Source organism: Schistocerca americana, chromosome X (assembly GCF_021461395.2).
Source record: "Schistocerca americana isolate TAMUIC-IGC-003095 chromosome X, iqSchAmer2.1, whole genome shotgun sequence".
NCBI classification, from domain to species: domain Eukaryota; kingdom Metazoa; phylum Arthropoda; class Insecta; order Orthoptera; family Acrididae; genus Schistocerca; species Schistocerca americana.
Genome location: NC_060130.1, coordinates 633,311,799 through 633,600,156, shown reverse-complemented (window position 1 = coordinate 633,600,156; position 288,358 = coordinate 633,311,799). Strand labels below are relative to the sequence as shown.

The 288,358-nt window shown below is 40.0% G+C and overlaps 2 protein-coding genes and 1 non-coding gene across 8 annotated transcripts; 1 reads left to right on the top strand and 2 right to left on the bottom strand.

Moving 5' to 3' along the window:
- Positions 1–47,653: 47,653 nt before the first annotated feature.
- Positions 47,654–286,327, bottom strand: LOC124555011 (dnaJ homolog subfamily C member 21). Of its 5 annotated transcripts, none has more exons than XM_047128755.1 (4): positions 75,429–75,572; positions 53,116–53,204; positions 52,835–53,042; positions 47,654–49,887 (listed from the first exon to the last, which is right to left on the bottom strand). In XM_047128755.1, the coding sequence occupies exon 4, from the start codon at positions 49,875–49,877 to the stop codon at positions 47,871–47,873; it is 2,007 nt and encodes a 668-aa protein (XP_046984711.1). In that variant the 5' UTR covers positions 49,878–49,887; positions 52,835–53,042; positions 53,116–53,204; positions 75,429–75,572; the 3' UTR covers positions 47,654–47,870. The 5 variants fall into 5 exon arrangements, with proteins under 5 accessions (XP_046984711.1, XP_046984712.1, XP_046984710.1 ...); XM_047128756.1 differs by having other exon boundaries at positions 52,835–53,034; XM_047128754.1 differs by lacking the exon at positions 75,429–75,572 and adding an exon at positions 286,212–286,327 and having other exon boundaries at positions 52,835–53,204.
- On the bottom strand, positions 208,180–271,336 carry LOC124555012 (methyltransferase-like 26). 2 transcript variants are annotated; one of them, XM_047128758.1, is made up of 3 exons: positions 271,103–271,336; positions 230,545–230,587; positions 208,180–209,450 (listed from the first exon to the last, which is right to left on the bottom strand). In XM_047128758.1, exons 2-3 carry the CDS (start codon positions 230,559–230,561, stop codon positions 208,811–208,813), a joined length of 657 nt encoding a protein of 218 aa, XP_046984714.1. In that variant the 5' UTR covers positions 230,562–230,587; positions 271,103–271,336; the 3' UTR covers positions 208,180–208,810. The 2 variants fall into 2 exon arrangements, with proteins under 2 accessions (XP_046984714.1, XP_046984713.1); XM_047128757.1 differs by lacking the exon at positions 271,103–271,336 and adding an exon at positions 260,487–260,669.
- Positions 229,206–229,278, top strand: Trnav-aac. The gene has a single exon. It is a non-coding gene; the product is annotated as a tRNA-Val (tRNA).
- Positions 286,328–288,358: the final 2,031 nt, after the last annotated feature.

Below are 288,358 nucleotides of genomic sequence, written 5' to 3'. Positions count from 1 at the left end.
TGGTGGGCGTAATAGGAAGAGACTGTAGCGAGGACAATTGACTTGCAAAGAGTGGTCGATGATTTCGCCATCAGTCACAACAGTAGGATTATCTCTGTTGGTCCATCATAGACAGGGGACATCGGCTGGTTAAGTAATGGTCAATGTCGATGAAATTCACCAAGAGCCGTGTAACTTTTGATTTTGAGGGCTACTAGTTTCATCATTTCGTTATGCCATCTTCACGTCCCATATGCATCTCTCCACATAAACGAAAATATCATGTAGAGCCATAAATCTCTGGATGTCGGAAGTCACGACATCCAGAGATTTATGGCTCTATACGACTCTTTCGTTTATTTGGAAAGATGCATATGGGGCCTGAAGATGGCATAATGAAATGCTGAAGCTGGTAGCCTTCAAAATAGTATAAAATAAAATGACATCTCAAGTTAGGTGGCTGTTCGTGAATTTCATTGACATTGACAGTACAAATAGGCCTAATCTGTTTTAAAAGTAAGTGCGTGTCTGTTTTATTTGTATTTCACAGTTTTTCCTCTTTTTTCTCATGGCATCAATTTTTCTTTTTTCCACCTGAACATAAGGTGAATGTACTTTCGAAAATGGTTGTTTTGGGGCACAAATAGTTTTTGTTGCGTGGCACGTCGAGAAAGGGGAGTCATTCGTATCGGAGAATGTTAAATGCGGACACTATATCTTGACAGTTTCAGGTAGATGGTGTTTTGGTATATGGTTCCAAAAGGTACTGGCAGAAGTCAGGTCCAAAATTACGTTTATGATACTGCCAAGCCACGAGGGATCATCCAAGGCGCTGCAGTCATGGACTGTGCGGCTGGTCCCGGCGGAAGTTCGAGTCCTCCCTCGGGCATGCGTCTGTGTGTTTGTCTTAGGATAATTTAGGTTAAGTAGTTTGTAAGCTTATGGACTGGTGACCTTAGCAGTTAAGTCCCATAAGATTTCACACACATTTGAACATTTTTGATACTGCCAAACTCAGCAAACAGTTGCTTTGTAGCCGTTGCCGAAAGGTTTGTGTACACTGCTTTGCTTTGTGTTGTGTTGTGTTGATCGTTGCTTTCTTTTCATAGGTGAAAATGAATAGAGAGACTAAATATGGTCCATCGTGGGAGTCGAGTACCGGCTTCACAACACCAGAAGGCACTGGCGATCCCTTATGAGCATTTCTTTTAGTTCTGCTTACGCAGGTGCACAGAATACGAACGTTGGCTGCCAGTCCTGCGAGAGGGGGGCGGGGCTTGTTCCCCCACTCCAGTCCTTACCCCTCGGGTTGTCCATGTTCTCGTTTGTTTATGCAGCAGCCGACTACCACTATATAGCGCCCGGATATACCCTTCAAAACTTCGCTGTTAATAGCGTATACATATACCGCAAAATATAAATGGTTCAAATGGCTCTGAGCACTACGGGACTTAACATCTGAGGTCATCAGTCCCCTAGAACATAGAACTACTTAAACCTAACTAACCTAAAGACATCACACACATCCATGCCCGAGGCAGGATTCGAACCTGCGACCGTATCGGTCGCGCGGTTCCAGCTCGGCTACTCCGGCCGGCAGACAGAATCACTCACTGGCTTTATTGCATGCATTTCGATGGTTACTCCATAATCTTCAGGTGGTATATGCTCCAATTACAATGATTTACATTCTGTTTGCCAACAACAAGTCAACATAATATTTTGATTCTTTTTCCAAATTTTTTTCTCCATCAGACAGGTTATCCATAACTATATTACTGTATGACTAACCTGGGGCATGGTACCTAGTCCCACTGGCTAGTTGCCCATCAAATGGCCTCCAGGGACGACAAAAATTTGATTTTCAATATTTCGCATAATTGTTGACCAACTATCACAAAATACTCGTTAAGAGGTATAATCTTATGTTAGAAGTTTAACACAATAAGGCAACTACTAGGGTTACAAACTCAGCATTTGTCAAGACAATGTAACTGATGTAGTGCAAACGCTTGGACTTTATTCATCCAGTATTTGAGAATGAGAGCACGCAAGGACTTTCAGCAAACTTTACACGGAAGTTCAAATCTTTTCAAAAGTTTTATAAAATTACGAAAGGAAGAATGTTATTGCTTGCTACATTTCCACTGTCCATGCAGTAAAACAACAGCATCAGGCATGACTTTTTATCTATTACTTTTTTCCTACTAAATCTATTAATAACACTCTTTGCAGGCAGTATCTACACATATCACTGACTGTACCTGCAAACTTACGTGATTGTATGAGACACAGTTCAAGCGACATAGTGTCATATACATTTAGATGCTTTAAAAACCATCATTTTCTTGAATTGTTGTTCGACAAAATCTCATCATGTGTGGCGTTTTAATTTATTAATTATTTACTACTAATTCTATTCACGATACACTTTGTACTCTGTATCCACATAAACCATTTAATGCACCTGTAAAAATCATGGTACAACACATACAGTTTACTGGAACCAAGATTGCTTGTTTCTTTAGATTATACTCATTCATTCAGCAGCTGATAATGAGAGTATTTAAAGACTTCCAACAAATTTTAAACATAATTTCAAACCTTCTCTAAACATTTTCTCTAGTACATTCTTGAAGTCAAACACATTAACTATGTTGTTAAGTGATCAGATGCTTGAAGCTGTTTTATACATGGGAGTTTGATTCTTTCACTGGTTTTTACTAGAACTTTGTTACTGCCTGTGTATGCGGACATCAACATTGCTTATTGCTTCTCAAGGAAAAGTAATGCTAGCATGAGAGCTATTACAAGTTAGTGAAAATCAATTGGGGGGGATGACAAACTAGATGATACCCTTAACTAAAACTGACAAACAGCAGTTCAGTATGCTGCAAATACATACAGCCACTCAGTAAAATTTCATCTCATTGATGAAGGTACATAAATGCACACAATAACTAGAAGCATACAGTGACTATAAATACACAGCACACAGACCTAAATTTAATCTGCACCACAAACGAAACATGGCATTTTATGATTTGTTATGAGGAAATTATTGGCAGAATTATGTAAGGTCCATAAATTAATGTTTTTGACTATATGTTGTCCTCCATATTTATTCATGTGAATGCAAGGCTAAGCCCACCCATTTTATAATCTGGCCCACCTGGTCTGCCCATGTGATATATGCTAGAGCTACCACTGGTCCTTAGCCAGACTATCCCCTGCTCCACCTACTACAATAGCCTGGTCCTCTCTGTCAAAACCTTTGCAGGAATTCCTTGTGTCCTCTGTCACTTGGCTTCACAATACTTGTAACATGGGTAACCTGTTCCTAATTCGTCCTATACAATCTGGCCTACATCCCTCCAATGGCTGCCACCTATCAGGATCACTCTTCTTCCTAATTTTTATTTATTTATTTTTTCTTTTTTACCGACCTACACTGTGTTCTTTGCTAGAAGTCTGCTGCAACTTACTGCGACCTACAGCTGGATGAGGCACTTACCCTCCTACTTCAGGTAGCAAATCAAACTTATTTGGTACTTTAACCTTACATGTAGATGAAGTTTAAGAGCTGTTCCCCTTCTGTGTACTGCTTGTTACCTTTACCCAGTTCCTATAGTTCCCCCCCCCCCCCCCTTCAACCTAGCTAGCTCAAATTTTACGTCTTCCAATTCAGCCTGAAGGGCACAAAAATCTTTGCCCCCTGCTCAGCGATTCTCTTGTCCATTTATCAGAGCCTACATTTCTAGGGGAGAGTCATGTTGAGTTCTAGAGGAGCTACAAAGGAGTAGCAACAGCATCAGACAGTTTTATGAGCACATAACACATACATCACTATATATATATATATATATATATATATATATATATATATTTAAAAGACTGTTCTTGTGACTTTAGTAGCACCATAAGTTGTTTTGTAACCAGTCACTTATCACTGGAACACTTCCTGAGTAAGTGGCCTAAACAAAGATAAACATCGTTAAACAATGGCCCAGCTTCACTTTGGTCTTTTAGTACATGTAACTACAGTATTGACTCCAATAGACGTCACACCTTTCTTAAAATTTGGTCATAAAAACTAAGAGTGTGGATTAGCTGCGCAACCCTACAAATACCACTATATTTTCACATAACACAAACTTCAACTGTATTGCTTGTTCACTGGTTCGAAATAGAGCAACGATATTGCATGTGTTTGGAAATAAATCACTGTATTTGTCCTAATGCTGTAAATGTCTAACTACTGGAATTTCCCTTAGACAATGGCTATTATTATACTCACATTTCTATTATTTTACACGCCAGGACAAACACTGTTTTGCTCTAACTAAAGAGCAAAATTTTGTCTTCACCAACAAGTGGCTACATCAAAAGAAAATCATTTACAAACTTTGGAATTTAGTGCTTATTGTGCAAATTTTAAACTCTCTGTTATTCACTGCGCAAACTGTAGTGGACAAAAAGTATGGCTTGTAGGAAACTAAATTGTGACGTTGGATCACACTGGAGAATGAACTGTAAACTGCCATTTCATCAAGAGAATGCTACAGAGAGTCAAAAGCTGGGAAATATTTTGAACCTGAATCTAGGATTTTTTCCTTTGTATGAGATAAAAGAAAAGATGCGACACCCATCTAAAAAAAGTTAATGACCTTGGAAATTCCGAGGACCTTAAATATGTCGCACACAATTCCATAGGAGTATCTGTGTTGCCCCAGGTTTATCTATAGAAATGTTCCCTCTATTTGACAAAGTAATTTGCTAGAACAGAGGCATGTAGAGAGAAACGCAAACTTCCAGAGGTATGTAATCGAAATGCAACAGCACCCGCACAGCAGCTCTCTTAAGCTCTACACCAGATTGGCAATGCTGACAGACAAGATGCCTGTCATTTGGGACATGCTGGACAATAAGACAATGGATTCTAAAGGCGCAAAAATTGTCTTGTTATGAACATCTGGAGTGATTTTAATAGATACTGCAGAGGGAGATAAGCTACCTCCTATGTTATTATAAAGCGTAAAGCTTAATCCAAGGAAAATTTTCTGAAAGGGTTAGTGATTTGTAGCCAAGAAAAAGACTGGATGACAACCGCACTAATGATCGACTTGCTAGCTATTATTAATTTATCGATGTGAATTGTGGTTCAGCTTCATGGCTGTGGATTGAATTACGTGAAGAAAAACAACAAATATCCCGATTTTGTATTTATGCCAAGTTGGTATAATTCAAAACAGGCTGGTTGTTGTATTTCTTAAGGTAAATGCTAGCTATTGTTTGAATTGCAGAATTGGTGCACTGCTAATTAAGAGCCTGTTAGTGTTGGCTGTCTTCAAAGGTTACCTCATACATAAGTAAAGAATGAAGTTGCTGCACTGAAGACAACTAGGTCTGTCATACCACAAGATATGACTTCAAAACTGCAGGCGCTGGATGTCCTTATAAACAGGTCATTTAAAGATGGTCTGCAAAAAGAGTATTCCAACAGCCTTTTAAAACCGGATCATGCATGCACTCCATCTAGCAAGATTGAAAAGCCTTATATGAAACAGGATTTTGGTTTCATGGCACATAATATCACAAGACTATCATCAATGGAGTCAGGAAGCGCTGTAAAATAATTTAGGAAGTCAGTGATGAAAATACTGACAGTGATGAAACGAATATAGGCAGTGAAGTTAGCAGCGGTATCAGTAAGGCTGTCGATTATGAGAGACTTATTTCTGTGCAGTTTAGCTACATTACAACAGAGAAGTGATCATTTTGTGATTAGTTGTTTTATATAGGCAACATGACAAATTTTAATACGATTAGTTTGTCCATTTTTCCTCCTCTTACATACTGCTTATATTCGGGCCAACACAGTATTTAACCATTCCACTACATACGTTTTCCAAGTCACAGCTTGTATTTTTGAAATGCTCTAATATCAAAAAAGCTATTTACATGTACAATAAGAATGGACTGGCTGCTTGTATTTTCTGTGACTTTGGAAAAAAAGTTGACAATATGTAATGCTCACAAATGGTCCATGCCTGTAGCTTACAGAGAACAAATGGTGTCAAGATGCAAGACCTATGAAGTCAGGCATTAATCATCGGGATGAGAGGCAATTACACATGGTGTTCTCCAAGGTTCCACGTTAGGCCCACTGCTCATCAGAAACTGTTCTCAAAAATTACAAAACTAGTATTCAAAGCTTATTTCAGTTCCATCATGACCAGTGGTACATTTCTGGGCAACTGTTTATGCCCAACTCAGGTTTTCACAAACCCAAAATCTCACTTGCATGAATTCAAGAATGTCTAGAAGACAGCTGTTCATAGAATGGTGTATGCGAATTACTACTACTCAGTACATTATTCCTTAATGAAATGCCTTTCTCCAGCTAACAATTCAGTTAACAAAATCAATACTAACAAGAAAAATCTACTTGAACCCTGAATTCACTTAGCTTCAAAATCGTAGATGCTATTCAAGAATATATTTTAAATAACTGGTCAGCAAACTTGCAGATAACTACTAATTTAAGTAAATTCAAGAGGATCCTGAAGTACTTATTGGTAATTTACTACTTTTTACTCTACTGACGAACTTCTGAACTGAATCAGTTAACAATAGTATCACAGTAGATGCTACCTTTAGGGCCACAATAATACAAGTACATCTAGAAAATTTATTTCATTTCATAAATCCTTGTTACATAACCTAGTAATCGTTTTACACACTTAAATGTAAATATATTCACGTGACAAGAAAAACTGGTTTCTTGTTTCAGTCATCAACCATTTGGTTGGTCTGATATTCATGTGTAAGTGAGAATTGGTTAATTTTTCAAATTTCTACACTATTTCAGGACCACATTAATAAGGAGCTGTGAAATGAACTTTAAAAAAGTAAGTATATTCTTGTGTAAAATACGAATCCTACCTCCTTTGTCTTACATGTTCCATATGAACAAGCAGGGTTTATGTATTACATGTCTATATCAAATCTATTCAGCAAAAATATGTACAGCAGTGTAGCTTTTCACTATGCACAGAGGAAGTGAAGTGTGAACAGGAGTTACCAACATCCATGGTAGTCTTTATCTGAAAGTTCCAGATGGGGAACATTTACTGATCTATGCAGCAAACAGATACCTAGAAATCTACAAGGCTTTGACACAAAAAACATACATAACCCCCTTAAATTATTTCACATAAATAAGAATAGAATAATATTTGTCTGCACAGGAAGGATTGTAGGAGGTGGAGGGTAAAGCCCAGTTTCTCAGTCTCAGCAATTATCTAAGATGGTGGCTCATTTGAGTGTCATTCCCAAGCAGTTTCAATGCCATGCAATATTAAAAACTTCTGGAGGAAGGCCCTTACATAACTTGCCTACCTCCCACAAAGGTTAGTACCCCTCACAATCCAAATTCCTTAACATACACATATATCTGTGCTCCACATCGTGTGTTGAAGAGTACTTCATGTACAACATCATTCCGATTTCCCATTCCATTTGCAAGTAATGAGAGTGAAGAGCAACTACTGTTAAGGTACCACATGAGCTCTAATTTCTCTTTACCATATTGTTGTAGATACACTATATGTTGGAGAAAGCAGTATGTTGCACATTTTTTTCCACTGTGAGGAGCCATGGTGGCCATTAAAAAGGTGATAAAATACAGGATGATTATAATTAAAGTAAAACTTTCAAAACGCAGTAGAAATAACACCATTGGTCAGAATGACGTCAAATTACAATGGAATGTAAGAAGAAGAAAAAAAATGTCTGAAAATTTATTAACAGATGAAGCTGTATGTGTCAGAATAGGTAAATGATAACACCTGTCATGCGCACAACCCATTGAAGTTAGTATAAAACACGCCAGGTACACGGCTTTTCCTCATTTCGCGTCTCCAACATTCGCCATGACTGTCTCAATGCAGGATTGTGCTCTGCTTGTAAAGCTGTATTACAAGAATGTTGACTGTGCACACGTCGTTCTGAAGAAGTTCCGGACAATGAAGGGTTTGAAAAAAGGCGTTGGTCCAATGACTGCCATGGGTTTGGAGAAAATGATTCGGAAATTCGAAAAGATGGGTTCTTTTGGTGTGCAACCTGGTAGAGGGAGGAATGAATTGATTCAACATCAGTGGAAGCAGTGGCGACAGAAATGCAGGATACGAGTGGTGGTATGCAAACATGTTGTGCACAGACAATTGCCCGAACACTGTGAGTAAAATCTTACTAAACATTCTTCTTTGCTGTCCATTCAAAATTACCCATATGCATGAGTTGCTTCCTGTTGACCTACCAGCAAGAGAGACCTTTGCTTTAAAATTTCTTGCTCACATGGGAGTGGACAATGATTGGCCATGGAAGATTTTGTGGTCAGACGAAGCCCACTTCCATCTGATACGATACATCAATACACACACTTGTCAAAAATGGGCAACGGAAAATCCACACACAGATCAACCAGTAACACTTCATCTTCAAAAGGTCACTATGTGGTGCGGGTTTACGGCATCATTTATGATAGGACCCTATTTTTTTCCGAACGGACAGGTGTTTCCGGTCCTATAACCTGTACCGTCAGTGGTAAGCGCTGTGAGTGTCTTTTGCACAACCATGTCATGCCAGGTCTCCAACAGCGGGAATGAGATCATTTGTATGCAAGATGGCGCACCTCCGCACGTTGCAAGTCCAGTTAAGCAGCTGCTGAAACGCCATTTCGGAAACGCTAGAATTATCAGCCGCCAATTCACTAATGCCTGGCCGTCGCGATCACCTGATCTTAATCCGTGCGGGGCTATCTGAAATATGTATTCAGTGTTATCTGAAAGATTTTGTGTTCAGTGTTCCGATTGCAACTGAAGGCACGCATTTTGCAACTCGTTCAGAACGTGACCCCAGAAACACTTTGTTCAATTGTGGAACATGTTGTTTCTCGATTTCAACTTGTTGCAGAAAACGGTGGACAGCATACTGAACATGTTTTGCGCCAGTTACACGGAAATTAACAATCCGATTTGATTTTCATTGATGCTTTTTATGCGGTTTTTGCCCTCAGTACAATTAAAAACCGATGGCAATGATGCTTTTTATGCGGTTCTTGGCCTCAGAACAATTAAAAATCGATATTTCCCATCTGATGTGATATGACCTTGCCGTGGTGGATGGGCTTACGTAACAACAGTATCACACCTGTACATCCATGCGCACTGAGTAGTGCAGTATATTTAACGTCAAACGTACACCTTAGGCATTGTACAATTCATTTGTCATTTGCAGACGACCACGATTAAATTATGATGCTTACAGAGCCATCTATTGCTACATTTTGTAACTATGTTTTGCTGATATAAGAACGTAGGCTTCCGCGGCCGGTGTCATAGTGATTAAAATTCTTCTGGGCATTATGCCGCGTCATTGTTAAAAACTAACAACAATAATAAACTAAAACCGACGTTCGGCCGAATTGCAACGGCTTTCCTCAGGGCACGACTGGTTTTGCATGGGGATAGGTGTTTCTATTTATTACAGACTATCGATGTCTGACGTCACTGTTGTAAAACTTTTAATTGGCTCACTAATATGATTGGCTAGTCATAACGTAAGGGAAGATGGAAGGAAAGAGGCTATTCGTAGATGTCCATGTCGTCAACGATTGGTAGCTGTCCGCCAATCGGCTTCTGGTCGGCAAGTTTTCGTCCTGGTGTGCGCGGAAGTGGACTGACAGTGGCTCTACAGCTTTTTGTGCAGATACGTCCGTGTCCCATGTAGCTCCTGCCCCGCGACCGCTCGCGGCCCGTTGGACTGCGATGGCCGGCAGCCAGGACGCTGGGTGTTTGTAGCCATCTTCTCTGTTGATGTTAGGCTGCTTAATAATTTCGATCGCCTCCCGTATTTTGCGTTCTCGCATCCACGATTCTTTCGCCAGTACTCGGGCTTCCTGGAACTTGATAGGTTGTCTGTCCACAGTCACGGTGGTGTTCCGCTATCGCCGATTTATTGCGTTGTTGTAGTCGTACATAGCGTTCGTGTTCTGCAACTCGTAAGCTGACAGGTCTCCCTGTTTCTCCAATGTAGGTAGCTCCGCACTCACACCGCAGTTCATAAACACCTGCAGTGTTAAGATTGCTGACCACATCCTTCGTGGAACCTATCATTTCGTGGATCCTGTGACTGCTTCGAAAAATAGGTTTGAAACCTCGTCGGCGGAGGACGTTGCCTAGCCGTTCACTGACGCCTTTTACATATGGTAAGTGTACCAGTGGAAGCATCTCTTCTTTGCCTTCTTCTCGTGTGCTGCTCCCTTCGGTTTTAGCTACCTTCCTTATAATGTTGTCATTATAACCGTTGGCACGAAACGTGTATTGTAGCTCCTTTAATTCTTCTTTGATGTTATTTTCATCGCTTATCCAGTAGGGTCGGGCAGTTAAGTTATGCAGAACAGAACACTTTTGAGCTGGGTGGTGGTGGCTCTCCACGTGCAGGTACCGATTAGTGTGCGTTGGTTACCGGTACACTTTGTGTCCCAGTTTACCTTCGGCAGTTCTGTGTACTTCCACATCCAGAAATGGCAAGGTACCACTGTTTTCAGTCTCATGTGTGAACTTTATATTTTTGTGCAGGCTATTTAAGTGCTGGAGGAAGTTTCCCAGTTCCGCTTCACTGTGAGACCAGGTAACGAATGTGTCGTCCACATATCGTAGCCAACAACTGGGACGTAACGGAGCAAAAGCTAGGGCCGATTGCTGAAAGGCTTCCGTGAAGATGTCCGCCGCTACAGAGGTGAGCGGGGAACCCATTGCCAGTCCATCTAACTGTTCGTAATATTTTCCCGCCAGGTGAAGTACGTAGATGACAGGCATAAGCGTACCAGATCGCAGATATCTGGAGGGATCCGATCCTGTAGAATGCGCCTCCTCAATAGGTACGTTAGCGAAGAGAGACTTGATGTCAAAACTGACCATAATGTTTGAAGGCTTTATTCGCTGTTCCCTAATCAGTTGTATGAAGTGGGAAGAGTCTCTCACGAAGGAGTCTGTCTGTCCCACAAGACGGCGTAACTTAGGTGCCAGATGTTTCGCAACGTAATACGTAGGTGAATCTGTTCCGTTCACTATGGGCCTCAGCGTATAGCCCTCCTTATGGAGCTTAGGTACTCCATAGATTCTAGGAGAAACGGGCACCTAGGTGATTAGTTTCTTGGCTGTGTCAGGATCAATTCTCGAGTCCTTTACGATGGTCTTCGTATTTCTGCCTATCTTCGCCGTCGGGTCACTCCTTAGTACTCTGTAAATGAGATCGCTTAGCAGTTCGTCCATTTTTTTCATTTCATTTTTTTCTGACGTACGTTTTCCCTTTTCTCCGATAACATTCTGCTGCAATTTGACGTTATTCAGACCAGTGGTGTTCTTTCTACAGTGGTTTGAAAGTTTAACTTTAATTATAATCACTCTGTATATTAAAAAGTGTCAAAACAGTTTCAATAAACAGATACGGGAAAAAATTGTTTTTAGTTTTGATAATCCGCTACCAAACAGGCCTGTTAAGATCATTATAAATTTCTCTATCACGATCCTATATGGGTGTGTCCCTCTTCCTTCATACAGGTTTATTAATACATGCAGATACATTGGTAATTTGACTTTAGTAATCGTACGTCACAAAGTCTATATCACATTTTTACAACTAATGACATTATATACATCAATAACAAAAGAATCAAATATTTTTGGATTACTGTTTCTTAGTAATCATAATACATCATCTTTTCTCAAAATTTTTCTGAATGGCTCCCATATTACTTTCATTCTTTTGCCTTCCTTTATGATTTGTACTGCCTTTAAATCATTTTTTCCAGTGCTTTCTTCAGATTACCTGAAGCTTCAGAGCTAAGTTCTTCTCGTGCCTCCTTAGATAGCTGGTGTTCTTTTTTTATCTTTTTGCAGAGCATCTTTCTCAGTCAACTCATTTTTTCACATTACTCATCTTTTTAATCTCCTCTTGAAGATGCCTTTGGTTTTGTTCCTTTCTTCTTATTCAAGTCTTCTTTTCCTTTCACATGTTTCCTTATGAGCAATGTACAGGGTTATTACAAATGATTGAAGCGATTTCACAGCTCTACAATAACTTTATTATTTGAGATATTTTCACAATGCTTTGCGCACACACATACAAAAACTCAAGAAGTTTTTTTAGGCATTCACAAATGTTCGATATGTGCCCCTTTAGTCATTCGGCAGACATCAAGCCAATAATCAAGTTCCTCCCACACTCGGCGCAGCATGTCCTCATCAATGAGTTCGAAAGCATCGTTGATGCGAGCTCGCAGTTCTGGCACCTTTCTTGGTAGAGGAGGTTTAAACACTGAATCTTTCACATAACCCCACAGAAAGAAATCGCATGGGGCTAAGTCGGGAGAGTATGGAGGCCACGACATGAATTGCTGTTCATGATCTCCACCACGACCGATCCATCGGTTTTCCAATCTCCTGTTTAAGAAATGCTGAACATCATGATGGAAGTGTGGTGGAGCACCATCCTGTTGAAAGATGAAGTCGGCGCTGTCGGTCTCCAGTTGTGGCATGAGCCAATTTTCTAGCATGTCCAGATACACGTGTTCTGTAACGTTTTTTTCGCAGAAGAAAAAGGGGCCGTAAACTTTAAACCGTGAGATTGCACAAAACACGTTAACTTTTGGTGAATTGCGAATTTGCTGCACGAATGCGTGAGGATTCTCTACCGCCCAGATTCGCGCATTGTGTCTGTTCACTTCACCATTAAGAAAAAATGTTGCTTCATCACTGAAAACAAGTTTCGCACTGAACGCATTCTCTCCCATGAGCTGTTGCAAGCGCGCCGAAAATTCAAAGCGTTTGACTTTGTTATCGGGTTGCGACCGAACCGCCGAATCTTTCCATCAGTAAATGGGGTATGTTCTCAAGTGACTCCGTTGTTTTAACCCCTCCACTGACAGAATGACCCGCTTCCTACTTCCGTATGTATAAAGCCCATACGGACTTGTAGCTGTCACGCCTTTGCGCTTACTGCTACGTATTTTAACCGTAAATAGCTCAGCCCTAATGGTAAGAGTTAGTAGTGAATTCTGGCGTTATTAATCTTTGAAGACAGCACAGCTGCCACAAGCTCAGCTCACTTTTACTCCACTCCTACCCTCGCCATTACACCACATTAACTAGGTGCTACATAGACCTTGCTAAATTCACTTGCGTATACATTTCTGACCGTTACTCGCCAGTATTTACCTATTGGATTAGTACACTCCTAACCGGACTATTTCTCAAAGAGCTGTGATGATTGAACGGGTTCGATCCACGGCCTACAGTGCCCTACAGTTCACACGGTAACACTGCCTACCTGACCCACTTAACTTGGTAGTGAGCTTATGTATCCAATCACCACTGCTAGCAGCAGTAGATAATCCTATCAGCACGACGAGAGCAGCAGACTTACCGTCGAATCCTCCTGAAAATACTTATAACTACGGTCGCCAGCTCTGAAGGAGCAAAAGAATAAATCAATTTTTTGGCTCGTTTCAAAGTGAAACGCCTTGAGTTGAATTTTAAACTTAATTCTGAATATTATTATTTCTGATCATTCTAGGTGATTCTACAAAGCACATACTCTCTCAATTTCTGTGAGTTGGCTTGGTAATTACCACCAAGACAATTTAAGCTACTTAGGTTAACAGACTTCTACCCTTCAACTTATTTAATGATTTTTGGATATGACTCTTTGGACAATTGCTATAGAATTAGTTAAGTGACTTTACTTGAAAGGTTACTCAGAAAAATTTAAGTAACTATAAATAGGCGACTCATTCTGGTGTGACCATTGCTCTTTTCTACATTCTTAAACGCTAAAGTATTCTACAACCAAAAGAATTGTAAATGAAAGAGGCGATGGTGGCCTCAGTCTGATTTCACTACACTATGTTTCAGGTTACTACACTTTGCAATGAACAACATGCGTTGTAATTTTACTCATTACTATATTCAGTCTTCTGCATTTGCACAAAAGAAAACTGGTATTCTCCTTTTACATGTATACAAAGTTCGACTTAACAATTTCAAGCAGTCTTGCCTTGGGTAGACGTGTCGGTGCTGGTGGTGGGATGCATGTGGCTAACGCAGCTCTTCACGCCTCATGCCCTTAATGGCGGCTGGAACTACGAGCTGTAGCACTCGTATAAGCTACTGCACGTCCGCCATAAAATCTGGGCTCAGGAACTCTTACAATCAGCCCCAGTGGCATAGAGACGGCTTCGACAACCATTCGTCGCGTTCCACTCCACAAACGGCGACGATATTCTCCTTTTCGCTGTTGCACAGTCACTTTTGCGTGAGCACAGTTATGCACGTCCGCTCACGTCAACACTCCCCAGGCCATTCCATTGTTCAGTCCCTGTGTCTCCAGCTACCTCTAGCTATGCTCGTATCACCAAGAGTGGGGCGTTCCCCTACCACCTTTTTACCGAAATCATTTAGTATTTAAGAATATTTACATTTATTACCCTGGAGTTCATACCAGTCATAATAATTTACTACTAGCGCTTTATAACATTAAATCATACAGTAATAGCTTATAATTACCAAGAAAAAGAATACATTTGACTCCGAGAGCTCTGTGCATTGTCTGAGACAGCGCTAATTCCCATTTTCGCCAATAGATGGCATCAGGGTGCACTCCCTGGCAGTCTCACACCAGCGCGCCCGTTTCCGACGCGCGGGCTCCAAATTACTGTCAGCCCACCATCATTTCAGTTCCGTTACACATGCCCCACTTCTTATTGAAGAATCTAACAGTGATAATTCAATAAGAAGTCTCTCCTATAATGAATCTGAAATTTTCGTTAAGCTTTTTACCAAGGGTTTTCCCTTTCTTACTGATACACCTCGGTACTTATATTACTTATTTAAAATTAAACACCAATTCTTTCTATCTTTCCTGCTAAACATTACATAAATGATTTACATATATTCTTTACAATTTTCTTACATCTAAACACAGTACACTTTAAACATCTTTTTTACAAAAATTTTAAATACACTTCTTTTATCTCAGGCAAGTAAAACACACGTTATGCGCCTATTACTTTATAGCCCGTCCTTTTCACTTTACCTCCTCACTTTTCTACCTCTTCCACAACACTTATTTACACATCTATTAAGGCTTTCTTAGAAGCTCAGTCTTTCCCAGTCTGCTTAGTCTCTACTTAAACTAGAAGTTTCATTAGAATACTACAACATATTTTAGTGAACATTTACCTTTCACATAGAACAAAAGAAACAAAACTATTTACATATTGGTTTACTTTAATATTTATTTATATATTTATTTTCAATCTGGTAGAATTCGTGGTTCATACCTTTTGAGATCCACTATGTTTCTTACTCCCAGGCGTTTGCCTGTTAATGGGTACTCTAAATAATAAGCATTCACATTGGGTATGGACACTATTTTAAATGGTCCATTATATATATATTTAAATTTGCTGATCTCGTTATTAATTTCACTTGATTTTTCATGTGTTTTTACAAGAACGAGATCACCTATTTTGAATTTAGGATTCCTTACTTTTTCGTCATGACGACGAATTCTCGCATCTGCTTGTTTTCTCATCTTGTCTTTTACTAAGTTCTTTTTACTATCATAATCTAATTCAACTCTATCTGGAAATTCTAGTAGGTCTTCTACTAGACTTTTACTTCTCGTCTTTTTCAGGATTTCTTCTGGAGTAAATCCAGTGCTCTCGTTTGTTAATGAATTCATGATTTCTTCGAATTCACTCACATACATGCCCCACTTCTTGTGGTTACTATGGCAGTACGTCCTAAATAACCGACCTATCTCACGCATATATCTTTCTGCCGGATTGCTTGATGGGTGATAAGCTGAGATATGGACCACTTCTACCTGTTTCTCAGTTATCCCATCCTTCCACATTTTTGAGCAAAACTGAACACCATTATCTGATAGTATACTCTTTGGCTTCCCTACTTTCACAAAATAATCACACACCATTTTATCATACACAGCTCTGGCAGTAGCTTTTCTCAAGGGATATAGCTTTATATACTTTGAGAAAAGTTCAACTGCTACAAATATGTACACAAAACCCCCCATGGTTTTCGGTAATGGTCCAAAGATATCTACTGCTACTATTTCTAATACTTCATCAGGTTTTATTGATTGCATGGGCCCTTGATTAGTTGCATTTGTTACTTTCGCCTTTTGGCATAGATCACAAGATCTTATCCTCTGTGCTACCCTTCGTGCCATGTTGTTAAAGGTAATGCATTCATCTAACTTATTGGTACACTTCCGCGCACCACAATGGCCATATGCCAAGTGAACATAATCTATCAGCACTTCAGTGTGTTGTTCCGGCCAACATACTCTCCATTTCCCTGGATTATTTAATCTTTGAAGATACAGTACACCTTTATGTATTTTATATGAAGCCCTTATGTTAGTTGCGTCCGGAGTGTCAAACTTGACCTTTACCGACTTGAGTGCATCATCATCACTTTGATATCTTCGCATATTCCGACATATTTCCCTAATTTTTTCTCTTCCTTCCGCTTTTTTGAAGTAATTCACCTCAAAAACATCTTCTCTATTCTTTACACTTTCTAGTGCCTCACATCCTTCCGGTAATCTCGACAAAGCATCCGGTACTGCATGTTCTTTCCCTTTAACATACTTGATCTCTATATCAAATTGTTGTAAAAACAGCGCCCATCTGGTCAACCTGTTATGTAACAATCTGCAGTCCTTCAAAAATATTAAAGCTTTGTGGTCTGTATGGACCACAGTCTTATGCCCCCATAAGAAAAGTTGAAATTTCCTAAAACCCCATACTATAGCTAAAGCCTCCTTCTCTGAAACCGTATAGTTTCTTTCGTACTTAGACATGGTTCTACTCGCAAATGCTATTTGTCTATGAGTTTTTTTCCCCATCTATCATTACCTCCTGAAATATGGATACTCCCAATCCATAATCTGAACTATCTGTTGCCATGTGGAATGGTTCACACAGGTCAGGGTGCCATAACTTTATGTTTTTAGCCAAATTGTCTTTTAGCCGGTTGAATGCTGTTTCACATTCCTCAGTCCATATATACACACTGTTCTTCTTAAGTAGGTTGTTCAGATGTGGGCTATTGAACACCTGATCATCCACATACTTACGATAAAAGGAACAAAGTCCTATAAACGACTTTAGTTGTTTTTTATTCTTGGGAGCTGGACAATTTCTTATTGCTTTGACTTTATCGGGATCCTTTTCAATTCCCTCTGGTGTTACTATGTGACCTAAAAACTTTATTTCTTTCTTCACAAACTCGCATTTTTTCAGGTTCAGGGTCATTCCTCCTTTAATTAAAGCTTTGAACACCCTGTCGCATAACTCTACATGCTCTTCCCATGTCCTTGTAGCAATTAACAGATCATCTACATAAACCGTGATTAGCGAACTAAGTTCACTCCCTAAAATCTTGTCTAAAGCCCGAATGAACACTGAAACGGAAGTATTTAGGCCAAATGGTACCACTGTGAAATGGTAGCATTTGCCATTGAATAAAAATGCCGTGTACTTCCTAGACTCCTCACTTAATGGGATTTGCCAGTATCCTGCAGTTAGGTCTAAACTAGTCATGTACTTTACACCATTAAACTTCTGCAATAAATTATCTATGTTCTCTGGACGATCCAACTCCCTCTTCACTACTTTATTCAGAGTACGAGCATCTATCACTATTCGTACACTTCCATCCTTCTTACCTACTATCACCAGTGGGTTATTATATGGGCTAGAACTCCGTTCAATGACCCCACATGAAACCATTTTATCTATTTCTTTTTGAACTGCTTCTTTCTTAGACACGGGTACATTATATGGTGGTTTAAAGAAAGGTTCATGCTCCTCTACCTCCATGCAGTACTCATAATTTATCACTCGTCCCGGTTTGTCTGAAAATACCTCCTGATTTTCTTTCATAATTTGCCATAGATCCTCCCTTTGGGCATCAGATAGTCCTTCCGTTTTATCCACTACATTTCGAAGGAGTGTCTCCTTATTTCCATCTTCAACTATCTGCCTCACCAGACACCAATCGAATTTTTGACCTATTCCTGAATCATAATCATCTCTAAATTCTACCCATCTCAGCTGGTTCTCTTCCATTACTCTAGATGATTCAAATGGTATTTCTAATACCGCACTATCAACTTTACAAACTATTATCCCTTTGTCACAATCTATAATTACTTTCTGTTTTATTAACCAGTCAATGCCTAAAATGATCTCGGCACTGAGCTCTGGAACTACTAAAAATGCATTCGAAAATAGCTTGTTTTTTATCTTAAATTCCATCATCACTTGATGTTTAACGGGTTTACTACATTTCCCTGTCGCCCCTATCACTTTAACACCTGTTACTGGCATCATGACTACTCCTCGTTGCTCTTTGATCATCTCAAAAAATGCGTGCGAAATAGCACTTATTTGAGCACCCGTATCCAACAATACATATAAATCGTATCCACATATATTAATGGGTAGGATTGTTTGCATCCTATTGTCCTCTTTCATACTTTCTTTATCTTCCCATAATAAATCCTTTTCCACCGCCAAGTCTTGCCATATTATTTTTCCGGTTTCTATACTGACCATTCCATCTGGAGGTTTCTTTCTCCTTTTCATCCTAAATTCTTTCACCACTTTTTCCAATAGTCCTTCGTCTAGGCTCTTTAATGCCATCTCGGTCTCATTCGAATCTGTCATGCCTGAACTCTCGGTTGCAGAATCGGAAACTTCCTCTACTTCTTTTTCTCCCTGGATGCTTTCTGATGATTCTGACGATAATTCCTCCTCCTTAGAAATATGACCTTCTTCGGATTCAAATAATTCTTGCAAATTATAATCCATTTCTCTACTTTCCCTTTGTTGGATAGTACATTCGCCACTCTTACTTTCATTATTTTCCCCTACTAATGGAATTCCAGTCTCACTCAACTCATTTGCTTCAGTAATACAGGGATCACAACACTCTTTCTCTTGGTTAGATACACTTTCTCTAATTTCTTTAAAAGAATCTTCATCACAGTCATGTACTCTTGCTGTCACTAGGTACACATCATAATCGGTATGGCTCTCTAACACTGTCATATTCGGGTCCAAATTAATCACTTGAGTGGAAGATCTTTCTAATTGTGCTGGCTGGCTTTTGAGCTGATGTACATATTCTGCATACGAGGTAATTTCTAAATCGGCATGCGTCTCTGCACTATGCCCCTTTTTCTTATCCACCCTTTCCTCTTTAATTACTTCTCGATGCGATTCGTCGACTATTCGTACGAACCTTTTACCATAAGTCACATCACTCCTACCTTGCCCCTGCCTCTCTGCACAGTTGCCATCCCTACCGACAAACAACGCCTTCTCTGACTCTTCCTTCATCAATTCGTCACTCTGACCTCGAATTGTACTTATTTCATTCACGTGAGCCTTCACATCCGACCGATATTCTTTTCCTACTTCATTTCCCTTAATAATTCCTCCCTGCTCTCTCTCCTCTGTTTGTATCCCTGCATTATACTTCGCAAAGTTTCGTTTATGTAACTGCTCTTCAGGCGAACGACGCACTATCCTACTATAGTACTGACTACTCCGATCTTCTCTATATTTGGGCCATTTCTTTCTTTCCGCGCGCGTTAGGCCCTTGACCTGCGCGGTATTTAGTTTTCCTGATTTTGATAATGCATCCCGTTTCCCTGATAGTGTCCTCTCCCTCGCTGAGAGTTACCTCCTCGACCTCCTCCTCTCATCATGTTAATTTGCGGTTCATTCCTACCACCTTTTACTATTCCATTCTGATTTCTGAAACCTCGAAACTCTCTAGTTTCACGCCACCTATCTTCATTCTCGATTTTTTCTAAAAATTCATCGAATGTTCGATGAGTGCCTCCTACATAACGCTTTGAATCGTCAGGTAGCTTTTTCCACAACTCCCACACTATCTCCGACTCTGATCTACGATCTTTAAGATACTCCAAACGCTTGAACCATCCTTCACAGTATTCTTTCATGAGCCCACGCCCATGTTCTGGCATTCTGGCGACAACGAATTCTCTCCACAACCTATCCCTCTGTTGTGTGCCCCAGAATTCCTCAAGGAACTTTTCTTTGAAGTCTGTAAACTTCAAATTGTCGATATCCAAATTCAATCCCCAACGTTTAGCATGACCTGCTAAAGCGTCTATTACTAAATTAATTTTTTCTTTATCCGACATGTCTGTTGGTAAGACACGTTCACAATTTTTTATAAAATCCATTGGATGCCATCCACCTTGTTTCTTTTGAGGATCGTATTTTTCCTCCCTACTCAGTATTTCCGATTTTTGCATTACCAATGGGATACCACTACAGTTAAGAAACGTCTGATTCTGAACTTGCTGACTTAGTAATTTTATCTCATTACGCAGTGTATTTTCCTGCTCCTGCACACATGCATCAAAACTCAACATGGTATTGCGCAGTGTTTCAATATCAGCTGCTGTTTCATTAACAATCTCTTTCTTCACAACTGGTACTATCACCTGTAATTTACTTTCAATTATTGGTTCTAATTTTTCACTAATCAAAGGTTCCACTGATTTCTCTATTTTCTGAATTTCGGTATCAAATCTTTTCTCTATTTCTGTGACTTTTCTCTGAACATTTGTTATTTCAGCCCTAATGCTATTTACTGATTTGATTACCTCTGTGATACGTTGGCTTTGCGTATTCAAAATATCTAAATTGGCTTTTATTTTACCAGATAGGTTTTCATCCAGTTGGGATATATGACTAGCCATTTCTGCTTTCAAACTAGCATTCCCTTCTCGAATTTGCGCCATCATACTATTTAACAAACTTGTTAATTCCATATCCTCTCCCTTGTGACTTGCATCCACAGATACATTGGGTTCACTTTTCACTGCCTTTGGTTTCACTTCCCGTTCCTCCTGTCTTGTGGGTGTGGATTCATCTATAAGATTTTCCAACCCTACAACAGTATCTATGGTCCCTAATTCTGGGTCTGACCTTGTAATGTTTTTGTCTTGCTTGTTGCTATTAGACTCCATCTTATGCTGCTGTATTTCGTGCCTAATAGAAATGTTTATTAAACCAAGTATTACTTGTTTAACTCCTACTATTGGACTTTCTTTTGCTGCTTTGCAGGTTGTCGTCTTGAACTTACCAATTGTGGTATATTTGTCTACAACAGAATTTCAAATTTAAAATTTTCTTGAAACTACCAGTTTATATAAAACACTTTTATTGCAGCCATTATTCTACAAACTTGGTAAGTCCTGTCACGGTCGCCACATGCGACCGAACCGCCGAATCTTTCCATCAGTAAATGGGGTATGTTCTCAAGTGACTCCGTTGTTTTAACCCCTCCACTGACAGAATGACCCGCTTCCTACTTCCGTATGTATAAAGCCCATACGGACTTGTAGCTGTCACGCCTTTGCGCTTACTGCTACGTATTTTAACCGTAAATAGCTCAGCCCTAATGGTAAGAGTTAGTAGTGAATTCTGGCGTTATTAATCTTTGAAGACAGCACAGCTGCCACAAGCTCAGCTCACTTTTACTCCACTCCTACCCTCGCCATTACACCACATTAACTAGGTGCTACATAGACCTTGCTAAATTCACTTGCGTATACATTTCTGACCGTTACTCGCCAGTATTTACCTATTGGATTAGTACACTCCTAACCGGACTATTTCTCAAAGAGCTGTGATGATTGAACGGGTTCGATCCACGGCCTACAGTGCCCTACAGTTCACACGGTAACACTGCCTACCTGACCCACTTAACTTGGTAGTGAGCTTATGTATCCAATCACCACTGCTAGCAGCAGTAGATAATCCTATCAGCACGACGAGAGCAGCAGACTTACCGTCGAATCCTCCTGAAAATACTTATAACTACGGTCGCCAGCTCTGAAGGAGCAAAAGAATAAATCAATTTTTTGGCTCGTTTCAAAGTGAAACGCCTTGAGTTGAATTTTAAACTTAATTCTGAATATTATTATTTCTGATCATTCTAGGTGATTCTACAAAGCACATACTCTCTCAATTTCTGTGAGTTGGCTTGGTAATTACCACCAAGACAATTTAAGCTACTTAGGTTAACAGACTTCTACCCTTCAACTTATTTAATGATTTTTGGATATGACTCTTTGGACAATTGCTATAGAATTAGTTAAGTGACTTTACTTGAAAGGTTACTCAGAAAAATTTAAGTAACTATAAATAGGCGACTCATTCTGGTGTGACCATTGCTCTTTTCTACATTCTTAAACGCTAAAGTATTCTACAACCAAAAGAATTGTAAATGAAAGAGGCGATGGTGGCCTCAGTCTGATTTCACTACACTATGTTTCAGGTTACTACACTTTGCAATGAACAACATGCGTTGTAATTTTACTCATTACTATATTCAGTCTTCTGCATTTGCACAAAAGAAAACTGGTATTCTCCTTTTACATGTATACAAAGTTCGACTTAACAATTTCAAGCAGTCTTGCCTTGGGTAGACGTGTCGGTGCTGGTGGTGGGATGCATGTGGCTAACGCAGCTCTTCACGCCTCATGCCCTTAATGGCGGCTGGAACTACGAGCTGTAGCACTCGTATAAGCTACTGCACGTCCGCCATAAAATCTGGGCGCAGGAACTCTTACAATCAGCCCCAGTGGCATAGAGACGGCTTCGACAACCATTCGTCGCGTTCCACTCCACAAACGGCGACGATATTCTCCTTTTCGCTGTTGCACAGTCACTTTTGCGTGAGCACAGTTATGCACGTCCGCTCACGTCAACACTCCCCAGGCCATTCCATTGTTCAGTCCCTGTGTCTCCAGCTACCTCTAGCTATGCTCGTATCACCAAGAGTGGGGCGTTCCCCTACCACCTTTTTACCGAAATCATTTAGTATTTAAGAATATTTACATTTATTACCCTGGAGTTCATACCAGTCATAATAATTTACTACTAGCGCTTTATAACATTAAATCATACAGTAATAGCTTATAATTACCAAGAAAAAGAATACATTTGACTCCGAGAGCTCTGTGCATTGTCTGAGACAGCGCTAATTCCCATTTTCGCCAATAGATGGCATCAGGGTGCACTCCCTGGCAGTCTCACACCAGCGCGCCCGTTTCCGACGCGCGGGCTCCAAATTACTGTCAGCCCACCATCATTTCAGTTCTGTTACAGGGTGTCAGGGCTTGTAGCAATTGTAAACGGTAAGGCTTCTGCTTTAGCCTTTTCCGTAAGATTTTCCAAACCGTCGGCTGTGGTACGTTTAGCTCCCTGCTTGCTTTATTCGTCGACTTCCGCGGGCTGCGCGTGAAACTTGCCCGCACGCGTCCAACCGTTTCTTCGCTCACTGCAGGCCGACCCGTTGATTTCCCCTTACAGAGGCATCCAGAAGCTTTAAACTGCGCATACCAACGCCGAATGGAGTTAGCAGTTGGTGGATCTTTGTTGATCTTCGTCCTGAAGTGTCGTTGCACTGTTATGACCGACTGATGTGAGTGCATTTCAAGCACGACATACGCTTTCTCGGCTCCTGTCGCCATTTTGTCTCACTGCGCTCTCGAGCGCTTTGGCGGCAGAAACCTGAAGGGCGGCTTTAGCCGAACAAAACTTTATGAGTTTTCTACGTATCTGTAGTGTGTCGTGACCATATGCCAATGAATGGAGCTACAGTGAATTTATGAAATCGCTTCAATCATTTGTAATAGCCCTGTAACTTGCATGTGCTTGCTGTCCACACCTAAGGTGCTGCGAGTCAATGGGCACCGAAAGGAAATTGGGGTATTGTCCCAAGCATCACTCACAGTCAAAACACAGTATAAAAATCTTTCGGTCATCTCTGCCTTGTCACCTCTTAATATGTGCTTCAAAATTGAACCGCTTCTCCTCATGTCTGTGTTTCCATGGGGCAATGTAAGAGAAGCCTTAACAAGTTTTAAAACATATGGATACTTTAACTGTACAGATGACGAGTCTCTCTTTGAGATGTGCTGCTGACAGGAATTGTCACTACCTTCAGTATGAGAAGGCGGGTCATCTTTTTCAAACTTTAGAAAATTCCACTTATCCAATAAGTATCTTGCCAGAGATGGAATGCCATTATATTTGCAACCTACAACATGCCACGGTACCTTCTGTTCTTCACTCTTTCTTTGGGGTCTAAAAACCTAAAACTGTTGAGTTATGCACTCAAGAAGCACGTCTTTTCCATCTCATTTACAAACTGCAATGTAATGGTTTAGGGCATTCTTCAAAAAAACAGTTCTCACGTTTTCGTTTACGTCGGAAAGTAAACTGATCTTGTGACACTGAAAGTTCCTAATCAGGGGCAAATTATTTAGTCTCACCTCAGTGCTTCAGTAGTTTGGTTTTTGAATCTCTGGGTACTAATCTAATTTATTAGACACAGTTCTTGCATTTTCGTCAGAGTCTACAGTAGAGTTCCGCAGCACTTGCCGATAGTCAATTTGCCCGGGTAGTCTAGTTTTCCACGGTCTTTTGTATGGACAGAGACTGTGATTGTTGTGTACAGATGCGCGCTGAGTTGGTGACACTTCGCTTTCGGCTCCAGACTGTGAGCTTCAGTTACACAGCTTGAAGCTGCAGTGGATGGGCACCACTGTTGTGAGCCGGCCATGGGATTCCAACGGACGTCCAGCACATCAGAGTCCTCTGATCATCGGTTCTCACCAGTGGCCAGCCCAGTTGCTGCTCGCACTTAGGTTGACTCCTCAACCGTGATCGAGTGGAAGGTCTCCTTGAGGCGTGGCAGGTTGGGAAACACTTCTCAAGGGGCCCCACACAAGGTCTCCCCAGTTAGTCTGACAAACAGATTCCAGGTGCTGTCTGTGGCTGACACTGTCGCTCAGCCAGATGCATCATCTTTCCTGTTTCAGAGGAAACTTCTCAGCCTGCAAGATCTGGACAGTCATAGAGGAGGCGATTATTGGTAGTTAGGCACATTAGGGGGCCCCTTAGGGACATGACTGCCAAGGAGGGGAAGACAGCGAAAGTGCACTCCGTGTGCATACCAGGTGGAAGTCATTCTAGATGTGGAACAGGTTCATCCGGATGCCATGACGAGCACAGGATGCAGCCAACCGCAGGTGGTGGCTCATGTCGGTACCAAGATGTCAGTTTGTATCTGAAGAGATTCCCTCTGGTTTTGAGTGGCTAACAGAAGTGGTAAAGGCTGCCGTCTTGCTTACGAGATGAAAGCAGAGCTTACGATTTTCAGCATAGCCGACAGGACCGATTGCAGACCTCTCGTACAGAAACAAGTGGAGGATCTGAATCAGAGGCTCAGACGGTTCTATTTTTGTGTAGACTGCAGATTCCTCGACTTGCGCCAAAAGGTGATTGGTTTCAGGTTCCACTGAATAGTCAAGGAGTCCACTAAACGCAGCAGGGGCTGTGTGGCGTGGACTGGGCGGTTTTTGGGTTTCAGGGTCTCAGGAAAACACAAAAAGGGTTTCAGTCACAAAGGATGCTGGCAGAGCACAGGAAGAAGTGGATACAGGAACCATCAGTATAACAGTAGTACATTGTCGTAGCTGTGTTGGTAAACTACCAGAGCTCCAAGCACTAATAGAAAGAACTGATGGTCAAATTGTTATAGGCACTGAAATCTGGCTAAAGCCAGAGATAAATTCAGCCGAATTTTTACTAAGTTCCTAACAGTGATCCGAAAAGTTAGGCTAAACACAGTTGGCGATGGCGAGTTTGTTGCTGTTAGAAGTAGCTTAGCTTGTCACGAAATTGAAGCAGATAGTTCCTGTGAGAGAGTATGGGCAGAGGTCATTGTTGGCAACCAGAATAAAATAATAATTGGATCCTCTTACTGACCTTCCAATTCAGATGATACAGTTGTTGAACGGTTCAAAGAAAACTTGAGTTATTTGAAACACATACCCAACTCATGTAATTATAGTTGGTGGTGACTTTAATTTACCCTTGATATGTTGGCGAAAATACATGTTTAATTCCGGAGGAACGCATAGAACAACACCCGAAATTGTACTAAACGCATTCTCTGAAAATTATTTCGAGCAGTTAGTTAATTAGCTCACGCGAATAGTAAACGGTTGTGAAAACACACTTGATCTATTAGCAACAAATAATCGAGCTAATAACGAGCATCAAAACAGATACTGGGATTGGTGAACACAGGGCTGTCGTAGCGAGATTGAATATTGTAACCCCTAAAAATTAACGAAAAATGTACCTATTCAAAAAAAAGCAGATAAAAATTCACTTGACGCCTTCCTGAGAGACTATCTCCACTCGTTCCAAATTAACAATGTAAGTGTAATCAAGATGTTGCTTGAATTCAGAGAAATAGTATCGACAGCAATTGATTCATACCAAACAAAGCAACTAACGACAGAACTGAGCCTCCTTAGTACACAAAACGGGTCGTAACACTGTTGCAGAAACAACGAAAAAAACATGCCAAATTTAAACGAAAGCAAAATCTCAAAGATTGATAATGGGCGAAATTTGGCGCGGACTTCAAAGCGAATGCTTACAAAGTTTCCACAAGGAAATTTTCTCTCTAAACCTGGCAGCAGAAAATCCGAAGAGATTCTGGTTGTATGTGAACTATGCTAGCGGCAAGACAACAATGCCTTCTCTGCGCGATAGCAATGGAAATACTATCGAAGACAGTGCTGCCAAAGCAGCGTTACTAAACACAGCCTTCTGAAACTCCTTCACCAAAGTAGACGGAGTAAATATTCCAGAATTCGAATCAAGAACAGCTGCCAACATGAGTAACGTAGAAGTAGATATGCTCGGATTAGTGAAGCAACTTGTATCAATTAACAAAAGCAAGTCTTCCGGTGCAGACTGTATACGAATTAAGTTCCATTTAGAGTGTGTTGATATAATAGTTCCATTTACAACCGCTTGCTCGACGAAAGGTTCGTAATCAAAGACTGTAAAGTTGCACAAATGGTTCAAATGGCTCTGAGCACTATGGGACTCAACTGCTGAAGTCATTAGTCCCCTAGAACTTAGAACTAGTTAAACCTAACTAACCTAAGGACATCACAAACATCCATGCCCGAGGCAGAATTCGAACCTGCGACCGTAGCGGTCTTGCGGTTCCAGACTGCAGCGCCTTTAACCGCACGGCCACTTCGGCCGGCAAAGTTGCACAGGTCACGGCAATATACAAGAAAGATAGTTGAGTAATCCACTAAATTACAGGTCCATATCATTAACGCCGATATGCAGCAGGAATTTGGGACATATATTGCGTTCTAACATTATGAATTACTTCGAAGAAAACGGTCTGTCGACACACAGTGATTTACAAAATATCGTTCCTGTGAAACCGAACTAGCTCCTTACACGAAGTGTTGAGTGCTATTGACAATGGATGTCCAATTGATTCCGTATTTCTAGATTTCAAAAGGATGTACCATTGTACCACACTAGCGGCTTGTTGTGAAGTTGCGTGCTTATGGATTATCTTTTCAGTTATATGATTGGATTCGTCATTTCCCGTCCGAGAGGTCACAGTTCTTAGCAATTAACGGAAAGTCATAGGGTAAAACAGAAGTGATTTCTGACGTGTTATGGGCCCCACGCTGTTCCCTATCTACATAAACGATTTAGGAGACTATGTGACCAGTCATCTTAGATTTTTCGCAGATGATGCCGTCGTTTATTGTCTAGTAAAGTCATTTAAAGATCAAAACAAATTGCAAACGATTTAGGAAAGATATCTGAATGGTGCGAAAATTGGCAATTGACCCTAAATAACAAAAAGTGTGAGGTCAGTCATATGAGTGCTGAAAGGAATCCGCTAAACTTCGGTTTCACGATAAATCAGTCACATCTGGCCGTAAATTTAACTAAATACCTAGGCATTACAATTACGAACAACTTAAACTGGAAGGAATACACAAAAATGTTGTTGAAAAGTATCCATCTTAATTTGCAGCTCCTTGTATTGGCCGTGTTTGCAGTTAAAAAAAAATTTGGATGTGAGGTCCGCCAGTTACGCAAAACACCGTTTTTCTCAGTACCCAACCATGTTTCGGTACCACTGTGCCATCATCAGTGGGTTTTCGTTTTTATGTGAAATGTGAAAATTTTGTTACATGATTATAAAATTATGTGCATTTTTAGTTCAAACAACAGATTGTGTCTTTTTGTGAACACCTTTACATTTGGTGAACATGAATTTTCTGGATCACTTTTGTGTTAATTGTTACATGTAGCTTGTCATCTGCAACCAAACGATGTTGATGAAAAAAGTATTTGCTGGGAGTTAACCTATCTTCTAGAATATAATTTAGTTTTTCGCGATGTTTTCGGGCCTTTTCTCGTATTTACTTACGTATTCGTGTGGCAAGCACTTCCATTTTCCGCATCATGCTGAGATGTTGTGATGCATACGTAACGATAACAAGTATTTTCCACAAAAGAACGTAGTAAAACACTTTTTACTACACCAGAACACTGTGTGATTGTGGTTTAGTTAAATAGTGTGCCCTTGCAGAGTGTAGTGTATTCGTTTAAGACCTGTTTTCCTTCTGTTGTAGCCTTCTGTATATGGAAGTTTTCCTCAATGGTCAGTTTGCTGTATGGTTGTGGCTGGGTTTTAGTATTCTTAAGTCTGTTTCTATTGTGGTTGGGTGGTGATTGTTGGCTATAAGGTGGTCAGCAAATGTGCTATGGCAGCTGTTGCTTTTTAAAGCTCTGAAAAGTTCCGAATATCATGTTTTGAAGCTTCTGCATGTCTGTCCTATGTATACTGACTGGCAAGTGTTGCATTTGAGTTCATATATTCATGATCTGTTAAATTTATCCATGGGTGTTTCTTGTGTTCTGAACTTTTCTGTGCTGTGTTCTCCGTCCTGTATCCTATTTTGAGTCCCTGTTTCTTTAGTATGTTGCCTATTCTGTGAACAATCTTGTTACTGTAGGTGAGTATGTGCCATTTCGTTTTGCGTGTGTGTTGTTGCTCTGTTGTGTGGTCATTGCTCGTATTTTGTGTCGTTGCGCGCGCGCGTGCGTGTGTGTGCGCTGTTTGCATATTTTTTTTATTTAACTTGTCTACCATATGAGTAGTATAACCATTTTCTACTGCTATTTGTTTTATTGTGTTTAGTTCTGTTTGTTCATGGGTGTTCTGTTTAATCTGTGGAGCATGAATCTGAAGTTTGCATGCTTATGTGTCAATGGGTGGTTTGATAGGTAGTGAATGGTGGTTGTTGGTTTCCTGTATATTGTGAACTTGTGTGTGGTGTTTGCTTTTTGTATGGTGAGATCTAGAAAGTGTAGTGTGTTGTTAGTTTCTGTTTCTAATGTGAAGTTAATTTTGGGGTGTAGGTTGTTTATTTCATTGTGTAGCTGTTCTATGAGTGTATGTGATTCATCAATCAGGCATATTATGTCATCGACATAACGGTACCAGTATATAACTTTGCAGTTCTTTGGTTTTATTATGTTTCTGAAGATCATGTTCTCCAAGTTGTTCATGAATATGGTAGCTAGGAGGCCACTGATTGATGACCCCATTGGCAGACCGTGTTGAGAATAAAATTCTTTGTTGAATACAAAAAGTGTTGAGAAGGCTAACCAAAGTCTGCGTTTTATTGGTCAGACATTTAGAAAATGTAACAGATCTATTAAAGAGACTCCCTACCCCACGGTTGTTCATCCTCTCTTAGAATACTGCTACGTGGTGTGGGATACTTACCAGATAGGATTGACGGAGTACATCGAGAAAGTAGAAAGAAGGGCAGCACGTTTTGTATTAGCGCGAAATGGGGCGTCCCTGAAATGATACAGGATTTCGGGTGGACATCATTACAACAAAGGCGTTTTTCGTTGTGGCGGAATCTTCTCACGAAATTTCTAACACCAACTTTCTCCTCCGAATGCGAAAATATTTTGTTGACGCCGACCTACATAAGGAGAAATGATTACCATAATAAAATAAGGGAAATCAGAGCTCACATGGGAAGCTATAGGTGTTCGTTTTTTCCGAGCGCTGTACAAGATTGAAGTAATAGAGAATTATTGTGAAGATGGTTCGATGAAACCTCTGCCAGGCACTTAAATGTGATTAGCAGGAGTATCCATTTAGATGTGGATCACAACTTGTCAAATTCTTCCAGTTTACTAAGCTCTTAGGTTTCTTGCCCACTTACAACTAGCAGTTCAAGAGGATTATAATAATAATACTACTACTACTACTACTACTACTACTACTACTAATAATAATAATAATAATAATAATAATGATTATGATGAACACCTACAAAAAGACATTCAATTTTTCTTGAAATCTAAACTTCAAAAAATGAGCCAAAAAGGTTTTAAGTATTTTATATTTCCGTGTGCAAATTGTGAATCAAATGTGTTTGACTTTGAATATGGCGTGTAAAGTTAATGTATAGTTCAGATGATGAAATTATGGAATCAAGTTCTGTTGTCACTGAAAGTTTTGCAAAACATTCACAATGTCACTGTGGTATTTGGACTAAACAGTAGCAGAATTCTTTTTTACAGGTATGTGCTTAAGAAAGTAATTATGAATCCCACCCTATTGTTTCAAAACTGTTGGCTGCAGGTCCTAAAGCAAGCCACCTTATGGCTGTACACCTTATTAACCTTGTGATGTGGAATACTTAATGTAGACTGAATTCCTTCAAATTTGTCCCCGCAAACAGGCCAACCATCAAAACAATAGCCAATACTGATCAGAAATTCGGATGCTTCTTGACCTAAACATTCCAAAGCCTTTACACACAGGCATGCTGCACTGTATGAATGTTGCCAGTTTCGATGTTTAGAAGTTGTCTGCCTCCAGTCTCCTGGACACCACTAAAAGCCTGAACACTTTTGTTGATGTCAGGTCCATCTGATCCAAGCATAGGGCATTTATTTAGGGACAAAATGGCTTCAGAAAGTGCTTCACATAATTTCTGGTTTAACGTTTCACCATCTGCTTTGCTAATAAAGTTCTTAGGTGACATGTTATCCAACACTGACACTCTGATCAAGATGCAATGGTAGTCTGATTCTTTTTCAGCTTTAACATTGGTAGTTTCATTGAAACTTAATGTGTAATATGAGTAACATGGTCCTTTTAATGGATGTTCCCAGAAATAATGGGGCCAGTCTAACAGGTATTAGTTCTCATTTTCTTAGACGAAAGTGAAAAATGTTCATGAACACTATCAGGGACCATCATCTTAAAACGTTACAAATATCACTTGGCTAATCCATAGAATAATTGCAAATCACCGATTTCATTGTCCAAATCAATTCAGCAGTGGTGGAAGTATCCTTGGTACTTGACATCCGTATGGTTTGAGCATGTACTGAACTTTAAGGTTGTCTCCGATTTGAAAGTTCTAAATGTAACTGATACAATCCAAATTTACTATCAAAGTTACATTTTTTGTTGTTGAATGTGAGTGGTTAAAAATTTCCTGAAAATCTTTTTCTCAATATTAACAGACCAAGAACACACACTGCAAAATAGTTCACTTTCACTAATTTTTTCCCATCATGCAGAGACTTTACTTTTCGAACTGTCTGTCTTTTCAAGCCAATGACTATGAAATTCACAATTTCCCCACTCAAAGAGTTCACCACACAGTATCACACCAGCAGTACCTTGTTGCCACACACTGTACCTCACAATGCCACATGACACAGTGCTATCAGCTAAAGGCCTCGAGTATCATCTTGTGAAAGACTCATTTTATTTTCAAGGTGGTTGCCTCTGCAGAAGCACCACTGCCCTCCGAACTACCTACAAACGTGTCCAAACAGTCAGTGCATGTGCAACTATCACATGATAACAGGCATGTTGTGTACGAGCCAACAACACTGCTACCCAAAATTGCCATCTATCAATCACAAAGTAATTTTCATCGGAGTACACATGTTATCTACTTTCATCATTCAAGCATTCCAAAAAGTTAAATGAACGAACTTTGAAACAGAAGTAAACAACCTATTTTCTTCCTAAAAGAGCAAAAAAGGTGGCTAAATCTGAGAAAAGTGACCGACTCCGCATCCTGTTTGTCTTGGTACATACATTCTCAGAACTCTAACAGTAAACTTAGTTATGGCACATAAGAGGGCGATATAGAGCTCCCAGCTACGAGAGTGATACAGAGCTATGAGCCATTCACTCATTACCACATGTGCTACCAGTGCAAAACTCCTAATGATGCAAGTGCCACACTCATCACATCTTGCAAGTAATGCTCTGGTGGTAGTTTGAAAATAAAGGGCTAGCTCTGAAGCTTACAGCCATTGCCACATTTATCAGGAATGTAGTCGATACCCTATTTGTATCACTCCAAAATAGATTCTGCAGTCGTCAAAGTTTTGGAAAAAGTTTCATTAACATGAGGGGGGAAAAATGATCTGAGAAACTACAGCAAAGCCTGCAACAGCAGCCGATAGTAAATCAGACCCTAAACCAGCACGTGCTGTTGACAAACCAAACCTCAATTCTGTTACAGTTGTAATATTTCATACGGGAAGTGAGGACTGGGGGCCTTAGCAGTGCCAATCACATCTGCATTTCAGACCGGTAATATACTTCAAGCAAACTTGCAAGGGCCTATTTGCTTCTGCTACAAAAATGTATGAGTTAATCCAGAAACTGAACACCCTGGTAGACCTCAGCAGTATTCTGTACAAAGGTATCTGTGTCATGGTATTTAACAATGATAGTACACAAATGCATGAAATAGCAGATTAAATTAATCCAGCACTGTAAAAAAGGTTCACATATGTAGACTGGGCTGCCATTTGAAAGGCTTTAGTCAACATTCTCAATTTCATTGTGCAAATCACAGTGAGTTGTAATCATTCTCATTTGTGGTATTACAATTTGCTTAGTGCACTATGTGGAGATTCAGGCTCAAGAATTACAAATTATCACTGGAGGTAGTACTTATTGATGTGACCCAAGAAATACTGTCTGTAAAATATGGAATGGTGAAGGTTCAAAAACAGCCCATTGTCCAACACTATAGGTCTAAAGATATACATTCATCGATATCTTCCTGATCATCTGATCCCAGCACAGCACACAAACTGAAAGCAATTTTACACTCATAGTAAGTCAGCCATAAAGGTAAAATAAGTGCTTAACTATCACCACCACTATCAGTTTCTCACAAGGAACCCCTTGACTGCGAGGGTACAAAAGGCCAATGACATTCATGACATTCAACAGCCCACACATTGTCTACCATGCAACCACAATATTGGTTGCTAATGGCAACAGGGGGTGGGACTCAAGGTATCCAGTGGTGAGCAAAGCATGAGGCTGTGGAGCATAGCTGAACTGCTTAGTCGACAAGTAACTCACAACAGTGCTAGTGTAGTACTGATACACAGCAGAGCAATGGCAATCGTAAACAAAGCAAACATTGCATTATATCTACAACAACAGTAGTCGAAGTTGACATTTCATCAGAAAGGAACAAGGACTTTTGCAGAGTGGGAAAGAAGTGGATGATGAAATATTAACATTTCTGCAATATGAGTCAGTGGTATGTGTGATGATGTATATCCTCCACTCTGTGGACAATGTATGTGAGGAGTACAATGACAACAATATGTTCTTAACAAATGAAAGTGATACTGAAACAGGTGTCAAGCCATGCCATGTAGTTCATCACGCTTGTCAGATAGGGAGAAACAAATCCCGTCTCCAGTGAAATGTGGTGAAGGGCAGTTGTCATCCAAGGAGCGGGTATTGAAAATAATTACGTACACGAAAGATCAGCTGCAGCATAGTAAAAAAATTTATGAACAGATTTAGAATAAATCCACACCAATATGACAGTGTGGAGCATAAGAAAAACTATGGATATTCACAGGAGGGCAAGGTGCACTTATTACAGAAACTGGTGTTCGTGCATTTCAAGGATGCTCAATACAATCTACAAGATGTACATGACAGTGACCTACTACATTATGCTCATCAAATTGTGCGCAACATAGATTACAGTGATTTCAGGGGAAGCAGTGGATGGTTGCATAGCTTTAACAGTGCTACACAATTAAAAAAGATAATGAAATTTCAAATAAAGTGTCAACTTGACAGTGCACCGCAAAGCATAGTATCAGACCAAAAGATTTGTAGATGAGAGAAATTTATCGAATCGTTCAGTACGGAATTTGTTTCAAATTTCTGACTAACTGGTATTTGAAGAGGAAATCCATGTAAAAGGAACCCTGGAATTTAGAGGTTTCAAGAGAGTTGTATCAAGATCAACTTATGTCAATACCTTAACATATTTGTCAACAATTATGCAGACTGTTGATCTGGATGGTAAGTTAGCTGGAAAGTTAATTATTGTGCTGTTGGGGGTGCTCTGCCCCCTATGATACTTCCTTGTGTGCATGATATTGCAAGAGCAGTAGGTAATATTTACTACACAGCAAACAAGAGTGGGAAAATGGGCACAGTAGAACAATTGGTATGAGCACTACTTTGGCCAACGGCTGGTCAAAGTAACTTTCTTCTGCTTGATACCTGGTCTCCTCTAGAGCAAATTAACCCTCCTGAGAAAGTTGCAACATTGCAATTCATATCACATGGAGCCACGGGACAAATTCAGCCTGTGGATGTTTTTTATCCAAGCCTATAAAACATATTGCACTATCTGCAGCAACACCTTAAAGGATAGTCAGTTTCATGATAAGCCCCACGACAGACTGTTTCACATTGGATTGCATGCCATCACATTCCATCAGTTCTCAACACCACATCACACCAATATGATTCTATATGCATTCTTTAAGAGTTGATGTCTAGCCCTAGCTGAACATCCTGCACAGTTTGTAAATCCCAAGGAGTTCATCTTCGATCTTGATGGTGTGAACCATTGTGATCTCTACGGTGTGCCATTTTTCATTTGTTGTTCATAGTGCAGGTTAATGGTTTGTTTCAAACATTTCTTGAATGTCAATGATGCCAATTTTGTGAACTTTAATACATACATCCCAAAGGAGGTTGATCTCGGCACCTCCCAAACACTTATTTCCTGTCACCCTTCTGCTGTGCATGGCGAGTCATTAGCCGCTAATATTTTCCTGTCAATTGTTAACACTGTCAAATGAACCTTACTAAATATTTAACTTGCGAACTCACACTCGCAGGGTTCCTTGTAAGACAGCTACATCATGTGTACACTGTTTCCAGACTCATCCATAGCAAAATTGTCCACATCATAATGAAGTTTGTTTTTATTATAAGAAACCAAGTCGTACAGCGTCAGTGGGCTTACACAGAACCTGGAAAACAAGTGTGGCACTGCCATGTCAGCAGCAGGATGTAAATATTTTAGAGTTTTGTTCACTATAAAATTATGAGGCAGAATTTCTAACCATTACTTACACTCGGGATGTGAATGTACAGCAAGTACATACACATAAAAGTTGTCACCAACGAGAATACGCATTAGGCAAGCTATTCTAATAGATCATGATGTTGTCTCAAACACTTACATGAAAGTTAGTTCCAAGTTGACATTACTTGTTGTAGCAAATGCTAAAGCATTCAGTTTACTGTTAATGCACTATTTCTGTTTTCAAAATTTGTGACATAGTCCACCTGGTTTTTAAAGTCATTCCATTTGTAGATTTGGAATCTCTCTACCAAAGTAAAAATGCTGTTTTTGAACAAGTGTTCAGATGCATTTGTAATATGACAGGTCACATAACAATATCATCTTCCAAACTACCTCATTCATTTATGGTGATACCAATTTTGTATAAAAATCACAGTTAAATTAACTGCAAGTACCCGAAGACATCACTCATATTTCATCAAGCAAATTGGATAAAACTTTGGGTGTAATTTGCAAGCCTCAAGTATCATTAAGATACAGTAGCAATTTAATATAAATAGTAAATGCTGAGACTGAGGTAGATACTTCCCTGTTGAGAGGAACTAATGCCTGAACAATCTGAGGGTCAATATTTCTCAAACATATATTTGGCAGACATTTACTTACTACCGTCTCTTTATGAGGCATCTACGAGGGCTGTCAAATGGACACCGAACATCCACCACAACGGGACCAGAGACTGGTTCCACTCAAAAGTATCACCACATGCATTGAGACATTTATCCCACTGGGAGACAAGACAATTCCTGTGTTGTGGAACATTGTCGGTTGCTGACAGATACACAACCGCACCCACACACTTTCACTTCCTCATCTGACTAAAACCAATATCCATGCATGTGTTTCTTCATGTTGTCAAAACGTTGCCAAAGATGTGAAAATCACACAGTGAAAGATTTGGGCTGTAAGGAGGATGTTTCAGTGATTGCTGAAGTGTAGTCTTCAACCGATTGGAAGTTTGGGGGGGGGGGGGGGGGGGGTGGTTATCGTGCAACAGGATAGTCCAATCCAACAACCCAATGGCAAACAACAAATCCAACAGTGGAAACATACCACATCTCCATAACCCAAGAAATTAAAGCTAACCACACAAGTTCTGGTGATTTCCCAGTGACCTCCTCCTTTGACTGCAAGGGCCCTCTGCTCCTGGAGTGTGGAAATACTGTGAAAGCGCAGCCCTATGAAGACACTTCACGGAAACTGCAATGCACCATAAAGTCAAAACGCCCAGGAATGCTGCCTGATGGAATCATCCTGTTGCATGATAATACTCCCCCCCCCCCCCCCCCCCCCAAACAGCCAATATGACGAAGGCTATGCTTCAGCCTTTTGGTTGAGAAACACATCAGCAACCTCCTTACAGCCTGGGTCTTTCACAGTGTGATATTCACATTTTGGCAACCTAAAGAAAGACATGCACAGGCACAAGTTTCAGTTAGATAAGGAAGTGGAAGAGTGAGTGGTGGAGTTTATCTGTCAGCGGCCCACTGCGTTCTACAAAACAGTTAATCGCTTGTCTCCCAGTGGGATAAATGTCTTAACGCATGTGGTGATTGCTTTTGAATGGAACCATCCCATGGCCCTGTTGTGGTGTGTTCAGTTTTCATCTCGCTGCCTATTAAACAAAAACCATGGTCATTAACAAACCTTTCTGGCTCTATCAAAAGAATCACTTACTATTTGAAGTTGTTGAAACTCCAACAATATTTCAGCACTATTTATAATAATTCACAACATACCCAAATATATTAAATATCTCAATCGCGTCGCTGTAACTGTTATGCCATGAAAGACATCTAAAAAATTTGTGAAATTGAATTTGCATCCTGCAAAACAACAGTCTCAAGTTCATCATGAAGAAATAATGTTCTTTTCAAGCCACAGTAGAATACTTGTGTGAAATACAGGATGATTTAAGAAGACAGATCATATTTCCATTGTTTATTACAGGAAAGCTACGGAATATAGAAACACATTGTGCATGTCAGAGGATAGAGGAAGGTTAAAAGTTTTATGCTCACACAGACATTATACCACACACTCAACACGAGCAACATGCACTGCTTGAGGAACATCACAACTCTAGTCCATTTCATTCCACATGAATCAACAGGACCCTGTTTATTGTGTCAACAGCTTCAACAATTAAATTTCTCAGTTCTTGACAAGTAGCTGACACAGGTGAGACAAAGACTGTCTTATGCACACTCACAGAAAAAAACCCTCAAGGTATGAGGTCTTGTGACCTGAGAGGCCAAAACAAATGAACAAATCTTGTTGTCCACCTCTTCCAATCCAAGGTTGTGGGATGGTGTTGTAAGGTAACACAGCACCTGAAGGTTAAAGTGAGGAGGGACGCCATCATGCATAAAAACAAAATAATTGGAATCTTCGTGAAATTGAGGAAACAACCGATGTTGCAGCAACTCCCAGAATGGCATTCTTATCAGTTTCCTCTGCAAAAGTGAAAGGTCCATAATCTTTGATGGAAATGGCACAAAACACATCCAGTTTTGCTGTCATGTTTGTGACGATGCCAGGATTTTATGACTCCCAAATTCTTACATTATGGCAGTATACTTTACTCAACAGCTGAAATGTTGATTCGTCTGAAAAGATGAGTGATTTGGGAAAGTGTCCTCTATCATACTGTGGAGAAATGAAATGCAAAATTCATACCTTCTGTTATGGTCACTGGGACAACTGCAAATTTTAAGGTTTCATATGCAGGCATCATTTCAGAACATGCCATACCAATGTTTGAGGAAGTTGAAGTTCCTGGCTTGCCTGTCTTGTGAACGTCTGAAGGCTCTGTGTGAACACACCTTGGATATGCCTGATATCATCAGATACCAACCAGTACTCTCCCTTTTGCATGCGCCACAAACTTCCAAGACTTTTGTATGCAGTCAAATCTGCTTGTGCAGAGGCAGCTCCTTGCTGAACCAATGGCAGAACATATGTTGCTCTTAAATTATGGATTGCCTTCGCACAAATTCCAACACAAATGATTTCTCTGGTAGTGTACATAGTCGCCATGTTGCTACGAACAACAGTGCAGCTGTATCAAAACTTTGAGCCTTTCTCCATCCAGTGACATGCACTGTGTGTTTCTATCTTTTATAGTTTGCCTATAATAAACAACTGAAATCTATTCTCTCTTTTTGACTCACCTGGTATTACACAAGAGTGGATTAAAATAAACATTGTGTTGAGGCAATCGACAAACCACCAGCAGCAATAAATCTCAAAGAATGACTATTTTAGACAAGGCAAGTTATTACAGAAAATTCACTGCAAAAAATCACCCATATTTTTCATCCTTTAAATCTCCTATGAAAGAAAGGTGTCAAATTTGTATGGCCCCAAGAACAGCAGGAGGCATTTCTCACATTACAAAATTGTTTAAAATAAGCTCCTACCTAGCTACATATAACCTAAAGAGACTTCTAGTTTTAGTAACAGGCTCATCCCAGCAGGGCATTGAGCAGATCTTTCACACTAACTTGATGGCCCAAAATACGCAATAATGTCAGTTTTAGAGGAAATTAATTATTTTCGAATGAGAGAAAAAAAGAGACTGTCTCCACCCTGTTTTGCCAATTTGCCCATAAGTAAGAAAAAGTGAAGCAACTATTATACATATTGCCACTTCATCTGAGAAATTTTCAGCACTGAATTCATCACCACACTACAGTGTAACATGTCAAGTTTACATTCCGTATCACGCATTCCAGTGAGCTCAGATTATAATTTCAACTCAAGCATTTTCCTTTCAGCTACACTGAAATTCACCCAAGTTGTTCTGTTTCACTCAATATCTAAAGTGATGGATGCCACAATGAAGGACCAAGTGTAATGAAAGGTCCTCACCTACATCCAGCAAGAGTGACCAGAGCATTAGCTTCCTGTAGACTAACGAAAATGTAGAGTACACAATGGTCATTCGAGAGCCTGATGTTAGCATGTGCTGCAGCTGCTAAATGAAAGTGTATAAGCATCACTTAACATTCTTGTTATGTCACTCAGTATTTGTGATAAATCGTATTCACATCATATCTGATTGAAGTAGATGAGACGTAATCAGCAAAAATGATGCAAAATGTAATATACTATCTTTGGCTCTACGTATTTAGAATTTTAAAAAAATGTCAATGATATAAAACTAAATATGATGCCGCCATGATGTCCACACAAAGCCATAAGAAAATTAAATCTGAATAAAATGTACTTACAAAAAATTTATACAATCAAGAATACACTGACAGAAAAAAAAAAAAAATCACATCATCAAAAAAATAATGTACAGTACAGAAATTTTGGGAATACATTTGTCTAGGTAACACAGCTAAGTGATTAACAATGCAATATCACAAGTTACCATAAGTGTGAGATAAGCCATTGCAAATGTGAAATGCTGGCACATTAATAACCAGTGTAACCACCAGAATATTAAATGCAAGCATGACAATGTGCTTGTATTCTGTTGTCAGGTGCCAGATGACAGTTTGTGGGATGGAATTGTGTGCCTGTTGCACTTGGTCTGTCAATAAAGGAATGGTTAATGCTGTTTGTGGATGATGCTGGAGTTGTTGTCTGATGTTGTCCCATATGTGCTTGACTGCAGACAGATCTGATGATCGAGCAGGCCAAGGCAACATGTTGACACATTACAGAGCATGTTCGGTTACGACAGCAGTATGTGGGTGAGCATCAGCCTGTTGGAAAATACCCTCCGAAATCTTGTTCGTGAATGGCAGCACAAGAGGTCAAATCACCAGACTTAAGTATGAATTTGCAATCAGGTTGCATGGGATAACCATGAGAGCTCTCCTGCTTTCATACGAAATCGCAACCCAGACCATAACTCCAGATGTAGGTCCAGTGTGTCTAGCACGCACACAAGTTTGTTGCAGGTTGTTAACTGGCCTCAACATAATCAACACATATCCATCACTGGCACAGACGCAGACCCAGCTTTCATCACAGAACACGACAGACCTCCACCCTGCCTTCCAATCAGCCCCTGCTTGACACTACTGAAGTAAAAAATGGCAATGGTTTGAGGCCAGTGAAATACACACTGCAGGGCATCTGGTTCAGAGCTGTACCTGAATAACCAGTTTGCTGTGTGCTAACTGCTGCTCAAATTGCTGCTGCAGACACAGTATGATCCTCCTCAGTCATACACCAAACATAACATTCTTCCCTCTCGGTGGAGCCACATAGCCATTTGGAGCCCTGTCTTCTTGGGACCGTACATTCTTGTGACCATCACTGCCAGCAATCGTGTACAGTGGCTAAATTCCTGCCAAGTCTTTCTGCAGCATCACAGAAGCATCAAGCTTCTTGTAGGCCTATTACACAAATTCGTTCAAACTCTGTGAGGTGCTGATAATGGAGTCTTTGTCGCCTTAAAGGCATTCCTAACTAACATCAACTTACCATATCCAATCTCAAGTGTAACTAATGCTCATGACCGTTATAGAGTGTATGTAAATTTGCATCCTCATATTGGCACTGCTAGCACTACTCTTATGAAGCTGGCATGAAATGAATAGACATCCATCTTTCAGACGTAGAAACACTCCTACCAGCTTTTGTTTGTGTCCCACAACTCCTTGTTGTTGCGCTCCCCCCCCCCCCCCCCCCCAATCAGCATATTATTTTCACCGATGACTGGAACAGAATAATGGGCTTCTGTTATCAGTCGCTAACCATGACCTGTATAATACTGCTACACTGGTAGTAATCCATCTGATAAAGTTAAGGACATAATTCCCATGAAAAAGCTGTACCATTAAAACTCTTTTAAAAGAATACTGTTGAAAGTAACATGAGTAAAGCAGTGCTGGATCTTCAAGACAAGCATTTTAATATTACACCACTTGGTGAAAGTATCATTTATTAAATATCAAAACTATGAAAATTGAGTTACATCCCAACATGTTCAGTTTAAGGTATTTACACGACATTATTACAACCATTTGAACTTATAGTCAACAGAAGATTGTAGCACTTAACATTCAATGGACTGTTTCGTTCATTGTCAGCAATGTGCTGTGATTTGCAAAATATATACATAGAAGTATAATGATTCTTTGAACATACACCAATTCCACTGTCATGCTTGTCAATTATCAAAACTTCAAACAATACAGATCTGGACAAATATTTGTTGGACAAAACAGCCAAGAACAGCTACATCAACAATGCTTGTTCAGAAATTAACAATATCATTTATGAAGTTTCTTTTTCCTTTTAAAAAAACAATTAAAAAAGTCCTGACGTATAACCTACCAATGCTACTGACACAACAGCACCACTTCTGTAGTGGGGAGGTTGGCCCCAGTCCCCTGACTGAATTTGCCTGGCAGATTAATGATGAGGGCTTGTATGTCTGCCAGCCAGGATACAGTTTTTAGCCAGTTTCACATTTACTGAATACTAGGCTGGTACCAAAGTTCTGCCCCAGTTACACAATTCACTAACATTTAGAAAAGTTTCTCTCACTTTTGCACCAATCATCACTACACACAGACAGTTTGGGTGTACACATTCCATCCGGGGAAGGTAGGGGTTAATGGGGCGACGACAGGAATGGCATCCGGCAACCCCTTAAACTAACCATGCCACACCCATCAATAACTATGCCAACCCTGTGCTGAGGCAGGGTAAAGACACAAGAAAAAGAAGCCATTTCTACATTCACTGGAATTACATTGACTGACTTGTTGTGCACCTTTGATATATAGTATTTCATGGAAAACAACAATTGCAGAACATGCCCAGCCATATGCCTAGAGGCAAGCCACCAACCATTTGCTAGCAATTAATTTCTGTGTAACCCTGATAAATTAAAGGAACTAATGCTGGGATTAACTTAAGACATACAATGTAACTCAATAGAACTGTTATGATTTCTCAAAAATCCCAAATTAAACTGAACGGTCTACTTTTATAACATTCAAAAGTATCCACATAAAGTACAGCAACAATGTTCCTTAATATTTGCCACAATACTCTTCATATAAATAGTTGGAGAAAACCCAACAGGCAAATACTGGTGGTAACAGCACAATTTCACCTTAATCACCGTATGAACACCACCTAATGAAAAGAAACTGTAGCACCCTCTACCTTTTTTTTCCTCCTAACTGAATCTTACACTATTCGGTTTCAATTTGGGTGTATGTAACGCACTATCTGCATTTTAATGGTGTAAAATGATTTTTCCAAAGTGATTTTTTGTATTACCTACAGTTCAGAGCAGATAATACTGCCACTTTGTATGACAACTCAAGAATGGACCTTTCACTCAGTGGCAGAATGTATGCTGTTCTGAAATTTTCTGGCAGATTAAAGCTGCGAGAGGGAATGGGATCCCACAGGGCTTTAATCTGCCATACAAGTTCATGACAGAAGTTTTAAAAAGCAAGAGGATCCTATATTTTCTTAGATTAGTAATAAATTGTAGGTCACATTCTCAATAGGGTGCAAATTTGGGAAACAAGACAACCTACTGTGTCTACTATTAACTTTTTCTGAACTTTGAGTCAAATGAGCAACTAGTGCTATGCGACCGTGTCCAAATAAAATTAATACAAAATACATGAGACATGACCTTCAAAATATATGCTCATTAATGGAAAAGTATTTCCACTTCATGGCATGTTGATACAGCAACTAGTAAGCAGGATATGATGAAAAGAACTGTCTTTCTTGCTTATTTACTCATGATATGTATTGCCTAGTACGAGGCACCTTCAGATTGACCTACATTAATTATAAAATTATCAGGAAGACTTGATCCTCACTTGCAACTACAAAGATTTAAATTTCTTTTGAAACTTACCAGTATAGTGTGGGTAAGTGGGTTTTGGGTGCAACAGTCAGTGTGTTGGCAAAAATAGAGGACCTCGTCATATACAGTAAGATAAATCTATGCAAGTATGTCACATGTTAAAAGCATAACACCTGGTAACCTATGGATAAATAAAATAAATCAGAATATGGAAAAAATTACAGTGGCTATGGTCTGTACAAGTAAGAAAATGGAAGGAGATTTAAGTCAATTAACTTGCAGGTCTGTGTAGTACTGACCAGTGGATGCATGGCATAATCATGGCTGTTTGTAGTCCTTCACATTGTAAATACACTGGATGCACTGTTCTTCACTCTTCTGTTTCATATTCTATACTGAGTGCCGCAGCACACTGACTACAACAAGTGTACATTTTTCACAGTAATGGCACTGGTACACCCTTAGTTAAATTGCATAGTTTTACAGTTTTTTAGGGTTTTTAGATTACACTGTTTTGTATATAGGCAATAGTATAGGAAACTTGTGCTACTTTATAGTAAAAATGCCTTCAGTAAATTATGTTAAAACTGGACTGTATTAGAATATATTTAGTGAAGTTAGGTATAGATATAATCCATTGAAGTTTTTTCCAGAATGCATGTAGCCACATAGATGGGAAATATCTATTACACAGGCTAGCTGGTAGTGTCAAAGTTACAGCACATATGTTGTAGTTTGGATTATAAGAGAAGTAACGTCCCTCCTCTTTACTTTTGTGCTGTCTAGTAGTGAATTATGGACGCAAAAGGCCATACAGCATGGAAACAGGCTGTAAGTGCTTCGACATCGCTAATGTAAGTGCAAACACATTTCTCTATGATTAGTTTTTGGTGGTAGCCACTTAGATTAGTAGCATACGTGGATGAGCATGTAGATTACAATATGGAATCATAGATTGGACTGCAGGACCAGTACAGGGCCCACTTTGACAGTACAATATGTGCCACATATCCATCATACAAGCAGTCCCATCACAGCGTCTTGTCACACAGCTGTCATTCCTACAGGTACTGTAGGACAGGCACTGGCTGTATCTTGTACCATCAAAACACCATCTAGCTCTCAGTTCACGTGCCCCTGTACCAGTCCAATAGTTCAGTCTATGATTATATACTGTAATCTATATGCTGCTCCACTTATGCTACTAATCTGAGTGGCTACCACCAAAATCTTATCATAGAAAAATGAGTTTGTACTCACATTAGTAATGCTGAAGCACTTGTACATAGTTTCCATGTTGTATGGCCTGTTGTGTCCATATTTTGCCAGTAGACAACACAAAAGTAATGAATAGGGACATATCCCTATGCTATGTTGCATAAATTAGTCACCTCATCACAACATTACTGCTTTTAGTATAATCCAAACTGGACCTCATATGACCTAACTTTGACACTACCAGCTAACCTATGGACTAGATATTTCCCAACTATGTGACTACATGCATTCTGTACACGATCTGGAAAAAAAAAAAAAAAATCTCATTGGATTATGTCTGTACCTAACTTCACTAAATATAATCTAAACACTTGAGTTTTAACATAATTTACTGAGCACTGTTACTATAAAGTAGCACAAGTTTTCTATATCACTGCCTATATACAAAATGTAACTTAATCTACGAAAGCTTCAAAACAACTATTGTATAACTATGCAACTTAACTCACTGTGTACCACTGCCACCTTTCATGAAAAACTAAAACTTGCTGTAGGATGCACCGTGGCATTCAGTGTAGTTTACCACACCGGATAACTAACAATGGTGCCTTTAGTCTATTTACCATGTGACAGACTAGGTACTGTCCTGATTCTGCCTTGTATCCACTGGCATATGCTACATAGACCTGCAATGTAATTTACGTCTTCTTCTGCTTTCTTACCCACACAGACCATTGCCATTGTACAGTTTGTAAGGCCAACTGCTATGAACTTTTCCATATTCTAATTTATTTTATTTATCCATAGGTTACTGGGTGTTACACTTAACATATGACTTGAGCATATACTTGCTTCAATTTATTTTATTATAGATGACAGGGCAGTCTGTTTCTGCCAACACCTGTATCGTGGCACCCAAAAATCACTTACCAATACTATAATGGTAAGTTTCAAAGAAATTTAAATTTGTAACCTTCTAACTTGCAAGTTAGGATCAAGCCTTTCTAACACAGTTTTAAGTAATGTAGGGCAATCTGAAAGCACCTTGTATTAGGTGAAATGCACATCGCAAATAAATAAAGCAACAAAATAAATTCTGCAACCAAGACTGTTGTTTTCACCACATTGCTCTCATTAATATTAGAAGTTTAACTACCTCAGACATCTTAATTTGACTACCTTGAGTCCACAATTGCAGACATATGCTAATTAATAAACCCAAAATGAAGTAGTAAATGCAACAGGCATCACCTGACACCTGTGATCAAATAATTAGGCAAAGGAACAACTGTCAAACAACAATACTTAGACAGACAACTGGTATCACAGAGCTCAATAACTTCCCTTATTAGTACATCAGTAAACATCTTGGTACAATTCTGATTTAGGAAAATGGAAGAAAACCATCTTATGCTTTTCACACACAGTAATAGAATATGCTACTGTGCATGTCTGAATGCCGAAATAAGTAACGCCAATTTCAAACAATGTTATAACGAACTATTTGAAGTATTAAACACAATGGCAGATTTCTTCTTGTTGGACACCACAGGCTCAACAAAGAAAGATAAGTATTTCCACATAGGCTATTTGGCAAAGACGAAGACTTTATTCTGTAAAAATTGGTCACTTTCGACCTTACGCCGATATCAAGCACTCAGATGGATGTGGACACAATCTGATAATATTTGACAAACCAGCAGATAAAAAAATAAGGGTGTTAGCAATGTGCTATGTGCTCTCCACATACACCAAGCACCACATAGGCGATTACCTATTCTCACTTATCTGAGGACTAGATAAAATGAAGTCTTAAAATACTTTCATTGGTGCTATGCTTATTCTCGAGCACTTAATAGCTAGGAACACATGAAATGGCCGAATCTGTTATAATTATATTTAGTACAATACATTAACTCCTCTTTTTCACTCACATCAAGACATACAAGTCATAAGACGTTCAAGTACAATTTTTGTGTCCTCCAAATTGCTCTGGTTCTTGTCAAGGCAAAATTTTAAGCTACATTCAAGTGCTGAATATACATTGCTACAGCATAGTAACCATATCTTATACAGTTGTTTAAGGAATACTCCAGAGATGTTTTATAGGAAATTTAGCTTCCTGTCTATGGAAGAGAACATTCTTGTGACAGTTGCTTTTCCGTAAAAATTAGAAAAAGTGGAAGATAGCACATATTTCCATTCACTATATTCCATATGAGATTCACTATTATTTTTATGCAAGAGTGTTAGCCAGAAATCTTAAGTATCAATATAACAAGCACGAACTGCACAGTGAAGCATTGATTTTTTAAGACTGACGTTGACATCAGTGACAGATTTAGAACTCACTAGGTCTCAACAGCCCAAAAATGTTCGACTTTACTGGTACATCACTGGAGTAACACTGTAATCATTCCAATTCAAGATTTTCATAGTTTGACAAAACCACTCCAGGCGTATTTATTTATATATTCCATTATATGAGGCCACACACTACTGACAATGAACCTGAACACCATTTTGTGTATATCCTACAACTTACAAACTTCAATTAAGGCAATAATGTTGTTGGAGTAGTAGTAGTAGAAGTAGAAGTAGTAGTAGTAGTAGTAGTAGTAGTAGTAGCAGCAGCAATAATGATTGTGCAACATTTGTCAAAAGTTGTTTTAAAATGAGGTAATTTCATAAAAAATATGACAAATTTTACCTTTGTTTCCAATGTCTGTTTATACACAGACCAGAGTAAAATAATGATCTAATATCTAAACTGAACAGTTTGCTGGTATTTCTCATACACCGCAAAATAAGTGACATTTTTGCAAGAAAAAGCTGCTTAGCTTGTATTACAGACATGAAGTCACTTATCCAGAACAAACAATACACAGGTCCTACTTAAACCTCACACTACTATTGTCTCATATGTTTGGGGTACCAAAATGGCAAACATGGACAGTAGTTTGTGTGACACAAATTTGATGACAGAGCTTTCACAGACAAGTTTTGATTATTATTAATTTTTATTATTTTTTTTCTGAAACGCAAATAAAGGAAGCACACATTTTCAAATACAAGCCCCATAAACTGCAAATTGATATTCATTGGATATCTGAATGGATAATATAATTTATTTTTATAAACCATGTTTTCATACACAGCAGTTAACAAATACAATATTAATGAGTGTAACAAGCACTTTTTGTGTAGCTGTTCTTTTAATACTGTTCTATACAATGAGCACAAAAGACTTATATCTATACACAGCCATTATCCACAACGAATTATCTTAAAGTCATATCTGTATGAGCATACTCATTTTATCAAATCATGATGGGCTCCCTACATCACAGTTTTGGTTCACAAAGTATCTTTCTTCAACAACACACTTATTTTTTGCCCGTTTTTTGGAACATTTGTTCGTGCCACCATCCTCTAGAGTCTTCAATTTCACAGTTGGTATGTCGTCAGTCTCCCGGTTTTGTCCTGTGTTATATCCTTCCAAAGCAGTTTTCTTCTTAGATCTTTTGGACTGTCTCTCAAATTGTTTATTTTTTTCAGTTTTCAGTGTTGATTCAGTACCATTTATTTTGTCAACACCCAATACCTTAACATTCTTTTTCTGTTTTTTTGACTGCTTCTCTGCAACATTTTTCTTACTATGATCATGTTCAACAATTTTATTTACACCTTTATCAGAACAATTTATAGCAGTAAGGCACTTTGACTTTTGTGAATTAATACAGTCTTCATTTTTCTGAGTTACAAAATCCACTTGATTAACAGACTTTTTGGTATTTTTTGTCTGTTTCCTTCTTTTTTTCCTATTTTTTGCTGCAACCTTACCAGAAATACTTTCCTCATCTGCATCAAGGCCTAAAGATTTCACAGAAGTCTGATCAGCATCTTCTATTAATGTATTTGTTTTATCATCATTTTCCTTTGTACACTGGGTATCTGTTCCTCTACACTTGTATGATTTTTTTGTATTAGGTCTCATAATGTCTATGTTTAGTTCATCAGAGCTCTCATAGTCTTCAAGTAGTTTCCTATGTGTCTTACTTTTATGCAAGTGTGTGATGATTTTTAAACTATCTTCAGTGTCTGAACTGCTGGCACAGTCATCAGTGCTAGCTTCTGCAGTTTGTGTGTTTTTGAGCTGCTGACAAAAGGATCCTGACATGTCACTATTATCTGCTTGTTTTCCTATGCCATCATCACTGCCACCACTGTCACTATCATTATCACTACTACTTGTGCTAGTTTGATCAGCAGAAATCATGCTACTAGAATCCACTGCACTAGCTCCAGTTTCCTCATAAACACTTCCTTTCTCATCGGACTCTGGAAACATACCTTGCTCTTTCATAAGTTCCAAATTTTCCTTATGCTTCTTTGAATTCTCATGATTTGCAAAAGATTTTTCTGATTTGAAGAGTTTTTGGCAAACAAAACAGTATAGTCCGTCGTCGTCATCATCAACTTCTTCAGGACGCTCATCAAACATTGCAGCTACTTCCACTTCAATTGCATTCAGTTCCTCCATTGTGGATATACTCAGATCATGAAGAGGTCCAGCAAGTTCTTGCATTTCTTTGAAACGGTTCTTCACTTGCTTGATTCTATACTCTTTCGCTTTCCTAGCATTATCTTCAGATTTTTGTTTCAGAAATTCCACATGCGCCTTCACACGTTTATCTCTCTTTCGAACAAATGCTACTAACTGTTGAACTTCTTCATTTCTTGCCTTGCGAGCTTTGTCCCTTACCTTCTTATTTTCCTTTTCCATTGCACGAAACACACGCTTGTTTGTCGCCTGACGAGTATCAAATACATTCAGCCAAGCATATGATTTCTTGGTTGAGTAACTTTGCCAGTATGCATAAAATGGATGGACAACATCTTCATAGTTGCTGTTGGAATCTCCAAATGTTGGTATGTTCAGCTCACTTTCTGACACAGATTCAGTATCTTCTGCTGCAATTTTTTCAAAAACTTTCCGATATACAGAATAAAACCCGTCTTCATCATCACCGTAACCTTTAAAACATGATGATGTGAAATACTGAAAGACATCAAGGCTTTCATCCTTATAATCTCCATCTCTACCCCCCTTCAAAATTGATTCCCTGTTCTTATCATACCACTTTCTCTCTGCAGGATCACCTAAAACTTCATAAGCTTGCTGCACTAACAGGAACTCTTCCCTTGCTTCCACCACATTATCAGGATTCTTGTCCGGATGCCATTTGAGAGCTAATGTCCTGTAAGACTTCTTTATCTCCTCGAAGGATGCATCCCTTGGCACTCCTAGTACTTCGTAATGACATTTCATTACTGAATACCTTAAACAATTGAGTGACACAGCTTTAATATGACATAAATAGCAACATTAAAACAATTAATTCTCTCTCTCTCTCTCTCTCTCTCTCTCTCTCTCTCTCTCTCTCCACACACACACACACACACACACACACACACACAACACACACAACACACACAACACACACACACACACACACACACACACACACACACACACACACACCTCTAACATACTAAAAATCTACATTGGTTCGATCTCCAGATGTGATAAGGCAATCTACAAGTAATGCCTCCTTAATTTATTTCTGTTAAGTCACATAAAAACGTCAGTGAGAGCCCATACTTCCCATCCGATGTACAATATTTGTTAAGGTTGCCTCTCCTACCATTGATGGCTACCGTTTTTCTCCACTGTATTCTGATTGTTGGTACCCAGGACATATAAATCTGACGAATCTAGTTTATCAACAGCAGTAATCACATTGCCTTCAGTGACAACATTTCATCAAGTGGTACCCACTGTTTGGTGTCAATAACGTAATCAATGCATTAAATGTTTGGTGCAAGCAGTGGGTTGTCAGCTACTCTGCTTTTGATCATCCAAGGGAATATAGCCTACATCTTCCATACACTAATAAACACAGTATCTAAATGGAGTGATATACATTACAGTATCCCCAATAACCTTCCTCAGCTTCTCATAAATGCAAATCAGTGTTTCATCTCTGACTTTCTGAAATTTTATGGCCACACAATGTGTAACACAGACCCCAAGATTGGCAATTTTCTCAACCACACTGATATTTCCAATGACTAAAGAAAAAAAAAATTCAGCAGCAGAGCCAAATTTATTACATTATTCCACTATTTTATTGGATTCAAAACATGAGGAATTACTTTGCAACTGCCCCTCATAGTGGAGAGAATCCACATTAGAAAAGTGTACAGCCTGATCTAAAGGAACTATGACCCTTCTTATTTATCTGCTGTTTTACAAGAAATTTGTGAGACCACACAACACAGTAGACAATGGCAGCAGCTTCTTTAATTTACAAAAGAAACCATGCTTCATATGTCGAAAGAGCTGGTGAAAATGCAGTAAGAGGCAGGCACTACTTTTAATGTTTTTATGTGACATTTGAATTATTTTTTTCCTCCTGTCATCACCCAAACCACCACCACCTCACTTTCACCCTTAACTTTTTCCCCATTTAATACCTGCATTACCCTTTACAACATAATGGTCTTTCAGATATGTATATACTACAGTGTATGCTTACTTCGTTCTTAACATAACCTGCACCTGCAACAACCCCCCCCCCCCCCCCCCTCCTACTGATGCTGCATATCTGACACTCTTGTCACTCCACCCTGCACCTATCACTAACAACCACTGCCTTGTACTCCCTAGTTCCTTCTTCTCCTTCCTCTTGTCATCAAACACAGAACAGTTATCATGCACTCAGCACAGTGTGACTTCTTGGGATGGTAGGCACGCACATTATCTGTTTCGACACTACTTAGTGATAAGAAGTTTGTGAGTGGTTTGGAGATAGCAGGGTAGCAATACCTTCTACAATATGGTCAACTGTTTTAACACTTTTTCTGTTCTGAGCCACCTTAACAACTGTGGAGAAGTGGAGAAGATGAGCATGGGGAGGGGGGTTAAAGGTGATTTACTTGCAAGATTTTACATCACTTTACACTGTGAAGTAAACATGCACGCATTAGAGATAACACCGTTGGGAAGTAGAGTGTCGGTCGTAATAAAAGTTTATGCACCTGAAACAAAGTGAGTGCAGAATCAGTGAATCTACAGTGTTTACTAAGTATGTAGCTGATTATTCAAAGGAATTATTATTGTAAGCCTTCCCTGCCTGGCATTCCAAAATATGCCACCCATAATGATCAACCACATACTTAGTAAGCCCAGTGGGTTCGCTGATTCAGCACTTGCTTTGTCTTACTCCTGGACGCTCTCATTATCAACTGTGTTATCTGACAAGCACATTTACCCCACAGTGCAAAATAACTTAAAATCTTGCAAGTGACTCACCATGATTATGGCTAAAAGTCTGTCACCCAAAATACTGGAGCAAGAATTAAAAACATCTCAGATGCATGAACGGAAAGTGAAAGAATATCATATAAATATTCTTCAACTAACATTTAACTTCCATTATTCTCAGTGGAATTATTTCGTAACTATACCTGCATAACGAGTAAAATAAGTAAAATACATTCAATTACAAACAGGTACGTTACTGCTTCAGTGATTCTTTTTTGAGATTTTTTTATACAATTTACTTGTTTTAAAACAAATTTTGAAATGCAAACCAGTAGACTTGCATTACAGAGTTTCAACCACCGAGAGATCAAATTATAACCAATGCAGAGAGCACAAAAATTTTTAACAACATACTCTTTATGTCCATGTTTAAGAGATAAACGGAATTGGAGGGAGAACGTACAAGCAATCTGATTAAGTGGACACCATCTCTTTTTTTTTTTTTTTTTTTCAAACGCTGTACCACCTGCCTACTCAACTGTAAATAATTATCATAAACGTCTTGGCTGCAGACAATATTAGGTTTATTAACACCCCTCTTATTGCTCTTTCCTAAACTCCTTACAGCCCTGTTGAACCAGAATCTAACTACAAGGCTGTTTATTCTGAGGAGCTATTGTAAATGAGCTGAAGCTTGAAACTGCCACACTAAAATACTTATTTTAACCAAACAGACTGGTGGAAATGTCTTCATTTAATTTCTTAAGGCTGTGGCCACCCATAAGAAATCAATAAACTTTTTAACATCATTACCCAGGTTTTGCTTCTACATCTACATAGGTATTCATTTTTTCTTATTCTATTTTGTTTTAAACACTTTGTGTCAGTACATGTGCCTTTATTGATGGCCACACTTTTCTGAATAATTAAAGTTCCATCTCTTTCCAAGTCAGCAATACCTTTTTCATAGTATAGATGATACTGATTGTCTGGTAGCACTGCAATTCACCAATTGTCTCTCAACTCATTTTTATTTCTACTACCAGGAAAACCAAATCAACTTCACTGGTTACTTTGATGTTCCATCATAACATCTATAGTTCTATTTGAGTTTGATTCCAAAGATTATGTGGTAACAGTCATCAGTAAATTGGGAAAGCTGCAACACTCACAGAAAAAGAAAGAGCATTTTAGGAACAGATTCGACTAAAGCAAGTGGACTGTTCAGTTATATACTTACTTCTGTGTCAACTGCAAAGAACTTTTCACCTGATTGGCAGGGTGTTGTTATAATCTGACCCTCTTCAATACACTTCCTTTACAAATATTCTGGAAAAGACAAAATGGTTTCAAAGAATTATACATTAATAACATATCAAAATTCCAATGAAAGAAAGAAAAAGTGTTAAGTTCTATAAAGACCTTTACACATTACAAGTTATACTAATAATTTATTAATTAATTTGTATCAGCATTACTACTACCTTGTTTTAACCAAAATTTTTCAATTTTTTTTTAATTTCAGCAGTTTTTTCCAAGATCAGATGACAGAAAATATGTCAGAGCTATGTAAGTTGTAAAGGGGAGAAACTAATCACATTTATACATTAGTTCCCAGAAACTTCAACAGATACTTTTTGGGTGGCAAGTACAAAGTACACGATTGTGATTCTACATCGAGAAGACAACAGTGCACAACATTCCTGTCATACTAGTGAACCTGTAACAGTACTTAGTTGGAGATTGACAATGGGCATCTTCCAAAAGGCTCTGAAAAACAAGTAAATGAAAATGATGCCTTGATAGGGTGGTCTACCTCTCAGTGCAGAAATAGTGGCGAGAATATGATATGCCCAGAAAATTAACATGCTCAAGCACCAACATGACATATGGGACTTTGATAAGAATCTGTCTAGGATACTGAAGCTCACTCTGGAATACACTGGGAAAATATTCTTGCAGTGCATACTACTATGAATGAGCACTGTACATTTATTTGCATCTGGTTGCATAGCCTATCAGGATGCAAGTAATTATAAAACCACATTTTCAAGAAGAAACCATCTTTGTTGTAAACTGTATGAATAAAATTTTCAGATGTCTTATTTCCTCAAAACCATATAATCTTTTGCTGGAACAAGGATCTCTGGTCCTGAATGATTGTATTTGTGGTAACTTTGGTTTTTTACCTGGAACTGTGGTCAAAACTAGTAAGCACAATTTTTTTCTACATATATTTGAGGCTGCAAAAAATGACATGAGACCCAGAAAATATTAGATACAGGCTCCCAGGTAGATGCTATTTTTCTTGACTTCCGGAAGGCGTTCGATACAGTTCCGCACAGTCGCCTGATGAACAAAGTAAGAGCCTACGGAATATCAGACCAGCTGTGTGGCTGGATTGAAGAGTTTTTAGCAAACAGAACACAGCATCCAGAATGAGATTTTCACTCTGCAGCGGAGTGTGCGCTGATATGAAACTTCCTGTCAGATCAAAACTGTGTGCCCGACCGAGACTCGAACTCGGGACCTTTGCCTTTCGCGGGCAAGTGCTCTACCAACTGAGCTACCGAAGCACGACTCACGCCCGGTACTCACAGCTTTACTTCTGCCAGTATCTCGTATCCTACCTTCCAAACTTTACAGAAGTTCTCCTGCGAACCTTGCAGAACTAGCACTCCTGAAAGAAAGGATATAGCGGAGACATGGCTTAGCCACAGCCTGGGGGATGTTTCCAGAATGAGATTTTCACTCTGCAGCGGAGTGTGTGCTGATATGAAACTTCCTGGCAGATTAAAACTGTGTGCCCGACCGAGACTCGAACTCGGGACCTTTGCCTTTCGCGGGCAAGTGCTCTACCAACTGAGCTACCGAAGCACGACTCACGCCCGGTACTCACAGCTTTACTTCTGCCAGTATCTCGTCTCCTACCTTCCAAACTTTACAGAAGTTCTCCTGCGAACCTTGCAGAACTAGCACTCCTGAAAGAAAGGATATAGCGGAGACATGGCTTAGCCACAGCCTGGGGGATGTTTCCAGAATGAGATTTTCACTCTGCAGCGGAGTGTGCGCTGATATGAAACTTCCTGTCAGATTAAAACTGTGTGCCCGACCAAGACTCGAACTCGGGACCTTTGCCTTTCGCGGGCAAGTGCTCTACCAACTGAGCTACCGAAGCACGACTCACGCCCGGTACTCACAGCTTTACTTCTGCCAGTATCTCGTCTCCTACCATCCAAACTTTACAGGAGTTCTCCTGCGAACCTAGCAGAACTAGCACTTTCTTTCAGGAGTGCTAGTTCTGCAAGGTTCGCAGGAGAACTTCTGTAAAGTTTGGATGGTAGGAGACGAGATACTGGCAGAAGTAAAGCTGTGAGTACCGGGCGTGAGTCGTGCTTCGGTAGCTCAGTTGGTAGAGCACTTGCCCGCGAAAGGCAAAGGTTCCGAGTTCGAGTCTCGGTCGGGCACACAGTTTTAATCTGCCACGAAGTTTCAGAACACAGCATGTTGTTATCAATGGAGAGACGTCTACAGACGTTAAAGTAACATCTGGCGTGCCACAGGGGAGTGTTATGGGACCATTGCTTTTCACAATATATATAAATGACCTAGTAGATAGTGTCGGAAGTTCCATGCGGCTTTTCGCGGATGATGCTGTAGTATACAGAGAAGTTGCAGCATTAGAAAATTGTAGCAAAATGCAGGAAGATCTGCAGCGGATAGGCACTTGGTGCAGGGAGTGGCAACTGACCCTTAACATAGACAAATGTAATGTATTGCGAATACATAGAAAGAAGGATCCTTTATTGTATGATTATATGATAGCGGAACAAACACTGGTAGCAGTTACTTCTGTAAAATATCTGGGAGTATGCGTGCGGAGCGATTTGAAGTGGAATGATCATATAAAATTAATTGTTGGTAAGGCGGGTACAAGGTTGAGATTCATTGGGAGAGTGCTTAGAAAATGTAGTCCATCAACAAAGGAGGTGGCTTACAAAACACTCGTTCGACCTATACTTGAATATTGCTCATCAGTGTGTGATCCGTACCAGATCGGTTTGACGGAGGAGATAGAGAAGATCCAAAGAAGAGTGGCGCGTTTTGTTACAGGGTTATTTGGTAACAGTGATAGTGTTACGGAGATGTTTAATAAACTCAAGTGGCAGACTCTGCAAGAGAGGCGCTCTGCATCGCGGTGTAGATTGCTCGCCAGGTTTCGAGAGGGTGCGTTTCTGGATGAGGTATCGAATATATTGCTTCCCCCTACTTATACCTCCCGAGGAGATCACGAATGTAAAATTAGAGAGATTAGAGCGCGCACGGAGGCTTTCAGACAGTCGTTCTTCCCGCGAACCATACGCGACTGGAATAGGAAAGGGAGGTAATGACAGTGGCACGTAAAGTGCCCTCTGCCACACACCGTTGGGTGGCTTGCGGAGTATAAATGTAGATGTAGAACTGGGGTAGTGCCTTACTTCTTAGCAACAATTAAAGGAAATGATCAGGGTAGAGCACTATGTAAAATCCTGATAATCACCCCATATATGTGTTCGCACACAATAAGTAAATTTTGATAGATAGTTTGATATGGAGCAAATATATGAAAACATTGTTCATCAACCAGCACAACAGAAGTTTAGTGAATCATTCCATGTAGGCTTTCACGGCCGGCGTCTTTATCAGTAAACTCTTCCGGGCTAAGTTGCCGTGGTCGATCTGTAGAACTTCTTCTCCCTGACGTTTCGTTCTAAACTGCGGAGAACATCTTCCGAGGTGAGTCGACGACTGGCTGCTAGGAGCTGGGGCCGCCGCTTATATAGAGATCGTAGGGGGCGCCACCACACGTCACATGGCGTCGATGTGCAGCTATCTCTGGCTATCGTCTGTTCTCTCGATTGCAGGCAATCGATTGTCACGTGATTGATGCAACGTCGACCGCCATATCTTATCCAATTTTAATCCTTCTTCTTTACGATTAAAATTGTATTGATGTTTGTGGATTTCAATTGCCTCTCTATACATGCGTGTATAATAGTGCGACGTCCTCGCTAGCACGCTTGTTTCACCAAATTTTATGTCGTGATCTCCATCCTTAAAAACATGTTCCGCTACTGCCGATTTGTCGATATGTCCCAAGCGACAGTTTCTTTTGTGCTCCGTCAACCGTGTATTGATGCTTCTTTATATACCCCAGGGGTATATAAAATTCCGTGTAGTTGCGGCAGGGTTTACATAGGAACTACCAAAAGAAGCATCAATACACGGTTGACGGAGCACAAAAGAAACTGTCGCTTGGGACATATCGACAAATCGGCAGTAGCGGAACATGTTTTTAAGGATGGAGATCACGACATAAAATTTGGTGAAACAAGCGTGCTAGCGAGGACGTCGCACTATTATACACGCATGTATAGAGAGGCAATTGAAATCCACAAACATCAATACAATTTTAATCGTAAAGAAGAAGGATTAAAATTGGATAAGATATGGCGGTCGACGTTGCATCAATCACGTGACAATCGATTGCCTGCAATCGAGAGAACAGACGATAGCCAGAGATAGCTGCACATCGACGCCATGTGACGTGTGGTGGCGCCCCCTACGATCTCTATATAAGCGGCGGCCCCAGCTCCTAGCAGCCAGTCGTCGACTCACCTCGGAAGATGTTCTCCGCAGTTGAGAACGAAACGTCAGGGAGAAGAAGTTCTACAGATCGACCACGGCAACTTAGCCCGGAAGAGTTTACTGATATAGAAGTTTAGTGAGTCAAAATTTGCAATCCTCCTGACCTCACTGCTTCATATGTTACACAAAAGACAATGTCAATATTGAATTATTCAGGAATAAAGGAGACGACCCACCAAAATGCAGAAGTGCTGCATCTTTGATAGGCACACAAACAAAAGGTTCAGAGCTTGGAAAGCTTTTGCAACACACTTCCTTTTTCTGGGTGAGGAACTGTCTGTCTGCTTGCTAGGGGTGGGAGTAAAAGGGACAGGTAGCCAGGTAACACACAGGCTGGCATGATTTCATAGACTAGGGCATGAGATAACAGCACACAACAAGCTGATGTGGGGGAGGGGGGGGGGGGGGACAAAATGGGTTGGGGTGCTGGGGGCAGGGGATGGTGTATGTGCACAAACAAACACAAACACACATATTGAAAACTTGTTTGCATCTTTTGCTCTGTTGCTGCATTTTGTGCCACTGGGTAGTGCACCTTGTTTTTGGCAACAGTCACAAAACTACCCCCTGCTCCCAACATAATTACTTTCATGCCTTACGCCCATCAACCTTTTTAAACTCTCCCTACAACCACCTGACACCTTTACTCAGTACTGCCAATGCCAAATTTTTCCCCCAATACTAACCCCCCCCCCCCCCCCCTCCACAATGGGCCGCTGCTCTATTTATCTGCACTAGTTCATATCCTGTTCCTTACATGGTGCCTAAGCTGTGGTAAATGCATCTGCAGTGATGGGAACTCCCTTGCCCAGTATGCTGAAGGCCTCGCAAAGTCCTTCGCAGACAAGCAATATCCTGCACACCTAATTCACAAAGTTTTCCTGTGCCATATCCTCTCACACACGCCTGATCGTCACATCCCTCCCAAGAACTAACCACAAAGAAGCACCCCCCCCCTCCCTTGCCATCCAAATACCACCCTGGACTGGAAAGACTGAAACACATCCTTCATCAGGGCTTTGATTATCTACCATTATGCCGTGAAATGACGGACATCCTACCCAAGATGCTTCCGACCCTTCCCCAAGTGGTGTCCAACCACCACAACTTACCAGTCCATCCCTCTGCCATTCCCACCCCAAATGCCCTGCCACAGGGATCATATCCCTGTGGAAGACCCATACAAAAGACCTGCCCAATCCATGCACCCAGCACCATCTAGTCCAGTCCCATCAGATGCTTATCCTACACCACCAGAGGACGGGTCACCTGTGAAAGGAGCCATGTTATATACCAGCACTGCTGCAACCACAGCACAGTGTTTTACATTGGTATGACAACCAACAAGCTGTCAACTAGAATGAATGGCCATTGCCAAACCATTGCCAGAAACAAAGTGCACTACCCAGTGACACAACATGCAGAAGAGCACAAAATGCCAGATTTCAATGGCTGCTTCACAACCCACACCATCTGGATTCTCCCCACCACAAGCAGCTTTTCTGAGTTGCACAGATGGAAAACGACAGAAATATAGTCGTAAATGTTGGTTCCATGGCAGAGTGTATATGGCAGCCCATGAGCCCATAATTGCATTGAAAAGTATTCACTTTGTGTACGCTACCTGTGCATGAACTGAAGCAGATAGCACCAAATTGTGTAACTATGTTCAATTTCTCATTAAAGACACTCAGGAATGCAACGGTGTGTGGGCACCACTCTTAATGGCGTGCAGACGAAGCAGCAGTGACATGGGAGGCTACACGGAAGGGCGACAGGACATGCAGCACAAGAGATGGTGGAGCCATGGATGATGGCAAGGGCTCGCCTTTGAGAGGGGCCAAACCTGCAACATAGAGAGGTAAATGAGACAGGCCCGAGATAGCAATAGAGGAAGGGGCTTGTGATGGAATTGCGGGAGGAGGGGGGCATGAGATGGCAATCAGGTGAGAGGGGCAGGGAGAGGCGCTCGAGATGACCCCAGGTAAAAGGCCTTGAGGTGAGGCAGCAATGGTACTATCCTTGGTAAGCTGACAAAGGTCACAGAGAAGGCAGGTCCAGGGGCGAAGCCAAGGCAGCATTGTATCCCCATTTGTCAAGAAAGTTTTAGGGAGTTGGAAGGAAAGTGAATGTAGCAGTTGACGGAAGCAGACTCCCAGTGGTAGTAGAGAGGAAGGGCTGCCTGCATAACCTAAATCCAAGGAGGCATTAAAAAAAAAATGGCATGGTTCGGATGAGCAGGCATGGAAGACAGATGACTAGTGCAACGTCTCAGAAGAATGGCTCACCAATTGGACAGCAGAGGTTCAGCAGTCTCAGCGTAAAGGCTCTCCACGGGGTTAGAGTAGAAACCTCCACACACTAAATGCAATACACGGTGATGGACAGAATCCAAACGCTGAAGAATAGACAGCCGTGTAGAGGAGTATACAATGATCCCATAGTCCAATTTTCGAGTGCACTGAGATGCTTATAGGTGGAGGAGGACCACTCGGTCCACTCCCCAGGAGGTACCACTCAGAACACGGAGGTTTCATGGGGGATCGCAGACAGCGACCCAAAAGATATGAAAAGTAGGCAGACCACCACAGTTTTCTGTCAAACGTAAGTCCCAAGAATTTGGCGATGTCTGCAAACGGAAGATCAACAGGGCCAACATGTAGGGAAGGCAGATAAAACTCCGTACAATGCCAAAAATTTACACAGACAGTCTTACTGGGAAAAAATCAGAAGCCAGTTTCAATGCTCCACGAGTAGAGGTGATCAAAACATCCTTGAAGACGTTGTTCAAGAAGGCTGGTCCGTTGAGAGCTGTAGTAGATCGCAAAAGCATTGACAAAGAGGGAGCCCGAAACATGGGGAAGGAGAGAATCCGTAATTAGATTTATGGCAATGGCGAACAGTACAACACTTAGCACAGAGCCCTGTCATAAATTAACAGATAAAAGGGGTAGCCAACCTCGAAAGCCCTAAGAGAACAGTGTGCGGAGGATGCCTGTCCTCCAACAGGTATTGTATGCCCTCTTCACATCAAAAAATATAGCAACCGGTTGAAATTTCCCGAGAAAATTGTTCACAATTTCAGTGGAGAGAGCAACAAGATGGTCAACTGCGGAATGATGCTTTCAGAAACTGCATTGGGCAGTGGTTAAAAGGTTTCGGGACTCCAGCGAACAGCCTAAACGGCAATTCACCATATGCTCCAAAACCTTACAAACACTATTCATGAGAGATTTTCAGCGATAGCTAGAGGGGAGATGTTTGTCCTTTCCAGGTTTCGGGACAAGAATGATGATAGCTTCATGCCATCTTCTGGGAAAGTTACATTCGACCCAAAGCCGATTATTAAGGCGAAGGAGGTAGCACAGACTCGGTTATGATAGATGCAGCAACATTTGGACGTGGATACCATCTGGTTCTCAAGCAGAAGAGCGAGACGAGGAGAGTGCGTGTCCGAGTTCCCACATATAAAAAAACCGGCATTATAGCTTTAGCAATTCTGGGAGGAAAAAGCATGAGGTCACTCTTCCACTACTTGTTTCTTTGGGGAAAAGCTGGTGGGTAATTAGAAGAGCTCGAAATCTCAGCGAAGTGTCACCCCAATGGGTTAGAGATTGCAATTGGGTCCACTAAGGTATCCTCCAAGGCAGTTAGTACAGAGGTCGGGGAAAAACTATTTGTCAGACCCTAAACAACCGAGGAGGAAGTGAAGGTATTAAAGGAGCTGGTAGAGAAATCCCAGCTTGTCTTCTATCGCATATGATGTGACAGCATTGCACACGTAACTGCTTATTGCTTACATCAGATACAGTTGACCAATGTTCGATGACGGCGGAAAACGCAAAGAGCACGTCTCTGCTTGCATATTACGTTGCAGCACACCCTATTCCACCAAGGAACTGGGAGGGGGGACAAGTGGAAGGTACGAGGTATTGAACATTCCTCGGCTGTAAGAATAAGTTCCATAACATGAGTGATCATCAAAACTAGGAAACTGATGGTCATCAAATGTTGCTCGAGAGGAGAAAAGTGTTCAATCAGCTCTGGAAAACTTCCACAATCTTTGACACATAGGTGACAGTTGTGGCTGTAATCTAAGGACACATGGAAAATAGTCACTGGAGTGTGTGTGAACTATTCAAAGCGCCGCACTAGCTGAACAGTACAGACCGAAACGCCCAAATGAAAATAGGTTGACGTGGAGGCAGACAAAAATGTACATTTCCCAGTGTTGAGGCAAACAAGATCAGCTTGATGGAATCAGTAGGGAGCCTCTCTAACAAGGACGTGGAGATCTTCAAAGCAGGTGGTGGGCATTGAAGTCCCCAACCAGCAAATACGTGGGTGGGAGCTGACCAAGGAGACTAAGGAGACCAGCTCTCACTATTGGTGTGGACAATGGAATGTATATGGTACTAAGAAAGAAGGTGAATCAAGAAAGGGAAAGACACTCAGCGACAGCTTGGAAGGGACTGTGTAAGTGGATTGGGTGATAATGTGTAGTATCACGGAGAAGAATCTTAAGTCCCCCGGGTGCCGCAACGCCAGCAACAGAGGGGAGATCAAACTGGACTCAGCGGAAATGAGGTAAGGAAAAGCGATCATGGGAACGTAACTTTGTTCCCTGAAGATAACCCAATTGGAGCAAATTCTGTGGATATTCCAATGGATAATTGACAAAGAGTGGACAAAAAAACGAAAATCTCACGATGGTTGCAGTCAACTCGGCAATCGCTAAGAGCCAGTGGCCGACGGCATCGAATGGCATTCAGCCAGAGACAGAAGATCCTGATCCATAGGTTGTTCGGGGGCAACTCCTGCCGTCAGTGATCGGCTGGTTGATTCGTCGCCAGTGGAGCATCTCGGCAACACGGAAGATAGCCAAGGGCGGCTACCACTGAGTGGCGCTATAGAAAAGACGGCATGGCGGAGAAGGAGAGGGCCTGTTTTTCTTATGACCCTTCTCAGAAGCAGGACGTTGAGATGAAGGAGGAGTGAGCACTATGGGACTTAACATCTATGGTTGAGATGAAGGAGGAGTTGATAGTTGCGAGGTCTGGGTATGTAAAAAATCTTCACAAGTAGTTTCTTTTTCGGGAGTCTGGGTATCCAATTTTGGGGCCTGTGATTTAGCTTGAGCCGATAAAAGTTGAGCCTCAGAGTGAGCGGGTGGAAGTGGGGAGGTTGAACGGGCGATCTTTGGGCTGACCAATCTGACGACCATGGCACTACAGATGAGATCGCAAGTCTGCGTGGCTACGTCCTTAGTAGGTCGAGGAGAGGCAAGGCCAGTGCTATATGTACCCACTGGGAGCACAGTGGGCTTTCTACTGGCAAATAACTTACAAGTAGCCAAGGTAGACACCTTTTCCTCCTCCACTCAGACTTCCTGAATAATTTGTTTATGTTTAAAAATAGGGTAATCTCTAGAGGAAGCAGCGTGGTCACCCATACAGTTGATGCAATGAGGGAATGGTGGTGGTGGACAACCACCCTCATGGGCACCCCTGCCGCAGGCAACGCATTTGGTCATATTTTAACACGAATAGCTGGTACGATTAAACCTCTGACACTGATAGCAACGCTTAGGGTTGGTGATGTAAAGGTGAACTGAAATGATCTCATATCTCGCTCTAATGTTCAACGGAAGTTGAAATCTGTCAAATGTCAAGAAGAGAGTGCGGGTTGGTACCAATTCCTTTTCAACCCTTTTCATTACTCAATGTACAGCCATTAGTCCCTGATCAAACAGGTAATTTGGAATTTCCTCATTTGATAATCCGTCAAGTGATCTTGTGTAAACCAATCCGCGCGATGAGTTTAGTACGGTGTGCTTCCATCCATACAGGGAAGGTGTGTAGCAGTGAAGTTCAAAGCAATTTTTGTGCCTGGAGGACACTGTTTCTAACAACAAGGTGCCATTTTGTAACCGGGAACAAGACATTACAGGACCTGCAATTGCATCCACACCTTTCTGAATAATGAATGAGTTTACTGTCGAGAAGTCTTTACCTTCATCAGACCGAGAAACAACTAGGAAGAACTTTGGCACTGATGGAAGAATTTTCTGTGGCCGAGACTCATCTAGCTTTCTCTTGTGGGCAGAAGTTGTAGACATAGAGAAAACCATTGCGAAAGTATCCCCCGTGATTACCGGCATCTCCGATGGCGCGCTCCTTCCTAGTGGGGGTCCTCTCTGAGGGCACTCCCGCTTTAGGTGATTGTCCACACCTCAGGTCACACCTCCCGAGAAACGGACAGAGCAACCAATCGGGATGTTTGGAAGGTACCAGCTTGGGTGATCACCCCTCCCTGGGCCTGGCCTTTACCTGGAGGTACATACATCTCCTACTTGTCTACCCAGGATAGGGAATTACGTGTTACCCTGTCACCAGCTATGCGTGGGAACACGTGGGCCGGCCTTCAGACATGCACAGAGAGGAAAGAAAGAAAGGAACAAAGAAAAGGAAACAAGAGAAGAACTCCAAAACGGCACAGCGGAGAAGAAGGTAAAGAAAAGAAGCAAGGAAAGAGAAGGACAACGTAAGGATACTTTACATTGTAGAGAGAAACCACTTCATTCGTTCACAAGCATACGTCTCTGGACGTAGGCGCAAAACATACTCCCAGAGAGAGGGAGAAGGGGAAGGGAAGTGGCAGGGGGGGGGGGGGGGGGGATGTGGAAAGGGAAAGTATGCAGGCCAGAAAGGAAAGAGCTGCACGAGTTCGGGGTCCTGTGCTTGCCATGCATGTATCCACAAAAAGAGTTGTGGACCCCCTGGGGGATATTTTTTTTTTTAATGGTTTTAGGGCGCAAAACTGCTACGGTCAGTAGCGCCCATTCTGTGGCTTAGGGAAGGGTGAAAAAAAAAAAAAAACAAATGGGAAATCAGCAGCAATCAGGGCTAAACTCAAAAAGAGGGGAAACAAAAAAACAAAAAGAAAATCACTGTAGAAGGGGATTGTTTTCCCCAAAAAGAGCTTCAAATGACCATCGTCATCTCACTGACACTGATAAACTCGACGACACGATCGGCTGAGCACGTATCATCTGCTATAATGGAAGATATATATCGGGCGACAGCTGAAAATGGGCCCGTACCAGAGTAAAACAGGGGCACTGAAGTAAAAGGTGTCTCACCGTCCACAGCTGAGAGCAGTGGGGACAAAGCTTGGGAGGATCGCCACTTAAAATATGGCAATAGCTAAAAAGACAGTGCCCTATCTAGAGTCTAGTTAAAATCACCCCCTCCCGATGACGAGTTCGGGAGGAAGAGGTCCAAGCACAGGGAAGAGGTTTCACGTCCCACAATTAATTATCGGGAAGCGTAGACCAATGATACACTACATCCAAGGTGGCATTGAAAAAAGATCATGGGAAAGATGAGCAGTCATGAAAGACAGATGGCTAGCTTGACGACTCAGAAGGACAGCTCACTGATTGGACAGCGGAGGTTCAGCAGTCTCAGCATAAAGGCCTTCCACGGGGCTGGTGTAAAAAGCTCCCGACGCTAAAGGCAATCCACGGTGGTGGACAGAGTCGAGACGCCGAAGAATAGATGGCTGAGCAGAGGAGTAAACTATGCTCCCATAGCCCAATTTCGAGCGCACTAAGGTGCGATATAGGCGGAGAAGGACCACTCACTCCGCTCCCCAGTAGGTATCATTCAGAACGCGGAGGGTGTTGATGGATCACAGGCAGCAAGCCGAAAGATGGGAAACGTGGGAGGACCAGCACAGTTTTCTGTCACACATATGTCCCAAGAATTTAGCAACGTCCATGAACGGAAGGTCAACAGGGCCTAAATGAAGGGAAGGTGGATGAAACTCCGTACGATGTCAAAAATTTACACAGACTGTCTTACTGGGAGAAAAGCGAAAGTTGGTTTCGATACTCCAAGAGTGGAGTTAATCAAGACATCCTTGAAGACATCATTCAAGAAGGCTGGTCCGTTTAGAGCTGTAGTAGATCGCAAAATCATGGACAAAGAGGGAGCCCCGAGACATCGGAATGGAGACAATCCATTATTGGATTTATTGCGAAAGCAAACAGTACAACACTTAGCACGGATCCCTGGGGCACTCCGTTTTCTTGGGAGAAAGTACGGGAGAGAGCAGTGCGCTCTGTTATAAATTCACAAATAAAAAGGGGTAGCCGATCTCGAAAGCTGCAAGAGAACAGTGTGCGGAGGACGACTGTCCTCCAACAGGCATCGTTTGCTCACTCCAGATCTAAAAATATTGCTACCATTTGGCATTTCCTGCGAAAATTGTTCATGATGTAAGTCGAGAGTAACAAAATGGTCAACTGCAGAACGATGCTTTCGGAAACTGCATTGGGCAGGTGTTAAAAGTCCTCGGGACTCCAGCCACCAGGCTAAGTGGCAAGTCACCATACTCTCCAAAACCTTACATACACCACTCGTGAGAGATATGGGGCGATAGCTAGAGGGTAGATGTTTGTCCTTTGCAGTTTTTAGAAGATGAACAACGATAGCTTCCCGCCATCTTCTGGGAAAGGTACTGTCTGTCCAAATTCGATTATAAAGGCGAAGGAGGTAATGCAGACTATGGTATGATTGCTCCCTCCTACGTATATCTCGCGAAGAGACCATGAGGATAAAATCAGAGAGATTAGAGCCCACACAGAGGCACACCGACAATCCTCCTTTCCACAAACAATACGAGACTGGAATAGAAGGGAGAACCGATAGAGGTACTCAACGTACCCTCCGCCACACACCGTCAGGTGGCTTGCGGAGTATGGCTGTAGACGTAGATGATAAATGCAGCAACATTTGGACGTGGACACCATCCGGTCCTGGGGCAGCGAGAAGAAGAGAGTGCGTGTTGGAGTTCCCGCATGGAGAAAACAGTATTATAGCTTTCGCTATTCTGAGAGGAGAAAACAAGAGGTCGCACTTCCGCTGCACGTTTCTTCGGGAGAAAAGCTGGTGGGTAATTTGAACAGCTCAAAATCTCAGCAAAGTGTTGACCCAATGAGTTAGAAATTAAGACTGGGTCCACTAAGGTATCATGCGCGACAGTGAGCCCAGAGATCAGGGAGAAACTAGACGCGGGATATAACCATCGAATTCGACTCCAAACTACTGAAGAGGTAGTGAAGGTGTTAAAGGAGCTAGTAAAGCAGTCCCAGCTTGCCTTCTTGCTATCGCGGATGACGCGACGGCATCATGCACATAACTGCTTATAGCGGATACAGTTGGCCAAAGTAGGATGGTGGCGGAAAATGTGAAGAGCAAATCTCCGCACGTGTATTGCATCACAGCACACCTTGATCCAGCAAGGAACTGGGGGGGGGTGCCGGAGCAAATTGGAGGTGCGAGATATTAAACGTTCCACAGCTGTAAGAATAACTTCTGCAACATGAGTGACATGATTGTCGACACTAGGAAAGTGACAGTCATCAAACGTCGCTAGAGAGGATAAAAGTATCCAACCGGCTTGGGCAAACTTCCAGCGTCTCGGGCGCATAGATGGCAGTTGTGGCTGCAATTGAAGGACACATGGAAAATGGTCACTCTAGTGTGTATCAGCAAGAGCAAACCATTCTAAGCGCCCAGCTAGCTGAACAGTACCGACGGAAAGGTCCAAACGAGAGAAATTTGTCGTGGAGGCAGACAAAAATGTAGGTTCCCAATGTTGAGGCAAACAAGATCTGCTTCATGGAAGAGGTCAATCAATAGAGAGCCTCGAGGACAAAGACTTGGAGATCCCCAAAGTGGGTGGTAGGCACTGAAGTCCCCAACCAGCAAATGGGGAGGGGGGGGGGGGGCGGGGGAGCTGACCAAGGAGATGAAGGAGATCAGCTCTTACCATCTGTGTAGACGATGGAATGTATAGGTACAAAGAGAGAAGGTGTATCCAGAAATGAAAAGACGGGCAGCGACATTTAGGAAGGAACTGTTTAAGGGGATTGGGTGATAATGGACAATATCATAGAGAAGAATCATAATTCCCCCGTGTGCCAGAGTGCCATCAACAGAGGGGAGATCAAAGCGGACTGACTGGAAATGAGGGGAAAACAAAGCGATCGGGGGCTGCAGCTTTGTTTCCTGAAGACAGAAGATGACATGGGAGTAGGATCATAAGAGGATCGACAATTCATCCCAATTGGCTCAAATACCGCAGACATTCCAATGGATAATTGACAAAGGGAGAGCAGAAAAGGGAAGAATCTTACCACAGTTGCTGTCAACTCAATGACTGCTGAGAGCCGGCAGCCAACAGCATAGAATGGCATTCAGCCAAAGGCAGAAGATCGTGATCTATAGGTTGCTCGGGGGCAGCTCCTGCCACCAGCGATCGGCGGCCAGCAGTGCGCCTTGGCAACACAGAAGACGGCTAAGGGTGGTTACTGCCGGGTGGCGCTGTAGATGAGACACGCTGTGGCGGAGAAAGAGAGGAACTTCGTTTCTTATGAGCCTTCTTGGAAACAGGATGTAGTATGGATGAGGGAGGAATCGATGGTCATGAAGTCGGGGGTACGTAAAAAATCTTCACGAGTAGGCTCTTTTTTGGAAGTCCGGGTATCTGATTTTGGGGCTCGTGATGTAGCAGGAGCAGATGAAGGGTGAACTGTAGAGTGAGCAGGTAATAGTGGGGATGTTGAACGGGCGATCTTCGCGCTGGCCGATCTGACAACCGTGGCACTAAAGGCGAGATCGCAAGCCTGCGCAGCTGCCCCCTTAGTAGGGCAAGTAGACGCAAGGATACTGCTATATTTACCTGTTGTGGGCACAGTGGGGTTTCGACTGGCAAATAACTTACGAGCAGCAAATGTAGGCACCTTATCCTTCACTTGGATTTCCTGAATAAGTCATTCGCCTTTGAAAATGGGGCAATCTCTAGAGGAAGCAGCGTGGTCGCCCACACAGTTGATGCAACGAGGCGATGGAGGTGGACAAGCACCCTCATGAGCATCCTTGCCACATGTAACGCATTTGGCCGGATTGGAACACTACTGGCTGGCATGATTAAACCGCTGACACCGATAGCAACGCGTAGGGTTGGGGATGTAAGGGCGAACTGAAATTATCTCATAGCCCGCTTTAATGTTCGATGGAAGATGAACTCTGTCAAATGTCAAGAAGAGGGTACAAGTTGGGACCAAGTCCTTGTCAACCCTTTTCGTGACTATGTACAGCCGTTACGGCCTGGTCAGCCAGGTAGTTTTGAATTTCCTCATTGGACAATCCGTCGAGTGAGCGTGTACAAACCAACCCATGTGATGAATTCAAAGTGCAGTGTGCTTCCACCTGGACAGGGAAGGTGTGTAGCAGTGGAGTTCGCAGCAATTTTTGCGCCTGGAGGGCACTGACTGTTTCTAACAACAAGGTGTTATTTCGTGATCGGGAACAGGACTTTACAGGATCTGCAATTGCATCGACACCTTTCTGAATAATGAAAGGGTTGACTGTGGAGAAGTCTTGACCTCCGCCCGACCAAGAAACAACAAGGAACTGTGGCACTGATGGAAGAATTGCCCATGGCTGAGACTCATCTAACTTTCACTTGTGAGCAGAATTTTAGACTTAGAGGATACCATTGCTAAAGTATCCCCCACGATTACCGGCGTCTCTGATGGCACGCTCTTTCCTCGTGGGGGTCCTCTCTGAGGGCACTCCTGCCTTAGGTGATTGTTCACATCTCAGGTCACACCTCCCAAGAAACAGACGGAGGGACCAATTGGCATGTTCGGAAGGTACCAGCTCTGGTTATCACCCCTCCCTGGGCCTGGCCATTACCAGGGGGTACGTAAGTGTCCTACCTGTCTACCCGGGCTGGGGAATTATGCATTATCCCGTCACCGACTACATGTGGGAGCACATGGGTGGGCCTTCAGACATGCACAGGGAGGAAAGAAAGAGAAAGGGAGGAACAAAGAAAAGGAAAGAAGAGAGGTCTCAAACACTGCAGCGGAGAAGAGGGTAAAAGAGAAGAGGAAAGGAAAAGAGAAGGATGAAGAGAGGACAGAGACTTTCCAGCAGAGAGAGCAAAGAAGAGAGACTATGTCTTACAGTTACAAGCATCCGTCTCCGGACGTAGGCACGAAACATACCCCCAAAGAGGGAGAAGGGGAAGGGAAGAGGCGGGGGGAGGGGGGGGGGATGGGGAAGGATGTGGAAAAGAAAGGTATTCAGCCTGGAAAGGAAATAAAGATGCACTAGCTCGGGGTCCTGTGCTAGCCACGCACGTCTACATCTACATGATTACTCTGCAATTCACATTTAAGTGCTTGGCAGAGGGTTCATCGAACCACAATCATACTCTCTCTCTCTACCATTCCACTCCCGAACAGCGCGTGGGCAAAACGAACACCTAAACCTTTCTGTTCGAGCTCTGATTTCTCTTATTTTATTTTGATGATCATTCCTACCTATGTAATTTGGGCTCAACAAAATATTTTCGCATTCGGAAGAGAAAGTTGGCGACTGAAATTTCGTAAATAGATCTCGCCGTGACGAAAAATGTCTCTGCTTTAATGACTTCTATCCCAACTCACAAAAGAGTTGTGGACCCCCTGCGGGGGGGGGGGGGGGGGGGGGGGGGGGGATGTTGACAGTTGCTGTCTTTATGGGACAATGTTATCCAACTGTAACAAGTCCAATACAATTTCTTGAACTCTGTATTCAAAGCAACATCTTGACAGGAAAGGCCATAATGATGAAACTGCCACAGAATGGTCTCCAATTGCTGTATCCGGCCTGCTTTAGATGAAGAAACACTATTGTGAGGCTTTACCGGAATAGTACAGCATGGTGTATGCCTATTAAAGCAATGTGTGATTGTGGCAGATTGCTATTTCTTGAACCAACATTGGATATGATTAAGGAGCTGCCTGGATTTGAGAACTGAGACAAGCCTGCAGTTTAGCACAGTGTGTTTCCTGTGCTGCTGATGAGGGTAGCACCCCAGTAACTACTCACGTAAGTATTGCTCTTCGTTGATTTCAGGATGGGAGTTAGGGCAGTATCCTTCAAGGGGCCAAGGAGTCATTTCTCATGTACAGTTGAACACAGTGAGGACGACTCTTGCATTCTCAGTGAGGTGCTGAAACATACAGCAGTGAACTTTACTGTGACCAGGTACAATTCACAAGTCATTAACAAACCTCAACCCAATTCCCATACACTGAAGACACAGTTGTGAACTTCCATTTTGTTGGAACATTCTCTCTTTTTTTTTTATCCTTTCATAACTCAGATATTTTCCAGTCATTATCTGATTGGGTGTGATGTTTTCTGCAGTCTGTTGGTGCTTAAACCAGTGCAGAGCAGCATACCTGCCCATGACTGCAAAGTAGCACTCCTCAGGCCACCAGGGGACACATTACCATAACAACTGTTACGAAGACTATACAATTGATGCCTCAGTGGAACACAATCATAATGGCAGCCATCCATTTCTGGACATTATCACAATGTTCAAATACAGCTGGCTGACTGTGCAGTGTCCAGTTGCCCTTGCTCACTACCGATTTCAGTAGCTTCCTATTGGGCACTGTTCAGTCTGCATTGTGTATCTGTACTGGGAATTGCATGCTGGGAGTGCAAATTGTCAACCATCTCCCACAGAGCAGGTGGAAAATGTTTGAGAATGTGCTGAAGAATTAGTGAACAACCCTGTAGCAGTTCTGAAATTCATGCTATACTACATGTTCACAAAAGAGGTTTTCTTTTTTGTGTGGTGCTCTCAACAGCTCAACCCCATTGACACGTAGCTGACAGACCAACAGCACATTGTCTGCACTTAAGTCTCCTCTCCAAGGAGGAAATGTTGGGTGAGCTGTGGTACAAGACTGCTGCGAGCCATGATGTTTAACTCAATAGTGGGTACACACAAAGAACATCTGGTCACTCAGTATGGCATGGATACTAATACAGTAACTGCTTGAAACCTGGCATATACAGTGAGGTAAAGAGTGATGAATATTAGCCATACAACTTTCAGCCCTCTTCTCACTGAAATAGTCCTTTCCGTTGACCTCTCTCAAGCAAACAGATTTCACTCTTTCAAATGTGTTTCCTGCACACCAGCACAGAGAGACCCACAGTGACAAGTCTGAGTTCATATGTAGTGAGTACTATATCCATTTGTGTGTCACTGTAGAATGAAAACCATTTCACTGGAGGTCTTATTCTTCTTCTTCTTTTTACTTTTCCTTGGCAATTGTAATGTTCTAAGCAGACATACAGTGCCTTCTTAGTTCACTCAGTCAAATTTCATCACTACAGTAGGTGGCACATCATTATACAATTCTGATAAAATGAGTGTCAGATGGTCTGACAGATTTTTACATATCTTTCTTGAATCAGAATTTCATGTCTTCATTTATCACTTTACGGAGATGGTAAATGCATTGTGTACTATTGTTGGCAATCTTTGATAACTTCTGACACTAGATGTTACTGTTTACTATACCTTCCCTATTTTCTTTACAGTTGTTTGTTTTTTAATAAGGCTTCACAAATGTCCTTGCAGAAAGTCTTTACAGACATCTTTTGTCACTGCCTCTAATACTTCGATGTAAAATGGGGTCAACTTCTCAAACATCCTTTCCTCCAACACTGTTACTAAAAATACATTTGGCTCCAAAAGTGAACTGTTGTTATTTAGGCATTTCAGTCGATTTTTACCATGCTCAGATGGGCTACCCAGGTGAGCTTACTCTGTTGGGTATGTGTGCTCACCAGGGGTCTACCTAATCTACTGAGAGTGCTGTTTACAGAATTAGTGTACACTTCCCATCTTCCACAAGGAGGTACAGTAGAAAGAGTCCACACAAATAGAGCCCCACTTGCCAGTGTAAGTCTTACACCGTTTAAGTGTGGCCATTGGCCAAGAGATTTTCCACTACTGACTACTACTACTCCTCCTCCTCCTCCTCCTCCTCAACAGTCACCCCACCACCAACAGTACGTAACACACTCCCAGGTTAAGGGATGCATATACGATCATACTGTCATCCTAATCCTGGCGGTCAAGATGAGATACACACACCCTATGACAAATGTTCCACTGTCACAACACATGGTGGCTGTTTAAACACATACCAAGTTTGCAGTTAGAAAGAATCAGTGGTGCTCACCGAAAGTCTCACGTTTGCCAGGCACATGCCTGTCTTAGTTCCTATTTGAAAAACAGGATGCAAAAATTTACATTAGCCTTCACACTAATTCAGACATGAATATGTCCATGGGAAAAATAATGGGTGTTCCACAACATTTGACCATGTGTTTACTATTTTTCTACTTATTTATTCACATCAGCTGGAAGAATTGATTCCATTTGCATAAAGTAAACATTACTGGAAGGTAAAGTAAAGCATGGATAGGATAAAGGAAATAATGTTATCTCTAAAAGTTATTATAAACTGGATTTGCACAAATAATCTAGCTTTAAACATTTAAAAAATCATATTATTCAGTTTCTTTAATGCAAAAGTACCCCATACCCAATCTACAGTAGCAACAACAAATAACAATGCAAAATGCTCTCAGTTCTCGGGTGTATGAAAACAGATCAAAAACAAAAGGTGCAGACTGGAAGGAGGAATGACTGGTACAGAATCTGTATTTACGTAACATAAGAATTGGAGATGAAATGACAGACGGAAAGAGCATTATAAGAGACATTAAGTTGTTTCTTATCCCCTTTTTTGTTCAACTTATACCTGGAAGGACTATTGGAAAAGGGTTGGAGACAAAAAGTGGAGTAGGCTGTGGTATTGGTAGGAAGAGAGTAGAAGGTATAAGATTTGCTGATGACATGTTATTAGAGAGAGAGGAAGTGAAAAAACTATAAATAAAATGCTAGAAGATATGAATGACACTTTTGTGGAGCATGGGATGAGAAGCAATACAGTAAAAACAACGAATATGGTGATTGGCACCAGGAAGGTGACTGGATGATATAAAGATAGGAAAAGTTATTACTAAGCAAGTAAGAGCATTTAATTAACTTGGAAGTACAATAACTGAAGACTTTAGATGTCATCAAGAAGTTAAAATTCACACAGCTATAGTGAAGAAGGCATTCAATAGAAAATTATGTGGCAAACTTACATGAAGGCCTCAGAAAAAGTCAGGACATGGTTTCTGTCTGTAGTGAGGCATTTTATGGGGTGCAAACATGGATACAAACAACAGGATGAGAAAAGGCCACACGCATTTGAGACGTGGAAGTGGAGCAGAATGGAAAGGGCAAGCTGGATGGAAAGAGTGAGTATAACAGAAAAGTGTTGGAGAGAATTAGTATGAGGAGAGATGGGTACTGCAGTTTGTAAGCAAACGGAAGAACTGGACGGTAAGTTCACCGAGATGGAAGTGCTTCCTGAATGACAATTTTCAAGGAATACTTTGTAGGAGGAGACAGAGAAAGGAGATAAAATATGATAGATGACAAAGCTAAGCAACAATTAAGCAGATGTGGAAAGGATGGTAGAAGAAAGAGCGTGAAAACTTCCACACATGAAAATCTGTCTTTGGGCAGAACACTAATGATGATTAAATACATTCACAAATTTGATTAGAAGTTTTCAGCCAGGTGATACTTTAAAAGTGTAGTGTTTCATTATTCCATGTTTTCCACAAGATGACAGACAACATATGTGTGTTAGGTTAGACCAAGCTTCTATCTGGGAACAAAGCCGTGTAATAAATTTCCCAAGGCAATGGAAAAGATTAAATCTGTTCAAAACGGCAGTGAAAACCTTTATAACTAGTGAATACTACACAGAGTTAGAGGACTCTGAACAAGGGTGAATAATGAAAAGGGATAAGCACCATGTCACAAGTCACTACATGATCATCATTTACCGATTTCACAAGAAAATCATATGCCAAGACGTAAAGTGTAATATCATGTGATTCACACAAGCCCAACATCTCATTCATTATGGGGGGGGATGCTTGTTCAGTTTTCCAAGCAGACTGAAGGGGGAGGCATGTACACATGCATGACACAGTGTAGCACATTATGCTCCTGGAATAAGTTTTCCTTGTGGACTGAAGGGAGCACAAGAGGCATAGCAGCATACTGATGGCAATGGTCTCAACAAATAATGTCCGTATCATGTGCAGTGACAGTGCAGAGAGATGCCAAAAAACAATGTAATTTCCCTGAATCACTCCAGCCAAGTGCCAGAATGGTTCTTTCATCAAGGCAACAGCCGACCACCTGTCCTATCATCATAAAACATACTTTTGTATTCTGTGTGTGTGTGTGTGTGTGTGTGTGTGTGTTCTGAGCTACTGATTTTCAATGCAGCTAAGCGATCTGTGGACGAGAAAGATGATATGCAAACAACAGCATGAGCATGGACATGAATAGGTGCTCAAACATAGACACGATGCAGCTAAACCTATGAATATCTGCTCTTGACCAGCTGTTCATATACAGACTGTATCCCAACTAAATTTTGTTACAAGTCTCACATTTCTAACACGTGCATTCCATCAGTTATCAGTAAACATGTGTAACTAGTGCTACTTCGCACAACAGTTTGAAAAATGAAGGTCACAGTCAACGGTGGGCACGGGATAAATTATTAAAGCCCTACTCAATAATGAACGGGTAGCGAAGTCAGCATTTACAGTCAAGAATAATTCTCCTGGAGTAAAGTATTGCGGTAAGTTCAACTGAGGTACCGATTTTGGTTAGATAAATTCCAGAATACTGTCTTAATCATATTTTCGTAACATTACAGGAAATTTACGTCTTAGATTCGATTTTTTTAAATTACGTGACACACATAAATATGCTAAAGTTGATTCAACGCATTCCTTATAACGTTAATGCGACTTCCCAGCTGATTAAAATTAATCTCAAAGTAATACTTACAGTACTTCACCTACTTCTTCAACATGCTCAAACCTCGCTTGCACAACGCAACCCACGTTGCTTAACCACAACAGTACCAAACCGTGTACCAATTTCGTCTGCGATGTAAACCAAAGATGATCAAAGGGTGGCTTTTTAATTTTTTATAGGCTTCCAGCATACAAACTTTTTAGCCATCACAAATAAATGTACTGACACACATAACAAGCTACCTTTTTTTTCCTTCGTCATACATACTGTTTAGGGCATACATTCATATGTTTTCAGATCAAAATTATTGTAATCAGATTACAAAACACAGTTGACTGCTAAAAATTTATTTGTTAATTAAGTTCCTTAGTTAAGTTTAACTCATTTTTGATTTTTATGTCTTCTTTGGCTAGAAACCGAGATATGGCATCATACGTACTCCTGGTTGTGTCTCCGAGAATTGGGATCGCGCAAAGCGGCTGGCAGTGACCAAGCCTTAAGAGCTCCTTTAAAATGTCGACTCTGCCTTTCTTATAGCATCTACATTGAAATAAGATGTAATTTACGTCACCAATTGTTTCCTCTTCACATTGACAGTGAGGCGTCTCCGATACGCCGATTCTATGTAAGTGGGCAGGGAAAGATCCATGATTGAGACGCATTCTCACAACGGATGTTATAATTTTCCTTGAATGTTTGAAGTTCGCAAACCATGGCTGTCTTGGTATGAATGTCTGTATGCGTCCATGGCTTTTACCTCTTGTTTGTTGGCTTTTATTCCATTCTTCCTGCCATGAGAGAATCGCTTGTTGTTTTACTTTTATGAGGTATTCTGTGCATGGGAGTTTACTGTCCATAGGTCTTCCACTCTTAATCGCACCTTTCGCTAGTCGATCTGCTTTATCATTGTATAGAATGCCGGAATGTGATTTGACCCATACAAATTCTATAATTTGGTCAGTCTTCGTAGCTTTGTGGTATTGATCCAGTATGTCGAGGGTGTATTTACTAGTTCTTTTGTCCCAACTCCTGTAACTAATGGATTTCAGAACGCTTTGAGAGTCATTGATTATTACTGCCTTGGGGATTTTGAGATATTTTGCATATTTGATTGCCTCTATAACAGTGAAAGTTTCAGCAAGAAATATGGAAGCATCATATGGTAGTTGAAACTTCTTTTCTTCTGCAGATTCTGGACAGAAGAAAGCACATCCGGTATGATTTTCCGTCCCCATTTTTGAGCCATCTGTGTATAGCTTAAGATATCCTGCCCACTTTTCTGCCAGGTGCAATGTAGGTGAAAACTGCTCATGTCCTTTTCCTTTACAGGAATAGTCTAAGTATGTTACAGGAATGTCGTGATAAGAGCTGTGATAGTCATATAGGAACACTGGAAGAACCTCACTTCGATGTACTTTCTTTTGGAGATATTTCCACTCTTCGTACTGCTTGTAGATATAAAACTGCTGTTTTATGACATTTCTGTTATTCCCGATTTGAGAGAGCGTTTCGCACTTTTTTATCAGTGGATGTTTACTATCTGCCATCCGCTGTAAGATATAACGATCATACATCATTGTTCTGCGAATGTGCATTTCTGATGCTTCCAGGAGAAGGGCGTTAGTAGGAGAAGAATGCATAGCTCCGAGGCAGATGCGTAAGCATCTGTACTGCAGTTGATCCAGTGGTGCTAGGTACTTGTTAGCAGCAGTGTGATAGACCGTGCATCCATAGTCTACACGGGAACGTATCAACGTGCGGTAGAGAGTGAGTAGACTGTTGGGGTGAGCCCCCCACCATACCCTTGTCACAGATCTGATAAGGTTCAATGCTTTTTCACATGTACTGACGATGGTCTGAAATTGCGGTATCCAACTCATTCTGGAATCGAAGAGAACACCAAGAAACCTCGCCTGGGATTTTAGTTGTACTTTATGACCAGAAAGTCTTACACTATTCAAGCACCCTGGCATAGTTTGGTTCGTGAAAGGAACGAGTACCGATTTTTCTGCCGAAATCTGTAACCCAAAGCTACATAATGTTTGATCCTGTGTGCCCATCGCCTTTGATATCTCTCAAACAGCCTGATCCATTCCTCTGGTCGACACATACAAACAAATATCATCTGCATACTGGAAGATTTTAACTGAAAAAGGGATAATCCTCGCCAGCTCGTTAATATATAGCGCAAAGAGTAGATGGCTGAGGACAGCTCCTTGTGGAAGACCTGTTGTAAAAAGACGTGATCCATTTAATTTATTTTGAAACCGAACCCATATGTGTCTTTCAGTGAGGAAAGTGCTGATTCCATACATCAGTTGTGGCGGGATTCCAATGGTTTCCAACTTCTATAGCAACATAGGTATAAGAACATTATCATATGCTCCAGCTATATCCAGGAATATAGCTGTTACATTCTCTTTTCTTGTTGTTGCGTCATAAATCTCTGAGGTTAAGATATTTATGTTATCTATTATACCCTTGCCTTTTCTAAACCCATACTGACTCGATGACAGAGTCTGATTTGATTCCAACCACAATTCCAAGTGATTTTTTACCAGGCGTTCTAAAGTTTTACCGATACAGGTAGAAAGAGAAATAGGTCTGTATGATTTTTTTCTGTTCTTCATCCTTATGTGGTTTCAGTATGGGTACCACTACTTGAGTTGTCTAATCTTCTATTAGTGTGTCATTCATTGGTTAAACATGTGTAACAGTTTTCTGAGTGCTATGTCTGGGAGATTTTCTACTATATGATAGTGTATATCGTCCTTACTGGGTGTGGAAGTTACGCTCTTTTTAATACCATTCATCAGTTCTTCATACGAAAACGGTACCACGAGCGGATGATTGTAATCCCGTTGCTCCAGGGGGCAATATGGCTGCTCGGCTGCAGATGCTGGTGAGATTCAATTCACAAAGTCTTCAAGTCATGCATCACTTAGTGGCTGACGCATAGTGAAGTTTTTGTTTTTGAAAAATCTCAATTTCTTCTAAATATCAGCGATACTAACATTGTTATTTAACGATTCACAGAAATTTTGCCAGCTATTCTTTTTACAGTCTTTTAACTGCCTTCGAACTCTCGCTGCTATTTTCCGATATGCAATGAAGTTTTTTACATTTCGTTGTTTACAGGAGTTACTGTACGCAACTTTGCGCTGTGCTATGGCTCTAGAGCACTCTGGTGTCCACCATACTGGAGGCCGTTGTTTCAAAACGAAGGCTTCCTTTTTTCTTGGAATGGACATTGTTGCAGCGTCTTCAATAACTGAAATTAGCTGTTGGTAGGCCTCTTTTGGAGCTAACAAATTTTTAAAAGATTGAAACTTCACCTGGACAGTTGCAGTATACTTTGGTCAGTCAGCATCCTTTATTTTCCACCTGCTGATTGGGTAGATAGTTTCTACTATATTTATAAGTAAGTTTATTTTGATTTCCAGAGGGAATTAATCTGACAAGGGAATGGTCAGACTTGTCATGCCGAAACATGTATTGCTTTTTTTAGCACTGTTATTTAACTGTGCAAAAGGTCCGTGTGCAAACTTGTAGCTGCTGACATGAACTGGAAGTCACCTAAAAAAAAATCACGAACATGGCTGTGTTTTCTGCTTGGCGCTTGCAGTGACGGCTGGCCACCCCTGGAAATGGCGAGTCGCGAGCGTTGTGCGCATGGTCGGGAAGTGCGGCCGTCTTATCGCGGCGTTCACTAAAGAGGGATATCGCTGCACGGTTTTGGTGGAAAGGGGAAACGAATATCCGTTTCTGTGGCATGCACGTCCTTTTAATTTCTGGTACGTATTTCGAAACATACCGTCCGGAAACTGGTTTGAGATGTGAAAGATGTTCTGTACATGTTCATCTATACTCCACAAGCCACTTTATGGTGGACATTCAATCTCCCCTCACAGGTGATGGCGAACCCTGTAAATGTTTTGTTGCTTGCCATGGAGATATACCATAGACGCCAAATGAAGCAATCAACAGAAAACACGCGGAAGACTATGTGTTGTGCGACATGGTTGTTAAACTTCTAGACGAGCATGTAAATGGCGCAGACATGTGGCTAGAAACAACTGAAACACTCGATATTGCAGACTGTGAATCTACAGAAGGCAAAGACACCGACGAAAGTTGCACTCATGAAGACTCTTCGAGTGATAGTGCCACGTACCATCATCAATTATCTCCGAAAGTAACACCAGCAACTACAATTACCTTATCAGACAAAGAAAAAGCGGTGACGTATTGGTTGAACAAAAGTGGTAAGAAACGCCTACGTGTCAGTACTGTTCAAAATAAGTATCGCTTTGTCCGTTCTGAGCGTGACTTGTATAGATGGAAAAAGGAAGTCGCTGGACGACATAAGAGTCGACTGGAAATTGCTACGGAGATAAATGCGCGACTTTTTGAGCTATTTACCGATGCCAGACAACAGTCATTTAGTGTCAGCGATACAACTTTGCGTGATTGGGCGTTAGAGATCGCCAACGCGATAGGCGCTAAAGAATTTACAGCTTCTCAAAGTTGGATTAGTCGCTTCAAAAGATCACATAAAATTATGGCAAGAAAAATAACAAAATTTGTATCGAGAAACAGGTCGGAAAATGAAGTGACACAAATCGAAATGATAGAAGCTTTTCTTACGAATGCAAAAAATAAGATCGCTAGTTTTAGTGAATCGTACGTGTACAATGCAGATCAGTCAGGTTTTCAAAAAGAAATGCGTGCGAAAAGAACACTGTCATTCAAAGGGGAAAAACATATTGAGGCGATTGCGCAGTCCACGACTGCACTCACCCATTCATACACTATAATGCCCATAATTAGTCTGGATGGTTCATTGCTGCCTAAACTATATGTGTGTCTTCAAGAACCAACTGGACGTTTTGGACCACGTGTCAAAAGAACAATGTCCTAATCAAACAATCTTGTGGTAGACGCCTCGAAGTCTTGAAAAATGGGAAATTAAAACGTTACACTTCTCATGCGTCATGCTTTTCTTCCGTTCTGCGGGAACAAATCTCTTCTCCTTCTAGATTCGTGGTCAGGTCATAAAAGGTCTGAATCATTAAAAGCTGTATTTCGAGCCCACCCTGACAAAGAAGTAGAGATATTTCAGATTCCACCTGGCACGACGAACGTGATTCAACCTTTAGACAGAGAATTTTTCCGTCAGTGGAAGGCCTTTTACAGAAAACTAACAGAGAAAACTATTGTGTGCAGATCACTGCAATTTCCTGTCTATCACCGTGACAATATTCTCAGGCTGCAATCAGTAGTACATTATCAATTTTCCTCCCCACGGTTTCAGAATTTGATTAAATATGCGTGGCACTCCTCGAAATATACTGATACTGGGCCTGATTCATTCCTAACACGAGCCCAGTTTTGTTGGTTGGTTGGTTGTTTCGGGGAAGGAGACCAGACAGCGAGGTCATCGGTCTCATCGGATTAGGGAAGGACGGGGAAGGAAGTCGGCCGTGCCCTTTGAAAGGAACCATCCCGGCATTTGCCTGGAGCGATTTAGGGAAATCACGGAAAACCTAAATCAGGATGGCCGGATGCGAGATTGAACCGTCGTCCTCCCGAATGCGAGTCCAGTGTCCCAGTTTTGTCTACGGACATCTAACAACGTCTGTGATTCGCAGGGCTGCCATATGTCGTCTTCGCTTGTTGTTCTTAGTGCACAAAAAACCTATGTTTTGAACATTGTATCCATATTTCGCATTTTTGCGGTGATTACAAGAAATAAAATTTGGACGTGTTCTAAACTGTATATTTATTTGTGTCTATTTCATAGCTATTTGGAAAGAATGTTGTAGATAACATATCAGCCATATTTGTCAACGAATGTTTAATTATCGTACGATCGCTTTCACTGGCGGAATCAGCTCTCTCATTGCTGTGGCAAGAGAGCGGCACGTAGCTAACGCCACCTTGTCCATAGATGGCGCTGGTATAACGTAGCGAGAGGTCAGGGTTGTACAAGACGCAGTTATAAGCGCGGAAACCATGTGACAATAATGTATTACTTCATAAAATTGTTTACAGACTTCCAGGTCATGTCAGCAGCTAAAATTCTGCATACAGACTTCTTGCAATGTTAACTCATAGTGGTAAAAAAAGCAACACGGGTTTCTGTGGTGTCACCACCAGACACCACACTTGCTAGGTGGTAGCCTTTAAATCGGCCGCCGTCCGGTAGCATACGTCGCACCCGCGTGTCGCCACTGTCAGTGATTGCAGACCGAGCGCCGCCACACGGCAGGTCTGGAGAGACGTCCTAGCACTCGCCCCAGTTGTACAGCCGACTTTGCTAGCGATGGTTCACTGACAAATTACGCTCTCATTTGCCGAGACGATAGTTAGCATAGCCTTCAGCTACGTCATTTGCTATGACCTAGCAAGACGCCATTATAATTTGCTATTTATCTTGTGATGCATGTACCGTCAGACCGATGTTCACCAATTATGGATTAAAGTTAAGTATTCCAGCAGCTACGTACTTTTTTTTACTAGACTCAACTCCTTTAACTGTTCCAGACCTCACACCAGCCTGCGTGAGCTTAAACGCGTGCCTTTCGGCTTCCTCTCATAGTGGCTTGGCTGTCTTGCCAAGTCACAACAGTTTGGCGACGAGCTATACTATACTGCCCTGATTTACTTGTGTAATGGCTTCGCCACCATCTCCAGATGTACTGTCCGAATTTTATCGCTTACAGAATCAGCAGACGCAGGCCTTACTGGATGCCCTTGGACAGCTCGTCCAGGGTCAACAGGCAATGCAAACCGATGCGGCCGCCACTGCTCCACCGCTCACGCAGCCACAACACGCCGTTGCACCACGTTTTCGTCCTTTTGATGCGGCACTGGAAAGCTGGACGGAGTGGCCACGCCAATTTAGATTCCATCTCGCCGCCTACAGAATTCAAGGTAATGAGCGGCAGCCTTTATTATTATCGTGTGTCGGAGTGTCCACCTACCATGTGATAGTGAAATTATTTCCCCGACGCGACGTAGCAACTCTGTCCTACGACAAAATTTTGTCTGCATTGAATGCATATTTCAAAGAATCAGTCAATGTAGTTGCAAAAAGGTATACCTTCTTGCGTACAAAACGTACGGCCGGTCAGACTAATAGGGAGTGGGTTGCAACTTTGCAAGGCCTTACTAGGGATTGTGCTTTTGAGTGTGAATGTGGACTCCCTTATTCAGATACTACGGTACGTGATGCAATTGCACAGAACGTTTCTGATGTTTGTATGAGGGAACAGATTTTAAAACTAGTCAAACCCTCCCTTCAACATGTGGGGGACATATAGGATCGGCAAGACACACTTGACTTTGCTCAGGAATCATTTGAAACTTCGGCACCCGTTTGTCAGGTTAACCGGCCCGCCGGGCAAGCTGCACGGAACAGTAAACAGTCCTCGTGCCCGGCCGCGCCAAAGCCGCCTGGCTCTCAGCCACGTGTCCCGCGCCGGCAAGCAAATGCAGTGAAATCATGCCTGTGGTGTGCTACTAGACATTCGCGTGAGAATTGCCCGTCACGCCAGGCTATTTGCTTTTTATGTAATAAAAAAGGACATGTTCAAAGTGTTTGCCAGAAAAAGCTCCGATCGGAAGCTCAAAACCATTCCAGGCCCTTTGCTTCACGCCGGATTCGGAATCGAACCGAGAATACTCAGGCTCGTGAACCGTCGCCCATGGAAATTCATGCAGTTCATTCCACTCCGGCCAATGCCACTCTCTCTAACAGTGACTGTGTTCGTCGCACACATAGTTGGCGTCGACATCGCCGGAAATCCCGTCAAGTCGCAAGTGATTTTGTACCAGTGTCAGTTCACGTTGCACGAGACAGTCGCTCTTGTTGTCAGCAGGGCAATAAACTTTTTGTAGATTTGGACATTCACGGCAAAGTGATCCCATTCCAGCTCGATACTGGAGCTGCAGTTTCACTGATCAATCACGACACGTACAAACAAATGGGCACACCTCCGTTGCATCCGGCAAATGTTAAGCTCAGTAATTATTCAGGACAAGCGATCCCTGTGTTTGGACAGTGCAGCCATCTTGCAACATACAAGGGACAAACAAAACTTGTGTCATTGTACGTCTTTCGTTCTTCTTCTGCAGTGAACTTGTTTGGTTTCGATTTGTTTCAGGTGCTTAACTTGTCTATAGTCAATCAGGTCCTATCAGTGAACCAGACTGTGCCTTCAGACAGTGTTTCTCGTCTATGTGAAGAGTTTGCAGACATTTTTGCACTGGGCCTTGGTTGTGCTAAGAACTATAAAGCACATTTGGAACTGAAAGTAAACGCGCAACCAAAATTTTCAGAGCGCGCATTGTTCCCCATGCATTGCGTGATGAGGTCGCAAGAACATTAAACGATTTGGGATCACAAGGTGTAATTGAACGTGTGCAGGCTTCTCTCTGGGCATCACCCTTAGTAATTTTGCAGTAACCTTCCGGAAAATTGAGACTTTGCGTGGACTTCAAGGCAACAGTGACTGCACAACTAGAGATTGCAACTTTTCCTTTACCCCGCCTGGAAGATCTTTTTGACAAACTGTGCCCGGGTAAATATTTTTCGAAGTTGGACCTAGCAGATGCATACTTGCAAATACTGGTGGACGAAGAATCCCAGCGCGTTTTGGTGGTTAACACGCATCTTGGTTTGTACCGATTCAAACGACTGTCATTCGGGTGTGCATCCACCCCTGCATTGTTTCAGCAATATTTACAAACTGTTTGTGCGTCGGTCCCTACTGCAGCAAACTATCTGGACGATATTGTGAACTCCGGAAAGACGGAAGAAGAACATTTAGCCAATCTCAGAACATTATTTCAGGTCTTGCGATAAAATGGTCTTCACTTGCAGAAGGACAAATGTGTGTTTTTTGCTCGGGACTTATCCTACCTCGGCCATGTACTCAATGCCCAAGGCATACATCCGAGTCCAGAGCACCTCTGTGCCATACAAGACTTGCCTTCGCCGCAGAATTTGAAGCAGCTACAGAGTGTGCTGGGAAAAATAAATTATTATCATCGCTATGTGCGACACGCCTCTTCCATTTCAACTCCGCATCATCGCTTACACTGTAAAGGTGTTCCGTTCGTCTGGACGACGGAATGCGAACGCGCCTTTCGCCAGTTGAAATCGGCGTTGCTTTCCAATACTTGCCTTACGCCATTCGATCTCCAGAAGCCCCTTTTGTTGATGGTGGATGCTTCGGATTTCGGGATCGGTGCTGTGCTTGCGCACAAAGATGGATTGCACGATCGCCCTATTGCCTTTGCGTCCAAATTGCTCTCGTCTGCGCTAAGACATTATTCACAGATCGGGAAAGAAGCGTTGGCTCTCGTATTTGGTGTTACTAAGTTTCATGATTTCTTTTATGGTCGTCACTTTACCATCATCACAGACCACAAACCTTTGACATCCCTTTTTCATCCGAACAAGCCTGTACCTCCACGTACAGCGCAGAAATTCATTCGCTGGTCTATTTTCCTCTCGCAGTACCGCTACGATATCTTGTATCGGTCCACTGCTAAGCACGGAAACGCCGATGCGTTGTCCCGTTTGCCTGTTGTTGAGGATATTAGCATTCGATTCTTCCGAACTTGCTTGCATGTTCATTGATGCGGAAAGCGATGACGTGGTCGAATCGTTTCCGATTGATTTTCGTCGTGTAGCTACAGCCAAAGCTGCTGACCCTGTCCTTGCTATCGTTCTGCGTTTTGTTGCTACGCAATGGCCCTTATCAAAGTCATGGATCGCGGATCCGTTGGTTCGCCAATTTTTTGCTCACAAGGGGAGACATTTTGTTCAATGTGGTGTTTTGCTGTTGCATTCTGATAATGATCAGTCCAGGGTCGTGGTCCCACGTTCATTACAGTCCTCTGTCTCACGGCTTCTCCACCAAGGACATTGGGGTATAGTGCGAACGAAACAACTTGCTCGTCAGCACTGTACTTGGTTCGAAATCGATGCTGCGATTACGAATATGTGCTCTTCTTGCATGGCGTGTGCCGAACAACAATCCGCCCCACCGCGGAAATTCTTTGCATGGCCGAAAGCCACTACTCCTTGGCAACGCTTACACATCGATTTTGCTGGTCCATTCTGGAATGCTCGATGGTTGGTTGTTGTCGATTCATTCAGTAATTTTCTTTTTGTTGTCAGGATGCCTTCCACGACGTCATCTGCCACCATCCAAGCGTTATCCGCTATCTTTTGCATTGAAGGTCTTCCACAGACTATTGTTTCCGACAATGGCCCACAATTCATGTCCGCAGAATTTCAGTCATTCTGCAAGGCCAATGGTATTCAACATCTGACGTCCGCGCCGTTTTCGCCACAGTCAAACGGTGCCGCTGAGTGATTGGTCAGGACTTTCAAGTCACAGATGTTGAAGCTGAAAGAGTCACATTCTCGGGAGGACGCCTTATTGCTTTTTTTGTCCTCATATCGCTCTCAGCCCCGAGATGGTCGCTCGCTGGCTGAGTTGCTTCACGGTCGCCATCATCGAACCTTGATGTCTTTACTACATCCACTGCATCAGGTTCCTGTGCAGCGGCAGACACCTGCTTTTGCTCCAGGCGACGTTGTCTATTATCGCAACTATCGAGGTTCACGGCGTTGGCTCGCAGGGCACATTCTTCGCTGCCTCGGCTGCGCTATGTATCTGGTTTTGGGGGCCTCTGGTGAGGTGCGTCGGCATCTCAATCAGCTGCGCCTCTGTCGTCGCACGGGATCTGCCGCTCCCCATCTGCTTTCAGCGACGATGCCGTCCAGTCAGCGCCCTGGGGACCCATCTACTGGCTCGCCTCCGCCGCAGGTGTTACCAAAGATGCCTTCCATTTTGCCTCATGGCGACGCGCCGCCGCCGCCTGTTCTCCCACCGGCGACGCCCGCAGTGGACGCGTCACTGCAACCACCGGGCGCCTCCCTGGGACACGCGCCGCCGATCACTTCCCGTGACCAGCTGTCCTCCGACATGGAACTCTTGCCCGCTCCGGACCACATGGCGTCTTCACCTGTCGAGTGCCCCGACCCGATGGAGGTCGACCCTTCGGCCCCTCCTGTCTCTCTACGGGCGCATATACCGCATGTTGGCGTGCACCCTAGACTAGGTTTTCAGGCGTTTCCTAGCTCCCCTCGGACCAAATGGCAGGGTGCGGGTGGCACAGCCTCGCCTGTTGTTCGGCTCCCCACCTCGTTGCATACGTCAACATGGGGTCCTCCCCACGGCGGGCGGAAGCTTTATAACACAACCATACGCCGATTTGCGGGGGAGGAATGTGGTGTCACCACCAGACACCACACTTGCTAGGTGGTAGCCTTTAAATCGGCCGCGGTCCGGTAGCATACGTCGGACCCACGTGTCGCCACAGTCAGTGATTGCAGACCGAGCGCCGCCACACAGCAGGTCTGGAGAGACGTCCTAGCACTCGCCCCAGTTGTACAGCCGACTTTGCTAGCGATGGTTCACTGACAAATTACGCTCTCATTTGCCGAGACGATAGTTAGCATAGCCTTCAGCTACGTCATTTGCTATGACCTAGCAAGACGCCATTATAATTTGCTATTTATCTTGTGATGCATGTACCGTCAGACCGATGTTCACCAATTATGGATTAAAGTTAAGTATTCCAGCAGCTACGTACTTTTTTTTACTAGACTCAACTCCTTTAACTGTTCCAGACCTCACGCCAGCCTGCGTGAGCTTAAATGCGTGCCTTTCGGCTTCCTCTCATAGTGGCTTGGCTGTCTTGCCAAGTCACAACAGTTTCGACATGACAAGTCTGACCATTCCCTTGTGAGCCAAGAGAGTCTCGTTTGGCCGTTCACTCTGTTACATGGTTGAAGTCAACAGACCACAATGTCAAATCGACGGCCGACGGTCGTCTGTTTGGGTTATGTATCATAGTAGGAGAACCATCATTTAGAAGAATCAAATTGAACTTTTCAAAAAGTGTAACTAACTCTCTGCCATCCGCGTCATCTATTACGCAACCCCATAATGAGTGGTGTATGTTGAAGTCTGCACAAAGGAAAATGGCATTTGAAGCTGGGCCACAATCTGATCCAGTGAAAGATCTTGCATTTTACGCTTAGGTGGGCTGTAAATGGTGACAATGGTGAATGCGCCATTAGGAGTGTAAATTACAGCAGCAACTACCTGTCATTCTGTTGTCCTAGTAGTGATGTCCAATTTTTTAAACTTAATCGTCTCTCTAATCAACATGTCTACTCCTCCTCCTTTTCCATCATCTCTGAGAACAGCGTATCCTTTGAATTGTATTCGTTAGATTGGCTGAAACCAAGTTTCGAAAATACAAGCTACCAGTATGTGGTTGCTGCTAAGCTATCGATAAAGACTTTCTCTGTTCGAGATTGCTGACCTTGCATTCCACTGGAGTATTTTAAAAGCCATTGACAGATTTGCAGAAGTCTTCAACAGCATTACATATAAGAGCCTGTGTCGTTACCATGTGTGTTTCATTTTTAAGAGAAAGAAAGATCTGCATTATTAAAGCACAAAGGCTGTTAATAGTAGTTTCTCGACCAGTGTAAGATGTTGCCAGAGGAGTGGGAGGGTATGGATTTAGGGTTGCCATAATCTCGGAATTCAAAACCAGGACAAAACTTACAGTCACCATAGCCGATCGAAGGAAATAAGGGGAATAAGGAGTCCTCATGCCCATAAGCTAAGGGAAATGTGTACTTAATTAATGATCCAGAGTTTAGGAAGGACTGCTTCATTAAGAAAGCATTTATTACAAAAAATAAGAATATGCATTACATTACTCAGTACATGAAGTTCTATTGTCATCATTTGAGCTTTTCTTATACCAATCATGTTTCTCAGAACCTTGAATAGATGAAAGGAACTTAATCTGGTTCTCAATCAGTTTATGAAATTCACTGCAACTTACATTTTTCATATTGTACTGTATTTGCATCATTGCATTAACTGATTTTATTGTTAACCTATTCCTTTCTTTTGTCCACTGAGAATTCATGAGGCGTTATGACTGGGAATGGAGAAATAAAATTCCACAATTTTCAGCAACTCTGAATACTGCTCACTAGAAATACAATTATGAATGAAGAACATCCATTTCTTATGTGACATCATATTCTCAAAACTTTCATCTTTGACCTCCCCCAAAACACACTTTAGTTTCAGTACTTGGTCAAAGTGAAGGGACTCATTCAATTTACAGCTTGTGTTTTCATGCATCCACTTGAATGTCTTTTCAACATTTTCCCATGAAGGTACAGTCTTTAGCAAAATCCAGTCAAAATGTTTAATATCAGACAAGGGCTTACTCCATTTTATCAAGTAATCAATAACAGTTTGATAGAAAAGAGAGACTTCCCCTAGAAATGTAGACTGCTGATTTTGTGTGAGGTCAGACATTAATTCTTTAATTTTAGACGTAACGAAAACACACTGTTTTCTCTCCCCTAAAATTTGCAGTATATTTTCTAGCTCCAGTCTTACCTCATTCACTGGTATGTCTTCCCTCTCAATGCTGCTAACTGCTGTCTGGAAAGGATTCATTTGTGCATATGAGAAGAGCAGATACATTTCACCAACAGAATCAGAAAAGAATTTCTTGAGAAGGGAAGGACATGTATCAAGTGAAAGAAAGTAAGACTTAAGTGCCTTAAACATGTGGATGAACCCCTCTATAGCAGGAAACATGGTGAGCCACCTGGTTGTTACATATCTAAGTAGGTCCTTATGTGTCACATCAACAAATTCTGAAAATTCTTTTAGTGATGCTACACGAACAGTATATATGGAGAAATAATTAAAAACCTTTATGATAACGCTCTCAATATCATGAGAGAGGACATCTGCACCAGTATGAATCCTCACTGTCACATTCATTTAAATTTAACAATCTACATTAGACACCTTCGTCATAATCAAAATACTGCACAAGAACAGGAAATATTTTCAAATACTTGTGGTTGCTAGCATCAGTGCTAATACTAACATAATTGGCCTTCGATAGCCTGTTCCTTGTTCTGTCTTCAATGAACGGTGATATCACTTTATTAACGATGGCTTCTGTTTTAGTTTTGCCGCTGGAGAAGTTTACTGCAACTTTCGAGTCACTAAAAACGTGAGAGATAATTTTTGATGTGCAAGAACTTGAGTTGTATGAATGATGGTGCTTGCTTGACACAGTGAAATGCAAATGCAGCTTCTGCTGCAGCTACTTTATTACCATCTGTCTGTGTTTGAAAAAGCTGGTGAGCTGTTTGGAAGATGATGAACCCACTGCCATCTTATGCTTTTTCGATTGCACGTGGTCGTTAATATCACCTCTACCTCCATTACTGATTGAAATGTAGGAACTGTGAAGAGGAAAAACGTATAATAGAATAATTTTTCTAGGAAAACAACGATTCCAATGGGTCTGTGTATAATCGTAATGTTACTCACCCGCAAATTTTACAGAAAGCTTCGTATTCAGTTCTTCCTCGCTTTATACTTGGAAACTGTTCAGTATATTCCTACCTGTACTTAACCTTCCGTCTAGCCGACATTATTAAACCACCAGGCAATTAATAACAACTATTTAATACAACAACGAAATCACAAGCACAACAAACCATGCGAACATTCAACAAGCTAATCAAAGGGGATAATACTCTTCATTGCCAGAGATGACTAACCGCCCACTGTATCGGCAACTCGCAATCTCGCAAATCGAAGAGGATATACCGTACGCCTGAGCCTGACTGCCCGTTGTTTCCATATCTCGAAAGCTGTTCTGTTCTGTTTGGATTTTATATAATGTGAAGGCAAAGAGATAACATATTGATGCTTCTTTGACAGCAATTTTTGAAATTACCGGAAGTTGACTTCAAATCCAGCAAATATCGCGAACATTTGCCTTTTCGGACCGGACGTTTTCATTTACCCTAAAATCGCGGACTGTCCGTGAACTCCGTGGCATATGGCAACCCTATATGGATTGTTTCATATCGATTTCTGTGGACCCTGAAATTTGTATAACATAGCAGAATAACCCTGCTTGTATGGACTGCGAGTAAATGGTTTATCTTTGTAAGACCTGGGAGCTGGAACCGACATAACTGCGTGCATAGGTCCCTGTTGTAACCTTTTGTCTGTCATATTCAAACCTTTTCGTTTCTCGCATATTTTAGGCCAGGCACTAGGGTAGTGCTCTCGTGCTGTAGAAACACCAGCAGTAGTCTGCGCAAATGATGGTCGCGGTGACGAGACGGCAGTTGCGCAAGAAGCGCCATAGGCTTCGCTGCGCTTTGCTTCCATGTGCTGCTCATAAACTGGGCAACAGCGATCGGTAGCGAGGTGGTTTCCGTTGCAATGCAAACACATGGGCTCTCCGACATGTGAGCACTGTGAGGTCTCGTAGGCTCCCATGTATTTGGCACAGCGGGCACTACTATGACATTGCAAACTTAAATGGAAATATCTAAGGCAATTATGACATTGCAAAACTGAATGGACGTACGGTGCAACAAGGCATCTCATACCTCACAAATATACATACTGGGGAAGTTGTTGAGATTTAAATGTTACAACACATTTCGGTGTGGGAATTACTTTCAACTTTCAGTTTTCTATTACTTTCTTTGTGAACCTTCGGATATTACTAAAAATTCCGACTTTAATTCTGCAAGGATGTCTTGTTGGGATATTGCAATATCAACATCACAGATAACTCCATTTCTCTTTGTTAGGAAATTTGGAATATAAACCTCCATATTCTTCAGCCGAAAAAACATCAAGCAACTGCAACCTGTTTGCAGACTGCCCTGTTTTGGTTTCAATTTTATACCTGTTTCTACCAATAGCTGCGATATTAACTATTTCATGTCTTAAGTTATTTCTTTCTGTAAATAACATTTTTCCAAGAGCCATTGGATGTAACTTTCGTACATTACCATTTTCTCCCTCTACAAAGACGATGTAAGGACTCATGGCTGTTGATTGACATGTATTATCTTTACTAGCATATTTGTTGCCACTAGAAACGAGTTATTTCCTGTAGGAGGTACCGTTGTGGTCACTGAATTGTCCAAGTTTTTACGACTAACAGGCTTTTCGGAAGCAGGCTCCTCATTGCAATTCCTGTCTCCTATATTTACACTCAAGTTACTGTCTACTCCTAGAACTTCCACAGTGTGTGCAAAATTTTCAGTATCTACCATATCTAAGTCCCCTTCAACATTACTACTGTGCTTTTCACTTGCCTTTGCCTTCTTCGGAACATTTGCGTCAGGAGCTGCTGCCTGTTGGGGTAGCTGAACTTGATGAATGCTGATCCATCTCCATCTGATCATTCTGAGGACAGTGATCTTGAGAGCACATTTCGATGGTACCCAATTGATGCTTATTTGTAGTTAACACTGTTGAAGGAGGGTGCATCATGACAGTCTCGTTTTGATTCGTATGAAAAGCGATAGCCGACGTTTGGCCGGTATCGACTGGGATTTCGTCATTATTTTCCATTTTAAAAATAGCCGCTGAGAGAAATCTCCCAGCGACGATGCTTTGACACTTGTCACTAACACCTTGTAATTAAAATATCCAGTAGATTACCCAAAAAAAGACTTGATAACAGTTCCACAAAACAGCTGATGAAATCGGTGTCGGCCGCCGCACGAAGCACAAACGACTGCTCAGCGCGGCTGCCGTAACTGCAAGCAACAATTTGTCGTTACCCGCTCGTCGAAAGGTTTTTCGCTGCAGACAACACAGCTTAGAGTCGAACTGTTAATGATTAATCACCCTTTCTCAATATTCTTGAGACTGATCGGAAGAACAGCGTTGTTTATCTCGTTGGTAACCCAAAGATATATCTCAAAGGGAGCTGCAACCACAGTGTTAAGCTGGGTTTACACTAGCAAGTCGCTTGCAGAAGTTATTGCTGCAAGTTTTTGCTAGTCGCTTGCAGCTGTGTTTACACAGCAGCGCAAGAATTAAGCAAGATTCTTCCGCAAGTTCTTTGGCAAGAAACTTGCGTCAACAACTTGCTGATACTGTTTACATATGCTTTCAGTACCACTACGAGTGTAAGCTGAAGTGTAAAATGACAAGAAGGTGGGTGAGATATGCTGCAGCTCTTGTAATTGTAATGCAAAATGTGAGAAAGAAAAAGAGAAGTATTTTGGTTAGAGAGTAGATAATGAGAAGATCGCAAAATGGTGCCTGTAATAACCTTTTGCAAGAACTTAGTATCGAGAGCGTGGATACTTTTGCAGAACGTCTGCAAATGATCCTGAGTATTTGTTGATCTTAATAGCGCCCGTTATATCAAAACGAGACACAAACTTCGGTTCTGCTATTTTAGCAAAGGAACGTTTGCTAGTCACTCTATGATTTATAGCTACCGGTGAGCTACGAATAAAATAGGCATTTCATTTATTTATGTGAAACATACAACCAAAAAAAGTTTGAATTTTGAAATCTTTTCTTTGTAGGAGACTGATACAAGTCCCTAATGTACTTGTTTCTTATTCCCGTCTGCACGAATTCTCTGTCATACCCGATGTATGTAGAGCCTTTTTTAACGTCTTGAAAAGGGAAAATTATTTGAAGGTATGTGAAAATACAACAATGAAATTAAATTTTTATTGAAGTAAACTGCATTTTACAGAATGATATGCTTATAAAAATGTTTTTTTCTCTAATGCTCATGAAATGGAAAGTGAAAAGCTAAGTAAATAGAACATGTAATAATTACACATCGTCTTTTTCTAGACTCCTAAAACAACAAGCGAGTGGATGCAGGTGGCAAAGAGGTTGTGTCTTCAAGTTATGCTACTTTCTATGTACTTCTTCTATAGATGTGTCGAATATCGACGAGATTTCATTTAAAGGGCTCAACTTCTTCACTCTATCCTTAAAGTCTCGGTTATGCACGTTCCGTATTTCGGGGTAGCTCTCCACGGCTTCAATAAAATGTTCTGTATCCTGCTTCATCCATTCCCGTTTCTCCTCCATTTCTGAAATTTGTTTGCATATAACACGTAAGATGGTTGCATAAAATTAAGTCACCACATTAAGTAAAATGTTAAATATGAATGTTATGCAGACGACATACTTACTATAACTTGCACTTCCTACTTGCAGGAAATAGAAATAAATCCTAAAAGCTGCAAGTTACTTGCAGATACTTCTTGCGTGGTGTTCACACTGGAAGCGGAAAACGTGCAGAAAGTCACTTCCGCAATAAATTGCTACAGTCGCAAGTCGACTTGACGATATGTTTACACTCGCAAATCGCGCCGCAAGTTCCTCCGCGCAAGTAAATTGCTGCAATAACTTGCTAGTGTAAACCGAGCATTAGACTGTGGCTGCAACAAAGACGGAAAATGCAATACCAATTCTGCTTTTTCCGTATTACACCTTAGTAGTAGTTGTAGCAGTAGTAGCAGCAGCAGCTTTGTTCAACTGTAGATCTCTTTTTACAAGGACATAGGACATGTCAAAGTATTTAAAAGTTTAGACCAATTTAAAATAAGCTAATTCGTATACACATACATTTACAGACTTCTAGTTACGAACAATCATTAGATTTATTCCTGGTATACAATACCTTTTTTATAAATAACTTATTAAATAACGTAGTGCTTGGCTTAGCTGGTACCTGGAATTCTGGCGTCAGTCGGTGTACCTTGCAGAAATTAACTTCATTCTTATCATTTATTGCCAAGTCTTAACTCACGATTCCTTACGCAGCGAAATGTTGTACTTGCATACCACCACCATCGCCCTTGCTGGGCAATAAGTGTTTCTACCAGCAGTATTTAATTTTCTACTGACACTGCATTGAAGACTGCGTCATCTCAAATAAATGGTGCGGTAGTAAATATAATTGCGAAATCTTTAGCTCAGGAGCTTACAGAAACGTTAAAGAATAGAAAACGATATCATAAATGTTGGGTACGAAAATATATTTCTCGAAGGAGTCGTTTGGGGGTCGTCGAACACGGTAATAAAGAAGTTATTGACTGGAAGCGAATGGACGTTTGAAAATTCTTTGGAATAAGCAACAGCAACTTTAAATTCCTTTTTCATTTCGAGCTTTTTTCATTCTGTGTGGTCGCTAAACTGCCAACCAGCATGGATTTCTAAAACTTCGATCATGTGAAACCCAACTCGCACTTTTCTCACATGACATACTGAAAGCTTTGGATCAAAGCAGTCAGGTAGATGCAGTATTTCGTGATTTCCGATAAGCATTTGACTCAGTATTACACCTACGCTTATTGTCAAAAGTACGATCATATGTGGTATCACATGAAAATTGTGACTGGGTTCAGGATTTTTCATAGGGAGGACGCAGCATGCTATCTTCGTAAGACAGTCGTCGTCAGATGTATAAGTAACTTAACGTGTGCCTCAAGGAAGTGTGTTGGGACCCTTGCTGTTCATGTAGTATATTAATGACCTTTCAGGCAATATTACTAGTAGCCTAAGACTCTTTGCAGATGACGCAGTTATCTACACTGGAGAGCCAAAGAAACTTGTACACCTGCCTAATGCCATGTACAGCCCCAGCGAGCACGCAGAAATGCCACAACACGATGTGGCATAGCCTCAGCTAATGTCTGAAGTAGGGCTGAAGGGAACTGGCACCATGAATCTGGCAGGGCTGTCCATAAATCCCTAACAGTACGAGGAGGTGGAGGTCTCTTCTGAACAGCACGTTGAGCCATCCTAGATATGCTCAATAATGTTCATGTCTGGAGTGTTTGGTGCCCAGCGGAAGTGTTTAAACTCAGAAGAGTGTTCCTGGAGCCACTCTGTAGCAATTCTGAAAATGTGGAGTGTCGCAGTGTTCTGATGAAGTGAATGACGATGTACTATGCATACAGGAACTTTATGCAAGACAAGGAAAAGTTCCTAACCTACCTCCGTACGCGGTAACGATTGCTGGTCAGGCGGACTGTGAGGCATCCGTCATAATCCTCAACCAAGAAATACACCCCGCCCATGTAACCAAACTTTACATAGAGCACTTAGCCATGGTGGAAATTTCGCACAAGGGTGACACATGGATCATCGCATCAATGTATGCCCAATACAGCCACTGCATTGTGCCATATGCCAATCACACCAGGGAACTTTCACACTATGCAGGAGGCAAAAATTAATGATATGCGCTGACACCAGCGCGAGATCCACCTTGTGGCACTCTAATAGAACAGATGACAGAGGCCGGGTAGTCAACGACATCATACAAGAAATTGGACTCCACGTGATAAATAAAGGAGGGTACAACCACGCATTCATCAGACATGATGACTCTACATCTAACATAGACATCACTCTTGCGAACAATTAGCAATCACACTCATACGCAACTGGACAGTGCACGACCACATTACCATGAGTGACCATAACGTCATAACACTCACCCTCCGTAACATACCCCACGTCAACACAGAAATACAATCAAAACGACTGCTATATAGTAAGACAGACTGGGACAAGGTTAGACAGACAATAGAAGAACTCACATTACATGATATTGGTGGAAGTATCGACTACAGAACACACATGCTTACAGTCATCATCGCACACACACACAGAACACCAGCATACCAACATCAAGAAACAGGAAACACCACACTATTCCCTGGACTAAAAATCTGTCACAACTCAAACAAGACACCAGACGTAAACGCATACTTTATCAAAGGGAGATCTCAGAAAGATAAAGACAGATACGACTAAATGCACACTGGCTTGCTACGGACAGATACAAACTACAACTACAAAAGACAAGGAAGGACCACTGGAACAGACACGTAGCAGTACAAGCGCAACTAAAAATGGCTCTGAGCGCCATGGGACTTAACTGCTGAGTTCATCAGTCCCCTAGAACTTAGAACTACTTAAGCCTAACTAACCTAAGGACATCACACACATCCATGCCCGAGGCAGGATTCGAACCTGCGACCGAAGCGGTAGCGCGGTTCCAGACTGTAGCGCCTAGAACCAATCGGCCAGCCTGGCCGGCACGCAATTAAACATATTGGGGGAACCATACAGAGTGTTGTTGTTGTGGTCTTCAGTCCTGCGACTGGTTTGATGCAGCTCTCCATGCTACTCTACCCTGTGCCAGCTGCTTCATCTCCCAGTACGTACTGCAGCCTACATCCTTCTGAATCTGCTTAGTGTATTCATCTCTTGGTCCCCCTCTACGATTTTTACCCTCCACGCTACCCTCCAATACTAAATTAGTGATCCCTTGATGCCTCAGAATACGTCCTACCAACCGATCCCTTCTTGTAGTCACGTTGTGCCACAAACTCCTCTTCTCCCCAATTCTATTCAATACCTCCTCATTAGTTATGTGATCTATACATCTAATCTTCTGCATTCTTCTGTAGCACCACCTTTCGAAAGCTTCTATTCTCTTCTCGTGCAAACTATTTATCGTGCATGTTTCACTTCCATACATGGCTACACTCCATACAAATACCTTCAGAAACGACTTCCTGACATTTAAATCTGTACTCGATGTTAACAAATTTCTCTTCTTCAGAAACGCTTTCCTTGCCATTGCCAGTTTACATTTTATATCCTCTCTACTTCGACCATCATCAGCTCGCCAAATAGCAAAACTCCTGTACTACTTTAAGTGTCTCATTTCCTAATCTAATTCCCTGAGCATCACTCGTAATAACTCGACTACATTCCATTATCCTCGTTTTGCTTTTGTTGATGTTCATCTTATATCCTCCTTTTAAGACACTGTCCATTCTGTTCAACTGCTCTTCCAAGTCCTTTGCTGCTCTGACAGAATTACAATGTCATCGGCAAACCTTAACGTTTTTATTTCTTCTCCATGGATTTTAATACCTACTTCGAAATTTTCTTTTGTTTCCTTTACTGCTTGCTCAGTATACAGATTGAATAACATTGGGGAGAGGCTACAACCCTGTCTCATTCCCTTCCCAACCACTGCTTCCCTTTCATGTCCCTCGACTCTTATAACTGCCATCTGGTTTCTGTACAAATTGTAAATAGCCTTTCGCTCTCTGTGTTTTACCCCCGCCACCTTTAGAATTTGAAAGAGAGTACTCCAGCCAACATTGTCAAAAGCTTTCTCTAAGTCTACAAATGCTAGAAACGTAGGTTTGCCTTTTCTTAATCTTTCTTCTAAGATAAGCCGTGGAGTCAGTTTTGCCTCACATGTTCTAACATTTCTATAGAATCCAAACTGATCTTCCCCGAGCTCGGCTTCTACCAGTTTTTCCATTCGTCTGTAAAGAATTCGTGTTAGTGTTTTGCAGCCGCGACTTATTAAACTGATAGTTCGGTAATTTTCACATCTGTCAACACCTGCTTTCTTTGGGATTTTGGAATTATTATATTCTTCTTGAAGTCTGAGGGTATTTCGCCTGTCTCATACATTTTACTCACCAGATGGTAGAGTTTTGTCAGGACTGGCTCTCCCAAGGCTGTCAGTAGTTCTAATGGAATGCTGTCTAATCCCAGGGCCTTGTTTCGACTTAGGTCTTTCAGTGCTCTGTAAAAACTTCACGCAGTATCATACCTCCCATTTCATCTTCATCTACATCCTCTTCCATTTCCATAATATTGCCCTCAAGTACATCGCCCTTGTATAGACCCTCTATATACTCCTTCCACCTTTCTGCTTTCCCATCTTTGCTTAGAACTGGGTTTCCAACTGAGCTCTTGATATTCATACAAGTGGTTCTCTTTTTTCCAAAGGTCTCTTTAATATTTCTGTAGGCAGTATCTATCTTACCCCTAGTGATATACGCCTCTGCATCCTTACATTTGTCCTCTAGCCATCGCTGCTTAGCCATTTTGCACTTCCTGTCGATCTCATTTTTGAGACGGTTGTATTCCTTTTTGCCTGCTTCATTTACGGCATTTTTATATTTTCTCCTTTCATCAATTAAATTCAATATTTCTTCTGTTACCCAAGGATTTCTACTAGCCCTCGTCTTTTTACCTACTTGATCCTTTGCTACCTTCACTACTTCATCCCTCAAAGCTACCCATTCTTCTTCTACTGTATTTCTTTCCCCCATTCTTGTCAATTGTTCCCTTATGCTCTCCCTGAAACTCTGTACAACCCCTGGTTCCTTCAGTTTATCCAGGTCCCATCTCCTTAAATTGCCACCTTTTTGCAGTTTCTTCAGTTTTAATCTACAGTCCATAACCAATAGATTGTGGTCAGACTCCACATCTGCCCCTGGAAATGTCTTACAATTTAAAACCTTGGTCCTAAATCTCTGTCTTACCATTATATAATCTATCTGAAACCTGTCAGTATCTCTAGGCTTCTTCCATGTATACAACCTTCTTTTATGATTCTTGAATCAAGTGTTAGCTATGATTAAGTTATGCTCCGTGCAAAATTCTACCAGGCGGCTTCCTCTTTCATTTCTTACCCCCAATCCATATTCACCTACTACGTTTCCTTCTCTTCCTTTTCCTGCTATCGAATTCCAGTCGCCCATGACTATTAAATTTTCGTCTCCCTTCACTATCTGAATAATTTATTTTATCTCATCATACATTTCTTCAGTTTCTTCGTCATCTGCAGAGCTAATTGGCATATAAACTTGTACTACTATAGTAGGTGTGGGCTTCGTGTCTATCTTGGCCACAATTAGGCGTTCACTATGCTGTTTGTAGTAGCTTACTCGCACTCCTATTTTCTTATTTGGTTTTGTATTTATAACCCTGTATTCACCTGACCAAAAGTCTTGTTCCTCCTGCCACCGAACTTCGCTAATTCCCACTATATCTAACTTTAACCTGTCCATTTGCCTTTTTAAATTTTCTAACTTACCTGCCCGATTAAAGGATCTGACATTCCACGCTCCAATCCGTAGAACGCCAGTTTTCTTTCTCCTGATAACGACGTACTCTTGAGTAGTCCCCGCCCGGAGATCCAAATGGGGGACTATTTTACCTCCGGAATATTTTACCCAAGGGGCGCCATCATCATTTAACCATACAGTAAAGCTGCAAGCTGCATACAGAGTAGTAACCGAAAAAATGAAGCACCCACTAGTTCTGGGAATGCTGCGACAGGATGACAGTGCGATGACAAGGGATTGAGGCGCACAGCAGAGTTTCTTCTCGGCAAGCTCCTGCCTGATGACATCGCAAACACAGACACATGAGAACAAGCAGCACTGAGACGAGCACTAGACACCGAATACAATATACCAACAGTCACCTGTCCTTTTGCGCAGGAAGAAGTGGCGGTAGCGACCTCAGAACTAAAAAATGAAAAGGCACCCACACTTTGTTAAAGGACGCATTAAGGCTGCGCCACATACCTGCAGTGTGGAAAACCTCAAAGGCAGTTATCATTAAAAAAAAGCCCCAGACAAATATCCCACTGACTCAAAATCATACAGACCAATTTGTCTAATAAACACACTTCCCAATATACAAGAAAAATTGCTCTGCAAAAGAAATCACGCACACAGAATACTACAGGGGCTAACACCACATCAGTTTGGCTTTTGGGAGGGAAACCAATAGACGTCGCAATCAACAGAGCACTACAAATAGTACACAACAGACCTGCAAAATACACATTAGCCATCATGATTGACATCTGAGGCGTGCTCGACAACTTATGGTGGCCAGCCTTGTTCAAGAGGCTAAGACAACTGCAGGTGCTGGAGTCTCTGTACAATATCTTTGTCGACTATTGCAGAAACACAACAGTCGTTTGGCAAGTGGTCAACAAAAAAGTAATCAAGCGTATTACATCTTCTGGGACATAATGACAGAACTTCTCTTACAATTACTAGAGGAGCATAATCTAATAGATGGAGTTGTCACCTACGCTGACGGCCTGCTAGTGGCGGTGTCAGCAAATAACCGTGCCCAGCTACACTCCAGGAAATTGAAATAAGAACACCATGAATTCATTGTCGCAGGAAGGGGAAACTTTATTGACACATTCCTGGGGTCAGATACATCACATGATCACACTATCAGAACCACAGGCATATAGACACAGGCAACAGAGCATGCACAATGTCGGCACTAGTACAGTGTATATCCACCTTTCGCAGCAATGCAGGCTGCTATTCTCCCATGGAGACGATCGTAGAGATGCTGGATGTAGTCCTGTGGAACGGCTTGCCATGCCATTTCCACCTGGCGCCTCAGTTGGACCAGCGTTCGTGCTGGACGTGCAGACCGCGTGAGACGACGCTTCATCCAGTCCCAAACATGCTCAATGGGGGACAGATCCGGAGATCTTGCTGGCCAGGGTAGTTGACTTACACCTTCTAGAGCACGTTGGGTGGCACGGGATACATGCGGACGTGCATTGTCCTGTTGGAACAGCAAGTTCCCTTGCCGGTCTAGGAATGGTAGAACGATGGGTTCGATGACGGTTTGGATGTACCGTGCACTATTCAGTGTCCCCTCGACGATCACCAGTGGTGTGCGGCCAGTGTAGGAGATCGCTCCCCACACCATGATGCCGGGTGTTGGTCCTGTGTGCCTCGGTCGTATGCAGTCCTGATTGTGGCGCTCACCTGCACGGCGCCAAACACGCATACGACCATCATTGGCACCAAGGCAGAAGCGACTCTCATCGCTGAAGACGACACGTCTCCATTCGTCCCTCCATTCACGCCTGTCGCGACACCACTGGAGGCGGGCTGCACGATGTTGGGGCGTGAGCGGAAGACGGCCTAACGGTGTGCGGGACCGTACCCAGCTTCATGGAGACGGTTGCGAATGGTCCTCGCCGATACCCCAGGAGCAACAGTGTCCCTAATTTGCTGGGAAGTGGCGGTGCGGTCCCCTACGGCACTGCGGAGGATCCTACGGTCTTGGCGTGCATCTGTGCGTCGCTGCGGTCCGGTCCCAGGTCGACGGGCACGTGCACCTTCCGCCGACCACTGGCGACAACATCGATGTACTGTGGAGACCTCACGCCCCACGTGTTGAGCAATTCGGCGGTACGTCCACCCGGCCTCCCGCATGCCCACTATACGCCCTCGCTCAAAGTCCGTCAACTGCACATACGGTTCACGTCCACGCTGTCGCGGCATGCTACCAGTGTTAAAGACTGCGATGGAGCTCCGTATGCCACGGCAAACTGGCTGACACTGACGGCGGCGGTGCACAAATGCAGCGCAGCTAGCGCCATTCGACGGCCAACACCGCGGTTCCTGGTGTGTCCGCTGTGCCGTGCGTGTGATCATTGCTTGTACAGCCCTCTCGCAGTGTCCGGAGCAAGTATGGTGGGTCTGACACACCGGTGTCAATGTGTTCTTTTTTCCATTTCCAGGAGTGTAGAAGACAGAGCCCATGGAACACTGTGAACAATAACACAATGGTGCACAAACAACAAACTCAAGGTAGCAGAAAACAAAACAACCTACACATTACTGAAGGGAATCCTGCACAGGAATCCAACAGCCAAAATCAGGGACGCAAACATCAAAAGATCATTAGTAACTCGCTGCCTTGGAGTACACATCGACGAACGCTTGAACTTCCATGAACATATAAGAGTATGCACAAACAAAGCAGAAAAGATACTTCATAAACTGGCAACATTAAATCAATACAGACTACCTTTGTCAGTCACACGAACATAACATTGCACTCTCGTCGAGTCAGTACTATGCTTCGCCGCTAGTACGCGGGCCCACAGACTAAGGCTGCCTACCAATAGAACTACAGTACGTTGTGGGCAAAGAAGCGTTCCTCTTTGACTGTCGGGGGCCTTCAGCACAACATCAGTCACTATGCCTTCTGATGGGGTCCTTCTCGATAGACATAGCTATTAGATACCATACGGCTAAGTACCGGCTTAGGATAGGGAGACTAGACCAGGTTCGGTAGGATCACTGTTGTACCACATGAAACAACATCTACATCTACATCCATACTCCGCAAGCCACCTGACGGTGTGTGGGGGAGGGAACCTTGAGTACCTCTACCGGTTCTCCCTTCTGTTCCAGTCTCGTATTGTTCGTGGAAAGAAGGATTGTCGGTATGCCTCTGTGTGGGCTCTAATCTCTCTGATTTTATCCTCATGGTCTCCTCGCTAGATATACGTAGGAGGGAGCAATATACTGCTTGACTCTTTGGTGAAGGTATGTTCTCGAAACTTCAACAAAAGCCCGTACCGAGCTACTGAGCGTCTCTCCTGCAGAGTCTTCCACTGGAGTTTATCTATCATCTCCGTAATGCTTTCGCGATTACTAAATGATCTTGTAACGAAGCGCGCTGCTCTCCGTTGGATCTTCTCTATCTCTTGTATCAACCCTACCTGGTACGGATCGCACACTGCTGAGCAGTATTCAAGCAGTTGTCGAGCAAGCGTACTGTAACCTACTTCCTTTCTTTTCGGATTGCATTTCCTTAGGATTCTTCCAATCTGGCATCTGCTTTGTGAATAGCAACGGTCCTACGACACTCCCCTGCGGCGCACCTGAAATCACTCTTACTTCGGAAGACTTCTCTGCATTGAGAATGACATGCTGCGTTCTGTTATCTAGGAACTCTTCAATCCAATCACACAATTGGTCTGATAGTCAATATGCTCTTACTTTGATCATTAAACGACTGTGGGGAACTGTATCGAACGCCTTGCGGAAGTCAAGAAACACGGCATCTACCTGGGAACCCGTGTCTATGGCCCTCTGAGTCTCGTGGACGAATAGCGCGAGCTGGGTTTCACACGATCGCCTTTTTCGAACCCCATGCTGATTCCTACAGAGTAGATTTCTAGTCTCCAGAAAAGTCATTATACTCGAACATAATACGTGTTCCAAAATTCCACAACTGATCGGCCTTAGAGATATAGGTCTTTAGTTCTGCACATCTGTTCGACGTCCCTTCCTGAAAATGGGGATGACCTGTGCCCTTTTCCAATCATTTGGAACGCTACGCTCTTCTAGAGACCTACGGTACAGCGCTGCAAGAAGGGGGGCAAGTTCCTTCGCGTACTCTGTGTAAAATCGAACTGGTATCCCATCAGGTCCAGCGGCCTTTCCTCTTTTGAGTGATTTTAATGGTTTCTCTATCCCTCTGTCGTCTATTGCGATATCTACCATTTTGTCATCTGTGCGACAATGTAGAGAAGGAACTACAGTGAAGTCTTCCTCTGTGAAACAGCGTTGGAAGAAGACATTTAGTATTTCGGCCTTTAGTCTGTCATCCTCTGTTTCAGTACCATTTTGGTCACAGAGTGTCTGGACATTTTGTTTTGCTCCACCTACCGCTTTGACATAAGACCAAAATTTCTTAGGATTTTCTGCCAAGTCAGTACATAGAACTTTACCTTCGAATTCATTGAACACCTCTCGCATGGCGTTCCTCGCATTACATTTCGCTTCGCGTAATTTTTGTTTGTCTGCAAGGCTTTGGCTATGTTTGTTTGCTGTGAAGTTCCCTTTGCTTCCACAGCAGTTTTCTAACCCGGTTGTTGTACCACGGTGGCTCTTTTCCATCTCTTACGATCTTGCTTGGCACATACTCATCTAACGCATATTGTACGATGGTTTTGAACTTTGTCCACTGATCCTCAACACTATCTGTCTTTAAAACAAAACTTTTTTGTGTTGAGCTGTCAGGTACTCTGAAATCTGCTTTTTGTCACTTTTGCTAAACAGAAAAATCTTCCTACCTTTTTTAATATTTCTATTTACGGCTGAAATCATCGATACAGGAACCGCTTTATGATCGCTGATTCCCTGTTCTGCGTTAACTGTCTCAAATAGTTCGGGTCTGTTTGTCACCAGAAGGTCTAATATATTATCGCCACGAATCGGTTCTCTGTTTAACTGCTCAAGGTAGTTCTCAGATAAAGCACTTAAAAAAATTTCACTGGATTCTTTGTCCCTGCCACCCGTTATGAACGTTTGAGTCTCCCAGTCTTCAGCCGGCAAATTAAAATCTCCACCCAGAACTATAACATGGTGAGGAAATCTACTCGAAATATTTTCCATATTATCCTTCAGGTGCTCAGCCATAACAGCTGCTGAGGCAGGGGGCCTATAGAGACATCCAATTACCATGTCTGAGCCTGCTTTAACCGTGACCTTCACCCAAATTATTTCACATTTCGGATCTCCGTCAATTTCCTTCGATACTATTGCACTTCTTATCACTATAAACACGTCTCCCCCTTCACTGTCCAGCCTGTCTCTGCGGTATACATTCCAATCTGAGTTTAGAATTTCATTACTGTTTACATCTGGTTTCAGCCAACTTTCTGTCCCTAGTACTATTAATTTTGTTAATGAGAGCAATTCTGGGATCTTTCTATAGACGCTCCTGCAGTTTACTATTAGCACATTAATCTTGTTATTCTCTGTTGCATTTTGCCTACTCCTACCTTGCCGTGTCTCAGGAGGTGTCTTGTCGGGCCTAGGGAGAGTATTCTCTAACCTAAAAAAACCCACATGTGCACTCCACATGTAATCCGCTACCCTTGTAGCCACTTCCTGCGGGTAGTGCACGCCTGACCTATTCAGGGGGACCCTACATTTCTCCACCCGATACCGGAGGTCGAGAAATTTGCACCCCAGATCTCCACAGAATCGTCTGAGCCTCTGGTTTAAGCCTTCTACTCGGGTCCAAACCAGAGGACCGCGATCGGTTCTGGGAACGATACTACAAATAGTTAGTTCAGATTCCCCCCCTCGAGCGAGGCTTTCCGCCTTCACCAACTCCGCCAACCGCCTGTACGAACTGAGGATGACCTCTGAACCCAGACGGTAGGAGTCATTGGTGCCGACACGAGCAACAATTAGCAGTCGGGTGCACCCAGTGCTCTCTATCGCCGCCGGCAGGGCCTCCTTCGCATCTCGGATGAGATCCCCCGGCAAGCAGACAGAGTGAACACTGGCCTTCCTCCCCGACTTTTCCGCTATTTCCCTAAGGGGCTCCATCACCCGCCTAACGTTGGAGCTCCCAATAACTAATAAACCCCTCCCCCCTTGTGCCTGCTCAGACCTTGCTGAAGGAGCGGCCACATGTCCACTCACAGGCAGAGCGGGCGATGCCACACGGCGAGCCTCCACATTGACCCTCCGTCTCCTGCGCCGCGAACGCCGCTGAACCCACCACTCCCCGCCAGAGCATGGTGAGAGGATACCTGGCAGGGTGAGTGGGATAATAGTAGTAAGGGCCGCCGAGTATAAAATTTCTTCCCTGGTATCAGGGAAAGACTAAAACTAAAACATATCGACCCCAGCCGCAGTAGGGTGGCCCATTTCCCACGCACTTGAGCAGAGTGAGTCTGCAACAGCCAACTAGGTGCACATGCAGGGAAGGAGGCTCCCCTGAACACACTGTCTCTTTCTGCAGGCAGCATACAATGTAAGACGTACACTACACGTTAAGCCCGACGTTCATCTAATGATTGTACTGACGTTTCGCCAGCACGAGTGGCTGGCATTGTCAAAACTTCACCCTCCATTGCCGGTGGTGAACTGGAGCCGAGCTCGCGGCCGCAGACTACATGTACCTGGCGCGCCGACGTCCGAAGGCCTCTCCTCGGTCATTTCCGGTGCGGTTCTCCTCTTGCTGCCTGCGACGGTCGTTCGCTGCAGCATGGGAAGCCAGGATCCGTTTACCTTAAGGCTTTCCTCTTTCTTGTTGACACTGTTAGCGTGTTTTTGTATTTCTACAGCTTCTCTGAACAAGCGCGTGTGATAGTGCTTCTCTACAGCCAGAATTCCGTGTAGACAAATTTTATTACGTGGTCGGTCTCACTCAGTGGATGCTCTGCCACGGCTCGGCTCCAGTTCACCACCGGCAATGGTGGGTGAAGCTTTGACAATGCCAGCCACTCATGCTGGTGAAACGTTAGTAAAAGCATTAGATCAACGTCGGTCGAAGAACCCGATACAGAAACCAATAGGCAATTTGATAACATGTGGCCACTAAAGCCTTAACAATTTTGTACTACACATAAACCAGATAAACATGAATAAAACACTGCACAATGTGCTATGCAATCCTGACCAGTGGACAGAACTAAACACACTGATTGACAAAACATCTAAGATCTTGTTCACAGAATACCTGCTTAACAGACCGTACAAAAGGCAAGCCGGTATACAAAGACAGCAGAGTGCCCACGGGATGGATGTCAGTGTTGAAACAACCAGCCATGAAGACACTAACACTAATACCGAAATTGACTCTGACAACGAAGTGGAACGTGTGGCATCTAGCACAGATGATCCATAGTGACACCCTGCAACACAGACAACCAACAAGACCAGAACAGTTTAATAAAGGTGCAAGGCTAAACACACTAATGAGCATTAAGCACCAAATTGTATATATGTACAAAATCGGCTAGGTAGTGGAAAAGTAGGCACAGAAAAGGGAATCTTGGGTGGCGGTCAGCGACTTGAAGTTCATTCCAAGACCCTGGTCGCCAGTCACAACCTGGTTGCAGGAACCTCTACACTCTATTCTACTTTATCTTCGTTTTTTAATTCTTCTTAATCATCAACATTTTGTATTTCACCTTCCAATTTCAATTCTATTAAATTTAAGATTCGTAAAATGCTGCAAGCGAAAAAAGAAAAATGAAATAAATTCAAAAACAGCCCACCTCCATGTGGCAGGATACGGGCAATGGTGTAAGTGGAGGCGGGAGCTGGGGTAGTGTTACACAGCCACCTCAGACCCCGAACCCAGTCACAGTGGCCAAGAGGCTCTTACAGACCCACCATAAGTAATCAGAGGGTGTGTCATTAACTACACTCCTGGAAATGGAAAAAAGAACACATTGACACCGGTGTGTCAGACCCACCATACTTGCTCCGGACACTGCGAGAGGGCTGCACAAGCAATGATCACATGCACGGCACAGCGGACACACCGGGAACCGCGGTGTTGGCCGTCGAATGGCGCTAGCTGCGCAGCATTTGTGCACCGCCGCCGTCAGTGTCAGCCAGTTTGCCGTGGCATACGGAGCTCCATCGCAGTCTTTAACACTGGTAGCATGCCGCGACAGCGTGGACGTGAACCGTATGTGCAGTTGACGGACTTTGAGCGAGGGCGTATAGTGGGCATGCGGGAGGCCGGGTGGACGTACCGCCGAATTGCTCAACACGTGGGGCGTGAGGTCTCCACAGTACATCGATGTTGTCGCCAGTGGTCGGCGGAAGGTGCACGTGCCCGTCGACCTGGGACCGGACCGCAGCGACGCACAGATGCACGCCAAGACCGTAGGATCCTCCGCAGTGCCGTAGGGGACCGCACCGCCACTTCCCAGCAAATTAGGGACACTGTTGCTCCTGGGGTATCGGCGAGGACCATTCGCAACCGTCTCCATGAAGCTGGGCTACGGTCCCGCACACCGTTAGGCCGTCTTCCGCTCACGCCCCAACATCGTGCAGCCCGCCTCCAGTGGTGTCGCGACAGGCGTGAATGGAGGGACGAATGGAGACGTGTCGTCTTCAGCGATGAGAGTCGCTTCTGCCTTGGTGCCAATGATGGTCGTATGCGTGTTTGGCGCCGTGCAGGTGAGCGCCACAATCAGGACTGCATACGACCGAGGCACACAGGGCCAACACCCGGCATCATGGTGTGGGGAGCGATCTCCTACACTGGCCGTACACCACTGGTGATCGTCGAGGGGACACTGAATAGTGCACGGTACATCCAAACCGTCATCGAACCCATCGTTCTACCATTCCTAGACCGGCAAGGGAACTTGCTGTTCCAACAGGACAATGCACGTCCGCATGTATCCCGTGCCACCCAACGTGCTCTAGAAGGTGTAAGTCAACTACCCTGGCCAGCAAGATCTCCGGATCTGTCCCCCATTGAGCATGTTTGGGACTGGATGAAGCGTCGTCTCACGCGGTCTGCACGTCCAGCACGAACGTTGGTCCAACTGAGGCGCCAGGTGGAAATGGCATGGCAAGCCGTTCCACAGGACTACATCCAGCATCTCTACGATCGTCTCCATGGGAGAATAGCAGCCTGCATTGCTGCGAAAGGTGGATATACACTGTACTAGTGCCGACATTGTGCATGCTCTGTTGCCTGTGTCTATGTGCCTGTGGTTCTGTCAGTGTGATCATGTGATGTATCTGACCCCAGGAATGTGTCAATAAAGTTTCCCCTTCCTGGGACAATGAATTCACGGTGTTCTTATTTCAATTTCCAGGAGTGTAAATGGCAGCAAGTGAAAAAAAGTGTAATTGTCCAAGTCCATTGGAATGTACAATGGACATGAATGGATGCAGGTGATCAAACAGGACGCTTACATACATCTCACTTGTCAGTGTCGTATCTAGTTGTCTCAAGGGTCCCATATCACCCCAACTGCACACTCCCCACACCATTAAAGAGCCTCCACCAGCTTGAACAGTCCCCTGCTGACATGCAGGGACCATGGTTTCATCTGGTTGTCTCAATACCCATACACATCCATCATACGCTGACACTTGTTGGTGGCTCAGCATTGAAATCTTCAACAGTTTGCGGAAGGGTTGCGTTTCTGTCATGGTGAACGATTCTCTTCATTCGTCATAGGTCTCGTTCTTGCAGGATCTTTTTCCAGTCGCAGCGATGTCAGAGATTTTATGTTTTACCGGATTCTTGATATTCATAGTACACTCGTGAAATGATCGTCCAGGTAACTTCACACTTCATCGCTACCTCGGAGATGCTGTGTCCCATTGCTCGTGCGCCGGCTATAACACCCGCTCAAACTCACTTAAATATTGATAATCTGCCATTGTAGCAATAGTAACAGATTTAGCGCCAGACACTTATTGTCTTATATAGGCGTCGCCGACCGCAGCTCCGTATTATTCCTGTTTACATGTCTCCATATTTGAATACGCACACTTATGCCAATTTCTTTGGCGCTTGAGTGTATAAGGCAGCACTATCTGAAAGAAGCTTCATAAATATTCAATCAGATCTTGATAAGATTTCAAAGTGATGCAAAGATTAACAACTTACTCTAATGTTCAGAAATGTAAAATTTTGCACCTCAAAACACGAAAAAAACGTAGTATTTTATGACTATAATATCAATGAGTCACTATTGGAATTGGCCAAGTCATACAACTACCAGGGTGTAACGCTTTGTAGGGATATGAAATAGAATGATCACATAGGCTCAGTCATGGGTAAAGCAGGTGGTAGGCTTCTGTTTATTGGTAGAATACTGGGAAAGTTCAATCAGTTTACAAAGGAGATTGCTTACAAAACACTCTTACAACCAGTTCTAGAATATTCCTCAAGTGTGTGGGACCCATACCAAATAGGACTAACAGGGTTTACTGAATGTTTACAGAGAATGGCAGCACAAATTGTCACAGGTTTGTTTGACCTGTGGGAGACTGTCACTGGGATAGTGAAGGAACGGAACTGGCAGACTCTTGAAGATAGACATAGACTATCCCAGGAAATTCTATTAACGAAGTTTCAAGAACCGGCTTTAAATGATGACTACAGGAACATACTACAATCCCTTACATATTGCTCACATACGGATCATGAAGATAAGACTAGAACAATTACTACATGCACAGAGGCATTCAAACAACCATTCTCTCCACATTCCACATGTGAATGGAATGGGAAGAAACCTAATAACAGGTACAGTGGGATGTACCCTCTGCCATGCACCTCGGTGTTTTGCAGCGTATAGATATAAATAAAGATGTAGATGTTGCGCAGGATGCATGTTAATCTGTGGCATACTCTCTTTTTAATCATCTGCCAAAATCGGATGTGTGTTCGTCAGACGGTAGAGTTGTAGGTTGGCAGTCAGTAGATCAGAAGGTAGAAGTACTTGCTCGGCAAACACCAACTCTGCTGTTGAACAGCCTAAACCTTACTTTACCACTGATCGAAGGCCTAGCAACACCAGAGGCAAAGCTTCCATCCACTTAGAGCCATACACCATTAATGTAGGCTTCAGAGATTGATGATATTGTTCAATTAACCCAGTGCTTGCTGGGTGGTAACAAGTTGTTCAAAAGTGACTGCAGCCGCATATCTGTAGCAGCTATTGCAATTCACAACCCTCAGATTGTCTTCTGTAGTTTGATGTGATCACTTGCGGAATGTCACTGTGAGCAAACCAGGCTGCCAGTAACACTGTAGCCACAGTGTCTGCTAAAATAATGGAAATATAGAATTTTTCCGGCTAACAGGCAAACCTGTCCACTACCGACAACATATAGCTATAATTTTTGGAACATGGGAGAGGTCCAACCAAACCAATATGCTAGTGCAACATAGAACAGGCTGTAGGTTCAGCAAACGTTCCCATATGCACGTGGACATGTCTACTAGCCTTACGCTTCTGACACTGTAAACGACGTAGAGTCGAGCAGTGGGAATTCTTTCTTAATCCGGGTCATAAGACGTATTTTGCCAGCAGTTTAGTTGAAGCCTGGACTCCTAGGTGTACTAAATTATGAAAGGCGCAGAAAAGATATTCCCTGCGTCTTGGTGCCGTGTAAAGACTTAATCTACCCTGTGATGTATCACACCGTAGGGTAAGTCCCAACTCTTTCACTTCCACTTCATCAAACACCAAACCATGAAACTGATTAGCCAACAAGTGAGCCAACTCAGAGTCTTCCTTTGCACACTGCCCTGACGGCGCAGCTACACGATAGATTATGAGCCACACGCAGCATTATTCATACCGCTTATGTGTCGAATGGCTGTGGAGTACTGTGCTACGAAGTCCGCTACATGACATTGATACTAAGTCTGTTGTCTTGGAAAAGAATGCTGTAAGTGGTGCATGATCTGTATAAATTGTTAGTAGCTCACGCTCTGTGGCGCGCTGTCTGCGCTGTGCTTCTGTCTGGAGATGGAAAGAAACGGCAATGGTTGCCAATCACCATTTATCCTCTGTTGTAATGTGACGCCGACTGCATCCTGGCTGGCGTCGACCATGATTGCCAGTTGTTCATCGTGAATAGGATGGTGCAATAGCACTCTCCCCCATAGCACCAGTAACATCCTTAAAAACCTCCGCAGATTCTCGTTCCACGGTACCTTCTCCTTCCCTGAGATGAATTTCCCCTTCAGAAGTTCAGCTACCTGTTTTATAAAGCCCATTTCACTGCATACGTAGATACTGTCCAGACGATGTTAAAAGCAGCGTTGAAGAAAAACACCGTCAATACTTACGTTTGCAAAGTCCGCGTAAACTCTGGTAGCAAGCTATCCTATAATACCTTATAACAAATTTCGGGTGGAGGGCGATTGCTTCATCTCTTTAGAAAAGTGTCAAAATTCAGCAAACGAGTTCTTTTATTTTTTTTAGGTTCAAAATAAACACTTGCCATCAGCCCGTATTTAATTAACGAATAATATCACTGTGCTCAGCTCACAGTTCAGACAACTCAGTACACGCGCAAGGCAGCCAGAGATGCACTTACGTCCGACCCGAATTATTACGCGATTTACAGTCGTTACTCTGCTACAATATACGAGGTTCACATTCAGTCCTTTTCAGTGGATTTCTAGTAAAGAAACTGATCGCCAGCTACTCTATAAACGGGTAAGAAACACGTCAATCAGAATTCTACAAAGGCTGAAAGTTCACACGCATTCATCTATCCAACAGATCACTTCACAAAGCTCAGATTTTCACAATCTGTCTGTAAATGCAACTGCTTTCACGAAAATACAATCCGGACGCGAGAAACCAGTAACTTTTTCATTTTACTTATAATGTAGGCGGACACGTCCAACATGACCTGCACGTCCGATAATTAGCCAGCGACTCATGTTCAATGTGCTTCTCTCCCCGTATAACTTCTTAGCAGTGGGAGGAAACTGCTTAACTCTGATTGGTTGATCAAAATGACCAGCCAATCAGAACTATCCTTCGAGATTATTCTCGTGCCAAAATTGTTCTACGCCAATCACTATTCCCAGCTGCATTTACGTCATTTCAATATGCAAATATTAATATAACGTTTAACAAAACCAAATGAAAGGGAAACTAAACTTGAAATAAATTTAGAAACTTATTACTATGCAAACGGCTATTCTGGCTGCCTCCTTACAAAATCAAGTACGCTTAGACATACGTCATCAGCAATGTGGGTAAATCACAACTTTCCCACGACACAGTTATGTAATGGTGTAACATGAGATAATATAGAATTTTTTCGTGTGTCCCACATACACACTCTCATTCATTCTCATTTACTCACACAACAGCACGGTAAATAAATACTGATCTTTTCTGAATTTTATATTGCGAAAACTGCCAAATAGTTAACGTTTTTAATTATGAAACTCTAAACAAATTGACCTAATCGTGCTGTGAGCTTCAATAATGATTCCACATGATACTAAAAGACACACTGTTATGAATCCTAACTGACTTTAATCTTACAAGTGTCGGTTTGGGGTGTTTTCGGTAATTTTCTCTAATTCTGGAAGTATACCAGCTAGAAAGCTGAGATTTTTGCATAATCTTCTTTTTAATAACAAAGATCAGTATATTGACTTTTAACTAAATTGAATAATATTTAATATAGTTTATTTAGATTCTTAGGGGCTTGAATATTCTGTCGCTCAAATTGACACAGGTACCGCCTCCCACAACTAGGTCAGCGACAGGTGCGAATGAGTCACGCTAAGATACAAGCTGCTGTTTCTATCACCGTCAACAGCTCCAAAGCTACGAGCCGTACTGTAAAGTAGTGCAACAAATGCTGTTGCATATTGACTCAGGATGTTACACGTAGAAAATTAATTGTTCCCAAAAAATCATCATAATTCCTTGAAAGTCCTTGGAACTGGCAAGTAACGAATGAGTTCTACTCTTTCAGGGTTTGCAGATAGGCCTTTTGAGAAAACAATGAAACCAAGAAACTGTATGTACTTGTCTCCGTTGATTAGCACTCCGAAGTCATTAAGCCTCTAGAAAGGGTTTGTAGATAATCCTTATGTTATTGGATATTGTCGGACAAGACAAAAATGTCATCCATGTAACAAAACATGAATGGAAGCCATCTGAGAACCTGATGAATAAACGTTTGCCAAGATTTTGAGGCATTTTTTAAGAGCAAAGGTCATAAATTTGAAATGGAACAAACCAAATGAAGTAGTGATAGCAATCTTCTTGCTGTCGCCCTTTGCGACTGGAATCTGTGCATACAACTCGTGGAAGGCGATAACGCTGAAAATCCTCGCTCCAGGTACAGCGTTGTTATATTCTGTCAGTTGAGGTAACGGATATTTATCGGGAGTAGTACGGTAATTTAGGACTCTACAATTCTCAGATATGCCCCAGTTTCCGTCCTTTCTTTTGACTAGGTGGATAGGTGATGCCCACTGGCTATCAGACAGAGAAACTATGTCTGCAGTAATCTATCAATGTCATCATTAACTCCGGTGCATATTTCTGGCGTAAGCCTACGTGGGTGGGCCGTTACTGGGGGCCAAGTGAAGTCCGAATTTAAGGCTGAGTGTCGTGCTTACAAGCCGTTCCTGGTTTTCCGATTTCTGTAATCTCCAGAAATTGTTGCAGTACCATGTCACATCCGCTGGAAACTTCCGTCAATTGAGCCACTTCTAGGAGTCGGTTAGAAGACAAGTCTGGAGGCAGACGGAAGAATTGCAAAAAATCGGCTCCCAAAATCGGTTCCGTCACGTTTGCAGTGAATAATGGAGATGTGAGTATGTGTCGTACTCCATGATCAAGTGTTCAACCTTTCTTCCTGTAACCTCAATTCTGTAGTTATTTGCCGCCGTTACAGTTATCGGAAGCTTGGAACCATCACCTGTGAAACTTCCAGCTGGTAACACATTGCAGCCAGAACTTATTCTAATTTTTTATTCATTTATTTAATTAAAAGCTTTCAGGTAACATTGTACATTGTGAATCATAATAACATACATAATAACACATGGAACCCTATCATTTGGAATATTTTCATTGAAGAATGCACATAATTTCATTTTTTTTGAGTAGCTAAACATACATTCTTTTACACATATTAATTACATTAATAGGATAATTTTGAATAAAATTGAATGGACTTACATTTACATCATTTAATTGTGTTATTATTTTAAAATCTCTAAAAGAATCATAAGCTTATAAGAAGTTATTTGGTGAGTCAAGTTTCCATAAGTCTTGTGTAAAAATTTCGTTTCCTCCATTTTGAACATAGATATTTTTAACTTAACATGATAGAATAAAGGAGAATTAAGTATTTGATTTTTTAGATTGGTTTGGAAAACAACGAAAATAAAGTAAGGTATATCAAATTAGAATTTTGAATAATATACCACAAATATTTTGGAAAAGTAAAAACATGGTAAAGGATTAGTAAACACTTTAATTAACAAATTACCACTTCAAATGCATCTTCCAAGCAATCGATTTTGTGGCCCAGGAACCAAATTAGAAGAAATATTAACTAGAGGAGATCAAGGAATTAATCCATTAGATGGAAAATGTAAACAACACGATATTTTCATACAGATGTTAAAGATTTAGAAAAACGACATGAAGCAGATAAACAACTTCAATCACTTGCAAAAAGAGAGTGAATGCAAATGATTCTTCATTAGGAGAGAAAATTGCAGCAACTGCAGTTAGAGGATTTATGTATGGAAGACAAAAATTGGGAATGGGTTCAGAAGTTGATAACACTGGTTCAGGTTAATAAAAACTTTTTATTATCTTTTAATATATATAAATGACTATCTTTACAACTGATTATACTTTGCTTCCAAGTGGTAAAACTAAACCAAAATCAATTAAATTTATATTCAATAATGAAGAATTAAATATTATTGAACCATTCTAACTCATGTTCAATAAAGAAAGAAAGAGGAAAAACTGGTAGAAATTTATTTGCTTCATTAATTATGACTGTTGTGAAAATGATTGTTGAATATCTAATGAATAAAAAAGAAACAAAACATGAAGGTCGATTTTTACCATGATTATTAGCTGCATTACCTCATTTTGCAACAACTGGTTTACTTGCTGGTGCAGCAATTGCAAGTGCAGTTATAAATAAGAAGTAAGGTGATAAAGAATTAGAAGAACAAAAAAGACAATTTGGAAATGGAAAAGAAAGGAAAAGTAATAAATAAAATTTCAAAGAAATAATCAAAAACTTTAATAATCCTTTATTTAATTTTAACATTGAAGAATTAGATTAACAACTAAAAATTAAATATTTTTGTAGCATTTTTTGATTTATGAATTATCTAATGAGCCGAAAAATTTACACTGTGGGATAGTAAATTTAGAGACTTCTCACCATTTTGAAACTCAATGGCATTGCTATTATAAAAATAAAGATATAAAATTTGTATTTGGTTTGTATGGAAGAATTATACAAAAAGAACTAGTTAAATATTTCGGAAAAAAGATTTATATTACAAATCGAGCAAATAGATAACTTGGATGAATTAATTTGTGGCCACTTGTGTCTACTTGTTTTAAAAATATTTTGCATGAGTAATGAAATTAATGATATTTCAGATTTACTAAATGGGCACTTTTGGAAATAAACTCACAAATGATTTAGAAAAAAGAAGAGATTTTCAATCATTAGAACCAAAAACTAATAATGGATTAATTTCAGATATCAAAAATATTCAGTCATCAGTAATCTCGAAAATAAATACTGTAATTAAACAAATTCAGAAAGACTTAAATGTCATTTTTAAAGTAATTAGAGGTTATATTAATTTTAAAGGTTGAAGAATTGCGAATGTAAATGATCCATTAGATGCAAAAGATGTAGTTAACAAACCGAGAAATTCTGGTCATATGTAAAGTACACCAGTGGCAAGAAACAGTCAATACTGTCACTGTGAGATAGTGATGGAAATGTTACCGATGATGGTGCCACTAAAGCGGAGTTACTAAATACAGTTTTCCGTAATTCCTTCCAGAATTCGAAACCAGAACAGCTGTTAGCATCAGTGACATAAAAGTAGATTTCTTAGGTGTTGTGAAACAACTCAAATCATTTAAGAAAGGCAAGTCTTCCAGTCCAGATGGTATACCAGTCAGGTTCCGTTCAGAGTATGCAGATATAATAGCGCCTTTCTTATCAATCATATACAACCGCTCACTTGACGAAAGGTCTGTTCCTAGAGAGTGGAAAGTAGCACAGGTCACACCAATATTCAAGAAAGGAAATAGGAGTAACCCATTGAATTACAGACCCATATCACTGACCTCAATTTGCAGTAGGATTTTGGAGCATATACTGTACTCGAACATTATGAATCACCTTGAATAAACTGACTTATTGATGCATAACCAACACGGATTCAGAAAGTATTATTCTTGTACAACACAGCTAGCTCTTTATTCCCATGAAGTAATGAGTACTGTCGACAAGGGATCTCAGATTAATTCCATATTCCTAGATTTCCAGAAGGTTTTTAATACCGTTCCTCACAAGCGACTATTAATCAAATTGCATTCATATGGACAATCGTCTCATTTGTGTGACTGGATTCGTGATTTCCTCTCAGAGAGGTCACAGTTCGTAGTGATAGATGCTAAATCATCAAGTAGAACAGAAGTGATACCTGGCGTTCCGCAAGGTAGTGTCATAGGCCCTCTGCTGTTCCTGATTTCCATAAATGATGTAGGTGATAATCTGAGCAGCACCCTTAGATTATTTGCAGATGATGCTGTAATTTATTGTCTACTAAAATCATCAGATGATCAATTCCAATTAGAAAATGATCTAGAGAGAATCTCTGTATGGTGCAAAAAGTGGCAATTGGCATTAAACCAAGAAAAGTGCGAGGTCATCCATATGGGAACTAAAAGAAATCCTATAAATTTTGGGTATACGATAAATCGCACAAATCTAAGAGCTGTCATTTCGACTAAATACCTATGAATTACAATTACAAGGAACTTAAATTGGAAAGACACATAGATAATATTGTTGGGGAGGTGAAACAAAGACTGTGCTTTGTTGGTAGAACACTTAGAAGATGCAACAAACCTACTAAAGAGACAGCCTACATTACACTTGTCTGTCTGGTGGAATATTGCTGTGTGGTGTCGGTTCCTTACCAGGTAAGAGTGATGTAGAACATCGAAAAAGTGCAAAGAAGGGCAGCCCGTTTCGTGTTATAGCGCAATAGGGGTGAGAGTGTCACTGATATGATATGCAAGTTGGGGTGGCAGTCAGTGAAACAAAGGCAGTTTTCTTTGGCGTGATATCTATTTACGAATTTTCAATCACCAACCTTCTCTTCTGAATGCGAAAATATTTTGTTGACACCCACCTATGTAGGGAGAAATGATCATCATAATAAAACAAGGGAAATCAGAGCTTGAACGGAAAGATGTAGGTCTTCCTTTTTCCCACGTGCCATTCGAGAGTGGAATTGTAGACAAGTAATATGAAATGGTTCGATGAACCCTCTGCCAGGCACATAAGTGTGAATTGAGGAGTAACCATGTAGGTTTAGATGTAGATGTAGACACTATTTACAGAATTAATTACCAAATCTTGTTACAAAACCTGAATATATAAGTATTTTAACACAGTTGAATAATTATATTAGTAAACAAGAACCAAGTAATTACTTTACAAAAAAGGAAATTAGTTTTGACTGCGTACTTAAATGAGTTAAAAACTTAATTATAAAGTATATGATAAACAAATATTTGAATTACTTTTATGACTGTAGGCGAACAAAAAATGCACAATCTCAATGAACATGATTTTATTCTTAAAAAAGTTCTTGTTGTTGGTGTTATGGCATAAAGTCAAGCTCCAGCCCGCCAGTCGGGAACGATAGAGAAGATACGGCTGTGAGAAGACGTCAGCCAATTGCACACTGACCAACTGCTCTCCAGGGCGACAATGCGACAGCAGTGGCCCCTATGTGAAGAGCACATAAGTGCCGTGACTGACTGTTGAGGCCCCTATTGAACAGAAGCTTCAAGATTAGCAAGTTGTATAGCAGCATCAACTATATTTACTTCGCTTGTACACTCTATGTATCACAGACTTGGAAATTGTCTGTACTGAAGAATATTAATTATTTTGTATGTCGCCCTTTGCTTGCAGCACATCTGTGTAATTGCAAAAGTTAACTATTGTAAATTCATAATTGTAATAAAACTCATTATTACGATTTGGTTGAATGTTGTCTAGCGTTCCAAGTAAGCAAGCTTCCTGGACACCACTTATTTGACAACGAGCATGGAGACATAATATTTTGCGATGAGAAGGTGAACAAACACAAATGCGACAACCCAGAACCAGGCTGCTACAAAGCTTTCTTTGTCGCGGGCTCTTGTGTTTTGCTGGTGCCTTACTTTTACCTTGTTTTTTTTTCTTTGCAGGTGTGTGTTTACATATTTTAACAGTGTCTCTTATAGTTTTTTTTCTATTCAGTGTTTCCAGATGGGTGATGCAAAAATTTTCTTTACTTGAGTGCTTATTTTTATTGCTTGCATTATCTGTTTATCGTATTTGTCCTATTCGAAAATGAGCAACCCACCTCTCCTACCCCCTGCTCAGGCACCTCAGCTGCAAGCGGTAGATGCAACGCAGCTAACACAGATGTTTCAATTTCAAACGCAGCAGATCTCAACTCTACTAAATACGGTACAGCATTTCCCAACAAACCAATGTACTAATGCTGTGCCACAGGCAGCAACTGCAGCTCCGAGTGCCATATCACCTTTTCGCCAGTTTAACAAAAAAGAATAGGAATGGCTCAAGTGGCTGCAATAGTATGAAGCCCACATCATTTCTCACAAAGTATCACGTACTGTGAAACTAAATTATTTTTTGCGAACGTTAGGAAGTGTAGTTTTTCGCCTCATTCAGAAATTGTTCCCTAACGTCACTCTGAGTGAACTTTCTTATGCTCAGGTTGTAGATTCTCTATCTAACTATTATGACCAAGAAACGATCGGAATAAATTTACCGCGAGTGGGTAAGAGATTTGCAGGTTATGACGAGGAAATGTAAATTTAAATGTGCTTATGATGCTTTATATTCTGAAGTTACGTTGTGTGATGCAATAGTGTATACTGTAACTGATGTCAGACTTAGAAAACAGATTTTGAAACAGTCAGATCCATCATTTCAGCACATAGTGCAAATTCTAGATCGGTATGATTCAGGTGCTGTGTCGGTCGATAAATTTGAGAAGCCACCAATTTGTCAGGTTGGGTCGTCCCTTGCTTATGACCGGCCCAAGTAGGCAGCAACAGCACGCATATGCCAAGCTGCCTAAACAGTTCTCTAAACAGGTGGCAGCGAATAGAATTAAGTCACTCCCTCGGTGCTGTTCACGGTACAAACGCCAAGACTGCCCGTCCAGACAAGTACAGTGTTAGGTTTGAGACAACAAAGGTCATGTACAATCTATATGTTTGCAACAGAACAAACTTAAGAATTCTGCCCACTCACAAAAATCTAGTCACAAGGCCCATGTAATCAATGCAGTATGTCCAAAGCCTGCTGCAAGCATTATCAAAATTAGAAAGCAAACAGTTTATTCAGTGTTACGCCAGTCTGGCAAACTTTTGGTCAGTTGTATCTTAGTGGAAAAAGTGTGAAATGTCAGTTGGACACTGGTGCCTCTGTTATATTGCTGAATCGTAACACATGAACTGTTAGGCTCTCAATGCGTGTCTAAAATTGGCATGCAGATGATGGCTTATAATGGATAAGACATTCCTGTTGTCGGAAAAGGTACTATGCCTGTCATGTATTGCTCGCATACGTGAACTGTGACTTTCACTGCGCTACACTCATGTGATTGTGAGAACGTATTTGACCTTTTGGCCTTCAAATTCAGCAGAATGTGTTGTCAGTGACTGAATCCATTGCCAAATACAGTGTAGCTAGCTTGCTGAAAGAATTCCCTGAACTCTTTTCTGAAGGTTTAGGAAGACTAACAATTTTGTTGCATGTATTACTGTGAAAGACAACGCGCAGCCGAAGTTTTGCCGGACCAGAACTGTTCCCATTGCATTACGGGACAAAGTAACAGCTGAACTTAAGGAATTGCAAAATAGAGGATCTAATGCGCCCATTAGTTTTGCTCCCCAAACCTTCAGGTCCATTCTGCTCTGTGCTGATTATAAGTCTACAGTCAACCCACAAACTGTGATAACGCTTATACATTGCCACGTCCAGAGGATCTCGTGGACAGATTAGGCGCTGGTCTCCACTCTTCTAAAACTGATTTGTGCTACGCATATCTTTAAATACCACTAGATGAAGAATCTCAAAACGCGTGTATTGTGAACACTCATTTGGTCTTGTTTAAATATTTGCTTTCGCAGTTTGTCAGTGCTTCCACACCCGCCATTTTCCAACAGTATTTGCAACAGCTGGCTGCTCAAGTACCAAACCGTTCAAACTATTTGGACGATATTGTCATAGCAAGTCATAGCAATTCGTACAGCTGAAGAGCACATTGCAGATTTGTGCATTTTGTTTTGTGTGGTATATGATGCAGGACTAAAGTGTAGACAGGACAAGTGGGATTTTTTTAAACCTGAGTTGCAGTATCTTGGACATGTCATCTACAGTCAAGGTGTACATCCTCTTCAAACACATTTGTTAACCATACAGGACCTGCCATTTCCTTGCAATGTCACAGAACTTCAGTAAGTCTTAGTAAAACTGAAATATTATATTCGGTTCATACTGAATGCTGCACAAATCGCATCTCCATTGTATCGGTTGCATCCCAAGAATGTCCCCTTTGGTTGGACAGATAAGTGCCAAGAAGCATGCCAAAAACGTAAAGCACTGCTCAGTGATCGATGCTTGGTTCACTTCGTTCCTGCTAATGTTGTACTGCAAGTTGACACTTCCTCTTACAGAACCGGTGCAGTGCTTTCACACAGATTTGGTGATAAAGACAGACCTATTGCTTTCACATCAAAAGTGTTGTCCAAAGCTCAGTGTAACTATTCACAAATAGAGGAAGAGGCAATTGCTATTGTGTATGTGTCACCAAATTCCACCACTATCTCTACGTCAGAAAATTCTACTTAGTAATGGATCACAAGCCATTACAGTCCTTGTTTCATCTGGTGATGCTGGTTCCTGTATGAACTGCCCAAAAATTGCAAATATGGGCTTTGTTCTTGTCTCAGTACCAGTACGGGATTGAGTATCATCTGACACATGAACACGTTAATGCAGACGCACTTTCACATCTTCCGATTGGCCCTGAAACAGACTTTGACGCTCTGCTGAATCTTGTTGTCGCATCAATGCTCAGGATTCTGAATTGCTTCAATCCTTTCTCCTAAATTGTACAGGCCACGGAAGCTGATTCAGATTTGAACATTTTGCTAAAATATAATCGCACATCTTGGCCTCGCTCATTGCATAGCATAAAGAACTCTGTAGTGCGATGATACTTTGCACCTCATCATAGCCTCGCTATACAGCAAGGCGTGATTCTTGTTCAAAATTATAGTGGACAGTCACATTTGTTGATCCCCAAAGCTTTGCAAAGAGAAGTGTTGCAGATAATTCACCAACGATACTAAGTGATTGTTCAAACGAATCAGTTAGTGCGTCGACGCTGTACTTGGCAGGGTATGGACACCCACAAAGAACAGATGGCAGCACAGTGTTACGCATATGCAGAAAATCACTCTGCTCCACAACAAAAATTCTCTGCTTGGCCAAGTCGCAATCACCACACGGGACCTTTCTGGGACACTCGTTGGTTGATTGTGGTAGACTCTTATAGCAAGTTGCGTTTTGCTGTGCCAACGAGCTCAACAGCGTCATGTAGCACAATTCAGGTGTTGTCCTCTATTCTTTTCCTTGAATGTTTGCCTGACGTCATAGTGTCGGACAATGGCCCTCAGCTCACTTCAAATGAATTTGAAATATTCAGTGAACACAATGGCATACAGTACCTAACTAGTGCACTGTTCCATCCACAGTCAAACGGCGAATGGGAACGTTTTGTCAGAACTTTCAAGCAGCAGATGGCCAAACTTCGCACTAGAGATACTAGGGATCAAACATTGCAACTGTTTCTCGCTTTATGTCGTTCGCATCAACGACAGGGACCATCGTCGCCGCCATTGGACACTGCTCGCCCTGCTCCACCCTCCTCAGCATCCGGCGCCGAAGTAAGGCCACAAGTAGCGCTTCGCGCAGTACGATATTGTGTTTTTCAGGGTTTTTCGCGGCAGCAGATGGTGGGCGCGAGGTGAGATCCTTCGTAGACTTACGCATGCATGTATCTCATTTCAGGCCCAGACGGATTGCAGCGTCAATATCACACCAAATTCGATACTCTTATGTGTACGGTGATCTTTCTGTATCTCTTCCCCCAGAATCACAGATCCTGAGGACAGCGCGGCCACAGCAGATGACACCATGCAGAAAGAGCCTTCGCCTCTTCCACCTTCCCTAGTCCTACCGATGGAGCTGGACACACCCTTCGCCGCTGCAGCTGACACCTTTTACATCTTCATATGGGCCTGAGGAGGTGGACATGCACCCTTCTGGGTGTTTTCCGACGGACGTTTCCACCAGGGCAAAGGCCAGATGGCGGGGTATGGCCCAAAGTCTGGACATCTCCTGCAGCCGCAGCTTCTGGTCCCTTAGAGCATCCACGCACCTACCTCCCCCACTGTGGCTTTGCTCCCTATATGACAACGGTCCATCACTTTGGTGGGCGGGGGGGAGGAATGTTATGGCATAAAGTCAAACGCCAGCACGCCAGTCGGGCACGATGGAGAATAGATGGTTGTGAGAAGACATCAGCCAATTGCACGTTGACTGGCCCCTCTCCAGGGTAACAACTCAACAGCAGTGGTCACTATGTGAAGAGGACTTAAGTGCTGCGACCGACTGGTGATTCCCCAGTTAAATAACATCTTTAAGATTAGCAAGTTCTATAGCAGCATCACCTCTAGTTACTTTGGTTTTACACTCTATGCATCACACACTTGGGAATTGTCTGTATCGAAGAAGATTAATTATTTTGTATGTCACCCCTTGCTTGTGAAAGATCTGTGTAATTGCAAATATTAAGTATTGTAAATTCCTAACTGTAATAAAACTCATTAATTCGATTTACTTGAATGTTGTCTAGCAACCCGAGTAAGCAGATTTCTGAGATGTCACTGTGCAGGCATGTCGTTTTAATAGCATAGAATGGAGGCATAATAGTTGGTGAAAACGTAAACAGACATTTAACATTTTAGGATTTTGATTTTTTGATGTGTGTTGTTGACAAACTTCATAAAATATCTCCTGAAATCCAAGGACTATAAATATTTGGCAGATCAAATTTTCTAACTGTTAGATTAAAACATTCTGATAAAGATGTAAAGATAAATGTATCTGGTGAAACAATTTACATGCATTTTCTTCTATATAAATGAAGAATGATAGTCACATATCTTGTTTGAGGGGCAAAAAGTTTACTGAAGCACTTCATCCTCGTAGATTAACAACTGAAAATGGAAAACAAAGAAATGAAGTTCTTTGTTCAATTTGTAAAACGAAAAAGTGTAAATTTGTTAAGAATTATTGTAGATAATAGACTAAATATTCGTGAGAAAATTATTAACAAACCATATAAGACAATAAGAAAGAATTTTAAAGCCCATAAAATGTAATTTCTTTTAGAACTGATGATTTACGGCCATCTGATTTAGTTGAAAGGGATTCTTTTAACCCAAAAGGAATTTAAAAATAAAGGGTATAAATATTTATTAACTATTGTACATGTCTTTTTCTAAAATATTTTGGTCAATGTCAGTTAAAGATAAAACATGTAAAAATATAGTTCATTCTTTCGAAAAAATATTCGAGTGTAAAAGACCAAAAATTTGCAAACAGATAATCATAAAGAAGTATGTAATAAAGAATTTCAAGAATTATTGTAAAAATTTAACATTAATCATTATTCAACTTGTAGCGACATAACAGTTGAACGATTTAATAGAATATTGAAAAAAAATGAGGAAGAAATTTGCGCTTCAGGGAAACAGTAAATGGGTTAACTTAGTTTGTAAATTAATTGATTAATATAATAACACAAATTATTAGAGAGTGGAGGAAGAAAACGACTGAGAAGGAATACAAAAAATCAGATTAGGAAGAATAAAGGATGGATTAGAAGTAGACTGCCTCACTTCTGCTGATGACTTAGCGATTCTGGCAGGAAGTTTGGAAGAAGCAGTCAAACAGATCAATATTCTGAATGGTTCAAAAATGGCTCTGAGCACTATGGGACTCAACTGCTGTGGTCATAAGTCCCCTAGAACTTAGAACTACTTAAACCTAACTAACCTAAGGACAGCACACAACACCCAGCCATCACGAGGCAGAGAAAATCCCTGACCCCGCCGGGAATCGAACCCGGGAACTCGGGCGTGGGAAGCGAGAACGCTACCGCACGACCACGAGATGCGGGCTATTCTGAATGAAACAGCAGAAAAAGCAGGACTGAAAATCTCCTTTGAAAAGACAGAGTACCTAACCAATGTAAAAGAGGCACCGAACAATATGATTAAAAAGTATGGCCAGATAAAGAAGGTTTCTAATTTCAAATATTTAGGGGAAATCATCCAGCCCAATGCTTCAGATAAAGAAGGAAATAAAAGAAGAACAAGAAAAATGGAAATGGCATTTCAGCTAACAAAGAATGTGTACAACAAGAAGTCAGTATCAATTAACGCAAAAATAAGGCACTACAACACTGTGATTAAGCCAGAGTGTCTGTATGCATCTGAATGTTTAGCAATGAAGACTAACAAGGAAATGGAAGCTATAGCAAAAAAGGAGCGAAAAATCATTAGAAGAGTACTTGGGCCGAGGTTTGAGAATGGGACTTGGAAGCTTAGAAGTAATATTGAAGTGTATGACAAAATTGAGAAAGTGGGAGATACTATGAGGAAGAGAAGAGTAAGCTTTTACGCCCATTTGAAAAGAATGAATGATGAAAGGCTGACAAAGAAAATGTTCATGTTTTTTGACAAGAACCCCAGAACCCAAATTACCTGGTTCAAAGAAGTAAAAGCAGACTTAGAGGAGATGGGTATAGGAGAAGATAATATAACCAACAGAGACTTAATGAGAGACAAAATTCAACATTTTGAAGGATTTGAAGTGAAGAAGAGAAGAACTGGAGGAACAGTGTGGACAGAAGACCGAAGGGAGCAGCACAGAGAGAGGATGAAGACATATTGGCAGAAGAGAAAAGAGGAGGACCACAATAGGAGAAATGTACATTGAAAAATAGTTGTTTAACGCGGTCCCTATATGGCCAAAATCGGAATAAAAAAAAGTAACACAAAACACTCAATGATAAAAATGAAACCAAAACATGTGAATAAAGAAACTGAAGAAATCTTATCGAAAACCGTTTACATAATAAAATTTGATAGGTACTGAACTAAATTATAAAATTGGTAGTATAGTAAGAATAAGTAAATTTAAAGGAATTTTTGGAAACATGCATACTGCCAATTAGTCAACAGAAATTTTTGAAATTGAATATTTTAATCATTCCAATCCAATCACATATAAATTGAAAGTATTAATGGTGAACAAATAAAAGGAAATTGTTATGAATAAAAACTATTGAAAATGAATGATCCTAATGTTAAAATTTTTCAAAAATTTTACACAAGAAAAGTAATAAATTTTATGTTAAATGGTTACGATTTGGTAGTTCACACAACAGTTGGGTAAATAAGAGGAAGGTAATTTTTTAAAATACTAATAAAAATTCTATATATAAACGGTGTTGGTTATCGAAATTTTAAAAATTTTTGGGCTTGAATATAATATTCATTTTGCCTACTGTTTCGTTAAAAAAGATGGAGTTTATTTTGATGTTCAAAAAATGGTTAACAAAAAGGATATAATGTCAAAATCATTTGAGTATTTTAAATATGAGTTGATAGAATTCAATGTCCGATTTAGTGAGTTTCGATTATTTAACGTATATAAAAATTCATATGAGTGTTATTCAAAAATTAACTGTGGAAAAGAACTTGGAAGTTTAGTTTTTTATTCTAGGAAACCTTTGTTAGATTATTAATATCTTCACGCAATTGTTCTGGTGGATACTCAACCAAAGTACTACAATAATTCTATAACAATCAGTTCATAAATTTTCTTTCACTTATTGATATAAATTTATTCAATGACACACACAATTAATTCTTAAAAATTCTTCACACTTTATATGTCTATTTCCAATGGTATCTATCTGATTTCGCAAATTTTTCAATAATGATGGAGTAACACAATATTTATAATGAAAATAACATAATCCTAAAAAAACATAAGCTGGCATTAAATTTTGATCACATAATTGAGGAAAAACATGTGGTAACAATGTATTCATTTCTTAATTTCTTTTGTTTATTATTCCAACTGCATCACGATTTCTTTTTCTGAACCATTCAATTTTTTATCTTTTATTTTACTTTAATTTTTCAAGTGAGTTATTTTTTCTTTCATTTCATATTTACAACTTTTTTTAATGGATGGTAAAATTTCTTCATAGCCCGTATCTTGAAAATATTCTCTGAAACACATTTTGGATTTCATTACTAAAAAATGTAAACCAGATTCATCAATAAACTTTATTTGAGGATGAATTTTTCTTAGATAGCACCATTTCTGTGCTATTGAAATTTTTGGTACCTTGTCCAATATTTTCGTTTAACATAGTCTTAAGTTACTTTCCTAAGATGTTCATATCCTAAGGTATTATCAACCTGACTTATTTAGAACCAAAGAATTTTTTTTGCATCAGTGTTTATTAAAACATTTTTAGTATTATAAATAAGCTTATGATTTTTTAGATCCACAATCGACATCATTTATATAAAAAATTGAATGCATTTCTAATTTATTAATTGCAAATAATTTTTTCCTTATAAATGGAAAGTTAAAATAAAATGATTTGTCCACTTTGCAATCAAGAAAAAGAAATCCCTACGGAATTTAAAATAACAATCAGGTTGTGAAGATTGTAAAAGAAAAACACAAGGAGAACTTCCTCATAATTGGTATATTAAAACATTTATTCTTGAAAAATGTGAAAAGATGAAAAAATTCTCCAAAGATAATCATAGCTGTGACCATTCAAAAGATGAAATGTCAGCTTTAAAATAGAGAAAAATTGAGAATACAGTTATTGTTAACCACAAGCTGAATCTTTTTTTGGAACATTTGATTGAAAATCATCATTTCGGAAAAAATTTTAAAACTAATCAATTTTTTATTTAATCTTGTGTGTAACTTTTGAATTCTCATAAGAAATAATTTTGATCATCTTTTATTTTGTTTAAATTTAATTTATAATGTATTAATTTTATCATTATAACATTTTTTATATTCATTGAAAGTAATTTCATTTTTCACAACTGATTTCTCAACTACTTTAGATTTTCTCTTTTCCTCTTCACAAACTTTACATCCATACATTTTCGATCTTGTGCTAATGTGTGCTACCATAATTTTTCCACAATTTTCAGCTTTCATTTCCTCCAAAACATTCGTTTATTTACCTGCAGAAGTTCATAGAATATTATCCTTTGGATAGTCACCTGTTTCAAATTCGTTTATCACCGATTTCATATCTATGTAGAAATTTTCAGTTCTTATATTGCAAATGAAAGCGTAATGATCCACATAACATAAACCAATTTTTGAACCATATTTTGGATTCATAATATAGTAATGAAAATCATACAATTTTATTTTTGAAATATCTGGAATACCCATCCAAATAAAAATTGTTTTGTTAAACGATATTTTTATTTTCTTCATATGAACTGCTACGAAATCGTCTGAAGTGACAGTAGGATGTTCATAATTTGGTATTGAAATATAATTCAGGTATTTTCTTGCATCTGTTATTATGTTAAAATTTTGTCTATTTCTAATATTTTCCATTGTTTTCCCAAGCACTGAATTATTCTTTAACTTGTAGAAATCTGTTTCAAAATCGTTAGCTGCCTTTTTCCTGATTTCTGTATTACACTCAAAATATTTCTCCAACCAATCCGACTGTTAAAATTATTAGTTTCTACAAATTTTCTTTTCTTTTATTCCAACATATAACATTGCTTAAGATTTCCATAATGTTAACGATAATTGTCGTTATTATTTAATGTTCATACTAATATATTTCCACCTTCTGGTGCTAAACGTAAATCTTTGTGCAAATCATGTAATTTTCTTGGATATTCTAAATCAACTTCTAAAATATATCCAAATATATAATTATCTGAAATTTTAATTATTTTTTCGGAATTAAAGATTCTGGTTCTACCCAACTGAAATATTTAAATGGTAAAAAATTGAAATATTTTCCAAGTATATCTTTATTTGCATGTAAATAGGCAATATAGTTTGATTTTTGCCTCAACATTTTTCATGTATTTGTTATTTGATATTGTGTGGCTTGTAATATTGTGAGGAATTCCACCTCTTAACTTCTCAAGAAATAAAATAAAATCATAATCATAAGTCAATTTTTGTTATTTTTAACATATGACCCCAAGCAATACTGGAACTGTAAAATGCCGATATGGATCAAGATTGTAAAATTCAATACATGTATCTCCAAAATTTTCGAAAAATCTGCTAAATTTAAAACATCAGATTTATTGCATAATTTTGTATGTTCATCTGAATATTTAATACTGAATTTTTCTCAAACTGTTTTTGCCCTTTCATTATCTTCATCAGAACTATCACTTGCAATTTTTCTTCAGAAGAAATATATTCATAAGAACAAACTCATTTTTCATTATCAAATCTGACTGTTCGTCTTAAACTACGTTTTTGTTTCCGTAAATTGTTCCCTTGTCGGATTGGAAGATAATTTTATCAATACTTGAAGCCATAAATATAAATGTACCCAATAATCTTAAATGTAATCCATCTTCTACTTGTTTACTAAAACAAATATATTTTGTTCATTATTTGGAATTGCTTGAATGTCTTCATTATCATATGCAAATTCTTTGATAAACAAATGAACAACGTAATTTGTTAAATAATGAATATAAACAGGAATGAAGATAGGATTTTTATAGTTAAGATTAGAATCTTCATGTGTATCTCCTCGATATTTTCCTGTTAAATGACAATGGTCTCTTTCTTTCTTTTCATCGAGAGTAAATTGTTTTTCACAAATATGACACAAGAATTCATGTCACAAAATAACATAACACAATTGAAATCAGACCCAACAAACAGATACTAGAGAAAAGCACTCAATACTCTGAAAACCATAGACATCATACTGAATAACACAGAGAAAGGAAGTTGACATAGGATAATCATACTACACCTACCCTATGAAGTCCACCAAAGATCTACAAACCAAATATATCTGAGAGGCAAACACTGGATTTCAGAAAATCCTGCACTTACAAGGCTGCAGAGTACATGTTAAAATTACTAGCTGAAACCTTCAAAGTACAGGAACACAGAACCACCAAAACACTATATAGTTACTGTAAACAATAAGAGATATATGATTCCCAGACATAGCAACACTATTCTCATTTGATGCAGAAAGCATGTATTCCAACAATCCAGTATCAGAAGCAATAAACATTATAGATAAAAACCTGTACACATAATCACCTCTCTGATGAACAAACTACTGAAACATTAACAGAGCTCATAGTAGAACAAAAGCACTTCCAGTGCAAGAAGTAGTGTTATTTACAAGAAGATGGATTATCAATGGTGCTCCCTGCTTCAGGAGCCTTACCAAATATTTTTAGAAACCACAATGAACAGATAATTTTTATAAAAATGGTAGCAATATAATAAAACATATTATACTGGTTCAGTTACATGAATGACATCATGTGCTTAACAGGTGAACCACAAAGAGAAACTGATAAAACTACATACTGACATTAACAATGTACATAAAAATATAAAATTCACAACTGAAAGCAAACAGAATAAGCAAATTAAATTTAGGATGTAACAATAGCAAAACACGACAACAAGCATATGTTTGAAATTTACCATAAACCCATAAGAACTGACATTACCATTTCCCAGTCCTGAAACCACCCAAACTCGCAAAAGCAGCTGCACATCGATGTATGCTCCATAGACACAACACAGTACCACTCAACAAAGAAACCTAGCAAAAAGAACCTGATATAATAGTCCAGATAGCCAAAAGAAATTTTTACAATAGTAATTTTGTTACTAAGTTAACAACAACATTTAAAAAATCGAACCAGAAAACACAAAACCACAAACAACACAACACAGCCAGACACAATCACAAACGTTCAATATAAGAATAACTACACAATATGAAAACAATAAAACAAAATAAAAAGGATAAAATATAAGAAAAGATGTCAGATAGTAATCAATGACACAGAAATACGAACCCACACTTAACATTAGAAATATATTCAAAAGATAGAAATTCTCGAAAAAAAATACACCTCAAAACTGAGAAAAGATGTGGACATACACCAGCAAGGAGGTATGTATCAATTACAGTGTAACACTAGTCATGGCAAATACATAGGACTAACGGGCAGAACATTTGATGTGAAACACAACAAACACTTGAGAGCTTGGAAGTATGGAACAAACAACCCCACAATTACATAACAGCCTCTAGAGGAGAAAACATGAAAATAATTAGAATAAAAAATAAGGAATACACCTCCTAACCCTGCAGGGAAATTACCACGTATGAGAAACCAAAGCAGAAAAGAGAATCCTGTTGAATGATCAGATATGCATGACCAACAACTCACTATCTACATTAATAGATAAAATAATAGAGTAACACTCCAAGAACGGGTTATCATCACATTGTCAGCCAACCCTTTTTCCACTCACTCATCCATGGACCGTTCCAGAAACCTATTAAACGAAAACCCTCTTACGCACACACACACACACACACACACACACACACACACACACACACACACACAACAGATAGAAAGACAACAGAACCGAACAGACGTTAGTTTTCAGTATGTACTTTATTAGGTTGGCAACATTTACATAAACAAACCAGTCAGGAAGACACATAAAGTGAACAAACAGTAGTTACGGCTTTAAATCGCAGTTTTCGGTAAAATATCTGCAACTAGTGACAGAACGCCATTAATAGTGCTCCACAGCGATTGGTGCAAGATTGTGAAGAAAAATGTTCACAACATGAAAACGTGCTTATGTTTCATAAGTGAATTTTTAGTGCGATATCTAGCATGTTGCCAGAGGTAACGCAGATACCAGACAAAAACTCGAATAATTGTGATTACTTATTAATGTAAAAAACAATTTGTGAACTATTTTATAATCTACAAATGTCGTATATCAAAACAGAACTATATCATTCCAGATTCCACTGACAGAGCCTTAAAGTAAGGCGAAACTCGTCGAGAACAAATAAAATACTTTGTAGCAAGAAGAAAGCTGATTTTATTTACAAAACGATACTTCTGTGCTTGCTGCGACTGCTAAGTGGCCACTGATCTTTTTATAAAAATTAGAACTGTTTGTGTTATTGAGCACCTTCAGCAGAACCTCCATTTATGTAGATCAAAATTTTATTAAGATTAAAAACATTCACTCACAATTCTACACTGAGCATCATACATTAAATTTTCCTTGTCATATGTGAGTATACATGAAGTTGTATCATTTGGAATTTAAACACTGATTGTGGCACACAGCTTTATTGCTGTTTTCTCTGTAGTTAAGATATTCATTTTCCTGGACCTATTTATGACACAGAAATATTTTCGCTAAATGTGAAGGGACTTATATTGACATCACTATTCAATTGTGTGACTCTCTTAAAATCTAGGAAAGCATCGTATGCTTTCAGATAATTATTTGGTGTGCCTATATTTCATATTTCTGAAGGGAAAACTTCATTTCTTCCATCCTTTGTATACATATCCTATAATTTGATGTGTTCGAACAAGGATGAGTCAATCAACTAATTATTCTTCCTTTTTGTCTGGAAAACAACGAATATGAAATAAGGCATATGAACTTCTGCAGGATTGGAGTAATTGGTGATATCTAGTTCAAACTATGTTTCCCTACAATTCAGCACACTCCCTGGTTTGTGATTCAAAGAAACTTATGGGGATCTTCAGATATTTTAGTCTTTGTTGCTCTAGTTCAAGTTAATATTCTAGTTCATATCTAACTACAGGAACCGAGATTTCCATTGTCTCCACAACAATTTTATCATCCATAGGAAGTGCAGTCACCAGTTTGATTATTATCAGCCCTTCGAAGTTCATCATCTCCAGCACTTGAAGACCATGTAGAAATTACAGTTAAATCCCTTTCCCAAATAATTTCTTTATAATCCTTGAAAAATCCTGCAAATATTTTTAAAGTACAAAATAACTCCTTTTTCTTATTTTTTTATCTTCCATTATTGAGGATATGACCCTCCATGGATAAATCATTGGCTAGAGATGAAGGCAGTCACAGGACAGATGAAGGAATAAAAGATGTTCCATTCTAGAGAAAATATAGTTTTCTTTATGATGATAATCTTGAAATATATTGCCGCCTAGTGTAAATCTATTTTTTGTGGATTTTCCATCAAATGTTGGTTAATCTGTACCATCAGCTCCAATAATACTAATACTCATGTACTGCTCACCATAATTAGGATGAAGTCATATATCTCCAATAGTTATATTAATCTTTGTGGCCTTTTTGGGAAGATTTAGGTTATTTTTAGTCTTCTCGGTTAAAGGGAATGAGTAAAACTGATAGCTCTCTATTCTATTCATTATTTACTAAAAAGAAAATGTATCGAGTGAATTCTAAAATAGCTGTGACAGTTGCACCAGTAAAGTGAATCAAATTATAATTTTCATAGGTTACAGTTATTTCTAAGTTCTGAATAGGATCAAAAATATATGCAGGATAACCATGGCCCATGGGGAGGCCTGTGTGCCTCAGCAATACAGATAGCCATACTGTAGGTGCAACCACAAAGGAGAGGTGGCTGTTGAGATGCCAGTCAAATGTGCAGTTTCAGAAGAAGGGGAGCTGCCATTTCTGAAGTTGAAGGGGCAATAGTCTGGGTGACTGACTGATCTGGCCTTGCAACATCAACTAATGTGGTCTTGTCATGATGGTACTGAGATGGGAAAAATGTTCCAGACGTAAAGTAGTCTTCCATTCGGATCTCTGGGTGTGGACAACTCAGGAGGACGTTGATACCAGTAGAAAGAAAACTGGCGTTTTATGGATTGGAGTGTGGAATATCAGATACCTTAGTCGGTCAGGTAGTTTAAAAAATTTAAAAAGCGAAATGGATAGGTTAAAGTTAGATATTGTGGGAGTTACTAAAGTTTGGTGGCATGAGGAACAGGACTTCTGGTCATGTGACTGCAGGGCTATAAATACAAAAGGATCTTTATGAAAATTGTTGGGGTTTATAAAATTATTAATTCTCATAAAAATTTCTGTCTGTATAAATGAATAACTTTGCTATTGATTATAATTTGCTGCCTAATGGCAAAACTAATCCAAAATGAATTTATATTGAACTCAATTATGGTCAGTTACACAGCACTTATAATTTTTAACTGATTCACAAAAAAAAAGAGAGATAAAAAACCGGTGGCAATTTAATAATCACACTAGATATTCCTGTTGTAAAAAATGATTGGATATCTAGCAAAAAAGGGAGAAGTTTCAGCACTAACAAAATATGAAGCTGGTTTGACCACATCTAGCAACTATTGGTTCATTAGCTGTTGGAGCAGATGCTATTAAAAAAGCTTTAATGGATAAGAGAAATGTGATGCAGAATTAGAAGAACAAAAATGATATAATTTAACAATAGAGAAGAAAGGAAATCTAACAAAAAATTTTCCAAAAAATAATCGGTAACAAGGAAAAAGGTGGTGCAAGTTAGAAGAAGAGAAATCACAATTTTGCGATGGAGAAGAAAGGAACTAGAACAAAAAACTTATGGAAGAATAATTGGTACGTATCCTAATGCATCAAATAATTTTGAAACAGAAAAACTTGCTAAAATTTAATATTAAGTACTTTTGTGATGTTTTTGTGGTTGATGAATTACTTAATCATCCTAGAGAATATGAATCTGATATAGTTAATTTGGATACATCTGATCATGTTTGTACTCACTGAATATGCTATCATAAGAATAATGATAAAACATCTGAATTTAATTCATTTGGACAAAATATTCCTAAAGTATTTTTTAAATATCTTGGTACAAGTGTTATGAACCACAACAGGCAGCATATACAAAACTTTAGTGAAGTAATTTGTGGCCTTTTGCGTATTTTTGTGTGAAAACTGATGTCAGATAATTATAAGCTTCATGAAAATTTGAATCGAATAATGGACATTTTTGGAAAAATGCTGCAGCCTAAAGGTGGCAAAAGATCTTAAATGAATTACAAATGATCCAAAAATGTATAGTTTAATTAAACTATTTCATACAGAATCATGTACAATTTCTGAAGTAACTAACTGATAAATCGACTTTAAAGGTTGAATATTAGTAGATTTAAAACATCCAAAAAGCGTTTATGATGCAGCTGCCAAACATTACTTAGAAAAACAAAATGTTGCAAAAGATGTGTACACAAATATTCTAACACAACTGGCGAATTGCTTTACAGGAAGGGACTCCGATGAAGCAGATTTAACACCATACCTGTGCCTGTTATGTGATCTTAAAGAAAAGCATGACAAACAAAACTGATCATATCATTTTAATACTTGTTATGGAAATATTAAAATATGCATTTGAGTAAGAAGTACAAATTAAAAGAATTATTGTATTTGGAGCCAGCACAGATGGTGATCTGTCACCTACTAATAAAAAGATAAAAATGTATAATGTTGATGTACTTCAAATTTTATACCTCACTCAATAAAGTAATCCATTAATTGAATGAAAATGAATGATACAACTGCACATACTTTAGGTGAATTACTCATCTTTTAATGAACTGATTTTTGAGTCAAATGATGAAGACAGAATGGAGCAATAACTGATAAACTTTTAATCTACACAAATGGATAATCATATGTGGTGCTTGGAATACAGAAAATTTACTGAAACACATCATCCTCAAAGAGACACAGCTAAAAATGGAAGACAGAGGACTGAAAGATTTCTTGTAGCATATGTAAAATTAAAAAGAATTAATTTTAAAAATAATTGTAGGTGATGATCTGAATATTCGTGTAGAAATTATTAATGAATGACAAACTGATGTGATAAAAATTTAAAAGAAGAAACGTTAATTCATTTGTTGTAGATGTTGTATGCAATTGTGATCTAATAGAAATGGGTTCTGAAACAAGAAATGAAATAAATGAAGCATATAAATATTAATTATCTATTATTGATGTTTTTTCAAAATTTGCTTGAGCTATTCCACTTAAAGTTGAAACAGGTAAAAATGTGGCCATTGCACTTGAAAGATTATTTAAAGTAAGAATGCCAAGAAACTCACAAATAGATCTACATCTACATCTACATTGATACTCCGCAAGCCACCCAACGGTGTGTGGCGGAGGGCACTTTACGTGCCACTGTCATTACCTCCCTTTCCTGTTCCAGTCGCGTATGGTTCGCGGGAAGAACGACTGTCTGAAAGCCTCCGTGCGCGCTCTAATCTCTCTAATTTTACATTCGTGATCTCCTCGGGAAGTATAAGTAGGGGGAAGCAATATATTCGATACCTCATCCAGAAACGCACCCTCTCGAAACCTGGCGAGCAAGCTACACCGCGATGCAGAGCGCCTCTCTTGCAGAGTCTGCCACTTGAGTTTATTAAACATCTCCGTAACGCTATCACGGTTACCAAATAACCCAGTGACGAAACGCGCCGCTCTTCTTTGGATCCTCTCTATTTCCTCCGTCAACCCGACCTGGTACGGATCCCACACTGACGAGCAATACTCAAGTATAGGTCGAACGAGTGTTTTGTAAGCCACCTCCTTTGTTGATGGACTACATTTTCTAAGCACTCTCCCAATGAATCTCAACCTGGTACCCGCCTTACCAACAATTAGTTTTATATGATCATTCCACTTCAAATCGTTCCGTACGCATACTCCCAGATATTTTACAGAAGTAACTGCTACCAGTGTTTGTTCCGCTATCATATAATCATACAATAAAGGATCCTTCTTTCTATGTATTCGCAATACATTACATTTGTCTATGTTAAGGGTCAGTTGCCACTCCCTGCACCAAGTGCCTATCCGCTGCAGATCTTCCTGTATTTCGCTACAATTTTCTAATGCAGCAACTTCTCTGTATACTACAGCATCATCCGCGAAAAGCCGCATGGAACTTCCGACACTATCTACTAAGTCATTTATATATATTGTGAAAAGCAATGGTCCCATACACTCCCCTGTGGCACGCCAGAGGTTACTTTAACGTCTGTAGACGTCTCTCCATTGATAACAACATGCTGTGTTCTGTTTGCTAAAAACTCTTCAATCCAGCCACACAGCTGGTCTGATATTCCGTAGGCTCTTACTTTGCTTATCAGGCGACAGTGCGGAACTGTATCGAACGCCTTCCGGAAGTCAAGAAAAATAGCATCTACCTGGGAGCCTGTATCTAATATTTTCTGGGTCTCATGAACAAATAAGGCGAGTTGGGTCTCACACGATCGCTGTTTCCGGAATCCATGTTGATTCCTACATAGTAGATTCTGGGTTTCCAGAAATGACATGATACGCGAGCAAAAAACATGTTCTAAAATTCTACAAGAGATCGACGTAAGAGATATAGGTCTATAGTTTTGCGCATCTGCTCGACGACCCTTCTTGAAGACTGGGACTATCTGTGCTCTTTTCCAATCATTTGGAACCCTCCGTTCCTCTAGAGACTTGCGGTACACGGCTGTTAGAAGGGGGGCAAGTTCTTTCGCGTACTCTGTGTAGAATCGAATTGGTATCCCGTCAGGTCCAGTGGACTTTCCTCTATTGAGTGATTCCAGTTGCTTTTCTATTCCTTGGACACTTATTTCGATGTCAGCCATTTTTTCGTTTGTGCGAGGATTTAGAGAAGGAACTGCAGTGCGGTCTTCCTCTGTGAAACAGCTTTGGAAAAAGGTGTTTAGTATTTCAGCTTTACGCGTGTCATCCTCTGTTTCAAAGCCATCATCATCCCGTAGTGTCTGGATATGCTGTTTCGAGCCACTTACTGATTTAACGTAAGACCAGAACTTCCTAGGATTTTCTGTCAATGGAAATAATTCCACAATAAATATTTTAAATAACTCATGTAAAAAATTTAACATCAACCATTACACGACTTTTCCTGAACTAAAACCATCTGTTGTAAAAAAGTTAGCAGAACACTCAAAGATGAAATGTGGAAAAAATTTGACTTACAAGGAAATTATAAATGGATAAATGTATTCTTAAAATATGTTGTTGAATACTATAACACAAAACATTCAAAGATAAAAATGAAGCCAATAGAAGTTAATGACAAAAATTATAAGTCAACTGCCATTGTATATAATGGTAAACCAAAATTTGAAATTGGAGATAATGTGAGATTGAGTAAACTTAAAGAAATTTCTGAAACTGGATACACAGGTAACTGGTAAACAGAATTTTTTAAAATTTAAAGTGTTATTAATTCTGATCCACTCTCATATAAATTGAAGGCGCTAAATGGAAAGAAGCAAAAGGCAGTTTTTATAAGCAAGAGGTGCAGAAAACAAGATATTGTGATATGTATCATGTGGAGTAGGGCTTGAGGAACAAAGAAGACAAGGAATATATTAAATGGTATGGGTTTGATAATTCATATGATAGTTGTGTAGGTAAAAATAATTTTTTTTTATAAAAATATTTTTTATATCAGTGGTATCTGTTATTGAAAATTTTAAACTGATCATTATTGACTACAATATCAGTTATTCTTATTGTTCTATTAAAGAAGCTGCAGAATATTTATATATGAAAATAGAGGTTAATAAAGATTATATAAGTTTAGAAATATTTGACGATTTTTAAATATGAGATGATTGAATTAAATGATGGATTTAGTGAGTTAGGTTTATTAAATCTGTATAAAAATTCTTATGAATGTTATATAATATTTAAATACAAGAAAGGAGTCAGGTTTGCATTTTCCATGATAGAGATTCATTGTATCATTAATCATTTCTATTCTGATGTAGCCATCGATAAGTTTAAAATAACTGTACCCAAAATTGTATTCAGTCTTTTTCTCGTTCTCTGGTACAAGTTTATTGAGTTGTCATCATAATTAAGACTTAACATTTCTTCAAAATTCAGATGATTACGCCTGGCATTGTTCCATTGCAACTGTTTCTCTCAAATTTTCTGTCTGTTTCTCCTCCAATTTCATTAGTTCTCCATTATTTTTATTTATTTCTTGAAATCATTCTGTAAAATGATTTTGAGTTCTATTTCGTTTCTTTTCTTATCTTGTATTCCTCTTGCTTGCAAAATGATGGCATAACCTTTTCAATTACTCAGTCTCGAAATTGCTTACCAAATTTCATGTTCTATTTCATAATCAATGAATATAGACCTGACTCACAGATAAAATTTTTATCCAGGTGTAATGTTAGCGATCTGATACCTATCAGATCTTTATAACTTTCCTTATATTTTTCTCTTATGTGCAATAATATTGCTTCATTTGTATCTTTATATTCCAATATTTCAGCTAAATCCTTAGCTTTAAAGTATGGATTATTGTTTTGTCAATAATCGTATACAAATTCTTACCATTCCGTAAAAGTTCTTTGTTCATGAGGTCTAAAATCGATTCTGTTACTATAGAATAAAAATTTATTAGATAAAATATTTTAGGCAACTTCTATAGTACTCTCAGCCAAAATTTCATAATAAATATTTTTCCTCTTCTCATTTATTTCACAAACAATGTCATTGGCTTGGTTACATAATTGCTCAACAACAAGAGATAACTGCTGAAGCAAATATTGTACATTCCTTTACTTTTATCTACTCTGTGTACACAAAAATAAAAATTAAGCATATGTTCTACTAATTTGTAATCTCTACATTCATATATCCTAAGATAAAATATTTTATTTTATTTTGGTCTTTCACTATTATTATCAGATAATCTTCCTGACAGATTATTTTTAGACTGTGCACCACCAGCTTTAATATAATTTATTGTGGTATGTTGCTTAGGTGAGCCAATGTAAATAATTTGTTTTTTCTTCATCTCTACTACAGCATAAATAAAATTTGTAGACGTTCTTTACATGTTTTTAACTGTCACAGTAATTGCTGATTCTCTTTGACTATTACTTTTATAGTTTCTTGTAGTTTATTTTCACCATATTTTCTAGTGGATGGCAAACTTCATGTGTAACCCAGTTTTTGACTGACTTAGCTTCTTCCTTTTTAGATGAAAAAAATTAAAGAATATAAAAAGATTCATTCAATCATAAATACAATTTTTTTTCGTTATATGTTAAACCCACCTCAAAAGCTGGACTGGAACTTTTACCATAGTTTATTTTATCTTCTTTGCTGACATTATTTCTTACTGTTTTATCTGTATCTGTATAGTTTTAAATTTCAGCAATGTTCTTAGCTTTAATCCAAGGATTATTCTCTTTATCAATAATTGTTAAAACTTGATTTTCATTATATTTAAGTTGGTTGTGGACAAGGTCTATAATCGACACCATTTTATATACACTTCAGGGCCAAAGAAACGGGTCTAGGAATGTGTATTCAAATACAGAGACATGTACACAGGTAAATAGGCACAATATGGCACTGCGGTCATCAACGCCTATATAAGACAACAAGTATCTGGTGCTGTTACAAGATTGGTTACTGCTGCTACAATGGCAGATTGTCAAGATTTAAGTGAATTTGAAGGAAGTGTTATAGTCAGTGCATGAGCGATGGGACACTGCACCTCCGAGGCAGCAATGAAGTTGTGATTTTCCAGTATGACTATACCACGAGTTTACCATGACTAACAGAAATCCGGTAAAACATCAAATCTCTGACATTGCTGTGGCTGGAAAAAGACCCTACAGGAACGGAACCAATGACAACTGAAGAGAATGTTTCAACTTCACAGAAGTGCAATCCTTCTGCAAACTGTTGGAAATTTCAATGCTGAGCCATCAACAGATGTCAGTGTGCGAATTATTCAACAAAATACCATCAATATTCGCTTTCAAAGCCAAAGGTCCTCTAGAGTACCCTTGATGATTGTATGACAGGAAGCTTTACACCTCACCTGGTCCCATCAACATGACATTGGACTGTTGATGACTGGAAATACGTTGCCTGGTTGGACGAGTCTCGTTTCTAATTGTATTGAGTGGATGGACATGTATGGGTATGGAGAAAACCTCCGGAATCCATGGAAGCTGCATGTCAGCAGGGAACTGTTCAAACTGGTGGAGGCTCTATAATCGTGTGGGCATGTGCAGCTGGAGTGATATGGGACCTCTGATATATCCAGATACGATTCTGACCGGTGACATGTATGTAAGCATTATATCTGTTCACCTGCATCCATTGATATCTGTTGTGTATTTCGACGGAACTGGCAATTCCAGCAGGACAGTGCGACACCCCACCCATCCAGAATTGCCACAGAGTCGCTCCAGGAACACCCTTCTGAGTTTAAAAACTCAGTGTGCCTTAAACTGTTTGATTGTGGATCTGAATTTCTTTTTCATGAAATGTGTATTGTGCTAAAAATTCGTTAATAAAATAAATACTACATAGTAGAAACTCTGGTGCCAGTAAAAAAATTAAGTGTGTGAATATTTTGTCAATATAGTTATCTAGTGTGCAATAACAAAAAAGGGAATTCGTTTATTTATATAAATTTTTATTTAGAACAGCAAAAAATAATTTAAATTTATCTGAAGGTAGTGCCTAATATTGCTTGAATGTAATAAAAAATGTTTCTGTATAAATGTAAGCGTCCAAAAAGTGGTAAAATCTGTGAACTGGAGAATTCCAATGATAATTTTCACTCATACAAATATAAAAGGACGAATATATCAATTAATGTGAGGAATGTCTTAGTGAATATGAAAAATTTATATTTAAATAAAAAAAGAGTCTTTGCTTATGTGGAAAGTCTGTTTCAGCTCATTCTTACAAGAAACATTTAAAAACAGTTTCCAGTGATGAACACTCTGAACTATCGTTATCCATGAAAATTTTTGATGTGATGATTCAACCAAGAAATGCTTTAATTGTTGAGTAATTAAAGGTTTTGGTTGTTTTTACTTAAATACTACATCTAGGCATAAACACTGAAGTACATGCAAGATTTGTCTTTAGGGATACTATAATCAAAGATAGAAGTTAAATAAAATGACTAAAAATGAAAACTAATTAATCACTACATTTGCTATGTTATGAAATGCTCGTTTTTCCAAAAGTTCCAAAAATCTGCTTAGGTAAATAGAGGGAACTAAATTGGAATCTTCATTGTAAAAGTTTATGCTTGCTCTAATTCGTTGTAATAGTAGAAGAAATAATTTAACTAGCTATAACAGATAAAAAAGATGATATAATTAATTTAATTATATCACGTAAATTGCCTCAATAATATGTATGTAATTGTGGTTAAAGCTTTACCTAAAAATTTTGATATTAGAGGGTAGTAGATATTACAGAAATAAGGCTTAATTAATTCAATTGTGTTACTACAATTTCCATTTCATCCAAAATTATTCCAAAAGACTAGATAAGGACCAAACATGTACCTAAGAATAAATATTTTTACAGATTTGACTATGATGTCTTTGAAAAACCTCAACCACTGAGACAAGAAAAAGTAGTGGGACTGCATCAAATGTATCCCTTCAGTTGTAAACTCTTTGACCAAGAAAAAGAGGACAAATTTTTAAAAAAGATTTATTTGAGACTAAAGAAATAAGATCTAAATGCAACAGAAAATTTAAAACTATAAAATCGCCTTTAACGATACTAATATCAGAAAAACGCGACACCATTCGTGAGAAAACAGATTATGTAACAAAAGCACTCAGTTATATGGTAAAAGTAACTAAAAAGGGAACTAGCATCAGAAAAGGATGTAAGTTGACTAAAACAGTTACAAATCCAAAAATGTTTTATATAGTTTCTACAGCATATAATGCATCAGATAATAATAAATGTCTGTTTAAGATTTGTGCAATAACATCAGAGTTACATTACCGTCTGTTGAGTTCATTTATATAGTATATGCTGCATTTAATATTCAAGTGTTAGCAATTCCTAGAAGCAGTGGTGGAGATAATAAAATAATAAATTTAGCTGATGATAATAAAACAAAGAACTGTAATTCAAGAATTAATAATAATAATAATAATAATAATAATAATAATAATAGTGATAAACTGTGTTGTCCTAGAGCAATAATAGTGGGACTATCATACCCTACAAATATTATCTTAGGAAGATAACTAACTTCAGGTGAAAATAAGAAAATTCGAGAAAGAGATAAACGTAAATTACAAAAGTAGCTATTCAACACATCATGTAACCAGTTAGGAGAATAGAAACAAGGTGAAGGATTTACTATAGATGATATTAAGAATGTTGTTCAACTACTAGACACCCAAATAATTGTTGTATGTGCTGAGTATTTCAGTTCAGACATCTATTGTGGTCCTCAGAAAGCAGAAAAAATATATCTATACAAAAACCACAATCATTTTGATGTAATTAACAGAATGTCAGCTTTATCTGGAGCATCATAGTATTGTTGTTTATGTAATAAACCATATAACAACAAGAACAAGCACTGCTATAATATACAGACAAACCTCAGTGTACTATGGAGTGATACAGAACAGAATTCTAAGAAAACAGTATATACTGTAAAAATAGCAATGGATTATGTTATAATGAAGAATGATTAAGAAACAATCAAGACGTTTGTGATCCAGTTTACAAATGTAAAGAAGAGAACCGCATTTGTTTGAGATGTAAAGATCATAAATGTGAGTTTCAACTCTGTAGAAACGGTAAGCAAATATTAAAAATTAAAAATCGTAAATGCTACACACAATACAAATTGCAAAAAGGTGCTGTTTGTAAAAGAAAATTTGGTGAGGATTTTATAGTCAGTAATTCCAAAAATTTTAACAAAGATGTTTCTTATATTAATGGACAATCCAAAGATTATTATGTTTTACAATGCAGGGAATGCTATAAACTAGTTGCAGGTGAACAATTTAAATATTGTGAAGAGGGAATACCAAACAGAGTTCCTTGTACCTATACAGAAAGATATGTGTGGTTTGATTATGAAGCTCAACAAGAAACTGGTATACATATTCGAAATCTGATTATAGCTCACAATTCTAGTAGTGGTACTGTTTATAAATTTAAGACAAATTACAAATTCTGTAATTGGATGATACCTGATAAACATACGAAATATATATATAAAAATTATTGTGCTAAAGCTAATGATTTCGAAGTCATTCTGAAGCATTGTGTTGAAACTACAATAAAACCATATACAATCTAACTGGAACTAAACAGGTATTATTGGAGATAAAGTATTTAGAATTATAGCTTATAGATAGCAGCAATTTTGTACAGGCCCTGTTAATAGCTTCCCAAAATCATCTTATTTGAAAGAAATGATGAAACATCACTTCTCACATTTGTTCATGACACAGAAAAATGAAACTTGCGTAAATCCTGATATGGAATATTATTGAGTAGGTACTATGAAACTGAATGAAAGGGAAATATTTCTCAAATGGTATGGTCAAAAAGTTAAAGAAATTTATGTGGTCAATATGAAGAAAGTAATTCATGAATATTGTGAATCTGATGAAGGCATATTGAGAAGAAGCTGTTTAGAACTAAGGAAACAGTTCACAGAAATAGGTAATATAGATCAATTCTGTTATTTAACTTTTGCCAGAGTTTATATGCCTATATACAGATATAAATGTTTGTAGTAAAGAATCCATAGCTTGGTTAAACAGTTTAAACGACAATAATATTCAGCTTGATCTTAATGGTATTGAAGTCAATATACCTGGAACTGAGGTAGATGGCTTTGATAAAGAAACCAATACAGTTTATCAATACCATGGCTGTTTTGGCATGGTTGTAAAAATGGTTTCAAAGGTGAGACAATGAACAACAGCAATAAAGAAACAATGGATGACTTATATGAAAAGACTTTAATTAGAAGTAGTGAAATAGATAATTCTGGATATAATTTAGTACAACTTTGGAAATGTGATTGGATCAACTAACAAGAATATAGAAACTTAAGAAATTGAAACAGTTACATGAAATTGTTGAGTCTTTGAATCCAAGAGATGCTTTTTATGGTGGTTGAACTAAAAGGGGTCGATGATTCACAACTGAAATACCGTAAGAGGAGACGAAGTGGTTCGGCTGCATCCCAGAACTTCATGGATCAATAAATAACAATTTATACAAATTTGTTCAGACACATACTCTTCATTGATATGTGCAGATATATTAATTTTACTGCATGTATTTATGAATCACAGGGCTTTGATAGTAGCACTGGTGATGGTCACACAGTGACTGATATCGATTTGTAACAGAAATAAAGATTTCTACTTCAACAACCAATAGTGGCTCTTGTCTTGTCTGTTAGTATTCAAATCAGCTCCAAACAGGTGTACCGCCTTCTATTAGTATCATTACATGCTCACTGACTGTTTAACTGAGTCAAGTATTGTAACGTCCCAAATATAGATCACCTAATGAAAGCCCTTTAGTAACAAAAGGAATAGCAAAATTAGTCACTATTGCAAGTCTGAGTAACAGTAATACTATTTAACTAATAATGTTTACTATAAAGAAAGGACTAAATGAAAGACTATCAGATGATATGAAGCCTGACAATTTAAATAAATTATTAAAAATATATTCTTTACGAAGGTTAAAGCCCAGACCATAAATAGATCAGAGATAACATTTATCCAAGAAGAGAGTTGTAGCCGAATTGTGCTGTAAGTTTGCTGCCACTACAATGCAACACTGCAGTGCAGATGTTAATTCAGTCTCTCTTGTAGACATCACAATAGTAGTAAGCATATTGAACGTTACTAGATTGTTTCAAACCAATCTGAAGTTTTAAAAGTTTTCCACTATCGACTTGACGTACTAGTCAGAATTTTGAACTGAAGTAAAATAACATTTACAGTTTACCCAAACAACAAAGCAGTTACTATATGTGAAAGAAAAGTAAATTGTGTGATAACTGATTAACGCTAGGACTTAGGCTTCCTGATCTGTGATTGTCATGAACATCAAAGGACACAGCAATATACCAACCGCCGACATAAACTCAATTATTAGCCTTGAGTAGGAAACAACTACACACGATCACGAAGAAGTTACAGTTACGCCATGTTGTCAGAAGCTGCAGTCAATGTCAGAATCACTGATGCAAATAGATTCAAGACCCTAAATGAGAGAGCGGTGTGTTTTCAGTGAAGGTTTAAATAATTACGAAATTCATAAACTCCAATATAATCTTAATGCTTTGTGTCGGCTACGTCATTTAATGGAAATTTACTGTGTAACTGTGAAATTAACTATTTCTTGTGAGAATGCAGAAGTTAATGGTAATTTAGTGATTTTATTAACAGTGAACAGCAAGTTTACACCGAAATACGACGCTTTCTGCACGTTGTCAGAAAAGTAATTCATCTCTGGAATTACGTCGTATTAGTTGGTGAATTAACACTGTAGTGACGCCCTGACGACACTATATTAATTAATAAATTAACATCCTAGCAGAACTATGATGTGGCATCGGCTTCAGTGATGGTCTTTATAATTCAAGATATCCTATTATCTGTGTTTGAGCAATCATTTGCAAACCAGGCATAAAAACTAAGTTATCAAGTTCGCGTAAGCCTATCAGCCTGTCACAAACACACGAAGCACATTTGGTTAATTGTTTCAGATCAATTGAGTTGTTGCGGTATTGAGTGGTGCAGTCGCTGTGGGTTCGAAGTAAGGAAGACCAACAGACTTCGAACACCAGTGTTTTAATTTTAAACTATGGCTGCTTACACATTATGGCGTGCTGCTCCATTGATACACTGATATCGGACTAAGGGAGATAGTGTCTGAAACTAATCAACCAAGCAAGGAGTTTGTTTTTTAACAGTTACAGATCGGAGTTGTCGCGACTGACGAACGCTGTTCCATGTCAACCAGACTGGGACAGCGATCAACATCGAGCCGACACAAGCAAAACGCCACAAATTAGGTCTGTGTAATTTTACATATAAATCACCATGAGTTATAAATAGAGAATTTCCAGGATTGTCAACTAAAATGAATTCTGCATTTAGAAACATTAGTGGGATATCATAGTTTATCATAAAGGATGCTTTCCATGAATATAATGAAATAAAAAAAAGTTATTAGAGCTGGCGCAAGTGATCTGTTTTTATTGTTATTGAACGTACAGATTTAGTTCCAAAGGTAATAAATATTTTGAAAGATACATTGCACAAATTAGAAAATTTGACTTGTTTCTAATGATTTTTTTTCTACATAAATAGAAGCGCAGATGCAGTCTGAATGCAGTTCTGAGACTGCTTCAGCTGTCACTGAAGACTAGTTTAGCAGACGCAAGTCCAGAACTAAACTTTGTAAATATTGCAGTACTTAGAAGTCAATCGATAATTTTACTTTACAAAAATATACAGTAGATGATTATAGAACAATGTGTAGACAATGTTCAAATAAATTTCATGTAAAAAATTCCAATGCAAATCGAATTACTTGTGTATGTGAAAAACATTGCTAAATATTATTATAAAGAACATTAATGCGAATTCCAAGTGGAGAACATTCGAAAATATTATTGTCGATAGAAAAAGATAAGGAACAAATTGACCAAGCATCTGCTAAAGCAATCACGGGGCAGTGCCCATCCACAAAAGAATGTTTTGGTTGTCAAGAAAGTTGTTTCTACATAAATCCTTCACATAAGACTGAACATGTTAGTAGATGTTAAAAATGTATTTTAGAATATATGAAAAATAAAAGACAAAATAATCTTAATCAATAATTAACTATTTAAATAAGTATCGAGTTTGTAAGACTGTTCCTTTTTATTATCTTAAAATACAAGGCCAAATGGAGGGTTCCACAGTTGCACAACTCCACGATTATTGGAGAGATCAAAAAGAGAACTTCACAATTATTCAACTTCATGATTACTGTAAAAGAAACAATTTACGAGGTTATAGTAAATTAAATGCAGCTGATCTAATTAAATTTATTATTAGACATTGCACATCGAAAGTGGGTTCTGCCCTCAAGACCAATCTTTGGAAATGATTACCTTTTTCCAAAACTTAAAATGATGATGAAGTTTTTCAAACTAAAGAAGAAAAACCATTGAAAAAATATTTCCACTTTCTACCTATGTGTTTGTAAAACCAAACTGCAGGCTAAAGCCAGCCCTTGCTGCCAACAAACAAGGTCTAATGATGAAGAAAAATTATTTCCTTTCTATACTAATTTATTTCAGAAACCAAGACTTAGAAAATCAGTTAGAGATTATGTAGTTGATATTGCATTTGCAAACAGATTACAAATTATAAATTTTGAAAATAATGTAAACTCAGTTCAACCCAATCATTTCTTAACTGCAGTAAAACCGAAAATTGTGAAAGACAATATATACAATATCATGGATTGAAAATAACTTTCAGACTTTGTTGTGAGTATCAAATGCAAACGAATGTAAATATTATGAAATTCCAGTTCCAGACACAGTCATATAGAATCACAAATGAAAGAGAGATAATTAAAAAATATAAGACTGGTAAACGAAATATTTCATCGAGAATGGATGATTTTCAAGCTCGTGGATCAGGATGGACATTGAACAGAATTATTGGGCTTCAGTTAGAAATTAACAGATATGTTCCATTGAGATGATCATCTTACATTGTATTACTAGATAAAATGAAAAGTAAAAAAGCATGTATTAATGTAAAAATAAAGGTGAAAAATGTTTTCTTTGGGCTGCAAAATCAGCATTATCTCCAGTAGATAAAAATTCAGAAAGAGTAACAAAATATAAAAATGTTAGTTTTGATCTTGATCAAAAACTAGAAAGTATTGAATTTTCCGTAGTGGTTGATCAGATTCCAAAAATAGAGAGTAGGAATAATGTATCTATTAATATTAATTATTTGATGAAAATTATCAAGTGTATCCATTAAAAATTACAAAAAGTAAGTGAGATACATGTAAATCTAATTTATTTCAAGGGGCGAAGTAATTCACACTGCTGATACAAAAAAATTCATTTGGACTTTTTTCGAGTCAAATTACTAAACACAAAGAACCAAAATTTATTTGTGATACGTGTTTGCTTCACTTTACTAGTAAAGAAAAACTAGATAATCAACATCAAGCTGTTTAAAAAACCATTAAAAGTAGAAATGCCAGAGAAGGGGTTATATGTTAATTTTTAAATTTTCAACATACACAATAAGTTTCAATTCTTATTTATGCAGATTTCGAAAGTTTATTATTTAAAATGGACAACTGTCAACTGAATCCATAAAATTCATATACAATGAAATATCAAAATTATGAGCCAAGTGGGTTCTGTTTTTATATCGAGTCTGCTTATGGGCGTTATAAAGATGCTATTGTCTACAGAGGATCAAACTGTCATAAGAATTTTACTAAATGCATAAAAAAGAGGTTAAGGAAGGTGGAAGAATTTATTCTGAAATTGAAGAAATGAGACCATCAACTTTTAAAGAACAATCAAGACATAATAAATCTAAAGTTTGTACATTGTGTGGATGTCATGATACAAGGAATAATAAAAGGTGAATTTTATAAAGCTAAATATTGAACAGGTGTATATGGTTATACATGTAAACAATCTGTATTGTTAAATCAGAAAATTAGAGTTACTTGTGAATGTGGTAAAAATGTAAATAAACCGTATCTCAAAAGACATTTACTACAGCTGCTCATAAAAATCTTATTACTGCCCAAGAAGAAAGCAAATAATAGCGTTCACCTAGGGAAATAAGACATTTACTTTCATCCACCAATTCATTTTATTTATTTTCTAACGTGCACCAATCATTTTCTTACATTCACCTTTTATAGGAAGTTATATTAAGTTTAATTTCTTATGTTCACCTTTTATAAGAAATTATATTAAATTATTTTCCTATGTTCACCTTTTGTAAGAAATTATATTATAGTGAGTGAGCTAGACCTGAAAATTTATATGATATTAAGTCAAAAGGGGGGATATTGGCTAATTTTCGGTGAAACAGGTCATGAATGGAGTAAGTGAAAAGAGATCCAGTACCCCCTTTTGGATCTACTTGAACCCTATCAAACATGCTTGGGATAGATTGAAAAGGGCTGTTTATGGACAATGTGACCCAGCAACCACTCTCATGGATCTACACCGAATCGACTCTGAGAAGTGGAGCAATCTGGACCAACAGTGCCTTGATGAACTTGTGCATAGTATACCACGATGAATAAGGCATGCATCAATGCAAGAGGATGTGCTACTGGATATTAGAGGTACCGGAGTGTACAGCAATCTGGACCACCACCTCTGAAGGTATAGTGCTATGGTGGTACAGCATGCTATGTGTGGTTTTCATGAGCAATAAAAACTGTGGAAATGATGCTTATGTTGATCTCTATCCCAATTTTCTGTACAGGTCCCGGAATTCTTGGAACTGAGATGATACAACACTTTTTTGATGTGTGTAGTAGCCTCAAGTGTTTGAATACAATCACCACTCCACGTCGAGAAACACGAAAACCAGCTTTGTTGTAAAATATGATATAAAACTATGAATACGCTCGCCCCTCCACAGAGAGAAAAACATTTATCACTGTGGGCGTGAGCGTGTTAAATGTAACTGAAAGCTGTAATTAATCAATTAAACATCTGCTTACACAAGCAACACAATAACACCTCATCAGACGTACGCACGCGGATGTGTGTGTGTGTTTTCTTATTTTCGGGCCGTGTGGAAGTAAAAAAAGTGCCCTGTGTTTACTCTTATACGTAAGTTACATTTCTTAGTGACTGTAAACGACATAATCATCATGTCTAATGAATTGTGTTACTGTAAGAAAAGAGTATCAAAGGGTGTTTATTGTTCAAAGTGCGGTAAAAACCATCATTTCTCCGGTGCAAATGTCAGCAAAAGAGTAAGCCTAAAAATATGGACTTGTGCACTTTGTTTACACCGAATTTAGGCGGAATGTAACAGCAATAAATGTCCGTGTGCGTGTGATAAATTAAAAATGAAATTGGAAACAACACAAAGAGAGTTAAAACTTTAAAATCTGTGCTTAGTAGCTTATCTCACTACACGCAAAGGGAATACCGGAACGAATGGAACACCAAGGATAAAGACATTAAGCCCCATGACAAGATAAACCGAAATATTCTTATTCTCGCAGATAGCCACAGCCGGAAACTTGCAGATAAATTAAAAAGGCGCTACATAAAAGTCACAGGCTGGTTTAAACCAGGTGCTTCAATGTGTGAAATCCTACGAGACTGTAAAAAGTTAGCCCAGAATTTGACGAAGAATGACCTGGTTATAATAATAGGAGGAACGAATGACATTAATCATTCTCATGAAGTGCAAGCGATCAACTCAACAAATGAAGCGCTAAAACTCTTAGCTGAAACAAAAGTCATGCTACTAGGCATCCCACCCAGCTTGATCTTACTCCTTACTACTGGACAAACATAATGATAGAGAAAACTAATTGGGAACTTGAAGGAGTCGCTATACTGTACACAAATGTCTTGTTTCTAAAGCTCCACAAACTTGCAAGATTTCTCTTTACAACTCACGGGATGCATCTAGATGATTTAGGAAAACAACATTCGTGCAAATTAATTGAAGAGTGCGTAGCCAGCCTACCAATGAAAACTGATAACCAACAGTCAGTTTTTAATGAGGCACCACAAGAACACGTAATAGAAAAAGAAGCTAGGTCAACTACATGCCGATTCTAAAATACGCAATTCCACCTACAGGTCTGTCACTTACTAGAAGAGACTTATCAGCAGCCCCAGCAACAGAAGTTTTAAAAGATGCTGTAAAAGAAGCAACAGTTGACTCCACAACAGTACAAGCGCTCCAAATGTCAGATGCTCTTCCACCACAGTAAGATTTGGCAGTAGCTTCAGCAAAGTGTATATTTGGTAATTACGCAAGTGCAGATATTACTGATTCTTCATTAGATGTTCTTTCACCACAAGAAGAGAGGACAGTAGCTTGAGCAACATGTATATCTGGTCAAAGGACAGGTGCAGCTGCTAGTCACTAATTATCAGTTGATCTTCCAACCCATGATGATATGGAAGATCTAGCGTCAGCAGCACGTGTGTCAGGTGATCTACATCTACACCTACATCCATACTCCGCAAGCCACCTGACGGTGTGTGGTGGAGGGTACCTTGAGTACCTCTATCGGTTCTCCCTTCTATTTCAGTCTCGTATTGTTCGTGGAAAGAAGGATTGTCGGTATGCCTCTGTGTGGGCTCTAATCTCTCTGATTTTATCATCAGGGTCTCTTCGCGAGATATACGTAAGAGGAAGCAATATACTGCTTGACTCCTCGGTGAATGTATGTTCTCGAAACTTCAACAAAAGCCCGTACTGAGCTACTGAGTGTCTCTCCTGCAGAGCCTTCCACTGGACTTTATTTATCATCTCCGTAACGCTTTCGCGATTACTAAATGATCCTGTAACGAAGCGCGCTGCTCTCCGATGGATCTTCTCTATCTCTTCTGTCAACCCTACCTAGTATGGATCCCACACTGGTGAGCAGTATTCAAGCAGTGGGCGAACAAGTGTACTGTAGCCTACTTCCTTTGTTTTCTGATTGCATTTCCTTAGGATTCTTCCAATGAATCTCAGTCTGGCATCCGCTTTACCGACGATCAACTTTATATGATCGTTCCGTTTTAAATCACTCTTAATGCCTACTCCCAGATAATTTATGGAATTAACTGCTTCCAGTTGCTGACCTACTATATTGTAGCTAAATGATAAGGGATCTTTCTTTCTATGTATTTGCAGCACATTACACCAGTCTACATTGAGATTCAATTGCCATTCCCTGCACCATACGTCAATTTGCTGCAGATCCTCCTGCATTTCAGTACAATTTTTCATTGTTACAACCTCTCGATATACCACAGCATCATCCGCAAAAAGCCTCAGTGAACTTCTGATGTTGTCCACAAGGTCATTTATGTATATTGTGAATAGCAACGGTCCTACGACACTCCCCTGTGGTACACCTGAAATCACTCTTACTTCGCAAGACTTCTCTGCATTGAGAATGACATGCTGCGTTCTGTTATCTAGCAACTCTTCAATCCAATCACACAATTGGTCTGATAGTCCATATGCTCTTACTTTGTTCGTTAAATGACTGTGGGGAACTGTATCGAACGCCTTGCGGAAGTCAAGAAACACGGCATCTACCTGGGAACCATTGTCTATGTCCCTCTGAGTCTCGTGGACTAATAGCGCGAGCTGGGTTTCACACGATCGTCTTTTTCGAAACCCATGCTAATTTCCTACAGAGTAGATTTCTAGTCTCCAGAAAAGTCATTATACTCGAACATAATACGTGTTCCAAAATTCCACAACTGATCGTCGTTAAAGATATAGGTCTATAGTTCTGCACATCAGTTCGACGTCCCTTCTTGAAAACGGGGATGACCTGAGCCCTTTTCCAATCCTTTGGAACGCTGCGCTCTTCTAGGGACCTAGGGTACACCGCTGCAAGAAGGGGAGCAAGTTCCTTCGCGTACTCTGTGTAAAATCGAACTGGTATCCCATCAGGTCCACTGGCCTTTCCTCTTTTGAGCGATTTTAATTGTTTCTCTATCCCTCTGTCGTCTATTTGCAAAGTGTTGTTGCTAGTCACTTATCTCCAGTTGCTCTCCCAGCACAAGAAGTTACGGAAGATTTAACTTCAGCAACAGGTGTTTGTGCAGGTGCAGTTGCTAATAACTGATCATCAGGTATTTCTACTGCAGTACCTTCACCTCAAATTCAGGTAACAGAAAAACGCTTCTAAGATGGAGATGAGCTACTGTCAAAAGGGTGGATTTTTACAACCCCCTCAACGAGAAAGGATTGACTTAACAACAGTAAGTCACATAGATAATCTTTTTTGCAGTAGTCCCATAGATGATAAATCCCACCATTTAAATGTAACTGCCAAAGTAGCCCCAGTTGTTCATAAGAAAGTAATCACCTAGGTGTAATTAATGAAGAACCTAAGTGTAAAGACTTTCTCTGAGAAATTTACTTTCATCATGTACAAGGTCGTAGAAGTAAAATATGTGAACCAGAAGTGTTAATGAAATCTATAAGTGAAATTTCAGATGCAAAAATTCTAAGTATAACTGAGCACTTAATGGCAGCACAAGAAATCGAAAGTATAGTGCTCCCACAATTCAAACTAATAGACAATTTTTTAAAAAAATTTACAAAGGTGGAGGGAGTTGCATATTTGCAAGGCAATGCATTGCAGCCCATACACACCAAATATGCTGTTCTTTCAGTGTTGAAAAGGGTATAGAATTACCTGGGAGTCAACTTACTGACCTCAATTTACTCTTTATAACTGTTTACAGATCACCCTCTGGTAACATAGGCTCATCCTTTAAAAAATTTACATCCCTTCTTAAAGCTCTAACAAAGAGAAGCATCCCAAATATCTTAATCTGTGGCGATTTTAATACTGACTTCTTGAATGATGGCAGCACCAAGACCGCCTTCATAAATATGTTGAATTCTTTCAACCTTCATTTGAAAGTAAAACCTGCAACTAGAATTACATCCCATAGTAGTAGCTGTATTGACCAAGTAGCAAACTCTGTATACCTAGGGTTCTCAGATGACAATGCTATAATTATAAACATATAGTTACCAAATAGTGATGTCTTACTCAAAAATGTAGTAAGAGAAAATAGAAACATTTCAGAAAACAATATTCTAAATTTTCTATCCCACATGAATAAATAAAACTGATAGATAATCTTCCAATCACAAACAGTTGATGATAAGTATGAAGCCTTACTAAACATTTTCTCCTATTACTTCAGTTAACGTTTTCCTTTAAAATTAAAAAAAAGTTATTCATGGTTATTCCAAAAAGTGGATCACTTTAGGCATTATAACTTCCTCCGAAAGAAAGAGGGAGCTTTTCTCCCTGAGAAAAAAAAACTTTGGCAGGAGCGTTCAGTTTAAAAAATGCTTCACTACTTTCATGAATGCTGTCCAGGCAGCCAAAAAACTTCACTATGACATACTTTTCAAAAATGCAACTAACAAAAGTAAATGTATATGGCAGATATTTAACACTAATACAGGTAGAACTAAACACATTGCAAATGGTAGTAATCTAGAAATAAATGGATGATTGATTACTAACAAAAAAGAAATGACTCATGAATTTAACTCATTCTTTGCTAATTCTGTTAAAACCCTTACTAGTCACTTAAAGAACAACCCTATGCCAGCCTCTCTTTTGAGCAAACCTACTGCTTCACTATTCTTATCAACAACCTCAGAAGCAGAAATTGAAAATACAATTGGCCAAAAAATAAAAAAGATTCCTTCTGCTGGGCATGATGAAATGCCTTGTTTCCATTTCACAGATGCACAAGTACAATAAGTAAGCCTAATGCTTCATTTTTGCGAGACATATTCCCTAAATTACTTACCATAGCAAAACTTATACCAGTACACAAAAAAGACTCTAAACAGGGTCCCAATAATTATTGACCAATAGCAGTCCTCTCTGTCTTTAGTGAAATATTTGAGTATGTAGTGGCTGACAGACTAAAATCATTTCTGTAAACAACAGAATACTTTTACAAAAACTATATAACTATGGTATATGGGGCACTGCCAGCGATTGGTTTGCATGCTACCTTCTAAAAGGAAAACAGTATGTGCAATTATGTGAGGCCATCCCTTCAGGAAAATCCACAATTTCATGTTCTTATATGCAAACTGTGAAACATGATGTCCCTCAAGGATCAGTTTTAGGCCTGGTCCTATTTCTCCTGTTCATTAATGATCTTCCTCGTAACCTACTGACTTGCAGTACCTTCCTTTTTGCCAACAACACGAATATTCTGATACCTGAGTCAGATGATCACAATGAAACTGCAATCAACCAATGTACAGTTCTACTGGATTCATGGCTTACAGCTAATCGGCTACTTCTTAATACAAAAAAGACTGTAGGACTAACATTTCATACAATCCAGAACAGAAATCCCACTGTCCCAAATATACAAACAGGTGGAAATTTTACTGAACAGGAAAATGTAACTAAATTTCTTGGAATATCTATCTCTGACACTCTAAGCTGGTAAAGGCACACTGACAGCTTAGATACCAAGCTAAGTAAAGTACGTTTTATGCTTCTGTCAGTCAGGGAAGTGATGAGTATAAAAATTTTATTAGTTATTAAAATACTCTTTCTATAACCTACATGAATATTTTGAATGTGATTTTCCTATGTTATATATTTGCACATTTATCTTTCTGTTCTATGATTTATCTTCAAAATATAAATTTCAGTAAGGCCTAGCCGACTGTTAAAAATTGATCTACTTGTATGTACTCATTATATTTATCTAGTAAATCTTAACTGTTGTATTAATTATGTAATGCTCATCTGTACTTAATTTGATTTTAAATGTGTCCTAAAATTTTACTTTACATTAGGCCTAACTGACTTTAATTTTGAACAACTTGAGAGTATACTAATATCCTGTAATCTGTAACTATCATACAGTTGTGTAAGTCTAGGTGTATTTAATTTGGTGTTAAGTATTTTTAAATGTTTAACTACTATAATAACTTGTCCCATATGATGTAGTACTCTCTGTACACAAAGTGATTCAGTGAATCAATAAAGAATGAATGAATGAATGAAGTAAGTTTATAACACCTATGTATGTATGATGTGACAAATATGACATTAACGTACAATAAGTGTTACCCTCTGAGACGAATTTTGCGTTGTTTGACCTAGTGGACAGAGGGTATCAAACTACAATTTCGTACAAATTTCAATTAGAAGAAAAACTGAAAGACTTTTTTTTGGAAGTTAAGAAAGTAATTAAATTCACATAAAGGAATGAATATACAGTCGCCAGCCTAATTAGGCACAATAATTTAGAATATTAAGTTCAAAGAATTTAACTATAATTTTACGAAAGGAAACTTTCGATACACTTTTCTTAGTAAAGTGCAATGAACACACACAACTACCAGACGAGCTGAACAGTAGATAGTAGTAGTTATCATTTGGCTAAGTGGCATCCACAGAAAGACAAATTGCCCTATATACCTATTAATAATAATTATCATCTCATCCATTAACCGATTCAGTACCAAATGTTATCAAAAGTGTCACAAGACCAAATTTGAGCATGAACAGAATCCTGATTTAACTAACACCCAAACATCACAAATGCAATTACTGTACATACACTTTTTATATTCACAATACTGTCAAAATGATTCATATTTCATTAGCAAAAGTACTAATTAGATTACCTTTCTCATACTAGAAAAGGTTAAAGTCGGGACCCATAATCAGCTACTTCCTTTATAAGCAAACTATGCACACATTTCATAAACAATTTGTATCACACTAATACCAATATCCAACCCCACTTGAGATTATTTATCTTTCAATGCTTTATAGCAATTTACACCAACAATATTCTTATTTAACTTCAAAAATAAGTTCAAGGTAAAGTTAAGTTTCAAGTAAGTTCAAAATTGTGTGCCTCTTTCATTACTTGTGCGACAAGTGATTTTAACTAACAACATTTATGCCACTTACGTCCGGTACTCACAGCTTCACCTCTGCCAGTATCTCATCTCCTACCTTCCAAACTTTACAGAAGCTCTCCTGCAAACCTTGGCAGAACTAGCACTCCTGAAAGAAAGGATATAGCAGAGACATGGCTTAGCCACAGCCTGGGGGATGTTTCCAGAATGAGATTTTCACTCTGCAGCGGAGTGTGCGCTGATATGAAACTTCCTGGCAGATTAAAACTGTGTGCCCGACCGAGACTCGAACTCAGGAGCTTTGCCTTTCGCGGGCAAGTGCTCTACCAGGAGTGCTAGTTCTGCAAGGTTTGCAGGAGAGCTTCTGTAATGTTTGGAAGGTAGGAGACGAGATACTGGCAGAAGTGAAACTGTGAGTACCGGGCGTGAGTTGTGCTTCGGTAGCTCAGATGGTAGAGCACTTGACCGCGAAAGGCAAAGGTCCCGAGTTCGAGTCTCGGTCGGGCACACAGTTTTAATCTGCCAGGAAGTTTCATATCAGCACACACTCCACTGCAGAGTGAAAATCTCATTCTGGAATCATTTATGCCATTTAGCACTATATTTTTGGCACATTCAAAGTAGAAACAATTCAAAGCAAAGTAATTTTTTTCTTGTAAGTTACAAATTACGTGCCTGTCTCTTTACCTGTTAAATAAGTAATTTAACTAGCAACATTTATATGCTTTAACACTGAAACTTAGACACATTCAAATAGAAACAAGTTAGTGGTTCTTCATAAACAGGGTACTCGGTCTTTAGCACATTTAGGATAGGACCCTGCTTGGTTTGATGAACAGGACAGTTTCAAAGTTCAAACACGAATTATTATCATTGAAATTATTATTGAAAAATACTCAACACACTAGAATACTGTGATACATATCTGAATTCCTGCAGTTGGTGGAGCAGTGGCGCAATAGTGGTGGAAGCACATGGAAGCTAAGTGGTCCATGCTCTTGGAGTTGAATGCTCTTGATAAATTCTTCTTGGCGACGTATTTCCTTCATTTCAGAGCCATTCCATGATAACAGGGGCATCATATGACAATCAAAACCACATCCAAAGCAATTTTGAACATAAATTGCCTTCCAAATGACTCACTTGGCACCCACAGTGTTGACTGCACAACTGCTGACCACTGACTGCATAATGTGCTCTCTCTCTTGCCTCCCAGATTGACCACCAGATCCACTTTTTCCCACATGCCAAGCCTTTTCTCTAGTGCGGGGGAATCCCTACATCTTTTAAGTTACATCGTACTATTTCCCTAAGCATGAACCAGCATTCAAATTACAAATTCTCTTTCATAAACAGACATAATTTACAAAATTTCATTATTTTTAAACATCTGTTATCTTTTATCAAAATATCCATCATAAACTTTCACTTCCCTGTGGCAATTCCGAGATATTAATCAATAAAGACCAAACATTTCATAGTTACATACATAAAATTACACAGTATAAATTATTTATAATCAATCTTAGTGTTACAAGTTGACTGGTTAAAATGATTGCAGCTAGAATATCATACTTTTCTATAGAATATAAGTGCATGTGATTTATTTAAGCTTCACACTGAGGGCTCTGTGTTTGAAATTAATATTTTTATCCAATTTTTTCGTTGTGTCTCCGACAAAATGAAGAGAATTCATTAAAATGTTCGGTGTTGTGTGTAAACAGCTTCTGTCTGAGATTTCTAGGGCTAGTGTGTTGAACTGTTTGCCAATCCCCCTCCCCCCTTCCCTCATTGCCACCGCTTCAAAATCTTGGTTAGAATGAAATGTGTTAGAATAAGAAATAAACGTTGTGGTAACTGATTGACATGTAACGTGGCCTAATGTTTATGTTCTTGCCATATTTAAATGCATTTTTCACTATGACAGCTAAGACTGCAATGCACCGGGTGACCAAAAAGTCAGTATAAATTTGAAAACTGAATAAATCATGGAATAATGTAGATAGAGAGGTACAAATTGACACACATGCTTGGAATGACATGGGGTTTTGTTAGAACCAAAAAAAAAAAAACGTTCAAAAAAGTCTGACAGATGGTGCTTCATCTGATCAGAATAGCAATAATTAGCATAACAAAGTAAGACAAAGTAAAGATGATGTTCTTTACAGGAAATGCTCAATATGTCCACCATCATTCCTCAACAATAGCTGTAGTCGAGGAATGATGTTGTGAACAGCACTGTAAAGCATGTCTGGAGTTATGGTGAGGCATTGGCGTCTGATGTTGTCTTTCAGCATCCCTAGAGATGTCGGTCGATCACCCCATGTCATTCCAAGCATGTGGGTCAATTTTTACCTCTCTATCTACATTATTCCGTGATTTATTCAGTTTTCAAATTTATACTGACTTTTTGATCACCCGGTAAATTCAGTAAATGTAAACAGTGGACAAGTTGCCAAGAAATATTTTAATGCACATTATGTAGGCTACATATAATGCATTACATAAAACACAAAAAAATCAAAGGGGGCCCAACACAAATCTTTTACTACATGTAGTTATACTCATAGGCATACAGAGAAATACCGGTATTGCTAGTTTGTAATGATACTAAATTAATCTTTTATGCAGGGCGATCAGAAAAATCTGAAAGTTGCAATGTATTGAGGGAGCTTATAAGCTGCAACCTTTGTTTCAGAGTTATGTGCAGGTCTTTGGATACATTGTCATTCAATATGTAACTGTGATATGAAGGGATAAATAGATGTGCTTTACAAAGCATAAAATGATTAAAAAGGCTTCTTCGGATCCCTCATTTAAACATTTTGAGTTGTTAAGTGTTGGTGTTTTTCAGCTGTTTTGAGCCACTGAAGTATTTGATGATGAAACATGTGAAATTCAAAAGGAGACCTGCAGCAGGACTGATGGTACTATTACAAATTTGCATTTCAAAAACAAGGAGAACCTGAAAGAGAAAGCAAGGATTTATATGAACGGAGCTATTGATGTAAGAAAGTTCATACATCAAATCTGTATTCTGCTAAATATTTAATCTTTTATGTGTGATTGGTCGCTACATAAAATATTCTCCTCTCTTTGCAGATAATGGTGACAGAAAGAAATCTCCTGTAGAGAAAACACTGAACGTGTTTCTGCATCTAGATCAGATAAAGGTTTTGAAGAGATACATAAGTTTTGTATATGAGTAATTCAGTAGTTCTGGACCTTGCTAGCTTTGCTGCAGTTTTTGTGATGTGATGTTGAACAGTATTCTGAAAACAGATTGGGGCATACTTTTAACAAGAAATTCTTCAGGTCATACCAAACTGCAGCAGCCCCTGAAGAATGTTGCACAGTATTTATTTAGTCAAGGCCTTATAGTTAGGTATTTTTCAAGAGATATGGGTGCAAGCAATGTTGACATGTGGAGAATTCTTTGGTTTCATTCTGTTTAAAGTGGTCGAAATAAATGCCGTATAGTGCCAAAACTGTGAAATTGAACGTTGTGGTCATGAAACACGTTATGATATCAATACACTGATTTGTTTGCAATGTAATTATAGTGAAACAGTCCACGTTTCTACTATCTGTGCAGTCCAGGGCAACTGTCTCATTTGTGAACATTGCAGTACTTGTGCTGTGTATCATCAAGAGATTTGTGTTGCTTTACCATGGTTTGGACAACAATAGTGTATGATCAGAGACTGTATATAGTCAGTACAGTGGGGCAGTGATGGAGGCAGGCAGACGTCACAGTGAACATCACTGTGAGTCAAAATATTGTCTCTATAATGTGGAATAAGTTTATAGTGACAGAATCAGTTGAGGATCACAACAGTCTCGGCCGCAGAAGAAAACCAAGAGGTGTCAGGATCGATATCTGTGAATAATAACAAGTAGACACTCTCAATGCATTGTGACACGTGGTGGCAGTTCCAAACATCTACATATGTACAGGTGCCAACACAAATGATACAAAATAGGCTCCATAAACAGGGAGTACATACCAGAAAACTTCTCAAGGTGCCTCCTCTAAACTGGCTTCAGAGAAGGCGTCAAGTCACATGGGCACAAAACCACTCTTTGTGGGCAAGGCAACAGTGGCACACAATGCTCTTTCTGATGAGACCCTGATATTCATCTGTGAAGGCAATGAGGACAACAGTGACACCCCAACTGTATCATAGACTGTCACCCTAATCAATGTGCATCAGTCATGTTACTGGGTGGAAGCATGTGTGGTTGCAGGGTACTCTCTGTGACAATATATGGGAAAATGACTGGTGTGAAGTACTGGAACGACATACTTGCATGCATTGTGGCTCCATTTGGTGAACATATTGGAGCGGTATTCACGCTGATGGACGAAAATACACGCACCCATAGTCACAATCTCGTGAACAACTTCCTAGTGAAACATTGAATGGAATGGCCCCCATGTTATCCAGATCTCATCTGCACTGACGATGCATGAGCTATACTAAGATGAGCGGTTGAAAATTGTACTGACCCACCAGAGACCACATAAAGGCTGCTGTGGAGGAATGTTGCGGTATCCCACAGCCTTATCTGGACCCTTTGGTAAGGAGTATGCCTACGTGCATTAAAAAGTGTCTCTGGTTATAAGGAGGACCACTTGGTTCATAAACAATGTGTTACAAAAGATGACAGCGAGAAGAAACTGTAATGGAATTTTTTGTATGGCTTTGTTCTTGTTTCATTTGTTTGTTTATTTTTATCAGGAGGAAATGTGTTTGTCTTCTTTATTTTAATTTTATTGTGTTTGTATCTGACAGGAAAAAATAAGTTTTGTTTCTGATTATGTCCAGTATTGGCTGTAAAGCAATATGCAAAATTTACTTTGACTACTGTAGTTAGGTGAGTTGGAAAACGGATCACTACTGTTTGCCTTGTGAGAACTTACATTTTGCTGTAGATGAACCCCATATTTTAAAGAATAAACTGCTGTCACATAATGTAATAGGCTCTGTGTCCACAGTGAAGAAAATGCTTTGTGTTGTAACAAATTTTCGTTGATGTATGTTGAAGGGGAGGCTGGACTTCTGCTGGTTCCCAGTTTGGCAGCAAATTGAATTAACCCGAGTGCATCTGAGAAAAAATATTAGCATTCGATTTAATGTGGCATTGTTGTTACAGTTACCTGAGTTAATGGAATTTACTTCAAAAGAGGCCTTTCTGTCCTGATCATGCGATTGTGGGACAACTCTGAAGACTAATTTTTCCTCTATGAGGCTGCAAATTTTTGCTAATGACTTAAATTTTTACTTCATTAATAAATTTATGGTCTATTACAGGAAAAGTTCATTTACGACTACAACTGCTGGTTCTCATAAATAAGTAATGTACTTTCATCAAACATATTATTGCTAGTGGGGGCATTTGTTAAAAGTTTTTCAGGGATGCTCTTTATTTTTTTCTTTTGTTGTTACTGTTTATCTGTAGGACGTGTTCTCATATTAGTGTAGTAAAACGGTACAGCTTTTCAGGAAAAAATATGCAGTGTAATAAATATTTGTACCATTTGGAATTTTAGTGTGAATCTTTATGTAGCCTACTGTAATTTGAAATATTTATTTGAACTGAAATATTTAAAAGCAAAGTTAAGACTCAATCGTGTGTACTAGCTATTCTCATTACAATATATTTAATTTGTGGCTAGATTTGATAGTTTGTAACCTACAAGGAAAAAGTCTCTGGCATTGTGTACACAATATCCAGACTGTCCTGGTTTTGTTAAAAGTATGCAAAATATTAGGCTGTATGTTGAGCTTCAGATTTGTAGGTTATCCTTCCAGTCATTCAGCCACAGTAATACGAATCTGAATAGTCAGTAAGGAAGCTGCTGTGGATGTTTTCTTTAAATGTTTCTGTACGAGTAAAACTGGATAACTTTGCTGGTACTGAATGCCTGCTGAAATTGTTAATTTTTACATGGTACAGATCACCCATTAATGTGAAATTATCTTTATTATCTGTAATTCCCCCTTAATGAGAGTACTGAACCACAGTTAGTTTCCATGGGCTTTTTTGTGTGTCTTTCTTCACAAAAAGCGCTTTTGTGTTCACTGTCTCTCTTCATCATCTCTTCTGTCCACACCCATTTTTTCGTTCAAATTTCTGTTTTCTGATTTTTTCTCTATACTTTTTTCTATCTGTCATGTCTTATGTAGAGATGTTTTAGTTTCTTGAGGTCATCAGTGGTTTCCTTTGTCCATTCTGTTTTTATTATGTTAATAGTTACTATGCTAAAAATCTTCTTGGTAAGCCTAGCTACGGTCCTCCCATGTAAGTGTCCATAGAACTTTTCCCTTATTTTTCTGATGTCGTTTGTACAGTTCTTTCAGCAGAGTCTTTATCCAGATCCCCTCTTTCCATTTGAATGCGTTGTGAGTATGAACTTTGAAGGCGATATCTTATACGAGCAAGAAGAACGGTGGTTATCATTGTTTTCGTCGAGATTGTAGATGCTGCAGCTGCACTGAACTGTAGTAGTAACTCAGGGAATCCACCAATAGGCCGCGGGCTGTCCTGGTTGCTAAGAGACGAAAATGGGACTGCAAAATTTTTGAAGAGAGAATAGGAAACGTAATACAGATTCACGTTCTTTGAGGCAAGTAAGTTGATGGGTTAAAATGATTGGGGCCAACAGAAGTCTGCTTTGAACCATGAGGTAAGGGTGTTGTGGTGTATGACGTCATTATGGCGCGGAGTTCATGAGTTTGTTCTGTTTGTAGATGTCGTCTTGTTGTGTCTGATGGCACACTGTGCTGTATGCAACTTAGTGCTGTTGTAATGATGTTGGAAGGCGTCTTCAAAGTTAACTCTCATGTAAACAGTTTGAGTTGTTAAGTGATAGGATAGTTCTTGAACTTTATTTTCAGTCAGGGTGAGGCAGTGAAAAATCACCAATAATATATTTACATAAAGAGTATAATTTCAACATGAATCTTAAGTACACAAGTGGAAATTAATGTTTTACCTTAAAAACAATCATGTTTTGAATATGGTGTCAGTAAGGTGGCGTCCTTGGTTTTCCACACATTGTCGGAGTCTAAGATGAAATCGGTAGATAACGTTCTGTAGCATCTGCAACGGAATGTTGTAAATTTCCTGCCGGATTCGCTCCTTCAGATCTTCTTTTGTTCTTGGTGGATTTTCCTCGAAGATTTTGCATGTAAGATAGCCCCAAATTACGAAGTTTGGGGCAGTCAAATCTGGTGAATGGGCAGGCCAAGGGATATCACCATTCTTGCTGATTAGCCATCCTGGAAATGCGAGTTTAAGCAAATCCATTGAGACATTTGCGGTATGGCTTGTTGCACCATCTCGCTGGAAGAGTTTGTTTATCGGGATCATACTGATAGATTTCAGGTAGACCATAGGTTGCCAGCATGTCAGCATATCGTTCAGAGTTCACTGTTACTGTGTTACCACATTCATATTCAAAAAAAATAGGATCCCCGATTCCACGGCAAGATATGGCACACCAAACTGTTACTTTATCAGAATGGAGAGGTTTTTCATGAAGATCACGTTGGTTATTTGCAGACCAATACCGGAAATTCTGCTTGTTGACGTAGCCATTAAGGTGAAAGTGGGTTATGCACTCTTTCTCAATTTCTTCCAATAACATTGAGCATCGCTTGGCAAAAGGGTATGCGATGACTGTAATTGTTAGGTTTTCGGGATTGCACTATCTGTATTTGTATGGATCATAGTGTAGGTCGTTCTTCAAAATCCGTCTCACTGATCGACTGCTGAGACCAAGTTCAGCGCTGTGCCGCCTTGCTGATTTTCGCGGACTTCGTGCGAATGCACCGCGCACACGATCAATGTTCTCTGGGGTCCGGATTATTTTTTCACTATCATCTATTTTCTTCGTCGTTCTTGCATTGGCTTCAAAGTTTCTCGCCCACAGGAGGATAGTTTTCCTTGATGGCACGGAAGCCCGTAGTGGTAGGTTAAATTCATGACGGAAAGCATGTTGGGCACCAACCACACTATCCGTGTTTTTATAATATCCTTTTACAGCAAACGCACGTTTCAAGCTTCACCAACGCTCGCTGTCTACTGAAATTTCCATCTTTCTACACGCTCAAGGTCGTTTCCCTCACTCCCATCACCCCCCACCGCCCCCGTCAGCCAGAGTCAAAATCATGCCGTAACACTGCATTACCCTGTATTTAACGATGAAACTCTAAGAGCAGGAGACATACAGCAAAACTGGGGATACTGGAAATTTAAATTTGCAAAAAAAGGTGCTGAAATAGCACGTAAGGGTTTATATGACTATCTCTGCTGACAAGTTCCGTAAATCAAATCAGTGTCTACTAAATTCACTCATTATTATTAATCATAAGTACCATTAGGGAGTAAATGCTTTAGGATGTAAGTATAAAAATTTCATTGTTAGAATGGACAATTTTCAGATCTTAGCTGTGCTGCTTACAAAGAAAATGCTGTAGGGCAGATTGAATAAAAGTATGCTGTCTGTCCTGTTTGTGGGCCAGTACAGTGAGAAAGATTTCTAAGTGCAAAGCAGCCAGTACTGACCTTTTTGGGTTGTACCAAAAAGACGCACACTCTGAACAAATGTTCCAACAGTAATTAAGCTTCATTCTCGATAATTTAGTCGTGTATTCTTGTCATATGGCTATCATTGTCACAAGAGTATTTACTGCCTAAGGCTAAGGTAAGGTTACTGACAGCAGATCAGGTGCTTATGCTACACCCATCTTCTTAGACTCGTGATATAACAGTGATGTGGTGTGTGATGTCGTGGTGAGGCTTGATGTTTTTTGAGTGTGTTTGTAGATGGTGTGTTGAAATATTTAATGGCGGTCTCTTGTGCTGGGTGTTTGTTAGAAGTCGTTGGACTTGAACTGAATGTTACAGGTTACTATTGGAAGAATTTGTGCTGGTTTGCTGAGAGTTACTTCGAATTTGCATATTGTGTCTGATGGATTCATCAGTAACTTGGACTGGTGGTGTTTGTGGGTGTGTTAAGTATTTCTGTGATTTTTGTTTTATACTCTGTGTATGGTATGTTGTTTATAGTATGTATATTGAAATTGGTGATGATACAAGTTTTCATGAATTCTGGGGTTTTCCTTGTTAGTGTTTGGTAATCGTGTTGGATTGTGATTGCTACCTATTGTGGGTTTTGATGTGCCATTGTTGGTAAGAACATATGTCTGATATTAGTCACGTGAGCGTGGTTTGGTTTGTTGTATTGTCAACTTCTCTTTAGCTAGAGCAAGTGAAAGTGTGGAGAATGGATTTTAGAATTTGAGTGTGTTGTTTTTGGTACTGTGGACTTTGTTTCTTGTTGCAATATAGGTCTAGTGAAATTTGTGTCATCGGGTTCTGGATTTGTATGAGAGTTCATGGGATCTTAACCTAAAAGGGTGAAGTGAAATTTGCAACTCCGTGTTTCAGAGTTGTATGTTGGTTCCTGGTACAAAGGGAATTGTTGGAGCCATCTGGGAGTAAAAATTGTCATGTTGGGTTTTTGAGTTGTGTATGGGTTACTGGTTTTGTGGATCCATTGGAGATATATAGGTCACGTGAAATTTACAACACCGGTAGTTTTTGTTTTTGCAGTTTTTTTGTGTAAAATTTTGAGGATTTTGTGTGCTCGATTTTTGGGTGAATACTTGTTTAGCAGTGTTGTCATTATTCTTACTGTCATGTAGCGATTCGAAACTGGTCATGGTAAATAAAGATTCAAAAATAATACAAAATGCGGCTGATTGCAGTAGTTCCTGGAAACCTTTATTCATAAGTCACAGTGTGTCACATATGTAATGAATAGACCTTAAAGTTTTAAAATTGTGTTGGTACTTGTCAGATTATATTAGTGGGAAAATAACAGAAAACTTGTGTAGCTATTGTTGAACACTTTCGTGAGCTGTTAACATATTTAGTGATAAAAGAATATCATGTTTTCTTCTAAATTTCGATTAAAATAACTTTGTGGGTGACAAATAACTATGGGGGAGCAGGCTTGTTGGTTGTATACAATATTCCACATACTTAGAAAAAGCAAGATCTGCGCATGCAGTGCAAATGGAGCAAGACATACACTAAGATTATTTTTATTATTGTCGTTGTCAGCAGCAGTAAGAAGTACATACATCATTTGGGAATTTGGGGGGGGGGGGGGGGGGTAGGGCAGCAGTTGGCTCTCCCCTTCTTGTGCCTAAAAAATCGATCATTATAGTGGGCACATAGATGCCGAGAAAGAACTACAGTTGGCTGACTCCTAGCCACTGCCACCATCAGAGTTATTTTGGTCAAGGTGTAATGTGGCTGTGAAAAATCAGTTCAAGCTGAACTGTGATCTGCACTATCAGTACAAGACAGAAATACAACTTTTGTGTAAACTTTGCATCCTTCCCTAGGATTTAACAAAGTTATGTACTATGGTGCGAAAACATTGGAGAAACTCTCATCTAACATACAGCAAGTAATCGGTTATCTCAGCAAATTCAAAAGAAAATTTGAAACGTACCTCATTAGTGACTCCTTATGCTGATTATCTTAGTGCAACGATTTGAATCCTCCTTTAGCTGGATGCCAAGCAGTGTGTTGTAAGCTGTCCTGTATAATTACATATTTGGGTTTGTTTTCTTTGAAAATACTTGGTTAATCAAGTAAATATTAAGTTCTCGATAAGACAGCCTTCGCCTTCCTAATATAACTGTAGTAGCTGCAGCTTTCTTTGTAATTCACTAGAACACATTTAACTGGCATGAACAGAACTAGTATTAAGTGGTTATGTGATAGTTTATTGTTAATATAGTGTGCGGCTTAGGTTATGTTTGGTTGTCTTTTGTTAATGTGTATCTTTACTTTTTCCACAATCCTGTAGGTTCACCTTCTTGATGGGATGTACAGAATATGATGAATGAGTGGGAAAATCAGTATTCTTTTGAAATTGTGGTAGTTGATTTACGTCAAGGCTCATTAGTAAATGTATATATTGTGAAGATGCTGCTAGAATGCTTAATGTCTTGAAGATGCACCTACAAAATGACTGTCGGTAAACACCAGCATCAGTATCTGCAGCTGCCCACTTACAATGTGAATGCAATACCTGACCACATTAGATGATTATACGCTTCACAATCTGACAATTTAATGTTTGCTCAAATGCAGGAATTTTTCCTCCTAGGTACTTAATTTTAGATTGGTATGCACCTCATTGGCGACGGAGTGGTGTACAAAATTCATCTCACTAATCAGTACTTGCTTAATTTTTTTCTAACTTGATAGTAGTGATGTTCTACTTATGTTTGTTCTTTCCATTACTGCCAGGTTTGATCAAAAAATATTCAATAAGTCATTCACTGTACTTTTGACTTATTTGCAGAAACACATTAAAAATCCGGTACTGCACCAGAACGACTACAGGACTGCACAACTAAATATTCTCTGCCTTGGATGGTTACTAAGGATAGGCCATGGCCAACACCCAAGATAATTCTATATTTTACCATCTGTCCCAAAATAATGTATCTGCTAATATACTTACATTATGGTACTGTGAACAGTAGTATCAAGGATAAACTTTAAGAAAATGAAATGGATAACATTCCACTGTGAAAACCCAATGTCATAAAATGTTTATTGAAATGAATAAACTTGTATATTGGAGTTATTGTTGTGATTGTTTTAGTATGACATGTTAAAAACAACTGCAGTAAAATAAATTTGCTTATTGCAAAAGGAGTTATGTCTCTTACATATGTTACATTGTCCCGTTTTATATTGAATGTTTTCTTATAAAATATTCAGTTATTCAAAATTTCTTTGCTTACTGCAAACTGTTAGGCATCCGCTGTATTAGGTATAGATGTAATACCTATTAGTGCCGTGGAAATTTCTGATGGACTGCAACTTGAACCCACATTTCTCTCTTATTGCGAGGAAATATTCCAAGAAGTTTTGGGTTTTCAATCAGATGTTACTGTACCAGTCCTTTGACTGCATAGCTTCCAGCACTACCGAATGTGAATGGGAACAAGAGATACTGAATATTCATCTGTCCTATAAACCTCATCAAAGATTCAATGTGAATATGTTTAGAATAAGGTGTAATGTGCCAATTGTAACACATTCAGGCAATGCTACACAGCTTCTTTCCTTGATTCTTTCCACATGTCACCTCTCCTTTGCTTGTAACTTCAGATTGATCAGCCTCTGAGAGTATATAATGGGCTATGAAAACGAACATTTATTTACAAGTTTCTTCTGCATATGTTCAGTTTCGTTTCACCTTTTGGATGTGACATGACCTTGGGTAAATAAGTGTAAAACAAGCAGAAGTAGCAACAGTTAAAGAGAGGTTCCACCACTGTGAACTACCAGGGAGTGTTCTTTTTTTAAATTAATGTCTTAAAACCTTATTTGAATGGTTGTTTTTTTTTTAATCAGAGGTATCGGTACAGCATAAAGCTTAACATTAGTACAAAAAGGAGTCAAATGCATGGGTACTCATACATTCAATAACATACCAGAGCATACCAAAGGTCTTGTAAGTGATAAAGATTGGTTTCAGAGTGAATTAAAGAACTTCCTGTTGGCCAACTCCTCCTACTCCATTGATGAATATCTTCACAAGGATTATAGCTTATAACTCTGTCTGCATTAGAATTTTACAGTATCCATGTATCTGGGTGGAAGAAAACAAACTTTTACTCTTGCCACATCCCAGAGACTCCTCTCCAAGGGATCCATGGAAAACAATAAAAGTAATGTAATCCATACCATCACAAATCAAGCACTGGTTATAACAACAAAAGTAGTTGTTTGTTTTGGAATAGTGACACTAGTAACAGTACCTGGATTACTTTGTCATCTCATAGCAATAATAAAAGGAAGATTAATGTTTGACAGTATTATGAAAAGGACAGTTGTTAGTCACCATATACATTATGCTGATTTGCATATTTACACAACAAAAAGACTCTCAAACAAAGCTTTTGGCCAAACAGGCCAAGGTAGTGTTATACGCCCTTCGCTGTTCCTTTTCTATATAAACAATTTGGGAGACAATCTGAGCAGCCGTTTGAGGTTGTTTGCTGTCGTTAATCAACTAGTAAAGTCATCAGAAGATCAAAGCAAATTGCAAAATGATTTAGAAAAGATATCTGTATGGTGCGAAAATTGGCAATTGACCCTAAATAACAAAAAGGGTGAGGTCATCCACATGAGTGCTAAAAGGAATCCGTTAAACTTCAGTTACATGATAAATCGGTCAAATCTAAACGCCGTAAATTCAACTAAATATTAGGAATTACAATTATGACACCTTAAATTTGAAGGAACACACAGAAAATGTTGTGGGGAAGACTAACCAAAGACTGCGTTTTATTGGTAGGACACTTAGAAAATGTAACAGATCTACTAAGGAGATTGCATACACTACACTTGTCAGTCCTCTTTTTGAATACTGGTGTGTGGTTTGGAATCCTTACCAGATAGGAGTGATGGAGTACATCGGAAAACTTCAAAAAAGGGTATAGTACATTTTGTATTATCGTGAAATGTGGGAAAGAGTGTCAATGAAATGATACAGGATTTAACATGGACATCATTAAAAAAAAACGGAATTTTTTGTTGTGGAGCAATGTTCTCACAAAATTACAATCACCAAGTTTCTCTTCCGAATGTGACAATATTTTGTTAATGCTGATCTACATAGGGAGAAACAATCACCATGATAAAATAAGGGAAATAAGAGGTTGTATGGAAGGATATAGGCGTTCATTCTCTCAGCGTGCTATATGAGATTGGAATAACAGAGAATTGTGAAGGTGGTTAGATGAACCCTCTGCCAGGCAATTAAATGTGATTTACAGAGTATCAATGTAGATTAGAATTAGACGGCGCACGCGCGTGTGGGTGTGTGGTTTTTTTTTTGTGTGTGTGTGTGTGTGTGTGTGTGTGTGTGTGTGTGTGTGTGTGTATGGTGTTTGATGGTCTTTTTGTTGTACCCATCTGTGACTCAGCATCTCCACTATGGATTTGTTATAAAGTCCAGTTTTATAAGTCATTTGTCATTGATGTCCTTGCTCCCCTCTGCCACCCAAAGAAACTGACAAAAGAAGTTGGTCTCGTGAATTTTTGTGTGGCGGAGAAAAGGGAGGGGGAGAGGGGGGGGGTTGGAGGCAAAGGGCAAGGTTTTCACTCCTCCCACGGAAAAATCTATCTTAGAATGTGTTAATTAAGAGCTCCCAACATAATCATGGATCTGGCACTATAGATTTATTATTGAGTGAATATAGCAGAATTGAAAACGAATTTCAAAGTGATGAATGAAATCAAAATATTTTGTAATTGGCTCTGCATGGGATCTGAACCCTATCACATTCATCTTTTGTTGTAATATATTTGGTTACACTGATGCAAAACTTCAGAAAGAGTACACAGGACGAAAGCTCCATGTATAAGGGGCAGTCAAATGTAAACAAGACTGATGGGAAAAATTAAACAAACTGTTTACTATTTCAAATACAATCACTGTAGTTGTTAATACATTCATGCCATTGTGAGATAATATGGTCAACCTGTTCATGAAAAGTGTGTTTGCAGTTGCTTATGGAACCATGATCGTACCCATCTGTGCACCTTTCAGTGTGAAGCAAATGGATGGCCAAAAATTGCTTTCTTCAGGGCTCCAAAATATAAAAAACACGGTACTGTGTGGGGGTTGTGTGACGTCTTCCCAGACAAAACTCTGCAGCATAGTTGACACAGCCTGCTAACAAAATGTCTGCCAATGTTGCATAGAGTTCACTCCACAAGTTTCGCTGGGAAACCAATTCACAGTCTCCATAAAGTCCCAATCTCTGCCCATGCGATTTCTGTAATTTTAGAGTCCTGGAGAAAGACATTAATGGCTGCCCTTTTGCTTCAGATAAAGAGGTGCATGTTTCCAGAGGCAACTGCAAACATTTTTCCACAAGGATATTGACCACCCTGCTTTACAGTGGGATAAATGTGTTAACAACTATGGCAATTACTTCTGTATTAATAAACAGTTTGCTTCTTTTTTTCTATCTGTTTCATACCAATTTGACTTTGACTGCCCTTGTATGCCACTATCAATAAGTTTGCTTTTGTAGACTGTTCTATTATTATTTTACACCATTTTATTTTTTAAATACTGTTCTCCCCCCCCCCCCCCCCCCCCTCAGAAACTTGCAGCTGTATGCTGGGTTAAAGATTTCCCTAAAATTTGGTAGGTTTTCATAATCCAGCTAGTGTATCCGCAGTGTGAATGCAATTCAATAGAAACTTCATAAACACTGATTTACACACACAATTTTGGATTTGAGAACTGTAAACTCACTTTTTTGAGGTGGGGGCAGCAGAAAACATGCTTCTACTGTACAGATGAGGAACTCTAAAACTTACCAAGTTGGAATAACTCCATTTGCTATAACTCTACTCCATGGATAATGTTTCTTTTTTTTTTTCATTTTTATAATGCACTGGTGGTACATAGCACATTTACATAAAGTGCCAAAATTCTAACGTAGGTGATGTTTCAGTAAAATTCATTATCCATCAGTTGAGTTCTATGAATGCCAATGGTATGGTTAATTTTTCACTATACATGTTGTTTTAAGAGAAATCTGTAATTTACTTCATTCACAAGCCATATCCTCAGAAACATGTCATGTGGTAACAATTGTTTATTTCCAGAATGACATAAATCATTTGAAAGCCCTCATTTCACTCTTTCAGTAAACATTTTATAATTTGTGAACATTCATTAACTAAAAAGTTATTCACAATTAAATTTTCCACCATGCAGAAAATACTATTGTTATTTGGACCTTTAAGTATGTTCAAAATATCATAACTATAGTTATAATTTTCTTGCCCTAATTTTTCTGAACTATAAAATGGCTTTGGTTATCAGAGTAATTTGATAATTAATAAATGAAGAAAACTACTATCCTGTGAAATTCACAAGAGTCTCGGTAAATCCTCAAAATCCCCACATCATTCCCGCTTGTTTTCAAACTTATAAGGGGAGGCCACGACGTTCGGAACACGGATTTACTGCAAACTTCGTACACTCATAGTACTCCATTAGGACAACAAAATATGTAAGCAGTAGCCCGTACTTCACAAGCGTTATTGGGAAAATCGCAAGATAATTTCGGTCATCAAATATATACACCTGTGCGTGGCCATTTTTACCATGAATCGCCGGCAGCCGAGTGGTGCCGGCGCGGTAGCTCAGCGTGTTCAGTCAGAGGGTTAACTGTCCTCTGTAATAAAAAAAACTGTGTGACTGGATCGACGACGAACTAGGATGACTGTCTTGGGACGTCCGAACAATTGCAACGAACAATAAAAAAAAGGTGGTTAGCGTTCAAGCCCTGTAATCGCTGGTTCGCTGGATCGAGTCCTGCTCGTCAGGTGTTTTTTTTTTTCTAACACAGTCATTTTCTTTACTATTTATATTACAATTGATGTAATGGGAAAAATACGTGTAATCGGATGAACTTTTATTGACTTTACAATGTTATTTGGCAGTCTACAAATTTTTATTATCACAAATAATATAATATTTATAACTACCGACTAGTAAACGACCATACGCATAAGGTGATACTGAAAATGTATGCTTGTCCGTGTCCTCAAAATTGTTCGTATTTAATCGAAAGAGAACGAGAAATTGCTTCTCGTGAAGACGCTATTAATATACACTCGATACTGCATGACCAATGATCAGCGCCGATATTTAAGGAAATGCTGCGTTATGCATGGTTTGCTTCCAAATTATCAGCTGAGAGAGAGGTTTTTGAAAATGTTAACGAGGTTTGTTTTTCCACGGAAAACCTCAAATGACCCTGCGTGTTCGGAAACATAGCATTTATTCAATGCAGCTGGTGCTGTTTAACTTTGTTTTTGATGTTTTTGCGAAAAATACCATCCCGCAACTTGTACTCGTAATGTCGAAAGCGACGATTAATTGTACATCTTTCGAAAGCCATCTGTGCCGGTCAAAACTTGGAGGTAGCAAGTCATTTCAGGCTCCTTCCAGGTATAAGGGATTTCTCAAATCACGGACAAGCATACATTTTCCGTATCACTTCATGCGTTTGGCCATTTAATAGTCGGCAGTTATGAATATTATATTATCTGTGATAGTAAAATTTTGTAGACTGCCAAATAACATTGTAAATTTAATAAAAGTTCATCCGATTACATGTATTTTCCCATTACATCAATTGTAATATAAATAGTAAAGAAAATTACTGTGTTAGAAATAAAAAAAAATAAAAAAAACTGATGAGCGGGACTCGATCCAGCGATAACGGGACTTGAACACTAACCACTCGGCTGCCAGCACTTCTTGGTAAAAATGGCCACGAGCACGTATATATTTGACGACCGAAATTATCTTGTGATTTTCTCAACAATGCTTGAGAAGTACACGCTACTGCTTACACATTTTGTTGTCCTCGTGGAGTATTACGAGTGTACAAAGTTTGCAGTAAATCCGCGTTTCAAACGTCGTGGCCTCCCCTTGTTAGTTCAACCTGTTCCCATGAGTGGCGCCGTCACAGCATATCTTCAAGATGGCTGCTACACTTGACATTCATCAGAAGCAACGTGCTGTCATAGGATTCCTGTGCTGTGAAAATGAGATAGTGGGAAACATCCACAAGAGGTTGAAAAAGGTGTATGGATATGCTGCTGTCGATCACAGTACAGTTAGTCGTTGGGCAAGCAGGTTATGTGACGAAAGTGGGCATGGCAATATTGAGGCTTGTCCTCGTAGCGACAGGCCTTATACTGCACACACTCCAGACAATGTGCAGAGAGTTAACGAATTGGTGACTGCTGGCAGACGCATCACTGTGAACGAATTGTCATGCTACGTTGGGATAGGGGAAGGAAGTGTTTGCAGCATACTGAAAGTGATGGCATTAAAAAAAGTTTGTGCCAGGTGGGTTCCCAGGATGTTGACAGTGGCTCACAAAGAAACAAGAAAAATGGTATGCAGCGATCTTTTGGAACAGTATGAGAATGGTGGAGATGAATTTCTTGGAAGAATTGTGACAGATGGTGAAACATGGCTCCATCAGTTTTCTCCAGAGAAAAAGAGGTAATCAGTGGAGTGGCATCATGCAAATTCACCCAAGAAAAAAAAATTCAAAACCACACCTTCTGCTGGAAAAGTTATGGCTATGGTGTTTTTCGATTCCGAAGGACTCTTGCTTGTGGACATCTTGCCAAGTGAAACCACCATAAATTCTGATGCATATGTGATGACACTGAAGAAACTTCAAGCTCAACTGAGTCATGTTTGACCACATCGGCAAAAGCAGGATGTTTTGCTGTTGCATGATAATGCACGGCCACATGTCAGTCAAAAAACCATGGGAGTGATCACAAAACTCGGATGGACAACACTGAAACACCCGCCTTACAGTCCTGACCTGACTCCATGTGACTACCATATCTTTGGGAAACTGAAAGACTCTCTTCGTAGAACAAGGTTTGAAGATGATGACTTCCTTGTGCATGCTGCCAAACGGTGGCTCCAACAGGTTGGTCCACAATTTTACCGTGGAGGTATACAGGCGCTGGTTCCAAGATGGTGTAAGGCAGTTGAGAGGGATGGAAATTATATGGAGACATGAAAATATTGTTCCTAAAGGATGTATCTACACACTGTAAAACTTTCAAACATGTAGAATAAAAGATGGATTAAAAAAAAAAATAGAGTGCATTTCTTTTGGAGTGACCCTCGATGATTACATTTCGAACCAATTTCAGAGAATGAGACTTCAAAAGATTAGCATTACCAAAGAATACCAGCAATGTAACCAGGTCAGTAACATTACATAGTGTTTAGCTTTTCAATGGGCAACTGTAGAGTCCCTTCCTAATGATGCACTAAACATAAAGTGTGGCTATCTGTCCAACTAAGTATGAGAGGAGTGCACATAAAAAAAGAATAGCATTTTGTAAGCAACTTGCTTTCCAATTGGAAAAACACGTTGCCCAAAACTGCAGTACTTAATGCTATACTGTACAATGTGCTCACTGACTCTTTAAGTGTTTTATTCCATTTCATGAAGTGAAAAAATCATATGAGGAAAGAGTCACTTTTGTAAAGATTTCTACGAAGAAGATATGCCTGTAAGAGTTACTGTTAAGTCAATTAAAAGTTCACCAGGCAAATTCAGGAAAACTAAAATTATTAGTGGGGGCTAATTACCTATACACAGTATTAATATGCACATCTTACAATTAAATTATGGAGTAGTCTACGTACTAATGCTGTGAGTTTGTCAAGGCAGTGAATCCATAACCAACAAATTCCAAGTACAGGAAACCTTGGCTAAATGATGTTATACTGCTGAAGGCAAATAGAATAAATAAAAAAAGTTCAGGAAACCATTCACTGCGTTTATGAAACTCTCTGGATCAAAATTATCTTTGACAGATGAATAATATTGAATTCCGTTTGTGTTAATCACCAAATTTTTAATTAGTTCAGAGATGAGCATTATAGCTCTTGGATCAAACATAATTCCCACCTTTTGACAAAGTGCTAGCATGCTGTAATAATAGTATTTATTTGGGTTAGTACACACTGAACAGAACACTGCTGCCAGACACTGTGGCCGAGCGGTTCTAGGCGCTTCAGTCCCGAACCGCACTGCTGCTACAGTCACAGGTTCGAATCCTGCTAAGTCCAGGGGACTGATGACCTCAGATGTTAAGTCCCATTGTGCTTAGAGCCATTTTTAATTAAAAAAAGGAGAGAACACTGCTGTTGTAAAAGAGAGCAGTAACGCACCAGATCGACATTCATGAAGGTACTATCCAGCATAAATATTTCACTATATGTTTCTCAGACAAAGAGCTACAAAAAAGAACTCTTGAGTTAGGTAGGTATAATCTTATGTAGGAAAGTCCTTGTGTCAGGACATGATACAAGAAAACATAAAAAAATATATTTACTTCCACAGCTACTTTTTATTTTCTGTATACCATCAAGACTGGTCAAATATGCATCATAAGATACATGATCACAATAACATTACTTCAGACAAACAAAAATTTATGAATAGACACAAGTGGTATGCCAAAATATTTTACGAGCAGTAACCAAAATTTGCTTTCAGCAAAGTTACAACATACAGGTAGTGAATAAGCAACATGGGTTATGAACTTTCCAGTACTGTATGATACAGTCTAAAATAAAAGAGGTGTGATTTTACAGTTGAGAGATAGCAGGAAGGATAACAGTACCGGGAGACTATAATGGGGCTGGGGAGTGGAGAAAAGTATAGAAGAGAAAAGGATTCTGCCAGTGCACCGGTGGGGTAGAAGGTTGTGTAGGGCTGGAATGGGAGCAAGGAAGAGGATAGGGAAGGTTGAGATCAGGGTTGTGGTGTGCTTGGAAAGAATCCAGTCAGTGAAGCAGTCATTGACTTCAAGAATATCATGTTGGGTGGCACGCTCAACAACTGGGTGATACAGCTGTCTCTTGGCCAGTTTGGCGGTGGCCAATCATGTGGACACACAACACGTAGAATACCACAAAGTGGTTGCAGATAATTTGGTAGATCACAGACTGCTTTCGCATTTGTCGCTGCCTTTGATGGGATGGGAGGTGCCTGGGACAGGACTGGAGCACATTGTAGTATGGGGCAGGTTTTACATCTATTGCAGGTTAAGCTTGATGGGGCAACTGGTTCGGAGCAGGGGTGAAATAGTGGCAGACAAAGATATCACATAAGTTGGGTAGGCAGCGGAAGCCTCTGTGGGAGTGGGGAGAATATTTTTCATTTCAGGACATGATGAGAGGTAGTCAAAACCTTGCCATTCCCTGAAGTATCATTAATGAACACTGATGATGACAGGGAAATTGTTATGAACTATCATTAATGTAACACAAGTCATTCGATCTTAGCATTTTAAGAAAACTAAATTGTGTGGTTGCTTAGTCTTAAATCAGTATTTATGTCTCCAAGAATATATATCCTGTCCTTAGACCACTTTGGAAAAAATAAGTCAGTTTTCTTCAAGCACTGAGCAAATGCTTAATTTGGTTTGTAAAAAGTGTTGTGATCTAGGACTTTGGAAAAGTATATGGAACCATTTTATGCATCTGCATTCACACTAATCTGTTTATGGGTACAAGCACAATATTGAACATCACGATAGATTATGTAAAATTCTTAACTAATGGCTCAATCAGTTAATGAAGTAAGCCACCTTGTGCATAAAAATTGGAGTAACAGAAGTATAGCATTCAAAGATGAAATTTAATAAACACAGAGGCAAAATCTGAAAAGTAAAATGTGACTACTTCTGAACTATAATGATAATTATCTTGTAAGTTAATTATTTCTTCCAAATTTTAACTGTGTTAATGAAAAGTTGGAATGCTAGTCTTCACAATGAGTGGTATCGTCCTTACCAAATCTATCCAGTAGCTCAAAATATTTTCACTGCAGTTTACTATAGTAAAATTTTAAATCAAACATAACTTTTAATTAACATGGTTTAAAAAAAAATAGCTCTTTTTGCTGTCAGGTACTGAGACTATAACTGTAACAATGAAATCTGGCCTAAACAACAAATGGGCAGATTTATGCCACATCACATATGAATGTTACTGAAAATCAGAACCAAAAGACACCCAGAGACAGAAAAGAGAGGGAAAAGTTATTGGTAGTAGTTGGGGTGTAATTAGAGGAGATGGAAGATTCCAGCTTGATCTGTCATAGAATGCAAGGACTGACATACAGTATATTAGAGGCCCCTTCTCCCAATTTTACGATGGTCTGCAAAATACTTTAACTGAAACCCAGTTAGCTGTAGCTTATCTTCACTGACCCTGTGTTTATTAACACATAACATAGTCTTCTTGTTTACACCTAACAGAATACCAAGATTACCAATTATGACCTGACATTTGTATATATAAGAATAATCATGAGTCATCACCACAAAGAGGTAAAGGTGGATTCTTAGACAGCAGCACATCGGTGTCCTCACTTTGTATAGTCTTCTGTTATAAGGAGATTGTGTACATACACTATGCGATCAAAAGCATCTGGACACCCGGCTGAAATGGCTTAAAAGTCCGTGGCACCCTCAATTGGTAATACTGGAATTCAATACGGTGTTGGCCCACCTTTAGCCTTGATGACAGTTTTCACTCTCGCAGGTATACATTCAATCAGGTGCTGGAAGCTTTCTTGGGGAATGGCAGCCAATTCTTCATGAAGAGATGCACTGAGGGGGGTTATCGATGTCAGTTGGTGAGGCCTGGCATGAAGTCTGCATTCCAAAACATCCCAAAGGTGTTCTATAGGATTCAGGTCAGGACTCTGCGCAGGCCAGTTCATTATAGGGATGTTATTGTCGCGTAACCACTCCACCACAGGCCGTGCATTATAAACAGATGCTCGATCATGTTGAAAGATGCAATTGCCATCCCTGAAGTGCTCTTCAACATTGGAAAGCAAGAAGATGCTTAAAACATAAATGTAGGCCTATGCTGTGATAGTGCCATGCAAACCAACAAGGGGTTCCAGCCCCCCTCCAAGAAAAACATGACCACATCATAACACCACCGCCTCTGAATTTTGGCACTATACATGCTGACAGATGAAGTTCACTGGGCATTCGCCATTCCCACACCCTGCCATCTGATCGCCAGATTATGCACTGTGATTCGTCACTTCACACAACATTTTTCCACTGTTCAAACGTCCAATGTTTACACTTCCTACACCAAGCGAGGAGTCGCTTGGCATTTACCGGCATGATGTGTGGATTATGAGCAGCTGCTCGACCATGAAATCCAAGTTTCCTCACCTCCTGCCTAACATTCATAGTACTCGCGGTGGATCCTGATGCAGTTTGTAATTCCTGTGTGATGGTCTGGATAGATGTCTGCCTATGAAACATTATGACCCTCTTCAACTGTCGGTGGTCTCTGTCAGTCAACAGATGAGGTTGGCCTATGCGCCTTTGTGCTGTACATGTCCCTTCACGTTTCCACTTCACTGTCACATCAGAAACAGTGGACCTAGAGATGTTTAGGACTGTGGAACTCTCACTTAGAGACGTATGACATAAGTGACACCTAACCACCCGACCACGTTCGACGTCCATGAGTACCGCGGAGTGCCCCATTCTGCTCTCTCATGATGTCTAATGACTACTGTGGTTGCTGATGTGGAGTACCTGGAAGTAGGTGGCAGCACAATGCACCTAATACGAAAAATATTTGTTTTTGAGGGTGGCCGGATACTTTTGATCACATAGTCTACAACAGCAGCTAGCTCCTTGATTGCATTGAATCCAGATGCTCCCAGCAAAGTGATTTACTCAAAACCAGCCATAAAAAAATCATTGTTTCTTTCTTGTTCTGGCAAACTCTCATACTATGACTTCTTTGTTTTCATCCAAACTCTGTATATTTGTTTCTTGCAATTTCTTACTAATATAATGGAGCATTTGTTATACTGTCCTATGAAATGTAGTTGCCTCCTCTTTCATGGATTTGTCTATTCATTTGTAGCAGTAACAGTAAATATGAAAAGATGACAAAATAATGTAATATTTAAATTTCAGTCATTGCATAGAATGTAAACAAACAGTGATATAATGAAGGCTTGTAATAGCCCAGTTATATGTTCTCAACTATTTATCATGAAATAAATTAGATGCACCTTTTGTATGTGATTAGAAAGACAGTATGCCATTCCCCCATAGCATTTTTTGTAATTTAAGTACAATATATGTTATGCACTCATGAGGTACTAGTTTATTATCTTGTATATGCTTTCTCTCTCTCTAAAAAAAGGGAGGGCACTAGATATGGCACAAACATAGACATCATGCTACTTTACAGATCAATATATTACATGTGGCTCAAAATAACTTGGCACCCACACAGAATCACAGTCTTGTTCTCAGCCCCAGGTGTGTCAACCTTTTCGTTCCAAAGGAGCGACCACCGTAGTCTGCAGTCATCTGCTGAGCAGTTGGTTCATCCACTATCAGAAGTTGGTTAGTTATTCATTGAGTGATTATTTAACTAGGCACTCCAGTCACTTATCAGTTGTACTGGAATGACAGTACCTTGTCAGTGGTGTTACTAACGCAATATACGTTACGCCCTTGGTGCCTGCAAACCAAGTTGAACCTGGAATACTAGACAATGAATGCCAGTATAATAAAATCTCAATTAATACTGTAATGTTTAATACAATTCCACATTTTGCTCATCTTTACTCTTGGTGCATTTCTGTTGCCACAACTGAGTAATAAGTCTTTAAAAATGCAACTGTAAAGATCGCAGTACAGTGTGTAGATATACTATCAATACTGTACTACAGTGTTTAAAAACGCACTTTTATGCATGACTTCAATGGATACTGATACTTTACTAATGGAAAGTAGCAAAACCCAATATAAGCTAATTAATATTGAAATAATCAGCTTGGTATTTCAGTTAAAGCTTTTTAACAATATGTAATAGGATAAGGGTAAGAACAGGAACAAGCACACACACAAAAGAAAAATCTTCATGTGTGCAGTAAAATAAGAGTTTAAAACTGCACCATAATAATGACCACAAAGGATGAAACTCAATAAATGTACCAAGAACCGTTTTTCACCTGCTGATACGAAAAATCAAACTACCTTAAATGTGCACATCATAAGCTACTTGTCTTACAACATTACTTACCATCCCTTGATTGGAATACAGTCATTTTTTGATCACTGCCTATGCAATCTCCAATAAGCCACAAAAGCTGTAGTCATCCTTGAAGCACTTAACGGTGTCTTCTGCTGTACGTTATGCACATTCCTCAAGCATGCATACAAATTGTCAGTATGATATCATCATTCCAGACAATTCTCACAGTCAAATTCATGATTGCAAATGCTGAATGCAGTCCTTGCAAAAACAAGCAGCAGTCCAAATTAGCTGGATTACTATATAACGTTATCAATATTAGCAAATCCGCATCAATATCTGGGCATAGTCTGACAGTGTTGAGACAATAAACAGTAGTTGAACTGGATGTGGTAACTTCTGTGAACTACATTACTTCCCATGTTTTGGTGTGGGAACAGTCTTGCGCTGATTTTATAAAGTTCTGTTGAATAATAGTTAACATAAGACCCACCTTTAAACTACATATTTCTAGTTCATTAATGAAGTTACTATAAGTGAACATAGATTTGGCCAACCTATTTACAATGAGAATTGTCACACTCATTGACGTACCTCACTGGGAATGCTATATAATTTCACTGCGAGGAGCATACAATCTGCTGAGTTGGAAGCAGCCTGTCCCCTACTGAAGGGGGCCTACCACCTACTGAGCAGCCTACCAGTGGTGACCACAAGCAGAGTTGCGATCACTGCAGATCAGCGCACAAATGGGTGACATGACAGCCTCCCAAATTAAAGGTCACTCTCAGCAACATGAGAGACACAGACACCCCAGGCGAATGATCACAAAGGTCGCCCTGAGATGAGAAGGAAGAAGGTGATGTTGGCCAACTGCACAACACAAATGACAGAGGCCACCTGAGAGGACAGAGTCAGATCAACTCAAATGGCGAAGTTTGACCAAACAGTGATAACTGATGAAGTAATCCACTACAAAGGATGGCTGAGATAGCAGGAAGAACTGAATCATAATATTAGCAACTTCAAAGAAGATAAAGCACAATGAAGACTTAGTGGTCTTTGAGACACTATGGCGGACCATTTTGGCTACCATACTGAAAGGGAAAAGATTTGTCCCAGCTAAGGCAGGAACTTGAGAAAATACTCCAAGACATAACATTATTTACTTGCCATTTTCTTATCCTATTTTCTTTAGCTAAACATGTACCACATATATAAATTAAATTCTCTTGTCTTTTCCTTAGCTATATGTATTATGAATGTGTAAAATTTGTAACAACAATCTAAAGAAATAACTTAAAATTGTAAAATAGAACTAAAGAAACTATTTGTCTCATTACATTGTGTGAACTTTCAGTTAGACACAGGTGCCTCAGTAACTTCGATTAATCATGTCACGTACGAACAGTTAGGCTCATCATGCCTTTCTAAATCTACCAAGCACTTCACTGCTTACAACGGACTGGAAATTCCCATACTTGGACAGTGTAGTTTGCCTGCTACTTACAAATCTTGCAATAGGACAGTGAATTTCAGTGCTGAAATCAAGAGACAGTGAGAACATATTCAGTTAGATGCCATTGATTTGTTTGGCCTTAGCATCCAAAACAATGTATTTTCAGTATCTGCTTGTGCACTAAAAGACAGTGTAACTAGCTTGCTTAAAGAATTTCCTGAACCATTTTCAGAAGGAATGAGAAAAGCTAATAATTTTGTAGTGCATGTTCCATTGAAAGACAATGCACAGCCTAAGTTTTTCCGGGCTCGCCCCATTCCAATTGCTTTAAGAGACAAAGTAGCCAGTGAACTGAAAGAATTGCAAGATCATCGTGTAATTGCTCCTATTCAAGCGAGTCAATGGGCAAGTCCTCTCGTTTTGGAACCTAAGTCTTCTGGTCACATTCGCATTTGTGTTGACTTCAAGTCTACAGTCAACCCACAGGCAGTAGTTGACTCTTATCCATTACCTTGCTCTGAGGAATACATGGTCAGGCTTGGTGCAGGACATTACTTTTCTAAGATAGATTTGTGTGATGCCTACTTGCAAATTCCATTGGATGAAGAATCACAGAAAGTGTTTGTTGTAAATACACACTTAGGGCTGTTCAAGTATTTACATTTGCCTTTCGGCATGCTTCCACACCCGCCACTTTTCAACATTACTTGGAACAGCTGACTGCAAAAGTGCCATTTTGTTCAAACTATCTTGACAATATTGTTGCCTCAGGTCGTACGCACAGGGAAACACTTTGCCTATTTGTGTACTCTTTTTCGAGTATTGTCAGCAGCAAGACTCAAGTGTCGTCTCGAAAAGTCTGACTTTTTCCAAACTGAACTACAGTACTTAGGTCATATGATAAACAGTCAGGGTGTGCACCCCGTCCAGTATCATTTCCTTGTAATCTGTGACCTACCTGTTCCTTGCAATGTGTCTGAACTGCAGTCAGTACTAGGCAAGTTGACAAACTACATTCGGTTCATACCGAATGCCACTCAGATCGCAGTCCTACTGCATCACCTGTGTCACAAAAATGTACCTTTCATGTGCATTTTTACCCTGCCAAGCCAGTAGTTTTGCAAGTTGATGATTCTTCCTGCGGAATCAGCACTGTGCTTTTGCAGAGAACTGGTGCACAAGACAGACCTATTGCTTTTGCCTCAAAGTTGTTAACTCAAACTCATTGTAGTTATTTTCAAATAGAAAAAGAGACTCTTGTTATTGTGCACGGTGTAATGAAATGCCATCACTATTTGTATGGTCACAAGTTCTTTTTAGTGACAGATCACAAGCCTTTGCAGTCCTTGTTTCATCCGCCAAAGCTGGTTCCTACACACACTGCTCAAAAATTTCAACGTTGGGCTTTGTTGCTTTCACAAAATTAGTATGAAATTGTGTACAGACCTATGCAAAGCATGGCAATGCTGACGCCCATCTCGCCTTCTGATTGGCTCATACCATCTCCATGACAACGAGTGCACGTTGACTCTGCAGGACCATTTCAAAACACTCGTTGGCTCATAGTGGTAGACTCTTTTAGCAAGTTCCCATTTGCAGTGCCTATGGCTTCTACCACATCACGTAGCACCATTCAAGCGTTGTCCTCCATATTTTGCATAGAAGGTTTGGCAGAAGTACTTGTGTTGGACAACAGGTCGCAGTTCACTTTGCATGATTTTGAACAGTTTTGTAAACGAAATGGCATTCGTCATCTAACAAGTGCTCCGTTTCACCCCCAGTCCAACGGAGAAGCAGAATGTTTCGTATGCACTTTTAAACAACAGATCACCAAGCTTCGCACCACCCGCACACAGGAACAGGCGCTGCAACTCTTTCTCGCCTCCTACCGTTCATCAGCGACGTAACTTCTGCCTGGTTGCCGCCATCGATGTAACTTCTGCCTGGTTGCTGCCATCGGACACTCCTACACACACTGCAGCATCCGGTGCCAGTAATGGTCCGCAAATATCGCTTTGTGCCATACTATCTTGTTCATTTCAGGGTTTATGGCAACCGTGGGCACTGGGAAAGAGGAGTGATACATGAACGCACTGGCTCTTTACGTACTTGATTGAAGGTCCGATGGTTTGCAGTGCTGCCATCAGACCCCCCCCCCCCCCTCCCCTCCGCCCATTGTCATTCACATCCTCCTTACGTGACAATGGTGTGGCCAACTCCCTCTTGATAGCATGTGTTAAGGTCGCCGCTGTTGACCGGAAGGCCTCACTCATCCAGTCGGCATCTGTCAGTTCATGTCACAGGCTACTACAGCGCATAGCAACCAGATTAGTGACTATAGTGGGACTTGTACTTTACCAACAATGAGACTAAAGTTGGTAATAGCAAGATTACTGATATCGTCTGCAAGAGGACTATTACCGATGAGATTGTACCACAACACATGGTTCTCTTCAAGTTAAGTATCCATTCCATGTAAATAAAGAACCGTATTAATCCACATGTGCATTTGTGTTGTAGAAAGAGGATACCGGCCACCCATAACAACATCCTCTTCATTGCTTCCTTGCAGTACAGGGTACTAAAAAACAAATTACATACTTTTTGCAAGAAAAGGGAAATAAATGCAATAAAAATAAAATTTGTTAAAACCTATGGCTGGAAAGGCTAGTTAGCATGCTCTCAAACAGCTTGCTCCTCCCACTCATAGAGGAGACTGGGGGAGAAAAAAGGATGATAATGTTCTTACCTTGAATTTTTTGGGGGGCTTAAACAGCAATGGAGTGATTTGCATCTTCTAATTGTAATACAAATAAGATATGGTGTTGAGCCATGTTGTTAATGACATGCCATATCCATTGTTCCAAATATGTGCTATTCAGTAAATATAGTTGACAGTTATTTATCTGTGTTATTTCTCTGAGATAACACTGTTTTTTAAAGCAGTTAAGAATACCAGTTAATTGGTGCACAACCTGCAGATTGTCGCCTTTCTTATACCCCAGGCAAATTAATAAAAATGGGGTAAATAATTTATACGCTTTTCAAACTTTAGGCAAATACTCATACTGCATGTAGTAGTGAGAAACAGAAATTTCCCCTGCCCTAGTGGGTGAGCATCCACCCATCCCACCCCTTAATTCAATTTTTTCAACCTTATTTTTCTGTTTTTATGAAAAACAGTTCATCTTATGAAGACATCTGTTGTGTCTAGGCAAGACAGCCTAGACACAATGAGAGGAAGCCGAAAGGCACGCGCTTAAACTCACGCAGGCTGGCGTGAGGTCTGAAACAGGATACGTAATGAATGCTATAAAGAAAAGTACGTAGCTTCTGGAATACTTAACTTTAATCCATAATTGTAGAACATCGCTCTTGATGATACATGCTTCATAATATTAATTAGCAATTGAATACGGCGCCTTGCTAGGTCGTAGAAAATGTAGCTGAAGGCTAGGCTAACTATCGTCTCGGCAATTGAGAGCGTAATTGTCAGTGATCTCCTTCTGGCAAAGTCGTCTGTACAACTGGGGCGAGTGCTAGTACGTCTCTCTAGACCTGCCGTGTGGTGGCGCTCGGTCTGCTATCACTGACAGTGGCGACACGCGGGTCCAACGTATACTACCGGACCGCGGCCGATTTAAAAGCTACCACCTAGCAAGTGTGGTGTCTGGCGGTGACACCACATTCCTCCCCCGCAAATTGGCGAACGGTTGTGTTATAAGGATGCCGCCCGCCGTGGGGAGGACCCCATGTTGACGTATGCCACGAGGTGGGGAGCCTAACAAGAGGCGAGGCTGTGCCACCCGCACCCTGCCATTCGGTCCGAGGGGAGCTAGGAAATGCCTGAAAACCTAGTCCAGGGTGCACGCCAACATGCGGTGTATGCGCCCGTAAAGAGATAGAAGGGGCCGAAGATTCGACCTCCATCGCGTCGGGGTACCTGATGGGCGAAGACGTCATCTGGTCCGGAGCGGGCAAGAGGTCCATGTCGGAGGATAGCTGGTCACGGGAAGCAATCGGCGGCGCGTGACCCAGGGAGGTGCCCGGCGGCTGCAGTGAAGCGTCCACTGCGGGCGGTGCCGGCAGGAGAACAGGCGGCGGCGGCAGCGGTGGCGGCGCGTCGCCATGGGGCAAAATGGAAGGCAGCGTCGGTAACACCTGGGGATGAGGCGAGCCAGTAGATGGGTCCCCAGGGCGCTGACCGGACGGCACCGTCGCTGAAAGCAGACGGGGAGCAGCAGAACCCGTGCGACGACAGAGGCGCCGCTGATTGAGATGCCGACGCACCTCACCAGAGGCCCCCAAAACCAGATACATAGCGTGGCCGAGGCAGCAAAGAATGCGTCCTGCGAGCCAACGCTGTGAACCTCGATAGTTGCGATAGTATACAACGTCGCCTGGAGCAAAGGCAGGCGTCTGCCGCAGCACAGGAACCTGATGCGGCGGATGCAGCAAAGACATCAAGGTTCGATGAGGACGACCGTGGAGCAACTCAGCCGGCGAGCGACCACCTCGGGGCTGAGAGCGATACGAAGACAAAAAGAGCAACAACGCGTCCTCCCGAGAATGCGACTCTTTCAACTTCAACATCTGCGACTTGAAAGTCCGGACCAATCGTTCAGCGGCACCATTTGACTGAGGCGAAAACGGCGCGGATGTCAGATGTTGAATACCATTGGCCTTGCAGAACGACTGAAATTCTGCGGACATGAATTGTGGGCCATTGTCGGAAACAATAGTCTGTGGAAGACCTTCAATGCAAAAAATAGCGGATAACGCTTGGATGGTGGCAGATGACGTCGTGGAAGACATCCTGACAACAAAAAGAAAATTACTGAAAGAATCTACCACAACCAACCATCGAGCATTCCAGAATGGACCAGCAAAATCTATGTGTAAGCGTTGCCAAGGGGAAGTGGCTTTTGGCCACGCAAAGAATTTCCGCGGTGGTGCGGATTGTTGTTCGGCACACGCCATGCAAGAAGAGCACATAATCGTAATCGCAGGATCGATTCGGAACCAAGTACAGTGCTGACGAGCAAGTTGTTTCATTCGCACTATACCCCAATGTCCTTGGTGGAGAAGCCGTAAAACAGAGGACTGTAACGAACGTGGGACCACGACCCGAGACTGATCATTATCAGAACGCAACAACAAAACACCACGTCATTCAAAAAGTCTCTCTTTGTGAGCAAAAAATCGGCGAACCAACGGATCCTCGATCCGTGATTTCGACAAGGGCCATTGCGTAGCAACAAAACGCAAAATGGTAGCAAGGACAGGGTCAGCAGCTGTGGCTGCAGCTACACGACGAAAATCAATCGGAAACGACTCGACCACGTCATCGCTTTCCGCATCAATGAACATGCAAGCAAGTTCAGAAGAATCGAATGCTCTATCCTCAGCAACAGGCAAACGGGACAACGCATCGGCATTTCCGTGCTTAGCAGTGGGCCGATACAAGATATCGTAGCGGTACTGCGAGAGGAAAATAGACCAGCGAATGAATTTCTGCGCTGTACGTGGAGGTACAGGCTTGTTCGGATGAAAAAGCATTGTCAAAGGTTTGTGGTCTGTGATGATGGTAAAGTGACGACCATACAAGAAATCATGAAACTTAGTAACACCAAATACGAGAGCCAAAGCTTCTTTCTCAATCTGTGAATAATTTCTTTGCGCAGACGAGAGCAATTTCGACGCAAAGGCAATAGGGCAATCAAGCGAGCCATCTTTGTGCGCAAGCACAGCACCGATCCCGAAATCCGATGCATCGACCATCAACAAAAGGGGTATCTGGGGATCGAATGGCGTAAGGCAAGTATTTGAAAGCAACGCCGATTTCAACTGGCGAAAGGCGCGTTCACATTCCGTCGTCCAGACGAACGGAACACCTTTACAGCGTAAGCGATGAAGCGGAGCTGAAATGGAAGAGGCATGGGGAACATAGCAATGATAACAGTTAATTTTTCCCAAAACACTCTGTAGCTGCTTCAAATTCTGCGGTGAAGGCAAGTCCTGTATGGCACGGGGGTGCTCTGGACTCGGATGTATGCCTTGTGCATTGATTACATGTCCCAAATATGGTAAGTCATGAGCAAAAAACACACATTTGTCCTTCCGCAAGCGAAGACCATTTTGTCGCAAGACCTGAAATAATGTTCTGAGATTGGCTAAATGTTCGTCTTCTGTCTTTCCGGAGATCACAATATCGTCCAGATAGTTTGCTGCTGTAGGGACCGAGGCACAAACAGTTTGTAGATATTGCTGAAACAATGCAGGGGCGGATGCACACCCGAATGGCAGTCTTTTGAACCGATACAAACCAAGATGCGTGTTAACCACCAATTCGTCGTCCACAGGTATTTGCAAGTACGCATCTGCCAGGTCCAACTTCGAAAAATATTTACCCGGGCACAGTTTGTCAAAAAGGTCTTCCGGGCGGGGTAAAGGAAAAGTTGCAATCACTAGTTGTGGATTCACTGTAGCTTTGAAGCCCACACAAATTCTCAAGTTTCCGGAAGGTTTTGACAAAATTACTAAGGGTGATGCCCAGAGAGAAGCCTGCACACGTTCAATCACACCTTGTGATTCCAAATCGTGTACTGTTTTTGCGACCTCATCAAGCAATGCGTGGGGAACATTGCGCGCTCTGAAAAATTTCGGTTGCGCATTTACTTTCAGTTCCAAATGTGCTTTATAGTTCTTAGCGCAACCAAGGCCCGGTGCAAAAATGTCTGCAAATTCTTCACATAGACTAGAAACACTGGCTGAAGGCACAGTCTGGTTCACTGAGAGGACCTGATTTACTATAGACAAGTTAAACAACTGAAATAAATCTAAACCAAACAAGTCCACAGCAGAAGAAGAACGAAGGATGTAAAAAGACACAAGTTTTGTTTGTCCCTTGTATGTTGCAAGAAGGCTGCACTGTCCTAACACAGGGATATTCTGACAGGAATAACTATTTAACTTAACATTTGCGGCACGCAAGGGAGGTGTGCCCAGTTGTTTGTACGTGTCTTTATTTATCAATGAAAATGCAGCTCCGGTATTGAGCTGGAATGGTATGACCTTGCCATTAAAGTCCAAATCTACAAAAAATTTATTGTCCTGCTGACGACAAGAGCGACTGTCTCGTGCAACGTGAACAGACTCTGGTACAGAATCACTTGCTAATTGACGTGATTTCCGGCGACGTCGACACACACTTTTTGTGGGACGCACACAGTCACTTTTAGAGAGAGTGGCACTGGACGGAGTGGAATTAACTACATGAGTGTCCATGGGCGAAGGTTCACGAGCCTGAGTATTCTTGGTTCGATTCCGGCACGAAGCAAAGGGCCTGGAATCGTTGTGAGTGTCCGATCGGAGCTTTTTCTGGCAAACACTCTGAACATGTCCTTTTTTATTACAGAAAAAGCAAATAGCTTGACGTGACGGGCAATTTTTATGCGAATGTCTGGTTGCACACCGCGGGCATGATTTTAGCACTGCATTTGCTTGCTGCCGCGGGACACGTGGTTGAGAGCTTGGCGGCAGCTGCGCGGACGAGTGCGAGGGCTGTTTACTGTTCCGTGCAGCTCGCCCGGCGGGCCGATGAACGTGACACACGGCTGGCGAAGTTTCAAACGATTCCTGAGCAAAGTCAAGTGTGTCTTGCCTATCCAATATGTCGATCACTTGTTGAAGGGAGGGATTGACTAGTTCCAAAATTTGCTCCCGTAAACGAACATCAGAAACGTTCTGTGCAATTGCATCACACACCATAGTATCTGAATAAGGGAGTCCACATTCACACTCAAAAGCACAATCCCTAGTAAGGCCTTGCAAAGTTGCAACCCACTCCCTATTAGTTTGACCGGCCGTACGTTTGGTACGAAAGAACGTATACCTTATTGCAACTACATTGACAGATTCTTTGAAATATGCATCTAATGCAGACTAAATTTCTTTGTAGGACAGAGTTGCTACGTCGCGGCCGGGAAACAATTTCACTATCACACGGTACGTCTGGACGCCGACACATGACAATAAGTGAGGCTGCCGCTCATTACCTTGAATTCTGTAGGCGGCGAGATGGAATCCAAATTGGCGTGACCACTCCGTCCAGCTCTCCATTGCCGCATCAAATTGACGAAAAGGTGGTGCAACTGCGTGTTGTGGCTGCGGTAGCGGTGGAGCGGCGGCTGCCGCATCGGTTTGCATTGCACGTTGACCCTAGACGAGCTGTCCAAGGGCATCCAATAACACCTGCGTCTGCTTATTCTGCAAGCGATAAAATTCGGACAGTACATCTGGAGATTGTGGCGAAGCCATGACACAAGTAAATTAGAGCAATACGACCGTTTGTATCCGAGTCGCCAAAAATGTTGTGACTAGGCAAGACAGCCTAGACACAATGAGAGGAAGCCGAAAGGCATGCGCTTAAACTCACGCAGGTTGGCGTGAGGTCTGAAACAGGATATGTAATGAATGCTATAAAGAAAAGTACGTAGCTTCTGGAATACTTAACTTTAATCCATAATTGTAGAACATCGCTCTTGATGATACATGCTTCATAATATTAATTAGCAATTGAATACGGCGCCTTGCTAGGTCGTAGCAAATGTAGCTGAAGGCTAGGCTAACTACCGTCTCGGCAATTGAGAGCGTAATTGTCAGTGATCCCCTTCTGGCAAAGTCGTCTGTACAACTGGGGCGAGTGCTAGTACGTCTCTCTAGACCTGCCGTGTGGTGGCGCTCGGTCTGCTATCACTGACAGTGGCGACACGTGGGTTCGGCGTATACTACCGGACCGCGGCCGATTTAAAAGCTACCACCCAGCAAGTGTGGTGTCTGGCGGCGACACCACAACATCTATTATGACAAAAAGTATTTCTAGTGAAGATCTGCTCAAAGAAATTCATATGCATGTTTTAACTAAGATAAACACTTTAACATTAAAGGAGACCACTCATTGAAAAGCGGAAGTATTGAGTTGTCGATAGGCACAAACAAAAGAAAGAAAATTTGCTTGCTTTCAGATTTATCCTTTGACAAGACGAGCTAGACTAACAAAAACAAAAACACAACCCCCCCCCCCCCCCCCGCTCTCTCTCTATGCCCCTACATGGTGCCAGCTAGACTGACTATGTCAGTGCTATTGGCAGGTGGACTGATTGTGGTGGGGTATTGTCAAGTGGGGTGGGTGGAGGGAGAGGGAGGTAGGAGGAGTGAGATGGACTGGGAATGCGTAGCTAGCGACTCAGATGGAGATGACCAGTTTGCTGGCTAGGAATGTGGAAGGGAGGGGTGGCAGGTATATGGGCTGGCATGTTTATAGCAACCAACAGGAAGGGGCACATGCTGAAGGCGACTTAACTTGGTGGGAGTGACAGAGTGGAGGGCACAGAAACTGTAGGTTGAGGCCTGGATAATTTCAGAAACAGAGAATATGTTGTAAGGATCCATATGACCTGGGTTGTGAAGTAGCCATTAAAATAAAGCTTTTTATTTTCAGCTGCATGTTGTGCCACAATGGTGGTCTATTTGCTTTTGGCCACAGTTTGCAGGTGGACATTCATCCTGGTGGACAACTGGTTGGTAATCATAGCAGTGATAGCACCAGGGATGTTATATGACTGCTGGTTTCACAGGTGGTCCGGCCTCTGATGGGATAGGAAAAGCCCGTGACGGGACTAGAGTAGTAGGTGCTGAGTTTTTGCTACATGGACATGATCCCTGTGGCAAGTGGTTGGGAATGGGAGTGGCATAGAGATAGACTAGGATGATGCGTAGGCTGCTTGGGTGATGAAACACCAGTTTAGAAAGGGTGAAGGATCTTGGGTATGACATCCCTCTTTCAGGGCAGGAAGAGAGAAAAAGCCCTGGTGAGCAATATGGTTCACTTGTTTCAGTCTGGAGTGATAGTGGGTGAAGAGGGGGCACTCCTTTTAGCCGATTTGTAGGGGTGGTGGGAGGACTGGGGTTGTGTGAGGCTGTGGCATTGGAAATTTGTTTGTGGACTAGATTTGGGGGAGGTTGCTGTCTGTGAAGGCCTTTGTGGGCCCTTCAGGATACAGGGCAAGGGATTTCTCCTCAGTGCAGATTTTGTCCAAAGGGGGCTAGGCTGTACATGGGGGGTTGTCATTCATTGATTTTCTGCAATAAATCATGCAGTGAAATTGGCATTTCTTTGAAGAATCTAGAAAATTGCATTCTTCTCGCAAAGCAACATCAAAGTTTGTACCAAGAGGGTGGGACCCTTTTCAAACAGAGGGCGGGTTTGACACTAATTTAGCATAGCAGTCTTGATGATAACAGTCCTCTGCAGCTACTAAATACAAAACAATGTTAATGTGTTCAGCAACTTTTCTACAAAAATCATAATCACATTTCTCTGCTTTTTCAGGCAGTGTGTGTTTCAGAGTTAACTGTATCATTGTCATTGCTATCTTAGTGAAACTCTTGTGAGTGGGATTCATTGATCAGGAAAAGTGCCTAACATCAGTCAGATGTGTGCCCAAAGATGTTGCTGAGGTCTCCCGTCACAGCACTGTTTTGCAGGAGAGACATCAGACAGACATTGGAATCCAGGGGCAGCATCATGGTTGCTGCAACAAATAAACTGCAATGGTGCTACCTTTTTGTCTGGTCATCAATCTACTTAGTTATAGATATGAGATGACAGTGTAAACTTTCACACGAGGCCCCCTCCCAAAAGTCTAGACATGGCACTCACCAGCTGTACTCCATGAAGTAAACTGTCCATAACTATCTCTCACTCATCTCATTTACATTTACAATAGCTATGGCTTAAGTTACGCAATCACAAGTCAGTGCCCTATACTAGACATTTTGGTTTCAATCACAGAGATTTTGTCATTAATATTATCTTGTTAAATACACAGGAGCAGAGTCTCAATTCTTGCCTCGGTCCTACTAAAATGATGGATGTATTGCATCAGAAGAATGCAATTGTCACAACCTTTACTCATGAAGCACAAACCAGGTAACATAGCCGTATGGTTTGTTATATTACTTTGGACTGTATTCATCTAAGACAAAACAGTTACTTCATTCTTCTAAGTGTACGTTCAATCATTTGATGACCTCTGATAAATAAATTTATGTCATCGTACTATGCACCTGATAAAACAAATTCACTGTCTTAGCCATGACCCATCTCACCATCTGTATCTCTCTCATGGTAATGTTACTGGAAACTTATTACCTATAGACACATTGTCGATGAAGAAAAAAATACAACATAAATGACTGCTTTTGCACAAACGCAAAAATGTGCATAGGCACAGATCATTGTTGTGTAGAGAGCCGTTCTTGTACCAAGACTTCAGCTGATGGAAATTGGAAGTGTTTCTGAGATGATCTCTTCACTGACAAACTGTTGCTCACTTGAAAGTCGTGCATCAACATGGAGATCTGTCTTGACACTGATTCACAGTGCCAGCCACTGCACAAACTGTTGATCCTCTGCAAGCCTTCCTGCACTTCACTGCAGTTTTCCAGCTTCTCCTCAGCCTCCATACAGACAACAGCCTCACACAGCACCGAAGCTCCAGTTACCCAGTATTTCATTCTTTTGCAGTTACGTGGAATTCCCATTTTTGTTTAACTTGTTTTATGTAGTATATTTTCCACCTTCATTTGCAGTCTAAGGAATTGAAAATCCATCATTCTAGCAGAAACAGCTGTGTCACGTATGCCAGCTGAAGAAAATCAGGAAAGGAAAGCAGGTACATGAAAATAAATAACAGCCAATTGCATCACTTTAGCTTTGCAAACACATAAATCAACATGGCAGCTGCTTTGTTTGCATTATTTTTAATGTGATTTGTTGTGCTTTAGTGTCGGTGATTGTCATGTCACCTGCTAAACATAGCACTAAATTCAGATAACCTTTATTAAATAATAAACATTCCCTGATAAGTATTTTGTTGCCTATTATCTACATATATCGTACAAAAGTACAAAAATGGAAAGGGGATCCTATACATAACTAGTAAAACTTTAAAAAGTAATTTCCTGCCTCTTACATTTTCCAGCAGTTTACGCCATGTTTTTTCGAGTTCCTGGAAAAGTGTAAAATCGGGGTTTTACTATATTTACCTTGGTCTTATCCGTTGGAGGAAGGTCACTGAAAGTGCAACCGCTTTGCCTGGTTTTGCCGTTTTCTGTTGCTGATTACCTGATTAGTGTCCAGCAGCAATCGGCTAACATTGATGAACTCCACTTTTCCTGGTATCTCATTTCCATGTCCAAACTTTTATGGTGGAAGCGTTCTCCATGCTCGTTGGTTACAGCACCGCAGTTGTCAAGAAAGAAGTCCATGTGGTAATCTAAGAAACATAAATTTAAGGACACATTCACTCCAGTCTACTGCAGCAGTGCAGAAGATTTGCCACAAGATCCTTGTAGTTTTCTACCCTCTTATTTCCTAGAAAGTTTGTTGGCACCTGAGCAACGGCATCCCATGGTAACTTTTCATCAACTGCCAGGATTGTGTTGAAATGCTTATGTTTGTATGGTTTGCATATCTGGGGACCCACAAAAATCCTGTCTTTTATTTTCACCTCATTAAGAAATGGAAATTTATCATGCAAATAGACAAATGCTTCATCATTGTCCATGGCCTTATCAAAGTTTTTCATAAGGCCCAATTTAATTTGAAGAGCACGGAGAATTATGTCCTTGGATTTGACAAGTGCTTCATGCATAACTTTGTGAGATCCTGTTTCAAGTGATTGACACTTAGGGCAATCTTTTTATAGTGAAGTGCTTTGGTGCAGCTATCCTAGAGATGCAGAAAGCCACAGAACTTGGTGTACCCTTGTTGCTGCCCCAGTAATATGTCTATGACTTTCAGATCCCTAGAAATCTGCCAATTAAACTTGTCACAGTTCAATAGTAATAACAATTTTTTCATGTTATCATATGTTTCTTTCATGTATGGTGCATAACCAATTGGAATCCATGGTAACACACTGCCATAATGCAGCAGCATACACTTGAGACGTTCTTTGGAGGAGTCGATGAGCAACCTCCACTGGTCACTTTTATAGTCAAATTCCCATACCTGTCATTAGTCTGTGTACATCACTCCAAAATACCAAGTTCTTTTCACTTTCGAAAAACTGAACGAACTACATATGGTGGTTATGGAATGCAGTCGCATTTAACATCTTACCAATACAATTCCACTGTTGTCTTGACACCAAAGGTTCAGCTTTACCTTTCGGCTATTCCAGATCTCTCACTTGAGTGAAAAGTAATACAGAGCTGTTTGTAAACACATGTGAGAATGAAATGGACCAAATATACTAAATGTGTCTAGAATGTTGTATGAATAGTTAATAAATTAAACTCTATAGTTAAGAAAGTTGTTAGCAGTAGCAACAATAAATTTGTGTGATACATTGTCATTCAAATAAATTAGTTATTATTATTTATAATTGTAAATAATTGTTGTGATTACTAGAAATAAAGTATAGATTAATAAACACTAAAAAAAGTACCTGTTTAAGTCAAATATGAAATTATTTTATGTGGGGTCAAAATGACCCCTTTTGCCGTTTTAGGATTGTCAGAAACTCCGTCGTTCTAGTGTTAAGTTCACAGTATTATTTCCTGAATCTCTGAACACTCACTGTTGCACAAAAATCAGGATCTTTCACTATTACAATCAGATCAGTCAGGAAGAGGCAGTCTGTCTCTGTGAGGCACTGGTCGCATGGCCTTAGGTATGTTAGCACACAGGGTGTCCCAGCTATCTTATCCACCCAAAATATCTCTGGAACAATAACAGCTATTGGAAAACGACTTTCACCGGTATCAATGTAGGGCTGGGGCCCATGAATGTACATATTTGGAAACATTCTAAAACGAAAGCATATGTGTTTTTTAACACAAACTTATGTTTTTTAAATGGACCTCCTATATTTTTTCTTCAGCAATCCATAGCATGATAAAGCACATACACAATGGCGTTGATTGCATCGCAATATTCCCATTACATCCCGAGATATTGAGACGCGAAGTTGACGCTTGAAACACCCGACATGTGCTGCTAGTGCACGTCCTGAGGCTCAGGCATGAACCCCATGCTGCCCGTAATCGAGATGTGATTGACAAGTGTAATCACACCTCCATACTTATCAAGAGGTCCGAAACGAATAATACGGTCTGCTGCCATCAACTCTCATAAGCACATAATGGTTTCCCTCTTGCACGTTTTACGTATCTACGTACACAATATGAACCAGTACCGATCGGTGTACACCCGTCAGGTTGTCTTATTTATCCTGCACACCCAAAATAAAATTTATCTAATGCGTTATATGACCCATTGTGTCTGTCGCGCAGGGCCTGTCTCTACCTAGTCAAGTGTCCAACGTAGTTCCCACTACTGGCACAGTTACCACTTCCTCTTGTTTATGATTTGCGACCCATGCAAACTCGTATACTCCACCACCCTGCGAGCATCCCATTTGTTGTTGCTTTGGCGTGCAGTACACCACTTGCCAGTGTAGTCGTGCATCAGACTAATCTAGTGACGACACGGAGGTAGTACACATTGTGAATAAACGTTGTGTTGTTGAACTTATACTGTACAGTATAATGTACACACATGAAGATATGGTAGAAATGCTGCTGATCTATGGAGAATGTACGTTGACGGGAAATACGTTATGAGATTGCTTGTTTGTTGATAGTACTGTTAGCGAACATTATGCTTCTTAAATTAATATGTCTGTTTTCTACCCTACTCTACATACCTGTACTGTACCCTGTTGTAGGTGGACGAAATGCTGCTCAGGCAGAACGACTGTACAGAAGACGATTCCCTGACAAGCCACCGCCTTCACGCCAGATGTTTGGTCGTCTCACATCTCGTCTACGTGAAACGGGAAGCTTAAATCCAAGACCTCCACATCGTCCTAGAACATGCACAGATGAATGTGCTGAAGTTGCTGTGCTCGCTACCATGGCTGTGAATCCTCAAATCAGCACACGTCAAATTTAACCTGAAGTTGGTGTATCGAAATCAAGTGCACAGCATATTCTTAAACGTCATAAATTTCATCCTTACCATGTTCATTTACACGAGGATCTTCATGGAAATGGCTTCTGCAATAGGGAAACATTTTGTCGGTGGGCTCAGCAAAAACTTCTGACTAATCCAAATTTTTTTGCAAATGTTCTCTTTACCGATGAGGCATCATTCGCCAACAAAGGAATTGTCAATATGAGGAATATGCATTATTGGTCCGCAGACAATCCAAAATGGCTCCGTCAGGTAGAGCATCAACGTCCGTGGAAAGTTAATGTTTGGTGTGGGATTATTGGAGATACCATTATCGCACCTTTCTTTAAAACGGCATCCAAAATGGCAGACAATACTCCAGATTTATACGACACAATCTTCCTGTTCTCTCGGACACCGTACATCTGAACCGGAGAATGGTCATGTGGTATCAGCATGACGAATGCCCTGCACATAATGCCTTAGGAGCACGACGACTTCTGAACCGTAAGTTCCCTGGTAGGTGGATTGGACGAGGTGGCCCAGTTAGGTGGCCTGCCCGATCTTCGGACCTTACACCGCTGGATTATTTTCTTTGGGGAGCAGTGAAGGATGCTGTTAACCAACATGAACCAACAACACTAGAGGACATGAAGCAACACATTATTGATAATTGTACAGCCATCAAAGAGGAAACAGTAGCACGAAGTAGGGCATCCTTCATCCGCAGAATGACCCTATGTATGCGAGCCAATGGGCATCACTTTGAGCATGAGATGTGAGTGCTATGTTTAGTATGTAGTGCTGGTATCACAGTGGAAGTTTCTACAAAGGGCCATTTTAGCCAGTGATGTTAAGAAACATTTGTTTGCAACAATTTGTCATTTAACGCATTATATAAACATAACATTGATAATTATGTGATAATAAAACTAATTGGTTAAACATGTTTACATTCGTTTTCTGTGTCCTACCTGACTTCCCAAATCAAAACATTTTTACCTAAACAACGGTAAAACTTTTAGTCCACTTGCTTGTTTCACTAAAACCATCAACATGAATTTTACTGTTACGAGTGAATGATTAACTGTCACTTGCGTTAGATCTACAGTAAAGTAAAGTTTTAACGTTGAATGGTATTACATTTTTAGTTTGGATTAACGATACGCAAAGTTAACTTTGTGACTAACGTTGCGGTACACAGATATGCTACAGAACCGCATCACCCCTAGCCTATGGGATAAATACCTGCTGGAATGTACGACGTTAATGCAGAATGGCAGCAGACCGTATTATCCATTTCGGACCTCTTGATAAGAATGGAAGTGTGATTACGCATGTCAATCACATCGCGATTACGGGCAGCATGGGGTTCACGCCTGAGCCTCAGGATGTGCGCTAGCAGCGCATGTCGGGTGTTTCAAGCGTCAACTTCGCGTCTCAATATCTCGGGATGTAATGGGAATATTGCGATGCAATCAACGCCATTGTGTATGTGCTTTGTCATGCTATGGATTGCTGAAGAAAAAAATATAGGAGGTCCATCTAAAAAACATAAGTTTGTGTTAAAAAACACATATGCTTTCGTTTTAGAATGTTTCCAAATATGTACATTCATGGGCCCCAGCGTTACATTGATACCGGTGAAAGTCGTTTTCCAATAGCTGTTATTGTTCCAGAGATATTTTGGGTGGACAAGATAGCTGGGACACCCTGTATGTCAAGAAAGACTTTTTCTTCTTGGAAATAACACGCAATACTGGAGTTATCATACAAAAGTAACAGTCATTCACATTCACATGGTTTGATGGTTCTTGCCAAATCATGGGTATGACAAAGCCCATGGAAGATCTATTACAATTCAACCATGAATGAAGATTACAGACACAAGACATGCCATATACAGTGATCAGCCAGAACATCGTGACCACTGGGCTACTATTGATATAGACTCATTCAGGCAACAGCAGAATCACCTGTTGATGAACGACTGCTAGTCAGGCACATGCACGGTGCATGCAGCATCAGTGAATCTGCTGTCCATGTGTAGGATGGGGAAGGGATGTAATCTATCTGAGTTTGACTGTGAGGAAATTGTGATGGCCTGGAGGCTCAGAATGAACATTTCAGACGCTGCACGACTTGTCAGGCATTTAAGTAGAGCTGTGGCGAGTGTCTTCAACACATGGTGATACCAATGTGAAACAACATCCAGATGTCGTGGGGTTGGACGGCCATCGCTCATTACAGATGTCGGACGTTGTAGGCTGGGCAGACTGGTAAAACAGGACAGGTGGCGGAACTAACACCAGATTTTAATGCTGGTCAGAGTACAAGGGTGTCTGAACACACAGTCCACCAAACACTCCTAACGATGGACCTCCACAGCCAACAATCCATGCATGTGCCAATGCTAATGCCATGACATCAGCGCTACAACTGAGATGGGCACATGACCTTTGGCACTGGATCTTGGTGCAGTGGCACTGTGTTGCATGGTCTGATGAATCCAAATACCTTCTTCATCATGTAGATGGGAGTGTGTGGATCTGTTGTCTTCCAAAAGAACAGCTACTTGACATGTGCGCAGTGAGGTGGAGATAAGCTGGCGGCGGCTCCATTATGCTCTGGGGAATAGGGATGGGCTATGATCGCGCTCAAGAAACGCGCGACGTGAAAGCAATTTCTCGAGAATGTCTCGGGTACACTCGAGAAGTTGACAGTGCTGCGCTCTCTGAGAAATTGCGCAAACCTTCAGTACACGAAGCACTGAGCCGCAACGGTTGTACTCGTTGTACGTACATGCACGGAAAACTTTGAAATTCTATGATTGATATCAACTGTACTACTGTTATTAATGTGTACTGAAGTATTAGTATATGTCTCATAAGGCAAAAATCATAGAATTGTTGTTTATAACAAAGCACAGAATACGCATGAAACAGAAGCTTTATTCTTACAAAAAAATTACCTTGTACATTCTGCATGTATGCATGCATGCATAAATGCTTAAACGTAACAGAGAAGTGCTATAGCCTTTTATATACAGAAACTGCGTGCATGTGTTTACTTACTGAAGAAAGAAAGGAAAAAAAAGTTTTTCAGTGGAAGGCACTTTTACATCCCATTGCTGCACTGCTGTCAATTTTTGTTTAGAAATATGATTTTATTAACCAATTGGCCTTTTAGTCTGCTTCTTTGTTTGTTTATAAGTAGTCCTGTTTTCGAAAATATTCTTTCACTGGGAACAGAAATTGCAGGTATTTCAAGATATTTTTTTGCCACAACAGCTACACCTGGGTAACTGTTTTCATTTTTTTTCCAGTAGTGTAAAGGATTATCCGTGCGTTGTAGGTATGGTGATTCCAAATATCGTTGTACTTCCAGGTCTATGCTATTACAACATCTTTTCATTAGATTTTTATTGGAAACCTCTTCATTGAAAGAAGCCCATAAGGAACTACTGGCGTTTTGTACGAAATGGTACTCGTGGCTAGTGTCATTAGCAGCCGAATGAGTAGATCATATGGTCTCTACCATGTTTGTGCACTCTGCATTTAGGCTTGCAACGGCATGTTTTGAATGAATGGGATTCGTAAATGGTTATGTTTTGAATCTGGGTTCGAGAGCTGTGGCAACGGCACGTACTTTGTTTGTTTCTATTAATCCTAGCCGGGCTATTACTGAGTTGTGCAGATGTTGCAGTAGCTCTTGCACTGTTGTGGTAGCCCACTTCCCATTGCATATGGTTAGGATTAGCTGTCTGATTACTGGAAGAGCTTTATAAAGAGAGGTATAGTTTTCAGTTGAGATTGCACTTGGTACCTCTTCAAATTGCTCCAGTACACATAAACATTCGCTCAAAATTCGCCACTCATCAGCTGTGAGGTTCTCTACACCTGAAAACAAAGATGATAAAAAGGCTGCAATGCATTCCTTTTGCTCCACTAGACCATATAAAATGTACTGTTCCATCAGGTTTCGGTTTCCTGAATAAATTTATGAACAGGTTTTTTCACTAGATCCTGGATCTCGTGGAGTTTTTCATTAGCATTGCAACTTGTTTTAAAATAGTTAACAAATTTTCTGGCCTTTCCCCACATTATGCATAGATCACTGTTGCTGTTCAAAGAACTTTTCACTACTAAACTGATGGTGTGTGTGCTAAACAAGGCACATGTTGCATATCCATGTTCCGACTGTGAATAAGTTGTACAGCTGCCGTCATTTTACTGGCGTTGTCAGTTGTGATGCTTACAACTTTGTTTTTAATGTTCCATTTCGAAATCACGTTATCTAACGCCTAACTAATATTTAGCGCTGTATGCTTTTCAGGGAAATGGAATGTCTTGAGAGCTAAAGCTTTCAGGCACCAATTAGTGTTAATGAAATGACCGGTTACAGCAATATATGCCTCACTATTGAGTGAGGTCCAAATATCGGTCATTAAAGAAACACAAGTAGAGTCTTCCACAGCCAAGTTTACAACCTCTTTCTGTTTATGGTAATCGTCCTCAATCATAAGCGCAACTTTTTTCGATTTGGTATCGAGTATTGTGGGTCCAACTGTGAAACAAAATGTTGAAAATCAGTGCCCTCGATGATTAAAAGCAAATTGTCTGTTACCATGGCCACTAGTGCTTCATCTAGCTGTTGTTGCGATTTACTTCCTCTATGAAGAGAAATGTAAGACTTAGATCAGTGCTCCTGCAAGGGGATACGTTATGGTCGACAACTAGTACAATAAAATTACATATCGTATCGTGCAAAAGCTAGGATAGTATAGGTTTGATTTTGGGGTACGTTGTATGTTATTGGAGTACGATTAAAAAAATCAATGTTTTTTAAGCGTGGCGGACTGCTTCAGACACTATCCGAACTTTTGCATGGAATTCACCTTTTGTACCATACGTACCTGGTTATTTTGTCCGCCTCGCACTATTGGAAGAATGAGCCTCTGTATCCACGGATGTCACTGTTTTATTACTCGATAAATTGTGCAGTTTAAGATGTCTAAACATGCCAGTTGTATTTTTTGATACATTACGGAAATTTTTACGACAAATGTTGCAAGTAACGTTATCTCCATCCTCCGTAAAGTATTGCCAGCACCATGATGTTCGTTTTCGAGTGTCCATATTGATTTGAATAACATCTTTACTCCAATGAAACCTGAGACACGCTAGTTATGAGCACAGCGAACAGCGAGCGCGTTTGTCTAGCGGCGGCATTCAATCCATAAACCAACAGCGTCGCAGTGTATGTTGTCGCAGCCAACTGGCGCCCAGCAGCACACACTGCCGAGTCGTTTCTTGTAAGCTTCTTGAAAAATGCTTGAGAACTAGAGGCTCGAGGAATTCTCGGTGCGCTTGAGTCGCCGCGCCTCGCCATCCCATCACTGCTGAGGAACATTCACGTGGGCATCAACAGGTCCAGTGGAACTTGTGCAAGGCATCATGATGGCCAAGGAGTATCGCACACTGGTTGCAGACTACGTACATTCCTTCATGACAATCATATTTCTCGATGGCAGTGACATTTTTCAACAAGATAATGCACCATGTCACGCAGCCAAGAGTGTGATGGAGTGGTTCAAGGAACACAGTGACGAGTTCCAGTTGATGACAAGGCAAACTGACCGCCTGTCAGGATCAGATGGCTTTTATCAAAGCTGTGTTGCATGAGATGATGGAGGTGTAAGATGAAAATAAATTAATTGATGGAAAGTATACAATTGCAAATGTTTTCTATTAGATGAGGAGTCGTTTCTGGAATAAGTTCCACAATATAGTCCATGTTCCAGACGTAAAACATACAAATGTTTTCAAATGCAAACAAAATGGTTGTATTCTTGTTTATTCCACCTCCACCGCAACAAAACATGTGCTGTGACAAGTGAAAACTGGGCACAAATAAATGTCACTCTTACATCCCTACAGCAAAAAAATTTCACTATTTCTGTATTGATTTGGTCATGACAATTTGCATGGTTAACAGTGAGGTGTGCAGCTTATTATTAATTTCTCAAATTTATTTTAATACTTAATCACCATTTGGAGATTGCACTTCATCCCCATGTCATTTTTTCTGGTATTTTTGTTACACACTTGATAACACCCCGAAAGTATGGATATGTCAACTTAATTGTTAGACATTCTCTGACTAGAACATCATATATATTATTTCTCAAGTTAACATCACTTTTTCTCAACACACACTAATTGTAAAGGGATGAGTGAGGTATCGTTAGAGAGGCTGATTAACCAGCTTCTGACACTGTGTACTGATATTGCACTAAAACTTACTGTTTGTAGAACATTTTATCATAAAAGAGATTTAACTATCATGGGCAAAAGGTCATGACGGATGCTCAGCTTCGTACCTACTTTTTATGAAGCTAACTCATTAATCACGAATAAGAGAATCCCCTTTCATATTATCTTATCACAAATAGCATTATGTTTTACAGTACTTATTAACTGGTTAATTTGTATACAGCATCCTTATAGATAATAACCGTGACCACTGTGGTAGTCCATTATATCTACATCTACAAAAATACTCCACAAGCCACCGTACAGTGCACAGCGGAGTGCACCCTGTACCACTACTTGTCATTTCTGTTACTGTTCCACTCGCAAATAGAGCAAGGGTAAAAAAAAACTGTCTGTACACTTCCGTATGAGCCCTAATTTCTGCCTATCAGAAAAGCTGACTTTTCTAAATGAATATACATTCTGAAACAACAAATATACTAGTCATTGTCACATTGAATTACGATTTGCCTATTGCTAGTATGCCTAACGTGCTTATTGCAACTGAAAATGTGTGCCAAGTTAAGTTTATGAGATCCTAATGACAGTCCCTGATCTCCACCTGTCGTACAAGCTGGGATGAACATTATGAACACAAAACACATTACTGGACACACAGCAATAATCATGAACTCATGAGACATGACACATTATTTCACATTGTTTGGTTCATTTTTAAAGATGTTTTCCCTTCATTCCCAGAACTACCCTTATGTCAATGACTACACTTATTCCAAATGCTGTTATTATTTAAAACTATAAAAGTGCGCAAGTTTTGCATTGGTCCCTAATAATAAATATTACAAAACAAGCTTATCTATATAAATATATGTATAACTGTAACAATATTCACTTTCAATGTCATTTAGGTACATCAAACACGTTATGACATTTCAACTTCCACTTGCAAATGGCTAAAGCCGAAATCTTGATTAAGTGAAATAAATGAACAGTAATTTACGTTTTAATGTCAGAAATTGTTTTCAAAAAGGATGTGTATGTAGCGGGAATGCCACAAGTCCACTATTATACGTGCAAACTTGTGTACTTGCTCTTCTTCCTGAGCGAGCTGAGTCCACTTGTAGCAGAGATGACGTATTCAGAGATGACATCACAGGACTCGCTCACAAATTCAAAGCAAGAAGCTCATTTCTGATTGCCAAACAAAAGGCTTCATCAAACTTTTTAAATTAAACTTGGATTTGTTACATTTCAGCAGTTGTGGCCTACTGCCGAAAACATGATTGAGAGGTGCAATAGTCTTCCTAGGCCCTTTTTTTTTGTTTCTTGCAATATCTGTATGCAAGTTTTAGCAGTGTAGCCCCCACATGAATGACCGCACATTTTACCACAGTTCTAAGTAAGCTACAATAAATTTTTACACCTAACACTGCAGAGGCTACTGTTTATATTTAGTATGGGATATGTCTGGTGCACCCTGATACTTGTTTACTTCCTTGTGCTCTCATATGAGATCTACAGATGGTGCACTGGTCTAGGATTACCCTACATATTTGGCAGCAGGATTTCATTGAATTTCTTGCTATTGTTGTATAGGCTTTTACACTCCTTCCTGAGCACTTTGTAAAGTCATGAGTTTCATCATCTGCAAGACATTCCTGGGGGTGCACAGTTTGTATCAAATCAAAGTGTGTCTAATGCCATGACAAAATCAAGTAACACATGTATGCAGAAGCCTTTGTGGCTAAATGCTGCATGGCAGCTTCTGCCAGCCTGATGAATGATTGGGAGATGAAGTTGTCTTTGAAGCTGAACACAGAAAGTTCACCCAGATTTGTTCAAACTTACTGTGACGTTACGTGTGTCACATCAGACAATACCTATAGAAAATCTTTTCCACATTCAGTATCCAAATGAAATGAGATAATGATCAAACGATATCGTGCACATTTCGCTTCCTTACACTGTTACATTCCAGATAAATGCTTTAAAAAAAACCTAAAACTTAAATTAGATGTACACGTATTTCTTTTTTAGGAAAGTTATTCATACTATTGATAGTTTTATTTTAAATGTTCACTTTTCCCAACATTATTTATCTTCTTGTTCAAATAGGAAATTTCATCTACTCCTTTCAACATCCGATTTCCTAACTTAATCCTTGCAGCACCATCTGACTTAATGCGGCTATACTCAGTTACCTTTGTTTCATTTCTTTCCATGTCCATTTCATAACCTGTTTTCATGACATTATCCATCCTGCTCAACTAATCTTCCAAGTGCTGCACCGTTTTTGACAGAATTACAATTTAATCTGCAAATCTCAGTTGTTTTTCTTATCCTTAAACTTAAATTCGCTTTCTAAATTCCTCCTTGGTTTCTTTTTGGGGAGGTAGTAATCAATCTCATCTTACTTCCATCTCAATTATTGCATCCCTTTTGTGAACTTCAACTCATAACTGCAGTCTGATTTCTGTAATGTTTGTAGATAACCTTCGATACCTTTTTACACCGACCACTTCAAAAAATTCTAAAGCGTGCATTCCAGCCAACACTGTAAATGGCTTTCCTTTTAGTACATCTGCAAGTGCTGTGAAATGTAGGTTCAAATGGCTCTGAGCACTATGGGACTTAACATCTTAGGTCATCAGTCCCCTAGAACTTAGAACTAGTTAAACCTAACTAACCTAAGGACATCACACACATCCACGCCCGAGGCAGGATTCGAACCTGCGACCGGTGAAATGTAGGTTTGAATTTTATCAACCTATCTTCTAAGTTTGTCATAGTGTCAGTACCACTCTACACACTCTTACGATCCTCCAGAACCCAAAGTTATCTTCTGTCAGTCTATATATCCTTCTGATGATATAAAAACATGATGGTAGTTCAATAGCGCTCCTATCTCTCAACACTGACCTTTGGTATTGGTAACATATTTTTCTTTAAGTCTGGGGGTATTTGACATATCTTGTATACCCTTATTATCAGGTGTAACAGTTTTTTAATGTTTCTCACAAGGATATTAATAATTCTGATGGAATGTCATCAACTCCACGTGCCTTTCAACTTCTTTCAATCCTTCATCAGATTCTTCCCATAGTATTGCATCACTCATCTCCCTTTCATCCAGTTTATCTTCTCTATTGACAATAGTTAGCCTGTTTCTTTCCTTTAAATAACCCTTCTGCATCTTTTATCCACCTTGCTGAGTCTCTTCAGTTTCTTAGTACCAGCTTGCCATATGATTTCTGATATTTTGTGAAATACTAATGTGCATGTGGAGTCAAAAATTGAGGTAAATGTAGGCTGAAAGTAATGAAATCTTACAGTCACAATAAAGACATTTATTTGAGATCAAAGGATACAGTTTCATTTGAAAATTCAGAAATTTCATAGTTGGACTCAAAGAATGCAAATATCTGAAAAACTTTTCCTGTGGGCTACACAGAGTTTATGCAGTTCATCATTTGATTCTTTGTTATCAGTGGGATTTGAGTGCATTGTGTCTGGAAGATGTATCAGAAGTATCATGACAGTTTCTCTTATGGATTTTAAGTTTCACGTCAATATCTGCTACTGAATGACAAAGTCAAAAGTTTTGCTTTTTCTACTTTGCTCACACATTTACAGATGGCTTCACAAAACCAAATGAAAACCTGCAGTTATAGTATATGCATAAATTATATAGTACCTGCATAAAGCACAAATATTTCTATTATTTCACAATTTTAAACAATCAATCAAACATCACAGACTTTATAGAACACAAACCATTAACCATACATGCAACTAGACAATCTTATTTTAAGAACACAACATTCTACTAAGCGTCAGCTAATACTGTTACACAGGAACAACACTGGCATTGTTAACAACCAAACTGACATTTAACATCTGATTTATTAATACTGAAATAAATGTGGAAAAAATTTTGTTAATGAAAAGCACTCTCCAATGAAATTACTTTTTCTTCCACACAAGCATGTGATTATTAGCTGGCATATCGTGTGCTGCTATTAGTGCCAAACCATATTTAAATCCCAATACATTCAGATCTTCTACGTCTCTTAGGCCCCATGCAGGATTCTCTTGTCTTAATCTTTGGTTAAAGCTAACATTAGACTCTGGAGTTATAACTCCATTAAATGCAAAAGGCCCATACAGAAATAATAGACCGCCAGGTTTCAGAACTTTCTGTACGTTCTTGAATAGGTGTTCAGTGCATTCACTTTCAGTTGTGTGGATCATATTGATGTTGATAACAAAAGACACAGAATTTTCTGTGAATGCTCCAAAGGCCCAGAATCTATATGGAGTACGTATATCTATTACAATTGGGTCACGCACATTTCGGACACCACTCTCAGAAATGTACGCTCCAATACTTCTTACGTAGCTTTCTTCAAATTCAGATGGTTGAAACTGCACATCTGGAAAATATTGGGCAAAATACACAATGTGTTGGCCTGTTCCCGAGGCTATTTCTAGTACTGTCAGAGCTTCTTCCTTTGCCTTGTTGTTAAAAATGTACTGCATTAACACCTCGAGAATTGGTTCTTTGTTGCGTTCAGCTGCAGGGCTGTGCAATTTATCTCCAACACTGTAAAACAGAAATAATAATATAGCAATTTAGTAAGTTTACACCTGACAAAACACCAGTTCTCACACACACACACACACACACACACACACACACACACACACACACACAGAGAGAGAGAGAGAGAGAGAGAGAGAGAGAGAGAGAGAGAGGTATCAATGGCAGTTCAGCTGACACACAGGATACCTAGCTAAGATGTGTTGCAAAATCATTGTCAGTATGTAATGGATTTAAAAAATGACTTTACTGTGGACTTTTATAATGTTCTTTCTTCAAACTGTGAAACTGCTCGAGGATGAGGCACACGGATGCAAACAGCAGCCTCAAATCGAAACCAATGGGATGTAAGTGCACCATCCACATTTTGAATGTTCCACTGCCCACACAAGAGACAACAGTAAGTCATGGACATCGTTCCACTGCCCACACAAGAGACAACAGTAAGTCATGGACATCATACTGTACAGCAAGCATTTAAAAAATGCCATGAGTTCCAGACACAGTTACAGGCCTGTCTATATCTTGTGTGATTTCTGACCTTACAATCATGACATTTAGTCTGTCCAAAGCATAGAGAATGAACGAATTATGGATGGTGCCATAATTTTGATGCGTGCTTGGGAAACGAGTGGGATCATATCATACTCTGAAATAACATGCAGCTCCTTACTGTCATGTGTATGTGTGTGTGTGTGTGTGTGTGTGTGTGTGTGTGTGTGTGTGTGTGTGTGTGTGTGTAAGGTGTTGTCTAGAGGAGGCCTACAACTTTGTCAGTATTGTGGAGAAATTTACTAGCAGTAGTCCAACCATCTTAGTTTGTGCATCATGCATATGATTTTTTATTGATAATTGGCAGTTTTCTGCAGGTCCTTATGCCACAAAGTTAAGTCTGTGTCATACGAAGACAATAAGCCACATGTTTACTGAGAAAATTCTGCTGTCCACCCTTTCTGGATGGATAATGCAGTATCGGCAGCTGTCTGGTTGTTGTCAGTTATGCAGGTATGTTTCCTACAGCCACCATTGTGGTGCGATGGTGGTGTGACGAATGATTATGCCACTCTCAATGACATGCAAGCATCATCTCTCTGGAGCTCCAGTGGCAGGTGCACTTAAGTTCGAACATCCATGCACTGACCCCATTTTGTGTGTTTGCCAGTTGAATAACATACACAGACTTTTATAGTGGCCAGGGCTCATGATCTATGAATAGTAATTGTATTGAAGATTGACTGTATTGAACACCTGTGGTATTTGTGTATGTTTCGACATTCAAAGCTACTGTTAACGACTGATGCTGCAACTACAACAACAAAGTTACATATTACTTTTGCCATTTGATATCAGATGTAGAATTAATTAGTATCTGAATTCTCTTTTCATGAATGCCATCTGTTCCTCACTCCTGTTTCCACTGCAGAACAACACAGTGTGCAAAGTAAGTTATAACAAATAAACTATGTGGAAGAACAACATCTCTGGAAGGCAAAATATATGAAGGAACAAAATATACACTACCACTCATTAATTTCAATAAACCTACCAACCGACATCTAAATTCCCGTAGGTACCATATAATACTATGACTATGGCTGAATAAGCAAAGGAATAGTACAACATTGGTGATCATGTAATATTATTCAGGAGTGTGTCATGTACATATAAAATAGTTGTCTAAACTGATATGGTTGTTTACCTGTGTGACAAACAAAGGTATATTCCATACTGCCCTGTTTTTCCCCGTAGTGTTGTGATGTCTGCAGTGTACTTCAAGCAGTGATACAATATGTACGAAACGATTACTGCACTTCAGTTCCTTAGTGACAGCTGACGGTGTGCACGTCCTTATTATCATTCCAGGAGCAGAGAGAGTCATCAACAAATGACACTCAGAAAAGCAGGTTTATCTGTGCTCCAATCTATGAAACAATGGGGCATGGCTATAGGGGGAGTGCAATACACCCTTCACTACCAGAAGAAAACATGTAGCAATAACGACCTACCACAACCAAGACGACCTCATGAAACAACTAAAAGTGATGATAAATTCATCAGAATTACTAGTAAGAGAAACAGGTTCAAAACAGCAGCACACACTTATGCAGAATTGGCAGAAATGAACAAGAAAAACATATCTATTGCAACAGTGAAAAGGAGACTGACTGATGCGGGCTTGGCTTGAAATGGCATATAGCAGCAAGAAAAACCCCTTCTGAAACATGTAAGTAAAAAGAAGAGACTCGAATAGTCTAGGAAACATAGTAAGTGGACACATGAAGAGTGGAAGAAAGTGTTATTCATAGATGAAACTAAATTCAAGATTTTTGGTACTACAAGGACATTTGTTCATCAATCTGAAGCAGAAAGGGTGGCCCAGCAACACTTAAACACAGTAGGGGTTCTATTATGGTTTGGAGGTGTTTTACAGGAGATGGAGTTGGCAACACTGTGAAAACAGAAGGGCGTATGGACCAGGAACACTACCATCTTAGTGGTAGAAAGCAGAAGGCACTGAAAGATGTGGTGTGGCCATTCCAAAGCCCTGATTGTAATTCCATTGAAATGGTTTGGTATGAAGTGGACAGAAGTGTCCGGGAAGTTCGCATAACAAGCAAGGAACATCTCTGTAATACCATTATGGATGGATAGAATGATATAAACTTATTGACTGCACGCCTTGCAAAATTATGGCCTTTTGAGTGCTACAGGAAAACAAATTGTTACTGTGCTTCTGGGTAAATGATTTGCTACCAGAGACTATCATCTTACTCACATGAAACAACACTGCATCTAATCTTATTACAACTCACAAATGACCACAAAGAGCAAAAGGTAAGAAAACAGCGGTGTTAATAATCATGGACTGAAAGATTTGCCGCAAAAAATGGCCCAGCTAAAATGTGTTGGCATTGGAAGTCAGTGAACGTACAGATGGAACTTTTAACATTTCTATGGTTGTTGGAGTATAATCCTTGTTACAGCAAGACTGCCAGTGGTGGTGTGCTTAAAATATGAGGAAACTAATGTCCTACTTCCTTTTAGTTTTAGTAATGATGAATCAGAAGTAAATGAATGAGAATATCATAAGTAGCAACAGTGGAGCCAGATTTACTTTTACAAGGTAGATTATTCAACAAGGCCAGTAAAAGTGTTGCAAATGAAGGCTGTGACATGACATGGTGACTACACAGTGAAGGGTTCACGACCTAAAAATGCAGGGTAGGAATTTGAAGCATGAGAGAGAGAGTAAAAAATCTAATTTTTTTGAGATCAAAATATCAAAAAAATAATAATTCAATACAAGTTTTTTAAAAGAAAAACTAGGTGAGGATAAAAATAGAGGACAGAGTGATTATGCAGATACTTCCGATCAGTTAGCACATCCAGGTATTGAGCAGTCAATACAAGTAAGGGAAGAGGATGAGGAACTGGAGAATCTGAGTCACATAAAGGCAGTTAAGAAGGAAGAGGAACGGGAATATGAAAAAAGAGAAAAAATCAAAACTGCAAAAGAGATCGCCAGGACTGTGGAGAAGTGAAGACTCAGACACATTAGCTCTGGAAGTGTTTGAAGGCCAATGATCAAAAGTAACATATTAGCGTCATTAACATACATAATAGCAGAAGCAAGCAGAAAAGGGATGATACCTGTCATCGTGAATATAGATATTACGCATTTTCAAATACAGGTTGTATTGTACAGTACGCAACTTTATAATTAAGCTATGTTAAATTTAGTTCCACTCCCTACACAAAGTTGTTCTACACACACTCTTTAAAATAATAAGAATGGAAGCTGCATGTTTATAGTTATATTAATAGATAATAACAGCAAAAACTTGTTTATAATTACATAGCCACATCAATTAAATCACTATTTATGAATTCATGAACAGGGTAGAAAGCTTCTCTTTCAGTCTTTTCAGCCAGGATTCTATAATCTTTCTGAACTTATTAGCATTTAACTGCCTCCTACCACACAGTTATTTCAGAGAGAGAGAGAGAGAGAGAGAGAGAGAGAGAGAGAGAGAGAGAGAGAGAGAGAGAGAGTCCAAGCACCTATCTCTGAGGCACTCCTCTTATGACGTTAGTAAAGACGAACTTCTTATTTGAATCTGTAAGGAACACTTGCTTCCTACTGGAGATGTATGATTTGCTAATTTCCTACAACTTATCCCATACTGTTTAAGTTTATTTACAAGAATATTATGGAATATTAGGTTGAAGGACTTTGTTAGATCAACAAACGTGGCACATTTACACAGCTTATGTTCAAATCCCTTTAAGGCATACAAAACAATATCTTGCACTGCTTTAACTGTGGAGTGTACTTCATAAAATTTATAGTGGGCCTGATTTAAGAGCCTATTGTTCCTAAAGAATTCATTTAGCTACTTTTTCACTATCACTTCAATAACTTTAGATAATATTGGAACCATGGCAATGGGTCTATGATTTTCTGATGATTCCCTACCTCTCTTTTTATGCACAGGTATAATTATAGTTAACTTTAAAGTCAGGAAAGGCACTTTCCTCAAACAACTATGTAATTAAGTTGGAGAGGTCCAGTCTTCAATTTTTCAGTTACTGAGTTTTGCTACTACATCTACTATATCCTGAAGGGAGACAGATTTACATTAAAACTCACTATTAATGTGGTAGTTGGCTTAAGATTCTGCACCCAGCGAGGTAACTAAGACTGACTCATTGTTTTTATTGACCACTGTCTCTGGTTCATTGTCATTACTGGGTAAAGGCTCATCATTATGTACAGTGTCTTTCCACGAACTGACAAAAGCTGATGTTAAGTTGATCTGGGCTAACAGGAGTAGGTAGTTTTTTCTGCAGAGATCCCAGATTCTGCTTTTATCATCTTTCATGTGGTCTTGACAGTTTTTGCTTGAATGATCTCTGTAGTTACCATTGTACGGTTTTTTATTTTTACTTCTTCCCTTTCGGTAATATAGCTTCAGTTTCACAGACAAGCCTGTATGTACTATTGCTACAATACATGTACTAGTACGACTTCAGCAGTATTTTGGTTTATGCAAATGAGTGTACCAATTAGTTATTTGTCCTCTCGTATATTTCTTTTAACATGTTGTTTTAATATTTGAAGTATGACAGCATTTACAAAAGGTGCCTACAATAATCTGTAAGAAATTTTCCTATGCTTCAAAAGAGAATGATACCTGTTGAGAATGGAGCTCCAGTCGGTACCCCACAGACCATTTCTAAGATTTGTTATGTGTAGATCACACAGTAGTCTCATTGCTCTGGATTCAGCTACTTGTCTGTGAATATTTCCAGCTTTAAACAGCTTTAGGAGTAGATAATCATGGTCAGATAGCAATGACTTAAAGATCTTCAAGCGAGTCTCATGTCTACATATACGGGGTGATTCAGTTGCCCCTACTGATGTTTTATGCAACCTGCACTACATCCATGTCAGGAACAGCATCCATACAGGTGACAGCCACATAATGGATGTAAGCTCCCTCCAACTCAACAAATGGAATCACACTGTAAAAATAACAAGTGAGGTATTTTTGGACCAAGATTTACTTTACTTCTGTCATATTTATGCAAGTCTCTCCAGTCTTTTGTTGTGTAATTAGTGGCGCAGTCATACTGGTTTTGGAGGTCTCTCGAATTTCATTCTGTTTCTAGTACTAAATCTTTCGTAAATGGTTCAGAAACGCTGTCTTATAGAGTGTGTTTCACCATATGAGACAACAAAGTTAGCAGGAGATATCAAAATGGGAAGTGTGGACAACAACAACTTTAGGGTATATAACCTAAAAAATAGATTGATATATGACTCACTGTTTGACTTGTTCTGTTTTAGGGCACTAAAACAACTAAGGTCATACACGACCATGACAGAACCGCATAACATGAAGACGAAAAAGGAGTTAAAAGTGACTACATGGTAAGGCCAATCGACGGAAGGAAAGACAGCTAAAAACTAGGACTTTATATTTGAGAAAGGGCCCTAAAATACGCCATACAGACACTGGAGGTCCTGAACTAAGGACTAAATGTTCTTTGCCATATTAAAAAGATGTATAAAAAGTAAAAAGAGTGTCAGCGGGCCACGCACTGTTCACTAAAATGGCCAGTAACTCAGATGGCAAACATAAATTAGAAAGTAGGTGGATAAAAAAAGGGCATTCCATCAGGAAATGGCGAACTGTCAAAGGTTGAGGACAGTGAGTACAAAGGGGGGGGGGGGGGGGGGGGGGGGGGCGTTCACCACTTAACATATGGCGTTGGCTAAAAAGACAGTGCCCAATACACAACCTAGTTAAAATGATCTAGGGCCGAGAGGAGGTCAGCCAAGCCACTGGGAGAGGTTAATTTCCCAGAGCTTGTTCCCATGGAGGAAAGACCAATGGTGAACCAAAGCAACACTACCTGCTGACAGATGGCAACACAGAGATCTTCGGAAGGAATGGAAGAACTAGCGGGCCAAGGTATGAGGACTGCAGCCTTGGCAGCATTGTCAGCGGCCTCGCCGCGCATCAGACCGATGTGAACAGGGACCCACGTAAATATCACAGTGGCTCCATCAAGAGTGAAAGCTTTCTTGGACCCATTTCATTACATGGTGGACAATGTACAGCACAAAACAGATTCTGAAGGGCACTGAGAGAGTCGCAGCAAATGACACAATTGCAAAGCCTGTGTTGCCAGATGTACCGCGTGGTCTGACAGAGGGCAAAGAGCTCCACTGTAAATAATAAGCAGTGGTGTGGAAGCCGATACTGAAAAATCACCGGTGCCAATGACGAAGGCACACCTGACACCATGGTCAGTCCGAGAGCCATCAGTGTACACGAAGGTACTATCGCGAAGTTCTGTGCCAAGGTTGAGACTCTTACAACAATAGAGCGAGTCTGGAGTAGTGTCCTTAGGCAGCAAATGAAGTCAATGTGAACACGGGCTGCTGCATGAAGCCAAGATGATGAAGGGTTCACACCCACTGGGAAAGTGGCACGTAGCATCAGGTTAAGCTGCTGGAGCAATAGCCGAAATCGAACTTCAGGAGGTAACAAAGAAGAAGGACATGCCGCATACTTGTGATCAAAGGAGTCAACAAAGGAGGCGGCACAGGATGGGTTGCCATGTACGACAGACAAACGGCATGCGTATCTGCTGAGGAAAAAAATCACGGCGGTATGACATTGATAGTTTGGTAGCTTCTGTATTCAGACTCTCAACCGGGCTAATGTAAAAGGCACCACTGTTGTGCCACAATGATGGATTATATATTGAGATGGTGTAGACTTGCAGATGCATGAACGAAACATACAGTCTAGTTTCAAATGGACAAGGGACCGTTACAAATGGAGGAGGGTGGTCTGATCCACTCCCCATGAAGTACCGCTGAGGACACGTAGGACAGTAAAGGATCATGTACAGTGGGCAGCCAGTTGAAGAGACATAGGACGACCAAGAAAGTTTCCTGTTGCGCATGAGCCCAAGGAATTTTGTAGTTCCAATGAACAGAAGAGCAATAGGCCCACGATGTAGAGACAGTTGAAGAAACCCATTGTACCACGAGAAATTCATGCAAACGGTTTTGTCAGTGGTGAAGTGAAAACCACTGTCGATGCTACATGAGTAAAAATGAATGAGACAACACTGCAGATGCTGCTCAACGAGACAAGTCAACAGAGAACTGCAACAGATGGCAAAATTGTCAGTGAAAAGGGAGCCGAAGATGCCCGGTAGAAGACAGACCACAATAGGGTTAATGACGACAGAAAAGACGACAACATTCAGGATGGAACCCTGGGGCACACTGTTTCCCTGGACAAAGGTGCCCGACACGGCAGAACTCACATGTACCCTGAATACTCAGACTTTCGAAAGTTCCAGAAGGAAATGGGATGTGCAGCCTCAGATGTCCAATTTGTAGAGAGTGTGGAGGATACCAGTACTCTAGCATGGATCATAGGCTTTCTCTAAATTGAAAAACACGGCCACAGTCATAGCAAAAGACAGACTGTCTTCAGTGTACGAAATGACGAGGAACCGAGATGCAGCAGGGAGGGTCTTTGAATCATTAGCCTCATTCCATTTACATTTAGTAGATGTAGACTGAGAAGGAGATGTTTGGCTCATTGCAAGAATATCCCCCACAACTGCCAGCATCTCCGATAGTGCGCTCTTTCTAACTGAGGACCCTCTCAGAGGGACCAACTGGCAATTTTGGGAGGTAACAGCTCAGGCGATCACCCCTCCCTGAGTCTGGCCTGTACCAGGGGATACGTGCAAACTCTACCTGTCGACCCGGGGCTGGGAATTACATGTTACCCAGTCACCTGTTACATGTCAGATGCGTGGGCTGCCCTTCAGAAGCACACAGGGAGGAAGACGAAAAAGAGGAACCTCAAATGCCGAAGTGGAGGAAGGATACCAGAAGGGGAACGAAGAAGGAAAAAAGACCAAAAAACAGTGGAGGGACTGTTCTGATATCAGGCTACTGAAAATGCAGAACACATTCCCAAAAACATCACAGATATATTCCCCAAGGGAAGGGAAAAAGAATAGCAAGAGGACAGACATTCAGTACGGAAAGGAAAAGATGCTGCAAGGGCTGGGGCCCTGTGGTAGCCAAGCACGAACTCGCCGAAGAGTGGTGAGCCCCCTGGGGGGATGACTCGCCAGGTTAATGTGCTGAAGTTGTTTCATAAGCAAAAGTTGTACAGCAGCTCTAAGAAGTCTTCATGTATTTTATCAGTTATACTGTGGTATTTTGGCATTGTGCTTCACATCCCCAAAACAAACTGGCCAACAGCATTGTCCTGTTATGTGGGGGTTGCACAAAATGGCAACGGTAGGGGCAGCTGAATCACCCTGTATATGAAATGACATTATGTAGGTAAGAATTTTGTCTGGCAGGTTTATCACTGAGGCAGTGAAAGTCTGTGAGCTTTGAGTGTGTAGTCCTAGGATTTTTCACTATTACATGTAATTAATATCGCCAATTCAATTCTATATATCTTACATTTAAATTACGAAAGTAATATATTTTCCATTCACTCCACAAGAGTTAAAGTCTGTGTTTGGCTGACAGTATACAGACATTATAGTCACTCTGTAGTCAGGGAACTGGGTGGCTGTGGCTTCCAATTTTCCTTCTGCAGTAAAATTTACTGTCTGTTACTTTGACTTTCAGGGACACTTGTTCTTGAACTAACATTGCTACACAGCCACCCTTCAGCTTCTGTGATCTATACTAACCAGTTAGGCTCGTGTAGCCAGCTGAAATATATAAGTTACAGTCCTCTTTCTTAAAATGGTGTTCATTCAGACTCAGTAGTTCACAACATAATTTTTTAAGAATATCTCCAACTCAGGGAGTCTTTTTCTAAGTGAATGTATGTATGAGTGGATTAGGGTCATATTTTTATGGGCATAGTCAGTCCTAACAGTTAGCCCAAGAAGTCTTGTTTTTTAGTATAGTTCTGGTCATGGTCATTAAACAGTGACCAAGCCTTACATAGACTAGGCTTGGTTAGCAACTCATGTTTCACTGGTACTTTAAACCTGCTTTCATTTCACCATATGGAAGTGATGTAGAACTACTCATACTCAGAATAGTGTGAAAATCTAATGCTACTTTGGTTTCTTTAGAAAATTCCAGAGTTCTTTCACTTACTTACTTTTTTGACATGTCTGTCCATAAAAAGTCCATGTGTTGTATAGAATCTACTTCCTAACTACTCATGTCCACAAATAATACATTTGTATGTTTCTTACAAATATTAAATGTGGCTTCATTTGCTTTACTTATTTACACACACACACACACACACACACACACACACACACACACACACACACACAGGATCACCTAGGCAGATCATGCCAGTGAGGATCTGAGTAAACTTTAACATTAGTGTTTATTAAACAAAGCAATGTTTCACTACGAGGGTGCTGCATATTTCTCATTTTATTTGCACCCACATCATTTGGGCCTGCCAAGAACACTGTTAGACATCAGTATCCCAGATTGCTCAACCTAAGAGTTTCTTGCTGCCACACCATGACAATAAGCATTTGGCTTAATTGTAGTTTTAACTTTCTGGAGATAGTTTTCGCTCATCACTAAAAAAATATTTTTTCCACTGCTACTTGCATACATACATGTATACGTTTTCTTGGTATTGCACAGATCAGGCTTATAATGGTTACTAACTAAATTGCATACTCTGTGAGATTCTTGTGCTTCAAGTAAATTTGACAACAAATGAGTTATTTAGTATGTGAGTTTTCATTTTGTTTTTCACGGAAACAATTTTTTTTATCACCACCTTTTCAAACAGTTTTCCAGCCAGATTGGTGTGGTCTATTTGCACAAAAATAGTAATTTGACTAGAATTGTTTATGTGGGTCGAATGAGTTCATTCCCTATCACTGTTGTTAGATTCAGTTCATTCACACTGGGCCTTGTCCCTGTTCATTACTGATTTATGCTTGCAAGACTCAAATTTTCTATCTTTTGTGCATTTCCTATCTTCTTTTAATGAGGGATCAACGTTACCAATCAAAAGTGAAATACTGTGTCACATTTAGTGCACAGAATACAATTTCTCACCATTTTCTTACACTTTCTGCAAAGATTATGATTTAAGAAATCACAAATAGGTCAAATGTAAAAAGTATGAACCTGAAATAGGCACAAAAATGGCAATAAACATGATTACTCAAAATCTTAATCATAATCTCTGTCATCGGAGACACTGGCAATCATGGGGGATATTCTTGCAATGAGCCGAACATCTCCTCCTCAATCTATGTCTACCAAACGTCAACCGAATGAGGCTACCAAATCAAAGACCCTCCCAGCTGCACCTCAGTTCCTCGTGGTTTCGCAAACTGAACAAAGTCAGTGTTCTGGGAAGGGCGATAGTGTTAAGTGGAGCCTGTGGTTATATGTGTATATTTAATGTTATATTATGCAATCAATTAGTTTAAAGAGTGTGTGCTTTGTCACACTGGACTGATCAATTATGAGTTGTTTCTGGGCACAGACCAGGTGAACGCAGCGCAACGCTATCAGTGTATGTATCAACTGTCATTTTTGAATTTGAAGTTGTAGTTGTAGTTATCTTGCAGTTTAGCATTGGATTTTGCATACTTGAAAATCATGAACTACAGTTAAGGGGACATTGTACGTGAAATTTGTTGAAATTTGATATTTTCTGATTTCCGCTCCATAATGTACTCTGGATTTTCTTGAACATTTTGGCATACAATACATTAAAATCAGACAATTGTGAAACCTTCAAATAATATTTTGAATGTCTACGTCTACGACTGTCAAATTTCACGGCTACGCATATACTGCAACAGTTGAGCAGTCATATCTTGCTAACTACACAGTCTAGAAGGCTGTGAATTGCTTTGCTTTGTGCCTACTGCAACGTCTCAGAAGTTGGTATTACGAATAAACAAATCAGTCCTTCGTTTCTGATACTAGTTTTCATTAAAAGTAGTGTGATTATCAGCTATTTCTGTAGTAAGCTAACTTCCATTGCTTTTTATACATAAATAAAATGACGTAAGTGTAAAAGTAACTTCAAGAAATGCAAATTTGCTTGTAACAGATACGTGAGATCTGCATTTTCTTCTGAAGTACTTGAAAACATGTGTGCTAGCAGTGAAGGAAACCACGATAATGTTTCTGAAGTGACCACGCCCCCTTGTGCATTGAAAAGGAAAGTTACTTTAGAAACGGGTGACAGTGGTAAAAGTAATGATATTATGAACAATGTCATTATTGATCTGCAAATTCTTGCACAAGTCATTTCTCAAACTGTCTCTTGCTGTCTTTGTGGTGGTGAACTTAAACTTTATGAGGATATTGGAGCTAGAATAGGCGTTGCGTGTAAATTAATTATTAAATGTCGGAAGTGCAAAAACAAAAAAGCATTTCATACTTTATCACAGCGTTCAGGTAATGAATTGTATGAAACTAATGTGAGACTGTTCTATGGCCTTAGATGCACTAGGAAAGGTGCAAAGGCTGGTAATGTTCTCAGCACTGTGTTGAATTTGCCAAAACCACCTTCTAGGTATATGAAATATGTAACAGCAACTGGAGACACTAAATGCTGTAGCTGAAGATTCAATGGTTGCTGCTACATCAGAAGCTGTTGAAAAAATTAGGGTAACACAGACATCAGCATTGCTTTGGAAAGATCCTGGCAAAAGTGTGGGTTCAGTTCTAAAAATGGTTTTACATCTGCAATAAGTATTGACACTGGAAAAGTTTTGGATTTTGAAGTTCTCAGTAAGTACTGCCAGGGTTGTACAGTGAACCAGAAGAACAAATTACTTCATAAGCAGCTGTGTACAAAAAATTATGATGGCACAAATGAAGGAATGGAGGTAAAAGGAGCAGTTAACATTTTCCAGCGTTCACAGGAGAGAGGGGTCAGATATGTGAATTACTTAGGTGGTGGAGACAGCAAGGCTTTCATTGCAGTAGAAAACAGTAAGCCATACAATGTTCCTATACAATAATTTGAGTGTGTAGGGCATACCAAGAAAAGAATGGGAACACGTCTGCATAACCTAAAAACAAGCTGGGTAACACAAAACTCTGATGGCAAGACAATAAAATGTGCTGGAAGAGTAATGGACAAAGTAATTGATGAATTACAGGAATATTATGGGAAGGCCATTAGAGATAACTGTGACAATTTAGAGAAGATAAAAAGAGCCATGTGGAGCACTTTCTTTCATCGAATATCAACCACTGAAAAGCCATGTCATGCTTTGTGTCCACCTCCACCAAACACTTGGTAAATATAGGCCAGCTGAATTTTCTGGCACCCTGCATGAATGTACACAAACATTCTCTTCCTTTGGCAGTAATTGAGGCAATCCAACCTGTTTACAGAGATTTGGCAAATCCTGAGCTACTAAAGAAGTGTTTACATGGTAAGACCCAGAATATGAATGAGACCTTCAATAATAATGTGTGGTGCCGTGTGCCTAAAAATGTACTTGTTGGCCTTATGACTCTAAAGTTAGCAGTGACTGATGCTGTAATAACTTTTAATGGTGGGAACTATGAATGACATACGGTTCTGGAGAAGTTAGGGGGTAAAATTTGGACGAAACACAGCTAAAGGACTGTGGGAACTGGATGAGCTTCGTGTACGTGAAACAGAGTTAGCTGTTCAGCAAATGACAAAAGATTCTTTTTATGTCTTGTGTTTTTGAAAATATTGGATATTCTGTGTGTGTATTTGTGATTGTACGTTATTGTGTACCACCTTTTATTTTCTGTTTCTTTCACATTTTGTGCTGTTCCTATTTTGGTATTTTGTGTGTGATAGCTGAGCGTTTGCTCTTTTCTTTTTCTTCATTTTCTTGTTCAGCTTTGTTCCTTCGTTCTCTTTGTATCCATTGTTGGTGGCTATTTGTGTTACGGTATTCATTGTATCCAATGGTACTGTGTTTAGTCTGTGGAGGATGTATCTTAAGTGCTGCTTGCTTTTGAGAAATGGTGTGTTGTGATGTCTCATGTATGACTTTGAATGTTGTTTTCAATTTTTGGTACATGTTAAATGTGTGTTGGTTGTTTTGAATCTTTATGTTATGTCCAAGAAATTTAACTGTATATTTTGCTCTCTCTCTCTCTCTCTCTCTCTCTCTCTCTCTCTCTCTCTCTCTCTCTCTTGTATCTTATCATGAATGGAATTCATGTCTGTGTGTAACTTGTCAATTTTATTGCTGTGTTATCCGAGTTCAGACCTCAGCCTTGCTTTTGGTACAGGCAGGAAAAATAAGGTAAGCATAATTTAAATGTGGTTTTTGATCCCAGTATGGATTTATTTACTACACAAACAGCAGAGCGACCTGCTGAAGTGGATAACAGAGTACAGCAATAATGAACACCACCTATCCCCACATCCTGCATTTCAAAGTTCTATTTTAACTTTGAATGGCGTTTGCATCAGGTGATTTTGCACACCAATCGAAATGTAATAGGGTGGGGAAGTGTTCAGAAAACCAGTCACATAGTCTCCCATCTCTACGAACCTCGCTGTTGTCTTGAAAAGTAGGGATCTCAATAGCACAATCATCATTCAGATGTTGACTGAAATGTAACATCTGGTCATTCACTATGTTTACTTAAACATACTGGTTCACCTCAGTGAGTGGCTCCAATTCACAATAAGAGAAAGACCCCCAAAACATAACAGACCCATCTCTGGCTTGCAACTGATCTTCATTATGAAATGCTTTATTTGACCTTCAGTGCACTTTATCCACCTGCTGGCACCAATTGAGTATATGTAGCCATTGCCATGGTGGACGAGGCATCAGTGAGATCCAGGTCCGCAGGTGACACTAAAGATCTCCACTGCATCCTCAGATGCAGAATTGATAGATGGTGGTGGTGGTGGTGGTGGTGGTGGTGGTGGTGGTGGTGCCACCAGAGGGTCCTATTTCTTAGCGGACTGCTACTTAGTTTACTTGCTCTCTTTCTCCACTTTAGGGGCTTGCTGGGAAGAATTCTCCAAAGCAGCTTCAGGCACGGAGGAAGACTGTGAAGCTCTTTGTTCAGCAGCTTTTGGCTCCTTGAGACACTGGCGTGTGTCCCCTGTGGCATTAGTGGAGACCTAGGAAGAGAGGGCAACAAGGGACCCCTTCTGCACGAGAGGAGCAGAAGGCGGCTTTTGCTTCTACAGCAGGGTGGAGGGGACTGATGCCCCTGCATTGGGGGGTGGGGGGCGCTTGCTCAATTGTATTGAAGTTTGTGTTTGGGAGGGCACAAAGCTTAGGTAGTTCATGCAGCAAATTCATTTTTTATTTTTATTTACTTGTCAAGCTCCATAGGACCAAATTGAGGAGCAAATATCCAAGGTGATGGAACGTGTCAGTACATGAAATTACAACATAGAAGTAATAACAGATAAAAATAAATGTTCATGAACCTTAAAAAAGACAGTCCATAGGTTTAAGTAAACGCTATCAGCAATACGATAAAAATCAGCTTAATTTTTCAAGGAACTCCTCGACAGAATAGAAGGAATGACCCATGAGGAAACTCTTCAGTTTCAATTTGAAAGTGCTTGGATTACTGCCAAGATTTTTGAATTTGAGTGGCAGCTTAATATTGAAAATGGATGCAGCAGTATACTGCACACCTTTTTGCACAAGAGTTAAGGAAGTCCGATCCAAATGCAGGTTTGATTTCTGACGAGTATTAACCGAGTGAAAGCTGCTTATTCTTGGGAATAAACTAACATTGGTAACAAGAAACGACAATAAAGAATATACATATTGAGAGGACAATGTCAAAATACCCAGACTCATGAACAGAGGTCGACAAGAGGTTCATGAACTTACACCACTTATTGCCCAAACCGCCCGTTTCTGAGCCAAAAATACCCTTTTAGAATGGGAGGAGTTACCCCAAAATATAATACCATAACACATAAGCGAATGAAAATAAGCAAAGTAGACTAATTTTCACGTCAAAGTATCACTCACTTTTGATACCGTTCAAATAGTAAAAATTGCAGTATTAAGTCTTTGAACAAGATCCTGAATGTGGGATTTCCATGACAGCTTACTATCTACCTGAACACCTAGAAATTTGAACTGTTCAGTTTCACTAATTGTATGTTCATTCTGTGAAATTAAAATGTCAGGTTTTGTTGAACTGTGTGGTAGAAACTGTAAAAACTGAGTCCCACTGTGATTTAGCGTTAGTTTATTTTCTACAAGCCATAAACTGAGGTCATGTACTGTCCTATTTGAAACTGAGTCAATGTTGCACACAACGTCCTTTACTACCAAGCTAGCGCCATCAGCAAACAGAAATATTTTAGAGTTACCCATAATACTAGATGGCATATCATTTATATAAATAAGTAACAGGAGCGGCCCCAATACTGATCCCCAGGGCACCCCCCACTTGACAGTACCCCCACTCAAATACCACATCACAGCCATTATCAACATTGTGAATAATGACATTTTTCTGCCTGTTGCTAAAGTAAGAGGTGAACCAATTGTGAGCTACTCCCCGTATTCCGTAATGGTCCAACTTCTCGAGCAATATTTTGTGATCAACACAATCAAATGCCTTAGTTAAGTCAAAAAAATATGCCAAGTGTTCGAAACCTTTTGTTTAACCCATTCAGTACCTCACAGAGAAAAGAGAATACAGCATTTTCAGTTGTTAAATGACTTCTAAAGCCCAACTGTACATTTGATAGCAAGTCGTGTGATACAAAATGATCAATTATCCTTACATACACAGCCTTTCCAATAACTTTAGCAAACACTAATGGCATAGAAACAGATCCAAAATTATCTACATTATCCCTTTCTCCCTTTTTAAAAAGAGGCATTACTACTGAGTACTTTAATCGCTCAGGAAACTGACCATTTCTAAAGGAAAAATTACAAATTTGGCTAAATATAGGGCAAACATGTGCAGCGCAATAGTTTAATATTCTGCTAGGCAATCCATCATATCCATGAGAGTCCTTAGTCTTCAGTGATTTAATTATTGACTCAATCTCCCCGTTGTCAGTATCACAGAGGAGTATTTCAGACATCAATCTCGGAAAGGCATTTACCAAGAAAGTTATATGATTTCCTGTAGAAACTAAATTTTTATTTAATTCACCAGCCATGCTCAGAAAATGATAGTTAAATATTGTACATACATCTGATTTATCGGTAACAGAAATATTTTTACTGCGAACAGACTTTATATCATTGACCTTGTGCTGCTGACCAGACGCTTCCTTCACAACTGACCATATGGTTTTAATTTTATCCTGTGAATTCTACTTGCATACCACATACTCTTTGCCTTCCTGATAAAATTTTTAAGCACCTTACAATACTGTTTGTAATGGGCTACTGTGGCTTGATTGCGACTACTTCAAACATTTTGATATAATTCCCGCTTTGTTCTGCATGATATCCTTATCTCACTAGTCAGCCACCCGGGCTGCCCATTACTGCTAGTACCCCGTTTAGAATGTTCTAATGGAAAGCAACACTTGAAGAGCATGAGGAATATGTTAAGGAAAGCATTGTATTTATCATCTATGTTATCGGCACTAAACATCCTGCCACTCTTGTTCCTTGTCAAGGTTTAAAAAACTATCTATTGCTGTTGGATTAACTTTCCTACATAGTTTGTAATTAAATATGACATTGGTTTGAGTACAAAAGCCTTTTAGTGTTAAAATTTGTGCATCATGGTCTGAAAGGCCATTCACGCTTTTACTGACAGAATGCCCATCTAGTAATGAAGAATGAATAAAAATATTGTCTATGGCTGTGTTACTGATCCCCTGCACCCTAGTTGAAAAAAAAAAACAACACACAGTTTTCATCAGATCGTATGAATTTAGGAGGTCTACCAACATTTTTCTTGCACCATCATGTACAAAATTTATATTGAAGTCACCACATGTAACTAATTTCTGGTACTTCCTGCAAAGTGAATCAAGAAGCTTCTCTAGATTTAGCAGAAATGCTCTGAAGTCAGAGTTAGGGGACCTATAAACAACAACCATTAGAAGTTTAGTTTCACTAAATTCAACTACAGCTGCACAACATTCAAATATCTGTTCAGTGCAGAGTCGTGATATGTCTATGGACTCAAATGAAACACTGTTTTTTTATGTACAGAGCCACTCCCCCAACCCACAAGGAACTCCTTGGGAAACAGCCAGCTAATCCATAGTCTAGTAAAGGAAGCCTTTGAGTTGTCAAATTATTTAAGTGGTGCTCCGACATACCAATAATTTCAGAGTCAACATCTATAGGCAGTTCACTAGGTGCACCTCTAACACCAACTACTACAGGAATTTTTCTATGACTGACGACGACACCACCACCACCACCACCACCACCACCCCACCACCACCACCACCACCACCACCCACTACACTGTCACCTATAAGCTTAGCCAGCATCCCCTTCCCATACCTATTGAGGTGCAAGCCATGCCTAGTGAAACCCAATCTACTGATAGACCCAACTGGCACCACTGAGATGTGACCCATGCCCTCTGCCATCAGCACCCTCCCCAGCCCCACGTTAACGCACCTAACAGCCGCATTAAGATGAGGTTGATCATGGTGCTGAAACAGTTGCACGAAGTGCACATCAGTGCTACCAGCTTGAGTAGCTATCATTACCAGGTCACCACCTACATCATATTCCCCATCCCTATCAAGACTGTTCCCTGCTCCACCCACTATCACTAGCTGATTCTCCTTCGTAAAATTCTTACGTAACTCCCCTATGCTGTCAGTCACCTGAGCCACCCTGCACCAGGCTTCACAATGCTGGTGACCTGTTACTCACTCCCCAACACTTCCTGCAACTGCTGGCCCACACCTCTACTGTGAGAACTACCTAGCAGCAGAACCTCCTCCTTTCTGCTAGACTTCGCAGACTAACCTAGGCCTCCTAATTGCTGAGGACTGCCGCATGTTCCCTACATCTACAGCTACACGAGGCTCCTCTCCACTCAACTCTGACAGTTGGTCATGTCTACTGCATGTACACAAAGTAAAACTGTCTGAATACCTCCTCTTCCTAGCTGCCATCTTGCCAACTGCCAGTTCCCATTCCCCACCACCCTTCACCCTCCTCAACCTATCTATTTCCTTCTTTGCACATTGTAACTGCACCTGAAGGGCACAGACCTTATGCTCCTGAAGGGCACAGATCTTATGCTCCTCCTCCTCTATCAACTTATTTCTACTATAGATTCTGCATTCCCAGGAGAGGATCTCACTAAAATGACCACTGGCATCCCCACTGCATTCCCCCCAATGAAAATACTTTGAACAAATCCCACACTGTAACCCACTACTCACAAACCTACGACAGAGCCCACACTTCTCTCATGGTAAAATTTTACAGTTACTGAAAAAACTATACGTCTATGTTACCAAAGTTCAGTTACTCCAGTAGAACTAACAATAGTGGTCTCGAAATTCTCTGCGTATTAAGAAAGCAACTACTAGTATTAATATCACTACACCACAGCTAATACCAATACCAACAAAATTTCACAAAATTATTAGCTAAAACCAAAAAATTCAAATGGGGGAACACTAAGCGAAGTTAAAACACTGAATCAAAATTTTACTGAAATATTTCACTAGAAACACTAATAATGTCAGTCAAAAACTAAAGCATGAAATTTACTAAACAACTTAGATGCACAGAAAACTCTAAAAAACACAGCAAGCTAATGATTACAAAAGTTTATTAAGTCATTATTTCACCACTAACAGCATGAAACTATTAAATTTAGTATCTGTATTACAGAGCACAAATAAGTTTGTCAGTGCACGCTGCAAAATGTAAACACACTATTGAGGCGCGAGGCTTAGACAAACGACGCAAGCACGCTCACGACCCAAGCACGCTCACGACCCAAGCACGCTCACGACCCAAGCACGCTCACGACCCAAGCACGCTCACGGCCCAAGCACGCTCACGACGCAAGCACGCTCACGACGCAAGCACGCTCACGACGCAAGCACGCTCACGAATAATAGACCACCTGAGTCAATAACACAGGAAGAAAGACTGAGATTAATGAAAATCCACTAATAAGTTACTTTTATGGCAAATATTAACACAAATAAACTTTAAAATAAGTAAATGAAGTCTGAAATTTTATAAAATATTAACAAGCAATTTCAACAGCAGTGCAGCAATGTTGACCATCGTACTGCGGTGGTGTAATGGTTAGCATTTCTGCCTAACAAGGAAGAAGACCCGGGTTCGAGTCCCGGCCGCAGCACAAGTTTTAATTCAATTTTGTCTGCTTCGATCATTATGTCTGGGATATGGTTGGTCGGCACCTGGTGCGTCACGGTCCTATAGTAACTGGTGTCACGGATTTGTGGGCTCGGATACAATCTGCGTGGAGGGAAATTCCTCAGGAACGTACTCAGAACCTTATTGATTCAATGCCATGGCATATAGCAACTTTAATTGCAGCACATCGTGGCCACACGACGTACTGAATAGTAGGGCTCAAAGGACATGTACATATCTGAAAAGGTAATCATTTGTTACTTGTCATGTACCTAACCTGTGGCATTAAATTAACTGAATTCATGAGTTTTCTTCTTGGTGTTGCGGTGTCCACAAACGGCAATGTATGAACAGTTACATGTAACGGTTGATTCGGAGAGAACACGGGTCATCTGCATAAACCTAAAACAACTCAGGTATGGGTGATACCCCAGAGAATACCTCCTAATGACTGAGTCAGTGCAAAAAGTATTCACCACATAGGCAGATTGTAGATCTTTGCGAATGAGTTTCTTTTTAATTTATGTTTGTATCAGTGAACAAGCTAGTATCTTCATTCCCTGTGACATTCTACCAGTATGACACATACTGGTTGCAAAAGCATGTCTAAAGTTTTGGTGGTCAAAGGCAAATGGCAGCATTGACTATTCCGTAGTTCAGGAACCCTGGATTTTTCAAATGTGTACCTAGCCAAAACTGTCCAAATTCCATGAGGCCATTTGGCATGAAGCTATAGGCTTGTGTTGCTGGTTCCTAGTTCCTACATCCACTGATGTGTCTATAGTGAGAGTAACTTGTGTTTGAACCACACTAAATGTAGTTGTGGTACTTTTAAGATGCAACTGTAAATTATATGGCTATCTCAGTACACATATTGTGTAGTAATTCTAGTTTGAAGCATCTTACAAGATATTTTCTAAGTCTGTAATGACTACATTTATTTTGGTACCATGTTAGGTCTGCTTCCTTGTGAGTGGAAAATCAAATCTGTGCATCTGCACTTATTTTTGTATTTTGTAGTCTGCTCAATGAATTAATTTGTATTAACCATAGCTTTCTTTTAATTGTGAGAACCATGTTTCAATTTCCTCTCAAGTCAATTGTGCTGCCTTTTTATTTTATTACCTATGCAGGAATAGCAACAGAGGACGAAAGAGAGAGAAAATGTTTTACACAATGAGATGAATAGTAACACTGTAAATAATGTGTATCGGCACCTCAGTTTACTAAAATAAAAATTTAAGCTTACCATGACATGCGGTCCATTTCTGTCTGTCGTATGGATCTTCAACCTGAAAATGAGGTATAAAACAGAATATAATACAATAAGACAGTACAGTACTCCCGGGTAGTTCATTTGCAAACTTTTGACAACTACACTTGAGTGAAGAATCATCATAAATAATAAAAGCAATGCAAATGTAGAGCAATTTGTAAGGAAACAAAAAAACTAACAGATTATGACTGTGAGGTACCAAACTCATGGTATGTTTATTTCAAACCAACACAGACTTCTAGTCTACAAAACTATGCATAGATGAGTCATATGTCAATGGTAAATTAAGCTTGTCAGTTGGTTATAGTTGAACTAAAATGAAGTTAATTTGTAGTATTTTAGTTTAGTAAAATGAAGATACCAGTGGCATTGTAAAGGTTTAAGTGTAAAACAACAACACACCCAAAATTAATCATTTTACCTACACAAGATACATACGGCAATTTCTCTGGATGTAGAGTTGTAGGCTTACTATTAATTTTTCGAGGTATTATGCAAGTGAAAAGAATTAAAATACACACCATCATAAATGCTGACGAAGTTTAGTGAGATACTTGGCTTTGCATATCACTGGCAAATTTATTATAATCTATGAATAATTTATCACAGCCAACCTTACACAGTCTGAAAAATTAGGACCAGTTGCTTTATTTTCACTCAGATTTCACTATGTTCATTGTTGAAATTGCTTCCTCACGTGGGTAACTTGATACAAAAAATGATAAAACATAGCATGCCACTCTTACATTGTTGGGGAAGGTTTTTACACTCACTAATTACCAAGTTACCTTCACTGTATTCTAAGGAATGACCATTTTGAATTCAAATTATTTCCTAAGTTCAGTTTCACCACAAGAGGATGGAGTACTCATTTTACTTGAAATATCTTCCACATCCACTTTTGGAAAGTAACTACCAAAGACAGAAGAGGTTACATCGCCTTGAAATCTGAAAACCAGTTTTGAAACTGTCTTCAGTGCTGTCAGGTTGCATGTATACTTCTTTGCAGCTTCTTGTTCCATTGATGTTTGTTGATCCAGATACTGTCACTTACTAAATTGCTGTCTATGGTTTTGAGATCTATATTTGTATTTCAGCGAATTTGAGACAGCTTGTTAGTACTTTTTCACATGAGTGTACACTAAAATACAGACATAGATCACAAAATCATACACAGCAATTTAGTAAGTGACGTGATATGGAAGTCAAGAATGACCAGACAAGTACCAATGTATACCTGCACATCATATATCGTAGCCAAAATAGTATTAGTTTCTGTAACTGTGCTATCAAAAGGTGAAGTGTACTGTTTTATATATAAAAGACATACGAGTCCATGATGGTTTGGTCTTTTCCTCGAAGATCTTTGTTTAACTCATTTAGTTTAACTATCATATTAGTTACAAATGCCAGCTCCAACAACCAGCTCAAATCACACAGTTGTGAGTAATCTTCCTCCCTTGCAAACACAAATGATTTTGTTACCGGCAGAAGTTATATAAATCTGTTTAGAACCATACCTCCACTCAGCCCTCTAAGTTCCACACTAGCTATCCAATTATTCTAAAAGCACTCTAAAATTTTTCCTCTATAGTGAGAGCGAACTGAATTCACAATTTCTGTGGTAATACTCACGAAATGTGTCATTTTCAAAATATGTCCACGAAGCAATTACTGATGCACAATACAGTGACACAAAGAAAGCTGGTAAAGTTTCATCGTTTGCACACAAGCAAAGAAATCCTTTATACCTGCCTACCAAACAAGGCACTCCATCAGTAGTAATAAATGCAAGTTTCTGAATCGTCAAAATGTATTCAGAAATGGAGCATCTGACTGCACTGAAAAAAATCTCCTTTTATACTGTCTTCCAAGCTCAAAATTCTACGTAAGCTTTGTTTTACACTAAAATCTGAAAATATCAATCTTGCAAAAAAAATGTAACTTGAGACGAATCAACTATCTACTGACTCGTCTAAATGCAATTAAAAAACAGAAGCAGGACTGCATATCTGTCATCAGCTGACCTTTTATATTTTTCGCCATTAATTTCATCTTTTCTTGTTTGACTGTATCTTGACAGAGCCATGTTTCTGGTGGCTGATATTCTCTGACTTGTTTCTAAATGCAGAAATTAAGGACTCAATAGCTGCCAGAGAGCAATCTGTAACAGTGCCATCGTCAAGTGATTTTTCATGTTCCATTAGCATTTCTGATACACAAAATTATATGTCTGATTATTATATGTTTGATTAAAGACTTTTTGTGTAGGTTTAAAAAAAGACTACTGAAAGTTTCTGCATCCTTATCTCACTACCAACAGCTGCTTCCATTTTGAAGTCTTTGTGAACTGTCGTAAAATGCTGCGCAATATTATCCTTTGTAGGTATGAGTAAAGACGCGTTACTTATAAAACATATACCTATCTTTATGCACTGAAACAAAAAACTGTTCTCCACTGCCCACAGAAGTGATGTGTTTTCCTGTGTTAAGCTGCACTCATTTTTTGTGAATTCATTACTAAGTGACAACTATAACTAAGTGACAACTATAACTAAGTGACAACTATAACTAAGTGAGAACTATAACTAAGTGAGAACTATAACTAAGTGAGAACTATAACTAAGTGAGAACTATAACTAAGTGAGAACTATAACTAAGTGAGAACTATAACTAAGTGAGAACTATAACTAAGTGAGAACTATAACTAAGTGAGAACTATAACTAAGTGAGAACTATAACTAAGTGAGAACTATAACTAAGTGAGAACTATAACTAAGTGAGAACTATAACTAAGTGAGAACTATAACTAAGTGAGAACTATAACTAAGTGAGAACTATAACTAAGTGAGAACTATAACTTTGTGTGTGGACTCCCTAGTTCTGATACATAACACTTGGCAGTGGCTGGGAGACTTCGCACCGTAGTGTTCTGGATGTATTTGTTGCAAACTGCACAGCACACTATTTGCAACATTGACCACATTGTCACCGAGCTGTGCTGTCACTGTGGTGTGTATTGTTGCACTATTTTGATCATGACTGTCTCAAAAATGAATGATGAGATGGTTATGTTATGGTTACAGTGTTCAACTGATCATTACCTCTGTCATGCACATTGTTGTTTGTGTAAGCTCTAAAACAGATGTTTGTGATGCCTACTGGAGACGGAACGTGATCCCCCACACTATACCTCATCCTCTAGCAAAAACCTGAAGCATTCTCCCTCTTTACCACAACCCCTACCGATAATGGCAAGTTACAACAGTTCACAAGTAGTAACATCACACTGTAAGAGGAAAGAATGTTGCTTGGCACGAGTGTTAAAGGCAGTGAAATGCAGATGGAGACGGAAGAGGAGGAGCCAATGTTGTCACATTTACTCCCTAGTAACATTGTGCAAAACACTCACTGTCAAGAAAATGGTGCTTCACAAAAACAGCCCATTTAAACAGATTTTGAACAAACGTTTTGAAAGATGGACTCCTCAAGCCATGGTCAATTGTTGATAGGTTGAGCACTCCCACCTGCATATAAATGGTTATCTTTACTCATACCATTATTTTTAATTCAACAAGGATTTTCCATTACCACATTAGAATTTTAGTCCATATTTTCTTCACATGGGCACACATATTAGTAAATCATAGAAATAAAACCAAATAAACTGGAAACAATGAATGTAATAGCTGCTTACTGGTTAACTATGCTAACAATGATTGCTCTAGAAAATATGTTACACAAAAACAAATCAGGGGGTTGGTGGGAGGAGGTGTGGGGTGGCGAGTGACTTAAAACGTCTCTGTATGCAACTCAATATCTTACATACGGCTTGTTTTTACAATGAAGTGCCAACGAAACTCTTACAGGCATGCATTTTCAAATACAGAGATACGTAGAAAGGCAGAATACAGTGCTGCAGTTGGCAACACCTATACAGAGATATTCTTTTCAAAACTTATACAAAGCCTAGAACTAGTGTTGACCCGGATCATAATATCCTTTTGTGTGGGGACTTTAACATAAATACAAATAAAACAGATGACACCAGTAACACATTTATGAATACCCTACATAGTTTTGGTCTATCATCACCAGTCAACTGTGCAACAAGAATAACCACACATTCATCATCTACCATTGACCATGTAGCTACAGATGTAGGCAGAGAAAACTGATGTACTTGTCAAAAATCTGGGACTGTCTGACCATCTATGTCAGATTATAAAAGTAAAAGCTTGTGTAAAAAAAACTGCATGTATATAAAAGAGTCTACTCTCCATCAGCTTTGCAAGAGTTTTCCTTTAAGTTAGCACATGAACGTTGGGAAGAAGTATACATAGAAACTAAAGTGAATAGCACGTTCTCCAATTTTATGTCTAAGTTTAAATTAAAATTTGAAGAAACATTCCCCAAAGCATTAATTCCCATTGGAACACCCACCAACAATAAATGGATTACTAAAGGAATTAGAAAAAGTGATGAAACTTGTAAATACCTAAACTCTATTAAAAAGGACAATAGTGATCCAGTTTTTTTTGCACTACTACAAAAACTACAAAAGGATCTACAGGAAGGTACTCAACACTGCAAAAAAATTCGCCAATGATAGGTTCGTAAATTTAGCCAATAATAAAAGTAAAGCTACATGGGCTGTAGTGAAACAAGAAACAGGAACTGTGAAGCAGAGAGGTACAAACACAGAAATCAGGAACAAGGAAAACTTAGAAAGTAACCCAAAAGAATTAGCAAATTATGTGAATACCTACTTTAGCAGCATTGCAACAAACTTACAGAAAATTTTTCCGAAAGGTGCTAATCAACCAATACAGAAGGATATAACAAACTAAATGGTATTGCTTCCAACTACTGAGGAGGAAGTATGCAATGTTGTAAGGCAATTAAAGAACAAAAACTCTGCAGGTTTAGGTTCCTAATGTGTGTGCTGAAAAAATGCATAAACGGTATCAAAGCTCCACTAACAGCAATCGTAAACGAATCCTTCAAAACTGGTTGCTTCCCTGACTATCCCAAGCATGCCAAAATTTTACCAGTTCACAAGAAAAGTGGCGTAGAAAATGTTGAGAACTGCAGACCAATAGCCCTATTGTCATGCTTTTCCAAAGTGATAGAAACAATGCAGTTGACCACCAGAAGCTGTCGCATAAATTAGAGGCACTAGGAGTAAGGGGAATTGTTCTCAAATGGTTTCATTCATATCTATAAAACAGATTACAGTCGGTAGAGATCACACATGTCTCCAGTGGATCCAAGTACATTGAGAAACATATATCTGATCCACAATATATCAATATTATGGTCCCTCAAGGAAGTGTACTACACCCTGTATTATTTCTGGTGTACATAAATGATTTCCCGCAACATATCAGCCACGGAGAGAAGATATTGTTTGCGGATGACAGTAACATAGTAATCACCAGTAAGACAACAGCACAAATGTTGGAAAATTCTACTGAAGTGCTGAGGGATGTTCACAAATGGTCTCAGGAAAACAAAGTAACTCTCAACGTAAAGAAAACAAATACAATATGTTTTAGAATGAACAGAAAACAAGAGTCCCTTAAATTTAAAACTTGATAACATCTCCATAGATGATGTATCTACAACAAAATTCTTAGGGTTTCACATTGACAGCCAAATGAGGTGGAATGAACATGCTACGAAACTCTCTAAAAAGATATCCACAACATGTTATGCACTTAAAGTCCTTGTATCCACATGCAGTAGTGAATGTTTGAGAACTGTATACTTTAGTTATGTTCATTCAGTAACCTGTTATGGTATTATTTTCTGGGGAAACGGTGCTCAGAATTTACAAACAGTATTTAAAATGCAAAAGAGAGCAGTAAGAATTATAACAAAAAGCAGGAAGTGGGCCCACTGCAGAGAACTTTTCAAAATGTTAGACATTCTAACTGTTCCTTGTGAATTTATATTCCAAACCATAGTATACATCAAGAAAAATATAGAAAATTATAGCACAAATAGCAGTTTTCATAACTATAGTACAAGAACAAGTCACTGTCTTCACCTAGACAGGAAGAATAAACATAAGACTCAAAACAGCTTCTTGTATGAAGGTGTAAAACTGTACAATAACCTGCCACAGAAAATAAAAAGAAGCAGATAACATTTACTGCTTTAGGACTGTGACTTTCCATGGACTGTGACTTTCCATGGACTGTGACTTTCTGGCAGGAAATCACGCATCCAGTTGCAAAACTGAGGCAGTACTCCATAGGTAGCCAATTTGATTAGAAACCTCTTGTGAGGAATGGTGTCAAAAACCTTCTGGAAACAAAAACATGGACTCAATTTGAGATACCCTGTTGATGCTACTCATTATTTCATGTGGATAAACTGCTAGTTGTGTTTCACAAAAATATTTTATCAATCCATGCTGACTGGGTCAACAGACCCTTTTCTTAGTGCGAATTCAAAATGTTCGAACACTATATTCCAGCTCTACTGTACACTGATGGTGAGATGGATGTGTAATTCATCGGATTAATCTTATTTCCTTTCTGGAGTATTCAAGTTAGCTGTGCAACTTTCCAGCCTATAGGTACAGATTTTTCATCAAATGAATGGCTGTGTACAATTTCCAATTATGGAACCAGTGTATCAGCATACTCTGAAAGGAACCTAACTAGTATACAGTCTGGGCCAGAAGACTTGTCTTAAGTGAACTGACATGATTCACTACAAAGAATATCTACTTTGATGTTAATTGTGTTAGTAACAGTCATTGTCAGACTGCTGATCATCTACAACCACTGCAGGTTGGGGACCACAGCCTAGCACAACTTCTTCACTCCAGATAGTTCCAGATTCAACTGTACAAAACCCCGATCCAGCCTGTTGTTCTATATGGCTGTGAGACATGGAGTATCCACAAAGAGGACTTCCATAAGCTCCTTGTTTTTGAGAGAAAAGTGCTTCGGAAGAATTTCAGTCTGGTTTTGGATGTAGATACAGGGGAATGGAGGATCAGATACAACCAAGAGCTTGAGGAACTATACCAGCAGTCCAGCATAGCAGGAACTGTCAAAGCCAAACTAATACAGTGGGCCGGCCATGTGGCCCGGATGGAGGATAACAGATGGCCTCGGAAGCTCCTGGATTTTACATCTACACGAAAGAGACCGCCAGGGAGACCCAAGAAGTGTTAGAGGGATGGACTCCATGAAGATTTAAACCAAGTGTCAATAGATGTGAACAGATGGCAGATAGCAGCAATGGACATAATACAGTGGAGGAGGAAACTTGTAGATGCGTGCGGTCCATTGGGCCTTATCACGTCGTCGTCGTCGTAGTAGTAGTAGTAGTAGTAGTAGTAACAGTTCTCGATTCAAATTCTGGAATATTTACTACTTCATCTTTGCTCTAGGTATTTTGGAAACCTGTGTTTATTATCTCCACTTTAGTGGCGCAGTCATCAACAGAATTAATTAGTAAATCATTAGGTTGCCTATTCTGATGCCTTAAACCAACTAACATCCCGCGTATAATTTTTTGCCTTTCAGTTTGCAATCACTTTGATTTTTCAGCATTTCAGGTATTGTTTACTCTTAAATTATAAGTAACACAGAACTAGAAACTGGTGCAGTAGTTTATCCACTGTTAACAGTGGTGGCCGAAGTCGTGTGATGCCTCTTGCCTCCTATCATCCCAGACCAGCTTTTGAGTAGCATAGTGCATAAAATTTGTGTGACATAGACCCTCAAGTCATTAAAAGTCCCCAGCAGAAATTTTGAGCCATGCTGCTTCTATAGCTATTCGTAATTGCGAATGTGTTCAATGGGATTCACGTCAGGTAATCTGGGTGGCCAAATTATTTGCCTGAACACTCTAGAACGTTCTTCAAACCAACTGCAAATAACTATGGCCTAGTGATAGGGCACAGTCATCCACAAAAATTCCATCATTGTTTGGGAAAATGAAGTCCACGAATGCCCGCATGCAGTCTCCAAGTAGTCGAACTTAACTTCTTTTAGTCAACAAGCATTTCACCTGGACCAGAGGACCAAGTCCATTCCATGTAAACACAATCTACACAACTAATGAGCCAGCAACAGCTTGTTCAGTGCCTTGTTGAAAACTTGGGTCCATGGCTTCATGGTGTATGTGCCACATTTGAACCCTACCAACAGCTTTTACCAACTGAAATTGATACTCATCTGACGAGGCCACAGGTTTCAAGTCATCTAGGGTCAAACTGACAGTCAAGAGCCCAGGTGAGATGCTGCAAGCCAAAGGCACTCACATTGGTTGTCTGTTACCATAGCCCATTAATGCCACATTTCACCTCATTGACTTAATGGATAAGTTCATCCTATAGCCCACATTGATTTCTGCAGTTATTTCACTCCGTGTTGCTTGTCTGTTAGGGCACACAACTTTACACAAACACTGCTACTCTCAGTTGTTAAGTGAAAGCAATTAGCCACTGCATTTTCTGTGGTGAGAAGTACTGCCTGAAATTTGGTATTTTCAGCACTCTCTTGACACAGTGCATCTCAGAATATTGGATACCCTAACTATTTCCTAAATGGAATGTCCCATGTGTCTAGCTCCAACCACCATTCTGTATTCAAAGTCTTATTTCCCATTATGTGGCCATAATCACTTTGGACATCTTTTCACCTGTGTACAAATGACAGCTCCACCAATGCACTGCCCTTTTATACCTCGCAAACATGTTACTACCCCCACCTGTAAATACGCATATTGCTGTCGCTTGATTTGTCACCAGCGTTTTTTTTACTCAGGTTTACATTTTAAACTTTATTTGTTAGTCAGTAACAGCTCTGATGTAGGTCAGTACAAGTAATACAACAAAATACTGAGAAACAAGTACCCTAGGCATGTAAGCAAATGTATAGGAAGAGTAATATATTCACTTCAAAGTAACAACATTTGAGATAATGAAGACTGGAGAAACCAGAAAGGAAATTGTTTTAAGAGCAAATGATACATAAGTTACTTTCCCAAAAGACAATATGAAACAAAAAATCTTCAAAATAGGTATGTCCCTTTGCTTATAATAAAATATTAATGTATTTATTTGAAAGGGCATTCTTGTGACTTTAGTGGCACCTTACATTATTTAGTAACCAGTCGCTTATCACTGCAGCATCTTCTGATAAAGCAGCGTAAATATGGATTAAAAAAATACTATCAAACAACGGCCCAATTTCACTTATGCCTTTTAGTACAATTTTTGCTCAAAATTTTGCGATAAAAAATTAGGGTACAGATTAGCTGCTCAACACTATGAATACTGGTACATTTTCGCATCATACAAACTTTAACTATAGTGCTTGCTCATGGGAATAAATCACTATATTTGTCCTAACACAATCTATCTTTAACTGCTTAAGTTTCATTTAGACAGTGCCTATTATCGTGCTCACAGCTTCATTATTTTACACATCCGACAAGCACACTTATTCTCTAGTTACAGAGCAAAATTTAGTCTTCACCAACGAGTGGAGACATCAAAAGAAAATCACCACAAACTTTGATATCCAGTGCTTCTGATTCAAATTTTTAACTCACTCCTATTCATTATGCAAAAAATACATCTACCAGAGAAGCTGGCAAGAAGTATGGTTTGGAAGAAACTAATTTGTGAAATTGGTTCACAATGGAGAATTGTAAATTTCCATTTAGCCAGTAATATGCTACTGTGGGTCAAAAACTGGGCAATGTAATAATAATAATAATAATAATAATAATAATAATAATAATAATAATAATAATAGAGGTAATGGCCTTGGAAACACTGAATACCTTAAATATGCCACAGACAATTCGATGGGAGTAGCTGTTGTAGATGCAAGTTTATTCGTAGAAACAGCCCCTCTATCAGACAAAGTGATTCGCTGCCACACGAATGTAGAGGGATGTAATCAAAATGCTGCTCAGCAGCACCAGCAGCACTCTCTAGCCTCTACAGCAAACTAACAATGCTGATAAGATGCCCATCTTTTGAGATATGCCAAGGATTATAACCATAGATTACAAATGTGTGAAAATTATTTTGTTAGGAACACCCAAAGAAGGAAAAAATGAAATAAATTTATTGTGATTTTAATAGCTACTGCAGAGGGATGCAAGCTGCCTCCTATGTTATTCTGAAGCACAAAGCTTTATCCAAGGAAAATTTCCTTACGAGGTTAGTGGTTTGTTGCCAAGAAAAAGACTGAATGACAACCAAACTGAGGGCTGAATTGCTAAGTATTATTAATTTGTGCATGTGAATACTGGCTGAGCTCTACAGTTGTTGGTTCAATTGCTTGAAGAGTAACAACACACAGCCCGTTTACATATAGCCTGCTTTATGCCAAGTTGGTATAAATAGAAACTGACTGGTTGCTGGATTTCTTGTAGTAACTGCTAGCTATTGTTTGGAAGTACACAACTAATGTGTTGGTAAGTAAGAGTTATGCCAGTGTTAGCTGTTTTCAAAGATTATCTCATATTTGACGTAAAGAATAAAGTTGCTGCACTGAAGGCAACTCCATCTGATATTCCCGGAGATAATACTTCAAAACTGCCTGTGCTTGGTATCTTCATAAACAGACCATTTAAAGATAGTCTCCAAAAAGACTATTCCAACTGCCTTGTAGAACAGGATCTTGCATGCACTCCCATCTTGCAGGACTGAAATGACTTATGTTGGATGTTTTTATTTTTGTGACACACATCATCACCAGATTCTATCAATGGATTCAAGAAGGGCTGCATGCCCAATGCCCTGTACAACATGAAAGCAATGCAATTTAGGAACTGAGTGATGAAAATACTGACAGTGATGAAACAAATACATGTGGTGAAGTTATCAACGACATCAGGAAAATTGTCAATTAGGAGGCTCATCTTTGTGCAATTTATCTACATTACAACAAAGTGAAGTGATTAGATTGTGAACGTGTGCGTGTGCGTTTTTTTTCCTCACCTCTTCAAAATTAAGACTTACATTCACAATTAAGATGCTACTTACCCATTTGACTACACATTTTCCAAATCACAGCTTGGATTTTTAAAGTGCTTCAATATCTAAAAGGCTAGTTATATGTACAGTATAAACATACCACATCTCCCCACAAAATAAATCCAAACGTGTCCATAGAAGCACCGGTAAGGTGACAACAACGACCACCACCACCGACTGCATGGGCCCTCTGCTCATCGAGTTCCTAAAGCACGAACCACAATCAAGGCATAGTGGTATGAGGAGAGTTTTGCAGAAACTGCGATGTGCCAGGAAATCTAAATGCCCAGGAGTGCAATCCTATTACACGTTAGTGGCCATCCCAACATTGCCACTTAGACGACAGTTATGATTCAGCCATTTGGTTCAGAAAGACTGCAATGTCGTCTTTACAGCCTGCATCTTTCACCGTGGTATTTTCACATCTTTGGTAACCTGATGAAGCCATGGACGTTGATTTAAGTCGAAAAGGAAGTGCAAGAGTGAGTGTGGTTGTGTATCCGTCAGCGTCAATCCCTTCCTACAAAACAGGAATTTATCACCTCTCTGAAACTGTGATTGAAATCTTAAGGTGTATGATGATTACTTTTGAATGAAACACTTCCAAGGTCGTTGATAAGCCTTTCAGTCTATCAGAACAACAAACACTCCATCACTATTAATAATAATTCACAACATACGCAATGTATAGAACACAAGTCATGTCACTGTAACTGGTTTTTGATGAGAAAGAATCCTAAAAAAAATTTGGGAAACTTTAATCTGCATGCTGCAAACAACAGTCTCAAGTGCATCATGAAAAAATAACATTCTCATTAAGCCACAGTGTAATACTTCGGTCCAATGCAGGGTTATTCAAAAAGAAAGAACAGATTTAATTGTTTATTACAGATAAACTATGAAACAGTAATGAAGAGGGAAATAGCAAGTTTACTTCAACACCATTTAAAGGTAATGTGTCCTACAGGATTGGACATCTGTCAAGAAAATACCAACACTAGTTTGAAGAAAAAATTAGTACATACATTAGAAACTGAAGAAGATACTTTAACAAATTCAGGTGCCTATAAAATTGTCTGTAAAGATTGCCCTAGCTATTAAAGCCAGTTACAAGCAGTGCCTGTTGGGTGGGGGGAGGGGGGGAATGTGGATTATTTTTGATCTGCTGAACATTTACATATTTCAGACCATTCTCTAAGGGAATCAGAAGAAACCGAAATTTTACGTAAGGAAATAAAAGGTTGGAAATTAGATGTATCGGAAGAACTAGGAATTTATAAACATCTTGCTAAGAGAGGCAGTAACATTCTGAGCGATCAGTTGCAACTCTTGAGTAATCACTTCCTTGATGGATTAATGCTTCTCAGGATCACATAATACATGTTTACTGATGTTTTAATTTTTTGTAGCCTTTTCAACACATGTTCCTACAGTTGATATTCCAGAAATGGTACTGGTACAGTTACGCAGAAGATTCATTTTTTTATGTTGTGATGGAACTATCCATTTTATTCTTTCCTCCATTTTTGTAACAGAAGTAACGTTTTGTAATAGACGTTATCTACTGCACACTAAATCTACATGCAGTATCACTCTGCTACACAAGTGTTTTACAGATATTTTATATTTAATGTATAAATCTAAAATTATTGTATTTATTATTGGCCTTCTATAAAAGGTTGTCGTAGTGCTTTAATGTAAAATAATGTTTAACACCAAGCAAGATTTAGAGCTTACACACATTTATATAGCACCCACAGCTTTCCAATTTTCCTTATCGCTTCGGCTTCTGTGGTGTTAAGGAGAACTTTCCTTTTTAGTGACATTTATTTCATATTTGCTCTTCTTTCACCACACTTTTGTAACAGTAGTCTTTTGTAAATAGTACACTTAGTGTCATCACACTGAATTTATGTATGGCATTACTGTCAGCAAACGTATTATAAATTTTGTATGTAACATACGTACCAGTACATTTGTTGCATTTTTAGTAGCCTTGTAGAGGAAATGTCATTCTTACTGTAATGTAAAATGCTATTTAACACAAGCGAGGCATACTTCTTATGCAAATGTATTTAGCCCAATTTTTCCTGGCTGCTTGAGCCTGTACATTCGAACAGTTGGCCTTTGTCTATCGCACGGTGTATGCATAAGTATGCAAATATTTTATCCTTCAACGTGTTACAATTTAATGTTGACAAGAGTATTTTGCATGCCGGTCATAAATCTATAGATTGGATATTAAGTTTTCCTTGAGACATTTGAGTTTCATCTGTATCTACAATAATGATGGAAGCTGAAGAAGTGGGTTAAAATGTGCGCCACAGCTGGTACTTAACCCCAGTCTCCTTGCTTACTAGGCAAATGTGCTAGTCATTACACCACCACAGCAGTATAGCTAACAACTGCATGGACTACTTAGTCCAATGCCCTTGCTAACACGAACTTAAATCATGTCTGCAGCTTGTTTTGTTAGGGAAGGCATAGTACATGCAGCTGCTAGCTATACTGCTGTGGTTATGTAATGGGTAGCACAGCTGCATAGTAAGCAAGGGGACCAAGGTTTGAATCCCTGCCGCGGCACTAATGTCGATTAATTTTTTCAGCTTCCATCTTTAGCGTAGTCATAAATCTGATTGTGCAGAGGTGGCTTCTTGCTGAACCAATGGCAGAATTCACAGTACCCTTGAACAATGGACTGACTACATACAAATTCCAACACACAATGATTTCTGTGGTGGATTATGTAGTTGCCATGTTGCTACAAACAAACAGCACAGCTATGTCTGAACTTTTGTACCTTTCTACTATCCAGTCTTGTGTGCAGTGCTTTATAGTTAAGTTTGTCATAAACATTAGTAATCTCTTCTTTCTTTTTAATTCAGACAGTACTATCCAAGAGTGGATTAAAACAGTGTTGAGGCAATCAACAAACTAACAGCTGGAAGGAAAAAAAAAAAAGAAAAAAAAATCTTGGCTCACAATCACTTTTACACAAGATGAGTTACTACAGAAAATTTACTGCCAGCATCATCCACATCTCTCATCCTTTGAATATCCTACAAAAGAAAAGTGCCAAATTCGTATGGTTTGAAAAACAGCAGGAAGTGTTTCTCACTTTACAAAATTGTTTAAAAAAACTCATACCAAGCTATGTATAACTTAAAGGCACATCCCAACAGGGCATTGAAGCAGATCTTACACTAACATGCCAGCAGAAACCAATCACTCTCAAACAGAGACTGTAGCTATCACAGTGTTCAAAGACTCACTGTGTCGCTATATCAGACAATTTCATCTATGAATGTATCGCAAGCCTCTTACTACCCTGTCGGGACAATGTGCCTATAAGTGAGAAAGTGAACCTACTATTATAGATATGGTCATTTCATCTGACAAATTTTCAGCACTCAATTCATTATCACTCACAGTGCAAACAGTCAACTTCAAATGCCGTACATTGATTCCAATGAGTTAAGATTGTAATTTCAACTCTAGCATTTTCATTTCACCCACACGAGTTGCTCTACTTTACTCATATCTGAAGTGGTGGCTGCCCACTATCAGAGCAAGTTTTATGACAGGTCCTCACCTCTTTACAACACGAGTGACCGGAGCATTATCTTCCTGCTGAGCAACGAAAATATTGACTACATACTGGTTATTCCAGAGCCCCTATGTATGCAAGTGCTGCAACTGATGCACAGTTTGCATTAGAGCTCAGCCCCATACCTCTGTTCCTTAACCTTTTCAAGTGAAGAATACCATGATGCATTTTAAATTTTAACAACAGTATGTATCACATCATTCACATTATTTCTAGTTTTTCCTTGCAAAAACATCTAAAATTTATTGAAGGACTCCATTATGAAAGACATCATAGCCATCTTCAGAGTCATATAAGTAAATAAAATTGTATAAGCACCACTCAACATTCTTGTTGTGTCCTTCAGTCTTTTGCTTGAAGGAGATGCAAATATGTTGTGAAATGTGATCTACAATGTGTGGCTACACCTACATCTACTTCGATACTCTGCAAATCACTTGAGTGCCTGGCAGAGGGTTCATCGAACCACCTTCACAATTCTCTATTATTCCAATCTCGTATAGCAAGCGGAAAGAATGAATAACTATATTTTTCCGCACAAATTCTGATTTCTGTTATTTTATCATCATGATTGTTCCTCCCTATGCAGGTCCGTGTCAACATTTTCGCATTCTGAGGAGAAAGTTGGTAATTTCGTGACAAGATTTCGTCGCAACGAAAAACGCATTTCTTTTAATTATGTCCAGCCCAAATCCTGTAACATTCCTGTGACACACACACTCCCCTATTTCGCAATAATACAAAACGTGCTGCCTTTCTTTGACCTTTTTCGATGTACTCCGTCAGTCCTATCAGGTAAGGATCCTTCACCGCGGAGCAGGATTCTAAAAAGAGGTCAGACAAGCGTAGTGTAGGCAGTCTCCATAGGAGGTCTGTTAGAAGTATCCTGCCAATAAAACACAGTCTTTGGTTAGCCTTCCCAACAACATTTTCTTTGTGTTCTTCACAATTTAAATTGTTCGTAATTGGGATACTTAGGTATTTAGTTGAATTTACAGCTTTTAGATTAGACTGATTTATCATGTAACTGAAGTTTAACAAGTTCCTTTTAGCACTTATGTGGATGACCTCTCACTTTTTGTTATTTAGGGCCAACTGCCACTTTTTGCACCATTCAGCTATCTTTCCTACATCGTTTTGCAGTTTGTTTCGATCTTCTGATGACTTTCTTAGTCAATAAACGACAATCATCTGCAAACAACCTAAGACGGCTGCTCAGACTGTCTCCCAAATCATTCATGTAGATAAGGAACAGCAAAGAGCCTATAACACTACCTTGGGGAACACCAGGCATAAACTTCCGTTTTACTCTATGACTGTCAATTACCATGAACTGTGGCCTCTGACAGGAAATCACAAATCCAGTCACACAACAGACGATATTCCATAAGCACGCAATTTCCCTACGATCCGCTTGTGTTGTACAGTGTCAAAAGCCTTCCAGAAATACAGAATCAATCTGAAATCCCTTGTCAATAGCACTTAACACTTCATGTGACTAAAGAGCTAGTTGTGTTTCACAGGAACGATGTTCTCTAAACCCATGTTGACTGTGTGTCACTAATAGTGAGTTTTCTTTGAGGTAATTCATAATGTTCAAACACAATGTATGTTCCAAACTCCTGCTGCATACTGAATTGAATGACGTGGGCCTGTAATTTAGTGGATTACTCTTACTACCTTTCTTGAATATTGGTGTGACCTGTGCAACTTTCCAGTCTTTGGATACGGAGCTTTTGTCGAGCGAATGGTTGTATATGACTGAACTATGGATCTAATGCATCAGGTTAATCCGAAAGGAACCTAGCTGGTACACAGTCTGGACCAGAAGACTTGCTTTTATTAAGCGATTTAAGTTACTTCACTACTCCGAGGATATTTACTTCTATGTTACTCATGTTGGCAGCTGTTCTCATTTCGAATTCTGCAATATTTACTTCGTCTTCTTTTGTGAAGACATTTCGGAAGGCTGTGGTTAGTAACTCTGCTTTGGCAGCACTGTCTTAGATAGTATCTCCATTGCTATCACGCCGAGAAGGCATCGATTGTTCCTTACCGCTAACATACTTCACATAAGACCAGAATCTCTTTGGATTTTCTGCCAGGTTTTGCGACAAAGTTTCATTGTGGAAACTGTTATAAGCATCTCACATTCAAGTCCGCACAAGTTTATGAGCTTCTGTAAAAGATCACAAATATTTGGGATTTTGCGTCTGTTTAAATTTGGAGTGTGTTTCGTTGTTTCTGCAACAGTGTTCTAACCGGTTTTGTGTACCGAGGAGGATCAGCTCCATCGTTTGTTAATTTATTTGGAATAAATCTCAATTGCTGCCGATACTCTCTTGGAATTCAATCCACATCTGGTCTACACTTATATTCTTAATTTGGAATGAGTGAAGATTGTCTCTCAGGAAGGCATCAAAGTGAATTATCTGCTTTCTGAATACATATTTTTTGCTTATTTTTGGAGAATTTGGGGATTACAATATTCAATCTTGCTACGACAACCTGTGTTTACTGAGCCCTGTATCTGTTTTGATGCTCACTATTGACTCAGGATTATTTGTTGCTAAGAGGTCAAGTGTGTTTTCACAACCGTTTACTATTCACGTGGGCTCACGAACTAACTGCTAGAAACAACTCTCTGAGAATGCGTTTAGCACAATTTTGGATGGTATTTTATGTGTACCTCCATATCAAACACACATTTTCGCCAACATATCGAGGGTAAATTAAAGTCACCACCAACTATTATCGTGTGAGTCGGTAACTTGTTTGAAATCAAACTCAAGTTTCCTTTGAACCTTTCATCAACTGTATAACCTTAATTGTAGAATTAAAAAAGTTAAAGATGTCAAACTACAGAGTCCGCCAGAAAAATGTACACACACTAAGGAACGAAAAGTATTACTTATATGTGTGTTTTACATTTAAAAGTCACACTTTTACAGCCTTCAGTTTAGCACATGGTTACCTTAAATGTTCAAAATGTTCACCATTGGCAGATATACACACAACAGGACGATAAGCGGCCACTGCAACTACATCAGTCAATGTTACAGGGGAGATTGTTGCACATGTCACGGTAATCTACTGGTGAAGTTCCTCCAGCTTGTGTGGCTTACATTGATAGGCATCATCTTTCATAGTTCCCAAGTAAAAGTCTCTAGGTGTGAGATCTGGCGACTGGAGGGAACTCCATGGGCCCTCTTCATCCAATCCAAGGCCCCAGAAAATTGTCACCCAGGAAAGCTCACATGGTTAGGTGGCAGTGTGGTGGCACCCCATCCTGTTAGTAGAAGACCTCTTCATCAGCTCCATAAAGCGCAGGTATACCTGACAAAGTTTATGTGCGTAACATTTCCAGGTACACTTTTCTATTGAAAGTAACACAAAAGAAGAAAGGTCCTACTAAGCCCCTAGATGATAGTCCACACCACACAAACACCTGGTAGATTGACCACTATCCACATTAACACGCAAATTTTCCGGTGCCCAGTAAACACTGTTATGCAGATTCACAGTTCCAGTAAGTTTAAATTGTGCCTCATAACTTCACACTACCTTCATCACAAGATGCTCGTCACCAGTTACAGTTTGCTGATATTTGCAAAATTGCATTTGGCAATCACGATCATCACCATTAATCGCGAGCAGTAACTGTGGAATGTAAGCTTTCCACTTTGCAGCTTTCAGAATTCTGCACACACTTACTGCTAACCCCCACTTCACGTGCAAACTGCATAGACTTCTGTGGAGGATTAACAAATGTTTCCATCATGAGACAACACAGGACTTTTAGCTATACGCTGTCTTCCTTATCTTCCTATGTGAATATCACAAATCGCTTCACGCAATTCAAACTTGCCAATGATGTGTAACCCTTGAGCGGGCGCACCTCTGTATAATGTGCACCAACGTGGGGTTCCATTTTTGTTTAACTGCAAACCTATACATATTCCTTCAGTACTGCTTCAGGTAACCTAGCAATAAACTGTTGTCATACATCTAAGTGAGCAGCAGTAATATAAAATACAAAGCTAGCTAGGCAAGAAAAAATTTACAATCAGTTCAAAAAATGACGCCAGTTGTGAACTAGCAACATAATCCCACATTGAGGCAATTGTCTATGAGAATTATTGATCAAATAAGCAGCTGACCAAGATAAGAGGCAACTGCACTGCTTAATGCTTAGAATGTGTCATTACTGTCCAACACCTGTCCTTGGCAACAGTTATGACGAAAATTTATTTCATTATTGTTTAATAAAACAATAGTTCAGCACATTTTATGTAAGTTTATTTTCTCCTTGTTTAAATAAACTAATATTAAACTGTGATTTTTATTATACATGACTTAGCATAGTAACATAAGGAAACCTATTCTGTTCATATGTACAAAGTTTGATGCGTGCCCGCTCATGTTATGCAAGATGGTGTGCCCACTTCAGGGTTAATTGTTAGGTGGGTTGGCATTTCTGTTTCAAACTACTGCCTCCACTCACGTTGCACTTCAACGGTATACTCAAACTAGAAAAACCACATCACAATACATTTTCGTTGCTTGAATGTAAAGTGTGCTCCAGCCATCTTGTTTTCTCAATACCGAGATGGAATTACTGACTTCAGTTGGGCGAAATACAATACTATAGCACACTCCTAACTCGAACTGAACGACAGTGTCGATAGAGCCTGACAAAGAGTGTATACATTTTCTAGCGGACTGTGTATATTTTTCCACCATGATGGCCAAATGAAGGTATGATATATGCATTGTTCCTATCACAAAAAACTGTCATACTTCCAAAATTTGCATTCTGGGGCAGAGTGGCAAGATGTGAAACTAAGCATTTTCAAGGATAAGAAAATATTTTATTGTTGCGCACAGGCGCATGCGCACACATGCATGCAGAAACATTCGCTACGCATTAACTAGAGCCACATTATGAAAGCTACAGGGAAATGCTCTGTTCAAGCAACAGCACAATACTGAACTTACAGAACTGGATACTGTTCCACAACAGCTTTGGTTTTGAACCAAGAACTGTAAAGAAATTTTAATACAATATACTTATTAAAAAAACTTGTGATGCAATCAGTATTAGTACTTCATAAATGACTGGAATAAAATGAAGGGCTTCTGTAGGCTGTCACTAATCACAGGCTGTATAATACTGTTACAGTGATAGCAATCCCCTGATGCAGCAGAAGACATCAGAAATTCCTTAAAAAATTCATTAGCATTAAATATTACTTGAAAAATATTATCGTAAGTGAGGAAAGTATAGCAGTGTTGGGTCTTCCAGACAAATATTTTGTAATATTACACCACTCAAGGAAATACTAAATGAAATTGTTTGCAAAGTAGATGTAGAAGGATGCTTTGAACATAAAACAACTATTATCATGGCTGACAACTATCAAAACTCAGCCAAAAACGACATCAACAATGCTTACTCAGAAATTAACAATATTATTTATGAAGCTTCTTTTACCCTTTTTAAAAAAGCACAAAGAAGTCCTGAAGTATCAGCTACCCATCCTACTGAGAAAACATTTCCCAACAAATAGCTGCTATCATGACTGCTAGCCCCACTTTTATAAATCTCAAGCATGAAAGACATAATTTTTTTTAAAATCACAATGAATCAAACCATAAAGAAGGTAACAAAATTACCTGTATTGTCATGAACTGTGATATTATAATGTAAAAATCATTTCAACAATTAGATAATAGCAGAGATTTAAAAAGATTCACTACCTAGAGTATCTGTCTACTGACTTCTTATAAAAGCCCAAATCTAATGAATTTCTACACCACACACTCAGCAATACTACAAGCAACCAATTCTGCAACCAAGACTGTTGTTTTCACCACATTGTTCTCATTAATATTAGAAGTTTAACTACCACAGACATCTTAATTTGTCTACCTTGAGTCCACAATTGCAGACATTTACTAATTAATACACCCAAAATGAAGCAGTCAATGCAACAGGCATCACCTGACACCTGTGATCACCAAATAATTGGGCAAAGCAACAACTGTCAAACAAACAACAATACTTCAATAGAGAGCTAGTGTCACGGAGCTCAATAACTTCCCTTATTAGTACATCAGTAATGGAAGAAAACCATCTTATGCTTTCCACACACAGTAATTGAATATGCTACTGCGTATGTCTGAATGCAGAAATAATTACCTCCAATTTTGAACAATTTTATAATGAACTATGTCAAGTATTAAACACAATGCCAGATTTCTTCTAGTTTGACACCACAGGCTCAACAAACAAAGAAAAATAAGAATTTCCACATAGGCTATCCAGCACAAACACTTTATCAAGCAAAACTGGTCATTTTCAATGCGGCAATGACAAGGTTGGAAATAGCCAGTAGGGTTGAATAAAACATCTATTTCAGCCGAACAACCTGCAGGAAACAGTAATGACTTTGCACATTTTAAAACTTTATCTGTGTGGACTATCCCAGGACATTTCAGGACACACTAAGCAAACATAAAAAGGCAGTGAAGATAAAATCTTATGTATAATATTCATTTTTTTATTTTGCCTTATATTATCAAAATGTAGAATCAATAAATGCCATAAATACAAAACCACTGTAATGTTAACTGTTTAGGAAAATACCTAGATTCGAAGGACTTTTGTAATTTTGATTACTCAAAATACATTAAAAAATTAATTTTTATTTAGTAACCTAGAAAAAAGGGAAAGAACATGGGGGAGATTCGTTTTATACTCTGCTACGTACAATACTTCCTTGGTCACGAAGACCACTTCCTTCTGTGTTACTACATACTGAACCATGTCGTTTGCCACATGCTCCTGTTTTTCCCTTGGTTTACTCCTGTTTGGAGTTTCCACAATTTCCTAGAGGGCTTTGCGGAGCCTCCATGAGCGCACTGCTAGCGCACCCGCTAGAAGGAGGTGCTGTATGCTGTGCCGAGGGCAGACGAGGCAGTTGAGTGTTTGACCCTGGACGACCGTTCTGCAGCGGGATGCTCAGTCCCTCTATGCTAGTCTGGATGGGCCCAAGAACCCGGGGCGTGAGGACAAGAGGCAGTAAATCTGTGTACAATGTTTGGTTTCTGTGCATGGGCTGCAGAAGCTATGAAGTCCATCTGCGGCTGCCAATAACCTCCAAAAGGTGGTGTCACTGACAGCAAGATTTTTCATCTAGTTAGTGCAACAGTCGTCATCTGGCAGGGCTAATCTCCCCGTGTTGTGGGAGCTATTAATAACTGTGTGACAATGTATCTGCTTTGAGTTCGTGATTCGAAATTGCCTTGCGTGTGTGTTACTGCCCCTTTGCATGATCGAGCAGTGTAGCGCCATGCTGACATAAGGCGCACGTCGTAAAAAAACAAAAAGAAAAAAAAAATTTTTCGGCTGTGGACCTTCTGCAAGCCATTGTTTTCCCATGGGCAGCGTAGGTCACTGGTTGTATAAGAACATAGTAAAATGTTAAATAACCTTGTGCTGTCTGGCGGAGAGAGAGCCAATTAATTTTATGGATGTCTGAAATATGAATTATGTTAATGATCGCCAATATCTGTTTTAGTATGTAGGCATCTTTAACTTTAGTCGTCATTACTGTGTATAAATTCTTGTGTTAAGGAGTTCAGTCCCTGTGGCATGTAAGTGCTCTAATTTTATTTCAGGTAGTGCGAGAGTTTCCATTTGGTAATCCACCTAGCCACAACTGATGTCTGTTGCTCGGTCTGTCTGAAATGTTGGGCCTATTGGGTGAAGACCGTTGTTGACTTGCTCTCCTCACCTCCGAAGTCCTGTACTGATACTACGGCGGTAGTTCTGCCGGAATCTCATTTGCAGAAGTTACCAATTCTTGTGAGCACAAATAAAGCTATCTTTGCCTCTGTAATTTTCGTCTACTGGTCAGCAAGCTTTTGTTGATGATTATAAACCACCAACTAGTCTTTGTCAAACCTAGTGGCACGTGTTAGACGCGTTCCCTTTCCAGTTCGGGTAAAGGTTTTCTCCTCCTGGTGGAGCCATCCTCTTTCCCGAGCCACCCTGGCATAAGAGTGGCCCGAGTGTCTATTGCCGCTCAATGTTTCAGAATAATGAAGTAAGACGTTAATTATCTACTTCACCTTTAAGCCCAAGAAAGGCGAATTAGAGTAATTCTGGATAACCTAAGTACTGTACACTACTAAGGTAGTTCTAGGTTTGGAGAAATAGCTGTTTGGTAAAATTTAGCCTTCTGTGATGGTAACCGGCGTATTCCACAATCCAACACTGTGATAGAACTGAAAGATTTGGTTTTGATATATTTGCCAAGACGTGATTTAATTATTTGCTATTGATGTTAATTGCTTTAAATGAATCTTCTTTAATTTGTGGTTATAATTTTTAATGAGTGATCGCCCTTAATGGCGTAACATTTAATGTACTTCTGTGTGTCCCGTATGTCACCTACTGACTTCATTCAGAGACTGAAAAGTGACCCTTGCTCAAGTTTATGGGACTTTTATTAACCATTTATCTTTGTTTATGGTAATGTTTGTTAAAAAGGAGTAATGTTAGATTCCTAGGTTTCCTAAGTAATTCTTAAGTTATATAGCAAATATGATGAGTGCAAATATTCTCTCATTGTTACACTTGCTTGTTCTGTGGTTTACACTGAAGGGTGTGACAGATGCAAAACAAAGTGAAGCATTGCGGCGAATTAATCCTTTCCTTTATCATTACTGTTAAAGATAACTGATTGTCGCTTGTTACTTAAATTGGTTGGAGAATATTTTATTGATTGACCCAATAGAAAGAGTATCACATACCTGTAACAGAGCAAAGAGAAATGTTATTGTACAAACTGTGTCACTTATATGTAATAATATGTGCAACATACATACTTGCAACTGATGTTCCATGTCACCTATCTTTTTTTAAATATAATTTATTATCACAATAGGAACAGAACTTTTTGAACTGTTTAGGCATTGGTTATTTTGGAGCAGGTATTATGTGAACAAATGTGTGTATTTTTGTTCAAACAAAGGCAGCTCATTCTAACACAGGCAGTTCTGACCACCACCTGATTTCAACTGATAAAAAAATTAAAGGTGTTTAGCAATGTGCTGTTTGCCCTCCACAAACACACCAGATAGGTGCTTACCTATTCTCACTTATCTGAGGACTAGATAAAATGCTGTCTTAAAATACTTTCATTGGTGCTATGCTTAGTCTCGAGCACTTAATAGCTAGGAGCACATGAAATGGCCAAATCTGTTAGAAGTATATTTAGTCTGACACATTACCCCCCTTTCACTCACATCAAGATATACAAGTCATAAGATGTTGAAGTACAATTTTTGTGTCCTCCAAGTTGCTCTGGTTCTTGTCAAGGCAAAATTTTAAGCTACATTCAAGTGCCGAATATACATTGCTACAGCATAGTAACCATATCTTATACAGTTGTTTAAGGAACACTCCACAGATGTTTTATAGGAAATTTAGCATCCTGTCTGAGGGGGGGGCGGCTAAGAGACCATTCTTAAAACTGTTGCTTTTCTGTAAAAATTAGAAAAGGTGAAAGATCGTACACATTTCCATTCACTATATTCCAAATGAGACTCGCAATTATTTTTATGCAAGAGTTTGTCAGAAATCTTCTCAATATAACAAGCATGAAATGCACAGTGAAGCATTGATTTTTTAAGACTGACATTGACATCAGTGACAGATTTAGAGCTCTCTGGGTGTGAACAGCCCAAAAATGTTCAACTTTACTGGTACATCACTAGAGTAACACTAATCATTCCAATTCAAGGTGTTCATAGTTTGACAAAACCACCCCACGCATATTTATTTATGTATTCCCTTACATGATGCCCCACACTACTGACAATGAACCTGAACAACATTTTGTTTATATCTTACAACTGACAAACTTCAATTAAGACAGTAATGTAGTCGTAGTAGGAGTAGGAGCAGCAGCAATAATGATTAAAACAATTTCTGACAAATGTTGCACAAATTCAGGTTATTTCGAAATGTGACAAATTTTACCTTTGTTTCCAATGTCTGTTTATACATAGACCAGAGTAAAATTATTTAATATCTAAACTGAACAGTTTGCTGATGTTTCTCGTAGCTTGTATTACAGACACGAAGTCATTCATCCAGAACAAACAGCACACAGTACACAGGTCCTACTTAAACCAAGATGGCCACCGAGTGAGATCACAGGAATTTTCTTCGTCCACTAACATAACTCATTTATGAGGAAATAGCGTCAAATTAAAATTTTCTTTGTTTTGTATACTTGCTGTAGTGTCCGTTCTCGTCATACAACTGAATACTAGCGTCCCAGCAGCACTTGTTCTTGGAAAAACTTTTTCTTTACCTCAAGTCCCAATAATCGTGACATTAACCCGAAATTTTGTGTGACAAACAAAAAATTCTATACAAGTTTCTTGATAGTGCAAAATTAGTTTCATCAGTGTCTATTGTCACAATAAAAGTAATTAAACATTTCTAAACTGTATAACTAACACACTTCGTATTGTTTACTAGTTAGATAGATGCGATCTAGGCCTAATTTTCCAAGTTATAAACGTTTAAAAACCTGACCGAACACGTCTGAAAGTGAATTCTCCAAAAGCAAATTTATTACAAATTCATTCTTCTGTCATTGTGTATCCAAATAAGTCCAAAAATCAACCACTGCACATAAGACCTTTATGTCATTTTTGTTTACACACAGCCAATCTCATGTCCTTGACAAATTTAAAACGCTCTTTAAATTTAATTATTCTTTCGAAACTGACCATGAGTGAGAAATGTGGGAGCTGTTATAAGGTAGTGAGTAGAGGGATTTGTTGCCAATCTTGTAGGAAATATTTTACTGGCAGGTGGGATTGCAGTGAGGCAAATGTTGGGAGAACGGAAGAGGCTCTCTCCTGGAACTGCAGAGTATGCAGTAGTAACATTTTGATTGGGGAACAGGAAAGGGAAGTCTGCCCTTCTGGCACAGTTGGAGAAAGCAAGGAAGGAACTGATAAAGACCAAGGAAGATAGGGGGAGGAGGGTGGTTGGGAACTGGCAGCTGGTAGGAGGATAGAAAGGAAGAGAACACGATCTGAGTGTTTTATCAAGAACACCAAAAACAGGTATCTACAACTGCCAGAATTAAGTGTAGAAGAGCCTCAGGTAGAACAAGGAGCAGGAAATGTGCAGCACACTTCAACTGAGGCCAAGAAGCCTAAGAATGTACATAGTGTTAGGAAGAATAAAGTGCTGCTCCAAGGTAGTAGCCATGGGCGAGGTGTAGGCCCTCAGTTACAGGAAAGTTTAAGGGCAGTGTACCGGGCCACCAGTATCTTCAAGCCAAATGCAGGGCTAAGTCATGTGATAAAGTACCTAGGGTACTTATGTAAGACCTTCACAAAAGACCATGTAGTGATAGTGGGTGGGGCGGGAAACAGTTTGGACAGGGATGGGGTGTATGATATAGGTGGTGACCTGGACAAGATAGCTTCTCTGACTCATGGCACCAATATACACTTTTGTGAGCTGTTCTGGCATCATGATCGACCACAGCTTGGAGCCGTGAGGCAAATCAATGTGGGGTTAGGGATGGCTCTGAGGACAGCTTTGCTCATGTTTCTCTGGTGCCTGTCAAGAGTATCAACAGATGGGGTTTCACTAGGTATAGCCTACACCTAAACAGGACTGGGAAGGGAAGGGAAGATTGGTACAGCTGATTCATGGAAGTATGGGGGGGGGGGGGGGGGGGGGGGAGGGGGGTGGATCTCTGGCCACACACAGACAACTGGTTCCCATGCCTAAGGAGTATCTCCAGCACTTTGAAAATACTGAAACCATCACTCAAGACAGATTTAAGCACCTAAATTTCACATATACCAGATGTCACAAAGAAGAACAAACCACTGGAAAGAGTAACATTGGGCATTTCACAGACTTAATCTTCCATCAAAACATGCAATCAATAAAAAATAAAATAGAACTATTAGAAGTTGAGCTCCAATCTTTGAACTGCACAGTAGTTTATGTTACTGAGCACTGGTGTACAGACACAAAAAGCCAACACTTAGTATTATCACTGTATGAAAATGCAAACTCTTACTGCAGAACTACTTCAAGGGGTGGAGGATCATGCATTTACATCATCAGGAAAGGAACACAGTTCAAATCAAGACATGACCTCAGTACCGGAAGTGAAGAGAAACGCTTTGAAATATCAGCTATTGAATTAACAGGGCTTGATATCACCAAGAAATTAATCATTTTGTGTCTGTATAGATCTCACTGGTAGTGTGGACACTTTTTTTAGGTTAACAAAAGTTCTAGAAGAAGTCTGAAGTACAAAGGTCAACATGATTCTGTGTTGGGACATTAACATCATAAATGAATTCAGCAGCACCTTCATAAACATCCTTCAAAGTTTTGACATGTCCCTATTGGTCAATAGTGCAACAAGGGTTACCACAACGACTTCATCAGTAATTGACCATGTGGCCACAAATATGGACAGGGAAAAATGTGATGTAGCTGTAAAAGATCTGACTATCAGACCATCTCTGTCAAACAACAGTAAAGTCAGGCATCGAATCATTCCCTAAACTACAAGCCTACAAACAACATCTATCAGAAATCAAAATAAAAGATTTTTTCAAAAGAATTATAAAAACAAAGCTGGGATTATGTGTATAAGGAAACCAATGTGAATATTAAATTCTCCACATTGTTTAAATTGTTTCCAAAAGTATGAATGTGTGTATCAACATCCCACAAAAACAGATGGATAACAGCAGGTATTAAGAAGTCCTCCCAAACACAAACACCTCAGTTGCATGAAAGGTTCGTAATGATCCAGAATTCTTAAATTTCTATCATAGGTACAAAAAGATTTATAGGAAGGTACTGATGGCTGCAGAAAAGTCATTTAATGACAAAATTATATATAATGCAGACAATAAAAGCAAAGCAGTCCGAGATGTTATAAAAAAGGCAACAGGGAGAGGCCAACAAATGCAGAACAACATACTGCTAAGGGAGGGGGGTAAAGTAATAAATGATCCACAGCACTTAGCGAACTACATAAATGAGCATTTTTTTTAAGTATTGCAGAGAAGTTACAGCAAAAATTCCCCAAACAAATGTAACACCTGTAAATGATGTTACACTAAATACAATGATGTTACTTCCAACAACAGAGAATGAAGTCAGTAAAAACCATTCAAAAAGTAAAAATAAAAAGTCAGTAGGCTTAGATGAAGTACCAATGTGTGTACTGAAACAATGCACAAAGATTATACAAGGTCCCTTAACTAATATAATAAATGAATCCTTCAAATCAGGGACATTTCCAGAGCAGTTAAACCAGGCAAGAGTTGTACCTTTGCTTAAGAAAGGTAATGCAGAAGACATAGAATATTACCGTCCCATTTCCCTGCTGTTAGCATTCTCAAAAATAATAGAAGCAATTATGAAAGACAGATTAAAGAATTACTTGAATAAATACAATCTTTTAAGTGAATTACAGTTTAGTTTCCGAAGAGGTAAAAATAAGTGAGCCATAGTAGAATTCACAAAAGTTGTACTTGATGCTCTTCATAAAGACGAGAGTGTCACAGGCATATTTTTGGACCTTTCTCAGGCCTTTGATACAGTCGACCAGAAGATTCTATTAAATAAACTAGAAGCATTGGGAATAAGAGGGGTACCTAATGACTGGTTTCAATCATACCTAACAGATAGGGTACGAAGAGTATAGGTAACATACTTTAAATAGATCTAAACATTTAGTAAAACACTTATCAGAACCAAAATACATTAACATAGGGGTTCCGCAAGGTAGCATATTAGGACCAATACTGTTCCCAATATACATCAATGACTTTCCCAGTAGTGTTACTCATGGTGAAAAAATCCTCTTCACTGATGACAGCAGTATTATAGTCTCACAGAAAACGAGAACTCCTTGTCGAGAAAGCAAATGAAACACTCAAGAAAGTTTATGATTGGTCAATAAGTAATAAAGTGACGTTGAACATAGAGAAAACTAATGCCATGAATTTCAGTTTGAAGAGGAAAAATGACAATGTTAAATTAAATGTAGATGGCACCTCTATAGACTGTAACAAATGCAGAATTTCTAGGAATGAATACTGATTCTCAGTTGAAGTGGTGTGAACACACAAAGGTACTTGCAAACAGAATGTCATCGGCATGTTATGCCCTTAGAATCCTATCATCAGTGTGTAATATGCAGTGTCTTTTAGTAACGTATTATTGATATGTACACTCAATTCTTAGCTATGGCATTCTTTTTTTGGGAACAAATGCACAAAATATGAACAATTTTCAAACTCCAGAAAAGAGCCATAAGAATAATAACCAAAAATACTGTTCAAGCTCATTGTAAAGATCTGTTCAGAACACTGGGGATGTTAACTGCTCCATGTGAATACATTTACCAGTCAGTTCTACACATCAAAAATAACTTAATTACTGCACAAACAGCTCTGTCCAAGACCATGCAACAAGAGAGACTCAAATTTACCAAGAAAAAATAAACATAAAACAGCATTTTCTACCAAGGAATAAAACTGTACAATAAATTACCAAAAGAGATTAAAGAAATTGCAAAAATACACTTATTTAAAAAGGCAGCTAAAGAGTACCCGTTATGCAATACATTTTATATATTGAAGGATTACTTAGCTAAAACCAAATAGGGGTTTGATAAATGTTACACAACTAAAAATAATAGTAACAATAACAATAACAATAATAATAGTGCGTGCAGTGACTGATTGTGAGATATGAGTGAACAATGGCATTACATTATTTAGAAAGTTATTTGTAAGAACAGTATTGTATATCTGGGGTAAATGTAATGATTGTCTAACTATAAGTATGTTGTTATTTGTATATGAATTAGCTTATTTTAAATTGATCTAAATTTGTAAATACTTTATGTCCTATATCCTTGTAAAGAGATCTACAGATTAATAAAGCTGCTACTGCTACTAGACCTCATACTACTATGGTCTCATATGTTTGGCGGAGCAAAATGGCAAACATGGACAGTAGTTTGTGTGACAAATTTGAAGACAGATTTCACAAACAAGTTCCGATTACTATACATTTTTATTACTACAGATGCGCACATAAGACAATAATTTAAGCATAAAAAGACACCCAGGGTCATCTTATAGTACAGATATAAAACATTTAAATTTATATAAACTAAAACCATTATAAAATATATCACTCACCAATGCATTTAAAACACTCCAAAATCCCCACAATCATTGGCTAAAAATGCAGCTCCTGAAGTACATCCTCATTTGCATTGTTTACAAGCTCGTAACATGGCTCCCATTCTGCACCTTGTGAATCTATTTCTGCTTCATAATCAGTATCCCATAACAAATCATCAGCGCTATTCATAGCACCGGAAATCCCCCCCCCCCCCCCCATTTCTTGAATTTGATCACTGTTTCCACATTCAATTTTTCCCATGATTTTATGGTGAAATCACAAAACATCAAGTGAAGCAGCCAACATAGCTCCACTTGTCATGTATGATTATTCACTGCTCATCATCCAATTGTTCCATTGTTCACAACATGTGGTCTTTGAATGGTTTATTAAGATAGACGTCTATAGGTTGTAGCATTGAAGTCAAAATATACAGTGTAACAGCAATCTCAGCATTGCTTCAAGTTATGTAATTTTTTGTATTCTTAGTTACATGACTGAAAAATATCCTACACAAGCAAACTTTGTTGATTTCATAGAGCACCTGGTTGCCTCTGCCACGTATTTTCTACTAACAACTTTACACCATTATTGTCCATCCATCACTTTTTGGGACATAGTACAAAAATTCCTGGTGGAAATTTTATTTCAGGAATGGTTTTCCACTTTAAAATGAACATAGGGTTTATCTTTGTTCTGTCTGCCACACGTGTTAATACTACTGTAGTTATGGTCTTTTCATGGCCTGTATTTCTGATTTGAACAGTTTTTACACATTGTTTCCACAGTTCTATTGTTTATTATATCGAAGTTCACTGGAGTTTCAGCCATATTTCCAGTATGGGATAGTGGAAAGTTGTAATTTCGACTCATAAATAAACTTTTAACTCTTAACATTACAGTCAAGATCTTTCAGTAATTTCTGTACAATACTCACTTTCTGCCATTTTACCAGGTTTTTCTGTTCATGAAATGACTGCACGAACCTACTGTTTCAAACCTTTTGCTGTGCTCTGTATTTGCTCACACCCACTTCAATGCATAATCCCTAATCATGTTTCTTGTAGCAACAATTCTGTCTCTTCTTGTACTCGTCCTGCAACACTATTTTCTAAATCTGGCTAACACACTATTCCTCTCCTCATAGAACACTTTCATTGGCATTTGTTAAATAGCATCTTGATTCTTTCACCAATCTCTCACCATCTTCTCTGTTATACTGAAAGCTCTTGCTGCAGCACAGTTTTTCAATTCTTTAGCCTATTTTATGACAACTTTAATCTTCCTTCGCATTTTCTTCATTAGGCACACACTTTAAAAATTTATGCTGACTACAGTATGAACTGTTTGAACACATGACACAACCAACAATACTTGTTAGGTGTACATATGAGCTTGTTATTCAACACGTTTCTACAGGTAAAACTGTAACTATGCTGAAGGAATCTTTTGCTTTATGACATGTGCAACTGCACCAATTTTACAGTACAGTTATGTCCGCAAAACTGAATAGCCAAAACAGCACTTTCATAAATCCTCAGAGTCATTACCCAAATCACTGCCCATCATCATCATCATCATCATCATCATCATCATCATCATCATCATCAAGTTCTAAATTAAATTCACAGGCCACAAATCATTTGGGGATCATCCTTTAGGACAAGCATAGAGTAAAACTATCAACCTTTGATGAAAATTTGTACCTCATCTTACCTAAAGGTAGTCTTAACTGTATATGGTATTTTTTTTCCTCTGATATGCAAATGAAGGAAGCAGAGATTTTCAAATAAATGCCCTGTAAACTGCAACTGGATATTCATTGCATATCTGAAAGAATAATACAATCAATTCTTCTAAAAACAATGTTCATACTCAGCAGCTAACAAATAGTACTGATGAGTGGGGCAAGTATTTTTTTATCTAGCTGTTCTTTTGATACTCTTCTATAGAATGAGCACAAAAGACAAAAAAACCTACATCTATACACAGCCATTACCCAGAAGGGAATATCTTTATAGCATACGTCTCAGATATTCATTTCATCAAATCAGGACAGGCTCCCTACATCGCAATTCTGGTTCACGAAGTATCTTCATTCACACTCACTTCTTTTTGGCCCAGTTTTGGAACATTTATTCATGCCACAATCCTCTTGATTCTTCAGTATCCAAAATTAGTATGTTGTCAGGCTCCCAGATTTGTCCAGTAGCACATCTTTGCAAAGCAGTTTTCTTTTTAGATCTTTTGGACTGTCTCTTAAATTTTATTTTTCAGTTTTCAATGTTGATTCATTAGTATTTATTTTTGTCAACACCCAATACCTAAACATTCTTTTTCCAATTTTTAGAACGCTTCTCTGCAACACTTTTCTTACTATGGTCATGATGTTCACAATTTATGTCTTCAATAGAACCATTAACAACAGTAAGACACTTTGAATTTGTGAATTAATACAGTCTTCATTTTTCTGAGTCACAAAATCCACTTTATTAACTGATTTTTGGAATTTGTTTCCTCTTTTTCCTATTTTTAGCTGCAACCTCACCAGAAATACTTTCATTATCAGCATCAAAGTCTGTAGATGTCACACGTCTTATCAGAATCTCTTATTAATACATTAGTTTTATCATTATTTTTCTTTGTATGATGTGTATCTGTTTCTATACACTTTTTTTTGTATTAGGTTTTAAATTGTGTATGTTTAGTTCAGAGCTTTCAGTCTTCGAGTAGTTCCCTATGTGTGTTACTTTTACGCACATGTGATCATTTTTAAACTATCTTCAGCATCTGGAATACTAACAGTAATCACTGCTACCTTCTGCAATTTTTGCGTTTTCGAGGAAAGAATTCTGACATGTCACTTATCTACAAGTTTCCTACACCATCAGTATCACTTCCACGATTGGCACTATCATTGTTACAACTACTTGTGCTAGATTGATCAGCAGAAATCTTATTGTTAGGATCCACTACACCAGCTCCACTTTTCTGATATATGTCTCCCTTTTCATCGGTTTCTGGAAACATACCTTGCTCTTTTGTAAGCTCCAGATTTTACACCTATGCTTCTTTGAATTCCCACAATTTGCAGAAGATGTTTCTAATTTGATGAGTTTTTAGCAAACAACAGTCTAGTCTGTCATCATCATCAACTACTTCAAGACGCTCGTCAGACACTGTAGCTATTTCCACCTAAATTACATTCAGTTCCTCCATTGTGGATATACTCAGATCATGAAGAGATCCAGCAAGTTCTTGCATTTCTTTGACACGGTTCTTCACTTGCTGGATTCTATACTCTTTCGCATTCCTAACATTATCTTCCAATTTTTGTTTCAGAAATTCCATGTGCGCCTTCACACGTTTATCTCTCTTTCGAACAAATGCTAGTAATTGTTGAACATTTCTTGCCTTGTGAGTTTTGTCCCTTACCTTCTTATTTTCCTTTTCCATTGCACGAAACACACATTTGTTGCCTGACTAATATCAAATACATTCGGGCAGGCATATGGCTTCTTGGTTGAGTAACTGCCAGTATGCATGAAATGGATGGACAACATCTTCATAGTTACTGTTGGAATCTCCAAATGTTGGTATGTTCATCTTACTTTCTGACACAGATTCTGTATCTTCTGCTGCAATTTTTTCAAAAACTTTCCAATATACATTATCGCAACCTTTAAAACATGATGACGTGAAATACTGAAAGACATCAAGGCTTTCATCCTTATAATCTCCATCTCCACCACCCTTCAAAATTTATTCCCTGTTCTTATCATACAGGATGACCTAAAACTTCCTAAGCTTGCTGCACTAACAGGAACTCTTCCCTTGCTTCCACCACATTATCAGCATTCTTATCCAGATGCCACTTGAGGGTGTATGTACCACACGAGTTCTTTCTCCTCCTCCTCCTCCTCTACACATGCATCCCTTGGCGCTCCCAGTACTTTGTAATGACATTTCATTAGTGAATATCTTGAACAATTGAGTGACACCACTTTAATATAACTTAAGTTGACGGGCTGTCAATCCTCTAGGGGCCGGGTTCAATTCCCAGCTGGGTTGCGGGAATTTTCTCTGCCCAGGGACTCTGTGTTTTGCTGTCATCATCATCATCATCATCATCATCATCATCATCCACCCCATCCTCAAATGCAGGTTGCTGAAGTGGTATCAAATTCAATGACCGGCACCCAGTGAACAGCCTGCCCGGCAGGGGGCCCTAGCCATACGATTAAATAAAAATGTAACTTAAGTAGCAACATTAAAACAAATTCATTCTCTCCCTCCCTCCAACACACACACACACACACACACACACACACACACACACACACACACACACACTTTCCCCTATGTTGGTTGATTTAGGGGAGGAGACCAATCAAAGTCACACTTCCATTATCTAGAATGGCAGAAATCAAGGGAGGAACAACACAAACAGCACAGTCCAGTCAAGGGTAAGGGGTAACACAAAAACAAAGAAGTGAAGAGAGATGTCAGAGCAACAGGAAGAGGAAAGCACAGGAGGGGTGTGGATGGTAATGGGGAGAGGAGGGGTGCCCCAGAAATGCTATGTGCAGTGGGGTACCAGCACTGCCACCCAACCATCCCAATACCCATACCACTATCATGATATGAGGGCAGTTCAATAAGTAATGCAACACATTTTATTTCTCTGCCAATTTTGGTTGAAAAAACCGGAAATTTCTTGTGGAATATTTTCAAACATTCCCGCTTCGTCTCGTATAGTTTCATTGACTTCAGACAGGTGGCAGCACTGTACGGAGCTGTTAAAATGGCGTCTGTAGCGGATGTGCGTTGCAAACAACGGGCAGTGATTGAGTTTCTTTTGGCGGAAAACCAGGGCATCTCAGATATTCATAGGCGCTTGCAGAATGTCTACGGTGATTTGGCAGTCGACAAAAGCATGGTGAGTCGTTGGGCAAAGCGTGTGTCATCATCGCCGCAAGGTCAAGCAAGACTGATCTCCCGCGTGCGGGCCGGCCGTGCACAGCTGTGACTCCTGCAATGGCGGAGCGTGCGAACACACTCGTTCGAGATGATCGACGGATCACCATCAAACAACTCAGTGCTCAACTTGAAAGGTTTGTTCCCGCTGGGTCCCTCGTTGTCTAACTGAACACCATAAAGAGCAAAGGAGAACCATCTGTGCGGAATTGCTTGCTCGTCATGTGGCTGAGGGTGACAATTTCTTGTCAAAGATTGTTACAGGCGATGAAACATGGGTTCATCACTTCGAACCTGAAACATAACGGTAATCAATGGAGTGGCACCACACCCACTACCATACCAAGAAAAAGTTTAAAGCCATACCCTCAGCCGGTAAAGTCATGGTTACAGTCTTCTAGGACGCTGAAGGGGTTATTCTGTCGATGTCCTTCCCATGGTCAAACGATCAACTCCGAAGTGTATTGTGCTACACTTCAGAAATTGAAGAAACGACTTCAGCGTGTTCGTAGGCACAAAAATCTGAACGAACTTCTCCTTCTTCATGACAACGCAAGACCTCACACAAGTCTTCGCACCCGAGAGGAGCTCACAAAACTTCAGTGGACTGTTCTTCCTCATGCACCCTAACACTCCGATCTCGCACCGTCGGATTTCCACATGTTTGGCCCAATGAAGGACGCAATCCGTGGGAGGCACTACGCGGATGATGAAGTTATTGATGCAGTACGACGTTGGCTCCGACATTGACCAGTGGAATGGTACCGTGCAGGCATACAGGCCCTCATTGACCAGTGGAATGGTACCGTGCAGGCATACAGGCCCTCATTTCAAGGTGGCGTAAGGCCGTAGCATTGAATGGAGATTACATTGAAAAATAGTGTTGTGTAGCTAAAAGATTGGGGAATACCCTGGTGTATTTCAATGCTGAATAAAACAACCCCTGTTGCAGAAAAAAAATGTGTTGCATTACTTATTGAACTGCCCTTGTACAATAGGGACAACACCAGGGGAAGAGGACACAAGACAAGGGGAAACAAAACAGAAACAGAGCAGGCAAAATGAAAGGAAATGGTGGAGAGAACCTGTCCGGTGTAGGGACAAGGTCAACGTCTCCATAACCAATGCCTATGCTAACAGAGGGACTCAAATTCCAGAGGAACATTTAAGGACTTATACCTGAGAGTACCAATAACTTTCACGAATAAAACTGGGGACAGATGCAACCATGCTAGGGTCGTCCACTAGTACACAAGCCAAGGGAAGTGGGAGGGTATATTTAGTGCAACGGGCCAAAAGACGGAGGCAGACCAGCAAAGTATGGCCAAGGCCAATATGAAGACAGAACAGGATGGTAGAATCACACAAGGAGAAGCAAAGGGAAGAATGCAGTACGCTGGTAGTCTCCTTGATGGCTGAAAATATAATAGACAGGAGATGGGTGGAGTGTAGCTTCCCAAGAGTCAACCCATGATTGAGCAAAGAGGGATTTGCTGTTTGATGTTAATGCCAGTAACACCTGTCAGGGTCTGGTAACCACGAATACATCTTATCTTCGTCCAGACTCACGAATGTGACGTATGGCACCCAATGGTCGAGACTTAACTCTCCGAACACACCTGTTTCCGTCTTTTCATAAGCTAGCAACCGTGAGCAAGGAGGTGATTAAATGCTATTAGGTGCTCTAGGAAAGGGTACCGCTTATGTCGCTGTAGAACTTGCTGACACTCTTTAATGGCCTCAGCGGTTTCTGGCAACCACTAACATACTGACTTCCACTGGGGGCATTGTGTTTTCTGCCGTGGAAACGATCGTTCTAGTGACCTGCTCAACTACCACATCGATGGTACCATGTGAGGGAGATTCAGTGGTGACACCAGAGGTGAAAGCTTCCCAGTCTACCTTGTTTAAAGCCCATCGTGGTAGACATCCGGGGGAATGGTGCTGGGGGTGTGAAAGATGGGAAGTGGTAACTACCACAGAAGTCATCGTGGGCTCTCCAGTGGACAGATGGGAGAAGCCCTGGGCTGCAGAGCGATAAATCAATGGCCGAGTAAGTGCCATGAGCCACACTGAATCATGTGGGGACCCCAGTATTTAAGTTGCAGAGGTAGAGTTCAAACAGGAAAGTTTCAACATCTCTACCTTGGCCAGTAAGCACATTGCCACCCCATAAGGGGTTATGGGCGTTAAAAATCTCCCAAAATTAGGAAAGGTTTAGGGAGTTGCTGAATCAGCGCAGCCAATGCGTTCAGGGGTACTGCACCATCTGGAGGAAGATATACATTGCAGACGGTGCTTATCCTGATGACCACAGATTTAAGAGGGGTTTGGAAGGGCACAGGTTCACTGCATAATGAGTTCAGGACATTGAAACCAACTCCACCTGACACTATTACAGTCGCTATGGTTCTTGTAATATCCCGTACAGCCTATTCAGGCAGGGCTCCATGTTGCCGGTAACCAGGTTTCTGGGAGAGCAATGCAGAAAGCAGATGTAAAGCTCAACAGTTGCCATAGCTCAGCCAGGTGGTGGAAAAAACTGCAGCAATTCCACTGGAGGGTGGTGTTATCATGAAGCTGGGAACGCATGAACCATGCAAGGAGGCAGGTTATGCCTTAGGGTAACCAGCTACCACTGACTGAGTATTTGTATACATTCCTATTGTGAGCGAGACATCTATGACATCCAGGTCCTCAGGAGCAGCCAATATCTGCACCTTATCAGCAGGTACAGAACTGGTAGTGAATGGTGGCGTTGGGGCCGTTGGGACCACCAGAGAGCCCTTTTTCTTAGCAGACTACTTTGCTTGCCCTCTTGCTTCTCATTAGGGGCTTGATGGGACTATGTCTCTGAAGTAGCTTTAGGCATAGAGAAAGACTGAGCTCTTGGTCCAGCAGCTTTTGGCTCCTTTAGCCACTGGCGAATGTCCGCTGTGGCATTAGTGGAGATCTTGGGAGAGAGGGTCCCAAGGGACTCCTTCCACATGAGAGGAGGCGTAGCAGGCTGTTTCCAGCTGGCGGGAGGGCACCGATGTCCACTGCATTTGGGGGCCTTGCTCCCGAAGTAGGTACTTATGTGAGCACTGGAAGGAGACACTCTCCCAACCACCAAGGGAGCAGATGTATTCTGGAGGCCCAGAGGGCCCATTGTTAGTAGCATATTTCAAATTTACGTTTAGCCCCTGGGTAGGTCAACCAGTCCAGGGTCTCTTACTCCACAATTTTCCACTCCTTTTGGAGTACTGTGCAGTCTTGCAAGCAGGGGGAGTACTGCTCTCTGCACATGATAGAAGTGGGAGGAGGTGCACAGGGAGTATCTGAATGCAGTGGACGTCCGCAGTTTTGACATGGCATTTTAAGTGCAGTGGGAAGACATGTGGCCAAATTTCCAGCACTTTAAGCACCACATAGGAGGAGGGACGTATAGTTTAATGTCACAGCAGTAAACTATCACACTGACCTTTTCAGGCAATGTATCATCCTCAAAGACCAAGATGAAGGCACCAGCAGAAACCCTGTCTGAGTCCCCTGTAAATGCGCTGGATGAAATGAACACCCCACCGTTTTAGACTGGAGCAGAGCTCGTTGTCACTGGAAGAGGAGGTTGAGCCAGAAAATAATCCCCTGGACCATGTTCACACTTTTATGGGAAGTGATGGAAACAGGAATATCACCCATCCAGTCACAAGCGATTAACACCCGGGACAGGGCTCGGGACGCTGTCTGAATCAAGACTGCGCCACTTCTAATCTTGGACAGTGCTGTCACTTCCCTAAACTTATCCTCAAGATGTTCAACAAAAAATTTCGCTTCATAGGTAGAAAGGAGTCCCCATCCATTCTGCTACAGACTAAATACCAAGGTGAATATGGCTCTTTCTGTAGCCCTATGTTCCTCCCACAGCGTAGCAAGGGAGGGAAACGATTTACGGCCTGATCTGTCAGCACTGTACTCGATCTTGGCCTTCTTAGAGACTGCTAGCGCTATACAGTCACCACCAAGAGATGACTTAGCCCGCTTCATTGCAGGTCATCCACCCTGATGCCACTGATCAGGGGCTCTCCCCACAGGCACCACTCAGCCACAGCAAAGGCCACCTGGCATGATTGTTGTTTCCGAGAGTCCTGACGCCCCAGGACGACAGGCATCTACTCCTTGGCATACATGGGGAGTTTACAGCTAAGACATCAGCAGTGCGATCCCTGTGTTCTCAGGGGCTACCACCAAATGGATACATGACAGCCCCATCACAACGGACTGACTACCATGCTGGATATTGGGTGCAGAGAAACCCAATAATGTCATGGGGGCGAAAGAGGACAGAAGACAATGGAAGAAAATGGCATACTCCAAAAAAGTGTCCTTGCCCAAATAGCTGAATTGCAGGTGGAGATGCAAAGCCATAACAAGTGGTTCAGGAGATCAAATCTAATGGCACTATGGATAACTTGTGCACCACCTAAGACATCCTTCCCCATATCGCCTGCACTTCTGTAGAATTTGGAAAGTGGCAGGCCAAACCATAAAACGGGACCTGAACTTACATGACTAAAAAGCCTGAGACTCCTTTTAGTCATCTCTTACATCAGGCAGGGATACCTCAGGCAGGGATACCTCAGGCCTGTTCTAAACCCCAGACCTGCAGGGGGATCTTATCTATGACTGATGAACTAGTTAGTAACAGTGTTTGACACATGCACATTCACCCCACAGTGTAAAATTATTGAAAATCTTGCAAGTGACTGACCATGAGAATGACTGGACATCTGTCACCTGAAATATTACAGCAGGAATTAAGAACATCCCACATGCAAGAACAGAAAGTGATGGAGTATTACACAAATGTTCTTCATGCAATATTTAACTTCCATTAGTCTCCATGGAATTATGGAATAATTATACTTGCATCACAAGTAAAACACATTTAGTTATAAATGTATGTTACTGCTCCAATGAGCCTTTTGAGATTTTGTATATTTTGTTTTAAAAGTACTTTTAGCTTTGCTCACAATACTACAACTGTTCCAGAAATTTTTAAATGCAAACCAGTGAACTCTCATTAGAGCCTCAGCCACAAAGAGATTCACCCATACCCAATACAGAGATCACAAGATCTTGTAACAGCATACTCTTTACTTGCAGTTTAAACATATTACAATCATAGGAAATTGGAGGGAGAGCATAAAGGCAATCAGATTACGTGGATACCTTTTTCACAGAAGCTCCACGACCCACCTACTCAACTGTAAATAATTACTGTAAACTTCTTGATTGCAGACAATGTTAGGTTTATTTGTAGCACCCCTCTTATTGCTCTTCCCTAAACTTATGTCCCTGTTGGACCAGAATCTAACTTTAAGGCTGTTTATTCTGATGAGCTATTGTAAATGAGCTGAAGCTTGAAACTGCCACACTAAAATACTTATTTTAACCAAACAGACTGGTGGAAATGTCTAATTTATTAAGGCTGTGGCCACTCATAAGAAATCAACACACTTAACTTCATTACCCAGGTTTTGCTTCTACATCTACATATGTATTCATTTTTCTCATTCTATTTTGTTTTAAACACTGTCACTACATGTGCCTTTATTGATGGCCGCACTTTTCTGAATAATTTAAGTTCCGTCTCTTTCCAAGTCAGCAATACCTTTTTCATAGTATAGATGATACTGATTGTCTGGTAGCACTGCAATTCACCAATTGTCTCTCAACTCATTTTTATTTCTACTACCAGGAAAACCATATTATCAACTTCACTGGTTACTTTGATGGTCCATCAGAACATCTATAGTTCTATTTGAGTGATTCCAAAGATTGTGTGGTAACAGTCATCAGTAAATTTGGAAAGCTGCAACACTCACAGAAAAAGAAAGAGCATTTTAGGAACAGATTCGACTAAAGCAAGTGGACTGTTCAGTTATATACTTACTTCTGTGTCAACTGCAAAGAACTTTTCACCTGATTTGCAGGGTGTTATCTGACCCTCTTCAAGAGACTTCACAAATATTCTGGAAAAGACAAAATGGTTTCAAAGAATTATACATTAATAACATATCAAAATTCCAACGAAAGAAAGAAATAAAAAGTGCTAAGTTCTATAAAGACCTTTACACATTACAAGTTATACTAATAAATTATTAATTAATTTGTATCAGCATTACTACTACCTTGTTTTAACCAAAATTTTTCAATTTTTTTTTTTAATTTCAGCAGTTTTTTCCAAGATCAGATGACAGAAAATATGTCAGAGCTATGTAAGCTGTAAAGGGGAGAAACTAATCACATTTATACGTTAGTTCACAGAAACTTCAACAGATACTTTTCAGGTGGCAAGTACAAAGTACACGATTGTGATTCTATATCAAGAAGACAACAGTGCACAACATTCGTTTAATACTAGTGAACCTGTAACAGTACGTAGTTGGAGATCGACAATGGGCATCTTCCAAAAGGCTCTGAAAACCAAGTAAACGAAAATGAAGCATTGATATGGTGGTCTACCTCTCAGTGAAGAAATAGTGGCAAGAATATGATATGACCAGAAAATTAAGATGCTCAAGCACCAACATGACATATGGGACATTGACAAGAAAGTGTCTAAGATACTGAAGGTCACTCTGGAATACACTGGGAAAATATTCTTGCAGTGCATACTACTATGAATGAGCACTGTACATTTATTTGCATCTGGTTGCATAGCCTATCAGGATGCAAGTAATTATAAAACCACATTTTCAAGACGAAACCATCTTTAATGTAAACTATATGAATAAAATTTTCATATGCCTTATTTCCTCAAGACCATATAATCTTTTGCTGGAACAAAGATCTCTGGTCCTGAACGATTGTATTTGTGTTAACTTTGGTTTTTACCTGTAACTGTTGTCAAAACTAGTAAGCACAATTTTTTTCTACATGTATTTGATGCTGCAAAAAATGACTACAAAGAACTGGTGTAGTGCCTTACTTCTTAGCAACAATTAAAGGAAATGATCAGGGTAGAGCACTATGTAAAATCCTGATAATCACCCCATATATGTATTAGCACACAATAAGTAACAATTTTGATAGATAGTTTGATATGGAGCAAACTTATGAAAAACATTTTTCATCAACCAGTGCAACAGAAGTTTAGTGAGTCAAAATCTGCAATCCTCTTGACCACATTGCTTCACATGTTACACACAAGGCAATGACAATATTGGTTTGATGGCAGTGCAAACAGAACCAGCAAGTGTATTAGTTGTGTTGTTGATGACAATTTAGAAGGACGTAAACTGAGTTTAACAGGCCATCACGGATCTGGCTAAGGGAAATGCAGCACAAGAAAATGTTTAGAAGTTCGAAAAAATTGGTAACTATGAAGTTCAGTTAGTACCTGAAATGTGTCACTTCCGTAAAACAGGGTAATGAAAGAAGTAATTACCTTAAAATCAGTATCTAATGATTACATCAAAAAAGGAAAGGGACTGCATACCACTACAAAGCCAAATCTTGTGGATCCGAAGACCATTATCAGCTCTGAGAGGCTCCTCATGTATGAAGTTCATTGATGAATCATCCTAAGGTATCTGTAATATATCCAAATTGACTGACCAACAGAAAAGTGTAAATGTCAAATCCATGGCAGAGTGTAGAGGAAAGATGATGGGGTCACAATTGCACAGTAAACTACTTACTGTGTATGCCTCCAGTGCCAGTGCAAAAGGTGATGACAACGAACTTTCATTAAAAATACTAGGGGAAGGGAAGGTTTGGGTGGGCACACCCTAACTGTTGGCAAGGGGAGGGGGGGGGGGGGGTGTAAGGGAAGGGTCATATGAGAGGCTCCATGGTAATGGCGAAGGGAGAGGTGCTAAAGGATCCATGGCAAATGGAGGTGGAAGGCTCCCTGGTGAGCAGGATGAGGGGCAAAATGAGTCTCAGAGCTGATGGGAGAACACAGCATCAGTGAGCCAAAAACAGGGGAAGGCAGCAATGGCTGTGCAAAAAGTAAGACAACAGCGTAGGGACAGGGCTTGAGAGGTTGGTTGGTTGGTTGACAAGAGGGGGAAAGGGACCCAGCTACGAAGTCATCTGTCCCTTGTTCCTTGTTCCTAATAAAACAATGCCACATGTGAGAATAAAACAGACGAGACATTTAACACAAAACGGAAAGAGAGGGAAGACCACAAGAATGAAGGAGAGGCAACAAACACTAAAAGGAATGAAAGAGGACAAGACAACAACAAAGAGATGCAAGAAACAGAGGAGAGTAGAACAAGGAAGCAGATTACAGCAGATGGCCGACCACGAAAATAACAAGGAAAAAGCCAGCCACCCTGCAACACATTAAAACCTTCAACCTAAACGGACTAGCGTGGAGGATACGGAAGACCAAAGGACATGCGCTGAAACTCAGATCGAATGATAAAACTCACCCTCACGGACGAGATGTAAAACCAAATCAGCCGATGAGGTGTTGTCTGCTAAAATCAATGATAAGTTCGGCAACCGAAGATGAAGTCGCAAGCCAGCCAAAGAAGGACATAGCAGAAGAATATGGGTCACTGTCAACTGGGCACTGCACCAACACTTAGGTGGGTCTTCACAGCACAGGAGTTAGCCATGGGCCGCCCATGCACAGTCAATGTGGAGCCTGCAGAAAACCAGAGCCCCTGCGAGACACCCTCGTCGAGGACTTCCACACATTAGTGGTCCCCTTAATGGCTCGCAGTTTGTTGTGCGTACTGAGATTTTACCATTCTGTCTTCCGAAGCTGAAAAATCTTGCGGCATAGTAACGAACCTAGGTCACTTGTTGGGATGCCCATCTCCAGAAATGGTTTCCGTGTCGCCTGTTTGGCCAGCCTGTCAGCAAGTTCATTTCCTGGGATTCCGATGTGACCAGGGGTCCAGATGAACACCACTGAACGACTGGACCGTTCCAGGGCTTAAATGGACTCCTGGGTGGACACTACCAAAGGATGACGAGGGTAGCACTGGTTGGTAGTTTTCAGGCTGCTCAAGGAGTCAGTACGTAAAAGAAAAGACTCCCCAGAGCATTAACAGAGATACTGAAGTGCACAAGAAATGGCCACCCTGCTCTGCAATGAATACACTAGAGCCATCAGGTACGCAATGCTGTTCAATAGGGCTGCCGTGCACATATGCAAAGCCAACATGATCATCAGCCATTGAGCTGTCTGTGTAAACCACTTCAGAGGCCTGGAACACGTCAAGGAAGTGACGGCGAAGAGCCACAGGGTTAATGGAGTCCTTAGAGCCACGTGAAAGGTCCAGACGAAGCTGCAGCCGAGACATACACCATGGAGGCATACTTGAACGAACCACAAGTGGAAGTACTAAAGGGAAGGACTCCAGTTCAGAGAGAAGGGACCACACGTGAACTGCAGTCATTAGCCCCGACCTGGGCCACCGATACGGGAGATGGACTGCCAGGGGCGGGAAAAGGATACAGTAATTCGGATGCTCAGGGGAACTACAAATGTTTACTGTGTAACTGGCGAGCAGTAGCACACATCTGTCTGCAATGGAGGGACACCAGCCTCCACCCGTACGCTGGTCACCAGACTCTTCCTAAAAGCTCCTGTCGCTGGTTGAACCCTGTAGTGGTGCAAAGGGTCGAGTAACGGCAACGCTTAAGGTGCTGCCGAACCATAAACAACACTCCCACAGTCAATTCGGGATTGGACAAGGGCTCTGTAGAGCTTCAGCAGTGTACAGCTATCTGCACCCCAATTGGTGTTGCTCAGGCAATGGAGGGCATTGAGGTGCTGCCAGCACTTCTGCTTAAGCTAACGAAGATTTTTTTTATTTTTTTTTTTTTTTGTGGTTTTCGGGCGCACAACTTCAATGGTCATTAGCGCCCTGACTACTCTAAGAATGCACCGCGAGGCACAAGTTGACAACAACAACTAAAAGGGAAAACACAATAAAAGACAGACTGACAGGCATAGGATTAAAAAACATCATCAAATGTCCTTAGCGAGGTGTGTCAAATTGATAAAACAAAGAACACGAGCAGCTGCTCGTGGGTCATCCGCTAAAATGGCATCGAAAGTATTAGGCAGGTTAAGATCGAGGCGCAGTGTGTTAAGATCAGGACAGGACATTAAAATGTGTCTAACCGTCAGCAAGTGCCCACATGGGCAGAACGGCGCCGGCGCAGCCGTCAGCAGATGGCGATGGCTGAACCGGCAGTGTCCAATTCTTAACCTTGCTAAAACGACCTCCTCCCGCCGAGAAGGGCGTGAGGAGGACGTCCAAGCCACGGGAAGAGGTTTTAAGGCCCGAAGCTTGTTGTCGGTAAGTGCAGCCCAATCGGCATGCCACAGCGACACAACGCGCCGACAAATGACCCTGCTAAAATCGGACGAAGGGACACAACAAGAAGCTGTCCGAGGCTGGAGGACCGCAGCCTTGGCCGCGGCATCTGCAGCTTCGTTCCCAGGGATACCGACATGGCCAGGAACCCACATAAAGCTAACCGGCGTACCGACGTCCACCAGCTGCTGAAGAGAGCTAACGAAGATGAGGGAGCCAAGTCAATTGAGCGTCCAAAACCAGTCCCAGAAATCTGTGTGTCTCCACTACAGTGAGTGGACTGTCATTAAGGTAAAGTGCTGGCTCCAGGTTAACAGTATGATGCCAGAAGTGCACGATACACAACTTTGCGGCTGAAAACTGGAAGCCATCGGCTAGAGGCCATGACTGCACCTTGTGTATGGCTCCCTGTAGGTGCCGCTCAGCAACACCAGTAAAGGAGTAGCAGTATGAAATGCAGAAGTCGTCTGCAAACAGAGAAGGTGAGATGTAGGGCCTGACAGCTGCTGCTAGACCGTTAATGGCCACTAAAAATAGAGAGAGACTTAATACAGAGCCCTGCAGGACTTCATTCTCCTGGATATGGATGGAACTATGGGAGGCACCGACTGTCATGGAAAGTACAGAGTGAAACAAAGTTTTGGATAAATTTGTAGCATGCCCCGCAGACCCTACTCATGCAATGTGGCAAAGAAATTTGTCACCAGGCCATGTCTTATGTCACGAAAGGCGGCAACCAGGTGTTGCCGTCTTGAAAAGCTGTTCGAGTGGTAGACTCAATGGACCCAAGATTATCAGTGGTAGAGTGACCCTGGCGGAAGCTGCCCTGACATGGAGCCAGCACACCATGTGACTCCAGGACCTGACCCAAACTAATTGCTGACATACCATACGTTCCAGAAGCTTACAAAGAACATTAGTGAGGCTGATGGGCCGATAGCTATCTACATCGAGGGTTTTTTTACTGGGTTTGGGCACCAGAATGATGGTACTTTCCCGCCACTGCGATGGAAAGATGCCGTCACACCAGATCCAGTTGAAGATGCCAAGGAGATTTCGCTTGTAGGCAGATGAGAGATGTTTAATCATCTGGCTGTGGATCTGATCAGGCCCAGGAGCTGTGTTGGGGCAATGTTCAAGGGCACTGAGGAGCTCCCACTCTGTAAATGGGGTGTTACAGAATTCACTGCAGCGCATAGTGAATAAGAGGACATTCCCCTCCAGCTACTATTTGAGTGTGCGAAAGACTGGGGGGTAATTCTCCAATGCAGAGGCTCAAGCAAAGTCCTCGGCAATCATGTTTGTGTCTGTAGATAACACTCCATTTATGGTAACACCAGGGACACCTGTTGGGGCCTGGTACCCGAAAAGACGTTTGATCTTTGCCGAGACTTGGGAAGGTGACGTATGGCACTCAATGTTTGAGAAGTATCTCTCATGACACTCCTGTTTCGTCGTTTGGTAAGGTAGTGAACACGGGCACAGAACCATTTACAAGCTATGAGGTGCTCCAAGGAAGGGTGCCACTTACACCACTGTAGAGCTCGCCGCCACTCAATTGCTTCAGCGACTTCCGGCGATCACCAAGAGATTGCCTTACGCCTCTGGCACCCTAAAGAGCGAGGGATCACATTTTCTGACACAAACAGTTTTAGTCAACTGCTCATCCATCACATCGATGTTACTGTGTGCGGGAGATTAAACAGTGACAGCAGAGGTGAAAGTTTCCCAGTCCACCCTGTTTAAAGCCCATCTGGGCAGGCATCTGTGGGCATGACGCTGGGCCAGTGACAAGATGATGAGGAAGTGGTGACTACCACACAGGTCGTCATGCGCTTTCCAGTGGATAGATGGGAGGAGTCCGGGGCTGCAAATTGATAAATCAATGGCCGAGTAACTACCATGAGCCACACTGAAATGTGTTTAGGATGCAGAGGTCGAACTGTGATAGTAAAGTTTTGACATTTCTGCCTCGACCAGTAAGCATGGTACCACCCCACAAGCGGTTATGGACATTAAAATCTCCCAGAAGTAGGAAAGATTTAGGGAGTTGATCAATCAGTGCAGCTAATACATTCAGGGGTACTGCACAATCTGGAGGAAGATATACACTGCAGTCAGTTATTTCCTGGAACGTCATCATTCTGACAGGCACAGCTTCAAAGGGGTTTGAAGGGGCACGTTCACAACAAACAGTTTAGGACATGAACGCAAACTCCACCTGACACTCAATTATAGTCGCTACGGTTCCTGTAATATCCCTTATAGCCATGGAGGGCAAGGGTCCGCTTTGCCTAGAACCAGGTTTCCTGGAGGGCAATGCAGAGAGCCGGTATAAAGCTTAACAGTTGCCATAGCTCAGCCATGCGGTGGAAAAAAAAACCGCCGCCATTCCACTGGAAGATGACATGAGACTGGGAAGGCATGAAACATTCAATGTGGCAGTTTACGCCTCAGTCACCTGCTGCCACTGACTTATTGCTTGAGCAGTCTATACCCATTGCATAGAGGGTCTGGTGAGATCTGGGTTCTCAGCAAATGCCAAAATCTCCACCCCAACCTCAGTCGCAGAGCTTGTAGGTAGTGGTGGTGTGGGTGCCACCACAATTTCCTTGGTCTTAGGGGTCTTCTTTTTGGATTTCTCTCGCTGCTCCTTGGCTTTCCCTGGCTGGGAGGACTTTACTGGCTCAGTCTCCAGGACTGAGGATGAGCGTGAAGCTCTAAGACCAGCTGCTTTTGGGATCTTCAGCCACTGGTGGGTGTCATCTTTCCCACTAGCAGGAACCTGGGAAGGGAGTTACCCAAGGGACCCCTTCCTAGTGAGAAAAGCTGAAGAAGACTTACTCTTTTCCAGCCTCCCAAAGTAGGTGGTGCAGAAGCAACAGGGAGGGAAATGCCCCCACCATCAAGGGGGCAGGTGAAGTCTTCATGCTCTGAGAGGTGACTTGGGTTGGCAGAGCTGATGGTGACAGAACCGTTTTAGCAGCGGCATGAGACTGCCATACGCACAGGATACAGGCATTCAAATTTTCTCTTAGCCTCAGTGTAGGTCGGTCAGTCCAGGGTCTTTTACTCCATGATTTTCCTTTCTTTCTGAAGACTCCTGCAGTCTGGCGGGCAAATGGTGCTCTTTGAAGTTGATGCAGGTGGGGCACATGGAGTATTTGGATGTGATGGGCATCCGCAAACTCGGCATGTGACGCTGCAAGTACAGTGGGAAGACATATGGCCGAACTTAGAGCACTTCAAGCACTGCATCAGGTGAGGGATGTAGGGCTTTACATCACAGCGGTAGACCATCACCTAGACCTTCTCGGGCAATGTATCACCCTCGATGGCCAAGACTTTTTGCACAGCCATTGCTGCCTTCCCCCGTTTTTGGCTCACTGATGCTGTGTTCTCCCATCAGCTCTGAGACTCATTTTGCCCCTCATCCTGCTCACCAGGGAGCCTTCCACCTCCATTTGCCATGGATCCTTTAGCACCTCTCCCTTCGCCATTACCATGGAGCCTCTCATATGACCCTTCCCTTACACCCCCCCCCCCCCCTCCCCTTGCCAACAGTTAGGGTGTGCCCACCCAAACCTTCCCTTCCCCTAGTATTTTTAATGAAAGTTCGTTGTCATCACCTTTTGCACTGGCACTGGAGGCATACACAGTAAGTAGTTTACTGTGCAATTGTGACCCCATCATCTTTCCTCTACACACTGCCATGGATTTGACATTTACACTTTTCTGTTGGTCAGTCAATTTGGATATATTACAGATACCTTAGGATGATTCATCAATGAACTTCATACATGAGGAGCCTCTCAGAGCTGATAATGGTCTTCGGATCCACAAGATTTGGCTTTGTAGTGGTATGCAGTCCCTTTCCTTTTTTGATGTAATCATTAGATACTGATTTTAAGGTAATTACTTCTTTCATTACCCTGTTTTACGGAAGTGACACATTTCAGGTACTAACTGAACTTCATAGTTACCAATTTTTTCGAACTTCTAAACATTTTCTTGTGCTGCATTTCCCTTAGCCAGATCCGTGATGGCCTGTTCCTCGATTCTACCAGTATTGTGCAAGATGAATTTACCCATGGAGGACAGACAATTAACTAAGAATACTACAAATGTGTCCTTGAGCGTAAGCACGAAAAAGTGCAGAAGAAAAGGCCTGCATTGTGGAAAGACAGGAGTTGTGTGCTACACCATGACAATACTTCAGCTCATTGTACCTTCTCCATCGTTGAATTTTTGACCAAATTCAAAATTCCTGCACTTACACAACCACCATATTCCCCTGATTTGGCCCCTGTGGACTTCTACCCGTTTCCTGAACTGAAATTTTCACTGAAAGTGAAGCAATTTGACTTGACTGAAGACATCCAGGCAAATACGGAGAGCATCCTTAACACACTTCAGGAAAAAAAAAAATTTCAGAAATGTTTCCAAAAGTGGAAACCCCATTTGAGTCTGTGTGTTTAGTCAGAAGGGGACTACGTTGAAGGAGATGCATCACAGTAGCATGTAAGTACCACCATTGTACAATTACAAACCCATACTTAAAACTTTCCAGTCACACCTCATACACTCCCACCTTTCTGCTTTCCCTTCTTTGCTTAGGACTGGTTTCCTAAGCTCTTGATATTCAAACATGAGGTTCTCTTCTTCCTGTATACAGCATCAATCTTCCCTTAGCGATATGTTTATATATCACTACATTTGTCCTCTAGCCATTCCTGTTTAGCCACTTTGCACTTCCTGTCAATCTGATTTCTGAGACATTTGTATTCCTTTTAGCCTGCTTCATTTACTGCATTTTTTATATTTTCTCCTTTCATTAGTTAATTTCAATATCTTTGTTACCAAAGCATTTCTATTAGCACTTGCCTTTTTACCGGTTTGATCCTCTGTTGCCTTCACTATTTAAGCTCTCAGAGCAACCTATTCTTCTGCTGTATTCCTTTCCTCTGTTCTTGTCAATTGTTCCCTAATTCTCCCTATGAAACTCTACAACCTCTAGTTCTTTCAGTTTATCCAGGTCCCATCCCCTTATATTCCTACCTTTTTGCTGTTTCTTCAGTTTTAATGTACAGTTCATAACCAATAAATTGTGATCAGAGTCCACAGCTGCCCCTGGAAATGTCTTACAATTTAAAACTTGGTTCTGACATCTATCTTACCATCATATAACCAATCTGAACTTCAGTTGTTTCTAGGTCTTTTCCACATATACAGCCTTATTTCATGATTCTTAAACTAAGTCCCAGCTATGATTAAGTTATGCTCTCTGCAAAATTCTACCACACAGCTTACTCTTTCATTCCTTACCCCCATTCCGTATTCACCTACAACTTCTCTTCCTTTCTTACTATAAAATACCAGTCCCCCACGACTACTAAATTTTCATCTCCCTTAATTATCTGAATTATTTCTTTTATCTCATCATACATTTCTTCAATCTCTTGTCATCTGCAGAGATAGTTGGCACATAAATTTTTACTACTGTGATAGGCGTGGGCTTCGTGTGTCTTGGCTACAATAATGCATTCACTATGCTGTTCGAAGTAGCTTATCCGTCTTCACCACCACCACCACCACCACCACCACCACCACCACCAACAACAACAACATTACCCCTATTTGATTTTTGTATTTATAACCCTACATTCACCAGACTAGGAGATCTGTTCCGTCTGCCACCAAACTTCACTAATTCCCACTATATTTAACTTTAACCTATCCACTTCCCTTTGCAAGTGTTCTAAACTACCCGCACGATTAAGGGATCTCACATTCCACACTCCCATCCTTGGAATGCAAGTTTTTTTCCTTCTGATAACAACGGCCTCCTAAGTGGTCCCCGCCCAGAGATCCAAATGTGGGAATATTTTACCTCTGGAATATTTTACCCAAAAGGACACTATCATTTAACAGTTCAGTGAACCTGCACGCATTCGGGAAAAATGAAGGCTGTACGTTCCCCTCGCTTTCAGCCATTCACAGTACCAGCAGAGCAATGTTGTTTTGGTTGTGTTACAAGGCCAGTTCAAATCAACCATCCATATTTGCCCCTGCATCTACTGAAGAGGCTGCTGCCCCTCTTCAGGAACTGCAAGTTTGTCTGGCCTCTCAATAGACACCTATCCATTGCAATTGCACCAACACACAGCTATCTGTATTGCTGAGGCACTCAAGCCTCCACCAACGGCAAGATCTATGGTTCATAGGGGGTGGGGGTACATATACAATTTATCCTCAACTTTATTTTTTGCTGAAATGTTTATATACCTAGCAGCAATCTTAGGTGCAAATATGTCACAGTATTCACTGGTAAAGAACAAAATGAAAATGTCACACACTACTCTTAAATCATTTTTATCTTTTGTCTTGCTGTTAAATGTCTTTCCAGTGTGAAGAATTAAAAATACAACTTGGGTGTACAAATGCAGTGATATTTTATTACAGTATTCTGATACTGTAAATTAAATAATGACAAAATAAAATATTCAAAGAAATAATGACTGACAATAATAATTTCTTCACATATGTACCCATACTTATCAACACAAAGATTCTGCAAAGAATCGTTTCATTAACGAATTCAGATATAAAGAAGGAACTTTTATTTTTAAAACTGTGCCACCTTGTAGGCCTACATAACATTACAACTATTTCATATACGTAAGCCTACACTTTCAGGCTCTATAATTGTATTTTGTTGAACATAATGGTTATCACTTCTACTTGGTTCTTGCCATACATATATTACACATACAGATTGCTTTGCCAATGTTTCCTTACAGCACGCAATGGATTTTCATTTAGTATTTGGCCAGCAGTCTACTTACATTTCTTAGTGTTTTATATGTTGGTGACAAAATGTGGAAGGTAATTGTATGGATGCATCCCCACACATTAAAAAATTCTCATGGCAGCTTGTGTTGTTTACCTCTTAGCTATGTGAAAGTACCTCATTTCTTTTAGTTAATTTTTTTCCTGGCGAAACAAACTTTATGCACAGTAACCTACTTAAATTTCTTACTTTCAATATGTTTAGCAGTTTAAAACTGGGACTTCATCTTGTTAGGCTATTCTCCCTGGTCACGGTAGGGATTACTGCTTTTTTTTGTGTAACACATACCTAATTCATATTTCTTGGGCTTCCACCATGGTTCCATTCCAAATGGCATGATGGAATGAAGCTGTCCATAATGAAACAAAGGTTGATGGCTAAGACCCATCAGTCACACGTTAATTTAACAGACTGTTGGTATCTGCTGCATCAGTTCTTTTAAATGCAACAAATAATGCAAATCATTTGTTCACCTGTTCGGATAACTGTGATAGAACTATCAGTTTATTACAGCTTTGTGGATAACTTAAGTACATAATGTTCAAATCTAAACTATGTATCACAAGTCTCATCAACTAGTTCACCACCTTTTATGAAATTGAGCATGACTTCAGCACTACTGGACTGGCTCTGTTCTTCAGGGGATAACTATATCACATTACAGAATGTAGGAACAACAAACCTTTTTGTGACAAAACTGATTTTATAATATTAAAGACCTGACAAATAGCTTGCTTACACATAAATACTGGAAATGTGCGAAGATGTAGTGGCTCAAGTTAAAATGCCATTCAAGACTGTCTTGCTACAGCCTGAAAGAAAATGCATTTAAAACTTCAGCAAGCATACAGTGGATTTTTTTGCTAGATAAATTTCCAAACACAATGACCAAATGTCTATGCTTTTTCATTCCTCCTATTCACCATGAGTTTTACAGATGTTTGCTAAATATGGAAAGAGGTGGATACTAGCGAAGAAAAAGTTTTAACACAGATCTGAGTTGACCAAATGGCTTTGTAATTTAGAATCTGAATGGGCGAAATCACCACAGAAGGCATTACAAGTTGTTCATGTGAGAATGGATCATAACAATGGTTTTTTTGTTCCAATGAATAATGCATATTCTAGGGACAATGGATGTATACTCTAACACTTCATTTAAAAATCACAAACGAAAGCATTATGGTACTCAGACTTCTCAATTTCTGCATTTTTTTTGTATGTTCTGCTGCTGATCATTCCTAATTAAGAGTATCCATAAAGCTGCAAAGCCTGCCTGATTAAACATTTCCTAAAAAGTTAATAAAAAAATCTACTGGAATCAGATTACAGGCCTTGGATTACAATGGGCATCAAAATTTCTTTTACAATAAATAGGGAGCTTTATGCAGCAACCAACTGATCATATGATCCAAATAAGATTAGGCATTAAATTGTACAATAATATTCTTAACATGGCCATAAAGGCACCAAAGAACATGTTCCTGAAGGCAGAAATTAATAACTCAAGCAATAAAATTGGGAATTTTGTAAAAGATGGAAACAAGGAAAAGTGCGGTTTGCCATGAAAATATCCAAATAAAAAATGAGAATCATTATTAGTGAGCCAAAAATAGTTACTGATGTATTCAGTAAACATTCTTAACTCTAATAGAACAAATAGGATCGCAAGGCTCCATAAATCAAGCTACAAATTTTCTACTAGCCGGTGTACCTAGCACAATAGAACAGATTCAAGTAACAACTGTCATTCTTCCGAAAATTGAATGAGTCATTAAATCACTGAAAAGTAATAACTCTACTGGAGCTGGGAATATGTTAAGAAAATTATTATAGTACTGTTGGAGCCATGTTAGTAAAATTCTTTGGCACATTTACGCATGGAACAGTTCCTGGTAAGGTTACGTGTGCTGTTGTAAAACCTCAATGACGAGGCACATACAGGTCCTGCACATTATTCGACAATCTCCCTACTGAAAAGTCTTTCCAAGGTTTTAGGGAAACTTATGCATGGTAGGATTGTTAAGCACTGTAGCAAGCATAATATCGAAAGTGTTTGGCTTTCAGGAGGGGTTATCACCAGAAAATGCAATATTTGGATTTGCTGTCAATGTTTTGATGTCCAACAAAAAGATGTTTGGAATATTTGAGTTAACAAATGCGGCTGATTGGGTTAGTCACAAAATACTTTCAAAAGAGACCTAAATATCCAGGTGTAAGTGGCGGAGCAGAGAAGTATCTAGAGCCTTATCTTCAAAATAGATGGCATTTTCGTACAGACACTTCACCAGTAGAGCGAACTTCGTCCTGCAGCTTCGTTTTCACGCAGCTCCATGACGACGACGTTCTCTTGAAATATGTCTTTTACAATGATATAATTCTGCGGAGACATCTACTGGTATATGTTGATACTGTCTGGGAAACTTGTTGCGAAGAGAACTGGCAATAAAGAGTAATACATTACAATGTCATGCCTGATGCGGCAGTTTTACTCCAACAGCGAAAATGTAATCAGTAATTTTTTCCTTCCTTTCGTCACTTTATAGGACTGTCAACGTGAAAAATGTTGAAGTAACCAAGTGCTCTTATTCTCGGCTAATGGCTGAATTTGGGTATCTAAGTCATGGGCTACACCTCTTTACCACGATTGTTCAACATAAGACGCGAGATTTTGCTTTCTCTGGCAATTTATTTGAAACAAAAACTTTGAAATAATCAACCTGTGAACATCAATTACGTTTACAACGTACTGGTGAACTGTAAATACAGCCGGTTGCTGTAACACATTGTCAGTGTTTTGGTCTGTCATGGCGGCACGCCACGCCCACCTGTCTTCAAACCATAGTTCGGCTGGGGTCCATAGCGCCGTCTCCTCCTATTCTCACCTCCATGCTGTGAACAGAATGCAATCTATCCATCATTGATCATTGGAAACCTGCAACATTAGCCGCAAACAATATGGCGACTATATCGCGATGTTACGGATTTTTCTAAACGGTCAAAGCAACAGACCAGTCTGTCACCACAAACAGGTTTTTCTATCACATTCGTTGACCTCGCCAACTAACAACAAAACTATGAATATATAAACATTAAGTAACAGTCTGAAGCCAATGACTCTTAGACCATACCTCTTGACTAACGGTGCAACCAAAGCAACGTGACGCAACTGTTAAAGGACTAATGATCACATTCAGCGTTAGGAAGTGGATAAATAATTATTACAGAGCAGTTCAGCAACAAACGAGAAGCTAAGTCAGCATATACTGTCACGAATGAATTACTCCTTGAGTGAAACAATGCGATATGAACGGATACATTTCTGCATGATATACTCGAGGAAAATACTGTCTTAATCATATTCTCGTAATATCGGCAGGAAATGTTACGTCTAAGGTTCGATTTACAAATTGTAATCAACTGCATACCACACAGGCCACGAAAATTCCTCGGTAAGCGATCGAACACAATACACATGGCAATAGTAAACCGGCGTACGTGACGCTGAAGATGATTCACAGCATTACTTATAATATTCCACGTTACTAGCTGAAAGGTATTGATCTCAACATAATACTTACAACTGTCTGCCTAGTTCCACAACAGGCCGAAACCTCACTCACACCACGCAAGTCAAAATCCCTTGTCTCAGTCCTATGTCCTACCACACTGCGCTGTCAACTTCGTCTGAGCTCTGTGGTGAAAGCCAAAGTCATGCAAAGCTACAACAAAGATATAAACTGCAATGCCAACAGCAGTTATCTCTGTATTGGATGTCGAACTATGGTTGTTTGAGCGTGCCGGACTGCCGGCCAAACATTGTGTCGTTGCTTGGCTGCCAAGTAGCAGTTAGGCAAGAAACGACGTATCATAATACGAAAGAAAATAGTTTCCGCTATTGTGCCCCTCCTGAGTTTATGAAATCGGATGTACCCGGAACGATGTAATGAACCGTTTTAATTATAGCGTAAAAACAGTGTGAATTTGCTACGTAGTTTCTGAACTCGAGTGTGATACGAGCTTCGGACAAGCTGATCAGAAAATTGTCTATGATTTATTTACTCAATGCTTTACGTATTAATGCCACCGACGTTTAAAACAGCGCTAGAAGACTCGGTAGACTTCGACAAGTTACTCTGTCAATCCAGACAGGTATTGTACAAAGTTGGTATCGTTTACTTAGACATATCATTACTGAAGGAGGAGGAAACAAATGAAATATTTAAGTACTCCTTATGCAGAAATCGAAATAGGAATGGGTTCCTACGTCTCAATCTAAAATGAATTAGGTTTCCATATAGGTGATTTCTATCTATATTGATGCAATGCCTATCTTCATTTACGTAGGCACACAGTGTAATTCAGCACACAATGCTAATACGCCTATAGAGGGCGAGTTTTCCCGCCGTGTATAAACTTTAGGGACTGATCGATTAGAGGATACGGAACAAAAAAGGTCTAATGAACTTAGTCTGGAATGGTACTGTTCCTCATACATCATGCCCTAGCACCCTCTCCTGCCATAGTAAATGGTAATGTTGTGTCTGATTCACATCTCTTGCTGGCTCACCTTGTATTTGATATGATACAGCATTGTACACAGTGGTTCTGTATTCGAATCGAGAGTAGCTGACATGGTGTTTATTTATGGGAAGGCAAATGGTTATGGATGGCAGGCAGCAAGGTTCTATCAGGAGACCTAACCCCACTGACAACAACCACAGCATGTTTGCAACAGTGTTTCGCAGTTTGTCTGAGACAGGGTCATTTCAGGAATCAGGAAATCATGAAGAACATACCCAAAATGTTTGGATGCCAAACTTGGAGGAAAATGTGATTAACACTGTGGAAGGCGACCGTCATATCAGTAACAGGCAGTTGGCCCACCAGTACAGGGTAAGCCAGACGACCACGTGGAATATTGTACGTGGCAATCACTTACAGCGTGTGCAGGGCTTACTAGCAACAAACTTTCTACACCGAGAGCAGTTTTTTCATTAGTTTCTTCACCAGGCAACCACGATTCCAGGATGTAACCCATCCTGTTCAAAGATGAGGTCACTTTATGTGGAGTGGTGTCTTCAACTTTCATAACAATCATCTGTGGGATAGTATACAGAACCCCCATGGTATGGTGACAGTGAATCATAAGCGTCGGTGCAGCCGGAATGTACGGGCCAGGATAATTGACGACCATATTTTGGGACCAGTCTTCCTTCCACCTCGTCTAACAGGCTGGAACTGTTGGCGTTTCTTGTGGATGACTTTGCCTACCCTGCTGGAAAAGTGCCATTGATGATTCGAAGGGTTATGTGGCTGCTACTTGATGGTACTCCAGCCTACTTCATTGTTAATGTCCGGATGTATCTCAATCATGTCTTTCCTGGTTGACAGATCTGATGAGGGGTCCAGGTGCACGGTCTGCTCATTCACCAGATCTCAACATGTGGGATTTCTGGTTATGAGGTCATCTCAAAAGTTTGTGTATGCAGAGCCCATTCCAGATGTGGAGGCACGGGAGCAGTGTATTAATGCTGCCGTTCACAATGTTCAGATGCAGCCTGGCCGAAGCGAATGTGTGAGAAAGAACATACTATGGTGCATACAGACAAGCATTGAGGCACACGGAAAGCATTTTCAACGCATATATCTAACTGTGGCTGTATGGCGCAGTGGGTATTAGACTGCAGTCTCTGTAACAATGTATGACTGAATAAATGGTCTTAGC

Excerpts from the sequence above, each read along its gene's own strand:
- LOC124555011 (XM_047128754.1), bottom strand. The coding sequence starts at position 49,877 with ATGAAATGTCATTACGAAGTACTAGGAGTGCCAAGGGATGCATCCTTC.